General features: G+C 39.4%; 4 protein-coding genes and 1 pseudogene across 5 annotated transcripts; 2 read left to right on the top strand and 3 right to left on the bottom strand.

Annotated features, from left to right (window-relative positions):
* Positions 1 to 2179: 2179 nt before the first annotated feature.
* On the bottom strand, positions 2180 to 137531 carry LOC126469544 (FACT complex subunit spt16). Of its 2 annotated transcripts, XM_050096665.1 has the most exons (23): positions 137282 to 137531; positions 129289 to 129393; positions 124705 to 124866; positions 110926 to 111078; positions 105120 to 105266; positions 104697 to 104963; positions 89522 to 89670; positions 88117 to 88303; positions 87530 to 87697; positions 85170 to 85371; positions 68578 to 68776; positions 68108 to 68346; positions 64993 to 65135; positions 55709 to 55891; positions 55365 to 55496; positions 39188 to 39357; positions 35833 to 36016; positions 18823 to 18898; positions 18522 to 18711; positions 11971 to 12045; positions 7539 to 7583; positions 5715 to 5933; positions 2180 to 3577 (listed from the first exon to the last, which is right to left on the bottom strand). In XM_050096665.1, the coding sequence occupies exons 1-23, from the start codon at positions 137348 to 137350 to the stop codon at positions 3571 to 3573; spliced, it is 3471 nt and encodes a 1156-aa protein (XP_049952622.1). In that variant the 5' UTR covers positions 137351 to 137531; the 3' UTR covers positions 2180 to 3570. The 2 variants fall into 2 exon arrangements, with proteins under 2 accessions (XP_049952622.1, XP_049952631.1); XM_050096674.1 differs by lacking the exon at positions 7539 to 7583 and having other exon boundaries at positions 137282 to 137529.
* On the top strand, positions 92236 to 92354 carry LOC126427323 (5S ribosomal RNA; annotated as a pseudogene).
* A 61100-nt stretch (positions 137532 to 198631) lies between the features above and the next one.
* On the bottom strand, positions 198632 to 200083 carry LOC126469820 (uncharacterized). Its single transcript, XM_050097143.1, has 4 exons — positions 200044 to 200083; positions 199729 to 199829; positions 199204 to 199671; positions 198632 to 199120 (listed from the first exon to the last, which is right to left on the bottom strand). Exons 1-4 carry the CDS (start codon positions 200081 to 200083, stop codon positions 198632 to 198634), a joined length of 1098 nt encoding a protein of 365 aa, XP_049953100.1.
* Positions 200084 to 200137: 54 nt separating this feature from the next.
* LOC126469757 (uncharacterized) lies at positions 200138 to 200773 on the bottom strand. The gene is made up of 2 exons (XM_050097016.1): positions 200663 to 200773; positions 200138 to 200590 (listed from the first exon to the last, which is right to left on the bottom strand). The coding sequence occupies exons 1-2, from the start codon at positions 200771 to 200773 to the stop codon at positions 200138 to 200140; spliced, it is 564 nt and encodes a 187-aa protein (XP_049952973.1).
* A 480-nt stretch (positions 200774 to 201253) lies between these two features.
* On the top strand, positions 201254 to 201926 carry LOC126457329 (NADH dehydrogenase [ubiquinone] 1 beta subcomplex subunit 11, mitochondrial). The gene has a single exon (XM_050093533.1). It carries the CDS (start codon positions 201295 to 201297, stop codon positions 201730 to 201732), a length of 438 nt encoding a protein of 145 aa, XP_049949490.1. The 5' UTR covers positions 201254 to 201294; the 3' UTR covers positions 201733 to 201926.
* Positions 201927 to 220113: the final 18187 nt, after the last annotated feature.

Below are 220113 nucleotides of genomic sequence, written 5' to 3'. Positions count from 1 at the left end.
TTATAAGGAATTTCGAGAATCTTCCACAAAAGGATAAATAGTATCATTGACAAATAACTGCAGATGGTTGGGTTTGAACTGGCTACCTGCAGCATGCCAGGCAACGACGCTAACATGGTACAATGTATGCAGCACAGCTTATGGCGGCAATATCGGCTACAACGGAGTTTACAAAAGTGGTACCACAAATTTTCAACATAGTGACTGTATTGCAAGCATATTTTATGCCGACCAAGGCTTTTGACAGTACAATATTACTAAACAAACTAAAAAAACTAGGTATATGGAGAATAGCTAACGAGTGGTCCCAGCCAGCGTTAATATGTAACAGGTAGGGACCGGAAAATGTAGCATCTATTCTTGGCAAGATTCGCATCTATTTGTGACTGAAATCACATCTGTTTTTGGCAAAAATGGGGATTCGGAACATTTTGACTGGACCGTTTGCTTTTGCAAAAACTTCACCACTTTTTGTTCCGAAATGGCCTTTGTCTTCTTGGTTTAGCACTATTTCAGCTTTCAAGAATGTATGTTCTGTTGAAAAGCAGCAGCATTTTCCACCAGAGACCTGAATGCATCGCCAAATTAAGATGTTTCTGGACAATTGGTCTTTTCCCACCCAGTTTGATGATTACAAAATCTACAGATTATTAATTTCGACCTTTCATGGGCATTCATAACTGTGCGACCCATGCTTGACAATGCTACACAATGCGACAAACTGAACTGACAAGGTACTTAACATAGAAGCAGAATCAAACGTACGGTTATTCGATTTTTATGTTAGGGGAAGGATTCCAGCGAAGTCGAAAAAAAGTTACGGATTTTGTTTTTCAGTCGCTATAGCACACAGTGCGGACACTATTGGCTATACTGGCAGATAGCTGCGAGTGTAAACAAATTAGAATTTTGACTGTCAGACAGCATGGGAGAAGTGCACAGTAACAAGCCTCGCCTCCCTATAGCAACACAGCAGCCTACGGCAGGACTGACACATTGTTACAGGAATCACCAATCTCTTCTGGTGTTGTACGGGTGGTTGTCAAAATCTGTGATAGACAAGTTTTAGTCACTTCACTTTTTTTCAAAATAAGAAAAGAAAACAACGAGGAATGTTCAACACAAGGCATTCGAGGACAGCTACCGTGCAATTACTTATTGAGTTTAGCGGAGTATTGTTAACGACATAATTCAGGCCCGACCTCTAGCAGTATTCGACGTGACCACAATTCAATGCATTCGTCACCTAATTCACCATGTTAAAAGTATCTACATTATACTATGTTTCGAGTTTTAGCTAATAAAAAAAAAGTACACATTTGTTAGTTGTAAACGGCTGAGTACTACTAAGTTGCATTACGTGGCATGTATCTTAAATAGAGCATTCAACTATCCGTAATTGGCATGGCGCTATATCATTTTGGTGTGCGCACTGATACATTGTTGCGTTCGTACACTTTTTATTTGCAAACAGATTCTTACGCACATTATCCTTTTAAAATTGGGCTTTGCCAGATGATGCACAGTACCAGTAACTGAAAATTGCTCACATTTTCGATATTTATAGCAGAAAATACAGCTATTTCAAGCTATCTCTGATAAAATAGTTTGTATGGATACAATTAGCTATGAACTAGCATCTATTAAGTAATTTCGCATTTTGAGACAGAATTTGCATTTTTGTGGTCCCTAGTAATAGGGTACAAAACTCAGAGATAAGACCGCATTTCAAAGGATCCCAACTAAAACAGCTGTCAGACCAGAACATATTAGCCAGGGTGGTCATGAATGGAGTATATTATGGCCAATTCTGTTCTTCATATATAACACTTTACAGACAATATACGATAAAGAGAAAAAATTATATTTGCTCCAGACAGTATCATTGTGGTCAGTGATAGAACAAGAGAATTTTTAGTTGAGAAGACAAATGAAGGGGTTACTGGAAGAAAGTGCTAATCCACAATAACATATTTTGAGTTACTGCATGCAATATGTTAGCTTAAATTCAAAGATAAGATTAAACAGTTCGTACATAAGACAGGCTTTACAGTGGTCTTTATAGAACTACTTACATTTGAAAACATGATAGATATCATCATCAAACTAATTACAAACCTGAGGGGTACACATTCCTCCTGCCATGGACTAAAATTGTATAATAAATTGCTCATGGGGATGAAACTAAACTACATTTATTTAAATAGACAGTCAAAGTATACCTCTTAAATAAAGCACACTACACACCTAAATGCTACTAGGAGAACTCAAGAATAGGGGTTAATTACTTAAAGAAAACTCTTCTGTCACTTTATAATACAGGTTCACAGCATGCGGGTTTTCACAGGAGATCTGTAGTGCTTAACACTTAATGATGCTCAACATCTTGCTCATTACGAGATGCCAACTTCAGTTTTTCAGACAGACAGTATGGAAGATATAGAGGATTAACAGAAGTGTGGCAGCATGGTCATCATCCTGAACTCATCTACAAATGTATGTCGTGCATGCACAACACATTTTTGGAAACACGATAACCAAGCCATAACATCTTACCAAACTAAGTTGTTCGAAGTATGCACAATTTACCATAGTACACTTCGTGTAAATTGAATCATGTACAAGACTTATGCATTTCCCAGTGCTGAGCTGATTAACTCTATATCATAGTAAACGATCCTGTTATGAACAATTACTAAATTTCAAATTAATTCATTTCCCTCAAATAAAATTACAACATTACATTGATTTTCTTCATGCTTACAAGATTTGATGTCAGTGAAGTAGGAGTGTACAAAAAAAAAGTTCAAAGGGAACATTAATCCTCTGTCATATGACTTGTTAAATTAATCCAATTTCTCAAAATCAGAACAAAATGAACAACTGAAATTCACTAACAAGTATTTCTTCAATGATAAAAAAATTGTACATACAAAAAGAAATTTATTTGAGTCAATAGCAGACACAGATAAAAATGTCACTAACATTAAAATAGAACAAGTTTTGAGTGCTTCACCCTAGAAATTTACACATTTTATCACAGTGGGTCTACTGCAATAGCTAAACACATGAAAGTGGAGGGGCAGATAACTTACTAAAAATTTCAGTTCTCGTATCTTGACTGTGATGCCACATGTAAGCCTGACAAATATAAAAAAGAGACAATATGCCTAATTGTAGAGCACTGCCCACAGTCAAACAATATAAAACAAGTTCTCACCAACTCTCAACTTAAGTAATGAATGGTAGAACAGGTTGTTGTACTAGTTTCTCAGTTGCAATACAAAATACTTATTTCTTTTTTTTGTTTCTTCACATCAAAATAAATCAAACAACACTGTATTTCATTCACATTTTCAGTTTGCCTTAGCACCCTAACACTGAAATAAATTTCTTTCACAGCATTCTGCAGAACTGTGTTTTGTAGTTTGTACGAATTTATTTCACAAAGGTGGCTAACAAGGCGGTGATGTCTCTTCCTAGGTATCCCATCTTGTCCATATACACACGGTGAGATGACAATGGAATGCTGAACAATACTGGAACTGCTCTTCATGTCGAATTTATTGTTCATTTCCTGCAACATATAAAAACAGAACACAGTAGAATGAGACATTTTCCATTTTTTGCAATGCTTTTATGGTATACTTAAGGACACCATACAGCAAATGAGTTCAATTTATATTCTTCATCTTGCTCTGTGAAGGCAAGGATTCAAAAGAAGAAAAGCATGTTGCTCCAATGTACCATAATGGCTACAGTCATAATCTGTGTATGAAATGCAATAGATATTTACTTTTTGAATAAATTCTGAAGCTTACAATACACAATGTAAATGGCTACCTCTGCACTCACAAATACTATCTTACAACTATTTATACTGATTTTTCATTATATGGAAGCGAGGAAAAGATATTTCTTAGGTGTTTCCTTCCTTCCTTTCTCTAGGTTGTCCGGAGATCTACACTGATAAGCCAAAAGATTATGGCCCCTGTCTGCCGTGAGGCTGGATGCCGCATGGTGATGTTGCAGGCACGTGAAATGCTATGAAAAGTACATATGCTCAGTAGACACTGATGGGGATCGCCCTAGCGAAGATATGAGCTGCAAATGGGGAAATCCACTGAGAAAAGCAACTTTGTCAAAGGACAGATTATTATTACAAAACCTGTGAACGAGTAGCTTGACAAATGGCAAAGCCGGTCAAATGTTCGCATGCTACTGTTGTGAGCATCTATGAAAAGAGGTAGGACGACAGTGGAACTACCACTAGGTGCTAAATGGTTGGATGTCCAAGACATTTCACGGAACATGGGGTTTAGAGGCTTGTGTGCTCTGTAAACTAGGATATATGGTTATCTATGGCATCTCTGCTGAAAGAACATAAAGCCGGTGCATGCACAAGTGTTCCAGAGTATACCTTTCATCGTACATGGTTGAACACGGAGCTCCGCAGCAGACCACCCCTGCATGTTCACATGTTGACCCAACATCATCATCAATGGAAATGTGTCAGCTCTTTTGGTGAATCACATTTTTGCTACACCAGGTCGATGGTTGCCATCATCGAGATGAATGATGGCTCAAAATGCGCAGCGCGCCATGAACGCAGGCTGATGGCAGCAGTATTATGCTATCGAAGTCATTCTTCTGCACTTGCAAGGGACCTGTGGTAGTAATTGAAGGCACACCGACAGCTGTGAACCAACTTCATCGCATCATGCTTGATGCCTTCCCCAACAGCGAATTCATCTTTCAGCAGTATAATTGTCCGTGTCTCAGAGCCAGAACTGTGCTACAGTGGTTTGAGGAGCTTTATAATGAACCCACATTGATATGTCAGTGACCAAATTCACCTGACGTAAATCCTATCGAACCCATCTGCATTGCTACCGTGCACCATCACCATGTATGGAAATCAGCGGCCCATTATTTACACGAATTACATGACCTGTGTGTAGACATTTAATGCCACCAACAAACTGTTGAATCCGTGATACACAGAATAAGTAATGCATTTCATTTCAAAGATGGGCAAACAAGCTATTAGGCAGGCAGTCACAGTGTTTTGGCTCATCAGCGTATTTGTTCTTTTCCCCAATCCTTGGACACAACTGACGTCAGGACTTCAATGAATTACACTCGCGCCACCGAAAATGACAAATTCAATATTGAGGGCTGTTTAGTGTTTTTAAGTATTCAATCTACCCCAATGTTCTAGGTGAAAAATGTGACTGAGACCAACACCAATCAGCCTAGGGATCCCAAAATTTATGGATTTATTATTAATATTAGAAATTTTAGATTTCTTTCATGTGTATCCTTTCCCACCAACTGCAGCCTTAACCTCCACTAATTTGGTCAAAACCCTCCCTCAGGGTTGCCTTAGTGATGTCACTTTAGGACCAGACAGAGAGAAAAGGGACATGGGTAACAGTGTAAGCCCACTTGATGCTCATTATTCATATAAATTCAATTTGAAGTAAATAAGTGACACATATATAATTCATTATATTTACCAATACACAAAAATAAAACTGAAAAGCTTCTGAATCCTAACCATGACAGTTGTTTTTGCAATTAGCTTTGTACAGAATAGTACAACAACAGTTTACACCATCAAATAACTTTTTTGTTTAGTACATACATAGTGATATAAATAAGTAACAGAACATATTGGACAAATGCAACACAACTTATCATAAGATACTCACTTCTTCTTGTTCGAGTGATCACGACTACCACTGTCATCTCGAGGTCGCTTTTTGTCTTTGGAGTCTGATGAGGATTTATGCTTAGAATCAGACGACGACGACTTGTGTTTAGAATCAGATGACGACTTATGCTTGGAGTCTGATGATGACTTGTGCTTAGAGTCTGAAGACGACTTGTGCTTGTCACTATGTTTGTCACTGTGTTTGTTTTTAGATGGGCTGAAATGTGCAAAAATAACTGTAATATAGCTTGAAAAGTGTGACAAACAGAAAATATTTAGTACACCAACAGATGTTCAACAGCAAAAGTTAGACATGTTTATGAGTACATTAGCTTACCAGACTAGCACAATTTAAATTGCTGTACACATATCATACATTTAAAACAATATATTATAATGCCAATCATCATCAATTACAGCTCACACTATTACCAAGTCGGTTCAGAAAAGAAATTTACTAACAATCTCCCCCCTCATATGCCCATACTGAGAGATGTTTCATGCAATGATGGAAAAATTAGCTGCGGAGACCTCTTAACGTTGATGACAATGATGAAATCACTGCAGTATTCTTCAACTACATTTTACACATTCTACGGAAAACAACACAAACTCTAATGTAAGCACCTAACCTAATGGACAATATACTGCCCCAACAAAGAGTACTGTTTTTGGAGTAAACCATTGCTAAATTTCTAGTGTTCATGCAAGGGCACTTTGGTTAATGTAATGAATACTGTTAAGGCTTTCTTAGTGCTTTTGACAGATTTTAACAAACTTCTATGCAGTCAATAAGTAGTTTAATGATATTAGGGGAGTAAAATTTCTTTAATACTATGAAATGAAGGGGACGAGCACATGAATACGTTTGCGAGTTTTAATCAGTGGATCACATTAGAAACAGATTAACTAATCCCATGCACACTCATTCTACACAGACTGGACTCTTAAGTCTTTCCTCATAGAAATAATGTATTTAGAATAAACATAAATGTCTTTTTGAAAGTTTAAAAGTAACAACTAGTGACTAATTTTGTAGAGCTCTTCATCCATGTGTGTGACATATTCTTCTATAATAATGGCCACAGAAAACCAGTTTGGCAGCAGCATTATTTATGGGCATGGTGCTCAAAATTGTGCTGGAATGTACCACTTAACTTCATAACAACACAAACACTTGGAGATTGCCCCCAACTGCAGAAAGATGGTACCTGAACCTGACACATGGTTGCAAAGCATCACTGGTAAATATGCTACAGCAAACGAAAAACAGGTCATTTTTAAACTCGGCTTGTTACTATTATTAGTATTACTCATCAACTGCACTTGCATTTCATGAATATTCTTTCATGTCGTGCACCAGCAAGACGATTCCAAATGGTCTGTATTATGCCAGCTTCTCTCTTTGTACAGAGTAAAAAGTTTTCTTTTTTCTTGGTTGCCTGCCTATTTTATCAAGTGAAAACATATGTGCACCAACACTATCCAACAGTATGATGATAAGCTAAGCAATAACAAACTGAGGAACTAAACTTCAATAAGCTGAGCTGGGATCATTATTTTGCAGGATACATTATTTAATTTGGTTGCCATAATGTCATACGATAGAACATCACTATTTTAACAACTTCAACAGCAGGAAAAGATTTTTTTTTTTTCCATTTTAAACTACAACCAATTACAACAGAAAAAACAGACGTGCTCTTCATGGTCATGCAAATGGTTCAGCGTTTGGTAAAATGAGCATACCATTCAGAAGTTAGCACATCTACAACAACTACAATGCGTGTCTGTGTGGATTCACGCAAGCCTACAAAAGTACCTGTGTTTTGAAGAAGCTGAGGCTTTCTTATTCCCATGCAGCTTCCTAATTGCATAAAAAATAAGAAATATTAGTTCCATGATTTTGACAGCTTTCACTGAAAACCAAATACATCTCAAAAAAGTTTTACTACTATTAATGAAATTATTCTGACATTTAAAGTGACTTCATATGTAACAAATTCCCTGAATGAACCCAAATTCCATACACAGTTACCCTATCTGATCTGTTTGTCTACTTGTGAAAACATAAGATCACTTCAATGACACCACAGCATTTAACAATTGAATACAGACACATGCCCACATTTACACAAGCCTGCAAATTCTGTAAAGAAACTGATCTGACTGTATGGGGAGGAAAATCTAAGAAAGTACAGACATAGCCTACCCTGCTCTGCCCTATCCTCCATGTGAAATATGTTCACGTCATTGCTTGTTTCACCACGTGGAACACCTTGTTTTTCAAGGTTAGGGTGCCCACGAGCAATAACACACATCCACACTTACACCCGCACACGCACGCCCACCCACACCCACACCTATGCGCACCCGCACACGCCCACGCCCAACCGCACACACAATGTTCCCAAAATTCTTCCTGGCCATTTCAAACGTGATTGAAGCAGGTGGGTGTTTATCTGTTTTGTAACTGGTTGATTTCATGCTCTATTTGTCCTGAAATCTGAACAATAATTTGTGTTTATAGAGTGATCAATGACTGCTCTTCTCTTACTGGACAATAATCCATCTCAAGCATTGGAAACTCCGTAAATAATTGCAAAGTTTCTCCTAGCCAGTGTTGCAAGCCTATTTCAGTCAATGGTTTAAGACATTGGGAACCGCTCCTTCAAGAACTAAAGAACTTAATTAAGATAACGCCTCCTTTGCAAGAAGATGTATTGGCCATCAATATCAAGCAAGCTACATAAAGCGCAGCTGGAGCGTGGATAACATTTCAACATAACATCCCAAAGTGATTAATGAATCATTTGCTGAACCCTGAAAATGACGGCAGTAGCAGATAACATTTCAAACTCAGCAAATAATATTAATGAACTTGAAAACAGGTATCAACACATAATGCTGGCAATGCCTAATTCCCAGTTATTGATAATGAGCCTGTAGAGATGATTAATATAGATGCTGAAGATGGAAGGTTGGTTGGTAAGAGTTCAGCAATGACAAAAATACAGCAAAGGAATGCAGTCCATAAACAAAGGAAGTAGGTTACAGTACACTTGTTTCCCCACTGCTTGAATACTGCTCACCGGTGTGGGATCTGTACCAGATAGAGTTGATAGAAGAGATAGAGAAGATCCAAAGGAATGCAGTGTGCTTCGTTACAGGATAATTTAGTAATTGCGAAAGCGTTATGGAGATGATAAACTCCAGTGGAAGACACTGCAAGAGACGCTCAGTATGGGCTTTTGTTGAAGTTTCGAGAACATACCTTCACTGAGGAGTCAAAGCAGTATATTGCTCCCTCCTACGTATATCTCGCGAAGAGACCATGAGGATAAAATCAAAGAGATTAGAGCCCACACAGAGGCATACTGACAATCTTTCTTTCACGAACAATACGAGACTGGAATAGAAGTGAAAACCGATAGAAGTACTCAAGGTACCCTCCGCCACACACCGTCAGGTGGCTTGCGGAGTATGGATGTGGATGTAGATATAGAAGTATGACTAAAATACTGAGGGACAATGTGGCTCTCCTGACTCTCAGTCCCTACAAAACAAAAAATTGCGAAATTTCTAACCCACAATAATTTTGTATTTCAACTTCCTAAATTTTTTAACTCTTGTTTTTATTGCTTTGAAAAATTCTCTCTGGAGCACCATCCAAGACGCTCAACTATAATCAGAAGGAACCAAAAAAAAAACACCACAGATTCGAACGTGATTGTGTAGCCTACAATATCATGTTGTTTTAATGTAATTGCATATTATTCACACACATAGACTGCCTATGTGAAGTAATATGTACACTAAAAATAAAGAATACAATTTTCAAGTGAATGAAGTCATCTTTTAGTTATTTTTCCTTCATACTAGACCAAACATTGTATAATGTCATAGTAATTCTATTTTACACTAAATTCTTGCAATGTATAATAAAAACAGAATGGTTTAAATGTTTCTACACTTTTTGGACGTTTTTATATATGTTAAAAATGTCATAATATTGAAGTTTTTTTGAAAAACGATCAACATGGCTGAAATGTGTCAGTTTTAAATATCTTTGGATTAAACTTTTTTGTGAATATATTACATTAAAATCAACAACTCCATGTATAGATTTGAAAACGATTATTTTTTTTCAAAATGCAAAAATACAAAGGTATGAGAAAAGCTTCTGTTCAGCAAAATGGATTTACCCACTTAATTCAGCATGAGAAGATATGTTTTGAAACAAATTTTTGCCCTATGTGTTTTTTTACAATTGAGTTGATCGCCTTAAGTATATTAAATTGTCCTGCTCCAATTTTTACTCTGTGCATACCAATAAAAATTAAATTTATGTATTTACTCTCACAATTATTGTGGTAGTTCCTTTTGAATCCACTGCATCCCTAAGGGCAAAATGAGTAGCTGTGTTGTTGTTTTTTCAGTTTCTCATGATGTGCTCTACAGAATAAAGGAAGAAGAAACTCTGCTGTGCATTTCAAAAGCGATTTCTTTTGGTTCTGACTTGGATCAACGGTAGCAGTGAAAGTGGAACAAGTTCGGTGAAGATAGTGATTATTTTTGGGAAAAAATGATCAGTGTTGTCTTGGGTTATTTCAGAGACAGAGAGCAAAGAATGAGTCAAGAAGGAACATCGCATAAACAGATGGAAGTGTTCTCTCTTGTCAAGTAGTACTATGCCTAACAGCACAAAGGAACTGTGTTATTCCTTATCACCTAATGTAACGACAATTCATGCATGGTGGCTCCATTTGAAACCATCCTGTATGTGTTCAATTAATGTATGTAACACTTGGTTTTCATACTTCCTGTCTCAATGTACATCTATTAATAAGAAAACTCAAAAAAATTAATTTTTAATATTCTGAGTCTGAAAATGTGTTGTATGTGATAGAGTCCATCAAGCAATCTCCGAAGTGTTTAGTGCTTAAACATGCAACTGCCCTGGAATGTCTGATATGACCATCTGCACAGAGATCTTCGTATGCAATCCTACAAAATGATAATTACTCAATAACAAAGAGAGAGAGATTTTGAAACTCCCAAAGGTGTGCGTCACGAAATTCTTCAGAACATCCACCAGGTGCTGTTGATATTTCTTCTGACAAGGCCCACTTACACTTGTCAGATACTGTCAGTACACAAAATTTCCTCTACTGGGTAGCAGAAAACTCTCAGGGGCAATCACACTTCACAGCCATCATGTGACAGTTAGGTGCACTGTTGCTGAATTAGGTGTGTGGAGTCCATATTTCTTTGAAGAAGATATTGTAATGGTAATGGTTAATTCAATTTGTTACTGTTGCACAATAGAGACTTAGTTAAATTAGTTAGCTGGGGATGATGAAGAGGGAGAAGTTTGGTTCCAACAATACGAAGCCCCCAGGTCACACCTATCGGTATTCTCTACAAATTTCGAAACAGCTGTTTCCAGGATATCTTCTCTCTTCATGAGAAGGCTTCACCTGGCCCCCAAGGTCACCAGTTTAATCACTTTATGAGTTTTTCCTTTGGAGACACTTAAAAGCTCCCATGTACAAACATTGCCTGACAACACTGCAAGTACATAAGAAGGCGATCACCAAGGAAGTGGCTGCCATTCCACTGCCCATGACACGAAGAACTATCACCGACTTATGGGAATGGCTTCGTCAACGTGTAAACAATGGAGGACACCACTTACTGGACGTAATTTTTAAAACAAACTAATACAAAATGGCATAGTATTTGCTGTTCAAAAATAAAAGTACTTTTCTGTCTCTTTGTTTGTTTGTAACTACCTTTTGACATAAGGGAGGTCTTTTTGATGGACTTTGTACAATCAGTGCAATATTTCATGCTATAATAATTCCATCAAAGTCCTGAAAACAATCACAACCCTTCATATCTTTGGACAAACTTCTACATGTACAACACATTAAATGCAAATTCATAAAAGGAAACAAAAAATGTACAAAACAGATCAAAGCCCTGCACAACTATATTTGTTGACAAAATGTTTAGTATGTGTACACAATGATTGCCTTACTCAATCTGTCAGGCACTGACATACTAGTGACCATCACGTTTAAGGCATCAGACACATTTGTTGTTCTAGAACTATAAGAAGTCAAATTTGCAAATAAATATGGTAACAGCTTAATTAGAAAGAATCTAAATTGATTAAATGAATAAAGGAGATAAAAAAGTAAATTTTAGGGATTCAATATTAACATCAGAATCAAGGAGGGTTAACTCACCTGCTTTTATCTGAAGATTTGTTTTTGTGGTTGTCCTTGTGGTTTGAACTGTGCTTCTTATGTTTCGATGAATGCCTAAAACAAAAAAACGAATGTTTTATTAAGCAATTGAGACCAGCTGTACAAATTAACTTAAGAGATGACATACATGATAAAATCATTTAATCATATACACTGCCTGACCAAACAAGTGAAACACCCAGATGAAGAAAGAAACGAAATGAAGAAACTTCGCCATCTACAGGCTACGTGATGCCATTTTAATGATTTCAATGAGCCCACATATCAGTATGATGTTGCATCACTTATGGCCCGAATGCACGCACCTATTCCTTTGAGAAGGGTGCCATAAAGCCGCTGTGTCCTCTCCTGAAGGAAGCCAACTCAAAACTGTTGTAAATGGTCCTCGATATCCTGAATAGTGGCACTGGAAGAGAGTTTACATCTCAACTGATCACCCAAATGTTCTACCACGAGCAAACTTAGGGATATTTTTGACCACAGGAGTACCTCAGCATCACAGACCTGTCCTGTGTTAATGAGCACTGCTGTGTTGAATTTGCACCATGATACTGTTGCATAGACGTAAGACATGAGAAGAATGCAGGATGTCTCTGACATACCACTGTACCATCAGAGTTCTCTCAATCACTACCTGCCTTGACAAGGAGTTATACCCCATGGCTCACCACACATTGACACAAAGAGTACCACCACTGTGGATCTCAAAAACATTGGAAAAACTGAACCTGTCCCCAGACCGTTGTCATACTCATCAACGAAGGCCATCCGGGGTAGTGCAGAATCATGAATCATCCCTAAAGCACAATGTGACAACATTCATCAGCAGTCCATGCTTCCCATCATGGGACCACTCCAAATGCAGCCATTGGTATTGTGGCATTACTGGCAGCCTTGTGACACTATTAATCTGGAGTCCATGCTTCTCACTGTGGCACCACTCCAAATGCAGCCGTTTGTGTTGTGGCATTAATGGCAGCCTATGTATGGTATGGTAGCTGCCCAAGATATTTGCTAGTCCATTACCTTTTCTATAATGGCAGGCACAGATGCGAAGTGTCACAGTGTGCTTGGCACACAATACAATGATCCTCCCTGGGAATCAGACATGGTTGACTGGAACCTTGATGTAGGGTACGCCTGCCCTCATGTTCCTATGTAGTCCAACATCAGGCCACCGACACTTCCGAATACCCCACGGATCTGGATATTGTACGATTCAACCAGTTGGTCAAATGGAAACACAACAGGAGCCACCTTCCAAATTCTGTCATACTGATACTGCTGTCTCATATAAGTACGTGCATCTCTGTGTCCTCCACAGTGATATCCGATGCTGTTCATGCACCTTCCATACTATCCTGCCTACCAGGCAATAAACCTGAACAACATTAATGCACTTTGGTGGCCATTCCATCCATCAGAGAGAACTGTAACTCTTAACACACACAACACCAATGGTGTGCACATGTACGGAGTTACATTAACATGCGAGCTTGTCTTCCGGGTGCTTCGCTTTTTTTGTTAGGCAGTATATATCAAGCATTGTAAAACTATCATACATTCAAATTAAATGTATATTTGTCATTTACTGAGAAAATAACTGCTTTCCATTACTAACGTGGGAACTAAGGTAATGCACAAAATCTATACTAATAATAAAATCTTAAAACTGTCATGTCTGCCTGAGTACCCTAATCTCCAAAACTACAACAAATTTTGATGATGTTTTCACACATAACTTGACACAGTGTATAGGTTTTATTTAATCAAAATTAGAGATCAGACAAAAAAGATATTATGATTTGAAGTTTTATATAAAAGCGAAAAGCGTCATCTCTCTCTCTCTCTCTCTCTCTCTCTCTCTCTCTCTCTGTGTGTGTGTGTGTGTGTGTGTGTGTGTGTGTGTGTGTGTGTGTGTGTGTGTGCGCGCGCGCGTGTATTTACAATAACTAGACATATTAGATATATTTTTAACTGATGCCTTGCATTAAAGACCTCTCCAAAACGCATTGTTTTTAGTACAGTTTGTCATGCAAAAGCACCAGAAATGGGGCATCAACAGATAAAAAAAAAGATAGATCCGTTACTATAGGAAAATTACTTTTAGTGATGAATATAGCCCTCAAAGAAAGAGAGAGAGAGAGAGAGAGAGACCTGAATTGGGCAAAAACAACACTGAATTGTAGAGAAAACAACAACAAACTGAGGAAAATCAACAACACTGAATCGAGGGGGGAGGGGGGGGGGGGGAGGAGGACAACTTTTCCTGTCCCTACTAATTGAGTGAATGGATGTAGCAATTCTTAATAATAGGCTCATGCAATCAAGATTGTGCATATTGTCTGAGAGTGTATGAATGCTCAGCTTCTTCTGAAACCATCTAAGCAACCTTAAATGACATATTTCAGTCAAATGCCTAACTTCTGTAAAAAGTTTCCAGTTTAACCAGATCCGCTGTCACATCATCTTGATAACACCTATCATTATACTAAGTAGCAAAAAAAAACTAATGTTTTGTGTATCACAATTGTGAATGTTTCCCAACAACCTCACATTTTAAAAAACTCATGATGGAGGCCTCCTATATTACATCAAAACACACACACACACACACACACACACACACACACAGCAGTCAGCTGCCAGAGACTATGGTCGTGTGTGCATTTTTACAAAGGCATTGTTGGCCGTAAGCTAACTTTCCAACAGTCTTTTTGTTGTGTCTTTCTGCGAATCAGCATCTCCACTATATCGTGAGTAGCAACTATCCTTTTCTTTATATTGTAACATTGCTTCCTGAATTTGCCATTGTTTACAAATAACAAAACAAATACTTAATAACAGCTGCCTGGTACAAATATTAATAGGTTGAACTATCAGATGCTACTAATAATTAAAAATTGTGAAATTAAAATCAAACCGGAAATCTTTACAAATCATAGACTACCAGTAGCCCGTCCCCAATTCATTAGAGAATGTAGCTCCCCTGTATAAAACACCTTCAAATGTCTGATTACTTCACAAATGGGTTCTTGTGTTAAATATTTGACTTTCAAGCATGCAAAACCTTTACTGTTGAAGACAAATGGTATTACTAACCATTTAAACTTTTCTGAAAACAAAAACTTCTCCTAAACTTTGTGTTGCACATCTTGGGGAATTGCAGCCCATTCTTCACAGAGTGCTGCACTGAGAGGTATCAATGTCGGTCGGTGAGGCCTGGCACAAAGTTGGCATTCCAAACATCCCTTCTATAGAATTTAGGTCAGGACTCTGTGCAAGCCAATCGCAATCACCATCCCCGAATTGCTCATCAACAGTGGGAAGCAAGAAGGTGCTTAAAATGTCTATGTAGACCTGTGCTGAAATAGTGCCACGCAAAACAACAAGGGGTGCAGGCCCCTCCATGAAAAACACGACCACACCATAACACCATCACCCCTGAATTTTATTGTTGGCACTACACATGCTGGCAGATGACGTTCAGCAGGCATTCGCCATACCCACACCCTGCCATCGAACTACCACATTGTGTACCATCATTTGTCACTCCACAAAAGGTTTTCCACTGTTCAGTCATCCAATGTTTACGCTCCTTACACCAAGCGAGGCGTTGTTTATCATTTACCGGCATGATGTGTGGCTTATGAGTAGCTGCTTGACCATGAAAATCAAGTTTTCTCACCTCCCGCCTAACCGTTAAAGTACTTGCAGTGGATCCTGATGCAGTATGGAATTCTTGTGTGATGGTCTGGATAGATGTATGCCTATTACACATTACGACCCTCTTCAACTGTCAGCGGTGTCTGTCAATTAACAGACGAGGTTGGCCTGTACGCTTTTGTGCTGTACATGTCCCTTCACGTTTCCACTTCGCTATCACATGGGAAACAGTGGATCTAGGGATGTTTAGGAGTGTGGAAATCTCACATACAGATGTGTGACACAAGTGAAACCCAATCATCTGACCCCGTTCCAAGTCTATGAGATCCGTGGAGCGCCCCATTCTGCACTCTCACGATGTCGAATGACTACTGAGCTCGCTAATATGGAGTAAGTGGCAGTAGGTGGCAGCACAATGCACCTAATAAGAAAAGCGTATGTTTTTGGGGGTGTCCAGATACTTTTGATCACATAGTGTATATTTTGCAGGTATCTTCAATGGTATATGTGGACACTGTCTGCTAAATTTGTTGTGAGTAAGAGATAGTAGCAAAAAACTATACATTACAAGTTGTTCTTGAAGCTGAAGTTTTACCACATGAATAACCAACATCTAGTAAGGAATAAACCTTCATCCTTTCATTATCTTGTGATGATTTTCACAAGCAAGAGCTCTGAAAAGGTTGAAATTGTATGCAATGTTTGTTGAAAGTTGCTAAGTGCCCTCATTCTGAAATACTGGCCAAATATATTCTGAGTAAATTGTGTGCCTGAATATGTTTGAACAGTTTAAAACTTACTATCCGAATTATTGTGTCAAACCATTAATGTAATATTGTACCTCTTAATGAGTAGATTATGTCAATATTTATAAATTTTAAACTTGGTCAACATACCCATGCCAGTGAAACATGTCACTTGACAACTTGCGTGTGGTTGGTTACACTGCGACTGCAAGGTTGCAATAGCTGCCACCGCACATGTCCACAACTCCGAAGTACATTTTGTAAATATAAGCTACAATCAACGTTTATAAGTGCAACAAAGTACGTTTTTCTAACAGTGGAGAGAACGACGACAGAGACTAAGCGTTTGATAGTATATTAAACTGGGAAATAAAAACACCCGAAGTTAATAACAATATCTATAAAAGTCGTTCCAAACTGTTACAGTAATAGCTGCATGTAAAACGTCGTATAATAATGTAAATCTAAGCATACCAAGTAACATGCTATCCACACTCTTAAGAAGAAATAGAACAAAACATGCATAGACTACCCGATTGCATAGAGAAAAAGAATTAATTCTGTATACATTTACACTCACTAACTTACAATGTCAATGGCGCAATTCCATCCAGTTTTCCTTCACTGTCATCGGAATCAGTGCCAAAACTGTTGTCTTTGTCATAATCATCATCATCAAGAGAAATCATTAACTGTTCGTTTTCATTTATAATGCCATCTATGGTCTATGCTTCTCTTATCAGTTTAGTAACATGGTCTACTTTTTTCCTCCATGAGATAGTGTCTACAGTAACAAGACCTTCACGTAACAGTGTTTCCACTTCTGTTATGGTAAAATTCTTGTTGTTACTTCTAATGTACGCCTTGACTTCACTCCAAACCAATTCAATTAGATTAAGATGACAGTGATAAGGCGGTAGCCTAATTACCAAGTGACCCTGTCCGTTTGCAATTTCATCTACAACGTATTTAGGCGTCACAGACTTATTTTGTTTCGCGAGTGAGTATAACAGCAGCTTTGTCATGCTCATGTCTGCAGCAATGTCTCTCACCTGCAACCACTGCACCATAGTTTCTTTACGGTCACTAGTGGTGGGAGGTTTATCTAAAATCACCGAATGGTACGGTGCATTGTCCATCATAAAAACTGTCAGAACACTAAACTGGAGCAACAAATTTTTAAACCACTGTAGAAACTGTGGGTGGTCCATATCCTCATGATAGTCAACGGGTTTTTGCTCGTAAAACTCACGCGTCCTCCGTAGCAATTCCAAAGCCTGACTATTTAATGGCACTCCATGGCCCAACGGATTGTCACGTGGTGAACGACATCATTTTGGTGACATTGTTTAACAAACAAAAACTTAGTTGAGGCGGTAACACAACACAACAGGAGATGTTTGCGCACTAACATACAATGTTTACACAAAAGCTGGCAACATGGCAGCGTTGACGCCGCAACTGGCTTTTGTTCGGTGCTTCTATTGGTTCAGAAGATGCAGCGCCTCCCGTTCCTCACTTGTTTGTTTGTTACACTACCAACTCTACGGCGCTTGGGGAGTGACCTTGGAGTGACAAGTTTCAGCGGCCCGGGTATAATTATATGAAATACTGAAAGTCAAATTTTTGGTGCCCCTGGAACTAAGTAAATGGGCAACTGGGATTGGGTGCCCATTATAGCCATATATTCATACAGTTTAGCACATAGGACATTTATGAATATATCAGCACAATAAATCTTACTTGTACATCACCTATCATATTTGATGAGCTAAAGTGTTGATATCAGCAGCTGTAATTTACACTTACACTGTCATCCCACTATTTTCATCAATTCAACATTTAACTCAAATACCTCATTTACTCTTCCACATTTCACTTGGCAACTGACGTCCGTCCCTACCACAAAATAGGCAGCACTAACGACACTACAACTCTTATGACTACTACACAGAACAGTTTCATTTTAAAAATGTTATTTGCTTAGTCTGGACACAAGGTATAGATATTATCTGTGATGGTCATATCCAAGAACAAGGAGCCTCACTCTTTATGAAAGACATTCAACAAATTTTCTGTATAATGTCGCATGATAAATAAGAAATAAAAGTATATTACCTGTCTTTTTCAGGTGATGTTTTAGCATGTTTGCTGTTGCGGTCATTGTAAGAACCGCCAGATCTCTTCTTTCCTTTTTTGTCCGTATATTCATCCTGAAAATCTCTGTGCTCTTTGTCTGCTTCCTCTGCTTCACGTTCAAGGTCAGACCAGTCTTTTCCTGACTCCTCCGAACTACCCAATTCCTCTTCTGAATGGGGAAAATTGTTTTTGATAATTACTGGTGTCACAAAATCTGTTTCATTTTTAAATCTCTTATCTTAAGTACCACAATCATATGCGATTATAAATAATATGTTACCTTCGGACCCACTGTCTTCTGAATATTCAGAATACTCTGAGTCATCCTCTGATTCTTCCGAGTCAATGTCAGTCGGCTAAAATCATAAAAATGGAAAAGGTGAGAAAACAATTTAAAATGAGAAAGAACATTAAAATGTGTGTGTGTGTGTGTGTGTTATAATTACTGTGACACAACTACTATAAGTGGGTCGTTTGCAACAGAATGGGTCGCAACAGAATGGGCCCAAAATAACAGTTAACTAAAGTGAATGGAAGGACTGAGTGCTGACTGTTAAGGAATGGTCATTCACTTTGGTCACTGCTGGTGTTGTTTCCAGAACAGTAGTTACCCTTTCCCTTCACACGTTCTCATTCCCCATTCCCGCCTCGGCCTCAATCTTTTTCGAGTAGTCACTGGTTCATCATTCCAGTTCAACTTTTTCATAATTAATAACTCAATAATAATTAAGTTGAACGTAATAGATACGTTTTTCAGGCAACAAAAAGAGAAAGCTCCTAACCTCTACGTCATTTTGGTTAACTGTAGAACAGATTATCACAACGCAAGATTTTTTTAAAAATTATTATTCGTACTTTTTTTTGTTTTTATCTGCTTGATTTAATGACAGGCTTTTAAAATAACTTTTAATCATTTTTTAGTTGTAGTGCAAGAAAGTTTTATGTGAACTTACAATTTATAAATTTCTTGTGCTACCCCTAGTTTGCTTTCTTTGCATAAAAAAAAAAGAGAGAGAGAGAGTTGAGTGTGATTTCAGCTCAGTAAAGAGAGATGTTCATCTCCACTTCAAAAATCTTAGAATGACATAAAATAGCGATTACTTTTTATCTAAAAAAAAATGCTATTCAGAAGTAATTTTTTAACCAAAAACTTTATTACTTTCAAATTAATTATTCATACCCTATTGCTTCATTATCAATACAACCTATAATCCTAGTATCCACTTAGCATGTGAGATAATTATCATGACAAAGTAACATTTTCTTTTAAGCATAGTTATTCCTTGATGAAGTCTCCTCTTTTTACCTGGAACCTTGTGGAGATACTCAGACACAACATGAAGAATATATAGCTAGTTTTTTCGGCCTCATCTCCTCCCCCCCCCCCCCCCCCCCGCCCTCCATCAAAAGTGTTCCATGAGCATGACACCTAGATAATTTACGAATTTTAATTAAATGACTAGGTGTAATGTTGATATCTTCCTTTTCATGCCACTGCGAAGAATCTGTTTTAAGGAACTTGGCAGTCAAATCATATCTGTTTGGAGACAGTCTTAGCATATCAGAAAGGAACTGTTCAATCCCATATCATAATATTTGGGTTTTGATTGATCCCTACTTGAATTCTTATAGAGTTTTGTCTGCTGGATCTGCTTCACAGTTCATTGTAGTGAATGGTTTCACCAACATGAACCATACATGCTTCTTCAGTTTTTGTAATGCTGCATGCGGAATATACGTTTTGAAAAAAATACGGTGCTTTGGCTTCAGAAGTGGCACAGGATCATGCTTAAACATAAGTAGTGATAAGGAAAATACAAAGACAGTAGAAACCTGCTAATGAGGTGTCTTTGGTACCTTTATGGTGTCAGACTACCAAAAGTGCCAGATTTATGAGCGTCATTTAAAAATAGCAGTGTACAGGGTGTGAGACACAAGGTAAACAATGGGTAAATCGCCTTTATTTATTGCACGTTCTCTCTTTCCATTAAAGTAAAAAACTGTATAGCATAAAACATTTTAGACAATAAAATGAAAAACCTTTTGCATGCATCATGTAATATTATTTTAAGATTTTATGTCAAGATCAGTACAGTACAGTATTACATTGTAGTACTGTACTATGTATGTTTTAAACTACAGCATTTCTATATTTTATTCATTCTAAATAAGACCTAAGGCTCTTTTTTTGTCCAAAATCATTAGTGTGAATGATGAGCAGTTTAACTGAGAGGAAAACCTATTTTCAAATTTTTTTTCGAATTTTCCATTTTAATTGTCTTTGGTAGATATACGGTATCGCCTCTTTGGTAAGACAGAGGTTGAGCCTGGGCTGGTATAGTACTGGATGTTTTGCATAACGCCCACGCTCAGTCCATGTTAACATCGCCCTATGGTAGTACCGTTGACTAGGAGCGCTATGTGTGAGTACCACTCATGGACGGACAGTCACTGAAACACAATCGGCCCACCAATAGGAGAATTGGGCGGGGATATGTGGAGCATGCTGGATGGGTTGGCAAGAGTGTGTCAGTACTCGGAAGGCCCTCTTGACTGCCAGCTTTGTCCACAACCAGATATATCAACTAGTTCCTCCCTTTCGGGGCACAATGTCTCTCAATTTAATTGCAGCAGCTTCCCGTTGCTGTAGTGAGTTTTGAGTTTAGCGTATCCCTCAGGCATAGACTTTGGGAGCAATAAAACTTTCACTGCTAACTGGACTCAGTCTTTTCTATTAAAGGTTTTCTCCTAACGTTACCAAACACCCCGCTTACCACTTATTTCTTATCCTGACCAGGTTCAGCATGTACAAAGTGGTGTCAGCTGAAGTGGGATAAGCTCACTATTAGCACTGGTTGACATTTCCTTCACGAGTTGTTGCTGCTTTAATTTGATGGCACAGCCTGTTTGTCTGGTAGTTACCAAGTATCCTGCGCAATGGCAGGAAACTTCCATAACCTGTTTGCACTTGGACACACACACTGTGCACGCACTGCATGTCAACACAAGCAGAGCACGCTATCAACAGGGTGTATACTTGGACAAGGAAAAAAATTCCCCAATTTTTCCCAGTTAAAAAATACGCTTTTACTGGGTGAAAATACACTTTTTCCTGGGTGAAAATACACCTTTTCCATGTTAAGTGATTGTATACTTTCTCATGGAACTGTAAAACTTATCAATACTTTGAACGGGTAACGTTTTACATGTCATCGACTTTGAACTTCCCGCCACCACTTTAGAAAATGAAATCCAGCAAAAAAGAGATCTTGGATGGTGTGCAGCAACTTGTACACTACATGATTTTGTAATTACGAAAGTGTAAATTCGAATTCCACCCAAGACAGCACATTAGTTTCCAAAGCATTGAAATTGAGATTGCGATGACCTTTTGTAAGCCAATCATAGTTCATGCTGCGTGATCTCGCCAGCCGATATTCAGAGCATAGCACACGTGATGTAGTCACCCAATAACAACAACACTGTCAAGTGACGCGAACACACAGGTAGGAAAAGTTGATGGTTTAGATTAATAAGCTACAAGAGAAGCTAAGCTTTCACATGTAATACTGGTCTTTTTGCATGTGTTACACTTTAAGAAACAGCAAAAATGTACTAGTAAAATTTAAAATAATGACATAAATGTCTGGTCTTCCGGGCTCGAAATTCTTCTAACTGACCAGTCCTCAAAATGTGAAGTCATAAACAAGAGTCAAACGCTCTGTGATTTAAGAAATTCACCGCACTCTCTCACACGTAACGTAATTCATCTTGTATAAAAGGAAAGTAATGCTTTTCAAACCACCATTTGCAGAATTTTCCTGCGACCTGTTAGAAATAGGTTCATTTCAACAGTTACCAGAGTGTGCCAGAAAACAGACATTACTGTGCTTGCACAGCTACAATAGCATAGGAAACCTGTATGTTCATATGTATATAGCATTAAGATATCTTGCATTGCGTTACAAAAGAAACAGAGCATCATCAGAGGATGCTACAAGAGCATCAATAGTTCATAAACCATACTAAAATGTATAATTTGGCTTGAAGTGCACATTCATATGTCCAGATTCACAAAGAAGTAGTACCCAACCTCATATTACACTTTCCAGGGTGGTTTTTGGGATGTATATTTCCTCAGAGTACCTGTACTTTACTATCTCATGTTTGGTTCTTTATTACGGTAAAATGCCATATGTGCCAGAAGATGAAGATGTGCACTTGAAATTCAGCGAACCAGCCTATACTGTGGAATGAAAAGCTTAGTTTAAATAAATTGACTGCTTCAGCGGAAAACATTAATAAAAGCCAAATTTCTCTAGCAAACTGTCAAAAGTAGCTTCATTGTCCTGCAAGGCAATTATTGCTTGACTGCCAAAAACGTGGCAAAAAATAAAATCAGAAAACTGAAACGAGTAATATATTTCAGGCTTCCATAATTATGTGAATATCTTTTAATTCACTTGACAGCTCTCGGCCACTGAAATCTGTTTTGATTTCATGTGATGTGGAGCTGTACCCTGAGAGGAAACAGCAAAATCACTAAACGTAAACACAGGTCATGTTGAGACTACCCACTTCCCCAGTACAACTCGGACTGCTCTGCGCATACGCGAATCTGGCAGCTTGGGTGCGTCAGAAAAAAAAAAAAATTCCAGTTAGCATCAGGCTTCAAGTAGCGGGAAAGGTACTGCTCTTATGCGACAGAACTGCACATGCGCACGATCCCTCTTGCAACTGCTCAAATGAACCTAATGTAAACAGTTATGATGTTATGCTCATCCGAAGCAGTTTGTTGTTACGAAGTATTGCATAGTCTTCTTCCTAAGCCCTTCAACACATTTTGCTGTTTGCAGATGTTTGAGTTTGCAAGGGGTCTTGTTGTAAACGGCGCATTTCCTTTGCAACCAAAGTCTTCTTTTGGTATTTTTCTCTTGTTTATGTTTTATTGCTGCAGTATTATTTTGCAGTAGCGGGATATAGTAGTATTCTCTGTGAGAGTATCAATTCTTACCATTCAAAATTACAAAAATTTAACTGAAAACTTAAACTCTGAAAAATTCCCAGGATTCCGAATAATTCCCGCATTTTTCCCAGTTTTCACCTGGATGAAAAAATTCCCAGGTTTTTCCCGGATTTCCCAGGACATATACACCCTCTTTGCTGTGTGGCAGAACTTTTCTGGACTATGCCACATTGCTACTGCAGTCTTCATGTCAGTGCGGGTACAGTCGGGTGCATGCTGCAAACCACACCACACATTCATAGCGGTGCCTTCTTGCTGTGCTGCCAACGGTCCATGCTGCATTGCTGCAGCATGGAGGTGCTATTGCCATCCTTGCCCTCTCGGTGTCTAGCGCCACCATACCACTGGTCCATCAACACCTCCGCCTTTCCCCCTGCCTCCATCAATGTGGGGTGTTAATCTATTTTTGGTCGCTGCAATGTACCCTTACTTCTCATCACTGTCTGCACTGCGAGCTTCCACCACAGGAATTTGTTCCTTAATCCAGTGTAGGTAACTGTTTAGACCCTCTGTAGTAACGCTGCCGGTCTACATAAATCCTAGCCCTAATACTGTAACTATGCCTTATGGGAATTTGCGTACTTTGCCAGAAATGGCTCCTGTAGCCCCTACTTCTTTAAATGATGAGGAATATCTTCTCACGCTCTTACAAATATAGCTTCATCAAATGACACTTTAGAAATTAAAGAGGAAGCTTGATAAAGCTTCACACGATACATGCCGTGAAACCCCGCAGGCATCAATACAGACTGTTGCAAGCTCCTCCAGAGGCCCTGCAGTGGATCCCATCATGTATTTGGCTAATGCTGCCAGTACTCCCCCAGCAGTTACTTTTGCACCTTCATTTTCTGGGAAACTAGGTGAAAATGTCACTACATTCCTCCAAAATGTCCATGATGTAAGGGCAAATAAGTTCTTGGCCCAACAGCTTTCTTTTGAACGTATCAAAATTAAAGACTTTCTGTTGATGCATGCACATACATGAAGTACACACATACATGGAGTACGTTGACATATTGCACGACACAGTCACTTTCGGTGTCCTGGGGTTTGCAGAGTGTTACTCTGACAAACAGGGTGAATTGAAAAGATTTCGAAGCATTTGCAGATCACATCATCATAACTGTCTCTTGTCACATTTATGTCTTAAGGAAGAAACAAACCCACAATAATGCACTAATCGAGGAAGCCGAACCCAAAGCCAAAGCAATTGATGTGTTCGTATGGAGACTTAATCTGCAGATCGGGACTGAGATAAAGGTAGCCTCCACCATCTCTCTGCATGAGGCAGTTCAATGCCAGAAAGCAAGTTGGTTTGTTTTGACTCTTGCATGCACAGAGTTTCTATCAATGAAACAATTGCCAGTGGTGTGGAAAGCCAAATAACACTGTAGAGGGTTGTCACACTTCTTGTTGCACAAAATGCCACACTATCGGGTATCCCAGTGACAAATTTTCACAACACAAGAGAAAGTTTTCCACAAAGGGCTCCTCTGCAAAATGACAGAAAAAGTGGGAGGTCCCAGTGGAACAACACAAAATGGGGAATCAAGTGAGGGGCAGGCTCTGCCACCCACCCTCCTCCCCAGACACAACTGTGAACCTAGTCAAGGGAAGTATTAACAAGGTGGTCAATTCATTGTTAGAATGTAGGCTCAGGGGGAAGAATGTCCATATTTTAGTAGATATTGGAGCTCATATAAGTGTTTTATTTGTGTCCCAGCTGACAGCATGCACTCATCCCACAGTATATTATAAGTGGCTGAGGTGAGGAGACAATAATACCGCCTGACACTAGTTTTGTTGATCAGCAATCACTGGGATACAATAAGGGTTTGAAATGGAAGTAGTGAGGCGATGCAGACGAGATTTTGAACATTATAGGAAATGATTTCCTGAACCATCTTCAGGTGGTGATAGATTACAAGATGTGTACTGTTGAATTCCATGAGGCAACCCACGGTTTCAGCAGTAAGAGCGAACCTCAGCCATGAGGAACTTTTGGTATGAGGCCTTTCCCACAAGCTCCAACAGACTCACTTATGTGGGCGTTAAAAACTACCACCACTATCAGAATCAGTGGAGGTACAGGAAAAATTCTCTGGATTGATGTGAAAACTCCAATACTGTCGAGATCGGACTTCCTGATCGATCTGCTCTGGCAGAATGACGTTCTCGATTGATTGCAAATCAAATGTTATGAGACGTATAAGTAAACCAGAAGTTTGTAGTAGTAGTTTGTGTTGACAATTTCAGTCAACAAGATATTGAGATCCTACATGGAATGATATTGGCAGGTGGAGAAGAGGTTATAGATCTTCTGTACCCAGTTCTGGAGGAATACACATGGCTAGTCGAGGAATAGCAGTATTTGCCAGCAACTGCCCTTGTACAGCACAAATCCCCATGGGAGATACTAGACTGATTGCTCTGAAATCATTTCATTTACAATCTGTTATTGAAGAAACTATTCAACAGCAGATGGCTGCAGAGATAGGTCAACCCTCTGGAAGCCAATGGTCGTTACATATAGTCATGCTCCTAAAAAAGTTATAAACTGAGGAAAATCCTGTTGTCTATAGGTCAATATGAGAGCAGTAAACAATCACCACCCCTAACACTTACCCTCACCCCATATTGATGGAACACTGACTGATTAGGGAATTGTAAGCATTTTATCACCCCTGATATGTGCTCTGGCTACCACCAAGTTTCGACTGCACCACAAGATCAAAGATCAACCCAAAACTGCTTTTGTGGTTCCTACTGGATTGTGTGTGTTTCTCTGTATGCCTTTTGGTCTAAGGAATGTGCCTGCCACTTTTCAATGGTCTGCTGACTTACTATTGAGAGATTTGAAACTTACTACGTGTGTCATGTATCTGGATGACATAATAATTTTTTCAAAGGCAATTGAGGAACACACAAGAGAGATTAAGGAATGTGTTGTTTAGGTTGCAAAGTGCACACATAAGTTTCACGATAGAGAAGTGTTCATTTGCTGAGTCACAGGTCCAGTACCTGGAATATATTATTAGTGCAGATGGAGTTCAATGAGACCCTATTTTGACAGTAGTTGTAGACAATTTTCCAGTACCTACAAACATTAAAGAGTTGCAATCATTTCTGGGCCTAGCAAATTATTATTGCTGTTTTGTAGAGAATTATACTACGATAGTCAAGTCTTTGACAAAGTTGTTAAAGACGGGTTTGCATTTGAGTGGACATAAGAATGTGAGGTAGCTATGAAAAAAATTAAGGACGATTTAACGAGTTTACCTTTGTTAATCTGCCCAGATTTTCAAAAACCATTTACTTATTCCACGGATGCAGCTGATTACACTGTGGGCATGACTCTTTCTTAGGAATACAATGGTGAGGAAACACCTATAGGTTATGCCTCTAAGCAGATGAATTCAGCTGCGATTAGTGACAGCATCATTGAGAAAGAGCTTTTAATCCTTATGTTTGGAGGCAATTATTTTAAATGCTAATTATAAGGACACAAGTGCAGTGTGATCGCTGACCATGATGCCTTTGTACGAATGTCAAGTTTAAAGCACTCCTTTAGTCACTGAACTTGGGCAGAGTATGACTGCACAGTCTGTCACAACCCAGGCCATCGCCACCAAAATGCAGACGTGTTGAGCAACGAAGTCAGAATTGTTCAGACAGATGATGTTTCAATAGAGGAGATAAAGGAAATAAAGATGAGGTGACTTACCGAACAAAAGCGCTGGCAGGTCGATAGACACACAAACAAACACAAACACACACACAAAATTCAAGCTTTCGCAACAAACTGTTGCCTCATCAGGAAAGAGGGAAGGAGAGGGGAAGACGAAAGGAAGTAGGTTTTAAAGGAGAGGGTAAGGAGTCATTCCAATCCTGGGAGCGGAAAGACTTACCTTAGGGGGAAAAAAGGACAGGTATACACTCGCACACACGCACATATCCATCCACACATACAGACACAAGCAGACATATTTAAAGACAAAGAGTTTGGGCAGAGATGCCAGTCGAGGCAGAAGTGTAGAGGCAAAGAAGTTGTTGAAAGACAGGTGAGGTATGAGTGGTGGCAACTCGAAATTAGCGGAGATTGAGGCCTGGCGGATGACGAGAAGAGAGGATATACTGAAGGGCAAGTTCCCATCTCCGGAGTTCGGATAGGTTGGTGTTGGTGGGAAGTATCCAGATAACCCGGACGGTGTAACACTGTGCCAAGATGTGCTGGCTGTGCACCAAGGCATGTTTAGCCACAGGGTGATCCTCATTACCAACAAACACTGTCTGCCTGTGTACATTCATGCGAATGGACAGTTTGTTGCTGGTCATTCCCACATATATCTGTGTGTGTGTGTGTGTGTGTGTGTGTGTGTGTGTGTGTGTGTGTGTGTGTGCGCGCGCGCGCGCGCGCGCGAGCGAGAGTGTATACCTGTCCTTTCTTCCCCCTTAGGTAAGTCTTTCCGCTCCTGGGAATGGAATGACTCCTTACCCTCTCCCTTAAAACCCACATCCTTTCGTCTTTCCCTCTCCTTCCCTCTTTCCTGACGAAGCAACTGTTCGTTGCGAAAGCTTGAATTTTGTGTGTGTGTTTGTGTGTCTATCAACATGCCAACACTTTCGTTTGGTAAGTTACGTCATCTTTGTTTTTAGATATATTTTTCCCACGTGGAATGTTTCCCCCTATTATATAAATATTGACTAAACACCTTTCTGCAATAGCATAAAAAATTTCACGTCAGCCTTCTGCATGTACCGTGAATCAATATAGGTGTTGATGCCACCTAATAGAAGGGAATACTGCCCCAATGCCAATGTTGCTATGAATATTCTTCAAAGTAGCTGCCTGTGAAGCCGCTGTGACGTAAAAACACAAGCAGCCTGGGTGGAAATGCAATCTGACCCTGCTAAGTAGGCACGTATAAATTGCACCACGAGCCAGGTGCTGTATAGTGCACTAGTGACCCAGTACAATAGATTTTAAAAACTTTGCTAATATTAGTCACCATGCACAATTATCAAGCAAGTGATGCAACATTCCTTCTTAATATGCTTACACCTACATCGGATCTACTGGCAGAAAGCATGATTCTGCAGAGGTTTTACAAACTTTGGGCTCGCAATGAGCCTGCCCCCTGTGCGCTGGAACTATGCAACCCCTACTGGACAAACACGTCGGGTTTAATCGAACTTTTGAACAAGAGAATGCTAGCACAATACACTGGAATAACGTATTTGAAGACACAGTCTACCTTTAGCAATCAAACACGATACCAAGCTGTTACAAATTTTTGAAATTAGTTCTGTATTCCACCACACTGGAGATATTCTAAAGCACCTTTACATTTCGTCCAACTACATCGTACTATATGACATTGGAAGACTTCTGTAACTACTGTGAACACGGAGGATGAATTACATGTTGCAGCACTGCATGTAAAACCCATAGTGAAAAACAGATAGAACACAAACTAGATATTCATGAGCCAAGCGATGCTGATTGATTTGTTTAAAGGCAGACACAATTCATATATTTTGTACCAAGCCAATCCAGTGCTACTTTAATATGAGAGAGCTAGTAACAGTTCAAACTCACACAAGAGACATAGCTTTTTTTTTTTTTTTAACTAGACTCAAGAAGTAATGATAAAATGAGACATAAAAATGTCAAGCAGTACCCTCATAAGTCTGAGAAATGCAAGATTGGAGGAAGTTACATCAGAATTATGCCCACTGCTGTTCTAGCTTCTCATAATGTTTATTGTTTTTAGCATATGGTTATTGAGTTCTGCCTTGCTATTTTTGCATTTGTTTGTATTATACTTTATACCTTTGTTCCATAAAGAGTGACAGTTTGCTCCTTTCTCTGAGCTTGGCCATAAACTCAAGTGTATTTTGTGTCATGAGAATACTGATAACTAATGGAAAGAAACAGCATTAATGCAGATCGGTATTGTTCAATACGAGCAAACAAACATATGTTGATACAAGCAGATAGTGTGTGTCAATTCTTATTTGTTCATTTATAAATAACATTGTTAAGGAAAAGCTTCCCTATATCTTTAACATCACTTCCCCTGCTGCGACTCAGTGATTTACTATTTCCCCTTGTGGATGAGCATATCTTGTTAGGGTTTTGGACTTGAAATGGAACCTGCGCACCCTGAAAGCTAATTGCCACATTTCCTTTTGGTTCGAATTACGGGAAACATTCTAACTGAGCACAAGTTAGAGAAGCTTATTTCCGTAAGAACTGGCAGTGGTTAACTGAGACAAGGAAAGTGTATGATGGTTGATCCCATTAATAAAATTATTGTGCTAGAGGCACCATCCAGGACATATCTACTTACTTTAATGTCACTGAATGACAACAACGCATAATACTGGTGTAAGGAACTGTGAAATTGTACTATTCCTAGAAGATCAATAATTCAATAACAGTCTTAATCACATTTATTATTGTTGTAATACCGCCAACCGGTTTCAACCCGACGTAGGGGTCATCATCTGGGTGTTTACACCATTGGTCGACTGCTGGTGGTGTCACTCCTGTCTACATAACAGCAGAAAACTATCCTGCCTATCCCTATCCTAACTATCCTGATAGTCTCCTGCCGTTATGTAGATAGGAGTGACGCCACCAGCAGTCGACCAATGGTGTTAACGCCCAGAAGATGATGACCCCTATGTCGGGTTGAAACCGGCTGGCGGCATTATAACAATAATAAATGCGACTGAGACTGTTCTTGAATTATTGATTAACCATACTAATTGCTGCTTCTCTCCACAACCATGTTGTCCAAAAATCTATTCCTAGAAGAGACTAAAACCCTTCCTTGCCCTCATTCTGTCTTTATGAGGCACAAACCTTGGTTCATACCTGTCGGAAACAGTTTATTGTACTCTGTGCCACAAGTAGCTTTGATCTGCTATCAGCCTACAATCAGGTCTCATAACTATCAGGTCATCAAGGCTAACAGTGGACAACTGTTTAACATTTTTTCTTGCAATATAGTTACACCCACTGTTCATTTAACACAATCCCGCAACACTAGTCTCAAGTGTTTAGTGTTACACCTGTCTGAAGTACCTACAGTGTTACCACACACAAACAGCAATATTACCTGACAATTCTAAGACTTGACTTTTAGTCTCCATTAACAAATTATTTGCTACAGAACATGGACAAATACACTTGACCATAAAAGTCATTGAATGAACATCGAACACATGCACCAAGTGATTATTCCCAGTGCTATGTCTGTCCCACTAACTCTGATCCTTGTTTGCTTTATTGAACAAATCTTGTATGCCCATGGCTACTGTAAATGTTTTAAGGTACGACCACAAGCAATACCCAAGCAACAATGGGCCAACATCATGGGTAATACCTAGGCATGCTTCAGGCATGACCCACCCTCATGTTAAGATGTTGAGATTAGTGGTCCATGTTATTGCATTCATGTTCCTTTTAAATGGTCGAATTCGTGTCTAGGCATGAAGTAATGCAGAGTCACTGTACTGAATAATTGCGTGACAAGGAGTATTTATATTTCAACTTTAAAAGTCATGCATATCAGGTACAAGGATTATTTTGTAACTTTTATTAAGAAATGTACAAGTAAACATTTTTGTAAACAACAGTCACGGGTATTTCCTAGTTACCTTTATTTGTGTGACAAAGCCCATTATGTGATATGTATGTTAATAATAATTGTGATACAGTTACCTGTAAATGGCCCCATACACTGAATACCTCCCTGAGCCCTCCACCAAAGTGAGACTTGTCCTTGTGTGTTGCAGTCGCCTGTAATTTGTGAGGCCTATTTACCAAGCCTGCCTTTCACCCTATGGCAGCACCAGCACTGTCTGTTCCGGCCGCACCCCTATACCTTGGTACCTGAGCCCTGCCATGCACAGCTCAGCCATTGTCTGGCTGACTGTCTCGACCACATCATTGTGCCATCCACTGGCTTTGACAGCAGTCATCCTCCTGACATTGCCCTCACTCTGACGATGTCACAATAGCTATCTCGCATCCAGACCCAACTTACAGGGCCACTTCTCTGTAGTTTTGCTTAATTTTGTAAGAAGTTCTATGTGGCCCTTCTACACTTGACTTTCATAAATGTCAAAACCTTTAAATCAATTTTAACGGTTGTCACAAATCATATGTAAACTAGGCCCCTTTTAAATGATTTGCTATAATCCAATCACCAAATATTTCTAAGGTCCCTTATTACTGTAAATATCAGCAGAACTTTGTGTGGTAACCTTTTAAATATGTATTCAGTTTTATAATTTGTAACTCACTCTTAGGGCCCATAAAATGGTCCCATGAAAGAGGGAGGAGATGTGTGTGGGGAGTAGTGAACAATTTTATTGAGAGGAAAAATAGTTTTTCAAAATATTTTTCTGAATGTTCTGTGTTAATTGCCTTTCAAATGATGTACAGTACTGGCACTTTGGCAAGACAGTGGCTGAACTTGGGCCAGCACAGAACCAGATGTTTTGCGTAACATCCATGCTCAGTCCATGTGAACATGGTTCAACGGTAGAACTGCTGACAGATGGACACTCACTGAAGCACCCTCACAGGGGGGTGGGGGGGACGCGTTGGTAAGAACGCGTCAGTATTCGGAATGCTCTCTTGACTGCCAGCTTGATCCACAACCGGTCATGTCCACTAGTCCCCCCGAGACACCAGCAGCCTCCTGTTGACGTAGCGAGTTGGGAGTTTAGTGTACCACTTAGGAATAGGCTTATAAAACCTCCACTGGTGACTGGAATGAGTCTTTTCTTTCGAAGGTTTGCTCCCAATATCATGAGACGCCTGCTTCCCACTCATTTCCCACCCTCCAGCACATACATTACATAGAATACATAAATTGAAAAGTTTTGCACTGTTGTGTGATTTGTTGCTTTCAGAAAATCTTATACAGATATACCAATAGTGGCAGGTAGGTGGAGGTGATGAGTTGGCTGTGTCGGCCTCTTTTCCTTCATCAGGTTTGATGTCTGAGAGGTTCAAGTTCTTGTTGTAACATCATAACAATTTCTACAATCAGTTCGTCCGATTCTTCTTTAACTACAGGTTCTTTATTGTCACCGTCTTTCCAGTCCGAAACTTCATCTCATGGCAAATTTCTTATTTCATTTTGAGCAACATCTAACAGAATGAATTTTTCACTCCGCAGCAGAATGTGCACTGATTTAAAACTTCCTGTGAGATTAAAACTGCATGCTGGATTGAGACTTGAACTTGGGACCTTTGCCTTTCATGGACTAGTCAGCAGCGCACTTGCCCACAGAAGGCAAAGATCCCGAGTTCAAGTCTCAGACCGAGATCCGGAAGTCAGTTTTAATCTGCCAGGAAGTTTCAACATCTAACAGTTTAACAACAGTATCACTTTTGATTGGAACAGTGGAACCTGTTTCTTTTTCTTAGGCTTTTGGCCAGAGTTTTTGCCAAGACTTAACTTTATTCCACGCCAAAATGGTTCCACAAACAGACTCTTTAATGCTAATTTTTTTTTTTTAAATCCAACACTGAGCAGCCTGAATTGATAAGCTATTGAAGAAAAGAAGCTCTGTAAAAACATTTGGAATTCTGAATTACTCCCTGATCCATAATCTGAATATGGGAAGTAAAGTTTGCTGGAAGATCAGTGGCGAATGTATTCCCCACGATCAATTCAGATATTGGAGGGTTGGCTACATAGTTACCCAGCAACAGTACAACCTTGCTCGGTTCAGGCAAACAAAGTTTTTTTTTTAATTCTCTCTCACAGACAGTACAAAATTGAGAAAAAGACAGCCCTAAAACAATTCTGGAGCCATCTATGAAGTGGAATGAGCTCCATAAATTACAGACAAATTTAAAATTCCTTTAAAAGCTCTTGGCTTTTTGTACTTGCCAATAACATAAGGGGTTAACACAATGCCAAAGTTGGCCCATTTCATCACCATTATAGATATGACTAGCAGTTAAGTTATGGTGTTAAATTGAAGAAGTTCCTTTGTATTCTTCAGCTGCATTTTGATAAGCTAATCATAACTTCCCATCCAGCTTCCAAATTCCATTACTAGTTCTGAATAGGTATAGCCAATCATAAGAAAATACATGTTCGGTTTCTGATTACCCCAAATCATTATAGAAATGTTTACTTTTTTTTATAATCATGGGCCCAGTTGCAGGTTTTCCTTCACACTTTTTGCCACAGAACCACTTCTACAAAATTACATTCAACTGATAGAGTTTGGACTTTTATAAAGGTTTTGTGATTGTGTCATTTAATTCTACAGTCTGTGAGGCAAATTTCTGAAGCTGAACTTTAATTCTCTTAATATCATTAATTGTTGAAGAAACAGCTTTACATTCTTCCATAATCTTAATTCTATTCTCATCTTTTTCAAGCCGCTTAATGATCTCCAGCTTTTGCTGTATCGTAAACATAATTTCTTTACATCTCACTTTCACTTTGTCTTGGGAGTTGTTTGAAAAAACATTCCCACAACAACACTCAGCACTATTGTAAATGTAATATAGAACAGCTCTAACCATGGTTATTCTTTAAAGCACCAATTTTTAAATTACTGTAGACAGCTGGTGCACGAAACAAGCTGGCTGACAGGTGACTGAAACAACTGTTGGTGCTATGTGATCGAACTCTGTTGAATGAGTCCAAAATATTCCGTTTGTACGAAGCGGTGCCCAATTATTGGACATGCTGGAGTGTCGGATGCCAGATTAATGGACTTTTACTGTAGAAAAAACTGAATTCTGTTCTTGTTGTTGTAATTCAACTTCATCAAGGTACATAGATTTTTTCAATACACAAATGACTTTCGCCACCCACCTTGCATGATGGATCCCATTGGAGCAAGGAAAGAGACTCCATGAGAGTGTTTTTCGAGAAGAAAGTTCACAGTTAATAAAAAAAAAAATATATTCATACAATCCTCTTGTATACTTCGGCCAGTGTGGCAAATACAGATTTTTTTCTAAAATGCTTTTAAACACAACAAACGCACCTCTCAAATTTGTCATATTTTATGCTGTAGTGACAAACTAACAATCCAACTTGAAATGAATTCAGTGCAAGTTTCACAGATAACTTTTTCCAGCCCTTTTCCTTAGCTGTTAAGCAACCAAATTATGCATCAAATTATCGGCATTGAAATAGTGGTGGATTTTTCTTTAATTTTTATTTTCAAAGACATTTGTGTACAAAATATATTCTAAGTACATCAATAAGCAATTTACTGAATTGTTGAATTTCATACTTGTTTGACTCTCATCTGTTAATGGGTGCCTATGCTTAGCCAGAAAATCTTTTTCTCAAATAATTGACAACTGATACATGCATAAACTTTGGAGTCCCTTTCAACTATTGACTGCTTTAAAACTGACCATCTTTTTTGATTGTAAAGACCTTCAAAGCACTTATTTCTTTTCACTTATGAAGTGACACTCTCTCAGCATATTTACGGTGTTGCTGCCATTGCTGATACAAAGCCTATTTTTAGTGTGGAGTTCCTCAATTCTTGTTTAGGAAATTGTGTGTTTTCCATATAAATCTTCATCCTCTCTCTACCTGGCCTACAGTCACTAGTCCGTTACATCACCTGATTATGTAATGCTTTCTGAGAGTGAATGCAGATAAGGAGATCTAACTAACCAATCTGTCTACATTATGTAATCAATGAATATATCATGCAGAAACACTATTTTTTTAGGAAATTTATCTAAAATCTATATAGCGTGCACAATCAGATAAAAATGGAACAATGAACAAGTAAAAATAAAAAGTTCCCAAAGATGAAAGTGTTTGTCCATCTCTAGCAACTAGGACCCAGTTCTTCTCTGAGTACCTTTCATCTTATACTGTTTGGAAATTTTTTTTTTTTTTTCCAAATTCCTTTATTCGTCACACAAAACTGTTTTAAGTTAGAAGTTTGAGAGGTCTTATTGAGGACTACATACTAATTACGCCTGCTGAAAGTATGTTAGTAGTTATAAAATTTGTAAGTGACCAAATGCCAATGTATTAATTTGTGTAGTGTGATATTTCTACCCTTTAAGGAAAACAGGTATTTCAGAGACTTGGAACTTGTTTTGCTGTTGTATTAAAACTTACAAATTAAATGCATTTGGTGACAAGGCAGGATACCAGATCAAAGGTATTAATGATATACTATAACTATGATTCATAACAGACCCAAGTTACTTGAGTCTCATACAGAAGTTTTATGCAATACCTCATATGGGTCATCTTCCTCCTCCTCATCAACATCATCTTCATTGTTCTCATCATCACTCTCTGGATCTAAAAATGTCCACCCACCACTCTCAAAGAAGCCCTCAGGATCATCTGTTATTGTCTTCATAATTTTTGTCCAATTCAGAGACTGAATACCTTCAGTGTATCTTATATCACATGAACTGCAAAAAAATTAAATTCATGCTGAACAAAAAACTGCTGTCACAACTTTAAGGTCAGAGTTTGTTATGATAATGAAAACTGTACAATCGAAACAACAAGCATAAGGTAGGAAAGGCAGCCACTTCTTCAATGTGTACACTTGAGGAAGGGTGGAGATGCGCATCCCTTGGCTGTGATTACACACTAAATGAAATTGTTTTTTATCTGAGTTGTAAATAAGCAGAATCTATTGATTGGCAAGACGTAGTGGTAACTGGGGTACAGTAGAAACTGATTTGGTCATGTGACCAGGTAGTCTCATTCTAATTCAAAGCAGTGTGCACTGTTATTTCAGAGTGCAAGTGTACAAAGTGATAATGGAAAACACATTCACGAGAAGCCATGAGAATTGCTGTTACCATCACTAATTTTGATGATAATGAGAATGAGAGAGTTGTGACAGCCCTGACACAGAGGCAATAGAAGATGCAAGCAAATTTTGACAAGTAAGAGTTAAATCAATGGTGTGCAAATTACGGAAGGAGGGACACCATGTCAATTTGAGCAGAATTCAGGTATCTGCCCCAAAGCAGAACAAAAAAAAATGCACACAATAAATATTTCATTGACAATGTAAAATTTGAGAGCAACTTCTTTGATATTATGAACAATACAAAGAAAACTGCCTTTGCAGAAACTCCACAGCTTTTTGTTGCACCAAACTGGACTTCCAGGATAGCACGGAAACTTAGAGAAGTAACTGCTGCATCTATGAGATTTTACTTTAAAAGGTGTGTGAATAAATTCATTTTTTGATTTTCCAACACAATACACTGTGTTGAAAAGTGGCAGAGTTTGACTAGTACTGTCAAATAAGAGTGTCAGGCAAGTCTCACAACTATTGTCAAATATCACTGTCAGGCAATGTCTCATTGTTGTGAAGGCAGTTTCATTTTATTGACTTCTGCTCTATGACTACAACAGGTAAGTACATACTATCATGTAGAAATATACATAAAAAATTGAAAATATATACATACGAGGACAAAATTTTGCAGTATGATGGTTGCCTACCGACTGCTGCCATACCATCAAAACCTACATACTTTGAAACTGGTCTGGAATCTTGCAAAAATAATATCCATAGTCATAATACACCAAGCAACTACTCTCTAACTCAAAAAGATACTGGCTGATGCTTTTTACTGCTAATAAACAAACACAGTGTATTTCACCTTGTCTGGCGCAAGCCTTTTAATATAACACTACTTCAGTGACTTGTGCATCAACATCACTGCTTTTACATGCAAGTACCTTTATAGTTGGTACATAAGGCTGAATGGACCTCCTATCAGGGCTATCCACCCAAAAAAGATTAGAAATATCTTCAGGATTGAAAATAGAATCTTGCCATTACTAGCCAAAAATACTAATCACTATCCCATGTGGTGAATTAAATACAGTTTAGCTTTCTGTGTTATAACATTATAAAACTTGAAAGGTCATGTACTGCACAAAAAAGTGTGAGATTACTACTGGAGGAGAGAGATGGCGATGGAAAACTGAAAATATAATAAAATATTTAACAATATAATGAAAAGGATAGTTGCTACTAACCATATATCAGAGATCGAAAGTCGCAGAGAGGCACAACAAAGTGGCTGTTGCACAATTAGCTTTTGGCCAACAAGGCCTATTTCAAAATTAGGTAACATACACACATGCACACACTCAAGCAAACACAACTCACACACATGACCACAGCCTCTGGCCAAAGACTGTGGTCATGCATGTGTGAGTTGCATTTGGGTGTGTGTGTGTGTGTGTGTGTGTGTGTGTGTGTGTGTGTGTTTTGTCCAATTTTGAGATATGTCTTGTTGGCTGAAAGCTAATTGTATGACAAGTCTTTTCATTTTGCCTGTCCAACTCAGTTGGTCATCTTTACATTGAATACCAATCTATCCTCTTCCTAATATAGTTCGTTCAGCACAGATTTTAAGAAAAAGTCATGCTGACTCATCCACAACTGAAACAGCAGGCGACAAATCATCAGTCACCATTATGGACAGGTAGTTTTATGGATACTACCAGAAAACCATCCTGGGCAGCTAATGTGAGAAATATTGTATGTTCCGTATCTGTTCTGGTTCTAGATAGGTACTTCATTCAGTGGCACTTAAAGACATGTAGCATGCTATGGTTCTCCTATTTGTAAGACTACTGAAGTGTATGCCATCCCCACTTTTCGGGCACTAAATCGACAATGCTACCACCATGGCCAGGTTACCAGTATGTTTTGTTGAGTAATAATTACTGGATGCACCTCTATTTATTTCTGTACACAAGACATTTAGAATGATGAGGAACCAACAAGTTTGCAAATTTCTTCAGACATGTGTATGACGTATCTTTTTATTACAGAGGCATTTTACTTTAGCTGTAAAATTATGTGCATATATGCTGCTCGAAACTGTGCCTGACAGAATAATTTTATTTTTATAATGACACCCCTGACTGCTGATAGGCAGTATTTGAATGGTCATTCATTTTGTTGATTAAGTATGGTAAAGGACTTTACTTCTCTAATATTATTGATCATGATTTTTTCCACAATCAATTCTCATTTTGCCGCTGCTCCTGAGACACACCCAACTCCCACACTATGTTTCACTCCTGGCTGCCACACCTGTCAGCAGAGGCATCTGCTCATAAACAATATTTATATAGTGATATGTATGGTTCACCTATCAACTAGTTACAGACAAGCAGCTGCCTTTCCTCAGTTTTGAGTGTTTAAAATCAGGTAAAATTTCAAATACTGAAACAGTATTTCATAAGAAACTGCATTTGATTTTTCAAACAATGGAAAATCCAGGATGGAATGTAACAATATTATGAGAAAGAAAGCTGCTACTCACCATACAGCGGAGGTGCTGAGTTGCATATAGGCTCAACAAAAAGAACTCTTTAACAGTTAAAGCTTTCGGCCATTGGCCTTTGTCAACAATACACACAAGCACAACTCTACACACACGACTGCAGTCTCAGACAGCTGAAACCACACTGTCAACATGTTTTTTGTTGTGCCTATCTGCGACTCAGCATCTCCTCTATATGGTGAGTAGCAACTTTCCACCTCATAATACTGTTACATTTGATTTTTTCTTTTCAATTAATTAATTAATACTCACTTTAGCCATTCCTTCACATGATCCAACATATTCATAGGAATAGCATTTACCATTGCTACTTTTCGATGATAATCTTTGAAAACAAAGATCATATCAAAATTTTTTAAGTGGAATTGTACACGTTCGAAGTGCACCAGCTCCACATCTTCCAAAGTGATGACAAATGGTGGCTATAAATAAATAAATAAAAAAAATACACTTTAGTTCACACAGCAGACATAAGGAAAAATAATAAATGTAGTTAAAGAAATAAGATTAATCAGAATCTATTTTTCTCCAGGTATTTGTTTTCCAACAAGTCACAACCCCATGTTGTCTTTTAATAGTGACAATATACTGTTCCTATCACTACCAAAATGTTTCCTTATGCAAACTGACACTTGTGGAAAATGTGCAATCATGACTGAATTACCACAGAAATGTTAAAGGTACGGCAAATTTGACATAATAATATAAATAAATGGTAAAAATACTAATTTAAGTAAATTGCTGGCACATAATCAGAACCAGTTCTGCAGCAACATGGCCTCAATATAAGACAGGTTGCTGCAGGTGTAACTGATGCTCACAAGCCACAATATTATATTTGGGGGAACAACAGTGAATGCTGTTAACTGCATGGATACAACAAGTTCACCAAATGACATAATGGTAACTGAACGAGTTTATGAAGACTGAAGAATTTTGTTCTTTTGGTCTTCAGTCCGAAGAATGGTCCGATGCAGCTCTCCAAGCTACAGTATTCTGTGCAGGCCTACTCATCTCTGAATAACAACTGCAATATACATTCACTTGAACCTTTTTACTACATTTGTCTCTTGGTCTCCCTCTACAATTTCTGTTTCCCACACTTCCCTCCAACACTCAACTGATGATCCCTTCTTTAAATCAAATTGTGCAATTTTTTTTTAAATTCAATACAGGATCACCTCATTAATTATCTGATCTACCCATCTAGTCATCAACATTCTTCTATAGCACCAAGTTTCAAATGCTTGTGTTCTCTTCTTGTCTTTGCTGTTTTTCATCCATGTTTCACATCCATATGAGGCAACACACTGTACAAATACCTCCAAAAATGATTTCCTAATGTTTAAATTTATATTTGATGTGAACAAATTTCTCTTTCTGAAACCCTTTTCTCACCATTGCCAATCTTCATTTTCGATTCTCTCCCATTCACTTCAGCCATCATCAATTATTTTATTGCTCCAACAGGAAAACTCATCTACATTGTTAGTGACTCATTTCCTAATCTAATTCCCTCAGTATCACTTGATTTTATTCAACCCTATTCCATTATCTTTGCTTTAATATGCTGATGTTCATTTTGTATCTTCCTTACAAGAAACTGTTCATTCCATTCAGCTGCTCTTCCATGTCCTTTGCTGTTTGACAGAATCAAAATGTCATCAGCAAACCTCAAAGATTCTATTTCTCCCTGAACTTTAATTCCTTAATTCCTTCTGCAACCCTGTCTCATTTCCTCCACAATCAGTACTTCCCTTTCATGCTTAAATTGTTATAATTGCTGCCTGGTTTCAATAAGAGTTGTATATAACCTTTCACTCCAAACATTTTATCTCTGCTAACTTCAGAATTTCAAGACTGTATTCCATTCTACATTGTCAAAAACTTTCTCTACGTCTACAAATGCTATAAAGATTTAGCCTTTCTTTAATATTATCTCCTAAGATATGTCAGAGGGTCAGTGTTGCCTCATCTGTCCTCACATTTCTAAGGACCCTGTACTGATCTTCCTTGAGGTCTACTTCTGTCAGTTTTTCCATTTTTCTGTAAATAATTCTTATCAGTATTTTGAAACTATGAGTTACTAAAATGATAGTTCAGTAATATTCGGGCCTGTTTTCATTGGAATATTACTTATTACATTCTCCTTGAAGGCTGACGGTATTTCTTCTGCCTCACACCACTACGAGATTAGGTGGAAGAATAATCCACATGAATTCCAGTGGCATGGGGGACGATAAAAGTGATATGACAATCTACTTTCTGATGGAACATTAGTAATTGCACAAAAGTGACTATTTGATAAGTTATCATTTCATCCGCTTTATTAATCTGATTTTATCTGATGTTTGTACCTGTGAAATGTCTGTTCTTCTAGCTGTTAAATGATTGAATAAGATGTGTCTCTGACTACAATTCTACAATAGTTAAAAATATTCCAGAGCAAATTAAGTTAGTCATGAAGTGTGCATTTACGGCCATTTACATTCCATTTTACTGCTATTCACGTGTATAAGCTTTTCAACAACTTTCATAATACAGGGTGATTCAAAAAGAATACCACAGCTTTAAAAATGTGTATTTAATGAAAGAAACATAATATAACCTTCTGTTATACATCATTACAAAGAGTATTTAAAAAGGTTTTTTTTCACTCAAAAACAAGTTCAGAGATTTTCAATATGGCCCCCCCCAGACACTCGAGCAATATCAACCCGATACTCCAACTCGTTCCACACTCTCAGTAGTATATCAGGTGTAACAGTTTGGATGGCTGCTGTTATTTCTCATTTCAAATCATCAATGGTGGCTGGGAGAGGTGGCCGAAACACCATATCCTTAACATACCCCCATAAGAAAAAGTCGCAGGGGGTAAGATCAGGGCTTCTTGGAGGCCAGTGATGAAGTGCTCTGTCACGGGCTGCCTGGCGGCCGATCCATCGCCTCGGGTAGTTGACGTTCAGGTAGTTACGGACAGATAAGTGCCAATGTGGTGGTGCTCCATCCTGCTGAAATATGAATTTTTGTGCTTCTTGTTCGAGCTGAGGGAACAGCCAATTCTCTAACATCTCCAGATACTGTAGTCCAGTTACAGTAGCACCTTCGAAGAAAGGTGACGCTGACGCCTAGTCAACAGCGCCTCAAGCAAACAAATGTACAACTAAATGAAACTTTATAGCTCCCTTAATTCGCCGACAGATAGTGCTTAGCTCTGCCTTTTGTCGTTGCAGAGTTTTAAATTCCTAAAGTTGTGGTATTCTTTTTGAATCACCCTGTATTTTTACTCTAAATGACTGAATGCAGATAAAAGTTTTCTAAATACTTTTGTTAGGACATTTATACTGCTGCATGAATTATTTCCACAGTATACCATAATAATATGGGATGCAGACTGTTCACAGGCTATTTAAAGTTATTTATATAATGCTGCAGGGCTATTTACACATAAGTTTATGGAACAGTCTAATCACAGAAGTAAGGGTGTAATTCCTTAGAACTCATACAAGAGTTTAAATAAAGATTCCTTATGCAAACAAAGCAATTCCATAAAACAAACTACTTTCGTTTACTTTACAGGGTCATTCCATGTGAAATTCACAAATCAGAAAATAAAATGAACCTTGATGATTAGAATTTTGTAATTTTTTGTCATTTATTCTACCTACCAAAACAAGATACAATCTCAAATTAAAGATGTTTTGGGTGTTTTGTTTTGGAGTTATTAATTTTTAAAGTTCCCAAAATTGTGCGATTGTTGCCATCTTTTGAAACCTTGAAGCTGCTATATCTCAGGAACTACTTGACTTACAGACCTGAAATTTGTACCAATTTATTCAGCTTCTTATAAGGTTTAAAAATACATGTCACATTACTACATTCATAAAAACGTTAACCTTTCAAAACCAAGTTCTTTTTAAATTCTGAAGAAAAAAAAAAAGTGTTAGTTATACACTATTTGTTAATGTGTGTGCCGTTTTCGTGACAGTATTCCAATGGGAACATTAAAATAAATCTGATTTTGTGCTACACATGTCTTGGACACTATTGCTGCTACTGTAGTGTGTTTAAAATTAGTTGTGACTACTGATGTTTCCCTCACTGGAGGGGACATGACACCGTTCTCCAGGTAACACCAATGGCGAGCTGGCTTTCCTTACCACATCACCAGCAATTCACACTGTGCCGTGCCACGGAAAACAGTACCACATGGTGTTATGCACTTAATGTATCTACACTGCAAAGTTGAAAAGTGGTATTTTCAGGAGGTTTAAGTGTTTTGTAGGCGTCACGTATTGAGAACAAGATAATAACAGTACAGCACGTCTGAACAGGAAATTAGCAATAAAAGTCCACAGCAGAGTTTAAAAATATTCATGTCATTAACATTCTAATGCAGCTGAAATTGTGACAGGATCCTGAAACAGTGCATTATTAAATTAGCAACTGGGGCAAGACAGGTCAGTAGTTTATGAAGAGCCCTATTCTCAGAATAAACATGAATGTGTAATATCTCCATTTATATTGTTGCAAAACACACAGCAATTCTCGTTTCAGCAGCTGTTGACGGTTGTTAAAAAATTACATTATTTTATTGAAAAGGATCTGTAGTTGCTTGAATATTGTGGTAGATATGGAAGATTCACATATGAATCATAAGGCAAAATATTCTCCGTTTCACTCACCGTCATTTGCCAACCTCTTGTTTCGATATCTCAGACCGTTCACGAGATATGAGGGATTTATGAGTATTTCATTCTCCATTTTCTCGAAACTGGAGACAGATAGCGATATGCCCAATTAGGATGAATGGGCATAGACAGAGGGTGTATACTGGCAACTCACAATATCCTGTTGCAGAGCATGCTCTAAAACATGACAATCGTGACTTCGGTGCCTGTTTTACCACCCATGCCATCTGGATTCTTTCCCCAGACACCAGTTCCTCAGAACTCCGCAGGTGGGAACTAGCACATAACATTTCCCTGGTTCTCACCACACACCTGGCCTTAATTTACATTAATTTCTTCCGCCTCAGCATTTCTTCACTGGAACTATTATTTGCTTCATTCTGTTTTAGTTTCCTACATCTTTTATTGTCTTACCCGTCTATCTTTCACTGCCCCCCCCACCTCATTTATGTACAATGCACTTAACTTTTCACTCTTATTAATTCATGCATGATGTTTAAGCAGTAATCTCTGTCTGCATATCACCCTGTCTCCCACCTTTAAGTTCTCTGGTTTTCAAAGCTTGTTCGATGCAGTCCAAACAATCAATGTTTCCTTCTCATCCCGTATAGTCTCCCCTGACCCACAGTTCTGAGTGACTTTACCAAAATCTAGTCCGCAGCTTGTGATCGTGCGGTAGCATTCTCGCTTCCCACGCCCAGGTTCGATTCCCGGCGGGGTCAGGGATTTTCTCTGCCTCCTGATGACTGGGTGTTGTGTGAAGTCCTTAGGTTAGTTGGGTTTAAGTAGTTCTAAGTTCGAGGGGACTGATGACCATAGATGTTAAGTCCCATAGTGCTCAGAGCCATTTTTGAACCCAAAATCTACCCCTTTTCCTAGACCTCCCCAGCCCTTTTCCTTCACCCCTCTTCCTTCCCCTTCAACCCTTCTGCCTGAAGCAGCAGCTTCTGGCTCCAAAAGCTTGCCAGTAACAACCATCTTTTATGGGTGAGTTGCGCCACCGCTTGGTGAGTAGATTTTTTATCTATCCAATTAAATAATTTTGGAAAGAAATTATTGACTTTATAAAACTGGATTTTCTCCATAATCCGAAAAAAAATCTTTACTTTAGTGATGGTTCAGCAGTGCAACACAAAAATCAAAAGAACTTTACTAACTTATGTCACCACGCTGAAGATTTTGAAGGAATTTAAAAAGAATGGCATTTTTATGCTACTTGTGTGATAGTGATGGTGGTGGCACAGTAAAAAATCTTTCAGCCAAAGTCAGTCTGTGAAATCCTATCAGTCACAAAATATTAACTCCCAATTGTTTGAAAGAAGAAGAAGAAGAAGCCATAGCAGTCACATGGACTTTGAGCAAAGACAAGGTTAAAACAAATGAATTGTTAATAAAATTTAAGTGAGTCCAGATGTAGATGACACGTCTTTTCAACAGATTACTGGATTTGATGGTTGAGCTTATGACAACAAATGGTGGATGGGTTGTGTGCTGTCTAGAGAAGAAAAAGGAGCTTAAGTAACCTTTTATTTATGCATCCTTGTGGGCCGGCTGCTCCTTTTTCATACCCAAGAAGATAGGATGAATTGATTGTTCTAAAGAACTTCATACTTTGTAAATTACACCCTACAACTGCCACTGGGAGAATGTTCAGACTATCAAATGAAGAGATGCGAAAACTCTGACAGATTATGTTGTCAAACAATGTGTGGTTGTACAAATAATCTGTCACTACGGCTTTAGAGGACTAGGTAATGGCATATACAAGAACAATGTGATATTTAATCTTGAGTCTTTTCTTGTTGAAGGTGAACAGAAAATTTCTCAATGAAAGGCATTTAAACAACTCACTGATAAATACTTACAGCTGCACCAATGTTTAATTACTAATATTAATTAATGTGAATGTATTTGTGCAATTCAAGTATAGTTACATAAATTATTTGTTGCCTTTTTTTGAACATGTAGTGTTTACTTCAAAAATTATTAACTTAAAAAAAACAAATGGTCCAAACAAAATTTTAATTTGAGAGTCTGCAAGCAAACAAATCCTACTACTGATATACAAAAAATTATTAAAATCTGAGATGTAAAGACCCAGACCATTGGTTGATTTCACATGGAAAGAAGTCAAATTCAGATTAGCTATGTGTCTGACATTTCGTATCACTAGGTAAGTGATCAAATATGTACAAAAGCTAAACTTAATGTTAATAAAGATTAATGAAAGACTCCCTCTCCACAAAGCATTGAACTTGCCACAGCGGGGTGGTCTGACTGTGACTCAATGATGTAGATAGCCATATTAAAGGTGCAATCACATTGGAGGGGTATTTATGGTGTTGCCAAACTAACATACTGTATTTGTGTGAATACAGGCTGCACTTTTTTCCTAAATCTTAGCTTGAAAAATCATGGTGCAGCCTCGAATCTAAATTTCCCCTCACATCACAAATAGTCAGATTCTAAATGACATACACAAGTACCTTGTGATTTGAAATTAATAAAATTGCAAGTTACTGCAGTTACTTTCGTAAACCACCAAAGACTTAGAAGAAAATAGTAGAAAAACCTATACCTAGTTTGCAAATATAGCAGCTGTTCGAAGCACAATATACATGTATCTGCATACTATGTTCCGCTAAATTATTTATTGTAGAGCTGTCTGACATATCAAACTAGATCAGTGTTTGGCCTGCAGTCCCTACCTGGGAATGTAAATTAAAAATTACTCACTCACACAAAACTTTAAATTCGATTGGCAAAGTGTTTCTTTTACGTGCTGTTTTGCAGCCTTCAATTTCAATCATTCCATTATAGCAGCATATCTACAGTTCCTGAACAACAAAATCAAGCGAGTGTCTTTCCACATCTGGATATTTGGAATTTGTTCTTGAAATGAACATAGACTTTTCAAACTAATTAAGAGTTTCAATATAATAGAGGGAAACATTCCACGTGGGAAAAATATATCTAAAAACAAAGATGATGTGACTTACCAAACAAAAGCGCTGGCAGGTCGATAGACACACAAACAAACACAAACATACACACAAAATTCTAGCTTTCGCAACCAACGGTTGCTTCGTCAGGAAAGAGGGAAGGAGGGGGAAAGACTAAAGGATGTGGGTTTTAAGGGAGAGGGTAAGGAGTCATTCCAATCCCGGGAGCGGAAAGACTTACCTTAGGGGGAAAAAAGGACGGGTATACACTCGCACACAAACACATATCCATCCACACATATACAGACACAAGCAGACACATTCCTGCTGTTGAGTCTTTATATGTGTGGATGGATGTGTGTTTGTGTGTGTGTGTGAGTGTATACCCGTCCTTTTCCCCCCCCTAAGGTAAGTCTTTCCGCTCCCGGGATTGGAATGACTCCTTACCCTCTCCCTTAAAACACACATCCTTTCGTCTTTCCCTCTCCTTCCCTCTTTCCTGACGAAGCAACCGTTGGTTGCGAAATCTAGAATTTTGTGTGTATGTTTGTGTGTCTATCGACCTGCCAGCGCTTTCGTTTGGTAAGTCACATCATCTTTGTTTTTAGATATAATTAAGAGTTTCTCATCACTTGCGCACTGGCAATGAACATTTTTTTCATACACATGAGATCTACATCCAGCTTCCACTTTCTGTGTTCCTTTGCATAATGCATAGCTGGTAACTTGATGTTGCTCAATTGTTATATAGGATTGCCAAGATACTTTAGTGTCTGCATCACTTACATAGTATTAGTACTTTGTAATAGGAGGTAAATTTTCTAGTGTGGTCTATATTCGAGATTTACTTTTTACTATAATCTCGTATCAAAAGTTTATATGCAGCCTATATTCACATGTGGCTTATATTTGTACTAACACAATATGGTTCGTGAACAGAGGCCTCTTCAATAGTAGCAAATGCACAGCCTGTATTGCTGATTGATCTCTCCTTGTAACATTAACCAACATGGCCTTGCTATGTCAATAATGCAAACTGCTGAAAGCAATGGGAAACTATAACTGTTACATTTAATGAGAGCATGCAGCTCTATTGTACTGTTTATTAATGATGGCATCAACTCAGATAAAATATTCCAGAGATAAAATAGTATCCCATGCAGATATCTAGGGAGTATAGAGGAGGATGTAGTCGCCTGTTACTGAAACAAAACTGGCTGTGTATAGGGTGGAGATTGGAAAGTTAGATCCCTTAATCAGATAAATACAACAGACGACTTAAAAAGAGAAATGGATACATTGGAGCTGGATATAGGGGGATAAGCAAAATGTGTTAAGTGTAGTAACTGCTATGTAGTATCAATTAAAATGAACACATTTACTGCACATACACATAACAAGCTAAGACTAACATGAAATTATTGTACAATATGATATTGCACAGATAAAAAGCTCCAGGCTCCAATACATACACTAGAGCAATGTAATTGATGCTTTAACAAGCTAGTCAAATACTATAAATTATCACATTTCCATTAGCCATACTTGCAAAAAATTGGAAAACAGGAAAATACATTTTCAGTCCAAAATCTTGTAGTAGCATATGATGACAATGCTTTAGTGGTGTCACCGCCAGACACCACACTTGCTAGGTGGTAGCTTTAAATCGGCCGCGGTCCATTAGTACATGTCGGACCCGCGTGTCGCCACTGTCAGTGATCACAGACCGAGCGCCACCACAAGGCAGGCCTCGAGATACGGACTAGCACTCGCCCCAGTTGTACGGACGACTTTGCTAGCGACTACACTGACGAAGCCTTTCTCTCATTTGCCGAGAGATAGTTAGAATAGCCTTCAGCTAAGTCCATGGCTACGACTAGCAAGGCGCCATTAGCATTATATTGCATTTATCTAGAGAGAGTCTCACTTGTATCATCAAGAACGCTGTATACAAATGATGGATTAAAGTTAAGTATTCCAGCAGCTACGTACTTTTCTTTATAGCATTCATTACGTATCCTGTTTCAGACCTAACGCCCGCCTGCGTGAGTTAGCGCGTGCATCTTGGCCGCCTCTTTCAATTAGTGTGCGTAGTGTTGGCAAGTCTGCCAACACTACAGCTTTTCCAGAGGTTTTGTCACAATGCCTGCTAACATTTAGTCTGAAGACACATATGCCACAGTGACTTGGACTGACACCATATTTTTCTCTTATGAAGTACAGTTTTGTGTGTATATTTTTGGTTCAGATCCTGTAGCCACTAGTAATAGAAGTTTCACTGCCTCCTTCTCGAGACTAGAGATATTTAGCTGCCTAATCTTTGAAGCCAAGAGCCTGATACTCTCAGGTTAGGGGTATATTTTCCACCTCAGTTGGTGATAAGGCTGCCATAGGCTGTTTCTTACTCTGCCAGGATATCATTTCTCCTTGGGATTTAAACTGAAATCATAATGTCAGTCTTCTATCCTCTGCACCTCCAGTCCAGACTACACTGCAGTAACCTATTCTGTGGTATTCCTCAGCTTCAGAATATAATACTTTCTTATCCTCGGTACATTTAAGACATCTAAAGATCCTTTTGACTGCCTGCCAGAGGTGCTGCCTGGATTATTAGAAAAGTGGTGAACATTTCCTGTCGAGTTGATTCTGGACCTGTTCTGATTGTACATGCATTAGACTTCCATTGCTTCCCAATAGGATATGTTTACCATAGTTTCTTTTCCTTATCCTGATTTTGGACTCGTGACTAGTGACCAGTTGTTTATTGTTCAGTGGCACAGATATCATGTTACAATCATTCATATTGAATCCATTGAGAATGTGCTTCACACAGCGTGTCTGGTCTATCCACAAACAACCTACTTTGTGATTCATAGTAATTAAGGTATCTACGCAGTTAGTAACTTAACCAATGTCTCTCAGCTTGAACTTTTCACGTAGTTTGTTTTTGAAAACATCTGCCTCCCACGGGCTGCTACTAAAGATCAGCATAATATTCACATTATCTCCAGATATCAAAATGTATGTACCTTGATTTTTGCAATAGAAATACATGTCAGCTATTGACCTTCTGTCTAATTTCTAGTTACTGCAGCAACTGCCTTGTTTCAATCCATATGCCACCTTTTTAGTCTTTTAATAACAGAATCTGACACTGTCCTCATAAATGGATCTACTTCCAGAACTTTCAGATAGATCTCTTCATGTAAGACACCTTGTAAAAAAGCCGTGACATCATTTAAGTGATCAAACTCTATATAAGGTTTAGCAGCCAGAGCAAATAAATCCCTTAAAGAATTGTGCAGTGTAGCCACTTTATATGTTTGATAATAGTCTAAGTCTTGCTTCTGAGCATAACTATGTATCACAAGTCATGCTTTATAATGCGCAATGTGGCCTTTCAGGTCTTTCTTAGTTTTTCAGACCCATTTGGCATTTATTGCTTTCTTGTCTGGCGGTGAACTAGCAGACTTCTCTTTGTGAGAGGGTAACTGTCATTCAGAATTCTTTCAGACTTTTGTATAGGCTCAAATTGCTATGGTTGCTTGTTATTATTATTTGCATTGTCTGAACTTAATTTCTAATTGCAGCCAGATACTCATCAAACTATTACTTGACGTGATAGTTTCAGGTTTGAGGTCAGTTTTTTTCAAGTTCAGTAACTGTTATTTCATTCCGTTTCATGAATAATATGAAGAGTAAACTTTACTCCTGTCACTCAGTTTCTTCTTTGTACCGTTCAGAAGTACCTTCATCAAAAATAATGTCTTATTTTTACGATTCTTTGGACATTTTTTCCAAAAGGCCTGTATGCTGTTTATTCTTTACAGTATCCTACCCAAACATTTTGAGATGTTGATGGTAAAGCTTCTTGCTTCTCCAAGCTGCTTCTGGAGTCTTGTTTTTAGTGTCTCAATAAGATATCTGTTAATTAGGCAGACTGCAGTGGAGACTGATTCTGCACAGAATTCATTTGGCAAGTTTGCTTCGGAGAACAAGCATCTTGATTCTTCCATCATCATCATTATTAACCCTTTGAATGTCAAGGTAATAATCTATCGTCACCCCCTACTGACGCTAATACTGTCAGAGTGCTGATCCGTCGGTACTCTGCTTCTTCTTATTTATCTTACAGAATCGGGCACTAGATGGTGTTGGCGTGCTGATTACAGATGCTCTTTGACTCGAGCTACGTGTAGGTTGATAGCTATCAACAATTGAGCATCGTTTCAGTGAAATATTAGCGTTTGATTATTCCCTTTTGCATCGTATGTTTATTGACGTCGTGTTTCGCAGTACATGTTTACATTCTGTTATTGCATTCTACATTCTTGTTTTTGTGCAGTACTGTTATTTATCATTGTTTCTGTGTGTTTTCTTCACATTAAGCATTTACAGTTTGTTTATTTTCTACACTTTTTGTGAAAAATGCGACCTACACCAGGCCATAACAAAGGACTTACAGACGAATAAATTTGTGTACTTTTAGATTGTACTAGCGATACAGAGTGTTTTATCGAAAGTAGCAACAGTTCAGAAAGTGACAGTGACGTACCCGACGATATTGTGAATGAAAGTGAAGACGAAATGGAAGATGTACAATACACTGAAGTAATTGCACCGGAAACACTCCAGCCATTACCACATCCATTTCAAGAGCTGCCAGGACCAAAATATATGCCGCCAGCAGGATCTCCTGTGATAGAATATTTCAGTCTATTCTTTACTACAACGTTGCGGCAACTTATTGTAACTGAAACAAATCGCTCAGCCTAACAGTTTGTAACTAAACACAATACATTGTCCAAACCATATAAGAAATGGAAGAATGTGAGAAGTACCGAGGTAAGAGGTTTTATTGCTTACTTACTAAATATGGGACTCAATAAAAGGCCCACAATGCTCTCATACTGGAGCACAAAACCATCACAGACACTTCCATGGTTTGGTAAAACATTTTCTGCCCCCCCGATTTAGGCATCTTATGAAATTCTTTCATCTTGTGGATAGTGAGAAATGTCCAGCACCAAGCCATCCTGATTATCACCCATGTATCAGGTACCATCCATTGGTAGATGATGCTAATAATATATTTAGACATCATTACACACCTCATGAACAACTTAGTATTGATGAGAGTCTAGTTACCATTAAATGTCACACTTCCCTATTACAGCATTTGCAGCTGATGATCCTCGTGGTTTTCCGGGTTTGAGAAAACTTCCAGAGAAGAAAGAATCAAGATGCTGTGTGTGTACTAGTGAGGGAAGGAAAAGAAGGTCAAGAACTGCTTGCAATAGGTGTAATAAGGGTTACATGGTGAATGTTTTCCTAAACACAAATGCTAAGTCATACTGTAGACATGGAAATTCTGTAACGTTCTCTTCAAATAAATAATTGTTATCTTTCTAAACAATAACACAAATTTGATATCCCTCATGTCATTTTACTCATAAATGTGTGTAGCTTCTATTGACTGTAGTTAGCCTTCTTAAATTGAAGCACAGTGTTGGATATATGAAATCAAAGTCAAATTTATAATATTAAAAAATATATATATTTTATTTGGACTGTCTCAATCAAATTCATTTGAAACATTATGATAATCTGTGTAAGCCATAATATTCTACATACTTTTATGGATAAGAGGTAATTTTTTCATATTTTTAAAGTGAATACTGAATGATATATGGCAATTTAAATAGAATGTAGCATAACAGTATAAATACGTATGACATTTTTAGCACACACCACTCCAAATCGGGTGACTGCAAAAGGGTTAACTCTTAGTTACTCCATTTTGTTTTTGTGTGTATTCTGCTGTGGTCCGATGTCAGATTCTTTCTTGTCTGAAATAGATTTTTAAAATACTGTTCACATATTTTCTGCCACTATCTACGCACAAAGTGCAGATACTTTTTACAGTCTGCTTTTTAACAAAAATAGCTGTGGTACTCAATTTTTATTTCTGGCATTATAGACAAGTACTTCCTTGAACATTCGTCAAAGCAAGGAAGTATTTGGCCTCTCCAACTGATCTCGTCTGAATTGGCCAACACAAATCTTGGGAATTCCCGTAGCTTGTGCAGTGATGCTAGGTGGTACACAGCATGCCATATGCTCACACATTCAGGATAAATTACTGTGTGTCTAACTCAACCCCCTACACTCTATGTAACCTTCCTCACCCGTCAAGGGTCTGCAAATGCTACACACAAAACTGACAACACTGCAAGCGTGCAGAACCTGAGAAAGAACTGCAGTTTGCTGGTGCCTGGTTTCCTATCATTCGATTTGCTGAAACGTCAATTAATCATTAAGTTATTGTCATCTAAGTATAAAGACAGTTCATTCAAGCAAATTAAAGGGGGGAGGGGGCAGAGGGAGACGGCTCTGTGTTGATCTCTTCAAACCACTAATCACCATTAATTGCACAAATCAGCATGATTTTGCAGAAAGCATCGCTTGTGTGAAACTCAGCTTGCCCTTTCCTCGCATGATATCCAGCGAAACATAGATGAAAGGCAACAGGCAGATTCCATATACTAGCTTTCCAAAAGGTGTTTGACATGGTGCTCCACTGGAGACTGTTAATGAAGGTATGAGCATGTGGAATAGGTTCCCGCATACGTGAGTGGCTTGAAGACTTCTTAAGTATTAGGACATAGTATGTTGTCCTCGATGGTGAGTGTTCATCAGGGACAAGGGTATTGTCAGGAGTGCTCCAAGGAAGTGTGATAAGACTGATCTTATTCTCTAAATCTGATGGACAGTGTGAGCAGCACTCTGAAGCCATTTTCTGATATGTTGTTGAGTACGGGAAGATGTTGTCGTCGAGTGACAGGGGGATGGTACAGATGACTTAAGGCAAAATTTCTAGTTCGTGTGATGAATGTGCTGCTTAACACAGTCAAGTCAATTAAATACCCAGGAGCAACATTGCAAAGTGATGTGAAATGAAATGACCATGTAAGGATTATAGGAGGGAAAGCAAATGGTCAACAGCAGTTTATTGGTTCCTCTGTAAAGGTGACCACATACATAAAAAATGTAAAAATGAAAAAACACAAAATGTCATACTTGCCAAACCAGTTGTAATTTGCATTTGCTGAATTTGGGATAACATAGTGAGACATATAGGGACACAAAATTAGTGACATCACCACCCGTTAAAAAATTCACAAAGTTATGCCCTCAACCGACAAGTTGGTTACCAGAGAAAAACCATTAACAATATCGTATACAGTGAGACACTCAGTAGCCTATGCAAGCCCGCACAAAGTGTAATGCCCAAGCTCAAGTGGGAGCAAACTAAGCATCTGCCCTACAGCCCAGATATGATGCCCTGCAACTTTCACGTGTTTGGTAATAAAAAAAAAAAAAAAACTCAAAGGAAAGTGCTTCAACACTGATGACAAATGAATGTCATAGTTGGGGACTGGCCCCAGTCACAGCCACAGAAATTTTGGGAAACAGTGGGATACCTGTGCTCAGGTCTGTAGTAATTACTTTTCAATAAAGACTTCATTTATAGTCACAGTGTTATTTCACACCTTTTCTTTTGAGCACCCCTTATAGAACACTAGTGCAACAAATTCTTGAGTACTGCTCAAGTGTTTGGGGGAAATCCCTGGAGGGAAGGCAACTTCTTTTCATGCAACACTATTGAGAAAACTTGTAGAACCGGCATTTGAAGCTGACTGCAGATTGATTATATAATGTACATTTTGCCACCACGAAGATACGAGAAATTGCTGCTCGTACGGAAACAGCCAGTAATTTTTTCCCTTGCTCTATTTGCAAGTGGAACAGGAAAGGTAATGACTAGCAGTGGTACAAAGTACTTTCTGCCACACACCATACGGCAGCTTGCAAAGTATGTACATATATGGAGATTTAGATGTAGATTAATGACTACATATCATCAGTGAGGTCAACTACAGTTGAGTCCAGCTGATGTAAAATGAGGATGAGCGAAAGAAATGGCAATTATTTTACTGGATTACTTACGGGAGCAATTCAGTCCTTTGTATAAAATGGTTTGCAGAAAGTATAGAAAACATTACCACAATTGTTGAATCTTACAGTCCAATTTAGTGGGCCACCACACCATCATCTCACTGAGTGGCAAATGTCAGATGCCTGGGAATAAGTTCGTGTCTACACTTCCATGCAGTGAACAAGAGAGTCAACTGACCATTTACAAGCAGTGTCAAGTTTTGAGCCCACGTGCAAATAGTAACTTTTAATTGACCTAGAGCTGGCATTTGTCTTGCAGCTACTATACTTATGGGCATCCTTAAAAACCTATGAAAGATTTTCAGTCATCAATATGCAAAACTGAATCCATGTATTTACACAATTCAACTGTAATAAACTTAGCAACTGTTTTGTGATAATCTTTTACCGAAAAATGTGAAGGTATGGTAGTGTTCGTTAGTGCTTATAAGAACAGCTGGAGCACACAATATGAACACACTGCAGAAGGCAATAGGCAACCAATCTGCAATAATCGGTAAAAATGTTACACACAGATAGCAAGGACACTTCCTGGGGGAAAAAAGGAAAAAAAATCTATTTCTGATCACAGGATAACAAGGAGAGTTGTTGTTTTGTCTGTAATATTTTACACTTCAGTATTGTCACAGAACATATCTCGGCGAAGTAATGTGAATGCTGTGAAGTTGTGATTGAGATATATTCCTTCTTCCTATTTTAACAGTAAGAAATACTCACAAACTGTGTGGAAACTCTTCTCTTAATATTTTATGAAACCATGATAAATACGTAACTCACCCACTCAGTAAGGTTTACAAGACAGCCACTCGTTGGCTGCAGTAGTACAGAACTTCGGAAAGGTGCACCAGGAAAGCCTAGCTCTCGGAATGGAGTATCAAATTCTATTTCTTGTTTTGTCATTGCCTCCACCTAAACAAAAGCATAACTAGATTTTCAGTTACAATAAAGACAAATGTTAGGATTCTACTGACAAAAACAATCTTAGTACTAATGTTTATCCTTTTTATTTTAGCGATACAACACAGATTTTTTTAAATATCAGATGCAAAGAACATTAGACAGTGAATACAATAAGTGATCTTTTGTGCCGCAACACTATTTAACTGTGTTCTAGTAGTTACCTTTTCACAAAAACTCCTGAATGCTGTCTTCAGTTTATGTCTTAACTCCCGTTCAGACTGTTCAGCTGCAAGATCATCACGATCATGCATGTGTTGATGCTTCCCCAAGTCTGTTGTGATTTCTCCAACTTCTGTGTAAAACTGAACATCCACATGTTTCTTCTTTCCAAACATAATGGCATGCTACACAAAAATAAGAAGAAATGTTGAACAATAAATACAGTGATCTTCGCCCCCTGCACCCCCCCCCCCCCCATATTAAATATATACAGCACACTATGTGTATCGTACAGGGCAGCTGTAATCTATAATGCTTTGAAGATATTCAACACCAAAATTTGATGTGGTACAATGGAAATAATTCAAAAAGTTGTCAAATATAAAATTATGTAATTCAACTGAAGACAAATACACTTTAAAACTGGTCAGACAACAGTCTCACTGGTGAGCAGATACTAAATTCTGATGAGTGATCCTACAATGAAAATTCTCTATACATTTCATTCATACTAAAAGGCACCGAAGGTTCAGCACATCAGAGGTCAAAGTATTCTGTAAAATACTAAGTACAAAGACAGAGTTTTCAAGGCTAACTGTAAATGGCTGAGAAAATTTGAAAATCAAAGTAGAAATTTCCTTAAATGCAGCATGATACCTAATTTGCTAATTTTATATTTCTGAATTTTCTGGATGAAATCCAAATATCAAGAGCGGTCTCAGTAGATAAACCCATCGAGATAGAAACCACTGATTTTTTTATACTATTACTTGAATCAGAAGGAAACACATTTTGGAAAAATGCTCAAAGCAAATCAATTTATTTTTCTAGTAAAATACAAGTTTGCCCTCAAACTAAAATAGAGAAACCACAAAATCCCATCACTTTTATAAACCAGTCTCCTAACCATAGAAATATTCCATTCTCACCAACCCAATATGCACTTGATGAATGGATCCATTATTATAATATTTCATTAATCTTTTTTTCTAAATCAAAAATTACCACAATCAGCAGTCTTTTTTTTTTATTTTTGTGGAGTAACTTAAACTAAACCTGTACATCTGAGAACCTAATTTGCATCGGCAGACAAATCATCTTATAGAGCATAACAAAGTGTGACGCATTGATGTCATTCAACACTTGATGCAAACTAACATCACATGCATTATTCTCAAATTTGCTGCCTGACCCTAAAATCACCAGTTCATCTGGCTTTTATCTTTGGATGAAATGCTGTTGCCTAACATTGGCTACACTAAACACAGTCTCACACAAGCTGCAGGAAATGTATGATACATGTGCCAAAGTATGCTGTCCCCATCTGCGTAGGTGGTTCGATAAGTCTGGTAAATTTTGAATGAAAGAATGGAACATTTTTGTTGCGCCTTCATGGTATGTCAAGGCTCATATCACGAATTTCAACAATGTACCACATAACAGTTCATTGTTGAAGGCCATCTGAATTGATTAGTGTGTCAACTGCAATCGAAATTGGAGAAAACTAAGATTCATTCTGTAATTAAATAATTTGATTTGAAGGGTTGGACTAACAGAATCGGATAGAGTTAACAAGGATTCTGCACCATCATTGAAGACCATTTACTTTTGGATTAGTGAATTTAAACATGGTCGTACAAGCACTGAAAATTAAGCACACAATTGGGATCACCACAATGGAAACCATTGACAAAATTCATGATCTAGTGCAAGACTTCCAAATAAAAATTCATTAGATTGCTGATACTTTAGGCATCTAAACTGAGGGGGTGCATAATATCTTGACCTGCATGGAGAATTGCCTATGAAGAATCTGTATGCGAGGTGGGTGCTGCAATTGCTCACAGTCGACCAACAGCGCATCTGGCACAACATTTCAACACAATGTTTGGCTATGATTAATTACAATAAGTAAGACTTTTTGCTTCAATTTGTGACTGCTGATGAAAGCCGGCTGCATCATTAAACACTAGAGTCAAAACAGCAGTCCAAGCAATGGACAATGGCTGGTGCACCAAAGAAGGCAAAGACTATTTTTTCAGCTGCTAAGGTGATGGCCACTGTGTTTGTAGGATTCTTATCGAATAATCCTCACAGACGGGTTTGAAACCGGCAGTATCATAACTGGACCCTATTGTGCTTCATTGTTGGATCATTTGAAACTTGTGTTGGCTGAAAAATAGACCAGATCAGCATGAAAGAAGTGCTCTTTCACCAGCATGATGCCCCAACTCTCACATCGGCAATAACAATGGGAAAAGCGCATGAATTGGGCTTTTAATTTGTTCCTCATCGACCCTATTCACCATACTTAGCCCCCAAGTGACTTCTTCGTGTTCCCTAACTTGAAACTTTGGCTTGCTGGGAAGAAATTTCCATCAAATGAGGAATGACAGTTGCAGTTGTGGTGTCACAAGGCTGAGGCCTGTCCCACCCCTCATTAAATCGACCAAGACTTATACGAATAATTGTAAGAACAGTTATTATTATTATTATTATGTTCTTTAAGTTTGTTTTTGGGTTTTCATAAATACTGTGGGAAGAAAGTTTATTTATGTTGCAGAAAACATGGAAAACGTAGCCCAACGATCACCACGAAAGTTCGACATAGCAGCAAGTGGGCAAAGAATAAAACGAATGCTGCAAACTACCGCGAGCCATGGAAGAGCCTGGGCCGCGAGGGCGTCGAGCTTCCTACGTCGTCGTTGTACAACGTCAAAGGAAGAGATATTCTGCTTTCTCTTTGTAAACAGATCGATCGAGTCTTGAAAGGTTCATGTAAAACGTATAGGCGGGTTACACGTTACGTGGGACCCGATGCCTGTAATACTTCCACAGTTATTAAAAAGTTGTTAAACGGCAAAACCAATAGTTCATCATTTATATAGATAAAAAGTAGTAAAGATATAGGAAAGGAAGAGTTACGGCGTCAGAACGAAAAGTGATACATCGCTCAGCAACGAAGAAGGACGTAAACAGTGGGCGTTACATGGTGAAAACAAATCAACTGATAAAATAGTAAGTCTGTAATTAAGCATAAAGCCACGTAACACTGCACAGTCAACCAGTATTTTGCAGAGTGTGACAGAATCTCTTTTTCCGATGGGATGAAAAAGCTGGAGGACTGCTGGACCAAAGTGTATATGCCTCAAAGGAGACTATGTCAAAAAATAAGGTGACTTGTTTAGGAAACACAGACTTTTTCCTTGCTGTTTTACCATACTTAACAAACCACTACTAACTGGTCACTTTGAGAAAACACTCTGTGCAGTGACTTAACAAGAGCAGTTGTTTTGGCAGAAATATAAAGACAATTTGTGACTTCAGATACACTGACAATGCAGTCATGTTTAGGGCACATGGATTAGATGTTCTTAATCATTTCTTGGAATGTTTTAATGGTCTCCATTTCAGCACCATGATTATGATGGAACTCTTATAATAATGTTTCAGCAGAGTAGAGGAGCATATCTGTTGAGCTTTGGGGTTTAGAACTATTCCAGAGGTATTGAATTTCACCAGGCAACTAACACTGCAGTATCCAGAATGAATTTTCACTCTAGCAGATTACAATTTTGTGCTGGCCCATGACTTGAAAACTTGGTATCTTTGTTTTTTTGTGAGAAAGTGCTCTACTGACAGAGCTCTCCATGAACAACCTGCCCTCACAACTGTATTTCCACCAGTACCTCGTATCACTTGTTTCCAAACTTCAAAATAGTTCTCCTACATACCTTGTGGAACCAGCACACCCAGAAGAAAGAATACTGTGGAGACGTAACTTAAGTCACACCCTGGGGGAATGGTTTCCAGAATGAATTTTCACTCTGCAGGAGAGCTAGTCCCACAAGGTATGTAGGAGGACTTCTGCGAAGTTCAAAGGTAGGGGATTACGTAGTGCCGAAAGAAAGACTGCGAGGAAAGGTTGTGCATCATGTTTGAATAACTCAGCTGTTAGATCACTTGCCCACTAAAGGCAGAAGTCCCAGCGTGAAGCCCAAGTCAAGCACACAGTTTGAACCTGTCACGAAATTTCAATACTAGAGTATTCCTGGAAGCTCAGTGACATGCTACTTACACAAGTACTATGTCACTGAGGCGAAGCTGAAGGAGACTAGAATGTTAAAAAGGTGTGTAGAACACCATAACACAACGTTACAACAAACTGAGAAATCTTTGGTGGTGAGCACTCTTTGACTAAGAAGCACAGCATGCAATAGGAGAAGAGGTCGAAAGATTATAGCAATCTGATTAACAGAAATATGGGTTTTAATTTATGGAAGTCGTGGATCCTTGCATTAACGTGCATCAAAACAGAATGCACTTTATCTTTGCTGTCTATATAAATTTTGGTAATTTTGGAAAATGATAATTCTTTCTTCTTAGCAGTTAGCACAAAGTGCCACTTAATGTTTACATTAAACGGGGCAGAAATGGCAGCTTAAAGTGCACGTCCATTTTCTGCAGCCTATATAACATTGCTGTGTCTAGTGGTGACATCTACTTCGGCAAGGCTTGGCAACAGTCTCCCATCTGAAGAAAGTAAACAGGTAGACTACTGATAATTTATGTGAAGCTAATTTTAGGATCGGGTATTAAAATTCCTTAGAAGAATACTGCAAACAAGTAAGCTAGGAGAGCTTATGTAGTCACAATACCAGTAACAAATTAAAACATGTAAAGTAAATTGTTTTCTTAACTATGTAATCGGTTTGTAAAATAGCCATGCCCATCATAATTATGATCCACAGACAAATGAATGAGCTGCTTGGAAAGATAAAATATGACATCCTAATTACTAAGCAATCTTCAGTTTTTATACCATAGTTCATCTATGTGAATTGGTCTGTTTAAGCTAAGAATATGTTGGTAACAGGCAACTACCAACTAGAGAGAAGAACTGAACAGATGACCATTTTCCAGGAAAGCATCACAAAGCTCCCTTGACATGCTTTAAATGTAAATTAATTATCATCCCACACCCTAATCTGGCACTGGATAGAACTTAGCACTAAAGCAATCATAAAAATTCCTTACAGCCATTGACTATGTGATAGAGTAGTAATGATACCTCACACATACTATGAATATTCAAATATGGCAAGTTTGTAAACAGCACTGCATGTATGACATTATACAATGATGAAAAGGAAAATGTTTGTGGTTACACGATAAAATAGTTACCTATAATCTTCCTTTTCAAAATATTATAGTGCATTAAGTGTAAACAAAAATCAAGAAAATGGGAACATTTTGCTTAAAATTATGTTTGACCGCAAGTCCCTGTACGTCGCCATATTCATTTAAAACAGTAGTCAGTAACATGATAACTTCACAAATGTGTGGATTTCTTTGTTTTTTATGGTTCTATTACGACTGCTCTCTTTTGTTTCTACGTATTTTGAAATGATTGACCAAGCAAGACAAGACCTTCACTGAATATTCTTAAAAGCATAAGGAAATTCCATATCATCCCATCTATGTTATATAATAGAGGGAAACATTCCACGTGGGAAAAATACATCTAAAAACAAAGATGATGTGACTTACCAAACGAAAGCGCTGGCAGGTTGATAGATACACAAACAAACACAACATACACACAAAATTCAAGCTTTCGCAACCAACGGTTGCTTCATCAGGAAAGAGGGAATCCCTCTTTCCTGATGAAGCAACCGTTGGTTGCGAAAGCTTGAATTTTGTGTGTTTGTTTGTGTATCTAGCAACCTGTCAGCGCTTTCGTTTGGCAAGTCACATCATCTTTGTTTTTAGATACATCTATGTTATATCATCTACGTCCAAACTCTACAACCCATTGTGATGTTCACGGATGAGGAGATTTCACACTGAACCACACAGTAAGGTTTTCCCAATTAAATTCAGATGAGGAGTGCAGGAATAATAAATAGGGTTCCTGTGAACAAATTTTGAGCTCATATTTTGAGCAAAGCAATCTCATTAATTTGGTTTTAAGGTACCAAAGATTGTAAGGAGTCTGTAGAGGATAGCAAAAGTTTGGTGGAGTGTTGCTACGCAGAACTTCAGAAACAATAATGTACTATCCCGACTCATAAGAAACGAGATTGACCACATTACCAGGAACTACTTAATGTAGCATATTTGGAGTGCAATTGCTTTTCATCTTTATTTATGTCCTTATATTGAGACAAAATACATCAATATTGATCAGCTAGTTTCAGGAACAGCTTAGTAGTACTGATATGAACTTGCATTACGCCAAAAAATGTGTACATGGCCTGTCACAAATAAAGTGATACTGGAGTTGAAAATTTGTATACTTTTAAAATATGTTGAATAAACTGAGATTGTCTACAAACAAAATCCATTTGAGTCAACATGTGCCTCCACTAGTTCCTTCTGCTGCTCACAAGATTTCCGATTTAGTTTTTTGTGATGCTATGCAGACTGTTCTTACATTCTGGTGGTGTGCAAGAAAACATCTGTAATTATTATATACCCACTGCCACCGAGCTGGTTGATTCTGACAAATTTTTCTTAATCATAGGGAGCTAGTTTAATACCAAAATGGAATAGACACACAACCTACATACCAAAACAAAGGTTCTTTAGTAATTCAAAAAGTCTCATTCATTTGTAAGAAAGTTGTACATTCCAGTAACTAGAACGTCAAGTGTAATATTCACCTATAATATTTTTACGCTCTTGACAAAAAAACGTTATAAGTTAACAATCCAAAGATGGAACAATTTATAGTGGGGTTCCCTCACTCTAAAAAACTGACAAACCATTCACTACTTGTGAGCCACTTCCTGTTAATCAATGACATCGCCACTATTTAATTCCAACTGAAAGAGTAACATTTTAGTTGCACTGATGAGAAGCATATTAATCACAGAAACCACTGAACATCCTACAGCCAGTGGACTACCAATAATGTGCAAAAACTGCTACGATTGTTACATTAAGCCAAAGATGACCACCCTATTTACCCAAGCATAAGACAACCCTCATTATAAGACGACAAACCTCCTTTCTTAAGAGGTTTCTTGAGAAGAATTTATTTTTAACATATTCTGACAAATAAAAATTACAAACTGTTTTATTGACATAAAGCATCTGGCTAAAAAGTTAACACTACACTTGTTCTAAATTTATAACAATTATTGACTGTCTACTTTTTGATACTGCAAGGAGACATAAAATAAATTAAAAGAAATGATTCACATTAATTTGCCGGCCATTTTCTTTTCTACATTTTTCACTTACTAACCCTGTTGTCTGCGGTATCATCATTTTTAACCATCCTAACAACACAACTGTGAAATTTATATTTTAGTGTTGCACTATTTGGTTGTTTCTTCCAAATATGTTACGATTTTTGAGGTTCTGGTTAACATGGGGCCTGAGGACACAGCCTTTTTTATCCTAATATATATACGATTTCGCTTCTGTAATGATGTGAGGACACGGCAATGTCTCTTGCTTTCAAACTTATCATCTGTCCATTGCTCCCTCATTGGCTGCACAGAACCTGCTGTTGATGCACCCCTTTTGTTCCCGTCATGCATCACAGCGATTGTTGACAACAATGTAGCATGAAACACGTAAGTACATCAGTGACCCCAACTAGACTTTACAGCCTACTGCAGAAATGAATACTATTTTGTTGAGTGTTTGTCAAATTTCAAAGTCGATTCAAATCCGACTACAAATGAACTAGGGCAAATTGTAGTTTTAATGTGATATATGTTCTTAAATAGCCAAATTTGCTGCCCTCTCACTATTCCCCCTCTTAACTCATCTGGTTCTCAGCCTAGCTGATATCACTATTCCCCCTCCAACCCTTCCCCAGTGCTGTGCTTAACCAAGTGCAAAACACAGACTGCAATATCTTCTAGAGCGCAAGTCATATGTAACAATAGCAACTAATACATAAATAAAAAATCACACTCACGATTCAGTTTAATTTTCGAACGTTCACTCGTTCTGTGATCTACTGACATCTGTTGGTCCTTATCTCCGTGACTGATCTTGCCACTGTAATTTATTCCCGTGACAAAAATTACAATCAGTCTAATATGGTTTATTTCGTTTGTTAGACATTTCATTCTGTATTAATTTTCCTTCTTGTTTCATTTTAATGTTACCCTCATGTTCTAAAGCTGATTACCAGTTGGTAATGTTTTTACCCGTTATTGCAAGATGTGAACAGTGACCGAATTTCTCATTTGCAAGCCACTTAGTAAATCATTATAATCTCTCATAATCAAATGAAGTGTTTATCTGGGTTCAGAATCAAGTAATATTTTTTGAGACACAACATTTCTTTACTTAAAAAGCAGCATTAATGTTTGCACACGGTATCCATACATATATGAGAACTTTTACTGCAAATTTATTCTAACACAACAAGAGTTTGTAAGATGATAGAATTTAGTACTATTTCCTCCTGTGTCTCACAAAATTGCCAAATTTTAAGCAGAGCAATAGATTGTTGTAGAGCCTAGTTCATAGTTTCTCATATATCTCTTGCACTCATGCCACACAAGTCAAATGTCACATGCTTGTTCAAGCAACGTCGATACTATACTGAGTGCTTCAGCATATTGAGAAATACTGAGCCTGTGTGAACACGAGTATCATTGCCTTGCCCTATCCTTCCGAATTCTTTAAAATAAATCTGCATGTGACCTTCGTATGTAAATATAAGACAAACCCCAATACATTCAAATAAAAAATGTAACGATGTTAACCATAGCAGGAATAGTTTTATCTGCTAATGTAAGACAACCCTGCATTTTTTGAACGACCATTTGGGAAAAAACCTTGTCATATAATCAGGTAAATACGGTACTTTGAAAGTAGGCCATTAAAAAAAGTTTCTCTTTTTCATTCCTATACAACTACCTTGTGCTCTCTCTCTCTCTCTCTCGTTTGTGTGTGTGTGTGTGTGTGTGTGTGTGTGTGTGTGGTTTTTTGGGGGGTTGGGGGAGAGCGAGGTGCGCTCTAAGTCATTAAAGAATTAATATGAAAGCTGGCAAAGTTTTCATTCCTTTTTGTGTGCCTGGCAACAACCCCAAGCATCTGCTATTCCGTGTGTTATCTCCTCTACTTCTAAATGATTTACTTTAGGCCAGAGCTTTTCTAACCAAACCTGAATGAATTACAAAAGGATGTTTAATTCATATCCATGCTGAGATCAGCAAAAATCTTAAGTAGGCTGAAATGTTAAATAAATATCTACCATTTCCGAATGTAACTGGCTACAATAGAGAGAGATTATTATAATTTACTGATACTGTACCTTGAGATGAAAGTGGAGTAAGATGATCATTTCACCGTCACAGGGTTGAAAGAAGGCATTCTTAATGTTGTTATACAAGATATCCACCTTATCACCACGAACGGAAGTGTATCTGAAGCCATTCACATGAGCCTCTAATGAACCTGGAGAGAAGATTTTTAACCTAATATATTGCTCACTCACTTATGTTACAAAAGACACAACATCATCATTATTACCACCACCACCACCACCACCACCACCACCACCACCACATACATAAGTACAAGTTTACAATTACGACATTTTAACAGATGTTGACGGGTGTAGAATAAAATGGGTGTAGAACTGAATGTTCTTAATTCACATTTGTCAATAGACTCTGATAATATTGGCTTTCTTGCTGACATGGTCAAATCCAGATCAACATTTCGACCCTGTGAAGATACAGGATAAGTTAAGGCAGAAGAAACAAAAGCAAAAGAACCTTAAACAATGCAAAGCTTCTATCTGTTACTGCATGCCCTTATTCTTGCAAACACTATGGAATCTCTCCTGCTGATTTATACCATTACCTCTAAAGAGACATTAGTGTAGGGTTTGTACACACACATTTCAGATGGAATGAGACTGACATTCAATATGACATCATGATTTGATAAAATAAGATGCAAGGTCCAGCGATCACAAATAATTTCTCTTGTGTAGACTATTCACAACAAACAGTAATGAATGGGAATATGACATATATTACAAGCATTTTACTAGTAGAATTTACATTGACAATCTTCTCTTCCGAACTGTGATTGTCATTCCTGGTTCACTGGTATAAAACCCTGATCTACAATGTAACCATTTGTTATTGCCAAATAGAGGGTATAGTTCTATAACTAGAAAAAGAGCATATCTTGATATGTAGAAAAGTATGTCTTCAACAATTTGTTCTCTCGGCATTCAAGTTCTTGTTATTAAATGGGGCACACATGAAATGTATGAGACATGATCAATGCAATGGCGTGTGGGCTGCACACTATTAAATTAAATAATCTTTCAGACTACCATGCACTCTTCAGAAATAAATTACTAAGCAAACAAATTTATCGGGTTTATCACTTTTCTTCTAATTTAACCTTTTCATCAACATTTTTTCATCATTTCCCTCTTCCATAAGAAAACCTAAAAACTTTATTTTTTATATACATACCACAAATACAGAGCCATGGTTTAGTTCATCATGACATTTTTATAAATCTTATCTATGTTCTTTTAACCATCAAACAGAACATGATGAATTTTATATTTAATTTCTCTCACCTACAATACTGTTTCTCAAATACTTTGAATAAAAACATGTCAACAGGATTCACAAACTTCTTTGTTACACTTCTCTCAGTATGATTTCTGTAGGATTACAGAGTTCTCTTTTGAATGTAAGCAAACATGACACTCCAAGCCTGTTGTTCAACAGGCTGACCTTCAGGAACCCAGTGAAGATACACAATTCCATGTATTCTTTAAAAAAATATCATCATCCCCTTGAATCTTGATTTGGTCATTAGAGCTTTTTTCACTCTAGGTGAAGTTGGGCTCTTTCAAGGCATGGGCTGACACACAGTTCCTGGGTCATAAGTTAATAACCAAGATTTGTCACGTTATCACTCTTTCCAAGAAATCAGGATCATTTTCAACGGTATTTAAAGTGTCAGTACAAACATTTTCATGAGCTTCTTTTTGTTTGATGAGAATTTTTAGCACTTGTTTCTCACACACTTTCCACATATTAAATTGGCTATGTAAAATCTGCCTTACGCACTCTTTGTCAATTTCTACAAAATCGGCAATCAACTTACTCAACCAAAGGCCAGATTGAATCATACCTACTTTTTCAATATTTGCACTAGTATTCAATGTTGCAGGATGACCTGGATATCATCAGCTTCAACGTCTTGGAAATGCCTGAACCATTCAAAAACTGACGTACATGATAAAGCATCTTTAGCATACACTTCCTTTCATAGAAGACAGGATTCAGTAGCTGTTCTTCCTAGTTTCATGTGAAACTTCATGACAATTCATTGCTCTATTATTACATTTATTTTTGCAGCAAAACAAAATAGCAGCTCTTACACAAACAAAGGCCATGGCAACACTGATCTGTCTACAGACACCAGATATGCCACATTCCACTGAGTCAACTTCATGCTTCACACCTACTGATCATCCCATTCATCTTTGGTGCATGTGCACTTACTCTGTGACAGCATCAGTCCTGTTATTTTATAGCCACAACTTACATACAACCAGCACATCTTACTCCAGCCTCCTCACAGGATTATCTCATCATTTATCACAGGCGAGCCATCTGTAAATGCGGTTATATCATATACCCACTCCACTTTAATTTCTGTACAGTATTTTATGCGGATATGACAACAAACCAGCTGTCACCCACAACAAATGAATGGTCACTGTCAAACTGTGACCAAGAGCGGAGTTGAACACCCAGTGTCAGAAACTCCTGCCGAGCACACTAGCTTTATTACAGTGATTGTTTCACATCTGTGACATTTGGATCCTTCTAACTACAACAGCCTCACTGAGTTACAAAGATGAGGGTTATCCTTGCAATGCAACCCTAAATCCTTTAATTCCCCTTGAGCCACTGCTGCACATCCATCTCCACCTCTGCCCGCCCCATGACCCTAGCTTCACACCTTCTCCTCCAGTCTCCCTCTGTATCTGTCCTATCTCCTCCTTCCAATTCATGTACCACATCATAAGGTACTGCCCACAATTCTCCTTATTTGGGGATAGAATGAGCTAAGTGGCACCACATGTCTATCTCGTTCACCTGTTGCTTCTCCATCCCAGCCATCAGGTGTGTGTGTGTGTGTGTGTGTGTGTGTGTAAAACCTATAGCTCTGAAGGAGGATTTATATAAGAAAGATAGCAATGGTCTCAAGCTTGTTTATGTCCCTATCAACGACTCAAAACACTTTGTAAGTTAAACAACATAATATTATCTACATCATGACATAAGCAAGATTAAAATCGATTAGGCACACAAGTTGTGAATAATGAATTCAACAAGTCATGGATCACTGGCTGTTAATAAGTAATTAAACAATTGTAATACCCGTCATTCTTTTAGCAACAATGTTGGGTCGTATGTACAAGTCCTTCAGTTTCGGATTGCCCTTATTCTGGGATAGAATAAGTGTATCCTGCTTTACAAGGTCTTCCTTCTCACGTTCTTCAGCCTCACGATTTTTGAACTTTTTCTGAACTTCTTTTATTAACCTAAAAGCAGTGCTGAGATTCGAAGATGGTGCTGACAGCTCTCCAGCTTCTTTGACATTGGTGCTACGGTATGTCCTGCAATACAAAAACAACAAATGTATATTACTTTCTATGTAGTATTACTCCCAAATAGTTAATATTGGTTGCTGTACCAATAGTAGAACTAGTGAATTTTCTATATTTCTCAAGAAACATGTGAAAAAGAAAATTGATACAAATTCCCATTGGAATCTGCAGAAGATTGTTTCTGGACTGGGAAACTTGAGTACTTATGTTGATCACAAATAAGTAATTACAAAAACTTACACTTCTTTCACAAATGTAGCATCAGGTTGTGGGTAAGTGCCACCCTCATTACGGCCCATAGTTGCACCAGGATGGAAAAAATTTATTCGCAGGTACGTGTAATCTCCTTCAACTGACTGTGAAATATTCTTGATTGTTGAGATATGGAAAGGTACAGGAATTCCAAATACAGGTAGTATGACAGTTTCGTATTTTCGATCTGAAAAGTATGCAGTAAACAATAATTTCTCAAAAACCAAATAAATAATACCTTACTGAGTAATTGTTTTTATAAAAAAGATAATAATAATAATAATAACAATTGCAACCCATTATTGTTTATTTAAATGGCTATGAGTCCTTCCATCCTCAAGATGTTCATGTAAAATAATGATGTGAAATAAGGATGCAAGAACTGTCTGCTCCTAGGCCTCAAAGTCATCCAGACTAAAATTTGCAGAAGAGCACTTTAAATGAGATGATTAAAAGGAAACTCAAGGTAACTAGAAATGTTAGCACAATGAGAGGAACTAAAAAACAGTAGAGGGTGGGGGGGATACGGCCCCTAGGATAAATATGTGCGGCAGATGGCACATTCCTCTGTCTTTGCCCTAACACTGGCACCAATGGAGGATATAATGTATTTAACTGACAATAAGACAATCACAAATATAAAACGATTCCCTTTTCTGAAGAGGCTCCTTGGGAAATTTTCAATTTTAATGTAACAAATTAACAAACTGTGTAACTGATATAAACAATGTAGCAAAAGATAAGATTGCTACTTACCATAACGATGACACGTTAGATTGCAGACCGGCACAATTAACAGACACTCACACATCAACTATCAGCCTTAGCCTTCATCAGGAAAAGAAAGAGAAACAGAGACCAGTCATTCACACAAGCAAGCACACCTCACACATACTTGACTGTCAACTGCAGCAGCTTGCTTGTGTGAATGAATGGTGCGTACTTCTCTTTCTTTTTCTGACGAAGGCTGTGATCGAAAGCTTATGTGTAAGTGTCTTAATTGTGCCTGTCTACAACTGAATGTGTCATCTTCACGGTAAGTAGCAATTTATCTTTTCCTACTTTGTTGATATTCCAACCTGGAGTTTCCACTGTTTTGTTACTGATATAAAGTATGTTAAGATCTGCACAAGAAGAATTGACACCATACATTGTTATCAGTTGTTGTGTTTTCTTATACCGAGAAATGCTTACACACAAGTAGTTTTCCATTAAAAGCCACAGAAGTCGCTGAGGCAATGTTGTTCTGTGTAGCAACATATGCCATGGCCCCTTTATCAGTGTCAACCACCAGCTCTTACCTTCTTGGTATTTCACAATGCAAGGAGTTGGAGAAGAACTCTTTAACTCCAACAGCTTCATTTGTATAATTTCTCAAGTAATCAAGGAGCATTAATTGTGTTTCTCACCCACATACTGAACAACTTGCTGCTCCAATTTATGATACCTTTCTCAATTTGATGCCCTGAACATTTGCTGTTTCGAACTGGCTATTTGTTGTTCATCTGATGACACCTACAAACACTCACTCCTGTTATATCAAATTTTCTTCCTGCTACACAGTTATTTGTGGCCCCTACACCAGAGTAACCATGAACTTAAAACAGTTTTATATTGTTTGCATGAACCAATTATGAAGTCCAAACTTTTAGATTTACATTTCTCAAGTCAAGCCTGTGACCTACACCCCTTATCAATCGCTACATTTACTATTCTTACTGCAATAAACTAACTAAATAACAACAATATGTTATCTTCTTGGGTTCTTAGTCCTGAACTGGCAAAAATCTGACCATTTCGGTCAATAGCGGACTTCACCTTTGGTTGCCAACCTTGAGAATCAACAGTGCTGTCGAGCAGCAGCTACTTTAGCACCATTATTGAACCTAGCGTTTCATTTATTGTTCTGGGCTTAGATTGTTGTGTGTGAACGTATTTGCATTACAAATAAATTGTCTCCTGTATAAATTTATTATGATAATTTGTCTCCAGTAGAAATGTATATTGTCTTTGCATTTATCCATTTGTAATGTCCATTCAGAACTGATTACATTTACATTTAGAAGAACTGCAACTTAAACATGGTAAATGTTCACAATAAGCAAAGCGTGTGGGATGTATTCCCATTGTCGGCAGTACAACAAAATTTGTTGCCATCTCACCACTACCCACCTCAACTTCAGCCATGCTGGTGCCACTGTACCCAATCCCATCATTCTGAAATAATCAAATTAAATCTGCAAATGACTTCAACTACCAAAGCTTCCTCGCCGAATGTAAAACAACACCAAAATTAAGCTATTACACAATGTAAAATAGTTGACCTCTGCAGCCACAGCTCTATCTGTGGATACAAGACTACCATGTATTTTTTTTAACAATGATTTTGGGAAAAAAGACCATGTCATAGTCAGGTAAATCCAAATTAAGATGGGTAGCTCTGTTCCTTGTGTCTAAAATGGGGTGAAAAACTTAAGACTCATAGAAACTAGAGGAGCTGTTACCTTCAAGAGTACAATAATAATAATAATAATAATAATATTCTTGTGTACAGTAGTGTGTAAGTAGAACAAAGCTGAGCCCCTCCCCCCCCCCCTCTTTTTGGCACACACTGTTACAAGAGATGGTCCCTTCATTTCTCCCCTAAATCTCAATGCCCTCAGCACCTTCTTGTTATCTACCCCCTTCAAGAGCAACAAAACGCATGGGGCATGGGAGAGGGAGGGGGTTGCACTTGTTCCTCAGAATACATGGAGAGTTTGCAGTTCAAGCATCTGCAGTGTGGTCCCTGCATTGCTAGATGGATTCAACCAAGATGGCACACGTGTCCCACCACCATAGATCTGATACCATGCAGGATTTCAGATGTGTACATAAAACCATTTGGATGAGATGTGCGTAGGATGCTCATACACAGTGGAAAGGTTAAGTACCATGTAAAGCACCCTTTCTCAAATGGTCCACACTTCTGAAAAATTTAGAAAAGTGGAAATCAAATCCCAGCACGGGACCACAAGTATCTGAGGACAGCCAATAACAAGTAAGTACTGTCCTGATTAAAGCCAAGCCACCTTTGTAAAATCTCACCTAAAAATAGTACTTCTTTCAGTTGTCACAGGCACAACTGCAGGCTAAACCCCAACACCACATGAGCAAAGTATTTAAAAGGAAAAAAAAAGTAAAGACTTGCAACATGAAAATAGAACTAGTACCACAAAAACTGAGAAATATTTGTCAACTGCCTACTCACAATGAGCCACCAGGTGAGGAGGAACATCTCTTAAGACAGAATGTTGGCCAGTACTTCACAAGATGCAATTTTAGTACTGCCAATACATACAATTAAAATTGTGGAAAAAAAACTGTTCCTACATTTCGAAACTATTAGTTCCACTCTCAGGTAGAAAAGAGGTATGCGTTGGGGAAGACTAAAAAGGAGGGACAGGCCATTCAGTTCCAAAGACAGGGACTCGCTCACAAGGAGGACATGGGTAAATCTTACATTGTTGAGTATGCTGTGGAACAGATAGATGCAGAACTGCAGTGGCTGTTCCCCTGCCCTGAACCTTACTGACATAATCAAGAATTGTTCAGTAGCAAATAATCTCACGCACAGTTCCTCCACTGCACCTCAGGGCCAGCACTGCTCAGCAGCAAATAATCTGCCAGATTATTATGAAAGTAGAAGCAATAGAATGTACTTCATTCCCACAGCAGCTGGTTCCCTCCCATACTGCGGCCTGCATGTCATGCTCCTCCTTTTCTAGGCTTCCCCAATGTATCCCTCTTTCTTGCCTGAAAAAAGAACTAATAGTTCTGAAAGCAACAAATAAGTTTTCTTTCTTTCCTTCTTTCTTCCCCACTTTTAACTGTGTCTATTGGCAGTATTAGAATTTCACCTCCTGAAGAGAAGTACTCGCCTACCAGTCTGTCTCTCTGCAAATTTCCAAAATATTGATTTAATAGTAGCTGTTAATGGTGGTGGTGAATAACGGAACAGCGCTGAAGACCACAGGTGATTTGTGCCAGAATGTTTGCGAAAATACAGCATTCTGGAAAGTTCAGAGATTCTGACAGCAATTCTGATATTTTGCTGCTACTGGTTTCACTGTTGTCTAATACATGCATACCATCTTCACACTCATCTGCACTGTTTAATACTAAGGTCATACTGCAAAATGTTTTAGTAATAATACATGTAAATATTTGATACAATGAATAAGAAACATTTGTATCACCATCGTGATTAATGGTCTACAGAACTGCCCCCCCCCCCCCCACACACACACACACACACACAGGAGGAGGAGGGAGGGAGAGAGAATTATATCAGGTTTTTCTGCCTTCAAACATATGTATGCACCTAACCAAACCTCCACATCTTTCCTTTAAGATGGAAGGAAAAGTCTGTGCGGTCCAATTTCTCTCCCAGGGTGAAAGAATGTGGACAGACAGTGTATCTGCACACAAGGGTGACCCTGGTAACTACAGAAGGTGTACTGGTTATGTAGTGCTATATACAGAGCTATTTCAGCACTATAAAATTTAACGATTCTATTAATACAGAGATAGGGAGAGATCGTGATACACAGTTTTTGCTAAATCAAGATAAAATGCCAGCTGAGTGTTTTCTTTTCTTTTTCAACAACAACTGAGTGAAACAGCTCTAGAGAAGACATGAAGGGAATATACAGTGTCACCATGAAAATTACTCTTATCATTTATATAATTATAATTAAAAATTATAATGCATCCTTTTCTTAATAACTTTTCCAATAAGATAATTTGCATATTTCTGTCATTTCAGTGTAATGTCTTGTTGGCATAGGCTATTCAGAAGTGAAACACCAACACATCTAGAGAAACCTGACGAAGAAAAAACCCAGAATTAACATGTACTGTTTTTAGGAAACCATAGACAATTTATGAAGTAATAATAGCTCAAGAAGATTGTGAACCAAACTCCTGCCAAATGTCAGTTCAAAAAACTCTGCTAGCAATTCATTTTGTAAACATGACAGAGTCTTTCTGAGATCTGCTATGAGAGACATTGCATTAGTATAAGAAGATCAAGACTCTCTAATATAAATAACACAGCACTTACAATTTGGGTATTAACACTCTGCTTACCAGAAAATCTGTATAATGTTACCCACCATTTGAGCCCATCAGGCCTGTGATCTTTACACTGACATAAATTGACACTATTTTGACTACTTACGACATGAACCACATGTGAAGTATAAATACTTTTAAAATAATTTTATTCATTTTAAGTTTACATTTTAAAATCACAATTTTTATACTTAACTGGTGGCTTTTGAATGACAAACAGTTTACACTCATTCTACACCAATTGCTTTTATAATACAGGGAGTATCAAAAAGAATCATCTGATTTGGCATGTCTACATTTCTGAAACTAATAAACATACACAATGAATTTTGGTTTTTGATGAACAGGCAACTCAAAAAGCTTTTTTCATATATTTTTGTAGGTGTTTAATATACCCCCATTGAGATGTATGACATATGTCAATGCAGTATTCAAACTGTTCCCACACTGCAGTGAGCATGTCTTGAGTTACAGCTTCCTCAGCTGCTGTTATGCAATGTCTCAAATCCTTCATTGTTGTTGGCAATGGAGGCAAATAAACTGAGTCTTTTATAAACCCCAACAAGAAACAATCATATACAGTTAGGTCTGGTGACCTTAGAGACCAGTAACGTAAGGCTGCAACCGATCCAGTCTTCAGTAATCCTTCGATTTAAAAATTCCCACACTTCCAGATGCCAGTGTGGCGGTGCCCCATCCTATCAGTAAATGAAGTTGTTCGGATCAGTCTCCAATTGTGGGAAAAGAAAGTTCTCAAGCATATTGAGATATGCACTTCCTGTAACATTATTCGCAGCAAAGAAAAATGGACCGTGTATCCTTCATCTTGCCAAGAACGAAATTACACAACTCCACACGATGTTGTTTGTCACCTTCAGGAATAGCTTGCCGTAGCTGAATTTTGTATGGTTGACGCAACACACGTCAGATGGACATTGGGGGCATGTTGAGCTGTTGAACTGCATGGTGAGCAGATTTCTGCGAACTTCTTGAGAAACCATGGCAGATGCGTTCAACACTTGTGTCAGACAATCGGGGATGGCCCAGCAATTTGCCTTTAGACTGGCAACCTGTTTTTTGGAATTGTTCATGCCATTGTCTAATGCTCTGTGCTGCAGGAGGATCCACACCATACCTAGTATGAAAGTCACGCTGAACAGTTGTCACTTACCCGCACTAAAAAACGTAGACCACAAAATGCTTTCTGTTGTCCCGACACCATTTTGACTAAAACTGAAATGGATGTACACTGCTGCTACCTAGCAGGAACCATGTGAAACTCTAGTGTTTGCTCTTTCCAACAGTACATTGTTCACACATGTATCTCAAATAATATAATAGTCATGATTTTCTTTAAATCAGATGATTCTTTTTGATATGCCCTGTGTAATACTTATTGCAAATTTATGCAGAGTCCACAGACAAAAGCAGAATGTTCCAAGACAAAGGTTTGGTGCACTTATATTATGTAATTTGACTTTTTCTATTTTTCTTGAACTCTGAACAATATGCACATTTCCTTTTCTTAGCTGGAGATTTTGCTGCCCTTCTTGGATCCAGTGCTACTAATAAATTCATAACTTCTCTACCTCTGCTAGTTGGTTTCCCAAATTGATGATTAAAGCCCAACATCTCATTTCTGTATTGGTATTATCCAAATTACATAGTCATTCATTACACTAACATTAATCATGTTGGAGGAAACCACCAATGGCCAAATGGCCAGTGCCCTGTTTTTGTCTCCACACTGCAGCACTGCACCTTCTGGTCCATGGTGCCAATGTCAATTTTTGTGGCATTCTAACTCATGATAATTCCAGGCTTCTTTACTTATGATGGTGATACTGTTGGCTGGTCATAAATACAGCTAGAATAGCAACAACTTCATTCTTCTTAGGACATAAGAGGGTATCATCACATCTGATCAAATAATGTACACCGTACTTCACCTATTTAAGGTGTAATAAAATCAGTATTCAGTTCACCTTCATTTTTTCACATAGTACTAACAAGTGTCAGGTCTTTTGACAACGAATGACAAAAACCAGAAATGCAAAAAAATTATCACAGTTTACATTATATTCAAACTTTTCATTCAAGTTTAGTCACCAGGATTTTCACAAAATCCTCTGAAAGTCGCACACCTCTTGTTTCTTTCTCCTTCAACAAATAAACTTTCATCTTTCAGCACTAGCTTATTGCACTGAAACCAATTTCCCAGATAGCCTGGACTGAAATGGGCAGTGACCTCAAAACGTGACTATGTTCATTTCAAACATACACCTTCTCAATGAGGGGCACACAAAATAACAACAAAATACAAGACTCTTCATTAAGACAGTTCCTAATCGGATACATTGTAGCTTCCTGGCTTTCTCTCAATACACCCTTTTCACCCCGCCTACAAGAAAATCCAGCTTGCGAGGCTATAGTCCATATTTTATTGCCATTACAAGGAGGAAACAAGTCACACTCAACAGAATATGCACTAAACTGTTGTTCTCCTTCTTCGTAAAGGGATTATTCATGATGATCACCAGTTTTCAGCTATGTCTACCTCATTATCGCCACCACTGGAAAATTCAAATTCACTAGGTGGGTTTTCAGTACGAGAAGACTGCTCCAACAATTCCCGCCACCTCCGTATCTGATAGTCCTCTCCTCCATAACATTTTTAGTTTGTAGAACTCAGCAAAATAACATACCAGAATCAACATGTGTTTATGAGAAAGCGAACTGTTAAACACTGACAGAACAAGAACGCAAGCCAAAAATATCAAATGATGTAACAGGCATCTGGTTGTCTAAAAACTGCTTTAACAACACAAGTTTGTGAGTCCCCTACGGGTGGAAACATGAACCAACACTTTAACACAAAGCTACAGATAAATTTTTTATAATTTTTTCCAAAATTATGAGTAAGAAGACAAATTAGGAAAAGCCCTAACATTTCATTAAAAGAAAATGTATAGTTACTAATAGAGGAGGTAATAAAAATCACAGATGGGCCTCTGAGGCCTGATGGTAGTTAGAAGGTTTAATGTGTAAATAATCTGTGATAAATATTCAAGTTGCTCACTTTGATAACATTTATGCTTTAATATATTGAAAACAGCATTTAGCACGATGTCATCCTGAATATTGCTGTAAAAGTATCTCATTTCAAAAACAGCTCTCACAGTGTTAGTGTGAACTTTCTGAGTTTTGCTGATTCACACCTGGCACTGTGGTTCTTTCCCCTCCACTAGTTTTCAGCAAAAACTCGCATTGTTATATTTTGCCCCCTTAACTCTTTATTATTAGGCATTTGTCTCATTGGTCCATTGTACGCACCCTTCATGCCTTAATCAACAAACCTGATCTTTAGCAGTCACCAGTGGATCACGTCATGCCAATTTTCTGTCCACGACAAATTTCCAGTTTGAGACTGTCTACTTCCTCCATTTACTTTTTTTATTTTAGACAACATACACAGCCACATTCACACTATTTCAATTCACATACACACAATCGTGACACGTCTAATTCAGAAGAAGGCCTTTTCACTGAAAGCTTACTTGTTTAGCAGTCTTTCTGTTGTGCCTGTCTGTGACTCGACATCTCCACTATCTGGTGTGTAGCAATCTATTCTTTTCATGATATTGTCTTTAGCTGTTCTACATTTCCAATGAATTTCATTTCTAAGTGACCTACATTGTTGCTGTTTTACTTTCAACATCTTACTTATTAATTTCACTATTTCATCTGTTATCCATGGCTACCTCTTTTCTGCCATTTTATTCCTAGTACCTTTTCCTGCTTCATTTACAGCACCGCTTAAAGCTGCTCCAATCATTTTCCACATCAACAACTCATTGAAGTGGCATTATTTCTTTTGCCCCATGTTCAACCAAGGTATTCCAAGACTGTCTATGTATATTTCCCCCTCAAGAAGTTCTCAAAGTGTGTATTCACAATAACTAACTCATGTAATGCATATAATTCTATTGACATTTCTCCCCTTTCTTTTCACTGAAGAACTAACTTCCCTATCCTCAACAACAGCAGTCCCATCTTCCATTATAATAGAATTCTCATTTCCTGTCATATATTTTAAAAGTTCATTAATATTATCAAACAGCTGTTCAATTTCTTTGACAATTGCTACTTTGGTTGGCTTTTATTATAATATCTATCAGACTTCTATTCAGTATAACCATCAACGTTCTTTTTGTTTGCTACAGATAACCCTTTGCTATACTGACCTATTTCTTGTAGTAAACATATCCGAATAAAACTCACTAATAACTCCATTTTACTTATCATAAAATAAGCAGTTTTTTTTCTTTTATGTAATGTATCTCTAAACAAACTACAAGGGTGTTCGAGGCAATAATTCAAAAATGTTCCAGGTGTGAGTAGTACTTGTGCACTGTGGGTTCCGAACAAACTTTATTATCTACACGGAACAGGGGTGGCCAGGAATTCAGATCGCAATCCATGTCCTGGCCTGCACGCCACAGTGTTCAAGCAGATTGTACATTTTCCACATCGCCATGCCACGATGTCAGGAGGAAGGGCGGTAAACTGCTAATGCAAAGTATTTAAATGGCAATGCAGTCATACTGCATACGACTTAATTTCACATTTCATATGTCTCAACAAAATAGATAACAAACGAAACAAATTTGCAGAATAACTTAATTATTTTTCATGCTGAAAACGTAATTTTTAACTGGTACAAAGTATCAGCATACAGACATATGCAGGTGATTTTGGCCTCTGGCTACCATGTAATTGTGACTTATTTGGTTTCATAACTGGAAAAATGCCTTTTACACATATATGCTGATCAAAATGTTTTATCACAATTGCAAATTCATTCTGGAGATGTAGAAACGCTCCTGAAGAAAACAATGTAGACATCCTGGACAGTTTTAACACAAAAGGTTTTTTCTTTAAAACGGAAATTACACTGCAGATCCATCAGTTACATCTGCAGACATGCAGGGGAGATTTCAATTGAAATGACAAACAGCCCCGAAAACATATATAAGGTTGCAGTGTCCTCAAAAATGTTCCAAAAACTATCCTTGTAACTCTTTCAAGGCCACACAGAATACTACAAAACCTGTGTTTTCTTTAATGCCTGTAAAAAATAAAACGTTGTGTGACAAGGGCCTCCCGTCGGGTACACCATTCGCCCGGTGCAAGTCTTTCAATTTGACGCCACTTCGCCGACTTGCGCATTGATGGGCATGAAATGATGATGATTAGGACAACCCAACACCCATTCCCTGAGCGGAGAAAATCTCCGGCCCAGCCGGGAATCGAACCCGGACCCTTAGGATTGACATTCTGTCGCGCTGACCACTCAGCTACCGGGGACGGACTTTAATGCCTGTCAGCTTAAGGGAATGGACGTTTCTGACCAGAGTTTGTTCCTTCTCTAAGGCCTTAAAAAAAAATCAGAAATAAGTTTTTTCTCACAATGCAGTGTCTTACTGTGGACAGGGTGCAATCAAGTTCAGCTAAAATGTGAGACCTGCAGCCCATTCCAGATGTTTTAATTTTCCTTCCCGCAGTACTTTTTTCCCCTCATAACTCAACAATAGTGGGATTTAAATCGAGAAATCTTTCCAAACATGCCACATGACTTAACCAACATACATTGCAGTGATATATGAAGTCTCCATTCTATTCCAACAAGAACTGTTGCAACAAGACAGTGGAATAATGCATACAACTTTTTTTCAGAAATTCAATTCATTTTCTTTAGGTGCTCCATGTCTGAAAAATTAGCACAAAGTACTTCTTGACATACAGAATATCAAACCAATTCTGTCAATTGTAATTTTTTTGCTCTTTCGTTGTCAAATGTCATAATTCCTTCTATATGGTGTTATAGGTTCACAGCAAAATTGTAGTACAAGTCAATCATGCAACTGCTTGATAAGATATTGAGAATCCTTGTCCCTGTCTTCAGTCATCCACATTCATTTTTAAAGGTTGTTGACAATAGATCACTAGACTGCCTCTCTTTATACGATTTCCTAATGGGTCTGTGAACGTCCATTAAACAACAAACAAACAGCAAAGGGTAAAAATGCAGACACCATGTTTCTGCCAAATTGAAAACAGCTGTGTTGACTGAGAAAAGCCGCACTGCAATACTAAATAAAATATTGCTCTATACCAGGTACTTCCGAGTAGAACCAAGCAAACCTGGGACAGGCCGAGGTTTGGCTCACCCACTGTCTGGACATGTGATTCACGTGTGGTTTGGTACGCCATGGACAGTGTGTTCATCCATTTTAGGATTTCGAAGATTTTTGCCTGTTATCAATACTGATACTGTCAAGATACTGGTCCCATGGATTGCAAGATTTTCGAGGGTGTTTTAATTTCAAGCTCTAAGTCTGATAACAAATGACAGAAGAAAAATTATTTTGTCTGATATAATTACAAATTAAGAATTTTCTATTTTTTTCCCTTTGCTTGCACTATGAAAATTTTTTCCTTGACAAATTACATGATTCTACGTCAAGTACCCTGTAGGTTTTTATGAGTGAGTTTGCAAGTCTCAAAGTATGGGACACAAATGACCATAGCTTTTGATTGCATTGACTTAGAAGCTAATGTTTATTATACTTCCAAGCAAGGGAAGACAACCTTAGAGAGCAACATAAATTTCAACTTGATATGTCTACCCATTCCTGAAAAAAAAGAGCTTGTGACAGGACAAAAGATTGTAAGTGTCGTCACGGATTTTTTATCGTTTCAACATATGTAGTGGCTGGAGAGATGTTAAAACCTTGAAGATCTGTTTTTACTTTACAAATGTTCAAAACTATTGTCACTACATGTCAATATGATGTAGAAAAGGTAGCAAATGGTTGCACTTTAAAGTACGAGCAAGTTGCAGCAAGGACTCTCCATGCGCCAGCAGCAGAAGCCAACAGCTAACCGTGCCATAGATCCCATCTCATCTAGTAGCAACGGCAGCTGAAGAATAAGTATTTAATTGTTAAAAGCAATGGAATCTTAATATGAGTGTCAAAAAGTTGTTCCCCTATGATTAGTATGGGTTAGATAGTCAATATCAGATGGCGAAGAGGAAAGTCCCATTTAGATATTGTGCATAACAGGTGCCTGGGTAAGACAGATGATTGCTGATGTAGCTGAGTTCTAGAACTTAATTTGTTTGGAATATCGTTGGTGAGCTGGTTTCATTGAAGATATAGAATTAGATGCTGTGGGGAATTTTGATCACTTTGTTGGTGTGATCGGTTATTGAATACGAGTTTAGCTGTGTGTGCCTATAACAGATTTTGTTCTGTAAGAGACGATCAGGATAGGTTGACAGCAGTAAATTTTAGATTTTCTGGTCAAAAGTTCTTGAAAAATTTAGTTAAAATATTTTATGTGGCAGATGTGATGGTTGTTACTGTGACCAGCATAATATTCATCGTTAGTGGTCACAGAAGTAATAAGTGATGGGTTGTCATGCTGAGCCAATGTTCATGCACAAACTGTAGCTGTGTTCTCCGTTTCAAAAAGTTAGGTATGCAGAGGAGTCCTAGTCAGTCACAGAACTGGACTATTAGTTGCAATTCATGGTTATCTTGGTGTGCACAAGAGAATGAAAATTGTTGTGGCTGTATTTGGAGGTTTTTGAGACTCTAAAGTAATTGAATGTTTGTGATGATTTTGTGGTCGGTCTGTTTTGAGATTTTAATACGCACTACTCGGTTTCTGGTATAACATATATGGGGTATGTTCTGTTTAGCAAGGGTCTCAATCAGTGATTGATAATAGCCAGGAGCCAGAATTTAGACAGCATATGTGTTGAGGTAATACAGCTACTGTTGCCTGCAAATGTGTGACTGCATATAGTGTGGACAGTTTAGCACCCTAGTGGAACCAACAAACACAAAAGCTGACAACATACCATTGTTTATTAGAGTGAAGAATGACATTTCAAATAGAGACTGTTAGTGAGAACATATGAGCCAACACCTGAAGAATTTTGGCTAATAATGTAATTTAATTCAGGATACAAGTCGGGTGGCGACATGTAGATTTTTTGTTTTTAATTTTTTTGTCTCTGCTATTTCTGTTTCACGTGCGATTAGTTTTGAGTCACACATTCACACTAAAACTTCAAACTCGTATTGAATTTATTGAACTAAAGTAAATAAGGAAAGAAGTAAGAATAAAATTTGTGCTACAAACATTCATTTAGTAGAAAGGATAGAATCCCCACTAAAGCTATTAATGCAAGTAGTTTTGAAAGGAAAATATATCATTTTTATTTTCAAGACATTCAAAAGCGACAATCACAAAGATAATTCATATTTTAGTAGTGTTAGAGATAACAAATTAAAGTTATTCATCAATTATATTCAATTATAGATAAATTTACTTGAATACTGAAAATGTTTTAATAATAATTTCAATAAGCAACATTAAAAATAATAAGTCCAAATTAATGATAGGAATATAATAGAGGGAATCATTCCACATGGGAAAAATATATCTAAAAGCAAAGATGATGTAACTTAACCAAACGAGAGCGTTGGTATGTTGATAGAGACACTAACAAACACAAAATTCAAGCTCTCGCAACCCACGGTTGCTTCATCAGGAAAGAGGGAAGGAGAAGGAAAAACGAAAGGATGTGGGTTTTAAGGGAGAGGGTAAGGAGTCATTCCAATCCCGGGAGCGGAATGACTTACCTTAGGGGGAAAAAAGGACAGGTATACACACACGCGCACACACACACATATCCATCCACACATAGAAAGGTACGTGCCGAGTAAAACTGTGAGGGACGGGAAAAACCCATCGTGGTACAGCAACAAAGTTAGGAAACTACTGTGAAAGCAAAGAGAGCTTCACTCTAAGTTTAAACGCAGCCAAAACCTCTCAGACAAACAGAAGCTAAACGATGTCAAAGTTAGCGTAAGGAGAGCTATGCGTGAAGCGTTCAGTGAATTCGAAAGTAAAATTCTATGTACCGACTTGACAGAAAATCCTAGGAAGTTCTGGTCTTACGTTAAATCAGTAAGTGGCTCGAAACAGCATATCCAGACACTCCGGGATGATGATGGCATTGAAACAGAGGATGACACGCGTAAAGCTGAAATACTAAACACCTTTTTCCCAAAGCTGTTTCACAGAGGAAGACCGCAACTGCAGTTCCTTCTCTAAATCCTCGCACAAACGAAAAAAATGGCTGACATCGAAATAAGTGTCCAAGGAACAGAAAAGCAACTGGAATCACTCAACAGAGGAAAGTCCACTGGACCTGACGGGATACCAATTCGATTCTACACAGAGTACGCGAAAGAACTTGCCCCCTTCTAACAGCCGTGTACCTCAAGTCTCTAGACGAACGGCAGGTTCCAATGATTGGAAAAGAGCACATGTAGTCCCAGTCTTCAAGAAGGGTCGTCGAGCAGATGCGCAAAACTATAGACCTATATCTCTGACGTCGATCTGTTGTAGAATTTTAGAACATGTTTTTTGCTCGAGTATCATGTCGTTTTTGGAAACCCAGAATCTACTATGTAGGAATCAACATGGATTCCGGAAACAGCGATCGTGAGAGACCCAACTCACTTTATTTGTTCATGAGACCCAGAAAATATTAGATACAGGCTCCCAAGTAGATGCTATTTTTCTTGACTTCCGGAAGGCGTTTGATACAGTTCCGCACTGTCGCCTGATAAACAAAGTAAGAGCCTACGGAATATCAGACCAGCTGTGTGGCTGGATTGAAGGGTTTTTAGCAAACAGAACACAGCATGTTGTTATCAATGGAGAGACGTCTACAGGCGTTAAAGTAACCTCTGGCGTGCCACAGGGGAGTGTTATGGGACCATTGCTTTTCACAATATATATAAATGACCTAGTAGATAGTGTCGGAAGTCCCATGCGGCTTTTCGCGGGTGATGCTGTAGTATACAGAGAAGTTGCAGCATTAGAAAATTGTAGCGAAATGCAGGAAGATCTGCAGCGGATAGGCACTTGGTGCAGGGAGTGGCAACTGACCATTAACATAGACAAATGTAACGTATTGCGAATACATAGAAAGAAGGATCCTTTATTGTACGATTATATGATAGCTGAACAAACACTGGTAGCAGTTACTTCTGTAAAATATCTGGGAGTATGCGTGCGGAACAATTTGAAGTGGAATGATCATATAAAATTAATTGTTGGTAAGGCGGGTACCAGGTTGAGATTCATTGGGAGAGTCCTTAGAAAATGTAGTCCATCAACAAAGGAGGTGGCTTACAAAACACTCGTTCGACCTATACTTGAATATTGCTCATCAGTGTGGGATCCGTACCAGATCGGGTTGACAGAGGAGATAGAGAAGATCCAAAGAAGAGCGGCGCGTTTCGTCACAGGGTTATTTGGTAACCGTGATAGCGTTACAGAGATGTTTAACAAACTCAAGTGGCAGACTCTGCAAGAGAGGCGCTCTGCATCGCGGTGTAGCTTGCTCGCCAGGTTTCGAGAGGGTGCGTTTCTGGATGAGGTATCGAATATATTGCTTCCCCCTACTTATACCTCCCGAGGAGATCACGAATGTAAAATTAGAGAGATTAGAGCGTGCACGGAGGCTTTCAGACAGTCGTTCTTCCCGCGAACCATACACGACTGGAACAGGAAAGGGAGGTAATGACAGTGGCACGTAAAGTGCCCTCCGCCACACACCGTTGCGTGGCTTGCGGATTATCAATGTAGATGTAGATGTAGACAGACATATGTAAAGGCAAAGAGTTTGTCTTGCCCAAACTCCACAAGGACATAAAAGCAATAAAAATCCTGGATTAAAATTTAACTTCCTATTTGTACTGGGACAGGATGTTGCTAAACTTAAAAGGCAGGGGTGGAGACTTATTGACAGGTTAGCATAGCATATCGCCACAACACAGTACAATCTTTTAATGGACAGATGGATGAATGGACAGACAGACAGACAGACAGACAGACAAAGGATCAAAAAAATTTTTTTCATATGATATAATCAAAAATAAATAATTTTCAGATTTTTTTCCTTTGGTTGCACTGTGAAACCTAGCTTCTTACCAAATTTCTTTATACCAGGTCAACAGGACGTATACTGTAAGTTTTGATGAGCGAGTTTGCGAGCATCAAAATGTGTGAACGTATGGCTGTACTTTTGATTCCACTGACTACAGCTTCACTTTTTTACATCACCAAGGGACCATAAACCTTACTGTGTTACATAAATTTCAACAGAATAAGTCTACCAGTTCCTGAGAAGAGTTCTGAGTGGGCGGGCAGCAGACAGACGGAGAATGAAGTGACCCTATAAGGATTCTGTTGGTTTTTTTTTTAACCGACTGAGGTATGGAACCCCAAAAATCAGAACTGCATTTAATTCAGCACTAAATATACCTCGACGATTAACAGGTTATCTCTATCGTTTATGTATGTTGAATACCTACCAACAAAAATCTTCAGTTCCTTCACTTCAGGCTCTGTACGGGGCAACTGACTGTGGCTCTTATAAGATACTGTTGACTTTCGTACTTTCTCCTGTTCCTTGCCACCTGACTGTTGAGCAAGACGAGCTCTAGCCGCTTCATTCAACTGTAGTGCAAGTTCTTTCTGATGCTCTCTACGCTTTTCTTCTGAACTTTGCTCAGACTGTAACAATAAATAGATAAAATATTCAGTTTCCACAAATTTATTCTCAAATTCTTATACTTAGAGTGGTACTTTGTTAACAAGAATTAAATAAGAAATACCATTGTAGGCATAATTTACATGTAATTAAAATAAATATTAGTTTATTTCCCTTGTGTTTGTGTAGATATACTCTGAGTGTACTGTCACTTTTATTGGTTTCCACAGCATCTAAAATGAGCAAAGAAAGGAGGAAGAAGAGAGATTTCTCGAAGTCCAAAATATTTTGGACACATGGAGCAATCTCATTAAAAACATCACTTTCAATATAGAATTTTTAGTTTTTTGGTACTGTTAGTATCTTAATGGTACTGTTATAATCACAGATAAAATATAAGCTATGTTAGGACCGAAGACAAGGACTATATCATGGTTTTATTAGCTCATTGCCTCCTTCATTTAGATAATAAAATTTAAGTCTGAATTGCCTGACTGGAGTACATGCAAATGTGATGATAGTGTTTTGTGACCAAGCTACCTATACAGTATTATGGTGAATTAGTATTCATGTCAGACAATTTTTAAGGATTCAATGACCCGTATTGAAAATATGACTGACACTAACATGTTGCACTCTGCTCCACTGTAGTTTCTTTCTTTTTCTTTTTAAAATACTAACACCAATTAGGATCAAACAACTGGTGTCACTGATTAGCTTGTATGTTCACGATATATTTTAGAAAAATTACAGACAAAACAAAAATATGGTAGCAAAATACTCTATATAGAACTGGACTTGGCAAATATTTAGGTTATCAGCACCAAACACAATCAACAATCAGCAAATATGTTGTAATCATCTTTAAATCTTTCTGTTATCATTTTTACACTTCATCTGGATAGTTTGACTATGCTATAATTTCCAAAATCTTAGACGATTTTTTTTCTTTTTCTTTTAAATAAGATTTGCATTTCAGATTTGTAAGTAACCTCTTATTTATTTAAATAACAAAAACTTTTGGCACTTTAAATGAAAAAACAGACCAAAGCTGTTACGAAAACATCATAAAAGTAAAACTGTTATGGTATCACTATTCTGCAATATTATTCATACCACTAAATTTCACTGTGCTGCATTATGTATTGTTTGTAAAAGAGATAACAACTGGAGGCATATACAGTGGGGTTCAAAAAGGATTTTTACAGCTTTCAAAATTCATATAAATTTATTGAAGGAAGATACAGATCTCGTTTGTATATGGCTTCTGTTGGTTATCCTGCACACATCCCACCGGAAGTCAATTTCTTCCCAAACTTGCTGTAGCACTGCAGGTGTAACTTTCTCTGTGGTGGCATAAATTCTTGCTCCAAGTTCAAGTAGAGAAGCTAGCACAGGAGGTACAAACACGATATACTTGATGAATTCCCATTTTTTAAAAAAAAAATTGAGTAGAGTCAGGTCTGGGGAATGTGGGGGCCATACAATTGGCACACAATACCCAATCCATTGACTTGGAAAGCAGTCACTGAGAAAATCCCAAATGTCAGCCAGGTAGTGGGGTGGAGCACCACCTTGGGTGAAGCAAACATTTCATTCTTGGTCACCCTCATCGACCTGTGGTATCAAAAATTGTTGTAACATTTCCCAGTACACTATCCCAATGATGGTTCTCTCATGGGAAAAAAAGGAGCCGTACACTTTGTTCTTGCTCAATGCACATAAAACATTCAGTTTTGGGGCTATCATGAACAAGTTGCACTGTTTGATGTGGATTTTCACTGCCCCAAATCCTACAGTTATGTGTGTTAACCTTGCCAAATAGACATATGTGGGATTTGCAGTTGGCGACATGCAAGCCGGGTAGATTTCGTAGGGCTGTTGACAAAACGTTGTCTCACTCCCTCAACGATGTCGTCAGATGTGCTTGAACAACCTGATGATTTCCCATGTCTGAGATGTCTTACCGAGCACCCCAGGCAACTGTTGCTAGCACTCCTTATGGTGTGCTTTGGCACTAGCAAACTACGCGAGACAAAACTTGAGGTATTTCCCTACAAATTGACACTACAATCAGCTCTTCAGATACTACGAATTAATTTATATAAATTTTCAAAGTTGTAAAGTCCTTTCTGAAACACCCTGTACAACATAGGTGAAAGACATAAATATGCAACTTACTCTAAGTTTTGAATCAAGTACAGCTGTGCGTCGGGCACGGTCCAGTATTTCAGGTTTCTTATCTTCTTCTTTTTCTTCTTCCTCTTCCTCTTCTTCTTCATCTTTGACAAATATACCTACATTTTTAATTTTTTTCTTTGATGCTGTCAACACTGTTGCCGGCTGGCCCTAGATGCACAACAAGAATACTGCATATAAATCTGTTCAACTAGATAGCAAAAACTAATTTGAAACAATCTGAACATATAAACAAACTAATGTTTCTGCCAAGAAAGAATCATGAGCATAAGGCATGTTGTGCATCTATTATTGTAATTATAACTTATTTGTATGTTGATACAATATTTTATTGTGTGTTAATTTGAGAAACGAAAATTGTAACTAATTATTTGAGTAATAATCAATTAAGAAAAGCAGCAAATAGTGTAATCTAAATGACAATTCAAGAGTATGTTATGATATTTTTCTAAAGTAATTACCATCTCTGGTTTTCATATACTCTAAAGATTTCAGCAAATGACAGTTACAATGTAGTCAATGAGAAAGTCAATGCTCCAAAATTTCAAGAATTTAGGTGAAATACTCACATCATTTATAAGAACTGTGTCTCCAATGAAGAGTGCATATACTTTTCCTTCCTTGTCTTGAGCATCTTTATTCTCTAATCCAGAAAGACCAACATTTACATTAAAAATCATTCCTTTCTTTAATACTGTTGTTGTTTTTGGGCCAATCAAAAGTGAACTCTCCCGAAACTCTATGCCTGTGGCAAACCTGAAACAAACGTTCAATAGGAAAAATAAACTCATCAATTAATAACATCCGAAGACTATTTTAAGTTTTAAACTGTCACAATAAGAAGTGTCGTCAAAAATGGAACAAAAAAAAATAAATAAAAACACAGTGAAAATATGACAACTGGTAACACAACATTTTAGAGGTGGAGACAGGATAAGGGCGGGCAGGGGAGGGGAGGGGGAGGGGAGGGGGGGAAGGGAAGGAGCGCAGGCGCCGCGAGTGCGGGGGGGGGGGGGGGGGGGCCCTTGGTGGAAGTGCAGGAGGGGGGGGGGGCGTTGGAAGTGCAGGGGGTGTGGAAGCGTGGGGGGAGGGGGGGGGGGTGGGGGAGTGCAGGGGATGGCGAGGGCAGGGGGGAGGGAGGGCAGTATATTCTCATCATAAAGTTCTAACTAAAGTACACTTACTCACCAAGCGACTGCAAAACACACATGTAAAAGAGGATTTAATTATGCAAGCTTTCGGAGCCAGTGGCTCCTTCTTCCGCCAGAAGGGTTGAAAAGGAAGGAAGAGGGGTGAAGGAAAAGGACTGGAGAGGTCTAGGGAACCGGGTGGATTCTGGAAAAGTCACCCAGAGCTGCGGGTCAGAGGAGACTTACTGGATGGAATGAGAAGGAAATTAAAAATAACTTTTTAAAGCATTTACTTCTCATCCCATCCAGTAAGTCTCCCAGTTCTGGGTGATTTTTCCGAAATCTACCTCTCCTATCCCCCCCCCCCCTCCTCCCACCCACTGTTCCTATCCCTTCAACCTTTCTGCTGGAAGAACAAGCCACTGGCTCCGAAAGTTTGCATAATTATGACCTCCTTTAACGTGTGTGTTCTCCCGTCACGTATTGCGTAGAATTCTATCTTTCCAATTAAATTTTTTTGTTGAATATTGGTTGCTGTCATTGTTACAAATAACATTTATGGAGTTTGATTGTGGAGGGGCAAAGAAACCATAATCAATATTATGCAGCTCTCAGTATGCTGGTTGAAACCTCACACATAAGTCTCAATGATGCTCAATATGTTATTCAGTCATTATAAAATAAACCTTTAAGATAGCTTCATTTAATGTCAGTATGGAAAGAGAGAATTACTGAGGGGCGGAGGATAAACAGATGATAAAACAAAATTACAAATAATGTTTTAACACATGAAACATGGAATTTGCCTGCTCTCCATTTCAGAAACAATTAAACAAATCCATACCCAAAATTTTTTGTCAGATGATCAAGAACAGCCGGTTTTTCTCGTTTTACATACTCCACACCAGCTTCATAAACTGCACTTATCTTGGTTCCAGCTGTCATTAGCTTCAGGAGTTCTTCTTCTAACGCCAGCAGAAAATTGTAATTATCCTAAATAGTAGAGAAAATAAACAATCAGAGCAGGGAACAGGAAAACAATCATTTGCATAATTAAAATGTTAATGGAAAACTTTTACATAAGGTTGATTCGTTGAGTAGTATTAAACACTTCTGAATAACTAAATTAACGGCTTATTTGTCTGGATTAATCTGAGTACAAGTGTAGCCTTTATGTTTTTATAAACAACCACTAGATGGTGCAACTGATGTGGGATATTACTATTGTTTAAAACTCTGTCGAATGTCGTCAAACTGTTTGCAAATTGGTTTGAAAAATTTCTTTGTAGTTGTGCTTCTGCAAAAAATGTATTTTGTGTATGACTAAAATTGATTTTTGGGGGGGGGGGGGGGGGACTGATTCTGTGCACAAGTGATTGAAGACGATTGGCATGCAACTTACTGTTAGACAGATGTATCCTTAGGTGTATCAATGATTTGATTTTGTTCGAATATTCAGTTGTTGTCCATTAGCATAATGAAATGCTCAAAAAATGTGAGTCAGGAAAGAATTAAAAACTGGATATATTTGTATGAGCCAGAAACTAAGTAATAAACAACTGTTTTGGATATTCCAAGATGAACCGAAATCAACAAAAGTGGTACATTTGCGAAGCACTGTACGCAAAATAATTGACTGATTACAAGGACATGTCACAGTCAATGTTTTAAGGGATTGGTAAACAGTTAAAGCTGAATGATGTACAGTAATATTTTTGCCACAAACCACCAATAAAGTTACAAAAAACATCATTCTTTCTCGCACAGTGTAGCTTCTGTGCAGACATAATGTCTTTGTGTATCTGATGTTTTACTATCTATGCTGCTTCTGACCAGCACACGGCCTTTCGTGCTTTTGCATACAGTTCCCCCACCACCACCACCACCACAGTAAGTGTTATGTGTCTCGAGTTTTTAAGTGCCTTCGTTTGATTCAAGAAGTAAAACTCTTTCATCATATGCTGTAATAATATAATTATAGGCTGTTGAACAGGTTATCGGCCCAGAAAACATGTTAATTTACACGTACAACATTTTCTTTTCTTTTTGTAAATCAAGTCTCCGAAGTCATTCAATTACATCAAGGATTTATTTGTAAAGTGAATAAGTAAAAGATAGATTGAATGAAGCTCTTCAGTATCCAAAAATTTGATGAAGGTAATTTTCAGTTACGGGAGTATCAAATGGAAATTATCTTTCGACCTGAGAAATTGCTAGGCGCTGTTGATGGAAGTAAAGCAAGAACAGTTAAAGGCACAGATGAACAGAACTTGTGGGATGAGCTTAATGCAAAAGCAATGCTTTTTATTTAGACTGGTATGGAATCGGACCAGTTGCAAGTTGTCATTGTGTGTGCTGCTACAACAAATGGTATGTGAAATCAGCTGAAGATAATTCACAGGCAGCAATCTGCAATAAATAAAGTAGCACTGAAGCAACAGTTCTTTTGTTATAATATGTCACTCTGCGATACAATTGTGCAGCATAATAGTGAAGTTGATGCATTAGCACAGTCTCTTGCAGATCATGAAACAGTTGGAGATAAGACAAGATTGCCAAAGTTTCAGGATGGCCTTCGGGCAAAATGTTTGTTGGTTATGGCATGGGACTTGTGTGATGAAAGCAGGTAGACTTACGATAATTTACCAGAAAGGTTTCTAAAAGACTAGCAATGTTTGTCGCATATTGAAGGAATCGCAACTGCATTTGCTGCTGTTATTCTTATAAAGCAGTTCAAGCAATTGTTCTGTTAACAAGTAGAATGCTGAGTGCTATTATTGTCATAAGGAAGGTCATTATAAAGCTGAGTTGAAGAAAAGACTAACGAAATTATCAAGAGAAAATCAAGAACATAAACATAAAGCTCTGAGTGCAGAAATTAGGAACATTTTGACTACCAATTGCGATAATGTTTGGCTTGCTGATAGTGCTGCATCACATGATTGATGTCGCACACAGAATGGTTTTTAACACTTAAATCACTAGAGAAGTTCGGAGTTCCTGTTCAGTTAAGAGATAATTCAGTTTTCTGTGCTGAAGGTGCTGGATCAGTAAAGTTAAACTTGACTACCTAGTAAATGGTGTGTGGTGTGGGAACTTCGTACACTGGAGGATACAATGTATGTAACTGGTTTTTGGGGGCGGGGGAAGTTTTGAATGGGAGCAAAGGCTGTCAATTTTGGAATTCACATTTAACAATAACAAAACTGAAGTCTTTAGTGAGAGGCTAGTGGTAAGGGGTGTAAAATTTGAAAAGCAATGTTATGAAATGTCATTTTGTATAGGCAATATGGAACAAACAAGTTGTTCTTCACTTGACTTAGCTCTGTTACGATGCGGGTGGTGTGACAAGTAAATTTTGAAAAAATTGAAGATGTGGCGGTCTGTGGTTTGATGGCAGAAATAAAATCAGATGTTCTAAATAACTTTTTCTGTAAGTCATGTCAGTATGGTAGACGGCATAGGAAGGGATTTAGATCAAGTTTTCGGACTCGTGCCTGTGCTCCCAGGAAATTTGTTCATGCTGATGTATGTGAAAGGTTGGAGCTAACTATAAATAGCAACAGCCTTGCCGCAGTCTTAACACCGGTTCCCATCAGATCACCGAAGTTACGTACTGACGGGCTTGGCTAGCACTTGGATGGGTGACCATCCGGGTCTACCTAGCGCTGTTGGTAAGCTGGGTGCACTCAGCCCTTATGAGCAACTGAGAAGCTACTTGATTCAGAAGTAGCAGCTCCAGTCACAAAAATTGACAACAGCTGGGAGAGTGGTGTGTTGACCACGCACCCCTCTGTATCCGCATCCAATGACACCTATTGGCTAAGGATGCCATGGCGGTCGGTTGGCACCATTGGGCCTTTCAAGGTCTGTTCGGACAGATGTTTGTACACTTTCTCAAAAACAAATGTGATGTTGCTTCTGTGTTCTCATAGTTTCAACAGCTGGTGAAATGGCAGACACTGAATAAGCTTAAAGCTATTAGGACTGATGATGGGACAGAGTTTGTTAGTGATCAACTTCATAATTATTTAAAGAAGATTGGTATCGTCCGTGGTGCCACTTCACTATATACACCAGAACAGAACAGTACAGTTGAATGTGATATCGGATCTACAGTTGAAAGTGCTTGCCCTATGCTTATTGACTCTGGTCTTCCAGTCACTTTGGGCAGGAACTGTCAATATGCCAATCTATATATTAAATCCTGTCCGTGTAATTGTGATGAGGTGCCTTATGGGAAATGGTTCAGGAGGAAAACGTTACTAAACAATATGAGGAGATTTGGCACTGAATGCTTTACACCTACTCCCAAGCAGTTTTGATCTAAATTTCAAAGTAAATTAAAGAAGACAGTAATGGCTGGTTACAGTGGTTATGGCAACAATTATAGTCAGTATAGCCACGTGGTTTAAGGGTAGTGTCTTTGATTAGTAATTGAAACTTCTTTGGTCCAGGGTTCATAACCTGCCACTGCTTAAACTTTGATTAACAATCAACATTGGCGGCTAAAGACTTCTGGCATAAGAAGTCACTCTCACTCTGACAGCGGCCTTGTCAAAGAGGGTGTAGGAGTGGACAGAGGTTCAGGGCACTCTCTTGTCCTTGGGGTGGGAAACTGCCCCTAAAGGCAGAAGAATCAGCAATGATCAACAGCATGAGAATGCAGAAGGCAATGGAAACCATTGCATTACACACACATACAGTGTATCCACAGGACACGTTGACTTGCAACTGAAAAAGTATCATGATAATCTCTCCAATGGCGAAAGATTCTGAAATAGTCCCCATTCGGATCTCTGGGAGAGGACTGCCAAGGGGGAGGTGGCCATGAGAAAAAGACTGAATAATCAATGGAAGGATAACTTTATACGAGTCAGTGCATGGAATGTCAGAAGATTGAACGTGCTAAGGAAGCCAGAAAGTCTGAAAAGGGAAACGCAAAGGCTCAATCTAGATACAGTGGGGATCAGTAAAGTCAAATGGAAAGAAGACAAGGATTTCTGGTCGGATGAGTATAGAGTAATATCAACAGCAGCAGAATATGATATAACGGGAGTAGGATTCATTACGAATAGGAGGTGGGGCAGAGAGTGAGTTACTGTGAACAGTTCAGGGGTAGGGTAGTTCGTATCAGAATCGACAGCAAATCAACACTGACAGTGATAGTACACGTATACATACTAAGTCGCAAGTTGAACATAGAGAGAGAGAGAGAGAGAGAGAGAGAGAGAGAGAGAGAGAAAGGGAAAGAGAGAGAGAGAGAGAGAGAGAGAAAGGGAAAGAGAGAGAGAGAGAAAGGGAAAGAGAGAGAGAGAGAGAGAGAGAGAGAGAGAGAGAGTATGAAAATATTGAAAAAGTAATACAGTACATAAAAGAAGATGAAAATCAAATAGTCATGGGGGACTGGAATGCAGTTGTAGGGGAAGGAGTAGCAGAAAAGGTACAGGAGAATATGGGCTTGGAACAAGGAATGCAAGAGGAGAAAGGTTGAGTTCTGTAATACATTTCAGCTAGCAATAGCAAATACTCTGTTCAAGAATCTCATGAGGACAAGATATACTTGGAAAAAAGACAAGTGATATGGGAAGATTTCAGTTCAATTACATCATAATCGGGCACAGATTCCGAAATCAGATACTGGATTGTACGGCGTATGCAGGAGCAAATATTAACTATGATCACAATTTAGTAGTGATGAAAAGCAGGTTGAAGTTTAAGAGATTAGTCAGGAAGAATCAATATGCAAAGAAATGGGATATAGAATTACGAAGGAATGACGAGACACACTTGAAGGCTGTAGATACAGCAGTGACAAATAGCTCAGTAGGCAGTGAAGTTGAAGAGGAATGGACATCTCTAAAAATGGCAATCACAGAAGTTGGAAAGAAATACATAGGTACAACGAAGGTGGTAACTACGAAGAAACCACTGGTAACAGAAGAAATACTTCAGTTGATCAATGAAAGAAGGAAGTACAAAAACTTTCAGCGAAATTCAGGAATACAGAAATACAAATCACTGAAGAATAAAATAAATGGAAAGTGCAGGGTAGCTACGACGAAATGGCTGAATGAAAAATGTGAAGACATCGAAAAAGAAATGCTTGTCAGCAGCACTGACTCAGCAAATAGGAAAGTCAGAATGACCTTCGGCGAAATTAAAAGGAAGGGTGGTAGCATTTAAGAGTGCAATGGGAATTCCACTATTAAATGTGGAGGAGGGAGCTGATAGGTAGAAAGCTTACACTGAAGGTCTGTATGAGGGGGAAGATTTGTCTGATGTGACAGAAGAAGAAACAGGAGTCTGTTTACAGGAGAGAGGGGATCCATTACTGGAATCAGAATTTAGGAAGGCTTTGGAGAACTTAAGAACAAATAAGGCAGAAAGTGTAGATAACATTCCATCAGAATATCTAAAATCATTGGGGGAAGTGGCAACAAAATGACTATTCACGTTGGTGTGTTGAATGTACGAGTCTGGTGACATATCATCTGACTTTCGAAAAAATATAATCCACCCAATTCCAAAAACTGCAAGAGCTGTTTTCTCAACTCATCGTTTCTGCCAGAGAGAGGTAGCACGTTACGAAGAGGACACCAATGCTGATGCAAAGTGTGTCACTAGGTGTTCTGCAAGGACTGATGGTTCAGTAAACTCTGAAGGATAAGACCATGGACAGTTGATTGCCTCTGAAAGCCCGGAAGGCTATGGAGCTTGGACCAAACCTGGGATGAAGAGGCATATGTCCCCATTGCATTCCCAGCATTCCTTTATACTCTGCTTAATAAGGCAGTGAGCCTTAGCATGGAGATGCTTAAAAGCGATAAGGTTGGTCTGTGAAGGGTGTCATTTAAATCATTGGAACGCCCATCGGTGGTCCTGGATAGCGACTGCTATGTCCTTTGTCCACCACAGGGCCAGACAACAAAGGCAATCTGTGGATAGGGGGATAGCAGTGCCAGCAGCATGAAGAATAGTGTCAGAGATGTCTTGCATGACTGCATCAAAACAATCCGACAGAGAGGTGTCAAAGTGCACAGCAGTCGTATACATAAAGGCCAACTGGCTCTGCGGAATGCCCAACATGGGGGGCTGTTTACCTGATGATGGCAGGGGAACGATGGAATCACTGGAAAGTGGTCATTGTTACAAAGATCATCATGGGATGGCTAATGTAGTGAAGCCACAAGAGCAGGGGAGAAGATCAGGAATCAATAGCAGGAAAGGTGCCATGAGCAGCACTGAAGTGGGAGCGGGAACTGTCACTGAGGAGACACAGATCAAAGTCCGTAATAAGCTGGTCAATTAGGAAGCTACTACCCATCAAAACAGCACTCCCCCACAGACGGTGGTGCGCACTGAAGTCCCCGAGGATGGGATGCAGGGATGGGAGTTGCTGTATTAAGGTAGGCAGTTCAACATAAGGAAGTGGCCTACCTGGAGAGAGGCAGACATTGCAAATGGTGATTGCTGGGCGTTCGCACTCATACCGCTATTGCTTCCAGGTTGGTACAAACGGGGATTCAGTCACTAATGAGAATTGTGTGAGCCAAAGTTCAGATCCCTCCAGATGCTATCTTGGTGGCGGCACGGTTCCGACAGAATGCTCGATAACCAAGAAATGTTGAAGAGTGATCATCACTGAAGCACATTTCTTGAAGAGCAAGACAGATTGCAGAGTAAGAGGAAAGACGTTGGTGTTCTGGCAGGTGACTGTAATATCCGTTGCAATTGCAGTCCCACCTATTCCCTTACTGATAACATCTCCTCCCTGCCTCCTGCTCTCTGCGAATCAGACCCAGCTTTTATGGATATCATCCCATCCTCGTCAGTGCTGACCATGACCCGGTGACATGACTTCCCTTCGGTTTCTTTATGTCTAACCTGGACTCTCGGGACCAGCAATGTGATCCATGTGGTGTTCGGGGCTCAACGATATGAGTACGTAACAGACCCTCCATATGCACTGGCTACCAAGCTTGTGACCTGGCAAGGAGGCAAAAGGGCTGTGGTGGAGAAAGGGGTAAAGGGAGAGGGAGAGGGAGAGGAGAAGGAGGAGGAGGAGGAGGAGGAGGAGGAGGAGGAGAGCAACCCACACCAAAGATGCTAAGGAGGGAGTTCTTCCCCATCCAGCTAACAATACAGATTACAAATTTAGAAATGGAGGTCAAACCCCTAAGGGTACCAAAACAGAAAAGCCAAAAAGGAGGGAGAAACGCAAGCAAACCAAAACTGCAAGATAAAACAAAGTCAAGAGGATAGCCGGGCTGACGCAAATAAGGACACCAAGGAGGGGAGCTGTGGGTTCCTTGGGGGAAAAGGGGGGGGGGGGGCGTGAGGGAGATATTGGGAGACTGCACTGAAAATGAAATGCGGATTTTATTAGTAGTCCTCCTCTCAGTGGGTACATTGTGGTCCTGGGGAGAAAGATGTACTGGCAAGAAGAAATTGTCAGCCATAATGAACTTGTCTCGAGTGCCACATCAAGAGAATGAACTGAACAATCTTCATGTTTACATCAATGATAAACTGAATCAAAATAATAGATCTGCAAAAAGCATAAGATTCTTATCCATGCTCAATAAGAGTTTCATAACACTGGCACCGCATGAGTGACATGATTCAACTGATTAGTCATTGGTGCTATATTTTGGATGGCATGGATGCAAACAGTTCATAAAGGTAAATAACTCACTTTTAAAAGAGTACATTATGTTCAAATAATTTCAAACATATTCATAATGTAATATATTTCACAAAAAATAATTCAATGTGGATATATGTTCTGGTATGTAGGTGCCGGATATGGATACCTAATAGTGACGTGGCAGACCTCTGCTTCCACTTCTGCAACTGGGGAAGTTCCGGACATTTTTACATCGGAAGTTTATCAGAACTTTCAACATGACGAGGTCATTGATGCGCGTGCATACTGGGTCAATGAGCCTGCTGCTGTGCACATGGGAATTCGTTGGGTGGAGTGTGTAGCAAGCAGACACATGGCCATAGCAATTGTTGCGTTTATTGAATTACTATGCAGTGACAATGATGTCAGAATATAACAGTCTGTGGCACAGAATAAACATACCACTGTGGTACATGAGCTGAACACAAGAGTATGTTGGTAGCACTGTATGTTGGTAGCACGGCACGAAATTAAAACTGGTTTTATGTCCCTGCCCCTCATCCAATCTGAGATGAGCACTTTAAAAAGAGTTATTGCACTTTATATAAAAATGTTTCTAAGAATTTTATCTTCAATTTTTCTGTAGACAAGTAATGCTACTTATGTAACTGTTTATACCACCAATCACACTGCACTTACTCAGTTGAATGTTAATTTATTTATTGCATTTTATTCTTTATATTGGATTACCATCATCAGTTCTCAATTGAACACTAATGATGTTAAATAAGTTACTAAAAACTAGCATGCAATATGAGGAATAAAATCCAATATTAACAAATTAACACCCTACTGAGAAACTGCAGCATGATTTATAAACTGGTTCAGAAATATTTCTTTTACAACTGTTGCTTTATCTGGGCATGCTGCAAATTACTGACATGCTCTACTTAACAACTTGGAATTTTATTTTTATATTACTTTTTATGTATTTTATTTCTTGGGGCATTTTACTATTTTTATTGTGTTGTTGTTATAGGTTTCTTTTACTCAGGCCAAAGACACTAAACAACAATTTACACTGCAACAAAGTCTGCAAGTAAATTATTATCGGGATTCCTCGCACCTAAGGTCTCAGCAAATGGATCGTGTGATTGCTGAAATGATTGCCCTCCTGAACTTATCATTTATTGTCATGGGTACTGGCTTCCGCAGTGTAATGAATGCTGCTCTTCCAAACAATAAAATGAAAGGTCGTGGAATTTTTTTATTATTATTTTTTTAAATTTTGTATTTGTGCGATAACAGGTACAATAAGATAGCACGAAAAATAAAAAATTCACTTGAAGAATTTGAAAAATATCTTTCACAGCTGACCTATATTCTGTAATTTCATTACTAAGTTTGACTTGTCTTGGTACTTCAAAAAATTTTCATAGGATGTCTAGTTTTGAAACTTTTAGTCACGACTGGGTGTCATACAAGTGATCTACACTGCTGGAAATTGAAATAAGAACACCGTGAATTCATTGTCCCAGGAAGGGGAAACTTTATTGACACATTCCTGGGGTCAGATACATCACATGATCACACTGACAGAACCACAGGCACATAGACACAGGCAACAGAGCATGCATAATGTCGGCACTAGTACAGTGTATATCCACCTTTCGCAGCAATGCAGGCTGCTATTCTCCCATGGAGACGATCGTAGAGATGCTGGATGTAGTCCTGTGGAACGGCTTGCCATGCCATTTCCACCTGGCGCCTCAGTTGGACCAGCGTTCGTGCTGGACGTGCAGACCGCGTGAGACGACGCTTCATCCAGTCCCAAACATGCTCAATGGGGGACAGATCCGGAGATCTTGCTGGCCAGGGTAGTTGACTTACACCTTCTAGAGCACGTTGGGTGGCACGGGATACATGTGGACGTGCATTGTCCTGTTGGAACAGCAAGTTCCCTTGCCGGTCTAGGAATGGTAGAACGATGGGTTCGATGACGGTTTGGATGTACCGTGCACCATTCAGTGTCCCCTCGACGATCACCAGTGGTGTACGGCCAGTGTAGGAGATCACTCCCCACTCCATGATGCCGGGTGTTGGCCCTGTGTGCCTCTGTCGTATGCAGTCCTGATTGTGGCGCTCACCTGCACGGCGCCAAACACGCATACGACCATCATTGGCACCAAGGCAGAAGCGACTCTCATCGCTGAAGACGACACGTCTCCATTCGTCCCTCCATTCACGCCTGTCGCGACACCACTGGAGGCGGGCTGCACAATGTTGGGGCGTGAGCGGAAGACGGCCTAACGGTGTGCGGGACCGTAGCCCAGCTTCATGGAGACGGTTGCGAATAGTCCTGCCGATACCCCAGGAGCAACAGTGTCCCTAATTTGCTGGGAAGTGGCGGAGCGGTCCCCTACGGCACTGCGTAGGATCCTACGGTCTTGGCGTGCATCCGTGCGTCGCTGCGGTCCGGTCCCAGGTCGACGGGCACGTGCACCTTCCGCCGACCACTGGCGACAACATCGATGTACTGTGGAGACCTCACGCCCCACGTGTTGAGCAATTCGGCGGTACGTCCACCTGGCCTCCCGCATGCCCACTATACGCCCTCGCTCAAAGTCCGTCAACTGCACATACGGTTCACGTCCACGCTGTCGCGGCATGCTACCAGTGTTAAAGACTGCGATGGAGCTCCGTATGCCACGGCAAACTGGCTGACACTGACGGCGGCGGTGCACAAATGCTGCGCAGCTAGCGCCATTCGACGGCCAACACCGCGGTTCCTGGTGTGTCCGCTGTGCCATGCGTGTGATCATTGCTTGTACAGCCCTCTCGCAGTGTCCAGAGCAAGTATGGTGGGTCTGACACACCGGTGTCAATGTGTTCTTTTTTCCATTTCCAGGAGTGTAATAATGACAAAATTGGAAATGATACTTCTAGAATAGGATATAAATCACCAAGAAGTGCATTGTATTGTTTCTGATCATGGATATAACATAACTGATGTTTTGCAATTGTTTGAGTTTGATTGAGCTGCTGTGGAATCGTAGGAGTGGCTCCTTCAACTTACTGCTAAACTGAAAAAAATTGCAATCCATTTCAATCATCTCTTTGTCATACAAACCGAGCTGGCAAAAATTCAAAGGGAATGCCTTGATCAATCTGCTATATCTATCATTCAAGACTGCCCAACATGTTAAATATTGTTGAATATATATAATTGAATTTCAGTTTTATGTTATATCTGTAGAGTAAATATCATGTGTTTTGTTTTTATGAAAACCCTATCTGTTAATCTAATTTCTTCTATTTCCAGCTGGAATAGCAAATTTTATATGATGCAATGATTTTCAAAGCTCAAGGATTTGCTAATTTTATGCTCATGTTCAAATGCAATCATGATTATATCCACTTAAAGACTGGATAAATGTTGAAAAAAACTGTAGAAATGATGAAACCATTCAAACAAATTACTAGAAACTTAAGCAGTTCTCAAGCGAGCATTTCATCAGTCATATAGCTAATTCAAGTAAGTGTGAGCACGATATAAAAACTGATACTTCAGAACAATTATAAAAGTTTACGAGAAAATTACACGATGAATTCAAGCATGAGATTCGGAGAACTGACCAAAAATGGTAAGTACACAATTGTGACTTATTTTGATCTGCAATAAAACTCAAAATTTTTCAACAGCATCATCACAGAGCAAGCTGTGCCCCAAATACATAATCTGATGATGAAAGCCAGAGGTCCAAACTCACCTCAAGATGACTGCATATCTACTAGCTAGAAAAGGTGCTGATTTGGAACTGCAAATTAGCCTTCAACAAGTTGTGCCTTAATCACAGAATCTCAATTACAAACAGCGTTACAAACATTAGAATTCATGTTACATATGAATGAATGTTAGCAAGACCCGGCTACAACTAACGAAAATGACAATCTGGGGTGATGTTACAATCAAACCTACTGGAGTACAAAAAGGAAAAAAAAAGCTTTCTCTACTAGATTATCCACTAATGTGGTGGAAATCAAGTGGACACAAGTACTACTATCTACTGTCACTAACTCTTTAGTACTTATCAGCTCCTCCCAGTAGCATAGCCAGTGAACAATTTTTCAGTGGAGTTGGCCTCATATACAAGTGCTATTCAGAAAGTAGGGAACGTTTCTGTCTGACGCCGCTAGGCGCGTGCCGATAGCATATATTTTGGTATGTGTGTGCTCGGCAGCTCAGTTGGCATCCATCCATGACAACAGGAACATCTCTGCATGTCTGGTTTTTTCGATATTCCAATTTGAAACGTGCACTGCAATCAAAAATCCCACCAGTTGAGAGATCCGGTCTGTGATACGGTTTTTGCTGGCAAAAAACCTAAAACTCATAGAAATGTATCGTGAACTGTGCGAAGTGTACAGAAACAACATAATGAGTCAATGTTCTGTCCAGAAATGGTGCATTCGGTTTAAAACTGGCCGAACCAACGTTCACGATAGTGAGAAGAGTGGACGCCTGAGCATTGTGACTGACAATCTTGTCGCTAAAGTTGATGAAACGATTCATGAATCAGTCGCTTCAATAGCGGAGCTTTCACTTTTTTTTTCACAAGTTTCACGGACTTTGTTGTTTGAAATTGTCACTCAAAAGCTAGGCTACCACAAATTTTGTGCATGATGGGTGCCCAAAATGCTTACAGGGCACCATAAAGAACAGCGAATGGGGGCAAACGTTGACATTTCTGGAGGCCTACCACAAACATGGTGATTCATTACTGGATTGAATCGTAGCCAGTGATGAGACTTGGGTGAAACAAGTCCTACCACAAACATGGTGATTCATTACTGGATTGAATCATAGCCGGTGACGAGACTTGGTTGAAACAAGTCAATTGCGAGACAAAATTACAGTCCATGGAGTGGGGGCACACAAGATCCCTCCCAAAAACCAAGAAAATGTTTGCAAACCTTGTCAGCAAGGAAGTTGATGGCAACAGTGTTTTGGGATAGGCAAGGTGTGCTTCTTATTGATTTTCTCGAATGTGGAGCAACCATAAATTCTGTCCAGTACTGTCAAACTTTGCACAGCCTTAGGAGAGTTGTTCAAAACAAACGCCAAGGAATGCTGACATCCAAAATTTTGTTTTAGCACGACAATGCCCAACCTCACATGGCAAACCGAACTAAAGAACTTCTTAATTCATTCGAATGGGAAATTTTCTCTCAGCCCCAATCTTGTACCAAGTGACTTTCACTTGTTTCCCAAGATCAAGAACTGGCTTGTAACGCAGCGCTTTGATGATTATAAAGAACTCCAGGTGGGCATGACTCACTGGCTGAAGTCTCAGGCGGCAGAATTTTATGACGAAGGTATTTCAAATCTTGTCCACCGCTATGATAAATGCCTCAATGTGTTTGGTGACTATGTGGAAAAGTAGTATGTCAGTCACTCTTTCATATGTATATAACAAAATGTATTTCTTGTACGTAGTTTTTTTTTTTTTTTTAATGTCAAAACTTTCCCTACTTTCTGAATAGCCCTTGTGCAAAGAACACTGAAACAGACTGCATTGCGAAAAAGAAGCAAAACTACATTTTATTAAATATCATATGACAATGATAAATTTTGAAAAGAATTGTAATTTTTTTCCCTTAATATTTGCACCTCTACTTCTGCGTCCGCTTCTGCTAAAATTGGCTTTTGACATCTGTTTCCGTTTCTGCTTCTTTAATCATACTTTCGTTATATCAGTAAAATCTAATATGTTTGGAACTTTATCAGGAAGCTGGAACCTGCATCAAAAAGTATGAGCGCAAGGATCTGCTGTATGGAGTTATATTTTACATATGCCTATCACCTGCTGCAAAATGTTCCATACTGATTTTTCTATGACAACTGTTTACCAATATTCGGCTTCTTTAAGATCTCAAGAAAAGAGGCACTGAAGCTTCAGGAACAATCTGTCAGGACAGAATACTTAAAAGCTGCATTTTGTCTCCACCAGAAAAAAAATCAAGGGCCGATTCTCCAGGGAGAAGAAACAAAGTTGCAGTGCCTCAACCAAGGCTGTTCCAAGCATATAATAATTATATTGGAGTAGATCACACAGATCAAAGTATATCCTTATAAAGAATATTCATAAGAGGAAAAAAGGGGTATTTTTCTATAACAGTACATCTAAGCGGTGTTGCTGAACAGAATGCTCGGAATCTGTACACGTGTAATGAGAGGCCAATGAATGATCTCACATTTAGGCACCATACCTGAAGAAAATAAGAGGATTGCCCAAAGTAGAGGACAACAAGGACAACATAACAAAGCAAATAAAACTGAATATGTTATGACGCAAAAGAAGATTGTATTTGTGACTCACCAATACAGGAAAAAAAACTGCAATGCAGAATGTGGAAGAAGAAAACTACCATTAAATGCCTCAAGTGCGATATAGCTCTCCACGTATCATGTTTTATGTCTTTCCATGCAAATTCTATTGTGTTGTAAAATTGGTTGAAAATGTTGTCATATTATCCTGCAATCCTTCCAGTAGAAAGGCCTATTGTGACTAAACTATACATGTAATTATTGTAAAATCTGTTTCTGTGTTTTAATACCTAATGATGACAAAATAATAGAATATAAATTTAAGAAATTATATTTAAGGACTATTTAGGTTAAAGTATCCACTTCTTCACCCAACTGCTATACATCCACCATTCAGCCTCTCATAGCTTACTCGTTGAACAGTTCAAAGGTTGCAGGGAAGCAACCACACATTATCTTCAGTCAGGCCTTGCCCACTAAATCCATGTAAAGCATCATTCAGGTTGAGGGAAGTCTTACCTTAACAAGTACAGTTTACTCCTTCATTGTCTCCTTTTTTCCATTTCATGCTTTATGTTCCAACTATCCTCTTGGGTTTTCCACTAAGTAAATACATTATTTTTAATTTTACATATTTAAGATAACCATCTACAAACCTCACTAACTTTTTCTTCTATTTACATTTTATTGGCCACACCATTGTTTTCTCACAACACCATCATATTTATCAATAATGGTTGAGTAGCTTTCCCACTGTCAGCATTGTAAATGCTCTTAGAATTTGAAATTACACTGTTGTATTCTCAGGTTCTTTTATGATTCTGCTGGCACCTCTCACAGTCAGTCATCCAGTCTGTTCTTTCTTCTACTACTGGTTCAATTTCACACTGTTTGCTTAAAATCTAGAAAATGGAACTTCTCCTCCATATCTGTTGGTACTGACTAAAGTCAATAAAGGAAATTTATCTATTTGAACTGTTCTGCACTAAAATTAACATTTACAGGTTATGAAAACATTCTGTCATTTCTACTTTCAACATTCACACCTACAGTAGAACATACCTGTACAGTTTCACTTGGATTGACAAGCAAAGTCCGCACAATATTTGAACAGTAACTGCGATACCGTGCTCCCAAGGAACAAACAATTGCACCAAAATGCAGCGTGTTTTTATCACTGACAACACTGAACTTCAGGTTGTAATTGCCACCACTCTGAATAATGGCAGGATAGCACATATCCACTTGACTAGTGTCGACACCAGTGACATACTTCTTGTCTGTAATTGCTGCTTCCACACCCTCAGCAAGTTTTGAATGCTTCACTTTCTGAAAGAAAAGAGGAATACAATAGTAATATCTCTCTACAATTGTTACGACTTTCAAAAAAATCATATACCAATACTTATTTGACAGACATATATCATTTACTGCAGTCAATGATAAGATAAAAGACATTCCAATAAATATCATGCATATACAAACCTTGTCAGCATCAATGATTTCCATAATTTGATCTTTCAGGTACTTATTGAAAACATCAACTGACACAAGACAAGCTTTCTTCATGGTAACTAGTTCTGAGTCTTCCTTTGGAGCCATTATATATGCCACTGCAGCACTGACATCAACCTGCAAAATGATTACAAATTTCTAAAATAACAATTTTTATTCCTCCATGGCAAATATATGCTTGATATATATATAGATGAACAGCACAAAATTATAATGAGGAAAAGAAATACAACAAATTTTGAGATTTGTACATCTATACCCTGCAAACCATCTTAAGGTGAGTAGGCAGAGTATTTCAAGTAGCACTACAACTTCCCACCCTTCAGAAGGGTGTATGGAAAGAATGTCACTGTGTAAGTTTGAATTTCTTTCAAACACCTTGCACATTTCATCATATACATTTGTGATGCAGAAGTATGTTGCTGGAATCTGCTTGGAATGTACACACTCAAAATTTTGACAGTAAACCTCTCCATGATGCACAATGCAGTCTCTACCACTAAGAGTTTGATGAGTATCTCCATAAACACTTTGACACCTACTAAATCAACTAATGATGAAATGCATCACTCTTCTTTGGACCACCTCTAAAATTCTACCTGGTAACAAGGGATGGAAGGAAATAAATGATGTGCACCCACTTAAGACTGTATAGCAAGAGGAAGCTTCTCATTTAAAATCTTTTACTATGGTGTTATAGTATTATATTTAAACAGTTATCATTTCTCTCTCCTCTTACTCATTACTACAGAAAAATCCCTATTTTACACTTTAGGGACTTTTAAAAAATGGTCTACATTGCAGGAAACTGTAAATGGTGGGATACATACTTCATAAACTAACAGTAACGCATTTTTTGAATTTTGGTGGTGGCTATGGTGGCAGTTGTCAGATGTAGAGGTTTATCGAAGTGCTCAACACAAATAATAAAATAAATGCGAACAGCGCCTTCCACAGAGATTCAGGGCACCATTCGACAAATATCGGAGAGAAATACAGTGCAACTTGGCCCATACTTATAAAGGACAATGCATGCTTATGACATACGTATCATTACTAGCATTCCTTCTTGTGACACTGCAAAAAAACACTTGCGCATAATTTTTTTTAAAAGTGTTACAGCTACTGATGGGTGACATTATGATGCTGGAGCACTCATCCGCAATCTTAAAACAGCCATAGCAACATTTTGTCCACCTCTCATGAGTTTTTGGATCCCAAGGAAAACAGAATCATCAACTCTGTGGCCTCTAGTACTGTGACAGACATACCCCACAGGATGTCATTAATATTTCCTTGGGGGTAGCACCAAAAGTTAGAGTTGTGTTAAAAATGTACCATCCAGCTTTCTTGAGAGCACATCATGAACGACATTCTGCTGGATGTCTACCTGACAAGATGAAACAGTCAGAAAGTAATCACTACCTCAGAGATAAATGTGTACTCTACATTGGACAGAAAAAAAAAGCTGAGGCTACACACAGAAATTAATGGCCTAATAAGTTCCGTGCATCATGTTAAAGTGTTCGGGACCACTGTTAATCAGTAGTTATAGATCACAGCATAGAAGTGTATGGGAACACCGATACTTACCACTTATAGCTTGAAGTTGGAGCACGACTGTTTCATTAAGAGGAAAGGCAAAGCCAGCTGACTAAGCAAGGTAATTATCTCATAGTATGCCCTCTCCCTACCAGGAGGGACACACGTGTCACACAGGATAAACATCAGGAGAGAACCAAATGTAAACAACCACACCCCCTACATGAATTCGGAAAGTACTTGTTCACTGAAGACCTACACAAGTACCAACAAACAGAATTTGTCTGATGCTCTTCGAGGTCAACAGTACAGAATAATTGGAAAGGAGAGGATATGGGTTTAAGGGAACAGCGTGTCCCGAAAAACAATACATACTGCTGCATGAAGTGATAGTAGCTTTAAAATTTCATTGCAGGACATCTATATGGCTCACTGTGAGTGACCGAAAGAAGTCAAAAGAATAGATAAGATTTCAGTTACTGCTTGCACCATCTTTTGAGGAGAAAAGGTGTCAACAAGCAAAAGTTTGGCAATGGTGGAGAAAGAAGGGAGGCAGTAGGAGGCATGACAGAAGACACTGTATTTGTTTTGACTTTGGATACTTTCTTGTGTTCGGCTTACTTTTAGGTAGGGATTGTCTGGGTCGACAGTCAACAGGTAGCTCTGTGCCACTCAGCCTGTACTTCCTTTAGCTGCTGGCTGGACTTTGACAACAGGGCAGTGGAAGAGTCTGAGTCCGCCCCCCCCCCCCCCCCACACACACACACACACACACACACGCACGCACAAAACATGAATGGGTGTATCAGGATGGCTGCTAATGACTAACACTGACCGAGGCAAGAGCGCACTTACCCTCACTACAACAGAACCTTAATCATACCACTGATACTTAGTTGTCAAGTGGGCCAAGACCAAGCATTTTTACTTATTTTTGGCTTTGAAATATCAGAAGTAGTCCTATATTGTAAGATTTTTTCCTTCCATTCTTTGTATCAGGGCAAAATGGTGAATGAGTGGGATGATGCTCACCGCAGTTGAAGTGAGTTGGTGGTTGGTTGTGGGTTGTGTCTCTGAGCAGTCGCTGTCTGGAATTCATACAGATAGGGTCATGGGCAAAGAGAGAAGATATGTAACAACATTTTAAACACTTAAAGCATTCCAATGGGGCAAAGGAGTGTAGAATATTGTATGGGAGGATGGTTCCTACGGTTTCACATCACAGCGATAGATGTGAATGCCATCTTGGAACATAAAGAGTGCGAAGAGGGGGCGGGAATCAGTCACAGTGTAGGACTGCAATAATTGAAAAGTAGGAGTGCTGCAACAGCACGGGTCTCGTATTCATTAAGCATGTGTTTACAAAAGATGGTGTGAGGTCCTTTGAGGTGTGAACATGATTAGGGTAAAACCAGTAAATCCCCAACTCTTCAAAGAATCGAATTCCCAAGTATACAACAGCTTCAAACGTCTGATTGCTTTACAAATGAATTAGTGTATTAAATATATGACATTAAGAACATAAGCAAGAAAAAGTAGATAAAAGGTTTGAAATTATACTTAAAGTTTGTTGAAAGTCACTAAGTGCTCTCATTATGAAACACTGGATGAATATAGTCGGGGTAATTTGCAATACATTTTAAGCAAAAGCAAGTTTTTTCTTATATCACAATGTTTATGATGTCATCTCTCTTGAACTGTATGTCGTACAATGATTTAATTTTGCAGGTACATTCAGTGATATATGTAGATACTGTTTGCAAAATGTACTGCAATTATAGTTAATAGTCTAAAGAAATAGTAAATTAAAAAATCATACCTGATTGAGTTTTACTGTGCACCATTTTTAGCAGAAGCTTATTTTTCACACATCTAAATGTCTATGATATTGTATATCCTGAACAGCATTTCATACAATGATGTAATTTTGCAGGTACATTCAAAGGCATACAGAGTGATTCATGAAGATATGTAAATATTTTAATATGTTATTCTATAAGTAAAACTAAAGAAAAAAGTTCATATAAACATATGTCCACAAATGTTTAGTTATGGAGTTACGGCTAATAAAAACTGTACAAGGTTAAAGTAAAGCACGATTTCCATTAATTTTGTTGTTATTGATCCGGTGAATCTAATAAAACATGTCCCAGATGTGTAACTGCAGTAGTTTTCCAGAACATCCAGAGTAGTAAAGAAGTAATGTTGTAAAATTTTCAATTTATTAACTACTTGACCGAATTTGTTTCTTTAAATTCCAGACAATTGCACAAAGTTTTCAATGGAAGTTGTAAAGAATATCATTTTGGAAAAATAATGGTGATAACGTTAACTGAAACTGTATGAATGTATCAGATAATCTGCTTTTATTAATACCATAGCACACATGAATTCATGTTAAACCAGAAGGAAAAAAAAGCTCAGTGTTAAGGAAATTGTACATACAGTTTCACAATACATTCACAATAAATGTTCAAAAATGTCTCCATGAAGTCCAATGCATTTAGCTGCATGTGTATGAACAGATTTTTTTGCTTGTTTCAGTTTCACAGGGTTGTTCTCAATTTTGTCTATTGCATTCATAATGCAAGCAAGTAATGCCTCACGTGTATTGACTCTGTCCTCATAAACTATGTCTTTGATCCATCCCCATACACAAAAATCTATTGGTATTAAATCAGGCAATCTAGGTGGTCACAGACGTGTAGCACCACGACCAATCCATTTCTGGGGAAAATGTTCATTTAAATGTGTAGTAACGGCGCTGGTGAAATGTGAACGCACAATATCGTGTTGAAAATACATTTGCAATCGCATAGCAAGTGGAACATCTTCGAGCAAGCAGGGCATTTCTTCTTGAAAGAATTGTAAGTATGTCTTGCCAATTAGACGTCCTGGGAAAATGAATGGTCCAATAAAGAGTGTGTTGATTATATCACACCACACATTTATGCTAAATCGGTGCTGGAAATTGCATTGCACTGTTGCATGTGGGTTTGCTTCAGGCCATGCATGCCCGTTATGTAAATGATTTATACCATCTCGAGTAAACTGTGTCTCATCAGTAAATACAATGTATTTGTGTAACTGCCAGTTAGTATTTAACTCACTAACAGCTGCCACCAATGACATAAACGTTTCTACATTCTTAATGGAAAGTAAACAAATTTACTTGTATAATAATCTTTGCTTCTCTGGATGTTCTGGAAAACTACTACAGGTACACATCTGGGATATGTTTTATTCGATTCACCAGAAAAATACCAACAAAATAAATGGAAATTGTGCTTTACTTTAACCTCGTACAGTTTGGAAATGGCTTCATATTAGCGATGTTGCTAAATTTCAAGCAAAATCTTTTTTTAGCCGTAACTCTGAAACCAAACATCTGTGGACCCATGTTTACATGAACTTTTTTCTTTAGTTTTATTTGTAAAATAATGTATTAAAATATTTGCATATCTTCGTGAATCATCCTGTACATGAATACCATTTGAGAAGTGTGTTGCAAACAGAGTTGGTAGTAATGAAGTAATACATTTAAACATGTCTGATACTGAAATTTTCCTAAATGAACAGCAAAAATGTTTGCATTAACACTTTTCTGATTCTGTCATTTTGTGGGGGTTGTAAGCGAGAGAAGTTTCATAAAAGTTTGAAATTACATGTAAAGTTAGTTTGAAGTCACAAAGTGCTCTCATTCTCAAATATTGGATGAACAAAGTCTGGGTAGCTGCGAGCTGTCAATTACTCTCTCAAGTCAAACAGTTTCTCACTGTAATATTTTTAGTCTTATTGTGTTAAATTTTTAAAACAGTGTTTTACATCTTGATAAGCAGAATACAACAGGATTTTAAATTTTTAAGTTCTGTTAATAATAATGTGAAATTTTGAAAATCAAATCTTTGTTGCCTCTGGAAGCTATTAATTCTAATTTATTAAGTGGTACTGGATTCCAGGATAGTTGCCCTTACGAAATCTTAATGTGTTACTTTCTGACAATCAATGCAATGCTTGCTTAACACAACACAATAAAAGGACAAATAAGCAAATGAGGGTAAGACATGATAACCAAATGCTTGTAATACGAACTTTACCTCTCCCCCTCATACACACTTATCTATTTACAAACAAACAAAACTACACAATAAATACACAATCTTCTCAACAATATTTCAGTAATCTGTGAACACAAGAGAGAGAAAAAAATTAATTTGATTAGAGCAATACTTACAGTATCAAACTGTTCTTTTTTCAAGGCATTTCTCCATGCATCCATAAAAGGACCTGGATAGTTTTCTTTTGGAAATACTCCCAGCGTCTTTCCTTTTCGACTACCTTTTATGGCATTGATTAGCTTCTCAAAATTTGCTTTATCCTCGTCACTCTAAGAATTAATAAATTAGAAAAATGTAATGAATTGACAGCAGGATAATTTATAAAAAAAAATATTAACCAAGCAAACCACATATACTAGCTCTACGCAGTATTTTTCCAATTAAGTTCTACAAAATTTTTGGAGGCACCATTTGGAGATTATTTTCAGATTGACAAATAACTGATAAATTTAGCTTTTAATTGAATATAATGTCACACAAATATATCAACTACAATCTGTAAATCACAGACTACAGAAGTTATCAAGATCAAACACTTGATTCCTTCCACAAACTAAATAAAGAACACAATTACATACTTTTGCTGTAAGATAACGAGAAGAAAGAACAACTAATTTTCCAGTTTCATTTTTATTTGGCATGTGAGTAAATGGCGAGTGATTTGAATTAGCTGTAGTGGATCCTTCCAGAGAGAGAATATTTTTTCAACAATTCCTAGGTTTTTATTGAAGTTTTCTTGGCTGATAATAGATTCCATCACCTTTTGAACATGGATCCAGGATAGCAGCATTTCATTTTCTGATATTTTGGTTGCTTCAAGGCGAGTCAGTGACTGAACGCATGTACGGTTAAGAACCAAAATATCGGAAAATGAAATACTGCTGCTCCAATGCGTGCCTGAAGGATGGAATTTCCAGGTGTCATTGATATTATTTTGCCTCGCCATATTACAAACTGAAGTGATATGTAAAAAGTTAATTTAAGTCAAACTAGTACTCAGAACATCACAATTGTTGTCATAAACCTAAGTGAAATAACATTTGATACTATCTCAAACGGTGAGCAAAATGGGCAGCTTTTGAACTGGGGAATACTTACTCAAAACAGTAATATCCACATACATGCATAAACAAGTCTTACTCTTCACTTCCCATTATGCTGATAAAGTCTCTTGGATGATGATGTAGCAGCAGCTGGTACATATTCCTCAAGGTACTTTGAATGAAACAGAATCAATAAGATGGTACACAGGCACACACCCAAGTGAAAACTGATCAAGCACCACTGCTCTCAGTCATGCTGAAAACAGCAAATTAAAAGCTCCAAAAGGAGATAAAAAAAGATCTGTAATGCATTTCTGGACAGCAAGGAGTGCGAGGAACAGGAATTCATCAAATAATGGCAGGGAAGGGTATACAGACTACTCGTCCATTGCAATTCAGGGAGTGATAAGTGATTCAGAGGACAGATATTGTCGGCCAATGATGCATGGTCTGGAATACCACACCACATTACTGATGCCATTATCCAACTGGAGTATGCCCATAACTCAAGAATTGCGTTTCATGATAGCAGCCACGGCCACAAAGTTGAATTTAGCAAAGGACATGTTCATGCCATCATTAAGGACCGACTGAAATTTCAAATGTGCACACAATGGGTGCCTCAGTGTTCAACTAGCACAGGAAGCATGTTGAATAATGCTCTCCCTTGACTATCTGAAGCTCTATGCTAAGGATGGGTCCATCACGAGTGGTCACTGGAGATGAGACATGGTGTCATAACTTCAAACCCAGGAGGTCAGAACGACAACGTCTCCAATGAAAGCATGCAGGGTTACCACCACTCAAAAAATCCAAGGCCATCCACATATGTGGGAAAGGTTATGCTCATCATCTTCTTTGACCAAAATTGCTCCCTGCTTATTAACTTCCTACAAAATGAGGCAACAGTGAATGCACAACAATACTAACAGTGACCGCCTTTCACAAGGCAATTAAATCAAAATAACCAAGGCATATCCACCCGTGGGATCATTCAGTTCAATGACAAGGCAATGCCCCTATACAGCAAATAGAGCGAAGGTTCTCTTGCAGTCTTTCAAAAGGGAAGCCCTCAGTCACCTTCCATGCCATCCAAACCTGTCTCCCCATAATTACGCCATTTTTAGTGAGCGAAAGAAGACTCTGATGGCCAATGATTTACACCAGAGAGTGGTACGTTCGGAACTGGTTCATAACGCAGTCACAAGAATTTTACAAGAGAGTCAGACACTCTTTTGTCGCAGTGGGACAAGTGCCTCAACAGGGCTGGGTAATACTTCTGAAATAAAGGTACAAATTTCTGTTCACAGGCCCAAGGCCTCCTTGTTTTAATGCACTTTATGGTAGCTACTTCTCACTGTTTAATTCAATACTTTCACTCACTACTTACAAGATGGCGAATGTGTCGTATAACAACTACTAAGACCAGCTCATTTTGTTCCTGACTGAAATCTCTCTCTCTCTCTCTCTCTCTCTCTCTCTCTCTCTCTCTCTTTATGTGTGTATGTATGTATGTATCTAATGCAAATAGTGGTATGTGAAGTAAGATCTTGGACATTAGAAAGAGGCAGCTAGTAAGTCTGTAGGTGCATTTGTCCATTAGCTTTCCTGTGGAGACAAACAACTGTGAAACTGTTTTCCTCTCAACATACTGCAAATGATACTTTACAAAATAATTTTTTTATACATGTTTAAACAGTTTTCTCCAGCTTTCAATGTTTCCACTGAAACAAAATTATCTTCAGTTGTCTCCTTTGTTTTTAGTTTGAATGACTCTACACATCTCAAGAAGCAACATTTCCAAAAATCCATTATTTTCATTAACTGGCTGTGTTTCTGATTGACCTCTTGAATTACGCAAATCTTTCAAGACATCTTTGATTGCTTACATACTTTCATTTCTGACATTGGATACCGAGTCATCTGTCACTGAAACCGATAAAAATGAAGTCTACCCTAAGAGCACTTCTGTTTTGTTTTTCTTAGTGTTTTGATTTCTTTCTCTCACATAGTTTTTCATGTGCCTTCTCACACCTCTCTAAAACATTCTATATCACTTTCCAATTAACTCTTCACTATGCTCGACTTCTGGGTAAGTTTGACCTATGAACCATCTAGTGGCTGTGTTGGAAGACTGCTTAGCAGTGGAGAAACCAGATGGCAGCTGCATTCAAGTTTCAAGTAGAGTTTCAGCTTCTGTTGCACTACTGATTTCCCACCTTGTTTCAGTTCTGTGTTGACGTGTTTAGCTCCTCAGTTTTGTTGTAAGGAAGGCAATACAAAACTGTGTGCCATTTCCTGCTTCAACATTTGTCACACATAGCAGAATTTGTGAAATATAACACCGTGCAACGAAACTGACGTAATTTAATGTACTGAAAACTAACATAAACCAAACATAAATAAATATTACTGTACATGTGAACACTGAAATGGAGGTAGTCTCATGAGCTTCTCAATATGGCAGTTTGCAATCTGCAATTTAAAGAGTGCATGCTAAACCACTGTGAGAATGAAGGCCCACTTCTTCGAAATCACTCTAGTATGTGTAGGCAGCTACAAATGGTTATGAAGACGAAGTGAAAGATGAGTTTCATGGTCGACTGGTACACCAAGGCACAAAATACAGTATGCTGTCTGTATTATTGGATTCTTTGTGTCCTTTCCTTTTTTGAAACTAAAAAAAGGGTTTTTCCTTTTTCTGATTCAAGCTAACTTTCTATTCATTAGGACTTTAGATCTTCCTTTTCCCAGAGAGAAACTAATGTCACAATTTGAATGCCAGCAAGTGCATATTTCTGCTGTATCTTCATTTTATAACTCTTAGGGCAATATATGCTCACATTGGGAAACCAAATTTAGTTTTCATATGGTTTAAAACCTGTTCTTTCTAATGAAAATGGTTTCAAAGATAGCGGGAGTGGGCACTGACTGCTGGAGAAACAGCAATTGTTGAAACTAATTTTATCAGGACAGCCACAAGTCACTCTCAGTATGTTTTATTGACCAGCTTTACTCTTTAATTTAACAAGGGTATCGTCGAAATCTCTGGAATTTCCAGTTTACAGTACATTCATTGGGTGATTACACTTTTGGTGTTGCAGATTGATCTCTGTCTGATTTTACTGATGTCCAAATAAATTTGATTTGTACTTTTCCATAGAAACAACATGTATGTCACGTTAATGAAGTAATTAAAAAATGAGCTCTTGAGGAATGAAATTAAAAATATAACAATATTTTAAAGAACTACGATACTCTTATAACGAAACTGTGATGGAAGCTAAGGTAAAATAATTTCTCTTGATATGTAACTAATGCAAGAAACATCAAATCAAAATATCACAACTTGCATTAATAAACTCAGTGTTCTTGCGATCACTGTCAAGATTATTTTTGACCACTCGAGTTAACTATCTATAGGTTAGCTGATCAATCTTCTCTCTATTAAATTTGATTATTAATGCTTCTTTAAGCTCATTCACTCCTTGGCATACTTTACATTCATTCACGTGACACCCTATTGCTGCAGGTTTGCATGCACAACAACCATGATGATAAATGAATGGCTCAGTATCATTGGCCACAGTAAAAGTTTGCCTACCAGTACCAATCATCATCAATGTTTTGTGCACCAGACACACACAGTGTGTGTGTGCCCAATTTTGCTGAAACATCACAGTTTTTTGGTCTCTGTTAACAGAACTTAAAAATTCCCACTGCATGTCGTAGGTATGATTTCAGATCCACTCCTGCCTCAACTTGAATATTTGAATCCTGTAGTTTTGAACAGTGGATATTAATTTGGTTTCCAGAACAGTTATAATTTTTCCAAATTTCTTTCTAGCATAAGATAGTAAATGAGGAATTTTTCTTTAGAGTTGATTCACTCGTAAGTGCCAAAGGCTTATTCAAATAACTGACTGATACATTAGCATCATCAATGACTGTAACATTTATCCTGTTTATTTGCTTAAATACCCTTAGTTTTGTTTAGCTTTTCAGGAATAATCTTCTGAAATTTCTTTGATATCTTTTGTCAACAGCTGTCATGTAACTTCATACCAGTTCTGTACCACTATTGAAAGAGCATGACCAGTTGGAAACACACTAAGATTCTCCTTACCTGAGTTGGGATGACTCCTTTTAAATGGGTTGCATCTCTTAATAAACTATACTGTCTTTTTTCTCCCTCTTTCTTATCTTCTGCATTAATTGCCCTTTATTAAGAGATAAATACATAAACTACCATAAATCATGGATGAGTAGACAACGAGCATGAAGTTAAATGCAGCAATATGAGTGATTTCAATAAAATAGATATGCAGTAAATATAGGTCTAATATATTTCATTTTCAAAATCAGCTGCAGAGAGAATTGATTTAAAGTAGCCAGTAAGTACATAAACAAATAACACTAACAGTCACAAACAATTTTATATGCATGGCAGCCACAGCTGCTGAAGGTCATGATGAATGAAAACACCACTGACAGTTATTAAAACTTGGTTTAAATTACTACACTACTGGTTTCACAGTTTACAGCTGTATCTTCAAGTGCAATCTACATATTCTTACTGGAAGATCATTATGAACTGTGTTGCAATTTTGTGCTATTATATAAAGATTATTTACAGACTCAATAATCACAAAACTATTACATTAATCCTCACAGGCGAACCTAACGTTCTTAGTCATGGTACTGCCATTCTGAGAATACAGTCAATATATAAAACATCTAGATGAACAAATGCTACATCGTAAGGTTGTTCACTTAATATCCCCTACTAATGTTGCCAGGTCGATCGAACCAATATATTGGTTATTCGTTGCATGTGCAAGTATCTATAAGAAAAAGAAACAGTGCTGAAGGCTAAAACCAATTTCTAAGATAATAGCTAATCTACATCTACATTTATACTCCGCAAGCCACCCAACAGTGTGTGGCGGAGGGCACTTTACATGCCACTGTCATTACCTCCCTTTCCTGTTCCAGTCGCGTATGGTTCGCGGGAAGAACGACTGTCTGAAAGCCTCCGTGCACGCTCTAATCTCTCTAATTTTACATTCGTGATCTCCTCGGGAGGTATAAGTAGGGGGAAGCAATATATTCGATACCTCATCCAGAAACGCACCCCCTCGAAACCTGGCGAGCAAGCTACACCGCGATGCAGAGCGCCTCTCTTGCAGAGTCTGCCACTTGAGTTTGTTAAACATCTCCGTAACGCTATCACGGTTACCAAATAACCCTGTGACGAAACGCGCCGCTCTTCTTTGGATCTTCTCTATCTCCTCCGTCAACCCGATCTGGTACGGATCCCACACTGAAGAGCAATACTCAAGTATAGGTAGAACGGCTGTTTTGTAAGCCACCTCCTTTGTTGATGGACTACATTTTCTAAGGACTCTCCCACTGAATCTCAACCTGGTACCCGCCTTACCAACAATTAATTTTATATGATCATTCCACTTCAAATCGTTCTGCACGCATACTCCCAGATATTTTACAGAAGTAACTGCTACCAGTGTTTGTTCCGCTATTATATAATCATACAATAAAGGATCCTCCTTTCTATGTATTCGCAATACATTACATTTGTCTATGTTAAGGGTCAGTTGCCACTCCCTGCACCAAGTGCCTATCCGCTGCAGATCTTCCTGCATTTCGCTACAATTTTCTAATGCTGCAACTTCTCTGTATACTACAGCATCACCCGCGAAAAGCCGCATGGAACTTCTGACACTATCTACTAGGTCATTTACTGAAGCCTTAGTGACTGTTAGTCATATGCTGGTCAAATTTCGTCTCCTAGTTTCCCATGTTAAGCATGGTCTTCCAAATTCTTGGTCTCTAATGTTGGCGATTGCACATGGACAACTGAACAGGTTCCCTGTTTTCCTGTTTTCTCTATGAAAGTTGCTTTTAGCCTCACATAGTTAATGGTGGGAATTGTGCAACACCATAAATACAAAGTAGAACAAGCTACACAGGCCGCTTTCTTGCCATCTCAAACAGGCATGGAAGACAGCTTGCAAGGGCAGGCCCTGCTTTCACCAGCTACCAGGAAACACTGACAGCCCAGAGCCTACACTTCCAAGCTGCGCCTTCCGTGAACAAGATGGTAAGAAAGCAGCCTGCCTAGTTTATTCTACTTTGTACCTGTGGTCTCTGTCAGGACCTTATCTACCCTACTTAGAATGTACTCCCTGTGCTTTCTCGCACACCCTCCCTTGGTTGGTACCCAGGGCACGAATTAGGACTGATCTATTTCAAAGACCTAAAGACCCCATGACATTTCAGTGCCTGTTCATCAACACAGTATTTGTGAAGCCTTAGTGACAATTAGTCATATGCTGGTCAAATTTCGTCTCCTAGTTTTCCATGTTAAGCATGGTCTTCCAAATTCTTGGTCTCTAATGTTGGCGATGACACATGGACAACTGAACAGGTTCCCTGTTTTCTCTATGAAAGTTGCTTTTAGCCTCACATATAACATTTTGAACAACCTTCAGGGTGGGAGCTGCATGGTTGGGGTTGGGTGCATCTCCTGCCACATGCTGGGTCACCGGGATCCTGAAGCTGCCCCTTTGCCTGCTGCCTCTGCCATCTCTCTGTTCCTCTGCTTTAACTGCTTTTTAGGCAGTTTGCTTCTTTTTCTGCTGCACCCTCATTCCCATTTCAGGAGTAGTACTCTGTTCATTAGTGGGTGCTATCTTCATCTGTAACGCATTGCCTGTGATGAACAGCTGTGGGTGACCCCTTCACATACAGAACCCTGGGGGGGGGGGGGGGGGGGGGGACCCACATGTGGCCATAACTAATTCTCTCATACTGTTTTGTAATTGACGGTACAACTGATGTCCATTAAATATTTAGCCTTTTCCCGTTTACTGTTCTGGATCTCTTGTTAGAAGGCATTCTTTACTCTGTAGCTGTCTTCGTCCTTAATTGGGACAGTAGCGGTAGAATGCAAGGAGGAGTTTCTCTTGGCATGGCTAAGCACTGGGAGACCACTAAATTGAAATTTCTGCACCTGCCTGAACAAGATGGCCAGATTAGAAAGGTAACTGATCCCACCTAGTCCGATTAAGGACTCTCGTTATGGGTGTCACTTATCCATAATAAAGGTCACCTGGAACAATGGTTGTTGCAGGGAGTTCTGATGCTCCAAGAGTTTGTTATCTAGTCCTTGGCACTTGTAAGGAGCTAGTAGCTCAATCATCAGTAATGTGATCCCTGTGTTTTAACGACACTCAACCAAAAGTGTACATAATGAGCTCACCACATTGGATTGGCTACCATATTAACTTTCAAGGGTTTGTAAGAGCTTAAACAGATATTGTGCACATGTGACCTTGAACATTGCATGCAGTAGGCACTATTTAAGGCATTTTTCCCCAGTTTCTCCACATTATAGAAAAATTTGGGTAATGGAGGTGAAACACAGAAGGGGACCAAATATTACATCAGTTAAGGAAGGAATGAGCTGGTTCGACATCAAAGGCTCCCACTACGAGCAAGAGTGTAAGAGAAGAAAGTAGAGTTGGAGGAGAGAGATTTGCAGCACTGGAAAAGAAGTAGGAGCTGCAATAGCTTGGGTCCCGTGTCTACCACACAGTCACCCCTTCCCCCCATGGGAGTGCCACAAGTTCAATAATAACCCTCAGCTATCCATACACAAAGACACTGACCTGGATTGTAGACAACTGACATAAATAAGAGGAGCACTAATCACTGCTGAGGAACTGATAAACTCAAAACTTTGATGTCCACAATGCCTAGAACACTGACAAGAGCACAGTCCACAACAATATCAAATGTTTAATGGTCACAGAGAAGCTCCCTGCTTTCAACCAATCATGGAAAGTGCAGATGGCATTAAACTAAACACACAACTGTCATGACAGAACTGTCAATGCCCTCCATAAATGGAGAAGTACATCATTTCCAAATTTTAAGTGCTTAGTTGAAAACCAAACAACCTGACCCATAGAGGAAGACCATCCAAACTGAGCCTAAGAAGGACCCTTACCGATTTCCCTGCAGCAACAAATGAAGCAACCGAGTATATCAGATACTTGGATGTCAATTTGTGACTAAGTTGGGTACATAATATAAACTGTGTTAACTCTATTGTTATATAAATATAAATGTATCACAATGTGCACCATATGATGAATAAACAAATAAATAAATAAAACAGAGAAGGCTTTTGACAACATTAACTGGAATACAGTCACTGAAGTTCTGAAGGTAGTAGGGATAAAATACAGAGCTAAAATTACCTACTACTTGTACTGAAACCAGACTGTAGTTATAAGAGTCAAAGGTCTTGAAAAGAATGCAGCAGCTAAGATGAAAGCAATACAGGTCACAGTCTCTCCTTGAAGTTAGTTAGTCTGTATACGGAGCAAGCAGAAAGGAAACCACGATAAATTTGGAAAGGGAATTACAGTTCAGGAAGAATAAATTAAAATCTTGTAGAATAAATAAAAATCTTTTAGTCTGCAGATGATATTGTAAGTCAGAGATAGCAAAAGACTTGGAAGTCAGTTGCATGAATGTCTTGAAAAGAGGTGGCGAGACAACACCAACAACAGTAAAACAAGCAGCTGTAGCTAAATCAGGTAACATAGATACAATTACACTGGGAAATGAGACACTGTAAGTAGTAGATGAGTTTTGCTATTTTGTCAGAAAAACAGCCAACAATAGCCAAAGTTCAAGAATTCCTCTTCTGTGCCATACTTTTCACCTCAGAGTAGGACTTGCACACAATGTCCTCAATTACTTATTGGATATATTCAAATGGCTGTCATTTCCTACAGTTTTCATTAACTACAGGCCCCTCTAGTACTACGGAAGACTCTGATGTCTTAACAGACGTCCCATCATCCTATCCTTCCTTGTCAGTGTTATCCATACGTTCCTTTCTTTGCTGATTTAGCACAGAACATCCTCATCCCCTATTTTATCAGGCTACTTAATTTGCAAAATTTTTCTACAGCAACACATCTCAAATTCTTTGATTCTCTCTTTTTCAGTTTTCCCACAGTCCATGTTTTGCTACCACAAAATGTTGTGCTCCAAACACATATTCTCGGAAATTTCTTCCTCAAATTAAAGCCTATGTTGAATACTAGCTTCATCTGCCCAGGATTTCATTCATTTCCTGTGCTAGTCTGCTTTTTACACCATCCTTGCTACACCCAGCACAAGTTATATTGCTTCTTAAGTAGCACAATTTCTTCACTTCTTCAAACTCATGGTCCCCAATTTTTATGGTAAGTTTCTTAGAAATTTCATTTCTGATACTCCTCATTACTTTTGGCTTTCTTTGGTGTACTTTCAATCCATATTTTGTGTTCAGTAGATTCTTCATTCCATTCAGTCTGTCCACCAATCTTCCTTGCTTTCACTGAGGATAGAAATGTCATCAGAAAACATTGCCCTTTATCTCTTTCCACCTTGATTTTAATACCGATTCTGAATCTTTTTTTTATTTCTATCATTGCTTCTTCGATGTAGAGCTTTAAAAGTAGAGGGAGAAAAATTGCTTCCTTGTTTCACAGCCTTTTCAATCTGGGCACTTTGTTCCTTGACCCGACTCTTATTGTTCCTTCTTGGTTCTTGTACAAGTTGTATATTACCTGCCTTTTTCTATAAGCTAACTCTAATTTTTCTGAGATTTTGAGTACCTTGTACTGTTAAACATTGCTGAACAATTTTCTAGTTCAACAAATACTACGAAGGTGTCTTTACTTTTACTCAAGTTTTGCTTTCATTTCAAGTTCAACACAGGAACTGCCTACCTGGTACTTTTATCTTTCTTACATACAAAGTAATCTTAAGGGTTCTTAATTTTCTTTTCCATTCTTCTGTACATAAACCTTATCAATAATTGGACGCATGAGCTGCTGAGCTGACTGAGTGACAGTCCTCGCAATTATCTGTTTGCTTCTTTGGGGCTGCTTGGATGATATTTTTCCACATGTACAGACTCACAAGTACTACAAACCAGTTGGTTGGTTGCAACTTTCCCCAATAATTTTAGAACTTCCAAAGGAATGTTATCTGTGCCTCCTGCTCTATTTGACTGCAAGTTTTGCAAAGCTTTGTTAAACTCTGACTCCAGTACTAAATCCCATTCAGACTCCCCGTTCTTCTTCTACAATGTCACCAGACAGTTCTTCCCTGTCGTAGTGCCCTTAACATATTATTTCCACCTACACCTTTTCTTCATTGTGTTTAACAATGGAATTCCTCTTGCACTCTTTATTTTGAACACTTTGCTTTTAATACCAATAATAACTGGCTTTGCTTTTAATTTTCCCATAGGTTTTTCTGCTTTTCCTATATAATGAGTCATCCCTACTAACAAATATTTCTTTTTGATTTCTTCACATCTTTCCTGCAGCCATTTCACCACAAGTTCCCTGCACTTCCTGTTCATTTCACTCCCAATAGACTTCAATTATTGTATTCCTTTATTTTTTCTGACCATCTTTTACTTCCTCCTTTCACTGAGTTCCTTTGTTCCCCAAAGTTTCCTTCATTCTGTCTACCTTTGTCTGTCCAGCTTCTGTAGTCCAGCTGGAATCTTTCTGTGTACTAGCTGAAATTTATTGCAGAAATCAAATGGTATTTCTCCTGTCTCATTTTTACTACCAAGCCAAAACTCTCCCATAACTCTTCTATTCCCTCCCCTGCTACTGTGTTCCAATCATCCATCATTATTACACTTTCAACACCCTTTGAATATTGAATTACACTTTGAATATCATAATATACTACAGCTTCATCTTTTGATAACGACTTAGACATACATAATTTGTATTACTATTGTTGGCACAAGTTTGTTGTCGATTTTGATGAGAATAATCTTATCATTGTACAGTGCACAGTAACTCACTCTCTGGCCTAGCTTTCTATTCCTGATGAATCTTACTTCTGTTACACCACTTTCTGCTGCTGTTCATATTATCCACTCATTGATACACTCATGTGACCAGATATCCTTATTTTCTTTCTATTCTATCTCAGTTACCCCAAACCTACAGACCAAATCAGAGAAGACATAAAACACATATTGGTAATGGCAAAAAAGCGTTTCTGAAAGAGAAATTTTGGAACTTCAAACACAAATTTATAGGATAGGTAGTCTTTTCTGAAGGTTTCTGTATAGTGTGTAGCCTTGTACAAAAATGAAAGGTGGTTTAAAAACAGTGTAGAGAAGAAGAGCATATAAGAATTTGAAAGTTGGTGTTATAAAAGAATGTTGGAGATCAGATTGGTAGATCAAATAATTAATGAGTGGTTCTGAAGCATATTGAAGAATAACGAAATTTGTAGCCAACCTTTTCTTTTAGTAAAAATTTGTTGATAGGACATACCCTCAGACATCAAGGGATAGTGAATTTGTTAATGGAGGAAAGTATGGAGGTAAATATTGTAGGAGGCCAAGGCTTGAGTATACTATTCAGGTTGAAATGGGTGCAGGTTATAGTTGTCATATAGAGATAATGAGGTTTGCACAGAATAGACTAGCATGGAGTGCTGCATCAAACCTGTCTTCAGACTGAAAACCACAACACAAATGTTTTTCGAAAGATATAACACTACTAACAATGATATTCAATGGTCATTTTAAGTTTATCTCTGACTGTGTCATACTGCTTATGACTTTGCTCTCATTTCTGCTCTAAGCAGCTAAGGCCCATCTTCTGACCCTGACCAGGTCATTTCTTGCACCAAGAAGCTGCATTACAGTGGTATTACCTGCTTCTGTAGCGCAGCTGCCTCTGGCTTTTGAGTGCACCACTAATCTTTTCTCGCCTATATAATTATTCCCAAGTCCCCAAATCCCGCAGCACTTTTTTTGTACCGCAATGTAATCTGATTTGTTGCTGCGAACATTGCTCCAATCAAATTACTGTTGCAACTGTAAGTTCCTAACTACTGAAAGCTTTTGAGAGCAGCAATTTGCATTATGAAAATAAGGATGACCCATGAGATTTATTTTCCTAATCTAATGGTTTTCTTCAAGCAGCTCATGCATACACATTACTTTTTGAACATTGAGTGTTTCATGAATTTTGTTCCTTGAGTAATATGTTTCAATATCTAGTTTCTGAACTATGCCTTGTAGGAGGAACTTTGCAAACAAAATATACAATTCTCCATTGTTCAATGGAATCCATTTCTGCAAACACAACTGTAGTTCTAGTATGTCCACAAGTGAACTGTGCAGCATATTTGCTTGTCTCGTTAATTATTGTTAACAACATATAATCAAAAGATAATGTGAAGATCTCAAGTAGATTTGGAGGATCTGTAAAATGAATTTTTACATCTGGTTCCCAGTAAATGAAAATTCACTCTTATCTACTCTACAGTTGACAGACAATGTTATTGTAGAACCAGTCAGTGGTCAGTATGCCTTTGATATCACATTTGTCACTTGGTGTATTTGTATCACTGTAGTTCATATCCTTGTCATCACTTTCTTCTCCACACATCACAAATGCCAACAATGGATGTTAGATGTTGCTTACATTAGGTAGCGCGATCATTGCAACTGATATATTACTCTAAATACATTTTGTACAGCCTGCTGAATGTTGTCGACCGAAGACCTGAGCACTATCTGTAGAGCAAAGAAAACAGTGTTGCCAGGTAGCCCAAACACAGTTCAGAGAGCATTCACAGTAAGGCAGTGGTCCTGCCAGAGTTCAATTTGTTGACTGCAGTGGCAGGGCTACAATTGATCCCCAAGCCCAGCTTGTAGAGCACAGCTGAGGATTAGCGTGTTGCTCTAACATTATAAAATATAGAACTTTTCACGTTACTTACTCGGTCACGAGTATGCAATTTCACTGGTGGAACACTATTTTCATCTTTGCCATTTTCTACTTTACGCAAAAACTCAATCTTTTTCTTGCTTGCCAGGAAATGAATTGCATTTTCAGCAAGTACCATAATGGTGTCTGTAAGCTCATACCCAAACAGCCATGTCTGCAAAATTAAAAAAGAAAACAAAGAGTTATTACAACTAAAACACAACAGAAGACAATATTGCATGAAATAATGAAACAGCTCTCACTCAAATACAAAAAGTAGTTTGAAATCTGCAAACGAAAGTTTCTCTGCACTTAGTATGCAACCTGTTTAACACATTCTTTTTCTATAGTATTCTTTAAGTATCTTTTTGGTAATAAGAAGGTTCAGCAATGAATTTAGTATTAGACATGCATTTGAGGAAATTCTTTAGCCGCAAATGGTGAACTTTTATCAAATTAACATTAATTTGCTAGCACTTTGCTGGGAGACTCGCCCAGAAGCATATAGCGTTTATTTAGAATAGCATAACTGTTTGAAGATTTGCAATTAAATCCAGCATTTCAAATGCAACAGCATAACATTTGAAACAAAATAAAAACAAATATCATGTAAAAACCATCTTACTTAGTTCAGTACTACCACCTCTAAACTTATACACACTGTCCCTGCAGAAGACAAAACTTACACCCTTTTTCCCAAACAATATAACTGAGTGCACCACAAAAAATCTGTGGAAGTTTAAAACACAACGCAGCAGCTTGGACTGAACAAGGCTATAGGAAGGAATTGGCATTAGTATTAGTAGTCCTGAAAGAACTATCACAGAACTATTAAGTAAACCACAGACAAACCACATTAGTATGTCTGGGGTTAGGTCAACACTTCCTCTTACATTATAGGCCACAGCATCATCTAGACTAGTGTGTTCTCTACGTTGTAACAGACAAAATCTGCTATGTTTTGGGTGCACAGTTTATACCAAATACTGTTATCACATTACCCACATATTAAACAATAGTTTATCTCTCATAGTCATGAAAGGACACCATGAAACAAATTCTTGCTGTGATAAATTCTGCAGTGTCTGCACTTAACTGATGACAAGATACAAATCATAACTCAGCTTCATAATTTTGGGACTCATTGGTTAAGGATAAAGTGTGAATATGATTAGCAGATAACTAAATTTAAGTGGAACAAGTATTTTCATTTGGTTTAATGAAACAACATGATCCTGTCCTGTCTGCATTTTCAATAGTCTTCACTCCAACACTACATGAATTACAATTGTGATCGTAGCTAGTACCAGAGCAACAATTCAACAGACTATACTTATAGGTTGCAATTGCCAACTGAATGGAAGTGGCATTTAGTTTTTTTTTATTTATTTTATTTTTTTTATGGGTGCACTGTGATAGAGCACATAATTAAGGAATAAATAAGGATAATGTCATGTCAGGCACCAATTTCAAATTAACTCTGTAAATGGCTTGTAGGAAAATATTCATGATGTTTACTCATATTAGGATGAAAAGAACGGTATGAAAAGTATAGAAAAAAAAGTATGCTGGAAAGAAGGTTAATTCACACTGAAACCTACAACATCAATTAGACAAGGTGCAGAAAAGTAACTTGTCTCCTTTGCGGCAGACAAGAGAAAATAGGGAAAAGGAGGGAGGGATGAGGGACAAATGAACAAAATATTATCTGGCAAATAACAGACTGCTCCACATAAAAGGGGTGCACAAAAATACGGAAACATCAAAAATACAACATATCACCACACCTAATATGGCGCAGAAAACATGCTGGCATTCAAAACAGTTTCCAGTCAGTTTTCAATGGATAAACACATATTCTTTCAAAGGAATCTTATACCACTCAATGGAGCAGTCCAGATGGTAAATAATTGTGTGTTTAAAAATGATGACAGTTTCGGCCTTTATGCCAATCATCTTCAAATCTATGGCACCATATAACTGAAGTCAGCAGTGCACAGAACAGCTGTGTGATCCCACAGTGGTTATAAGCAATAAATGACCATAGTATCACGCATCCACTCCATGCACCACTGACTTTAGCCATATGGTGCTGTAGATCTGAAGACAGCCAGCATAAACCCCCCGAAACCAGTCATCATCTGCAAATAAATGGTTATTTGCAGTCTTAATTGTTTCATTAAGGGATAATTTTCAATAGATCACTGTTTTATCTCCAAACGTGTAATTTAAAATTAGAAATCTTATATCATTCTTCCTGGAACATAGTGGGCAGCTCAGGTAACAATGATGGGAGATGGATACCGATCACACACCATTCACTCGAAAGTAGACCACACAGACTCAATGATTCTGAGATCTGGTTACTGTGGAGGCCAGGGGAGATGCGACAGACAATTCCTCCCAATCTCACAAAACCAGTCTTGGAAGACAATGCAAGTTGTGTAACAGCGGCCTCATCATCTTGAGGAGAGGAAAAGATTAGTGTTTAATGTCCCATCAACAACGAGGACACTAGAGATGGAGCACAAGCTCGGATTAGGGAAGGAAATTGGCCATGCCCTTTCAAAGGAACCATCCCGGCGTTTCCCTAAAGCAATTTAGGGAAACCATGGAAAACTTAAATCAGGATGGCCAGATGTGGATCTGAACCGTCGTCCTCCTGAATGCGAGTCCAGTGTGCTAACCACTGTGCCATTTCGCTTGGTCCCATCGTCTTGGATCACACTATTGCCACTGGGGAACAAACACTGGACCATGGATGGGTCCGATCAGCCAAAATGGTCACATAATCGTTGGCAGTAACGTGACCTGGCATAGTAAACTGGGACTCATGGAATACCACAGAATGGTTGCCCAAATCATCACCGAACACCCCATCATGTTTCACACTTGGCAGCAAGCAGTCTGCATCGTAGGCTTGAAATGGTGTAATCAGACAAACTCAGCCCAAAGTTGGGAACAGTGTGAAACAAGATGCACCTAATCAAATGACTATCTTCCATTACCCCATAGACAGGATTTACAGCTTTGGCATCCTGCTTCCCTGTTACAGGTGTTTGCTCCACTGGAATTTCAGCTCATCCTACAATTTCCAGCTTAAGGAGCCCCCTTCGCGTTGTTTTGGTGCTGACAGCATTTGCAAGTGCAACATTCAGATCTGCAGTTACTTTACAGCTGCCATTCTCTTAGTTTTCGTCACAATCCTCTTCAAAGACCATCTGTCAAAATCATCCAACACAGATCCACATTGTGACTTAGCATATGACTTTTTCTGCTTTTCCTGAATGTGGTATAAATCTTCAATATTGAGCCTCTTCAAACAACAAACACCCCTCTTAGACTACCTTGGTTACAGAAGCACCCACCATACAAGCATCAATAATTTGCCCGCATCAGAAATTATTTAGCTCAGACATAATATACCCACAATTACACAGAACGCCGTTATGACCACACACAACATTTGAAACATATCAGGGTCACTGCACAGGTTGTCATTTGTGATCAAATCCTACATCACCACCTGTAGTCTCGGCTAGTACCTGCATTTATCTTCAAGTGAGCATTTCTCCCGATGTTCAAATTTTCTGTACTGACAACAGTGGACTAAGGAGTGATCATAAGGCACACTTTAAACTGCACAGCTAACACAAATAAGAGGACACAGGAGACTGTAAGGTACTACAGAGGGTGATAAAATAACTTCCTGAAATTCATATCCCTGTCTTAGAGTTGATTAATAGGATTCCGACTAAGGTCATACTATTAAGGTAATACTCTGATAAACTTTGGTGGGTTGGCTCTCAACTACTGAGGTCCCCCAGCTGTTGGATCATCTTGTCACGGTCCCAGGTGACACACACTGCATCCATTCACTCTGGTGATCTATCATTTGTGGATAATCGACAAGAAACAAAATTTCTCATGATGCATTAGAGCCTGGAAACTCCCACTAACAGCCCTGATAAGAAATTCTGTAATTCTGTTTTTACTGATTACCCACAGATGAGGGGCCACCAGAGTGACTGGCTGAAGGATGTGACACATGCAATCCTAACTTAAAGCACATTGTATGTCGTTTCAAAAAAAATCGATCCCATCCCTGTGGGACCTCCCATTGTGCATCATCGTTTATAGACAACCCACCAAAATTTGATAAGAATATTCCATTAACCAGTGTTACCTTGGACTGGATTCTAATAATCAACTGCTGTAGTAAAGCTATGAATTCCTGAACTAATTTTCCAAATTCTCCTATCACCTTCTGGAGTATCTTATAACCCCCTGGGACCCTAACCTAGCAGTATAGGTGGTCTCTATCAGTTGCTCCTATCAACTATTGGACTGAATTAGGAAGATCTAAAGTTTTAGAGTTTTGGCTTTCGTAAGTCATTAAAACCAACTACTTTTCTGTACCTACCTCCTCCATGCCTTTAAAACACAAGCGCATTTCCTATTTCCAGGCTGCCACTTCCTATTGGCTACACAACATCCTAGAATTTATTAGACTTAACTTTTGTATTTGCATTAGCTCTATTCCAAATAGTATTTTTTTTTTCTTGAGAGGAATGTCATAATTTTACATAGTCCTTACCTGTATTGCTGTTGACTTGCTGTACACAATTTCTTCATCCACCCCCACAGCTGACACAAGAGCATCCATCTTCTTGTACACTTCATCAATCCCATTATCAGAATCCTGTTAGAAATCAACAAAGACATACTCACATCAACTGCAATACCTGTACTATACATGCAAGTATTACTTATTAAATACGTGATCTGGAACCAAAGTACAGAAAATAGACGGTTCTGACTCTCAAACTAGATCTCAGATTAAGAACTGAATATTAATTTCACCAATTAACTTAAAAGTACTTTTTATTAACCAGTTACTCTTTCAATATGTGATAATTTCTGTGAGAGAAAGGAATTCATTTTTTGTGCGTCAGTTTTAATCAATTCAACTCACAATGCGGATCTGTGAGTTAGAACACGATCAAGTTCAGCATACATCACCATTACCTCTGACAAGAAAATGTTAATTATTATGTGATCCTTAAATTTATCCATGTTACATGGATGATATTTGAGGTTTGTGACTGTATTGCAAGATTTTCATGAAAGAATGTATACTGCAACAGTCACTTGTTACTTATATTTTATTGGCACAACATGTTTCAGCAGCATGCTGCCATCATCAGGTGCATTTACAGTTACTTTTAATTGTAATTAAAATGCAGTGAGGTTAGTTTCCTTTGCTGTGTGTGCCAGTGATGATGTGTGTTGGAAAACATGCCTGTTCAGGAGAATCAATATGTTACAGTGTGTAAGTCATGTGATAAGCAAGATTAGTCATTTTGTAAGGGCATTTCCTTACATTTTTGTTGGCAATTTCATTGTCTGGCATACAGAGCACAGAAACAAGAACATCACAACTTAACACTTTCACTATTATTTGTTTACATCAATCCAAAGACTCTTAAATGCTAAGATACAATAGTTTATATTGCTAAACCAGCAGTGTACAATGAATATAAAACATTAATTTAATGTCATTACTTTCAAGTTATCATTCAGTAACTTGTCTCCATGAATGAATAGTTCCAGTTCTTCATATAAGTCCATTTGGTGCCCTTGTTCATTTTTGGTAATACATGGAGATCATGTGCAACATCATGGAATGGGTGGTCTGTGTTTCTGATGTGGGTGGCTACTGCTGATTTGTTATAGTTGTTAATACAGTAGGCTTTGTGAGTGTTTATCTGCATGTTTGTTAACTTGTGTCCTCCGCGTGCATAGCTGTTTGTTGTGAGGGCAATGTTAATGTTGTGTGATCTGACGATATTTGCTATTTTGCAGGAGACTTTGCATTTGAAAGGAATGCAAGCAGAGACTTTCTTTTTAAATTTCCATGTGGAAGTTGGTTTTATATAGTTGTTCCTTTTTCATGTGACGCTGTCAACTAGTGTGTCATTGTAGCCATTTGCTGTAGCAATTTGTTCGATTGTACTCAACTCATCGAGCTTTGCATATTTATCCATAGTGTACTGCTGGTTTTGTTGACTAAAGTTCTGTATGCAGCATGCTTGTGTGTTGTGGGGTAGCAAGATGAGCTGTGTATAATGGTATATGATGCTGTTGTCTTTCTGTGATCTCTGAAATTGTGTGACTTGCCTCCTTTACTGATGTTAATGTCTAGGAAATTGATGCTATCACTGTTTTCATATTACACTGCAACGTTTATATTTCTATCCTGTTTATTGAATGTATCTAGCATGTTTTTAATATCATTTGTGTCAACATCCAACAGGAGCAGTGTATCATCAAGATAATGTTTTCAGTAAATAATGTTATTCATTCAACTTGGTTTATAGCAGTTTTTTGCTCAAAGTGGTTGATATGTGTGTTAGCAATAGTAACTTCTATAATGCATGCACATTTTATTATTAAACGTAAAACAGTTGCAGTTTATCACAAGTTCAAGAAGGTCCATGAACTCAATAATTTCTGCCATTTATAGTTTTTGGAGTTTTATGAGGTGTGACCTGATGGCTTTGAGTGTTTGTGTATAGGTTTGTGATGTCAAATGATACTAGGGGCCGAATGGGAGATGATGTTTTTGATTTCTTCTGTTTGCTGCTGACTACTTCTGATGGCGTAGTTGTTCGTGTATGTACATGTCTACGTGAGAGTCTGGTTAAGTTAGTTTGTAATTTTATAAGCTGAGCTGTTTCTCGAGTTCACAATTGGATGAACACAACAACCTCTTTGTTTATCTTTAGTTGCGTTCTTAGCTATGGTGCCCTAGGATTCTTAAATGTAGCTATATTTCTTCTCCCTGTCAGTTAGCAAGAAATATGATTTTTTCATTAGCAATTTGACTTTTGTCTGAAATGCTTTTGTGAGGTCTTTTTGTATTTTTCAGTAATGCCATCTTCAATAAAGAAATCTGATGTTTTCCTTATGTATTTTTCTTCTTTGAATATACATGTGTTGCCTTTGTCCGCCATAATAATTATGTCTTCATTATTACTTAACTTTCTGTTTATATCTTAAGTGTTTTTCTGTCCCCTTCGTGAGCATTATAACTTGCTTCTTATTTGGTTAGTTGATTGTTTATGACTTTCATAGCCTTCTGAGCTATAGCTGTCTTTCCGTTACTGCCTAACTTTGCTATATTTGCAGCATTTTTTGGTACAATAACAACAACTTTTATAATCATACAATGTAGACTCTCACGGCCAGTGTTGTCTTCAGTTGAAACTTCCAGCCTCCCGGCCCGGAAGTTTCAACTGAAAACTTTTTAATTTTGGTGCAATAATAATAACTTTTATAATTTTGGTGCTTATTGCAGGTTGTACATTGTATTTTAGCCATTTGTTGGGTGGGTTGTTTTCTCTGTCTGGGATTGTATCATCTAAGTGCTGATTCTTGTAAAATTTGTGTGTGTCGTTCTTACTATTCTTTTAACTGTGTAGTAGCTTCTCTTTTTCAATTTTTTTAACTGATTATGAGTGATCTTCACATATCATATTACAGGAATAATGGTTTCACATGGCATTATACGCAAGATATAATTGTTAAAATAATTAGCTAATTCTAGGTGTGAGTTTGTGAAGAAGACTGATTTCAAATTCTAACCAGGACTTCTCACCTTCACCTTCATGTTTTTTTCAGCCTGATATGGCCTGCAGATACTGATCGTGATTGATCTGGGAGTGCTGTTTAGGTGTTTGCATTTCTTGTTCCACTGTAGGTCAGCTATAGTTTTTGGGCTAACATTTTGGTGATTATAACAATGTAAAAATAACTTATGGGACAACAGAGCTTCATAATCTTTTATGAAAATATTAAAGTTCCCTGAAGATGCTGTGTATATATTTACTATTATAAAAGACTTATTATGAAATAGGCCTTCTAAATGCTGCTCTGAGCAGGTTTATTAATATCAGTATTCTTAAAATTAAAACAGTTCTGGACAAATGTTGCAACTCCTATTTTCTCTACAGAAGTAAGAGGCTAGCTTAAATGCTGTAGCATTTAACATATCAATACTGGTGGTTGCATGATGTTGAAGGAGGTAGATTATATCAACTAGTTTGCTCACCTCTTAATTCTTCAACACAAATAAGCAACTCATTAATCTTCCCCTAACTTCTCAGATATTCTGATGCAATAAGGATTTTGTGCACTGGCTGAATTACAACTGAATGAACCTAATTTTTCTGTCAATTTCTGAACCTATCCAGTTTGTTAGGAACTGTTTGCATGAACTGTGTATATTAAAATTTGCTTTCTGGCTGCTTGTTTTTTTCAATCTGTCTCTGAATATCTTTTGTTTCTGCCCTCCCTACCCTACTAAAACTGTTTTTCTGTCACTTATAACAAATGGTACTTTACCACATGTGATAGTGGCCCCCTTAAGATATTTCTATTAGCCTAGACAGCCCCCCCCCCCCCCCCTGCTGAGGCGAAGGTAATGCCCCACAGTCCCACCTACTGATAGTGTCAACAGGAACCATATCTAAATTACCTACCGTAACAGAAGAGTAAGTCCACAGCTCGTGGTCGCATTCTCGCTTCCCAAGCACAGGGTCCCGGTTCAATTCCCAGCGGGGTCAGGGATTTTCAAGTGCCTCGAGATGACTGGGTGTTTGTGTTGTCCTCTTCATTTCATCCTCATTCATGAAAGTGGTGAGATTGGACTGAGCAAAGGTTTGGAATTTGTATGGGCGCTGATAACCGCGCAGTTGAGCGCTCCAGAAACCAAACATCGTCATCATAAGAAGAGTTTAAATGAAGATTATCATGGCAATCTCACAACGGACACAAACCGAACACCAGTATGTCTCATTGCTGAAGCTATCTTTACAAGGTCATCCTCAACTGAATAATTAGGGTCCCTGTCTATGCTGTTGCCTGCCCCACCCACTGTTACCATGGTGTCTTCCTTTGTGAAGTCTTTGCAAGTGAACCTATATTTTCTATCACCGGACCCTAGTTCATCCTGCAACAGCTGGCCACCACCTCTGCCAAATGAACTACCTAACAACAAGATTTTCTTTTTCTTCACAACTTTTACCGACTTCTTACTTCTCAAACACTTTTTGAAAGTTTGTTGTGCTCATCAGTTTCCAACTGTGACAATAGATCAAACCTGTTTTCCACTTTAACAACAAAACTGTCTGAGAAAGTTCTATTCCTATTTCTTTTGTAGCCTTTTGTCACTTCCCAACTCCTTTTCCCTAGTCCCCCCCCCCCCCCCCTCAACATTTTCAGATCTTGTTTTGCCTTATCTAGTTCTCCCTGAAAGTCACCAAACGTCTCCTCCCAATTTGCTATCTTCCTATCTCTACAGAAATTGTGAGAAACAAGACTGCTCGCACATACGGTAGAGCTACTAACAGGAACGAAGTTTCATCAACTGATCTAAGGATTGAGACGACAAAGATGACGCAATGGTACAGAATGGGAATGTTGGATACTATGAAACAGAATCTACGCCTCTGCAAAATAACCTTTGCCATTGTGGCTAAATCTGTTTCTGTGGATTCCCCCCCCCCCCCCCCCCCCCTAGATGTTCTGTTCTCTGTGGAATAGTTTGTGTTACATTCATTGTGTTTTCCTTAGTTTCACACAACAAATAATTTTAAGTGCTGTAACAAAAAACAACTCTAATATAGGTTGTGTGTCCTAGGTTCTCGAAACAAATCTACCTAGTGAAGGACAGTACATAAGGAACAACCTAAACAGCAATGCACGGTGCAGACTTTGACATTGTAGGTGAAATCCCTCTCCGACAGCAGAATTGTGGTGGAGTAAGACATTTGAGAAGGGGAAAAATCTGCAGAATATCTTGCAGACTAGAACACGTTAAAACTGTTGCAGGCACAATGAGCCATCATCACTTCTGTCCAGTGGACTCTGACAATGTGCAGATGAGCAGACTGTCCAGTTATAACTATAGGTTCATGCACAACATGTGTCTTCACAGTGTGTCTGAGTCAGGATTCAGAAGCAAAAGCAGCAACATACAACCAGGTTGCTATGTTATTGCTGTTTATCTTGACAAATGGTACTTAGGATGTGTTGCAGAGTGCTGTGAAACAGAAGGTGATGTATTTGTGAACTTCATGGCACCAGCAGGACCAGCAGGATCATTTCATTGGCCACATTTGGCAGACAGGTGTTGGAATCCTTTTGAACATATTCTTATGACAGTTCCAGTTCCTACCACAGTGTCAGGAAGACAGTACAATTTGCCACAGAGTACAGTAGCTAAAGTGTGGGAGAACTTCTGTTCGAAGCAAAATCGACTGGTTTTTAGCAGTTAAGGTGCAGTAAACATTAATGATAGGTTGTGTTAATCTGTCTATATGTTGTTGCTTAGTGATTATACAGTTGTGGGAGAGGATAAGAAAAGGCAGAACAGTTTACGATATGCTTTTACAAAATTGTGTTTTGGAACAATGGCCACATCACCAAATATATCTTTCAACTTCCATTGTGCACTAATGTCTTGCAATAACATGCTGAAATTTTGAGATATATATCATTATGGTCTACTTATGCAGTGTTTGAAATTTGGCTTGGATATCACTTGTCCCTTTTGTGCTACCACACTTTCTAAATCAATGCTTTTCAGGTAATTTTTCAAATTTTGTGTGCATGTAACTCGGTTTGTGTGACTGATATGGGCAAGATGAATTCTGTGTGTGTTTAGGCTACATTAAGCTTACCACAAAAAAATTATATCCTTTTTGAGTGAATTATATTTGGCATACAGGGCACCTACAATATGTACCTTTTAATGTATTACATTTTTTTAATCACATTTTGGAATTTTTTTACTTTCCCTGAGAAATATGTTGTTAGTGTTTTGATTCATAGTGTGTTACTGGGTTGTAAAATTTTCACTGGACTCTGCGGAATAGTTCCGAAGTTATTAAGATCTGAAGTTGGGTCTGAAGATAGATTGCCAGATTAGGGTTGCAATTTCCGGGTCACGCCACCTTCTTTCACAAGCCATAATTCTGGAACAAATTGGCAGAGGAACTTAAAATTTTGTACATAAGTGTTCCACACTTGGTAGCATTGGAGTGCTAAATTTCAGACAAATCTGAGACTATCAGCTGGAACATTTTCTCAAATTAGTTGAATTGACATGGAATGACCCATATATGCTACACACAAATGGTTAAAGTAGGAAACTTACTTTCTGAGCCATTCCGGTCTTTGAAGGCCTGAAATAAGAGTGCTCTAGAGGGCCTAACTAATTTAAAATCCACATATAGAATGCCCTTAAGAGATGGTGGAAAAAGTTCCGTGGCATGGGAACACTGACAGAAGATAAGATTTTGACATCTTTCTCTCCACTGACATTCAAGTTATACAGACCGACAATTTACATGCAGAAAACTGCATATATAGCAGTACGAGAAATAACAAAAAGAAAAATAGACATCAAAGTATCAAAAAAATTATAGGACACATTCAGATACTGTACTTCAAATAGCCTACCTATGTCATCCAATCACAGAAGTGCAGTTAATATAAGTAACACAATAGTCAACGGTAAAGAGTGGTAAGGCAACTCAACTGTTTTCTGGGAAAGCGGTGTAGCTAAAGGATTAGCCTACAAGCAAATCATCTAATTTAGAGATGAAGTTGTAGCATTTTGAAGATGGATCACGTACAGAATTATACAATAAGAGAAATTATGGGGAGGCAGCTAGACAAGTAATGCAATAGAAATTCACCAGCTATTGTGGCTCAGCCATAGAGAATGGATAGAAGCACCAATTTGAAAGTGAAATCCACAAGAGAGATGGAAGATATGATGCCCAGCTATTATTGTGATGTGGCTACACGACACAAAACATAAGAAAACTTGGAAACAAACATTATAGTTAAAGCAGTGTCTTCTCAGACTGAAATATAATTCAATCACTGAACTTGTATGTGTTATGAAGCTTATTTAATGAATCATAAAGTAATACAGATAAAGAGGCGAGCATTTTCGAAAGTTCCGCGCATAATTTGCGTAAAGACTAGTACCTTAAACTGCTCTACACACGCGATATGCATCTTACAGAGACTAGAAATGAATGCCCAAACTAAAAAAAACACCTTCACAAAACAATTCCTTATGCGCAAGTATCAATTCTTTTATATTCTTCGTTATGTAAGCAAATCACACTCAGCTTAACTACATAACAGTTAAAGATATGATAAACTAACATCCATAAGATTTATTTATTCATACTAAATTCTGAACAAGCCAGTACGAAGTTAATCATTTCAAAAAATCTTTTGCAGGCTACATTAACAGTACTATGGTACGCCTTTAATAACACTAACTTGTACCATAAATCAAACAGATGCCATCCTCAAAGAATTAAAAGCATGAGGTATGTGCGGAACTACAGTTTCTGGTAGACTACACACTAATAGTACATAAATCAACACATATGAACAAATTGTACAGTCCACCAGAATATAACAAAACTCACGCAATAACGAAAAAATATACACAGATAATAATAATTTTGCTAACATATTTGTTATACTATAAAAAAACAAACCTTCCAAGCAGCATAAAGTCGTTTCATGCGCCTGTAAAACGCTTCTTTATCCAATGTAATATTCGCCATGTTTATATGCAATAACAAACGAGAAGTTTTTTGCGGTGTTTATTTCATATAATGAAATCTACGTCATCAAAAACATTATCTCCGAAGCTTCAACATGTGAGTACAACAAACGCACACACTTCTATTGGTCAACATTAAGTCAAAATGGCTTTGGCGGAGTTTTCCAAACTAAGCGCTTTCCATTGGTCTGAACTCTGATGCGAGTTTGACAAATAAAATCTGTGGATATCCGGAATATCATTTGTCTACCGGTACGCGACGCACTATAGTATTTTCAACAATTCCCCAAGTTTTTCTTTTAATGTCGAAATAATCCTTTTTCGTACAACCACTGTAAACTTTATTTAGTAATTGTGTATAGAATCAGTCATCAACATTAGCTACACGAGACAGAATAGTTCGAATACACAGTGTACTTTGCAGGTAACATTTTTCCGTGATTTTTCATTATTGTTATATACAACTCTAGAAACGGAGAATTTCAGGTTGCACCTCTTTGTGTTCTTTGATGTAGCGTACGGAAAACACTCGTAGTAGGTTCTTAGCTTTAAGCCGAGTTCCCAGACGCAATTAATGTGACGCCACAGCTTGTGGCTTTCTGTAGTAGCATCGTGGGCCACCGTTCACAAAGGAAAATACAAATTCTACGTTGTTGCACAGCTTTCACTATGGCATCAATTGAAATAAATTAGGCAGGTATGAACGTTATATTGCAGTTTATGGTATTACACCTACGACAAGAGTTCAATACAAGGAAGACGAAACCGAAATGTTGGATCCGAAAACAGATTTCGCAGAGTGATAAATCACGGGCTACAAACACACTTTTCAAAGACGTAACACTCGGAGATGAAAATACGGTCTGCAGTGACAAATTAACCTAAAGTTGGCATATAAATATCATCTACAGACACGTCAATCTTCCAATATTTTAGAATCTTATTGTATTCGTTGGTGTAGGCATTTCGAATAAATAATTTTTAGTTTAACAGCTGCCGCGTCACACTCGGGAGCTGTTTCCTGCATGTAATCCACTATTTACACAACACTAATCTCACAAACCATGAAGTTTATACAACTGACTTGTTTGGTTACATCTATTAAGTTTAGTTATTTATTCATCCAAAGATATTTTCAGATTGTGAGATACGTCATTGAATTCCGCACGCACGGGCGCGTGAGCACACACACACGCACACACACATACACTGCTGCACAAAATCAAACATAGCTGTTTGTGTAGTTTCAGAAGGTGCGAAAGTGTAACTGCCGACAACTGTTTTTACTTCCCTCAGTAATAACATTAAAACACAATGAAATCGAATGAAGTACAACAGCAATTTCTCCAAGATGACTACGACAGAATGCTCGTGTTTCGAAATATTACCACCATGGAGCAATGGTGGAAATAAAGTGTAGTAACGAAGTACAAACAAGTTGACTTTTTTGTGGCATGAATAAGGTTGCGTCTCTTAAGGTGCACTACTAAAAACTGGGAATTTTCTCACGTCACTGCATTAAAACTCCAGTATGCCACTAACTATGGCGATAGTTTCGTTGCTTGTATGAACCCGACTACACCTGGAGGGGGCCGATATGATCCCACAACATGTAAAATATTAGACCACATCACTTTACTGTGACATGAACCAGATGAAATACTTCAATTTTAACACAATCCGTGTCCACAGGAATGTTCTGAGTATTTATTATTGTCTCTGAACATTAAATCCAGGTTCACACTCACAACAAAAGTTTCGCCACAGTTAGTTACATGCTGCAGTTGCAAGAAATTTCATATGTGTACGCCCAGTTTCAGTGGTGCAGCTGAAGAAACACTTCTATTTCCATTCTACAGCTGTACTCTGTTCTATTTCAGTATGTTTCCGTTTTGATACCGAAAAAGTCAAAATAGTGCACAGTGGTTAACAGGTACAATTTCGCAGGTCCTGGAACTACAAGAACTACAAGGTATTAGCCCAAGCACTGTGCAAATTGTGGTTTGTACATGAACGGGAAATAGCTGTAGAATCTGATGTGGCAGCTATTGAGCAAAAATTTCGTTATTCTAAATGTCTAGATCAACGAATAGAATAGGATTCTAATATCCTGGAAGAGGGACGAACCTGCAGGTGATATTTGCATGCCAACTTTTGGTTAGTTTGCCAGTGCTGACAACATTTTTGTTTTCGAGTGCTATTTCATTTATATGTGTGTTTGTGGCCCCTGATTTATCCCTGTGCAACCTCTATTTTCGGGTCTAACCTTTGGATCATCTTCCATGTATTTAACTCTTTTTTACAGCTCTAAGGCCATGAGCTCCACTATAATATTAATACCCACCCATATTTTTTCAGTTGTCACCATGCTGAAAGCCGTGCAATGTAGAATTTGTGGCGTTCTGTGTGAACAGTAGCTCACAGTACCACTACAGAAAGCCACAAGGCATCACTTCAGTTGCTTGTGTGAACCTGGCTTAAAGTATCGCTTGATAAAAATATGATGCCAGTCTCTTCTCACAGAGTACAATTGATGATAAACATTTAAGCAGAGTTGTATCTAACATAATGGTCACAGTTCTGGCTCAGCAGTGAGACGATACCATTTATCATTGGCAATGATTGCTGCTGAGATGTAAGTAAGTGAGTGGATGTGGTGGCGTATGGAAACTATTCTGGACGTGTCTAAGCCACTGTCTCTTATTAGTCGTTGCTCCTGGCAGTGACCTTGTTTCCTTGGCACCTCACTCTTCGGATAACACCACATTCCTTCCCCCCACCCTAAACCTCCCCCTCTGCACTACCATCGTGTAGTGCCATGCAATGTGACTATGGTTGGGGGAGGCTTGAATGCAGATGTAGGTGAGAAGACAGTGAATGGAATAACAGCTAATGGCAGTACAATATAGACTCACAAACGATGAATAATGAACAATAACATAAACCTTTTTCTAACAAACATTCACAAAACCCAGAGAATCATTGTGTGTTGAAAATGTAATGTGTATTTTGTTTATCAAAAACTGTTTTTGTGATTAACGTAAGCATCAAAGAAAAAGTATACGTTATAAAAGAGTTATCTTAGACTTATATGATAATAATTTTTTGTTATTAAAAAAAAGAGCGCCATTACAGATTTCGCTCTCTGTATTGTTTGCTTTCGATGTTAGTGGTCGAACTGTATCTGTTTGAGTAATCAGGTTTGTGTGTGTGTCTGTGTGTGTGTTAAATATTTCAATATATAATTATAGAGCACATGTTGGAATTATTTAACTACTGTAAATAAATTCATTAATATTTTTCAGTATTTATAATTTTTAGCTGTTCAAGTATCATCATTGACGAGTGCTAGAAGCTGCCATTACACGACAATTATGAATTTAAACTAACTGTGCAAAAGATGAAAGCCCAGCAGCGATTTAAATTAAGTTGTTTCATTCTCAGAACAGCAGAGGAGCTGAACAGTACAATTTCTAAACGTTTTCTTACTGAATTTTGACATAAATCCCAACCTGACACTTGGCCTGGACTAACACAGGCACTTATAATGTTTTTGTGAACATTAAAGACTTTCGTTATATAAAGTCAATGAAAGCATTAACTAATACAACAATTAAGTATTTCTCTCGCATTCAATTTTGTTTCAGATGCTAAATAAGTTCTATGCAGGGCAATGTAAATATTTATGCCTCTCTCCACCTAACATAAAAATTGTGATATGTAGCATACTAAATTCAATGTAACTGAGCTTAGCCAGCAAATAATAATATTCATTAGTAACTACATTATTGTGGCCAAACAAAAATAGAAGTTTTTCATTACGATTTTTAAAGACAATCTACAACAAAAATAAACAATTTTCAAATATCACTTTATAGAAAAAGTAATATTTAAATGCAGAGATGACACAAATTGGCTCCCTATAGCATGGGGCCCGAACATATAACAATCTGAATATAAAAATTTCTATCAGTTTATAGACTTTATTATAGTATACCTGTCTATTGCATGTATTAAATACCACCACAATTTCTCTTATAAATATATTTGTGAGAATAAGATGACAAAATATTTACCATGATGAAAGAAACTAATGTAAAATATGACCCTGAGAAGAATTCTGTGCTCAGTCAGGAAACCAAATACTGATGAAAGTAAATCACTGCATGACACTTGCTTTTGCGTTTCATGCAGTGAAGGAAGCACACTTAATGACTTGTGGTGCATAATAATTTCTAGAACGATTGAAATTACGCGAAAACAAGAATCTGAAAATAATTTTGTGTAGTGTTATTGTGCATTTTTATGTGTTACTGTAATCTCGTATCAACTGTGAGTTATTAGTGAGAGTATTTGTAAGCTGACATAGTCCATTATGGTAAAGATACAAGGGAAAATGGAAAGCAGAGAGGGTTCTGCTCTATTTGAAAGAGAAAGTGTTCATGACGTAGATACTGATGAAAGTAGCACAGTACCCACTGATATGAAAAATAAACAGCCAGAAGCGGGAGGTTCAAGTCAAATAGCTCATGAAAAACAGCCCAATAACCAAGCATCAGAAAGTTCAGGGCAAACAACGCCTACTAGGATAGAAACAGAATCCTGTTCTGAGAGAGTAGATAGAGTACCATTGTGTTCACCAGTACCACATCCATTTGCAGAGTTTTACGCAAATTAGATGAATGTGCCAGGCTGCTTGCACTTAAGCAAGAAGAGAAAAATAGCTTGCACTCAAGCAAGCAGAATGCGATAGACAACTCGCACCTAAAGAAGAAGAGTACAATAGACAACTTGCACTCAAACCAGAAGAGCATAATAGGCAACTTAATTAACTGAAAGTGCTTAAGCTTTGGCCAATCGGACAAGAAGTGATTTAGAAAAGATAAGTAACAAAGTGAAAGAAATGAAACAGGTCTATGAAAACACTGAGCGTGTCACAGGATGTACAGACACTACATTCGGCACAAGAGGTAAGAGAAGATGAGATACAGCAGTTATCTGATAGAATGGCAAACATGCAGCTAGATGCTAATAGCAAAGTTGAGCAGCATCTTGCAACTCAGGCTAAAAAAGTAGAACAGGAGATGACTTTATGGTCAGAAAGGAGGATATTGAAACAAACTAGTATGATGACACTGTAGTAAAAGATGCAATAGACAAAGTCAATGGTGAAGCAAGAGTAGGCAACAGTGGGAATATCGAAGATATTGGCCATGTGGTTGGCACACCTGAGTACCATATGCGTCTGATGTGAGCAATTTTAGTAATACTCCAGAACACCACACACAGGTGGTTGGCCATGCGGTCTGAGGCATCTTGTCACGATCTGCACGGCTCCCCCCGTTGGAGGTTTGAGTCCTCCCTCGGGCATGGGTGTGTGTGTCGTCTTTAGTGTAAGATAGTTTAGGTTAGATTAAATAGTGTGTAAGCTTAGGGACTGATGACCTCAGCAGTTTGAGTCCATAAAACCTTACCACAAATTTCCAAAAGAAAAATTACAGATGGTAGGGACAGCGCCAAACATAACAGACATAAGAGTGGAGGAAAGCTTAATTAAGCATCGCCAGTTCCTGATGTTCACAGACGAAAAATGGTCAGTTCACCCTGTGGTATTTATAAGATGATTCAGAAACATTTTACCATTAACATGGATGGAAGGACCAAAGATCTAGTTTATTATTTCGTATAAAAAAGGGTGACACAGCCCTATGGGGAATGGAAACTGCTTACAACTGTTGTACTTGTGAGCAGTCTGAGAAAACGTTTCTTATGAAATATTGGTCGTCTTGTACACAAGAGAGATTGAGAAAACAAGTCTGTAATCCAAAGCATACAATCCAAAACAAGGCAACATGCGAAAATATTTGGAAAAGTATGTAAATGCAACCTGTTGCTGGAATGAGTCTGTCTCGAATAACACGAAGGAAAATTAATTAATATACCAGAATATGACCTAGAAAACTTTATGTCAGTGTTAGACTCCACCAATCTGATACACTAGGATGTCTAACAAAAATCACAGTCCAGACATGAAAATTGGCATAATTCACCAAACTGTAACAATAACGGTACTGTAGAGGCAACGATCAACCATAACAACAACGGGTCACTGAACACGAATGACCTATCCCCGTACAACGGGAAGCATAGGCATAATGGCTGATATCATCCAAATTATAATAGCAACTGCAAGGGTAGGTAAACACGTATTCAAGGGTAAGGTGCATAACCACATCTGTGGGAGTGAAACCAAATACCACCTCCTAACAACCAGAATATAACAAGAACTGAAAGCAATAATTCTGCACAACCGGGACAAAACAGCCTGCCACCCATAATATAATCGAAATCATAATGTACTGATCGCTGAGGTAAGGGACGACAACCAGCAGGAAGCCTTGCATCAAACAAATTGGAGATGGTCATAATCTGTTCTCCATTGTTGGTAGTGAAACAGAATGAGAATGGCAGCAGTTACACAGAAAACTAATTTAGTATGTTGCGCTAGAATGTGGGTGTCGGAATAGAACAGACTTTGTTGATCGAACACCGTAAATGTAATCAACTCAACAATGACCTGAAACAAGTGGTGGCTGAGGTAGAAATATGTCATGTATTCGTAAATTTAATTATTGATACAGGAACCTCATTAAATGTTATAGGCATGCAATCCTTAAAAAAAGAAGAGTCAAGGTAACAAAACACCGACATTTCTGTTTAGCAACAGAAAAACGACTGATGCTACTGGCGCTCAGTCACAACTTATAAAACATCAAATAAAAGTGGATATTAAAATAAATGAAGAAGCGATTTACCTACTCTTTTCTCGTGGTAAAGGGTATTGTGGTACCCTGCATATTTGGTTGTGAACTCTTGTTGCAGAGGAAAGAAAAAATTGATCTCTCAACTGGGGCAACAAAGCACTGAGAATGGGAGTAGGAGAGTACCTCTGGAATGGTTTGGACAAAAGCAATCCATGATAAACATCGCCAGAGGATCCAAGCAAAAGGTGCATGGTTGAAGGTATTGCATATCACACATAAACTATATTAGTGAGAATATTATTACTAAGACACGGAACAGGAATTACCTGCCAAGTTACAACTGATTAGCTCCAAAATTAAGGGATCTGAATATTTAACCTTAGAGTAACAGAAGAATGCCATTCAATTACTAACCAATTATATATGTGTATTTTCTGAGCAACCTGGGCTAGCTAAGAGCTAAACATAACATATAGAAGTGGTACCTGTAAAGAATCATATTATTTTTTCTTTTTTATTCTCTCATTCATTTCTTTTTATACATAATTCTGTACCATAGATAATATTGGCATACAAGCAAAACAAGGAGAGATGCACTCTTATATTGATTATTCTTGACCTGTTCGTCACTATAAGTGATAGCCGCATTAATACTGATAAAAAAATGTGTATCCAATGGGACAGCAAAGTTTATTCGTACGTACATATTCTGTTCACCATAATGCCTGCACCGAGAATCCTGCATCAAGAGAGTTGGAAGTAAAACAAGAAGAATTTGCGTGAGCAGAGGAGGGGAGATCCAGAACCAGTATTCTCATACCAATCTCCAGGCACAATAGCGGTAACATAGAAAAGGACATACATACATTTACATATGTTAATCTAATAATGTACTGTATATTGAAGGTCTGTTGATATTAATTCCAACTAAAGTTCACTCAGGATATGAGTACTTCCCAATTTCTTTCCATTATTCTTTCAAAATTTCTTTTTTTAATTATTTAAGCAGTAATTTATAATCAGTTTTCGTTATGTATTCTGTTTTATGCACCCCTCCCCCCCCCCCCACATTCTCTCCCCTTCCAGACACTATTCAATGGCGAACATTTAAAGGATGGCGCCGAGCAGGATATGAACAGACCTTTCAGTTGTTGAGATAAAAAATTTTTTGAGATAAATGATCAATTTTTATCGTTACAAGAAACTAATAAGGCCTTTGTTGCATTTGTTACATGTCTGTGAGATTGGGACCAATAAAAACTTGAAGGAGCAAATCAAAATTAAATTCTGCCTACAAATAAGGCGCGCCGGGAATGCTTATTTCAGTGGCAAACACAGGAAGCTGCTATGCTGTGTGCTTGAATGGCCGCGCTCGGCGCCATCTCTCTCCCACTAGATAATCTCCCTTCGTGCCAATTAATATCCTTTACAGAAGTGCATTTCTATAGGAAAGACTACAATTTGTGTTAAGTCAACATTAAACTGCAAAATAATTTATTCAAATTCTGTAAGACTGTAGCAGAACATAATCAAGTTCATTAATGAATATGCATATAAAACTTCTTTAATTGAAAAGTACCAATACAAACAAAATTTCGTTTTTGAAAATCGTTTTTTCATAATATTGTTAAATACTGTTCACAATGGTGTCAAAGAATATGACCATTGTTGAAAACTCATTGCAACATGTAATATGCCAAGATGTCGGAAATTTGGGCTTGGCAACAGTTGAAAGTAATGCGCCAACTTGTGAACTTGCCGATGGCTACCAAAAGAACCAGGTTGGCGTCCCGCCATTAAAAAATGATGACATTGGAAACTTAACTAATCATGATGTCACTTTCATGACCATGGATGTGACAATTTCTCAGATCTATCTGGGGAAAAATTTTTTCAAATAGTGACACTGAAGCACGCGACAGTGAAAATTCCTTTGATTATTTGCTCATGACGTCACGAACGCAAGAACAGGAAACAGTTCATAAAAGCAATATAAATATTGGCGAGACATACAATTTGACATAACTCGTGCAAATAATAACACAACAGTTCAGACAGCAGTTCATTAGACATCAGGAAAACATAGGACAACAGTTTACACAGTGGTTCACAAAACATCAGGAATAAATAGGACAACAGCTTACACAGCAAAATCAGGCATTTAACGATTTCAAGAATAGTATTAGTCAACAGTTCAGTGAGGTGAGCTAAACTATATGCACTGAAGTATCTGACGAATTATCCAGAAAGTTGACAGAGCTCGGTAGACAACTAAAACAAGAAACAGTTACTGACATGCCCCGCAGTATAAATATGTTAACGGAAAAAGTAATATTCATAGACTATAAACAGGAACAACTAGCAGGTGAGTTACAAAACCTCAGTGAAGCATATTCTCAAATTCAGGAGACGCAATCCAAAGTGAATGCGTCAGTAAAAAATGTGACAAACGCAGTCATCTATCTGCAAGATGTATGCAGAAACCTACCTACAGAAATACACAAGTTGAGTCCAAGAGTAGATCAGTTAAATTTAGACTCAGAATTTGCAAAAAAACAGAGAGATATGTGCAGATGTAAAGGAAATAACTGAAAAAACTGAAGCAGGGATGCTGGGTAAGGGTAGCACCCTTGCTGATAAGGTAATGTCAGAATGCAAAATTATGTAGATACTGTAGAAGAAGCTCTAAAAGAGAATGGAAGTGAATTTCTAGCTAAATTAGATTCGAGTTTAAAGACACTAGAGGAAACGTTACGAGGCTGTGTTGCTAAAACTACTGGCATCCGAAAAAAACATATGACAGAAAAGAAATCCATGCTTTTAAGCTGGGTTTACACTAGCAAGTCGCTTGCAGAAGTTACTGCTGCAAGTTATTGCTAGCCGCTTGCAGCTGTGTTTACACAGCAGCGCAAGAATTAAGCAAGATTCTTCCGCAAGTTCTTTGGCAAGAAACTTGCGTCAACAACTTGCTGATACTGTTTACATATGCTTTCAGTACCACTACGAGTGTCAGCTGAAGTGTAAAATGACAAGTAGGCAGGTGAGATATGCTGCAGCTCTTGTAATTGTAATGCAAAACGTGAAAAAGAAAAAGAGAAGTATTTTGGTTAGAGAGTAGATAATGAGAAGATCGCAAAATGGTGCCTGTAATAACCTTTTGCAAGAACTTAGTTTCGAGAGCATGGATACTTTTGCGGAATGTCCTCAAATGATCCTGAGTATTTCTTGATGTTAATAGCGCCCGTCATATCAAAACGAGACACAAACTTCGGTACTGCTATTTTAGCAAAGGAACGTTTGCTAGTCACTCTATGATTTATAGCTACCGGTGAGCTACGAATAAAATAGGCATTTCATTTATTTATGTGAAACATACAACCAAAAAATGTTTGAATTTTGAAATCTTTTCTTTGTAGGAGACTCATTCAAGTCCCTAATGTACTTGTTTCATATTCCCGTCTGCACGATTTCTCTGATCGTACCCGATGAATGCAGAACCTTTTTAACGGCTTGAAAAGGGAAAATTATTTGAAGGTATGTGAAAACACAACAATGAAATTAAATTTTTATTGAAATAAACTGCATTTTACAGAATGATATGCTTATAAAAATGTTTTTTTTTCTAATGCTCATAAAATGGAAAGTGAAAAGCTAAGTAAATAGAACATGTAATAAGTACACAGCGTCTCTTTCTAGACTCCTAAACAACAAGCGAGTGGATGCAGGTGGCAAAAGGGTTGTTTCTTCAAGTTATGCTACTTTATATGTACTTCTTTTATAGATGTGTCGAATATCGACGAGATTTCATTTAAACCGCTCATCTTCTTCACTCTATTCTTAAAGTCTCGGTTATGCATGTTCCGTATTTCGGGGTAGCTCTCCATTGATTCAATAAAATGTTCTGTATCCTGCTTCATCCATTCCCATTTCTCCTCCGTTTCTGAAATTTGTTTGCATATAATACGTAAGATGGTTGCATAAAATTAAGTCACCACATTAAGTAAAATGTTAAATATGAATGTTATGCAGACGACATACTTACTATAACTTGCGCTTCCTACTTGCAGGAAATAGACATAAATCCTAAAAGCTGCAAGTTACTTGCAGATACTTCTTGCGTGGTGTTCACACTGGAAGCGAAAAAGGTGCAGCAAGTCACTTCCGCAATAAATTGCTGCAGTCGCAAGTCGACTTGGCGATATGTTTACACTCGCAAATCGCGCGGCAAGTTCCTCCGCGCAAGTAAATTGCTGCAATAACTTGCTAGTGTAAACCGAGCATTAGAGAAGTTAGATACCTTCACTGGTTATCCACAATACGGGGTTAGTCCGTCGCAGGAAAACTGCAAAGGTTACACAATGCAACAACACTTGATGGCAGTTGTACCTGTCGAGCAAGCACAGGTGCCAAGTGCTACGCCATGAGTGAACATAAAAACGCCTGTCACCGATGGCGTGGCGTGTTTGTCAACACTACTTGCAGATGAGAGATTACTTAGGCATCGACGATTCCCGATATTTACTTCTGAAGGGAAAAGAACATACCATGTGGTCTTTATCAGAGCATTTCGAAATGTTTCACCTCATACCTGGACCGAAGCCTAGAAAATTAGATTTGTTGTTGGATACACACAGGGTGACGTTCTGCTATGGGCTACGGACATGGCGGAACGTTGCCACTATTATCAACAGTTTGAGAGAGCATTTCTGGATAAGTATTCGTCTGAGGCCGTACAAGAGAGGCTCGGACGTGAAGTATACAATCCAGCTGCATTCAGTAGCAAGTATGGAAGCTTAAGAGGCTATTTTGAAAAATGTTTGACTAAAACCAAATACTGGACAAACCCAGTATCTTAAGTAGATCTACTGAAACTTTTAAAGATCCGTCTTCCTGCCCACATTAGGGAAAAACTCATTACCATCCCAGAACACGGCACCAAATACTTTCTCTCCGTACTGGACTTAATAGATTTAATATACGAAGAGAAACCAGTACAACCACAACCTGTTAATATGCCGATAGTAACACAGTGATTTACGGACCAAAAAATAAACAACGGATTCGTAGTACAATATGGATGGCAACCTTACCCCACACAGACCTATGGTAATGGTAACAGTAATCACAATGGCGATGGAGAAAGCCGTAAATTCAAAGGTGGATATAAAAGAAATGGGCAAAAATTTAGCAAAAACAACTACAATGGGCGAGTAGCGTATGGCCAGCCTGTACAATATGTACAGACACAAGCTACCTGCAATAATCAGTCGATCGTTTGGCAAAAGCAAAACAATAACAGACAACCGAATAACCCACAGACAGCGGAATTCGGCCAGCAAAGTAACAAACACATGCCGAATAACGCGCAGAGGCAAAGAGAATTTCGTTCGAGAGCCTCATAGGATATTGTTGGGCGTTATCGAACACCAACAGTCCACATAGAGGAAGTTACACCTAACCCATAGATCGATGCCACCGCTACACCGGAAAACTTGAACTGGTCATGTTAGGCCCCCGTTCTGTGACCTTGGAGGGAGTGGGGGCGTGAGCTTGATCAACACTTGCTTCATCAGATACGATCAATGTAGGTATACCTTCGAAAGTTGTATGTATGTATAATAATATTTAATTTAGAATGTTGGAAAATCACATTCCAGAATTTATGTTGTTAGTTGATAAGGAAAATTTTTGTTCGTGTTTTTTCTTATATGCCATATTTGTAAATGATAAGGTGAGTGGATGTAACAAGGAAGAATTTTACTTTTATGAGTCTAGATACGATGATACTTTAAACACAACGCTTCGCTTTGCACTAGTCCAGTTGTAAATGAATAAACGAACTTGTGAAACGCACGGTAGCACATAATGCACTACACAACTCACCGTGAAGTTAATGGTAATAGAGTGACGCAGCGCATGTGCATTGGGGAGAAAACTAGTCAAAAAACTGAAAGCGCATGCACGCCAGACAGACACAGCTGAAAGTGTTGGAGCGCCCAAAACAAACAAACCCTATGAGCTACAGCCCATACTAGCATTTTTAAAGCCTATTGCATAAACAGGGACATAGAACATGAAGGAAGAGTCTCTACTACAATTACGACTGTCTACACAATGCACACAAATAAAGATAAGCTAAGGGATTATATACACAGAAAAGGATCCTAAACTAAGAAATATTTACTGAAGTTACACTACTATGTACATTATATCTATATATTTACAAAATTTATTGAAAGTACACACACTAATTGTAATTGCTGCTGGTAAACAAGCGAGTACAATATAAGTGGCAAACTGAATAAGAAGTCGCACCATACATAGAATACACTTTATCTTTCAGATTTATAAGGTAAGTAGAGATGCACACACGACATTAAATGAGTTTGTGATAGCACGACTGCACACTAAAATTAATGAAAATATTGTTGAATGTATGAATGAGGTATTAGAGACCATCAAATGGCTCTGAACACTGTAGGACTTAACTTCTAAGGTCATCAGTCCCCTAGAACTTAGAACTACTTAAACCTAACTAACCTAAGGACATCACATCCATGCCTGAGGCAGGATTCGAACCTGCGACGGTAGCGGTTGCGTGGTTCCAGACTGTAGCGCCTAGAACTGCTTGGCCACCCCAGCGGGCTAGTGACCATAGAGCAACTGTCCACTTATCTATGAAGATTTAGTTTTAAGTTAGTATTTAGCTTTTTTCTTCCAGGGAATGATGCATCGACATGTCCTAAAGTGAAGAAAGATAAATGCTTGTCGAGTGTTAGGTACCATACAAACATAAGAAAGTACCGCACCACAAGTAAATGTAGTTGTAAGCTTATGATATGAATGAATGTGATACTGTGAAAATGCCTGTAGAAGAATACAGTTGCAGTATGTTGCATATCATGATGCTGAACTAAGGTGGAGCACTTTCAAATAATCAAGGGGTCGAAAGCCAACTAATGTGAGTGGTGACTACCCAAGAATGCGTCAAGCACCTAATATACACTGAAATTTTTATACACATTTGCTACATATATAAACACTATTTTACGCACATTGTACATAACATATAGTATTGATGACACAACTCTGTATACCTCAGCATATGAAATTGTTATCCTTTATACAATGAACATAACAAGTAAATTTTGATCTGCCCTTTAAACACTGAATAAGTATTCAATACAACTGGTATAATCCGGTTTGCACTTATCAACAACAAACTATTTTGTTCTGTGGATCACAATTAAGTATAGTAACGAGATGTAACTGAGCACATAAATGCCTTTCCATAAAATTTCCTCAACCCTGTAGTGTGTAGATTCATATGGGAGAATGCTAGAGAGGTGAGGCTACATATAGATATTTGAGCAGCGTGTAGAATCTGTTGTAGCTACCATTGTTTACTTCTTTAATTCTTTGAAACTGATAAATATGCTCCAACAAGAAGCCACTGTAAATTGAAATGAAATGTTTGTCAATTTGTGCCATAAAGAAAAGAAAAAAGAATCTATTACTGTATTAATTGTTATGTAAATAATGTAAAATCAAGTGAGAGTAAAGAGTGTACTTGAATAATTGGAATTGAACAATGTAACGAAATCATAATTTAAGAAAAGTTAATAAAACAAAATGACAATCAGACTATGATGTATATAAACAATGGTAATGGCATGTCAGCAAATTTTTGTAGTTTTTTGTTGTGTGTATCGTATGTGGAAACCACACTACAAAAATTTTGTGTAAGGCAACAGTATGAAAGACGTTTAAAAACAAAGTGCAAAAACATACGAAACCTTCCTGCAAAGTGTTAAATGTGCATTTGAGGTATGTGGGTGTGTGCCTGATGAACTAAAAATGAGAAAATTTCGTGTAACATGTATTTTCTGTGCACAAAGATGTCGTAAAAACATGAATTTTCTGTGCTTGACAATACCGTAGAAGTGGCAAAAAGAAAACTTGCTTTGTCGAGTATGTCGAATGTACAGATGGTGCCCCATTGAATAAGTGCGAGTGATGATGTGAAGTACATTCCTAGGAACACTGACATGGAAACCAGTTGTCACCATATCGAAGATTTCACAAAGGATCATGCCACTGAAAAGGAGCTTCACGAATTTGTGCAATGAAGGCTATGTGAACGCACGACACGGGCAATCTGACTTTGTATTTAACATGTGAAAGTGAGCTGGGATGGTAACGGACGTTGAGCTGCGTGTGCATTCTTCGCAAGGTAAACACTGGGTAGATAATGACTGACAATAATGGGACTAAGCGGTTACAGCAAGCACTTTGTTCTGAAGGAAAACTTATGTATCCATGTGATGAGGGAGCTGACATGCCTATATAAATTGATAATCCTAGAGGATAACTACAATGGCTGAAAAATAAAGGCTATGTCCATACCAGCCAGAGTTATTAACCCATAAAAAGACAAATAAGCTCAGACACTGTCCACCTCTGTATGACATCAGTGCATAGTGGGGGGCAATTGTAGGGAATCATATTATTTTTTCTTTTTCTTTTTTCTTCTCTTGTTCTTTTGTACCTTAGATAATATTGGCATGCAAACGAAACAAGGAGAGATACACTCTTCAATTGATTATTCTTGACCTGTTCGACACTATAAGTGATAGCCACATTAATACTGATAAAAAAATGTGTGTGTGAACTGTACATTAAAGAAGTGCTACAAAAGTTTAGGACAGCAAAGTTTATTCTTACATACACTCCTGGAAATGGAAAAAAGAACACATTGACACCGGTGTGTCAGACCCACCATACTTGCTCCGGACACTGCGAGAGGGCTGTACAAGCAATGATCACACGCACGGCACAGCGGACACACCAGGAACCGCGGTGTTGGCCGTCGAATGGCGCTAGCTGCGCAACATTTGTGCACCGCCGCCGTCAGTGTCAGCCAGTTTGCCGTGGCATACGGAGCTCCATCGCAGTCTTTAACACTGGTAGCATGCCGCGACAGCGTGGACGTGAACCGTATGTGCAGTTGACGGACTTTGAGCGAGGGCGTATAGTGGGCATGCGGGAGGCCAGGTGGACGTACCGCCGAATTGCTCAACACGTGGGGCGTGAGGTCTCCACAGTACATCGATGTTGTCGCCAGTGGTCGGCGGAAGGTGCACGTGCCCGTCCACCTGGGACCGGACCGCAGCGACGCACGGATGCACGCCAAGACCGTAGGATCCTACGCAGTGCCGTAGGGGACCGCACCGCCACTTCCCAGCAAATTAGGGACACTGTTGCTCCTGGGGTATCAGCGAGGACCATTCGCAACCGTCTCCATGAAGCTGGGCTACGGTCCCGCACACCGTTAGGCCGTCTTCCGCTCACGCCCCAACATCGTGCAGCCCGCCTCCAGTGGTGTCGCGACAGGCGTGAATGGAGGGACGAATGGAGACGTGTCGTCTTCAGCGATGAGAGTCGCTTCTGCCTTGGTGCCAATGATGGTCGTATGCGTGTTTGGCGCCGTGCAGGTGAGCGCCACAATCAGGACTGCATACGACCGAGGCACACAGGGCCAACACCCGGCATCATGGTGTGGGGAGCGATCTCCTACACTGGCTGTACACCACTGGTGATCGTCGAGGGGACACTGAATAGTGCACAGTACATCCAAACTGTCATCGAACCCATCGTTCTACCATTCCTAGACCGGCAAGGGAACTTGCTGTTCCAACAGGACAATGCACGTCCGCATGTATCCCGTGCCACCCAACGTGCTCTAGAAGGTGTAAAGTCAACTACCCTGGCCAGCAAGATCTCCGGATCTGTCCCCCATTGAGCATGTTTGGGACTGGATGAAGTGTCGTCTCACGCGGTCTGCACGTCCAGCACGAACGCTGGTCCAACTGAGGCGCCAGGTGGAAATGGCATGGCAAGCCGTTCCACAGGACTACATCCAGCATCTCTACGATCGTCTCCATGGGAGAATAGCAGCCTGCATTGCTGCGAAAGGTGAATATACACTGTACTAGTGCCGACATTGTGCATGTTCTGTTGCCTGTGTCTATGTGCCTGTGGTTCTGTCAGTGTGATCATGTGATGTATCTGACCCTAGGAATGTGTCAATAAAGTTTCCCCTTCCTGGGACAATGAATTCACGGTGTTCTTATTTCAATTTCCAGGAGTGTATATATTCTGTTCACCATTTTGCCTGCACCGAGAATCCTGCATCAAGAGAGTCGGAAGTAAAACAAGAAGAATTTCAGTGAGCAGAGAAAGGGTGATCTGGAACCAGTATTGTCATACCAATCTCCATGCACAATAGTGGTAACACAGAAAAGGATGTATACAAATGTGCGAATGTTAATTTAATAGTCTATTGAATATTGAAGTCTGTTGATATTAAGCCAGCTAAAGTTCACTCAAGATATCAGAACTTTCCAATTTCTTTCCATTATTCTTTCAAAGTTTTTTTTTTAATTATTTAAGCAGAAATTTATAATCAGTTTTCATTATGTATTATATTTTGTGCTCGCCCTCCTATTCTCTCCCCCTCCAGGCACTATTCATACCTCACAAAACCATCTGCTGTACTGCTTACTCCATCTCATTGGCAAAAAAGAAAGCAGTTACGAAACAGATTAGAAACATGATTCAGTGGGGTATAATTAAACTGTCAATGTCACCATCTAGCAGTTCTCTAGTAGCTGTAGCTAAATCGGGGGGGCAAAATTAGACTGGTTCTAGATGCTACTGATATTGATAAAATCATAGTCTCTATTTGTACTAGACCAGAAAACCTGGAAGAGCAGTTACAAAAATTATTTTGTGTGAAATATTTAATCTCACTGGACCTCCAGTCATCATAGTAGAAGATCCCACTATCAGAAAGTGCAAGGAAATATAGTGCTTTCATTTTTAGTGGGAAGAGCTATCAATTCAGAGTGTTGCTGTTTGGGTTGAAGATTAACACCAGAGTATATATAACTGCATTAGACTCAGCATTGGGTCAAGAGCTTTTGAATAAAGTGACATTGTATGTGGGAGATCTTTTAATAGCCACACCCACTTGGGAAGAACACATGGTCATATTAACAAGAGTGCTGAAAAAATTTGCTGATGCTGGCATCACTGCCAACTTAGAAAAATCCAAGTTTGGCAGCGATAGAATAAAATTCTTAGGTCACGTTATTTCACCCACAGGGATAGTACTTGAGGCTAAGAAAATGGTTGCAAAAGAGTAATTTCCCTGACCTTGTACTAAAAAGCAATTGAAAGCCTTCATTGGCTCAGATTCATTTTTCTGGCGATTTATGCCAATCCAAGTAATGAATAGTGATGCACTACTAAACCTGATATGTAAAAACAGAGCGTGGATTTGGTATGGTCTCTATCATCACAAGGGTCTGAAAAAATACGCCCAGTGAGAACTGTTTATAAATATTAGCTTAGTATTTGCATATAGCAGCCATAAGTGTTTTTAATTTCTTATGTATATGGTATTTGTGTCTAGTATGTAAGTAAATTCTTGAATATTTATTTCATTAAACAATGTCAGTGAATAACTGTGCTTAAAAGAGAAACCAGTGAGTATATCCTGTACAGGGAATGGAGTCTTATGATGTTTTACTGTTTTAATTATTAAAATTTTGCAATAACATAGTATATTCTTGCATAAAATCTAAAAGCTAGGTTAGAAAAAACTTTAAAACAGAAAGAGGTTATTTTATATCTTATAGTGTTTATGCTAAATGTGTAGTGAATTGATTGATTGCGTTATTGACAAATATGAGTTCAATGTCATACGACATAGTATAGTAAGAAACAGCTTCTTAAAGTAATAAAAAAAGAGTTTCGAGACACCACAAGCTATCTTGTTTGCTCCCAGAGCCTGTATAAGATAGTAATATTTTATTATTGGAGCCGAACTCATGCCTTTGTGGCATGCCTGATTCTTATTTGAAGCATTTATTAGATTTTTTTCATATTTTTAGAACCGATATTTCAGATTTGCTTTTCTGGAGAGAACATGTACTGTGGTCCTAAAGAAACGAGAAATAAAATTACGAAGTGAGAGCTCAGATTTTAGATCAAATGTAAATGCTATTATAAAGTCAAGCCGTAATCTGCACATAATGTCATAAGGACCTCTTTGAGACAAAAAATTTGACATAGAAGGCTGTATAGCCATCATCTCAGAATAAAGATACATATGAAAATGTCAACGCAAGTAAAGACAGACTACACATAAGTACAACTGAAAATGAAAATACACGTTACTATGGACTAGTAAATGAGCTGTTAAACAATGAAGGAACAAAATTGTGTCTGTTTATGAATGGTGATAAAGTGAATGTGCGATACTGAACGTTTAGTAGGCAACAAACAGCCTCGAACAATAGCATCAGTATCAGCACAAAGGTTTATAGTGAAAGTTTTATGAGACTGACAGTAATATTCGTGTACAAAATGTGAACATTAAAAATTGCGAACTAACTTTAAAACGGATACAGCCTAAGTGTATGGACAATGGCATAAAAGAGAAGATACCATAGTCAATACTTTTAGGTTGGATAGAAGTTGTGCACAAGCACCAATTTGAATTTCAAATGACCAACAGACGCCAAGCACAGTAGGCACAAACAGTAGCTGGGACGAATGTTATTAGAATGGCGTGTGTCAAAGGCCAGTCACCGATAAACAGACACTCAATCGAAAGGCAAAGCAAACTCTGTGAGGAACTGGATACGCAGTATCACATTAAGTGTAACAAGAGTTGTCCTAGAAAATGAAGTGACAAATCTCTACAGAACTGGCTCTGTACCTGACAATAAAAACTAACCATTTGGTACCTTCTCCCTAAAGGAAAGCGCTCTACTAATAAATAGAAGTGTAATGCTGCTGTTATTTCACGTAACTGCTGAGGAGCTGTCAAAACAGGCTGAACAATCCAAGATGAAGATGCACCAGGGGAGACAGGCAGATGTGCTTGCAGCCATGCAGACGCAGCGCTGGGTGCCGTGAGATCGACACGAACTCCTGTTCCAGCCCAGGCACTACCTACCTGACTGCAACGTGTTCCTGACACTACACAAGGCGACAGCATGTGACGTCTTCAACGGCAGTCACAAGAAACGACTTACATCGAAATATGTTTATCTTTCCTACATGTTGTTGTTGTGGTCTTCAGTCCTGAGACTGGCTTGATACAGCTCTCCATGCTAATCTATCCTGTGCAAGCTTCTTCATGTCCCAGTACCTACTGCAACCTACATCCTTCTGAATCTGCTTAGTGTATTCGTCTCTTGGTCTCCCTCTACGATTTTTACCCTCCACGCTGCCCTCCAATACTAAATTGGTGATCCCTTGATGCCGCAGGACATGTCCTACCAACCGATCCCTTCTTCTAGTCAAGTTGTGCCACAAACTTCTCTTCTCCCCAATCCTACTCAATACCTCCTCATTAGTTATGTGATCTACCCACCTAATCTTCAACATTCTTCTGTAGCACCACATTTCGAAAGCTTCTATTCTCTTCTTGTCCAAACTATTTATTGTCCATGTTTCACTTCCATACATGGCTACACTCCATACAAATACCTTCAAAAACGACTTCCTGACACTTAAATCTATACTCGATGTTAACAAATTTCTCTTCTTCAGAAACGCTTTCCTTGCCATTGCCAGTCTACATTTTATATCCTCTCTACTTCGACCATCATCAGTTATTTTGCTCCCAAAATAGCAAAACTCCTTTACTACTTTAAGTGTCTCATTTCCTAATCTAATTGCCTCAGCATTACCCGACTTAATTCGACTACATTCCATTATCCTCGTTTTGCTTTTGTTGATGTTCATCTTATACCCTCCTTTCAAGACACTGTCCATTCCGTTCAACTGCTCTTCCAAGTCCTTTGCTGTCTCTGACAGAATTACAATGTCATCGGCGAACCTCAAAGTTTTTATTTCTGCTCCCTGGATTTTAATACCTACTCAAAATTTTTCTTTTGTTTCCTTTACTGCTTGCTCAATATACAGATTGAATAACATCGGGGACAGGCTACAACCCTGTCTCACTCCCTTTCCAACCACTGCTTCCCTTTCATGCCCCTCGACTCTTATAACTGCCACCTGGTTTCTGTACAAACTGTAAATAGCCTTTCGCTCCCTGTATTTTACTCCTGCCACCTTTAGAATTTGAAAGAGAGTATTCCAGTCAACATTGTCAAAAGCTTACTCTAAGTCTACAAATGCTAGAAAAGTAGGTTTGCCTTTCCTTAATCTTTCTTCTAAGATAAGTCGTAAGGTCAGTATTGCCTCACGTGTTCCAACATTTCTACGGAATCCAAACTGATCTTCCCTGAGGTCGGCTTCTACCAGTTTTTCCATTCATCTGTAAAGAATTCGCGTTAGTATTTTGCAGCTGTGACTTATTAAACTGATAGTTCGGTAATTTTCACATCTGTCAATACCTGCTTTCTTTGGGATTGGAATTATTATATTCTTCTTGAAGTCTGAGGGTATTTCGCCTGTCTCGTACATCTTGCTCACCAGATGGTAGAGTTTTGTCAGGACTGGCTCTCCCAAGGCCGTCAGTAGTTCTAATGGAATGTTGTCTACTCCCGGGGCCTTGTTTCGACTCAGGTCTTTCAGTGCTCTGTCAAACTCTTCACGCCGTATCGTATCTCCCATTTCATCTTCATCTACATCCTCTTCCATTTCCATAATATTGTCCTCAAGTACATCTTTCTGCTTTCCCTTCTTTGCTTAGAACTGGGTTTCCATCTGAGCTCTTGATATTCATACAAGTGGCTCTCTTTTCTCCAAAGGTCTCTTTAATTTTCCTGTCGGCTGTATCTATCTTACCCCTAGTGAGATAAGCCTCTACATCCTTACATTTGTCCTCTAGCCATGCCTGCTTAGCCATTTTGCACTTCCTGTCTATCTCATTTTTCAGACGTTTGTATTCCTTTTTGCCTGCTTTATTTACTGCATTTTTACATTTTCTCCTTTCATCAATTAAATTCAATATTTCTTCTGTTATCCAAGGATTTCTAATAGCCCTCGTCTTTTTACCTACTTGATCCTCTGCTGCCTTCACTACTTCATCCCTCAGAGCTACCCATTCGTCTTCTACTGTATTTCTTTCCCCCATTCCTGTCAATTGTTCCCTTATGCTCTCCCTGAAACTCTGTACAACCTCTGGTTTAGTCAGTTTATCCAGGTCCCATCTCCTTAAATTCCCACCTTTTTGCAATTTCTTCAGTTTTAATCTACAGTTCATAACCAATAGATTGTGGCCGGAGTCCACATCTGCCCCTGGAAATGTCCTACAATTTAAAACCTGGTTCCTAAATCTCTGTCTTACCATTATATAATCTATCTGATACCTTTTAGTATCTCCAGGATTCTTCCATGTATACAACCTTCTTTTACGATTCTTGAACCAAGTGTTAGCTATGATTAAGTTATGCTCTGTGCAAAATTCTAACAAACGGCTTCCTCTTTCATTTCTTAGCCCCAATCCATATTCACCTACAATGTTTCCTTCTCTCCCTTTTCCTACTGTCGAATTCCAGTCACCCATTACTATTATATTTTCATCTCCCTTCACTACCTGAATAATTTCTTTTATCTCATCATACATTTGTTCAATTTCTTCGTCATCTGCAGAGCTAGTTGTTATATAAACTTGTACTACTGTAGTAGGCATGGGCTTCGTGTCTATCTTGGCCACTATAATACGTTCACTATGCTGATTGTAGTAGTTTACCCGCACTCCTATTTTTTTATTCATTATTAAACCTACTCCTGCATTAACCCTATTTGATTTTGTATTTATAGCCCTGTATTCACCTGACCAGAAGTCTTGTTCCTCCTGCCACCGAGCTTCACTAATTCCCACTATATCTAACTTTAACCTATCCATTTCCCTTTTTAAATTTTCTAACCTACCTGCCCAATTAAGGGATCTGACATTCCACGCTCCGATCCGTAGAATGCCAGTTTTCTTTCTCCTGATAACGACGTCCTCTTGAGTAGTCCCCGCCCGGACATGCGAATGGGGGACTATTTTACCTCCGGAATATTTTACCCAAGAGGACGCTATCATCATTTAACCACACAGTAAAGTTGTATGCCCTTGGGAAAAATTACGGCTGTAGTTTCCCCTTGCTTTCAGCCGTTTGCAGTACCACAACAGCAAGGCCGTTTTGGTTAATGTTACAAGCCCAGATCAGTCAATTATCCAGACTGTTGCCCCTGCAACTACTGAAAAGGCTGCTGCCCCTCTTCAGGAACCACATGTTTGTTTGGTCTCTCAACAGATACCCCTCCGTTGTGGTTGCACCTACGGTACGGCTATCTGTATCGTTGAGGCATGCAAGCCTCCCCACCAATGGCAAGGTCCATGGTTCATGGGGGGAGGTTCAGTTCATAACTGAACTTAATGAGGCCCATGTGTTTATTCCAGAATTCTTTAAGTTTGGCTCTAAAAAGACTTTTCGTAATTTTGAAGTATTATAGCAGTTTCCTGTCCATACCCCAGTATCCACTTTCATCTTTGATCCACTCTGTGAGCGACCATGAACACCGTCGTAAGAACCAGCCACAGGATGCACTCCAGCATGCAGAGACAAAGACACAGTGGTTGGGGGACAACAGGGGGATCTTCTGGAGTAGCGTGATAGCTGTCTGGGGGGTGGGGGAGGAGGTGGGGATAACGGCTCCACAGAAGTCAACACAGGTTGGAGAATGGTTATCAAAGATTGCAGCAGCTATGGTGGCACGGCTTTGATTTCCATGGGCAGCACTTTGGATGGTGCTGGCCACAACTAGCGAAGATGCAGAGACGACCTCTGCAGCGGTGATGTGAGATGAACCTCCACCGGCACCACCCTGGCTGGTGCCTGCCAGAACTAACAGAAAAGTGGAGATGACGGCTGTTGTGGACCCAAGTGGCTTGTACAATGTAAGAATAATATCCTAAGGCTTATGTTATGACACCACGCTCCCAACACTGCTCCTTGGCAAAAATTCAAGGAAGCCTTCTTTCTGCACCTGAAATTTTCTCTGACCTGGCGAAACGAACTGCTTTCATGCAGCTGCACAAGACGCAATGGGGTATGGTGGCAACGCCTTTGTAATAATTCTGCTGGCGAATTCTCATCACATGTAAAAGAGCAGTAGGAGGAAAGAAAAATTTTTAATGTTTGCTCCTATCTGTGGCAGTTTCTCGATGTGACTTTTGAACATTCGAAAAAACTGTTTAGCTTCACCATTAGACTGAGGATGAAAAAGAGCAGTAGTCACTAGGTGTATGCCACTGCCGGAACAAAACTGCTGGAAATTGGCTGACATGAATTGTAGTCGGTTAACTGAGGCAATAACTTCAGGAAAACATTTAAAAAAGACAGCAAAGCCAGTACTGTATTTGCAGTAGTGGTGGATATCATGGGCACAACAAAAGGACGTTTATTGTATGCATTTACTACTAACTTCCATCATGTGTTTCAGAATGGACCTGCAAAATCAATATGGATGCATTGCCATGTCCCTGACAAACATAGCCATTCAAAAAGCATTTCAGCAGAGCCAAGTGATGTTCAGCATAAACACTGCAATGAGAGATCATTTGCTCAGTCAGAGCATCCGTGCCCTGCTGAGTACTATGACGACAGATGAGTTGCTTTGTAAGAACTATGTTCCATTGACCTTGGTGCAGTAGAGAGGGAACTTCCTGCTGTAGGGAGTGAAGAATCACCATATGTGCATTGTTATTCTCTGTATGCAACAGCACAACATCAGTCCGCATGAATGGGCATGACAATGCAAAAAATAGTGATGCGCCACTGGGTGGGAAATTTCTTTCAAACTAGGAGGCTACCGATGGCGCATGTATTGCAAAAGCAGTCGGCAGAGGTAGGTCAGAAGCAGTTGCTGCAGCAATACGCCGAAAATCAAAAGGAAAATTTTGAAGACGTAAGAGCATATAAAATGTTAGATCACTTTATTATAACATGAACAAGGTGAAATACTTAACTTTGTTGCAATTCTTGTCCACAGGTAAGTCCTGAGTATTTATTACTGTTACTGAACATTAACACATCACTTTATTCAGAACATGTTTCTAGTCTCTTCTTACAGATACAACTGAAGATAAACTTTTATGGAGAGTTCTGTCGAACACAACTATCACACTGCTGGCTCGGTAAAGAGAAAGTGCTGTAATCTTTGATGATAATTACTGAGTGTGCTGCGCAGAATTCTGCTGGCTTTGAAGTATGGAAAATTCTCAGGGCCTGTCAAAGCCACCGTCTCTCATTCGTCGATGCTTCTGGCAGAAACTATGTTTCCTGGTGGTTCTGTTGCAAGGTACCAAACTTGCCTTCGCACTTCGCTCTTTGTACAACATCATGTACTTAATGGGCGCGTATCTTTATGGATAAAAGTACAACAACCTAGGACAAAAATATAGATCTTTTTATTAATTCGCATTTGGCATTAAGCATTTAGAAAGATAAATGAATACTGACAGAATTTTTATACAGTATCGTATGTACAACATCGACATATTAAATTACACAGATAGTAGTTAAACTTCGTGTAGTTGCAACTGAAAAGAATATGACAAGAACAACGATGAATATATCTTCACAGGATCTGTGGACACTCTTCTGTGTAACACTCCATCCATCAATGCTGACGCTAGAGCTGGCTAATATTTATGGGATGGCACCCACACAATGAAGTCAACATTGAGTCAAATTCGTGTAGAGCAGTGGACGTCAAACTCTTTTGCTCAGTAGCCAATACAGATATAGTGGGTCGACACTTTAGGCCAGATGCATACCGACCTTATCATAAATTGGTAACACATACAAATTATGGTGTTATAAGCCTGCAGTAGAGTTGCTGCACTAAGGGTGCAGTAAGATGACTGCTGACCAAGAAAAGGTCTTTAAAAGTCAGCAACATTTCTAACACTTCATGTTGACTGTTTTCTGTTTAAGGTCACAGCCACTCTCAGTCACTGAGTAGTATGGCAACAGCGCCATCGTCCCATATTGCGGGTTGCCTACATTCAGAGGCAAGTATGCATTCATGGACAAATCTTTTCTTCTCTTTTTATTGACAGGTACTTAACCTAATGTTCTGCTAAGATGATTAAGAACCCCTGAGGATAATCCATCCTTTTGATTGACAAGTTATGACCCCCTGGGTATAATCCTCCCATTTGACTGGCAGGTCCTTAACCTGTTGTTCCTCCATCCCTCCCCCTCTTAATCCCCCTCCATCTGCTACTTACCCATCTCTCTGGAAGCCCCCCCTCCTCCCGCGCCGATACAAGCAAACTTTTGTATCAATGTGGTTGACTAATTAATTACATCGTTAAGTTAATTAAATACCCCCTCTGGGAAATCCCTTCCCCTCCCCCTCCCCCAGACCTCCCCCTCCCGGAAATTGTTGGGAAAAAGACTGTGTTGATTTGCCATTTGGACAGAAATCGATTGCACTGTATGGAATATTGAATTGTAAATAATGGATTTCAGCTATCAGTCGTCCTTTTTAAATGTTTTTAAAAATTTTATTGGCAAATCTATATTTCAACTAGAAATAAGCCATTCTCAATGCACTATCATTTTTTATCAATGCTAGTAATGCCTGTTGGTTGGGTTTCGTCCACAGTTCATTCAATGAAATCAATGAAATCTAGATCTGCCAACAAAATTTTTAAAAAAATTAAAATGGATGACTGATAGATGAAAACCATTATTTACAATTTAATATAACAACCACTGCATGCAACAGCCTTCTGAATGGAAGATAACCTGATGGTATAGAATATTGTTTAAACAATTTAGACAATATATGGAATATTGTTCATTTATTTATGGCAGTGATAAGATTATAGTTTATTTATTTACTTAGAGAATTTGGGTGAAATCGATTGCAGTATATGGGATATAGTTTAAAAAATTTAAACAATGTGCGAAATATTGTTTTTTTAAACAATTTTTGGGATGCAAGGCGGTGTTTGTATTGTAGTTTAGTTATTTAATTAAAGAATTTGTCAGAAAATTGACTGCACTGTATGGAATATTGTTTATTTAAACAATTTTTCGCAGACAAGGCAGCCTGGAATACTTAAACAATTGCAGCACTTTTTTATTCTGATTGCGCATGGAACACTGAATGGGCTTAGTTTATATTTGGTGCTGGAATCAGGGACGTTAAAGCTCTTATCTTTTATTTTCTTCACTTTTCGAAGCACACTGGTGTCTGAACACATACGGGAAAATCAGAGCAATTATGTACTATATCTAAAAGTTCATCTCATATATCGAAACACACCGCCGATTTCTGCAGACGGACAAGTTATGAGGATTACAAAGGTGAGTCTCGCAGTATCAGTATTAAGATGGCCGCCCCACTTGCGACTTGCACCAGGGCAGAACAGCGTTCTGTTATTCGGTTTTTGCGTAGTGAAGGTGTGAAATCCATTGAAATTCATTGACGAATGAAAGGTCAGTACAGTGATGCATGTTTGTCACAGCAGCAAGTCTATGAATGGAATAGGATGTTCGCAAATGGTGTGACTTCAGTGGAAGATGATCCTCGTCCAGGTTAGGCACAACGAGTTGTGACTCCACAGAACATTGCAGCAGCTGAAGCCATAGTCAAGGAAAACCGCCGAGTGACACTGAATGACATTGCAGCCTGTTTACAGATTAGTAATGGGTCAGCACACCACATTGTGCATGATGTGCTCCAGTTTCACAAAGTGTGTGCAAGATGGGTGCCACAGCAGCTGACTCCTGAAATGAGAGAACGACGTGTTGATGCTTGTGAAGAACGTCTTCGGCGCTATGAACGAGAAGGTGATGTCTTTCTTGCAAGAATCGTTATTGGGGACGAAACCTGGGTTCACTTCTACCAACTGGAAATGAAGAGAGCGAGCAAGGAATGGCATCATTCCTCATCACCAAACCAAAGAAGTTTCGAACAGAACTATCAGCAGGGAAGGTTATGCTGACTCCCTTTGGGACGAAAAAGGCGTCATTTTGGAGCGTTACATGCCTAGAGGGACCACTGTCATCAGTGCATCATAAACAGATCTCCTAAAAGAATATCTGCGTCCTGCAATCAAATCAAAGTGACGTGGATTGCTGTCATCAGGTGTCGTTTTGCAACATGACAATGCAAGGCCCCACACTGCCTGTACAACAGTTGCAACAATCACAGACCTGCATTTTGAGTGTCTTCCTCATCCACCATACTCACCAGATCTTGCCCCAAGTGATTTCCATATGTTTGGAACACTCAAAGAGGCAATGGGAGGAAAGAAGTTCCGTTCTGATGAAGAGGTACGCCACACGGTGCATGAAATTTTTTCTAAAGCAATTCATGCACTTTGTAAGCGCTGGAGGACTTTCACTAAGCTTGAGGGAGATTATGTTGAAAGTTGATACAGCTTTGTACCACTTCTGCGCAATAAATAATATTTTTAAAAATATTTAAGATTTTCATTTGACTCACCCTCGTATTTTGTACAGATCGAGAAACATACACACACATGTTAAACCCTGCAAAAGGGTTCTACAGATCATGACTGGAATGAAGTGTGGTATCGTAGCCACCATTTGAGATCTCCCATGTTTGTGTCTATCGTCAGAACGCCGTAACGTATGTGAAAACAGCATAGTGCTCTAATTTTATTAAAGATCACATTACTAAATACCATCGACCGTGGACTGTAACTGGCCTCCTTTGATCTCGCAACCCCCAAAGAAAGCGTCAAGTAGACTCACTTCATGTCTCTGTCTTTCTCAAGAGCCCACTCCCTGCTTCTCACTGTGAACCCAACGTCCCCAAGCGCGAAGATGGAGGTTTTCATCTATCCTCTGGTTGCCTGATGCTGGAGACAAAGGAAAATGTGACGCAATTTCGATATCAAAGACAGAGTGAAATAATCCATTTGCACTACCCTGCCAAACCTTGCAAAATTACGAAAACTGACTGAGAATATATAAAATTTGAGACAAATACCATTAAAAGAGTACTGAGCAAAATCAATAAAATTGCGTGTTCTGGAGGAGGAGAGTAGACTGATGCTACACATACACATCTTAATAATGGAGAGAGAAGACATTCTAGAGACATGACGTCAAGGCGAAACGGTAATATTATCCCGCACATGAGCAATAAAGCCAAACATCGGACCATGACTTCTGTGTGCAAGAGACAGGTTACCAGGGGTGGTAAACTGGGTAAGATTGTTACACCTTCTCTGGCTACTGATCGTAGTGTTTCTTTCCTCCTAAGATGTCACTGTTTCTTCGTATGCATTTTCGGCTGTCGACGATCTTTTTATAGGGATCATAATTTCCGAACCATAATCGGGCAAGAACTCCGTAAGCAGATGGTGTCATACACCTCTGGAAACATAAGTAGTGTTTGTGCTACAAAGAGTCGATATTTCCTTTGGTGTGCAAGGTAGTAGTTTTATCACTTTACAGTTTGTTACCATAGTTTATCGTAGAGAAACTTGCGTGGAGAATGAATGTCATGAACTAGGGATGTAGTTCGTACATTGTTATATTAACAGTGTTGTATTCAGCGCGACTAATATGTTGGAAGCCGCACGGCTCTAATGTTGTAGCCTGTTTTAAGTGCAAACCCTTGTAGCCTTACGAATGCATGTGATTATGTCCTCTCTTACCAGTACCTTCTTGGTACTGTCCCCACACACTAGAACAATACTTTTGAATTGATAGGGCAGTTGATTTACGTAAAATGCTTCAAACGCCGTCCATCTGGAGTTCCAGCACATTTCTTCTTCTTAATTGTCTGTTATATCGTCACAACACTTTCATATATACTATACACCGATAAGAGATGCTAACCTCCTCGACATGCATGCATCTAGAGAAATCACTTGGATAGGTGCCGTGAGTAAGATTGGTGCGAAACAGCAATTACGGACTCGGCTCGCTCTGCTCCTTCATAAGACGTAGAATGTAGCAGTCTACGCCTGGTCAGCTGTAGATTAAATCGGTGACATTGTAGCAGGGAGGGCTGGTCAAAGACTATGCGAAGAGATCTTTCAACCTCTAACTTTATCCTAAGAATGAGCCTCCCATCCATATATGGAAAGATCGGCAATTGCAATCGTAAATTACGCCCTATGGTTGAAGTGATAGAAATAAGTACAAAGCTGTCTGGTATACTTTGGTATATATGGTCGAGAATTAACAACGAATAGACGTATTGCATAGTCATCTATCTGCATTCGCAATGGTACTCGCAAAGTAGTGGACAGGCGGTTTTAGAGATGATACAGAAATTGGGAAGTATGTTGTCGCTTCGTTAGTCAGTGTTAAAATTACGGTAAAATTGCTAAAGTTGACCACACTATCAACAGAGGTGCTTATTACAGTATATCGACGGTGTCTTTTCCATCCCATCTGTTCACTGGTAAACCATTGATTACCGCATAATAATTGACTGACATCGCTTGTTTGAAATGGAGAAAGAGTCTTGGAAGACGGCAACACCTTCCACGGATGGCCAGCTCCTAAACATTGATTCGGTACATGACTGCAATACGAGGAATTAATCGAAACAGAACACCGAGGCATCTGCTATCCCGTCACAGTGAAACGTGAGTTTAGATGTAGATGCTGCCAGTCACCTTCAGACAGCGGTTTTTTGAAAACTCTCCGCAATGCCGCAAAACTCTTGCAGTTTCCATATGTTGTGACTGTCTTTTACTTAAAATCATCCTGTGTGTGTGTTGTGGAAGCAGCATAATTTACACTGTGCGATGTCCAGCTTTCAGTCAGAGCCAGTGGATCGAAATTTTGTTATTGTCAGTTTAGAACCTGACACAGGTCTCGAAGGCGTGACGGAAAAATCAAAATATATGGCAATCTAAAAGCAGTATCGTATGCTGTTTGGACATGTTACAGCAGAAAAATTAAGAATGTATCAAACAACAAAAAAGGGACACTCTCTTCCGACTGATAGTCTGTGGTGTATGGCTCTGCTACAGTACAGGCGAAGAAACTTTACACTGGTCTGTGCAATACCTGTATATTTAATAGGATCGCCACATATGCTCGATTCCAGCACACAAACGGAAGACAGGGACATGATAAAATCCTATTGAGTTGTCGGATGAAGTTAGTGGAGTTTTATAGTTCGTAGTTTTTCTCTGTTGGGTGGTACAAAATAACGGCGATAGAGGGAAAGTTTGGGTGACAGACGTGAATGTACTCAGAGGAATGTAGTTCTTCTTTGGGCTGTAGTGCCTGTAAGTAGTTTGGAGATGCATAGCAATGCAGCAGCAAAATCCTCATCTTTCTTTCAGTTTCCATACTGTCTTATATACTACTTGGTGTTGCAGGAGAAAGCTTCGTTTTAGCGCTGGCCTTAGAAGTCGTACACCGCTGGCGGAGCTGCGACAAAATATCCCCATTTCCATTGTATGGTCAAAAAAGACGGTCCTGTCGCATTAACGCAGCCCAACCTGTTTCTCCGCGGTGTGCACTAGAGGGTAGGCATAGCGCTCTCCGAACTGTGTTCAGTTCCGACTTAAACTGGGATGATCAGATGGACGAGGTTGCCGGGAGGTCAGGGCAGTGGCTGAGGAACAGTTACAAGTTGCAGAGTGACTGTCTAAAGCCACGTTGGAGTTTTGCTGCAGCAGATGGGTTCGAAAAAAGTGACTTGTTTCGAGATAGGAGTGTGGCATGAATATGATTCAAGAGTGGCTGTAATCATTAAAAGACATCTCCATAGGATCCAATACAAGCCTGGGGTTGACTGGATAGATATGATTCCAAGTCGCAGACAGCATTTCTACCATAACACTATCAGAGACTCTTGTATGGGGCTGTAGAACCAAGACCGCTTTTTATGCAGTGTGATGGTAACATAGTAGTTGTCACCATGTTTCTAATAACGCGATCCTAATGTGAAATGTAAGTTGTCAGCAGTAGAGTCCTCCTGTGGTTAGCTTCAGAAGTCGGTTCTCAATAGTGTTTCTCGTAAAGATCGCCGTCTTCCCTCCAGGGATTCCCATTTTATCAACCTGGTGAGTATAGCCCGACAACTGAAAACTAAAAATTACTCGCCATTCAAAGTGACTTTCATGGTCGACTTAATTAATTAGCCTACCAATTTGATATCAATGACATGCCACCTAGCGGGTGTACGGGATGGCTAGGGCACCATGGATATGATTCTCAACTTGGTGAATTTGAGTTGCTATGATATCTTTTAACAATATTTGAATCTCTCATCTACACAGGGAGAAACGATCATCGCAATAAAATCAGATGTATTGTCGAATTTATAAAGTGATACATAGTATAAACCTTATATTTACAACTTTTCTGTACTGTTACCTTCACAGAGAGTCCGAAAGTGAAGAGTTATCCTGTGAGAGTGGTAAATCCTAGCACTCCATTATGGGCCAAAATGAGTTTAATATTCTAGTCCTGTGACGCAGGACGTGACAGGTAAGAAAAGGTATTTTTCTACCTGATGAAAGAATACTTAGAGGGGATGTGGCCTATGCCATAGCCCTGTACAGGATTTTCACAACAAGTAAAGTTCCTTTAGCGATGTGAAAACGTGAGTATTGTCCGATTTCTTCTATCTTCGAAAGTAACTCGTATAAACGGGAGGAAGCTAGATTTGGCGTGAGAAATTCGAGGTGTATGGTCAAGAAGATCGCTGCCTCGGATTGGGTAAAGTGCGTCAGTGTGGAACCGTTTAGAACTAATTTATACGTCTTAGCTGCAGCTGTTTATTTCGTAATGCACGGCGGCTGGCTGCAGCGGCAGCGGCAAGGAATTGGCAAACGGAAATAACGGTTTAGCTCAGCCTATGATGGATACAAAGAATGCGCCGAGCTGTCTGAACTTGCCCACTGCAGTGAGGGCTGGCGAAGTGACCAGTGTGCTGGGTGAGCGCGACAGAACCGGAAATGTGTGTTGCGTGAGAGAAGATTCAAAATGATGATCGTTTGCACTGGACCTATTGATAACATCCGAATTCGTACCACTCCAATCATCCCCGGATGCCCTCCATGGCGAGGAGTGGTGCACTCTGGCGTCCATGACTGTGGCTCCAGCCGTGGCTGTATTTTCCTCGCCTCGTGATGACTGGGTGTTGTGTGATGTCCTTAGGTTAGTTAGGTTTAAGTAGTTCTAAGTTCTAGGGGACTATTGACCATAGATGTTAAGTCCCATAGTGCTCAGAGCCATTTGAACCATTTTTTGTATTTTCCTCCGGTCTCCGAGGGGTTAGGCGCGCTGTGTGTGTGTGTGTGTGTGTGTGTGTGTGAGTATGTGTGAATTCCTAAGGGACAAAACTACTGAGGTCATCTGTCCCTAGACTTACACACTACTTAAACTAACATAACGCTAAGGACAACACTCACACCCATGCCCGAGGGAGGACTCTAACTTCTGGTGGGAGGGGCCGCACTATTAGTAACATGCCGCCTCTAAACGCGCGGCCACTCCGTGCGGCCTGGCGCGCTGTGTGTGGACGTTTGGGAGGTGAGTGCGCGGGATGTGCAATTGGTCCAGCGATCTTCGACGTATGACTACGACAGCTACTGCGACGAACTGGGTCATGGTTTAAGTATGTGATGTTTAGCGATTCTCAACATATCACAGTTGACTCTGTCTTGCAGTGATATTTGCTGTTGTCTCTATGCTATCATGCAATAGGGCTTCCTCCTTCCGAATGTAGCGAAGAGAACTAATTCAGGAGTTATATACAGCTTTTAAAAAAAAAAAAAAAAAAAAAAAAAAATCCGCGGCGTCGTATTCCCGATTGATAGCGATCTCTGACATCTAGCCATGAAACTTATTAGAATGGACTGAATCATGGTTTGAGTGTGTCGTGTTTAGTGCCTGTCAGTACATTGCAGTGGACTCTGTCTTGAAGTGGTATTTGCTGTTTTGTCTACTCTGTCACGGAGTAGAACCTTCCTCCCTCCTTTCAAATATCGCGGAGAGAACCAGTTAACGAAATCTACAGTACTTTTAAAAACCCAATTGTGTTTCCGATAGTTATATTGCGCGCACGCTTCCGTTCGTTACGGGCGGGCATGGCGGTCGCGGGTCTCTTTCCCGGCCGGTGCGTGAGGGCTACCCTGCAGTCGGCGGACGGCGCGCTTCGTGATCGCGAGTTTGTTTGACTGACAGGACATTGTTTTTCACCAGATACGTTTAGTGGAAACGTTGAGGTGGAGGACGGTGTTCCCAAACGTTAGTTTGTACAAGGCCTCGCATATATTTAGCATTATGATCTATTTGTAAGGCTGTTTTATTACTTGGTTTGCATTATGTTTGCGTGTGATACTCAAATGTTTAAAATATGTTTTCTTTTGAAGAAGGATCATTGTAAGGTGTAGGTGAGTGTGTTAAGTGATCTATTTGACTCCTGTAAATTGTGAAACAATTAAGTTGGCCTGGTGGGGTAGCCACGTGGTCTCGGACGCCTTGTCATGGTCCACGCGGCTGCCCCCCGTCGGAGGTGCGAGCCCTCCCTCGGGCATAGGTGTGTGTGTTGTCCTTAGAATAAGTAAGTTTAAGTTAGATTAAGTATGAGTAGGCTTAGGGACCGATGACGTCAGCAGTTTTGTCTCGTAAGACCTTACCACAAATTTCCAAATTAAGTTGGCAGGGTAGTGCAAATGGATTTTTGCACTCTACTTTTGATACAAAAATTGCGACAGCTTTTCCTTTGTCTCCAGCGTTATGCATCAGGAGGAGAGTTCAAAACCTCCATCTTCGCGCTTGGAGACGTTGGGTTCACACAGAGAAATAGGGAGTGGGCTCGTAAGAGAGACAAAGGCATGAAGTGAGTCTATAATTTGCTAATCAACATAATGCCGCCACTTGACGCTTTGTTTGAGGATTGCGAGATCAAAGGAGGCCAGTTACAGTCAGCGGTCGATGGTATTTAGTAATGTGATCTTTAAGAAAAATTAGGACACTGTGTTGTTTTGACATTCGTTGCGGCGTCCTGACGATAGACACAAACACGGGAGGTCTCAAACAGTGGCTGCTATTTCACACTTCGCTACAGTCATGGACTGAGCGGCTGGTCCCGGCAGAGGTTCAACTCCTCCCTCGGGAATGGGTGTGTGTGTTTGGCCTTAGGATAATTTAGGTTACGTAGCGTGTAGGCTTAGGGACTGACCTTAGCAGTTAAGTCCCATAACATTTCACACACATTTTTTTACACCACATATCATTCCAGTCATGATCTGCAGATCCCTTTTGTAGGGTTTAACTGTCAGTGCAATACGTATGTATGTTTCTCGATATACAAAATAATTTGCCGCTGCAATTCTCGTAATTTGTCCGTCTGCAGAAATTGGAGATGTTTTCTGATATATGTCATGAACTTTCAAATACACAATTGTTCTGATTTTCCCTCTGTGCTCATACACCAGTGTGCTTCGAAAAGTGAAGAAAATATAAAATTAGAGCTTTAACATCCCTGATTCTAGCAGCAATGAGCCCATTCAGTGTTCCATGCGTGATCAGAATAAAAAAAGTGCCGCAATCGTTTAAGTATACCACACTGCCTTGTCAGCCACAAACTGTTTAATAAACAGTATTCCATTCAGTGCAGTCAATTTTCCGACAAATTCTTTTACTAAATAACTAAACTACATTACAAACACCACCTTGTATCCCACAAATTGTTTAGAAGAAGCTCTATTTTACACATTGTCTAAATTTGTTTAAACAATATTCCATACATTGTAATCGATTTTCATCCAAATGGCCAATCAACAGAGACTTTTTCCCGCCAATTTCCGGGAAGGGGAGGGTGGGGGGAGGAGGAGGGGTGGGGGTTTCCCAGATTGGGAGTTTAATTAACTTATCGATTTAATTAATTAGTCAGTCAAATTGATATCAAAAGTGAGCTTGTATCAGCGAGGGGGGTTCCAGAGGGATTGGGGAGTAGCATATGGAGGGGGAGGCGGAGGGGGGAGGAATGGGAGAACAATAGATTACAAACATGTCAATCAAAAGGAAAGATTATCATCAGGGGGTCAAAAACTGTCAATCAAAAGGATGGATTATCCTCAGGGGTGGGGGGGGGGGGGGATGTCTTAATCCTCTTAGCAGAACAATAGGTTAAGTACCTGTCAGTCAAAAGAGAACAATAGGTTTGTCGCTGAATGCATTCTTGCTCCTGAATGTGGGCAACGCACGCTGTGGGGCGATGGCACTGTTGCTCTACTACTATTGTGAAGTTGTGACTCTATAACTACCTGACGAATTGTTTTGTGCTTGTACGAATTTTAGGCTATCGGACTGCTTGTCTTAGATTTCAATTGTAGTTGCAGGCAACGGACTTCAGGTACACCAGTACGTGTCGTAAATATGAACATCCTCCTACCTTGGTTTCACTTGAATAAAAAAACTAAATATTGCTATCAAATTTTTTCTTATTTCGAAACATGTCTGATACAAAACGCTCCTAGCCCGTCATATTCCGAACGGGACTTCTTAACAGAACTTCTACATACAAGAGAGTCAGAAACAAAATCAGGTACAAAGAAAAATTAATGATGAGTTTTTTCGTTTGTTTGTGACTTACCGTGCATTCTTAATTAATGTCTTTGCCGACTCTTATGGTCGATCGGTGTTTCATTTTTTGTTTTCAATAAATTTTTAACTTAACGATATCCTGGGGGCCTTTCACCATGTACCTACACACTCTGCCTCTGACGTAAACAGCCAATTCCCTGAATTAGCTCATGGCTGAATTTAACAACACCAATTAAATTTAAGACTTACAATGAGCAGGAAAACTACATTCCTAGATACTTCTAGAACTTAGTTAACGTATTTTCATTCGGCTGTTAATTGCTAGATGCGTATTATTATAAAATACAGCTGAGGACCATGGGCCACATGAATACCTGATCCGGTCTGCAAATGGCCCGCGGGCCACAGTTTGACGACTATTGGCATAAAGCAAATGTAAACATGTCTGACGCACTGATCGGGTCGATGCATTTGCGGTTTTACGCGTGAACAATTTTACTCCATTGTTCCTGAGACATTCCGAAAAACTCGGTTTTGAAATTAATACTACAACGAACGAATGAATAAACAAACGAATTCGTTTTCGAAACGGCAAGGACAGAAAACAAACAATGTTGGCGCCAATGTGTGGTTGGCATGTTGCTGATCACGCAGTTGCAGTGGCAAGATGAGGTAAGTTGTTCGTTGCGTACAGGAGCATTACGGAACAGTTGTTAGATAATATTTTAAAACTCACAGTCACATACTTGAGAACTGATTTCTTTATGAATTGTTGGAAGAGTAATTTATTTCTGTTTGTTTTGTTTCTCAATCAGAATTCTGTTACTGTCAAAGATGCAACGTCACATATGTCTTGCAGCAGGGCAAACAATAATTACAAATATACATGAGTTATAAAATAAAATAATTATGAATCAGTTTCACCTGTCGACCTGCCTGGACGATTTCGCAATCAGTGTTGTTTCGTTATTTTCGAAAAATTTTATGCAACGCACTTGGTCTGTAGTTGTTACATAGCATTTTTGTTGCCTGCATGCTACTTCGCATTAATTCAAAACTTTTCATTTCAGCAATTTTCTAGCTTAGAATTTATTTTGTAACAGTGAAGTTAACAGTTTTCTATAAGATAGTTGTTTTGCATTTTGTATTATTTTCTTTATTGTTACAACAACAATGAAAACTGGAGTACGAGCAGGAATGGGCAAGACTGTAGAGGTAGCCTCAAATGAAGTGTCGGGAAATTTGAGACACACTGTAGAAAATTCTTCTCGGCATAATAAAATCAGGGAACTTTCGTACAATACAGTGAATAGTCAGAGTGCAGGCTATTATTTGCCAGTTATGCGTGACGAACTGCAGGAAACTACACACAATTCAGGCTATGACAATAATGTAAAACAGTCCAATTTTGTTATGAGATATTTGGGTATTGCTTTATTTCTACAGAACAAATTAATTTTGTCTTCTCCTCTTTCAACAATAACGTTACACAATTAATACTAGCTCAAATTGATGAGATGAGAAAATTCAATAATTAATAGTTTAGCAAATTCAGTAGTGAAATAAGATAATTATATGATAAAATTAAAAAATTGAATGAGGAACTTCGTGACAAGATCAAGGAATCTAGTAGTAAACAGGAAGAGAACTTCAAATTGTTTCAGGATGAGATTAATGATAATTTAAATCTTAAATTCGAGGAAATCTCAGATGGGTAGAAGTATCAGGTACGGGAGGAACTCAAGTCTGATATTAATAATCTTGAGTCCAGACTTGATCATGTGCAGTCTGTTGATATTGTTGAGTTGAGACCACAGATGTAACATAAGAAATTGCAAATAGCGGAATTAATACGAAAGTTCGAGTCATTACAGTTACAGACTAACACTAAAGTTTCAAAGACGCAAAATCAGCTGATGACTGTTGCAAAACGTGTCGAAGAATTATCCGAGAGAGTGATGCAAATGAACAATTATTGAGACATTAAGTCAGACGATACTCAGCCGGCTCCGTTCGCTGATGCCAATGAATTTCAGTCTCTGCAACGTCATAAAGAAGGGCAGGTGATGATTAATCAGCAAACTAAACGTGACATAGGAATAATACAGATACGACTTGCCAATATCGAAGAAAAGACCGGTCGTGATAACAATACCATAGGTTCAATAATTATCACTTTGGAAACGTACTAATTTTGGAAATGGTAATCACTTCCTTTGTGAACAAAATGACTGGAATGTAAGTTACATTATGAGAGAAAACTTATCAGTTCAGGAAAACGATGGTTTTGTTTACAAACGTCTACATCCATATTCCGCAAGCCACCCGACGGTGTGTGGCGAAGGGCACCCTGAGTACCTCTATCGGTTCTCCCTTCTATTCCAGTCTCGTATTGTTCGTGGAAAGAAGGATCGTCGGTATGCTTCTGTGTGGGCTCTAATCTCTCTGATTTTATCCTCATGGTCTCTTCGCGAGATATACGTAGGGGGGAGCAATATACTGCTTGACTCTTCAGTGAAGGTATGTTCTCGAAACTTTAACAAAAGCCCGTACCGAGCTACTGAGCGTCTCTCCTGCAGAGTCTTCCACTGGAGTTTATCTATCATCTCCGTAACGCTTTCGCGATTACTAAATGATCCTGTAACGAAGCGCGCTGCTCTCCATTGGCACTTCTCTATCTCTTCTATCAGCCCCATCTGGTACGGATCCCACACTGGTGAGCAATATTCAAGCAGTGGGCGAACAAGTGTACTGTAACCTACTTTCTTTGTTTTCGGATTGCATTTCCTTAGGATTCTTCCAATGAATCTCAGTCTGGCATCTGCTTTACCGACGATCAACTTTATATGATCATTCCATTTTAAATCACTCCTAATGCGTACTCCCAGATAATTTATGGAATTAACTGCTTCCAGTTGCTGACCTGCTATTTTGTAGCTAAATGATAAGGGAACTATCTTTCTATGTATTCCCAGCACATTACACTTGTCTACATTGAGATTCAATTGCCATTCCCTGCACCATGCGTCAATTCGCTGCAGATCCTCCTGCATTTCAGTACAATTTTCCATTGTTACAACCTCTCGATACACCACAGCATCGTCTGCAAAAAGCCTCAGTGAACTTCCGATGTCATCCACAAGGTCATTTATGTATATTGTGAATAGCAACGGTCCTACGACATTCCCCTGCGGCACATCTGAAATCACTCTTACTTCGGAAGACTTCTCTCCATTGAGAATGACATGCTGCGTTCTGCTATCTAGGAACTCTTCAATCCTATCACACAATTGGTCTGATAGTCCATATGCTCTTAGTTTGTTCATTAAACGACTGTGGGGAACTGTATCGAACGCCTTGCGGAAGTCAAGAAACACGGCGTCTACCTGTGAACCCGTGTCTATGGCCCTCTGAGTCTCGTGGACGAATAGCGCGACCTGGGTTTCACACGACCGTCTTTTTCGAAACCCATGCTGATTCCTACAGAGTAGATGTCTAGTCTGCAGAAAAGTCATTATACTCGAACATAATACGTGTTCCAAAATTCTACAACTGATCGACGTTAGAGATATAGGTCTATAGTTGCGCACATCTGTTCGACGTCCCTTCTTGAAAACGGGGATGACCTGTGCCTTTTCCAATCCTTTGGAACGCTACGCTCTTCTAGAGACCTACGGTACACCGATGCAAGAAGGGGGGCAAGTTCCTTCGCGTACTCTGTGTAAAATCGAACTGGTATCCCATCAGGTCCAGCGGCCTTTCCTCTTTTGAGCGATTTTAATTGTTTCTCTATCCCTCTGTCGTCTATTTCGATATCTACCATTTTGTCATCTGTGCGACAATCTAGAGAAGGAACTACAGTGCAGTCTTCCTCTGTGAAACAGCTTTGGAAAAAGACATTTAGTATTTCGGCCTTTAGTTTGTCATCCTCTGTTTCAGTACCATTTTGGTCACAGAGTGTCTGGACATTTTTTTTTGATCCACCTACCGCTTTGACATAAGACCAAAATTTCTTAGGATTTTCTGCCAAGTCAGTACATAGAACTTTACTTCCGAATTCATTGAACACCTCTCGCATAGCCCTCCTCACACTACATTTCGCTTTGCGTAATTTTTGTTTTCTCACAGTAAGGAAATTTAAGATTTTTCGCAACGCTAGCAATGAAATTCACTCTAAGGAGTAGTTACAGCAATTTGACTATTCTTTACCACTACCATGGCCGATCTGTCACAAACTTGAATTCATTCGCATTTGAATCTCGAAGGAGTACCTGCGACAAGAATGAGATCGATTGCACTTGAATGTCAAACGTACAGTGATTTTTATCACGCATTCTTGTCCACTTACTGATGTGAAAAAACTCAAGATCGCACATTACTTTATCATGGTGCGAAATTATGAGTAATCGAATATTTCAACTCCAGTGCATTACTTTGAAAAGTTGATGCGCATGAATAGATATTTAACTAATCCGTACAGTCGGTCGGAATTAATCCGCATTTGACTGACTAAATTACCTCTTTGATTACGCCACATAGCTTTGGCAGGACGTTGTAAGAATGACTTTGAAACTTTTCAGACTCTCTTGCAAGAGCTTGAATTTGACAATAATGATAAAACGTAAAGAGACAATAGTAATCAGTATTGGGAAAATTACTGTCAGCAGGGTAACCGAAAACGTAAGTGGAATTCGCGTGAACGATATCATGAGAGACGTGACGAAAACAGGCATGATACACGATGTGATCAAACGTATCCAGACATCTGGTTGAAAATTACTTACAAGTTTGATGACAGCTTCCATTCTCGGGCATACGTTCATTCAGGTGCTGAAAAGTTTCTTGGGGAATGGCAGCCCATTCTTCAGGGAGTGCTACTCTGAGGAGAGGTATCAATGTCTGTCAGTGAGACCTGGTACGAAGTCGGCGTTTCAAAACATCCCAAAGGTGTTCTACAGGATTCAGGTCAGGACTCTGTGCAGGCCAGTCCATTACAGGGCTGTTATTGTCGTGTAACCACTCCGCCACAGACCGTGCATTATGAACAGGTGCTTGATCGTGTTCAAGGATGCAGTCGCCATCTCCGAATTGCTCTTCAACAGTGGGAAGCAAGAAGGTGCTTAAAACATCAATGTAGGCCTGTGCTCTGATAGTGCCAAGCAAAATAACAAGAGGCGCAAGCCTTCTTCATGAAAAACACGGCCACACCATAACACCATATCCTCCGAATTTTACTGTTGGCACTACACACGCTGGCAGCTGACATTCACCGGGCATTCACTGTACCTACACCCTGCATCTGATCTCCACCTTTTATAACATGATTCGTCACTCCACACAACGTTTTTCCATTGTTCAATCGTCCAATGTTTACGCTCCTTACGCCAAGCGAGGCGTCATTTGCCATTTACCGGCGTGATGTGTGGCTTACGAGTAGCTGCTCGACTATGAAAGCCATGTTTTCTCACTTCCCGCCTGTCATATTACTTACAGTGGATCCTGATACAGTCTGGAATTCCTGCGTGGTGGTTTGGATAGATGTCTGCCTATTACACGTTACGATCCTCTTCAACTGTCGGCGGTCTCTGTCAGTCAACAGACGAGGTCGGCCTGTACGCTTTCGTGCTGTACGTGTCCCTTCATGTTTGCACTTGACTATCACATCGGAAAAAGTGGACCTAGGGTTGTTTAGGAGAATGGCAGTCTCTCTTACAGACGTATGACACAAGTAACACCGAATCACTTGACCACGTTCGAAGTCTGTGAGTTCTGCAGAGTGCCCCATTTTGCTCTCTCATAATGTCTAATGGCTACTGAGGTCGCTGATATGGAGTACCTGTCAGTAGGTGCACTTAATACACTCCTGGAAATGGAAAAAAGAACACATTGACACCGGTGTGTCAGACCCACCATACTTGCTCCGGACACTGCGAGAGGGCTGTACAAGCAATGATTACACGCACGGCACAGCGGACACACCAGGAACCGCGGTGTTGGCCGTCGAATGGCGCTAGCTGCGCAGCATTTGTGCACCGCCGCCGTCAGTGTCAGCCAGTTTGCCGTGGCATACGGAGCTCCATCGCAGTCTTTAACACTGGTAGCATGCCGCGACAGCGTGAACGTGAACCGTATGTGCAGTTGACGGACTTTGAGCGAGGGCGTATAGTGGGCATGCGGGAGGCCGGGTGGACGTACCGCCGAATTGCTCAACACGTGGGGCCTGAGGTCTCCACAGTACATCGATGTTGTCGCCAGTGGTCGGCGGAAGGTGCACGTGCCCGTCGACCTGGGACCGGACCGCAGCGACGCACAGATGCACGCCAAAACCGTAGGATCCTACGCAGTGCCGTAGGGGACCGCACCGCCACTTCCCAGCAAATTAGGGACACTGTTGCTCCTGGGGTATCGGCGAGGACCATTCGCAACCGTCTCCATGAAGCTGGGCTACGGTCCCGCACACCGTTAGGCCGTCTTCCACTCACGCCCCAACATCGTGCAGCCCGCCTCCAGTGGTGTCGCGACAGGCGTGAATGGAGGGACGAATGGAGGCGTGTCGTCTTCAGCGATGAGAGTCGCTTCTGCCTTGGTGCCAATGATGGTCGTATGCGTGTTTGGCGCCGTGCAGGTGAGCGCCACAATCAGGACTGCATACGACCGAGGCACACAGGGCCAACACCCGGCATCATGGTGTGGGGAGCGATCTCCTACACTGGCCGTACACCACTGGTGATCGTCGAGGGGACACTGAATAGTGCACGGTACATCCAAACCGTCATCGAACCCATCGTTCTACCATTCCTAGACCGGCAAGGGAACTTGCTGTTCCAACAGGACAATGCACGTCCGCATGTATCCCGTGCCACCCAACGTGCTCTAGAAGGTGTACGTCAACTACCCTGGCCAGCAAGATCTCCGGATCTGTCCCCCATTGAGCATGTTTGGGACTGGATGAAGCGTCGTCTCACGCGGTCTGCACGTCCAGCACGAACGCTGGTCCAACTGAGGCGCCAGGTGGAAATGGCATGGCAAGCCGTTCCACAGGACTACATCCAGCATCTCTACGATCGTCTCCATGGGAGAATAGCAGCCTGCATTGCTGCGAAAGGTGGATATACACTGTACTAGTGCCGACATTGTGCATGCTCTGTTGCCTGTGTCTATGTGCCTGTGGTTCTGTCAGTGTGATCATGTGATGTATCTGGCCCCAGGAATGTGTCAATAAAGTTTCCCCTTCCTGGGACAATGAATTCACGGTGTTCTTATTTCAATTTCCAGGAGTGTATGAAAAACGTATGTTTCTGGGGGTGCCAAGATACTTTTGATCACATAATGCATGAGACATAAACCGTACAGTACAGATTAAAGACGTTCCAGAAATGATTCTCTTGACCGTCGGAATTATCAATGAGGGAACAGATATCGCATGAACATAGTCGTTATAGCAATGTAGACAATTTCAGACGTAATGGTAATTACAGAGTAAATCGAAATTGGCTTGACCGCATAAATTTTGATTCTCAACGTGGTGCTCAGGTTGTAGAAATCAGGGAATCGAGCCTACAGAACAATACTATTAATAATAGGTGCGCAAGACGAAATAATTATGATGACAGATTAAACCAAAATTGCCGCAATACTAGAAATTCAAAGTTTGAGTATGGTGCAACTGTAGAAGTAAAACTGTCCAACCCACGCATCAACTTCAGGCCAAACGAGCCGACACAACAATATCTAACAGCCACGCCTGCACATGAACAGGTTGCAGTTGCCAACAGCCTGCAAACGGACCATATTAATTTTGTAGTTTCTGATAACATTAGAGACACTTTGTTACAAGAAAATAAAGACTGTGAAAATACATTTTTACATCCTATTATAAATATTTCCATAGCAAACGCCTCACTTTCTTGATCCTGGTAGCCCTGTTTGTCCAAATTTCCCTCTATTAGGAACTAAATTAATGTGAGTGATTCAAGGAAAGAGTGTAGATATACTTAATCAAACTTTGTTAGTTTTCATTTGTCAGGGACACAAGTTTTCTGCGAATTTTCTAATAGTTCATCTTTTGTCAACAGAAGCAATTTTGAGTATAGAATTCCTACGTGAATACAAAGCGATGTTAAATTTCGCGATGGTGAAGTAATGTTACAAGTAAGTTTCAGAGTCGGTTGACAAAGGAAGATGAAGATTAAACTGTTTGATTTTTCCCTTGCCACTTGAGGCACACCAATCACTGAATCTGTCTTACAATTGCATGGACGACATTACAACATTTCATTGTGAAGCTGAACAATGTATTACCACAGAACAGTTAATTAAAGAGAAAGTATTCAGAGATGAAGTAGATTCTGATGCAGACACACATGAATGATTAGTAATTTTAGTGATATTCTGAAGTTTTATCCCACAATGTAGGAACTTTACAAAATTTTCTTTGTGAATTTAGGGTTAAGGGACATAAAAAATTTTTTGTGCTACCTTACGTTATTCCGTTGACATACAGAGAAAAGATTAAGGAGGAAATACAGTCGATGCTAGATCAGGTAATAATTGAGAATGCTGTGAGTTCATACAACAGCCCATTACATGTTGTTGAAAAGAAAGCTGATTCTATTAGACTTGTTTTCGATTCCAGATGGATCAGCATTATAATACAACAAGAAACAGATCGACCACAAACACTAGACGAGTTATTACAGAAATTTCATGGTGTAAAGGTAATGTCTTCTCTTGATTTAAGATATAGTTTTTGGCAAATCGAATTACATCCTGAATGTAGGAAACATATGGTCTTTCCCTATTTTGGAAACTGCTACCAATTTCGGAAATTACCATTTTTTCTCAATTTTCATCTGCCGCACTTATTGAGGTCTGAATACTACCCTACCTAAGCATTTAAAAGACGGGATCACCACCTACCATATGTTGGCGAGATTTTGGTTGTGGAAGATTCGTGGGCAATACACAGTCGGCCACTGAGCGAACTATTACAGACATTTCTTGAGCATGGTATTACAGTCAATTTACAAAAATCAGAATTTTGTAAAACACAAATTAAATTTCTTGGCCACATTGTCTCTACGAAAGGTATATTACTCGATCCAGAAAAACTGAAAGCTATTGGAGAAGTGCATGTGTCTATAAACAAACGATAGCTTAGAGGATTATTACGTGCTGCGAATTTTTATTGACGTTTGATCAGCTTAGAGAGCTTATTTACACTTAGACTATGTCAACTGACAGGTAAGAATACAGTTTGGGACTGGGGTGATGTCACCCAGACCAAATACGATGATCTGAAAACTGCACCCATATTATCACATCCTGATTTATCTCTTGATTTTTGTCTTTTGGCAGATAGTTCAAAAGCTGGTCTTGGTGTCTACTTGTTTCAAGAAACTGTAGCAAATTGAATTCATATACAGTAAAAGTTTTACAAGTCGAGTCTTAACCAAAGCTGAATGTAACTATTCTGTCACTGAGATTGAACCATTAGCCATATTTTGGGCATTTTATAAATTTCGTTACTTTCTACAAACACATCAAGGTATACACCGATCATTGAACATTTCAGTTTCTTATGACAGCTAAACTAAATCATGATCGTTCATCACATTGGGCTTTGTTCCTTCAAATTTCACTGTGATTTACATTCTGGGTTCAGAAAACATTATTACTGATACACCTGTTGGTTTAGTTCAGAGTAATGAGGAAGATTGCAGAGGATATAATTTCAATTTGCAATATATGCATTTTTTTATTTCATCTACGTTATGTAATATTGCTCATGAACTGGAGAAGGATCCAATCTGAAAAGACATAAAAAGAAATGGCGAAAAAAAACAAATATTGGGATAAAACAGTTCTACCTTATATGTAATACCACTTTATTCAGATGTAGATGTCCTGACAGTCCTATTTGGGTATTATGCTTGCCAGACAAACTCATCAACAAATTCATTTGGTACACATATCTCAGTTATGCACCCTTTGGTGCTAGGAAATGTTTTCAGAAATTATGGGATACATGTTACTTCAACAATATGGAATAGCGAATTGGTACTGTCTTGACAAAATGCAAACTGTGTCAAAAGGCAAAAATCATACAATTATGCACTGAACACCACTATTTCCGGTCATTCATGTGGAACTAAGACAGTTAGCTTATATTGACATTTCCAGCCCAGTTAAGAAATCTAAACATGGTCATTCATTTGTTTTTTTATCTGTTGAGCTTACTCTGAATTTGTGCTATTTACATCTTTACGGAAAGCTACTGCAAAATCAGTTTCTCTTGCATTAGTAAAGAATTTTTTGAAAGAAGTGGGGCATGCTGACAAAGTAATTTCTGATAATGGCCCACAATTTCGTTCTAATACATGGCTAAAATCTTTGAGCCATACAAGAAATAAATCAATATTTATATCACGTTTTATGCCGTCTTGTAACCCTTCAGAACGTATTATGAAAGAATCAGGTTGCAGGTCGTATTCCTATCGTCAAAACGGAAATTGGGATTTACACCTATCTGATTTTCAATACATCATTAAGAAACTACCGAATGATTCTACAGCTTGGCCTCAACTCCTTGTATTAATGAATAAACCACTACCAGATCGTATAAAACAGTGTGTAGCCTTCCCTACACAATAAGGTTTAAGACACTGTGAAATAATTAATTTAGCATTGGAATACATTAAGAAAGCCGCAGAGGAAAGGAATAAGCTACAGACTCCACTAGTGAACATCAAGAGTTTACAGGTACGTCAGAAATTGTTACTGAAATCACATTGTTTATCTCATAAAGTAAGGTTTTTATGTAGCAAGTTTTTCTTGGAGTATGAAGGTCCTTCTCGCATACAGGGAATTGCACATGCAAATACTATGGAACTTCAAACCATATGCACAAATAAATCATGAGGTCTTCATCATGTATCGAACATCAAAGCGTACAAAGAATGGTATCCTAGGGGGTTTACTGTTCAATGGTAAACAAATGCAGTGGCGAGCATAGGTGCCCCAGCTGTTGCTGTGTACTTTCTTACTTTAACTTTCAGCATTGTTTCATACTCTTCAACTAATCTGTGTATCTGTTAATGTATCTCTTACTGTCAATCTACTTAATAGGGAATTTTAATGAATAGTTATGATCTATGATTTGTGTTGTGTGAAGAAAAATACTGCGTATTTTCTAAGCATAGTCTGGCAAGGAGATAATATAGTGGAAACAGACATTTTTTCCTTCTATATTTGCGCTATTACAATGTGGAATGGTGAGCCATCTGTGAACAATTTGTATTCAGCTGGTATTATTCTGAGTTTACTAGAGAAGTGTCTCATTGAAAAGTAACACTGTTATCTGATTTCATGAGTTTAGAACTTTTCTTTTGAGATCTTGGTATAGCAGAGTAGACTTGCTTTTGAGGATCTAAGGCTCTCATTTTTTTTTATTTAGGACGATAGTTTGAAGATATAATGAAACTTCTTATGTCTTGTGGTAATTTGTGATGTTCATTTTTCTTTATCTTTACCAGACAGAGTACTGTTTTATTTTCGAGTAAAGTTCATGAGATGCCTTTTTTTGTAGATACATATTTTGTGAAGTAGGTCATGAATTGGAAATCTGTGGTAAGTACTATGGGACCAAACTGCTGAAGTCATCGGTCCACTGTTCCCAAATCTTGTATTCTCTATTCTGCTCTCAAGAACCAGTGCCCTAAGGAAATTATAGCAGGCACGGTGCAGTTCTTTCAGCAAGTGGGTCCACATTGAGTATTTTCAGTAATGGAAAACACAGGCGTTATTTGCGTTTGTTACGGGCAGGATAGCAAGGGAGTACACAAAGAATAGAATTGCAGGGGCAGGGACTGTTAATTAACGGAACACAGTGTGACATTTCAGATCCAACTTTCTGTTTACCAGCCTTAATTACTGGAGCAACAATCATGAACATAACATGCACATTGATCTATGTACCAGACCAAACGGTGCAATTCGTCACGAAAAAAAATCTCACTCTTTTGAATAGCACATTAGACCCGACTTTGCTCGCATCTTTGGACCGGATGCTAGCAGCTCAGAATGGACGTATAACTATGGAACATCTTTTTCAACGAGTGCATGAGTACCATAATGAGCATAAGCCTTACTAGCTATTGGATCATCAACCACTGCCACCTGCATTTTTATCTTTGTCGTAGGATTAGTGTACTATCGCCTCAAGAGGAAGGTAGCCCAAATCCCGCCCCTTCCAACCTTTAACCTAAGGGTCCAGACAAAATCACTGAACAGTTGTGAGGCACTACAGCAGAACACTGAGTAATGTTTATGGACAAAGATTAGACTGAGGATAGAAGCGAATGAACACAGTGTAAATAGTGAATCAATCGCATTTTGTGGTGTTTGTGAAGTGAACTGTAGTTGTTTTGACTTTTTGGTTGAATTCGGAGACGAATTCTTTTCGTACGAGGGAGGAATTGTAGAGGACAAGGGGTTATTTTTAGGGAATACGGTGCGAAATTGTGATTTAGTGTGTTTCTGTGCGCGATGCGCCAGCCTCACGGCAAACGGCGGACGAAGACCGGCCAGCGCGTTATGCAGGTGACACAGTTTTGCAACGAGCGTCGGTATGTGTGTACGTGTGCGGCAGCCATCAGAACGCAGCGTTAGCAGAATTACGCAGGCGCGGGACGCGTGTGCCGCGGTTGCATTAGCCAACTCATCGAGAACGTTCTAATAAACACAGTGCCGCGTAACCGACGGATTCAGCAGCGGTCTGCACTATTTAAGGGCATCAGAGGTGGGCGTCGGCATTCGGTTCGACCGACTAGGCGTTCGGTCGCTGTCACGTCGTCGTCATCATTGACACTGTCTCCGAGGACCAGTCGACGGGGGGCGTTGCCTGCTGCTACATCGGCGACTCCCGGCGTCGTCACGAGCCACCGCGTCTGCGAGCTGGGCTGCATCTCGTGCCGCTAACCTCCTACCGCCTGCGCAGCCACTGACCGAGATGGCGTCACGTTCCCCGGACTGCATGTATCAGCTCGTCTCCACCACGACACGAGCGGTGGGGCTGATCTACCGGAAAATGTATTGGGTGAACCAACAATAAAGAGGAAGATTGCTAAAAACAGCCACCTTCTTCTACCCAGTCACAACGTCACCCACTCCAGCCATCCCATTACAACACTAACAGAATATATCTCTTCCACACACAACTGTCAAGCAAATATATACTCATGGATTTCAGTATGTCACTGACCCCTGTCACTGACTTAGAATCACTGCAGTTATGAAAATGAAGACTCAATTTGTGTCCGAGATGTGGCAGGGATATGAAGTACCTCACATGCATCTTCGCTCACCCAGAGGAGGGTGCCGAAATAGGTTTTCCATCAGTTTGGTGAAAATGGTTCATCACACATGCATTGGAATTCCTCTGCTTGCTGCAGAATGGTGAAGTTTCCTGTTAACAGTTGAAGGTAGACAGCCAGAACATGCAGTTGTGTATGAGTTGAACACAGGTTGTACCATACAACTGATACAGCCTGAGAGAACCATGGGATAAAAGGTCAAATGTGCAATAAATGGCCTGCCATAACATTCCATCTCTCTAGAATGCATCAGTCTACCTCTTTATAACCTCCCTCAACTGATTACCCCATCTACTTTATATCATCCTTTAATCAGATCCATGTTAATTTAGAGGCAGGTGGTTCTCTTTTCCAGGAAACCATGTATCACTATTACCACAACAGGCATACAGCAGAATGTTGTTAAAAACCATGTAGGAACTGTTGAGTAAGGTATTTGTTAGCTGACACCACATGGTTGTGTCTGATAGGGGCTAAAGAGAGGCACATTGTAAATACTGTTTGTTAGAGTTTAAAACGCTTAAGAAGTCTTGCACAGAGTGAAACATCTGATCCACTCTGTACTTGTATATTGCAGTCCCGAAGCCAGTTATCCAATGCTCTTTAGCTACGGAGGATGTAAAGTTTGTCAAAGTCACATGTCCAGACACTTTATAAAAATCTATAATGTGGTTGCTGATAACTTTTGGGGTCACAGCTGGGCTTGTGATCCGACGTATATAAATTTATTACTTTACATTCGGTGGTCATCCAGGTCTATTCCAGCTGTGTTATCGCTGTCCACGATCAATTTCTGTTTCTCTGGTTCCCAGCGCTTCCCTGTAGACTTTTTATTCTATTCCTCTTGCTGTCACACATATGTTCCCATCTACAAGAATTTTCATGCATCAAGCAGACATGTAAGTACACTTTCATTTTTCCTCACTTTCCCGCAATTGATAGTATTCTTCCTCAATTTTTACGTTTTCTCCGTCAATTTTTGCAATTTTACTGATTTTAAGACCTTTTCTCCACATTTTTTTCGAAATGTGTATGCTCATATCGTTAACACAAACAGGTGTGGCTTGATAGTATATGGGTAATATTCATCAACCTACTAAAAAAATCTTGCGAATTTCCCTCTTTCTGATGATCAACATGCATGCATTTTGGACGGGACAAGCATGAAAATAATCGAATTAGATAGCTGAAAGCATAGTAACCCTCGTTTCGTAGCTATATGAGACTTGACGAGTGCTGTATGCACAGGATAGAGTGGAAACCCCTTAGTCTCTGCAGACTCATGTTGCGGTGCCACTGATGGAAACTCGAAGTCTGGAAACAGTTCTGCATGTTGACTTGATTCCCACTCCACCAAGTATGGAGCTGCAACAGGGAGACGACTCGTTTACATAGCTGATTTCTCCTTCTACTGCTGTCTCTATTTTCCATAAGCTTATGCCCTTATTGCTTACTAGGTGTGGTCGACTATATCTTTTTTACCCTCCAATTCTGATACATGCCTCCAACCTAGGCAGGGTGTCTACCCTTTTACAAGATACACATACTTTGGTCGCTGTTCGGGGTTAGAGGGCTGACGTTATTCTGTTGTAAACACAACGCAATTACACTATTTTTTTGTGCTGGGTTCCCATGCAGAGGCCCTCGCAGAATTTTTTTCACTGGAGGAAGAACAAGGAATATTACATTCATATGTGATCCTTTTCGTTTTGTCCAGCTAGGAGTCAGAGTACACACTGCATGCTCTTGCCCCAAGCCACGTACTCTAACCCCACAGAATGGGCTAAGAGTTCGCAAATTTAAATTTTACAAAAACTATTATTACTCCTCTGATAATAATTGTATGACAATAAAACTTGTACAAAATGTTACCAAGGTGTCAAACTAGGTGTTGCATATGTAATAGATTGAATATTGCTACAAGTTTTTTCCAGTATTTAGTAAAACTAAAAATGTTTAATTTATATAATGTTAGTTCTAAATTGCTCCATTGGTAAGGACTGGATATTCTTAGGTAGTATAGTAAATATTTTTAGGGCCACCATTGGGAAACCGTTTTGTGTCCTTGTTAATCTACATCTTGGAGTGTCTATATTGTCTTTATTGTGAGTGCAGTGTCGATGGCCTGGATTTCTTTTTCTCTAAGTCACATGATGCATGTTTATGGGAATGAGACAGTTGAACAGCTACTGGCTGAAAACACTTGGAACTCCTAATCTGGAAAAAATTGGTTACAGTGGTCAGTTTTTTTGCATGAGGTAATGATCCTCATTGCTTTCTTTTCCAACAGAAGCACATTCTTGCAGCTTTAAAAATGGCCCCACAGTAATAGCCCTTAACTGACGAGGGTTTGGGACATTATATAGTACACTGCTAGTTTAGAACATCATGTTCAGGGCTCTGTTGCCAGGTTAACTTGGTATCAATGAAAAATCCCAGAAGTTTAACAGTGGTTGTGTCACCCAATGTTCTACTATCACTGAGGCTGCATATCTTCCTCTGTGTTTCATATTCTTTAATTTTCGTCTTGTTCATGATAAACTAGATCTTGGCTTCACTGTTACGACTTCTGCTTGCTGAACTTTCAGAACAACAATCTCTCCTCTTGAGAACAAGGATGTATCATCTCTGAACTGCAAGGTGTGCCCATTGGAATCTATGTCGTCAACAAAAATCAGGAATAAAAATGCCCTGTCATGGATCCCTGTGACACAGCGTGTTGTAACTTCTTTTTACCTAAGTCTGCTTCTTGCAGTGATATTCTGGTACTGCGCTCCGCGGAATTTGAATCCCTGCCAGACATTATGGACATTGAAGACCCCTAGAGGTCTCTGCACCATCGCGCCGTAAGCTGTGGCGGCGCGCGCCTCCTGCCCCGCATTTAGAGTGAGGGCGCCACATTGGGACATGTGGTTGCAGCGGCCAATAGTGGCGTCCACGATAGAGTATTTAAGCGCCTGCCTCTCGCTCAGCCATCCAGTCTACCTTGCGTACGTCTCAGGACATATGCCTCGCCTTAGACAGTGTATTTACTTTCGTGTTTTGTTTACGAATGGACGTGGTTGTCTAGTTGGGTTTTCTTGGCTCTGTTGTTTCGTTCTTGTTGTTGTCGTAAGGTCCTTCATTGGTCGTGTCCGTCCTCTCCCGTTGTGTTGTTGTTCGCGGGCCGCTCCGCGGGTCCCGCCGCGTTTTCCGTCACTTCAACCCCGCGACTGTTCCGGTCGCTGTTACAACATTTTGGCGACGAGGTAAACGGTGATCGTTGTTGGTATGGAGGCGAAGTTGGTCTGTCTGCTGGAGCAACAGCAGCAGCTCATGCAGCAGCAGCAGCTCCAGTTATATATCTTACAAAAGTCGCTGCAGTTGCTAACGGACAAAGTCGATGCTCAGGATGCATTACCACAACAGCTTCAGAGTCCTCTGCTGTCTGATGCTTTCCCACGTCCGCCGTCGTTTCCACCCTTTAATGACGCTAACGAGGACTGGGAAACCTACTTACATCGGCTGAAACAACATTTCATGGCCTTTCAAGTCACAGACGACTCCTTGCAGCGTTTTTGTCTTGGGCCTTCCCAGACACGTTCTCCGATCCTGTGGCTCTCTCTTTCCAGGAGATCTGCCTTTTGCTGACAAACTATTATTCCCAACGCTACCAAGTGGTCGCCTCTTGGCTGGAGTTCAACCAGTACCATAAACAGCCTGGTCAATTATATCGTTCCTGGGTCATGGACTTGCAGGGTCTCAGCCATCGATGCGATTTTACGTGCACAGATCAGCAGTGTAAGGCTTTGAATGCGGACTCCCTGATTCAGGATGTGCTGGTTAAGCTGGCTCCCGATCCTGAGGTCCGTTCTGTGGCGTTGCAACTCGACAACCCCTCCTTGGAAGAGATTCTCCGCATTGCCCACTCCTTTGAAATTTCTCAAGTGGAGATGTGTCTATGGCATCAGCGCCTTCTGTCGCACCTCGTCGCCAGTCGTGTGGGCCATTTCCATCTTGCCCACAGTGCTTTACTGCACATTCGCAGGCTGATTGTTCCCACCACTGGAAAACATGCACGCTGTGTAACAAGGAGGGCCACATCCGATCGGCTTGTCATAGTTGCTCGTCTCGCTTCAGTCCTGCCCATCCTGGGCCTCAAGATACAGTTCATGCTCTGCAGTTGGTCATCCCACAGGGTGACCCATCACCGCGAAAGCTTTTCCTCACGCTCTGCATTTTCACTGAGGATGTCAGTTTGCAGGTTGACACTGGGGCCACCGTCTCCCACATTAATATGGCGACATATACCCGGCTGGGCTCTCCTGCGTTATCGCATCCCTCTCGCCGTTTGGTCGCCTATGGAGACGGTTCCATTCCCCTTCACGGGCAGTTCGTTGTACAGGCGACGTACAAGTGTGTTCCCGGCTCCTTACCCTCTTTGTCGTCGACCATCCGTCGGCTTCGAATATTTTTGGCCTGGATGCATTTCAACTGTTTGGCTTTTCAATTTCTGACGAAGTTTAGGTCGTTTCTACGGCTGTTCCCTTTCAGGACTTGGACGATCTGTGCTCCACTTTTGCGTCGTTGTTTGCACCGGATCTCGGATGTGCTTCCAGCTTTCAGGTGCACATCAGCCTACGGCCGGATGCACAGCCTCGCTTTTTCCGGGCCTGGCCCCTTCCGTTGGCCTTACGGCCAGCGGTCAAGCAGGAACTTGATCGTCTCCAGACCGCTGGCTTGCTGGAGCCTGTAACTTACAGTGCATGGGCAACACCACTGGTGGTCATACGGAAACCCAATGGGTCCCTTCGGCTGTGTGGGGACTTTGGCACTACAGTCAATGCTCAGTCCCTCGTTGACACTTACCCAATTCCCTGACAGGAAGACCTTCTTGCCAAGCATGCCAGGGGAGAGTATTTTTCCAATATCGACCTGGCTAGGCATACCACCAGTTGCCCTTGGATGACGAATCTCAGAACATCACGGTTATCAACACGCCTTTCGGACTGTATAAGTACAAGCGCCTTCCCTTTGGTGTCTCTTCGGCGCTGGCCATTTTCCAGCGATTCCTGGAGCAGCTTACACAGCCTATCCCTGCCTGTGTGAATTATCTGGATGACAACTTGGTCAGTGGGCGTTCCCGCCACGAACATTTACAAAACCTCAGCACCTTATTTCACTCTCTGCAGTCTGCTGGTTTATGCTGTCGGCTGTACAAGTGTTGTTTTTTTGAACCAGAAATGGAATACTTAGGGCACTGGCTTAGCAAAGATAGCATTCGCCCTTCAGGTCGTAATGTCATGGGCATTGAAGCCCTTCCTTGTCCCAAAGACTTATCTGAAATCCAGCTATTTTTGGGCAAGGTTACTTATTACTTAATGTTCTTACCCCAGGCTGCCTCCATTGTTCAACCCCTCAATCACTTGTGTCGCAAAGGGGTACCTTTTGATTGGACTCCTACATGTGACCAGGCTTTTCTCTGTTGAAAGGCGATGCTGAAGTCCGCCCCTTGCTTACTCCCTTTTCTCTGGACTGCCCCTTGCTCGTGGTGGCTGATGCGTTGGCATACGGCATTGGGACCGTCCTTGCATAATGGGATGCCGATGGCTCAAAACAGCCCATCGCTTACGCCTCTAAGACGTTGATCCCAGCACAACGGAACTACTCCCAGATTGAAAAGGAGGCTCTGGCGATAGTGTTTGCTGTCCAAAAATTTCACACCTATCTCTTTGGGGCAAAGTTCACCCTCCAGACGGACCATAAACCCTTGGTTACACTTTTCGGTACCCACTCTCACCTTCCGGAGTGGACAGCTCAATGTCTCCAGCGCTGGGCATTGTTTTTATGTAATTACGCTTACACCATCTGGTATAAGCCCGCTGTCCACCATGCTAATGCAGACGCTTTGTCACGTCTCCCAGCGAGCCCCGATCCTGCCTTTGACGAACAGGAGGTCCTCTGCTTTCACATTGATTCTGCCCGCCGGGATGTGCGGGACGGTCTGCCTCTTATGGCTGCTCACATTGCTGCGGGTACCTACCTCGACCCTGTTTTGCAACAGGTCCTCCACTAGGTGGTCCGCGGATGGCCATCCTACGTTACTCATCGGATGCAGTCCAATTTCAGCCCCTGGCGCCACCTGTCCCACAGGCTCTCCGTGGACGATGATGTCCTTCTGTCGCCCATGGAGTCGGATGCCCATCGGGAGGTCATCCCTCCAGAATTGCGGGTTCGGGTGCTCGGTTTGTTACACCGCGGGCACTGGGGTATGTCCCATATGGAAGCCTTGGCTCGCCAGTAAGTGTATTGGCCTGGCATCAATGGCGATACTGAGCGCCTGGTCTGTGGGTGCACTATCTGTGTGCATCAGCAGGCGAGGCCCCTCAGTCATTTGCACCCTGGCCTGTGCCTGACTGGCCCTGGGATCGCATCCATATCGATTTTGCAGGCCCGTTTTTGGGGTCCATGTGGTTACTCGTCGTTGATGCCTACTCCAAATACCCATATGTTGTCTGAATGGCATCCACCACCACGGAGGCTACACTCACAGCCCTGGTCCAGGTTGTCGCCATTGAGGGTCTGCCACACACACTGGTCTCCGATAATGGTCCCCAATTCACGGCGTCTTCCTTCCGCAACTTCTGTCAGGCCAACGGTATCAAACATGTCCGTAGCCCCCCTTTCCACCCTTCGTCCAATGGCGCGGCGGAGAGGCTTGTCCACACTTTTAAACAACAGTTGACTAAGGCGATCGACACATCTCCAGCCATGTTGGCCCTCACCCTGTTTTTGAGCACCTATCGCACTATGCCAATTGACGGATGCAATCCGGCAGAGCTCCTTCATGGGCGACAGCTGCGGACCCCGCTACATTTGCTGATGCCATCCTCCTCCCACCCCCACTACCAGCCCTCACAGTGGTATGCCCCTGGCAAGGCCGTGTGGGCCCACGAGTATGGGCGCAAGGCTGGTTGTACACCCACTACAGTCATCGCGGCCCATGGGCGGCGTGTGGCGTTTGTGCAGAAGCCGAAAGGGTTGGAGCGCTGCCATCATAATCAGCTCCACCCACATGCCGCCACGGGACTTGCGCCGCCGCCTCTTTCTGTACCTCCTTCAGGTACGGACGTGGTCCTCGAGTCACCGCCCCTGCCCCTGGTTGCTGTCTCCCCGAGGGCATGCCGTCGGCCCTCTCCACCTCCGGGTGGATTGGCGGCCCCCTCCCCCCACCCTGGACTCTGGATGGGCTGTCACGAGTACCTCTGGCATCTCTTCCTCCCTGCCAATACTGGTTGATGAGTCTGCCTCCTCTTCCCACTGCCGCCCACCTTGGCATCGTCTGGGGTGTTTCTGCCCCTACACGCAAGTTTCAGGGGGGAGGGATCTGGTACCACACGTCATGGAATTTGGATCCCCACCAGACGTCATGGACGTCGAAGACCCCTAGAGGTCTCTGCACCATCGCCCCGTAAGCTGTGGCGGTGCGCGCCTCCTGGCCCGCATCTAGAGTGAGGGCGCCACAGTGGAACACGTGGTTGCAGTGGCCAATAGTGGCATCTCCGATAGAGTACTTAAGCGCCTGCCTCTCGCTCAGTCATCCAGTATACCTTGCGTACGTCTTAGGACATATTGCCTCGCCTTAGACAGCTTAATATTTACTTTCGTGTTTTGTTTATGAGTGGACGTGGTTGTCTAGTTAGGTTTTCTTGACTCTGTTGTTTCGTTCTTGTTGTTGTTGTAAAGTACTTCGTTGGTCGTGTCTGTCCTCTCCCACTGTGTTGTTATTCGCGGGCCACTCCGGTCGCTGTTACAACAGATATAATCCTTCATCTGTCATTTAGGTAGGATTCGACAGTTCGAAGAACAGATCCTACAAGATCATATGATTTTAGCTTGGCGAGCAGGGAGTTAAATGGGATTCAATCTAATGCCTTAGGTACAGAGTTGGGAAATTCCAGCAGAAGAATGCGACACCCCACACGTCCAGAATTGCTACAGAGAGGCTTCAGGAACACTCTTCTGAGTTTAAACACTTCTGCTGCCCACTAAACTCTCCAGATATGAACATTATTGAGCATATCTGAGATGCCTTGCAACGTGCTGTTCAGAAGAGATCTCCACCCTGTCTTACTCTTACAGATTTATGGACAGCCCTGCAGGATTCATGGTGTCGGTTCCCTACAGCACTAGTTCAGACATTAGTCGAGTCTATGCCAAGTCGTGTTGTGGCATTTCTGCGTGCTCGCTGGGGCCCTACACGATATTAAGAGGATGTACCAGTTTCTTTATCTATTCAGTGTATTTTGATATAGTTATCCATAAGAATACTGAAATTATACATTGATGTGGTACAGGAATACATGTACTTCCATAACCATTCTGGTCCACTATAATGAAATTTAATATCTGTATCTTTGAGATATGCTCCAATAATATGATAATACCAAATATCATTCTTACTTAATATCACTGTAATGGTTGTCAGCAGAGGAATCTGCTGCTGGTTAAATTTTTGATAAAATTTTTTTTTAGCTGCGGCCAGTATTTGGAGCAATTGCAATAAATGTTATCCTTGGAGTGCAGATTCAAAGTATTTAAACGAGTTCGCGCGTTTAATTGCAGCGCATTGGAGTGGAATCTTCTTGTGTATGTCCATCGTATATATTATACGCAGCAACACTTATGTCTGGGGACTGCAAATTGTGGAGCCGATTGGGTGAACTCGGTTAACTTCGGTTTGGCAGACTTCGAGCTCCCACTACAACACGACTACCACAGGTGACAAGCTGTTTCTAAAGAATGCCACCCTGAATTTATCCATCAACTACGAGGATCACATACAAATTCTGTGAATGTATGAGAATGTGCACCGAAACGATTGACTACTTTGTCAATGAAGTGAAAACATGCATTTATTATCTGACCACAGACTCTCAATAGCCAAAAAATATATAAGAGTGGTAACTACAAAAATGTTAGTCTGTTCTTCCTGTGGCATCTGTAGCGTAGAGGTAGTGTGTATGGTTTGAGCGCTCTAGTTCAATTCCAAACATTTTCAACAAATTTTTTTAACTCTTTATGTTGTAATCCTTTTTGTATGTTCTGTGTACAAAGTTTTATCCATAGTTTTTACATTGCATGTCAAAGTGTATTTGTCAGATGTGGCCAAAGTACATTTGATGTGCCTCATTTGCTACACATGAAGTCACGCATCATTCGTGGCATGTCAGATGTATCTTTAATCTATTTATTTCTTACTTTTAGATAATAAATCATTTCACAAAACATTTGAGCGATTTCATTTTTTTTTTATTTTCAAGTTTTGATCAGAAAGTATGATCTTATTCACACCTCAACTGCCGTCCTAGCGTCTGCTTTTCTCGAAATGTCCTAAATTTAAAACTTGATTCGAAGGAAGCCTTCTCGACATTGCTATTTCATAAGTCTGAGGTGAAGTATTTGTTAATAGGTTGCACTGGACTGAAGAGTCAGAAGCACCTGGTAGGCTTTATGAAATAACGTAATTTTCGTAATGAGCATATTATTAGAGTAAGATCTACACATTACATGTTAGTACTAGAAATATTTTAAAAATTTGGCGGTCTGTTTCTATAATCTCAGTAGTAGTGACATAGAAAATTTACTCGCTAAAGATATTTCGGGTTAAGAAATTGGTAGTTAAGTGCAAACTGTGTTTATAGGGATTTACAAGTACTTTAGTGTAACAGTGCGAGTTCACAACATTAATTGCCTGTGCGCTCTGATTGTCATTTGTGTTTTTTGATGATAAAGAAAAAGCAAATGAAAATCATCGCTGCTAATGATAAAGGCCTTAAAAACGTAAAGGAAACCGTCAAAGCACAATTTTTATGTGGTTAGAACCATTATGAAGTGGAAGACAATATCTTTCTTTGATAAGATTTGTAATCTTAATTGCCTCAGATATGCAATTTAAATTGCACATAAGACATACTGTAACAGAGGTCTATTAAAATTTCATCAGTTACCATTTTGATGAAATCTGGTTTGAATTGCATGACAAACCTAAATTTTGATGTGTGGGTATATCATTGTCAACATAATTCCTTAATGGCAACATTTGATACATCCACAGTTATATTCAAGGAGAATGATCGTGGAATATAATCAGTAGTGTGGCCATGTAGAAATAACTAATCCATACTCGGTGGCTTCTCAGCTGATTTTCGTTCTGAAGAGTATGACAGAGGTTATGCCCTCTGTGCTGATTATTAGATTTTCCCCCCACTCCATTTACATATGGAGCGCCTCTTTAAAAAGCCTCCATGAGTGCTGTAAAAATTTGCAGATATGTATTGGTATATATAATAGAATGAAGGATTACCACCTTTTGCTACGTATTTCATCAATAAGAAATGGAGAGGCTAAGGAGGTAATTGATCTTGGTCCTCATCTCCAAAATATGAGAAAAACTTCAGTACACCAGTCAATTAAAAAAACATGTTTTATTTGTTTTTGTAAAAAATGTAAGAGAAGCCACTGTCAGGCTAACATGTTAACTTTGATGAGAATGACTTAATAATAAACACTGGAAAAATTGTAGCTATGGATATACACACAGCACTAGCAAAAAATCTGATATCACCGAATCTATAGGTATATGGACAGACAATTGCGAAAATAGCCTGTACCAAATTTCTTGGACTTCATCTACAAGACAACTTGAAATGGAAAGCACATATTAAGCAAATGAACAAAAAATTAAGTACTTCTTGTTTTGTGTTACATACATTAAAAAATTGTACCAGCTACAACACTCTTCGGAGCGTATATTATTCAGTTGTAAACTCTCATCACTGGTATGGTATAATGTTCTGGGGAAATTCTGGAGATGCCATCAAAACACTCAAAATTCAAAAAAAAATTTATAAGAATAATGGAAGGGGTAGATAATAGCAAATCATTGTTTCAGAAAAGGTTGATCCTGCCACTTCCTTGCATATATATACGTGAAAATATAATGTATTTAAAGCAATACTTACATACAAAAAGACCACTCGTCACTCAAAATCATACACAGCTATGATACAAGACAAAAATTGGATGTACATGTTCAAAGCGCCAACACAAAGTTATTTCAAAATGGTCTCAACCATCCTAGTATCAATCTACACAATGCCTTACCAGATACCATTAAACACATACAAAACATTGGTCACTTCAAATCTAAATTGAAGTTGTACTTGGTTGATCACTTCTTTTACACAGTAAATGAATACCTACAAAAATAAATTTTTCTATATTAACCCAATGCAGTCTCATTCAGAAGAACGTTTGTATTTTCTCTCTCTGTATATAGCATAACAACATTTATTTAAGTATTCATCATTTATTAATATATTAATGTGTTTTATTGTGTACAAAGGTATATTATATGTAAAACTGTTAATATTAACATAAAAATCCAAATATCTCTTGCACATTGTGCAGCTGTAGATGAAAATGGAACAATAAATCAATAAAGCAATTCAAGAATAATAGGGTTCTAAACATTCACTCAAGAACTGTGGATAGCCTCCATTCCAAGTCTCAACATTGAACGCTCAAGAGCCCTCCTGCAAAGTGTATATCAGTCACTGCTCAATCCCCCATCTTGATGTGTTGGTAATAGTCCAGTGACAATATTTCTTCTTTCTGATATGTCAGGCTTCATGATTGGCACACACGTCGTTTCCCATTTCCTTTTGGTGGCCACAAACTTTTTCTGAGGCTCAAATTGAGAAACTTTGCTTGATGAAAGGGCAGGTAATTTAGTTGATGTAGACTGCATAGCTTGAAGAGTGGGCATCAGAGTGGACAGACATTTGCTGATGACTTCACATGCCTCTTCAGATGTGGCTTCATTCAAACATAGATTAAACTGTTGAAAAAGCTTTTCTCGTTTGTGTTCCAGGCTTTTAAAGTGTCTCAATATGACAGGGTTTTGCAACTCCTTTATTATGACATCCTGATTATCGCCACTACCTGGCTCACAGACAGTCAAGTCAGTGTCCGAGGACTCAGGTTCGCTATCAACTTTTTCAGATGTAAATATGCAAACTAAATCAATATGTTTGCACTTGTTGAATTTGATAGCTGAATCAACACAACTAGAAATGTATTCATGAATACAAGCTTTGCAGTCAGAGCAATGTAGCTCACATTTGCATAGACTGCCTTGCAATTTTTTACAATGTATGTATCCTCATTGTTTGCTGATACTACTTCCCACTCTCTATCTCCACAAATAACATTTTCAAGTTTCAACTGCTCTGATGATAGATGTCGTTGCCTTATGGTTGATAATTTGGTCGTCAATTTTCCTTTATTCAAATGAATCAACCTATCTCCCAACTTGTCTCGCAAGTAGCGCATAAGTGCATGGATGGCCACATCCAGTCGTTTGGGCTTCTTTCCCTTCAAATATATGTGTTTGATCACACCATTCACTCTTTCTAAATGCATGTTGGTGTTTGTAGTGTTGTGCTGGCAGTAACAATATGCCCAATTTGTAGATGTGGCCATGTAGGTTTTTTCAAAATACATCCCAAATTCCGAAAGATCCGGTTCTGTTTTCATGTAGTGTATAGCCTCTTCTAAAATTCCCTGAAAACTTTCTTGATTGTTATGCTCCATTAATGTTCTAATTAGTTTATACACTTGCACTTACTTTTAGTGTCCCTTTACCCTACACAAATTTTTTCTCCATGCTCTGTCAACATGCCATGAACAGAACAATCTTTGCTTAGGTGGAGTCATTATTTTGCACCAGGCATTGAAAAATACATCTGCCATGACAGACATCAACACATTTGTATGTACTGGGACTTGCAGTGTGTTTCTTATGACACTTAAAAAATCTTCCATGACTGGAAGATCTCCTCTTTTGGAAAACATGAACGAACATGGAAATCCCTGCCATAATTCGTCTAACACTAATAATGTTGCCAATTCGAACCCATAGTCATTTAAACCATGGGTGCTGTCCATACAAACAGTTACCTCCAAATTTCACCAACATATCTTTTTGAGATTCGTTCATTATTATTAAAATGAAATCTTCATTTTGCAGATTGTATTCTTGTGATGCAACACCTTATGGTTTGCAGTACTGGACAACAGATCCTGTCTCCTGCATCTCCCTCACCCACGATTCCACAATAGTACAATCGTTTTTATGTCTTATAGCCTCAGACTTTAGGTTGTAACTTTGTGCTACATTGTGGATATCTTTTCTTGACAGCAAGTTATGACGCTGCAAACCACTATCTTGAATTGGATATCTAAGGGAGTCAAGAATGTGATCAAAAGGAATTTTCATAGCAATTTTCTTTGCTATTTCCTCTCTTTCAAATTTCGAAAGCCTCAACCGGTCCATCTCCTGCTGATGACCCACATGTGTGCTACAAAAGATAGCTCTCACTTGGCCTAATGGATAAAGTGACACATCCATTCTAGCTGGGCAGTGACTACCAATTTTATTACTGCCCATTAATTTTAAGTGACGTTTATTGCTTCCACGGGGTTTGTAATTTCCATCACGGTGGCACTTAAAATATAACTTGCTGCTTCAATCTGCACTTTTATTACATTGTCCTCTTGCATGTACAAATTCACTCACAGTATCTTTTTCTAATTCACGTTTCCAATCATAAAATTTACTTTGATAACAAAATTCATGATTTTCTTCGCGGATAACTAGATCATGGAGCAATGAATAATGTTGAAGCATTCCGTTTCTATTTCAGCTGCCAAAGTCAAATAAAGTACACAGCACTATATTTTTGCGTTCTGTTTTATGTACAGCATTCTCATGACGCTTTACAGCATCTGCTCTGGGAGTAGAATACCCGCACAAAACACACGTAAACCTTTCACCAACAGCAACCGGGTGCTGGCAGCGGATGTGGCGATATAAGTTTCTATTGTTGCTGTAAGTTGCAGTGCACAAATTGCAATTGTATTGCTCCATATTTCTTATGAGAACCGGACAACACAATAACAACACGGTAACAACAACAAAAATAAGCGAAGTAACAAACAGTACACACAAGACCCAGCCGAAAGTAACAGCAACTGTCAACTGTAAACTGTCAAGCTTTCACTGTCTGCCACAGTGCCACCAGAAGGGCTACGAGTGGTGCAGACCTGAAGTCAGTCGAACCGAAGTTAGCCGAGTTCACCCGAACTCTCCCCAGACGTAAGTCGCAGCAACTGCTACACTTATCGTTGACGAAATTTCGCAGTTTCGCTATGGCGTCTGCTTTGGGGCGGGTGTGCAACTATCGGAGGCTGATGTCCAATATTTATGGACAAGCTCGCTTGATTTCTACTTCAAAAAATAACAGAGAAACTGCTACTGTGTCTGAACCAGTGGAGCAGTTACACCCCAAACGAGAAGAAAAGAACTGGATTAGCTATGGTTTCGATATGAAGGATAAGGAAGAGGACAGAAATGCAATGCATTCGACAATGTTTTTTTCTGTTACATTGTGCCTCGTTGTAGGCTCTTTCATATGGGCGTATAGTCCGGATTACCAGAACCGCGACTGGGCGCAGAGAGAAGCGTTTTTGGAAATCCGAAGGCGAGAAGCACTGGGTCTACCTCACATCGATCCAAATTTGATAGATCCAGACAAGGTTATTCTTCCTACAGACGAAGAATTAGGTGACACAGAAATTATAATATGAACAGGATGTTTGAACGCAAGTGCTGAAATAATAAGTTATTGTATGGACGTCAAACATGTAATAGTTGCTGTCGATGTGGTGTGATTAGTGAAAATTAACACGTATTCTGTAACGAATGTTTATATAATTGTTCACTGTGTCGATAATATTCATATGAAAATTTTGATTGAAATAAAATAGCATTTGGAATTTGAGTAATGTCTCTCGTAAAACAACAGTACTTTGTATGTTTAAATGCTAACCTAATTTTCGTACCACAAAATGTACGACACGAAGACCTAGTGGAGCCAGTAAACTAGCACCCTGAAATGTTTATAACTGCAGCTGAAATTTTGAGTGTTTCTAACTACGGGTATTCATCAGTTTATGCCATCCATTACCAAGTGAGACTCGTGGAGATTTTTAAATACCAGCATATTCAGCAGTAGTAGCATGGTAGTATATTGTCTCTGATAGTATTTTATAATTTATTACTCACGTAAACTTTACAGTTTGAAACAAAATACGCATATTGTTTGTAAATTTATCATTGATTCGGTAACACAAACATTTGAGTAGCCTAATATGGACTTCTTTTATGCATTTAATTTCTAAGTCGCAGCATCAATATTATGGACATAGCAATACAAAGAGTTGTTCAGGTATGCCAAGTTATGGAAACACCAGGAAACAAATATTTTCTCTTGTTTGTACCATTTTGTTGGTTTTTGGGCTCTGTACAGTTATCGTGGTTTAGGCTTTCTGTAATTTCTACAAATCACTTTGAGCAGATGACAATGTTTTGTTTAAGGCTATGAAACATGTCTAATGGTACATCAGCAGGATATTAAGCTGCTTCTTGCCTCATTTCGATTATGGTATTTAGGTATTTAAGTATGCTTAACTAAAGGACATCAAAATGAAATAGTGTGGAATATTTGATAAACGTGTCATAATTTATGAATATGCATTGTCTGTTACCTAATAAACATTTTCTGAATATCTTGCAGTATCAGTTTTTATGACGAAAATTGCATTAAGTATGGTGTAAGTTTAAAAATTAGTCTACACTATAGGTCAATCTGTTACCAAAACGTTTATTTGGCATTCACATTCATTGGCTTCACCAGCTTGTGGGATCCAGTATCGCCCTTCAGCTGAATTTTCATCTACAAATTTCCAATATTCCACCAATGATGTGTGACTAAACAGCAGCTCTCGCCTGGCAAAAAAAATATGGAGTGTGCTAAATGCTTTTCCATGGTAATTACCTATTTTAATTTCTTCTATCTAGTTCTGTACAATAAATATCATTTGAAAAATTGGCACAGTCCCAAATTTTCTTTGCGTGTAGGCTAATTCTTGTAATATAATTGGCACCAGAATGCTCTAAATATTTGTCTGCGTAGTGCAGAGTCTGGAGATCAGAGTATTATTGTTAAAACACAGTTGCTGTTGGAAAGGATGACTGTTTTTGTCTAGTCACATAGAAGACTGTTAGGGTAAGCAGAGAGAGAAAGCAGACTGTAAGGCATGAATCTTTTTGTGTATTTCAGTTGTATTACCCAAGGGAATGTGGGGAATGTCAGTACTTCAGTTTACAATGTATTTTGTTCCACTGCAGTTTTTGTTTGTTCTACTCAGCAGCAGAACTTTCTGAATGGAGTAAACGACATTGATGCTACTTCTCTTCAGTGCCGTTCACAGCAGCAGTCACTGAGACTATTACTTAGTGTCAGTGGAGTATGGCTTTATATTGCCCATATTTAGGAATCATTTGTACTGAACTTAGATTTGTTAACATGTTCATTGTCACGAGGCAGCCACAACAAATCCTCAAGCCTGATTATGTGTAGCCAAAGGTGGCAACAGCAGAACTTTATACCTAATATTGTATGCATAGCCTGGCAGTTGAACATCTGTCACTGTGTGTGCGGCAGTCAACATGTTAAATCACACATGCACTGCTTTAATTTTTGTGTTGTAACTAGTAGTTACTAAAACAGTTCATAAATGAGTCGATATATTTTGTAAGTGTGCATTCTTTCTTAAACAGTTGTTTACAAGGTTTTAGGATGAACACATTTAATTCTAACAAATATGTGCAATGAATAATTTGTATTCAAAGAAAACTGTCATCATCTGAATCAGAAAGAAAAAGTTGGTTAATGTAAGCTATAATCTGAGCAATAACACACAGTTTTCGATACCAGCCCCAGTGACTAGGCACTAGAACTCTAGAAATAACTAACTCTATGCCATCTGCTTGAACTATACAGAGTGCATACATTAGTTGTTTACAACAAAGAACAGTGGGGTAGGTGAAGTAGAGACTGCCTGATTGATACAGGACACTTGTGATCTATCAAGCCAGGAAACAGACTCAAAGTAGCCTACAAAAGCCACCTAAGCTAAAGCGCATGAGCACTGGCAGAGATTTTGGCTGAAATCATGCTTGAACATTAAAAACCCCTTGTTCATGCACTAACAAATTTAAAATTTACATTTGTGTAAATTGTACCTGAAAATGTGAATTTTAACAGCATAAAATTAACGAATTGTTTTGCCAGTGTAGCCTTCTTAATACAAAACCACTGTGCATGTAAGAGCAAAGTTTAGAGCAACTTTTAAACATAATTTGTTTTTTTGCATAATGTTTACAAAAGTCTTTTTTTCCTTCATTGGCCTCATGTGTAAGTTTTGACTTAATAATGTCAATGAAATAGGTGACTGAACTGGTGGCATAAGAGGGTGAGGGTGTATTGAAACATTAATGCAGCACATTTGTGCTGTAGCCTGGGTCTCTTTTGTAGTCTAATTTGAGGCTGTTTCCTCACTAGATAGACTACAAGTGTCCTGTATCAAACTGTTTTGTCCAGACTTTCCCTATACCTTCCTCACTTGATAGACTACAAGTGTCCTGTATCAAACTGTTTTGTCCAGACTTTCCCTATACCACAGTGGCACATTGGAAACAGCTATCATTTATACCTTGTATGCACTGCTGGCCATTAAAATTGCAGTATCATGTAGCAGACACCAGACTGGCATGAAGTAAACAACATGCTTAGATATGCAAATGAGTATCATTTTAATGCAAGCATAGAAAGCATGCAGGAACAGTACCATCTGTATGTGAGGAAAAATTCAGAAGTTGCATATTAATGTTGATCATTTGTGAGAATATCATATTATGAATCTTGTAAGAAGGAGAAATGTGTACCAGCAGTTACTGAATTTCAATAGCGGCTGGGTGATTACCTACTGAGACTGCGGTTTATTATGCCACAATATTGCTGTTCAATTTGATAAGGATACAATGACTGCCAGTAAAATGTGGAGTTGATGGGGTCAGCAGGTCCATGTGGGATTTCAAAGGCCTTACACAATTAGTCCCCAAGAAAATGGATCCATTGTTTAGCTGTACAAGACTGTATGACCACATCATGTACCTCGAGCAAGGAAATGAGCTGGTTTGCAGCAAGACAAGTATTGACTTAACAGTGAGACAACTTACAGTGCACCACAAACTGTCAGCACAGAAACCATTCTTGTGGCTTTCCTGATGTAACAGCAGAGAGGGTCATGCTAACAGAGGTGCACCCAGTGTCAATGCTGGACACAGGTATGGCTCACCATCATCTTTTCAGATAAGTCACAGTTCTGTGCACAGCATCACAATGGACATATCCATGTGTGGAGGCTGTGAGAAGAATGAACATTGCCAGATTACTTCATCATGGTCATAAGGGCCCAGCATGTGCCATTATGATTTGGGGTATCATTGGATACTGAAGAGTCACCTCTGGTTCAAATAGCTGTTAGTTTGGACAACAGGTGTTACATTTCTGGTGTGTTAAGCCCGGCAGTTGTTCCCAAACTTGGAGTCTCAGTGCTGCTATCTTTCAACAAGTAAACACAAGAGTGCACATTGCCCTTGTACTGACCTACCTAGAAACAGAGGTTGTTCGACTGTTGTCCTAACCAGCACATTCTCCAGACCCATAACCAATATGAAAACATTTTCTTATGGTTGCAAGGCCAGTGTCTATGCACTTTCATGGAGATATTCATGCTGTTATCTCTCAGCAATAGACAAGACCACATGTCATGACCTCTCTCAATATGGATGGTGTTCAGCTGTTGCCCTGCCCAGCCCATTTTCCAGATCTGTCATTAATTTGATAACATCTGTTCACTTGTTGCCAGGAAACTGGCAGGCTCCACTTGCTAGCCACTACAATTGATGTGCCTTGGCATAGAGTTTAAGCAGCATGGAACATCAGACCCATGTCTGCTCTCCAAGCTCTGTCTGATGCCCAGATGGCTTACAGCCATTGCTACTGCCAGAGATGGTGGCTCAGTGCACTAAATTTTACTCTCAGCACAGATTCAAATTACCTAAAATTTTAATAATGTGTTATTCCTACTATACTGCATATGCATATGAAGAAAATTTATTTGCTATCCCTCCTGGTGTCACAATTTTAATGCATGGCAGTGATGGTTCTTATGCAAAACTCACAGGCTGCTCATTTCCAATCAGATGAACACGAAGTAAACTATAAATGTAACTTGGAAAGAAAAGAAAAACACAGTTACTTGCAATGCAAAGATAAACATGAAGTAAACTAGTTATCCTGTGATTCAACACCATAGTATTTGTGCTCCTGGAAATTAATGATGTGGCTTGTGCAGTAAGTCAGATCTATGTAGAAATATGGACATTTATGCTGCAGTCAGTCCATAGACAGTCTGATAGGAGGAAACTCATTATCCTCACATAGAGGTAGGTTTATATGGTTTAATTGACTAGAACATTAATATTATTCATTGAATCAAACTTTGTATGGAACTGTAGTACTAAGAGAACGAATATATGGAGGTTGAAGATTTTACTACAGCATTTAAATACCCCAACACTTTGAAAATTCAGCATGATTATTCAAGAGGCAATGGTTTTCACCACCGTTAACATGACCGTAGTATTTATTAACCACAACAGCAATTACAAGAAGTACGCAAATCGAGCCCCAAGAGCTTTTACCAACTCAAGAACTCAATTAGTATTGCTTCTGTAGCAAGTTCAGTAAGCCATTTGTATTATGATCTCACTACACAGAAGCTCACATAACACATATTTCTTCTTTGTGATTCTTCTAGACAGGTTGACTTGCAGGAGGTGGTAATTGCATATTGGCTGTCCCATTTTACAAGCGATGTGCTAATAGATCAACACCACTGCAACATCTGTTGGAGGTGACTTTCAAACTTGTAAAATAACCCCAAAAAGTAACAATTTTTAAATGTAATGGACCAGGAACCAAGTGTGTACTTAAGTGTCTGTATCCTTACAACGGTAAATACATGTATGATTTTATCACTTTTCATTTTATTAGATACAAATCATAATATAGGAATGTCATCAATTTATTCTGCCTCCATTCTGCACCTCCAGCTCAACTGGGATGAGTCTATGATGTGGTGTAATAAGATGGCTCGTGCACTGAAAGATGCAGTTCCTCTAGATGTATCACAGTATACTGTCTCGTCTGTACGAATTTTTCGTCAGTGTTCTTTTTGATGTTACCTACAGTCTTTATTTATTAGTCCATACTTCAATCCAATTTTGCTGTTTCACATGCCTTTCTGTGGCCAGCTATGTTACTAACCACTGGAGAACGATATGTTGCACTTGCTTCTGCAGTATACCCATCACTGATCTGACCCAGTTTCTATGGATTAGTATCAAGATGCAGTTATCATATAGTATAGTGATACATATCCCTACATGGGACTGAGGTGTGTCTCTACGTCTTCTGACTGACGAATGATACTCGCAAAAAAAAAAAAAAAAAAAGAAGCATAAAATAACAAAATATGTTAAAATAAATGTGCATTGGTTTTATTTGTATTGTGCATGTGGTGAGCCATATTGAGGGATGTTGTGCATCTTCAGCATGTAATTGCAGGCGAGATGACTTGAGAGGAAATACTTGCCAGATATGGCGTAAGTATTCCACGGATTGTCATCCTGCCCAAGAGATTTGCAGGATTCCCCAAAAATAGTATATTAACAATAGATAAATATTAAAATGAATGCTAGATGACATGATACTGATCTTCTACGTAGAAGGGTTAACTTGTCCATTTAGTATGATTTATCAATGTAGTATAGGAAAATATATCACATGTTAAGTTGCAAATGGATTGGAAAGATTATTCTCAAATGTGGTGTTGAAGAGAGAACATTTTTTGAGATCCAAGTAGTTAATACAGATTTGGTGATGAAATATGGAATATCATTGTGGCGAAGTAAAGTACTGTTATATAGGTGTAATAATAATAAAACATTTGAGGAAACAGTAAGACTGCAATGGTTTGGAGAGACGACAACCAATCTGAAAAACTTCCTTTTTGTGCAGTGATACATTTCCATAAATCATCATTCATTGCAAATAATTTGGCATCTACAGGGCTCAGATGAGGCCTATTTTGCATGTAGTCTCGTAACTGATATATCCTTGTACAATTCTGTTAGCTCATGTTATTAAAAAATCTATAACTGACATCAAGGTATAATTTTACTCATTTCTCATCCCTGAAGGTTCTCCTTAATTAGGAAGTTGTGGAACATTGTGAGTGAACAAATAAATGCAGCAGACTGATATCAGTGATACAGATTTGCTACTTCACTTATTCATGAATGAAAATAAATAAAAGTAAGATATTTTTCTGCTTCAGTTCCTAGGTAAATACTATTGCTTTAACAATGTACATAAACTTAGGTGTGTAAGGGGACTAGCTCTAAATAGAAGAATCATATCCTGATAGTAAATGAATATATGTTGAGGAGAAAAAAATAGTCTTCGTTTCACTATTATGTGAATCATTTTTATAGAAGATATTAAATTTGAAAGGTTCTCACCTGCAGCAAGTGCTTTGGCCACTTTTACAGCTAGGTATTGTGCTAAGACGTGATTAAATGCTACTTTCCATAGCACTACGATACCTTCATAGTTTCTCACATACTAGTTTTTAACAACATAACACCAACCTTTTCTATATTTTACATAAACTTTATCAATTTACAAGCTCTGTGGTTACTTTGTTAGTCATCTTTCATCAGCCAAAATATGGAACAACCAATTTGTGATCACGTTTGGTTTTGCTACCTAAATTCAACTGAAGAAAAGAAGTGAGAGTAAAGTTTAGTGCTCCATGGTGCACATGTTCATTAGAGACACAGCTAAAGCTTGAATTTGGCTGAATCCTTTTTTGGAGAACCATCCTCACATTTGTCTTATTAATTTAGAGAAGTCATTGGAAATATAAATGTGATTGGTTGGATATGGAATTAAACCTAAAAGTCACTGAATACAAGTCTAGCAATTAAATCGAGCTCCTGCAGTATAGGATCTTGCAAGTGTTAGTGCTGATGCAGCCAAAGGAAGCAAGCTTCACATAACAGTCTACTATTAGGTAGTTAATTGCTTAGTTATCTTTGTCTCATGGATAATATTTGTGATGTTTTATATTTAATAAGAATCTGCTGACAAATGTACAAAAATAATACATTTTTTTTGTGAAAATAGGATTACAATCTGACCTTTTACCCAAGCAAGGTGGCACAATGGTTAGCATACTGGATTCGCATTCTGGAAGACAACAGTTCAAACACACATCTGGCCATCCAGATTTAAGTTTTCCATGATTTCCCTAAATCACTCCAGGCAAGTGTCAAGATGGTTCCTTTGAAAGGGCATGGCCAATTTCCTTCACCATCCTTGGTGCTATCTGTAGTAACACTGTTCACGTTTACGTCGCACTTCACTTAGCGTAGACCGGGACTGTGTCCTAGGCATTCCCGATGTTAACTGACTGGGCATGGCCCGTGCTGCCTGATTTTTTTTTTGTTGTTGTTGTTGTTACGCCGGCAGAGGTCACGTCCGAATTCTCGCGTGCCCTCTGGTGGACGGGACTCTACTTGCGGCAACTACCGTCCGTGACGCGCCGTGCCGATGTGCGCCTCCCGCGATCTTTCCTGTGGCTACTGCACTATCCAAGCTTGTGCTCTGCCTCTAATGACCTTGATGGTGACAGGATATTAAACCCAGCCTTACTTCCTTTACCTCTTTTTAAAGCGAGTGTATTAAAGTAAGTGCGAAATATGGTCAAAAGTTTTTAAGTAATGTTGATTGTTCAAACTGCATATGTAGTTGAACTCCACTTCAATAAAGTCATTACTTTAACATTAATAACAATGCATTTATACTGCAATGAGCAATCTTTTTATAAATCCTTGCGCTCTTGATCCATTACTTCACAGCCACTGAGTGAGCTGTCTCAGTAGTAAGGTACAGGACTCACATTCAAGGAGATGGCAGTCCAAATCCCCATCTGGCCATTGAAATTTATGTTTTTCATGATTTCTTTAAACTCCTTAAACTAAATGCTGGGATAGATCCTTTGAAAGGACAGTGCTGATTTCCTTTGATGATCTGAGCATGCACTCTGTTTCTAATGATGTTGTTGATGGGATGTTAAAGTCAAATCATCTTTCCTTTTCACCTTGTGCGGTACATCAAATTGTTCTTCCTAAACATTGCCCTCCATTAGACCAATCTGGTTAAAGTCAGAGAGTGTGAGATGTGTGCGACTTTATGGAGGATGTGGGACTGGAGACAACACCCATTCAGTCATTAGTTGACTTGCTGACAAAAAGGTGTGCATGAGTTTGTATTGAACCCTGCCTCTTAAACATGGCGAAAAATATGAAACAGCAGTCCATCTACCGCATCACCAAATCGGTAGAGGGAGTTGGGAGAAACCTTAATTAACTTCAAATAGATTTAACATATCCCTCAAATCAGGCCTCACCTCTAAGTTATTGACTTTGCATAGCCTGTCAATCATTTTTGTATGACACAGTGACTACAATTTAGTTCTGAAGTATCTTCGCACACAGACCAGTTTGTGTGTCGTGCCAGTAGTCACAGTTGACTGTATCACATTACTCCTTGGTTTTAATGTTGGTTTCTGTCACTGTAAACAGTGGTGGGATCTCTGTACACATTTTGCAGTATCCACAAATTTTTGACAGTAGGCATACCTACTTGACAAAATACTCAATGCACCTCTTATCCTCGCAACCCATTATTCTCCTGAAGTGGGGGAGGGGAGTGGGGATGGATTGAGGAAGAGCAACCCAATTGTTACTCAGTGGGCTAAGAGTTTTCTGAAAACAATTACTTCAATCTGTTTTTTTAAAGTTGAATAACACTTTGAGTGGAATAGACTACTACTAATCTGCATAGAGGAGGCACTGAGCAGTAGATAGACACATTTAAAAATACACTGGTGGAAAATATCACCTTTTGAACAAAGTCCTTCACTCCAATTCACACATGTATGTCTCATACACACATGGCCAATGTTGCCTCCACGCACTGTTGCACCACGGGGGTGAATAACAGTCTTGGCAGCTGAGATAGATAGTGGAGGTACAGAAGAGAGGCGGGGTGGGGACAGATAGGAGGATAGGAATGAGATAAGATGCCATAATGCCTTTTGTAGGAAAGTGCAGGGGTGTGGTGAGGCAGGAAAGTATACTGCTAGGTGAAGAATTCTGGTGAGCAGTAATAAGAAACAATCCTGATGGAGGGACTTCCGCAACTGAGCATTAAACCAGAGGTTGAAAATAGCGCTCCAGTTCTAATGTTCTTTTATTATCACAAGACCGGTTTTGGGCTGTTATACGCCCATCTTTGGGTGTCGTAACTTGGTGCTGTGACCCCCAAGTGCCGTGGTTGACGTGTACCTACCAGTGCTCGTAGCTAGCACACTGCGCCTTGTACACATCAGCCACGGCACACAGGGGTCACAGCACCAAGATACGACACCTGAAGCTGAAGATGGGTGTATAAGAACTCAAAACCAGTCTCATGATAATAAAAGAACTTTACAAATGAAGCGGTATTTTCAACCTCTGGCAGCTATACTAAGGTTGGGATCGGGTGGAGGAGGAGCTGAAACAGAGAGGGGGAAAGGGCTATGTAGGTGATCTAGGGGGACAGAAAATGTGTGAAGCTTGAGCGAGGGCAGGGGAGAACACACAGGCTGGTGGCAGACAGGAACAAACAAATGTTGAGACCAGGAGGGAAGGAGGGGGGGGGGGGGGTAGTTACGCTAATGATGCAGGGAGAGTTCCCCTTGCATAATTAGAAAAAAAAAGCTAGTGTTTTTTGGAAGAATCCAGATGGTATGGGCTGTCAGTCACTGAAGTGAAGCACATTATATTGCACACTATTCTCAGCAATGGGGTGGCCCAACTGCCTGTTGGCCACAGTTTGTCAGTGACCTTTGATGTGTATAGACAAGTTGTTCATGGTCAAACTACATGCTGCTTTCACAGTAGGCCCAGGCTTTGATGGAAATGCCTGTGTCAGGACTGGACTAGATGGTACTGGGAGGATGTATGAAACAGTTCCTGCATCTGGGTCTTTTGTAAGAATGTGAGCCATGGGAGAGAGGATTGGGAGTATGGGCGGAATAGGGATGGCCAAGAATATTGTGTGGGTTGGGTAGGCAGTGGAATATCACTGTGGAAGGGGTTAAGAGAATATTTCTCATTTCAGAGTGTGACAAGGATAGTTGAAATCCTGGCAGATAATCTGAGTCAGCTGCTCCAGTCCTGGTTAGTACTGAGTCAGTGAGTGATTCGAGACACAAGTTATGGGTAATCTGTTCCCAGACAATGAGGGGCAGTCATTTTTGTCTGAGAAGGCCTGAGTGGGACCCTCGGCATATCTGGAGAAAGACTGCTGGTCACTGTCACTGCAATAACTGCAGGCAGTTAGGCTATGTGTAAGAGACTTAGCTGGATGTGGAATGTGTGCTTGTTGTAGAAATGGAAGTATTGTTAGATATGACATGGACAGAGGTACTGATCTGTGAGGTGGAAGTTGACATCAAGGAAGGTGGTTTTTCTGAGGAGGTCCAGGTGAAGCAACCAGGAGGTATAGAAGCTTTGGTGGAGTGTAAGTAAGATGCCCTTATTCTCAGTCCAGATCATGAAGATGTCGTAACTGAATCTGAACCAGGTGAGGGTTTTGGGATTCTTGGTGGGTGGAAAGGATTCCTCTCCATGGCCCATGAATAGGTTGGCATAGGAGGGTAGACACATCTGTGTGGTAGAGGTTGACATCAAGGAAGGTGGTTCATTCAGCTGAGGAGGTCCAGGTGAAGCAATTGGGAGAAGGCTTGGTGGAATGTAAATAAGGTGCCCTTATTCTCAGTCCAGACCATGAAGATGCCATACGTGAACCTGAACCAGATGAGGGTTTTTGGATTCTCGGTGGCTAGGAAGGATACCTTTACATGGCCCATGGATAGGTTGGCATAGGAGAGTGCCATGCGAGTGCCTGTAACCATGCTGAGGATTTGTTTGTAGGTAATGCATGCAAAGGACAAGAAATTGCGGGTGAGGCTTTAGTCGATCATACTGTAAACAGGAAGTGATAAGTAACTTTCCAGATGGTAAAGTGTCAGAAACAGTAGGGAATCTGTCTCCCCCCCCCCCCCCCCCCCCCTCGGGCACATCTTTCCTGATGTTTCAGTTAGCAGCCCACCATCCTGTCCCTGGCAACATCTGTGCACACTCCTACAGGCAACACTACAACAATCCCCCCCCTCCAAATATCTTCCATACCCCTACTACCCCTTCCAGCTGAGATCACTACTCACTAGAGCACTCACAGCCGATAGTGGCCATGTGCTGGCATGTGTAGAGGAGTTTGTAGAATGCTGATTCACTCAGAAACCTAGTTTTAAGTGCACCTATCTGCCACTGTTTGCTTCCTCCACATGGTGATTAGCAATATATCCAGGTCATATTGTTACTCAATTCAATATTTTCTATTGTTTGTGTTTTTTCAGTTGGGCTTATTGTCAATCAGCATCTTTAATTTATTAAAGAAGTTGTTAATATTTTTATCACTACATAATTTATCCATTACCGTGCCTTAGTCAGTTAAGTCTTTTTCATTTCAAAAGTTAAATTTATGTTGTTGTTGTTGTGGTCTTCAGTCCTGAGACTGGTTTGATGCAGCTCTCCATGCTACTCTATCCTGTGCAAGCTTTTTCATCTCCCAGTACCTACTGCAACCTACATCCTTCTGAATCTGCTTAGTGTATTCATCTCTTGGTCTCCCTCTACGATTTTTACCCTCCACGCTGCCCTCCAATACTAAATTGGTGATCCCTTGATGCCTCAGAACATGTCCTACCAACCGATCCCTTCTTCTGGTCAAGTTGTGCCACAAACTTCTCTTCTCCCCAATCCTATTCAATACTTCCTCATTAGTTATGTGATCTACCCATCTAATCTTCAGCATTCTCACTGCTAAAATTTTCAAATTAGGGACAGTTGATAGTAACCCATTTTTCACAGGAGGAACTGTGCTTTGAAGCTGCAGTTAGTATGCCTATATGCATAAAAAAGTTGTCAACAAAATACTTACGGTGGTAGATGTTTCATGTTTTCTCACAGTCAGTAACTTATCCACATTTTTTCACAATAAAATTCAGTTGTCAGATGCAAATATATTTTTATTGTGCCTTACTGGTTTTGACAAATTAATTGCCATCTTCAGAAGCCTACAAAATTAGGGATATTATAAATCTTTACACCTTGGCTGTACATTGATGTGAAGTATAAGAAGTATATTACAGAAACTTACTAAGTATTGGTTCAGGAGATTTCAATATCTTCTTCATAGAAGGGTAGTGCCATGATATGTCCAGAAATGTACACGCCAAGGTATACAAAGAAATGATATACAATGCATTTAAAAAAAAACTTGGCTCGTAGTTCTAATATATAAAAGGAATGGTTTAGTTTTCACATTTTATAATAAATTATATGCAATCAAAATAGTGTGTGTTTTTAATGCAAGTTGATCATTAAGAAATTGTTTGAATTTAGGTGGGAATGTTTATGTATTTCAGATTCTTCTAAAAGGTTCATTTTGCAGCCCTTGTCAACAATATGCAAAATTTCCTCGTTAAGTAAGGATCGAAAAGGATGAATGTGTGTCACTATTTTGAGATGTTTCACAAAAGTTGACTTATATGAGTTCTTGCTATCTTTGTTGAGCAAGGGTTCACAAGTGCAGGTCTTAAGTGCCATCCCTGTCTGTTCTATCATCCGAAACCAACAATCATAGAGAGAGTAGAGGGAGCAGAACTTTGGCATCTAAGAATGCCTGTATAATACATTATATTGATTCAGAGTTCTCATCTCTATGTAAACAAAGAAACTTTCAACATTCAGCTTTACATATGCTCTTTCTCACATGTTTTTTAGATAATATATCCTACCTTAATCAGAACTTTAGTTTTTGCAATTTAGATTGTATTGCTGGTGATAAATGTCATCTTTGTACATATTTTGTCTGTGAAAGTCATTCTGATCTTTTTTTTGTTAAAATAATGGAATATGGTAATTGTCTTCTTCCTTGCTGAGTCTCACTGCTAGAAGCTTGTATTATTCCTGTATCTTGAAATCTGTTGTGAAATAACAATGTTATTTGAATTATCAAACACTGGAAAATCCAGGACGGAATGTAACAATATTATGAAAAGGAAAGTTGCCGCTCACCATATATCGGAGATGCTGAGTCGCAGATAGGCACAACAAAAAGACTGTCACAAATAAGCTTTTGGCCAGCAAGGCCTTCATCAAAAATAGATGACAACACATGTAAAAAGACGGTGTGATGGTGACATGAGAGCTGTGTGGTGCTGGAATGGGAACAGAGAAGGGGTGGATAGGTGAGGACAATGACTAACAAAGGTTGAGGCTAGGAGCTTTCCCCATTTGTATCCATTTTTCCCACATATTTGGGTGTATTTTTGTGAATTTTTTGGATGTAATTCTACATTATTTATGTAATGTTTCACATTTTTTCCAACACCATGGATCCTTGCTCCTACCATTTGCACCAATACAGAAAAGTTTCCTTATCCCTAGCCAGAACCCAATCCCCTCATACTGATCCTGCTTTGTTGCTTGCCTCATGGAAGTTCCCCAAATGGCCTTACCATTAAATTACCCATCTCTAGCTGCCGCCCCTCCTTTCACAATGACCTCCATCTGTTCAGATACTGCCAATCCTTAGACTTCACCAGCATAGTCCTGCAAAACCATATCAAACAAGCCCAAACCTCCTTGCAGTACCTTCTCTCCATCCACAAAATTCTCCTGCTATGCAACCCCAAATTCCTGGAATCCATAACACACACTGTGAAACTCTTGCCCTCCAGGAACTGGAGCAACAAGCACAATGCCACCTCAAAAAACTCTTCACCCTGCTCACTTCCTACTCCCACCTTGGAGTACCACTGTCCACCTCCTCTACAACAGCCTCCAAACCTCCCCCACATCCCACCATAACTGTCAAACACGCCTTGCAGACCTGCTACATTTACTCTACCCTCCAAAACTCGCTCCCACCACCACAAAGAATCCAGAACCTAAACAGACCTGACACACAGTCATGAACCTTTCCTCCAGAAGTCTTAGCCCCACAGAAATATCAGTCCCTTCCAAAGGATTCCTCCTTTTCCCCAATCCCAAATTCAATTGTGGATAACTTGTTAAAGACCTTCTCTCCTTCTCCTGGTCCCTACAATGCAAACACTTTTTTGCCATCAACCTTACCAATCAGATTCAACCAAAGACCCATGTTGAACCCTGCCTGACTCATTTGACTCCTCCATCCAACTGTGATCCACCCCCACTGCCTCCCCAAATCACCTCCTCTTAACTTTCCAGAATTTCTTAATCTCAAATGTTGCCTCATCATCATTCCCTGAATCCTTCAACATGGAAACTAACTTTACATCTGCAGAAAGACCTGCAGTCTACCATCTAAAACCTGATCCTGACTTTATAATCTTACCTGCGGACAAAGGCCCCACCAGTTTTGTTTTGAACTGCAAGGATTACCTGGCAGAAGGACTCCACTAGCTGTCAGATACATCCACCAACAAACCTTACCACAATGACCCCATTCCAGAGATCCAACAGGATCTCCCCTCATTCCTCAAGTCCTCAGGCCCATTCCAGATCACCTCCCCAGAGTCCACCTCTCCGCTCACCCCTACCACTCCCCGCACTCCTACCTTCCACATGCTTCCTAAAGTCCATAAACTCAACCACCCAGGACACCCCATTGTGGCTGGTTACTGTGCCCCCACTAAGAGAATCTCTGCTCTCATAGACCAACACTTTCAACCTATTACCTGGTGCCTACCCTCCTATATAAAAGATACCAACCATTTCCTCCACCATCCCTCCACAGTCCCTGTCCCTTTACCAAATCACAGTTGGTGCCACCTCCCTTTGCACTATCATCCCTAATGTCCATGCCTTACTGCTATTGAACACTACCTTTCCCAATGCTCGATGAATTCTGAACCAACAACCTTCTTCCTAGTCACCATGAGAAACTATATTCTCACCCACAATTACTTCTCCTTTGAAGACATTACCTACAAAAAAATCTGGGGCATGGCTATGGGCACCTGCATGACATCATCCTACACTAACCTATTCATGGGCCTCTAGAGGAATCCTTCCTAAACACCAAGAATCTTAAACACCTGATCTGATTCAGATTCATTTACGACATCTTCGCGATCTGAATCAAGGGTAAATATACCCTATCCACATTCCTTCAAAACCTCAACAGCTTCTCCCCCATTTGCTTCACCTTGTCCTACTCAACGCAACAAGCCACCTTCCTATGTGTTAACCTCCACCTCAAGGATGGCTACATCAGTACCTCTGTTCATATCAGACCTACTAACCACTAGCAATATCTCCACTTTGACAGCTGCCACATGTTCCATGCCAAGAAGTCCCTTCCATACATATACATATATGTATGGTCATCACTTCTGCACTGACGAGTGGTCCCTCTTGAAATATACCGAGGGTCTCACTGAAGCCTTCACAGACCGTAATTATCCTCCCAACCTTGTGCAAAAACAAATCTACAGTGTCTTATCTTTCCAGTCTCCCACCACCTCTCAAAGTCTTACCATCCAGCCACAGAGGAACAGTCCCCTTATATTTCACTACCACCCAACTGAATTACATTCTTTCTCCGCCTGGCTTTCAACTACCTCTTGTTGTGCCCTGAAATGAGAAGTGTCCCACCCCGCTATCCTTCCCACCGCTCCCACCGTGATACTCCACCATCCATCGAACCTACACAATATACTTGTCCATCTCTACACAACCCGGAGGACTCCTACCCCTTATCTCATAGCTCATATCCATGCAATAGACATAGATGCAAGACCTGTTCCATACATCCTCCCAGCACTACCTACTCCAGTCTGGTCACAAACATCACCTGTCCCATCAAAGGCAGCGCTACCTGTGAAACCAGTCATGTGATCTACAAGCTAAGTTGCAACCACTGTGCTGTATTTTATGTGGGCATGACAACAACAAACTGTCTGTCCACGTGAATGGCCACTGACAATCTATGGTGAAGAAACAAGTGGACTACCCTTTCGCTGAGCACACTGCCCAGCACGACACCCTTCATTTTAATGACTGCTTCACAGTCTGTGCCATATGGCTTCTTCCCACCAACACCTGCTTTTCTGAACTGCACAGGTGCGAACTTTCCCTGCAATATATCCTACATTACCCTAACTTTCCTGGCCTCAGCCTCTGTTAGTCATTGTCCTCACTCATTCAGCTCCTTCCCTGTTCCCATTCCAGCACTCCACAGCCCTCATTCCACCATCACACCCGGTCATTTTACTTCTCTCCTTTTCCACTACCCATCCCCCCCAACCTCTCCCCTGCCTTCCGTCTAACCTCCCGACTGCACATAGCTACCTACTGTCTCTCCACGTCATCCTTGTGCACTCCCCAACAGCACTTCACTGTCCCCCACTCCTACCCTACTATCCCTCCCCCTCCCCACCCCAGCCTCCTCCTTACCCCCATTCAGTCGCCACTCCACTCCCATCATGCACTGGTGCTACTGCTTGCAATGTGGCTTCAGTTGCCAGAGACTGCACAGTCATGTGCATGTGAGTTGCGTTTGTGTGTGTGTGTGGTGGGGGGTGGGGGTGTCTATTTTTGATGAAGGCCTTGCTGGCCGAAAGCTTATTTGTGACAGTCTTTTTGTTGTGCCTGTCTGCGACTCAGCATCTTTGCTTATGGTGAGTGGCAACTTCCCTTTACATAATATTGTTATTTGAATTATTTCATTTTCTTTTGTAGTATACTGCATAGCCCTCCATTCCTGTACAAATGAAGCTTTTTGTATATTATTTATTCTTTTAAATTGTTGGAAGTAGTCACTTTGGAGAGACACAATGATCACATGCTGTAAGCACTCTGTCATCTTCTCATTTCAACATTTGTAAATGAAAACTGCAATCTATGTTTTTAAATGAAGTCAAATTGTCATGCAAACTATTTGACAGATAACAACTACACAGTTACTAGTCACCGAACTCATTGTTTTCCAAAGAAAACTTCTTGGCCTGGAGTTAACTGTTCCATGAGAATGAAATCAAATTCTCATGGGTAAAATTTAAAAAAAGTCTCTTACAAAATCTATTTTGCAGTAAGAAAGGAGTGAAAGAACCAATGCTTTCTTTCTAATTTTATGGTTGCATGTTTTATTTTCTTGTTGCCATTGTAGTGGATCCTTTCTTTTAACATTTTACTAGCACTAATAAATTTAAAATAACTACTTGTATTGGGGAGAAAAAGGCTACATTACAAGATGACAATCCATTTGACAGCAACAGTTTTATTGAAAATTCCATTGACCTTTCTTCTTTTTCGCAGTTTTCATTGTTATGTAACCATCAGTGTGTCTTTATTGTGTGAGATTTGGTTGCATCCATCCACACATATGTGTGTGGATGGATATGTGTGTGTGTGCGAGTGTATACCCGTCCTTTTTTCCTTTTTTCCCCCCTAAGGTAAGTCTTTCTGCTCCCGGGATTGGAATGACTCCTTCCCCTCTCCCTTAAAACCCACATCCTTTCGTCTTTCCCTCTCCTTCCCTCTTTCCTGATGAGGCAACAGTTTGTTGCGAAAGCTTGAATTTTGTGTGTATGTTTGTGTTTGTTTGTGTGTCTGTCGATCTGCCAGCACTTTCATTTGGTAAGTCACATTATCTTTGTTTTTGGATATATATATATATGTGTGGATGAGATGTGTGGATGGATATGTGCGTGTGTGCGAGTGTATACCTGTCCTTTTTTCCCCCTAAGGTAAGTCTTTCCGCTCCCGGGATTGGAATGACTCCTTACCCTCTCCCTTAAAACCCACTTCCTTTCGTCTTCCCCTCTCCTTAC

The sequence above is a fragment of the Schistocerca serialis genome, chromosome 1, assembly GCF_023864345.2.
Source record: "Schistocerca serialis cubense isolate TAMUIC-IGC-003099 chromosome 1, iqSchSeri2.2, whole genome shotgun sequence".
NCBI classification, from domain to species: domain Eukaryota; kingdom Metazoa; phylum Arthropoda; class Insecta; order Orthoptera; family Acrididae; genus Schistocerca; species Schistocerca serialis.
This window is presented reverse-complemented; position numbering and strand designations above follow the sequence as displayed.

Bases quoted from the DNA above. Each gene is read 5' to 3' on its own strand.
- LOC126457329 (XM_050093533.1), top strand. From the start codon at position 201,295: ATGGCGTCTGCTTTGGGGCGGGTGTGCAACTATCGGAGGCTGATGTCC.
- LOC126469544 (XM_050096665.1), bottom strand. From the start codon at position 137,350: ATGGCGAATATTACATTGGATAAAGAAGCGTTTTACAGGCGCATGAAA. The intron at 18,899-35,832 runs GTATTGCATAAA...TTATGATTTTAG, and splicing joins AGGAAGATGACCCATATGAG to CCGACTGACATTGACTCGGA. The intron at 12,046-18,521 runs GTAATATACTTT...TTTTTGTTTTAG, and splicing joins ACATCACCTGAAAAAGACAG to GCATTCATCGAAACATAAGA.
- LOC126469757 (XM_050097016.1), bottom strand. From the start codon at position 200,773: ATGCTTCAACATTATTCATTGCTCCATGATCTAGTTATCCGCGAAGAA. The intron at 200,591-200,662 runs GTGAGTGAATTT...TTATATTTTAAG, and splicing joins GTGAATTAGAAAAAGATACT to TGCCACCGTGATGGAAATTA.
- LOC126469820 (XM_050097143.1), bottom strand. From the start codon at position 200,083: ATGAACGAATCTCAAAAAGATATGTTGGTGAAATTTGGAG. The intron at 199,830-200,043 runs GTAACTGTTTGT...CTGTCATGGCAG, and splicing joins TATGTTGGTGAAATTTGGAG to ATGTATTTTTCAATGCCTGG. The intron at 199,672-199,728 runs GTAAAGGGACAC...ACATTAATGGAG, and splicing joins GGAGAAAAAATTTGTGTAGG to CATAACAATCAAGAAAGTTT.